The sequence below is a fragment of the Primulina tabacum genome, chromosome 11, assembly GCF_025594145.1.
Source record: "Primulina tabacum isolate GXHZ01 chromosome 11, ASM2559414v2, whole genome shotgun sequence".
Taxonomy (NCBI): Eukaryota; Viridiplantae; Streptophyta; class Magnoliopsida; order Lamiales; family Gesneriaceae; genus Primulina; species Primulina tabacum.
The window spans coordinates 2,097,752-2,358,315 of record NC_134560.1 but is presented as its reverse complement, the minus strand read 5'-3'; the positions used below and the strand labels follow the sequence as shown (position 1 = coordinate 2,358,315).

The 260,564-nt window shown below is 36.0% G+C and overlaps 41 protein-coding genes, 2 long non-coding RNA genes and 6 pseudogenes across 69 annotated transcripts; 28 read left to right on the top strand and 21 right to left on the bottom strand.

Moving 5' to 3' along the window:
• Positions 1-6,978: 6,978 nt before the first annotated feature.
• LOC142518628 (ethylene-responsive transcription factor 3-like) lies at positions 6,979-8,259 on the top strand. Its single transcript, XM_075621421.1, has one exon. The coding sequence runs from the start codon at positions 7,285-7,287 to the stop codon at positions 7,951-7,953; it is 669 nt and encodes a 222-aa protein (XP_075477536.1). The 5' UTR covers positions 6,979-7,284; the 3' UTR covers positions 7,954-8,259.
• Positions 8,260-13,043: 4,784 nt separating this feature from the next.
• On the top strand, positions 13,044-16,847 carry LOC142518833 (putative BPI/LBP family protein At1g04970). The gene is made up of 6 exons (XM_075621652.1): positions 13,044-13,610; positions 14,724-14,863; positions 15,197-15,548; positions 15,769-16,017; positions 16,151-16,276; positions 16,608-16,847. Exons 1-6 carry the CDS (start codon positions 13,206-13,208, stop codon positions 16,788-16,790), a joined length of 1,455 nt encoding a protein of 484 aa, XP_075477767.1. The 5' UTR covers positions 13,044-13,205; the 3' UTR covers positions 16,791-16,847.
• A 607-nt stretch (positions 16,848-17,454) lies between these two features.
• Positions 17,455-22,649, top strand: LOC142518832 (uncharacterized). Of its 5 annotated transcripts, none has more exons than XR_012813658.1 (7): positions 17,456-17,881; positions 18,415-18,766; positions 19,137-20,440; positions 20,768-20,881; positions 21,194-21,342; positions 21,953-22,069; positions 22,260-22,649. XR_012813658.1 is itself a non-coding variant. In XM_075621651.1 (6 exons), the coding sequence occupies exons 1-6, from the start codon at positions 17,456-17,458 to the stop codon at positions 21,999-22,001; spliced, it is 2,394 nt and encodes a 797-aa protein (XP_075477766.1). In that variant the 3' UTR covers positions 22,002-22,286. The 5 variants fall into 5 exon arrangements, 2 of the variants coding, with proteins under 2 accessions (XP_075477765.1, XP_075477766.1); XR_012813659.1 differs by having other exon boundaries at positions 21,953-22,076; XR_012813657.1 differs by having other exon boundaries at positions 21,194-22,069.
• Positions 22,650-27,125: 4,476 nt separating this feature from the next.
• Positions 27,126-29,787, top strand: LOC142518350 (indole-3-acetate O-methyltransferase 1-like). Its single transcript, XM_075621106.1, has 4 exons — positions 27,126-27,328; positions 27,418-27,831; positions 28,824-29,099; positions 29,298-29,787. The coding sequence occupies exons 1-4, from the start codon at positions 27,218-27,220 to the stop codon at positions 29,649-29,651; spliced, it is 1,155 nt and encodes a 384-aa protein (XP_075477221.1). The 5' UTR covers positions 27,126-27,217; the 3' UTR covers positions 29,652-29,787.
• A 1,237-nt stretch (positions 29,788-31,024) lies between these two features.
• On the top strand, positions 31,025-34,638 carry LOC142517848 (phosphatidate cytidylyltransferase 3-like). Of its 2 annotated transcripts, none has more exons than XM_075620335.1 (12): positions 31,025-31,151; positions 31,724-31,858; positions 32,166-32,419; positions 32,587-32,661; positions 32,847-32,988; positions 33,147-33,303; positions 33,446-33,493; positions 33,569-33,655; positions 33,835-33,963; positions 34,045-34,101; positions 34,223-34,306; positions 34,409-34,638. In XM_075620335.1, the coding sequence occupies exons 3-12, from the start codon at positions 32,194-32,196 to the stop codon at positions 34,496-34,498; spliced, it is 1,095 nt and encodes a 364-aa protein (XP_075476450.1). In that variant the 5' UTR covers positions 31,025-31,151; positions 31,724-31,858; positions 32,166-32,193; the 3' UTR covers positions 34,499-34,638. The 2 variants fall into 2 exon arrangements, with proteins under 2 accessions (XP_075476450.1, XP_075476449.1); XM_075620334.1 differs by having other exon boundaries at positions 32,510-32,661.
• Positions 34,639-34,731: 93 nt separating this feature from the next.
• On the bottom strand, positions 34,732-37,513 carry LOC142517850 (trigger factor-like protein TIG, Chloroplastic; annotated as a pseudogene).
• Positions 37,514-37,699: 186 nt separating this feature from the next.
• On the top strand, positions 37,700-38,812 carry LOC142517851 (uncharacterized). The gene is made up of 3 exons (XM_075620337.1): positions 37,700-38,131; positions 38,219-38,359; positions 38,532-38,812. The coding sequence occupies exons 1-3, from the start codon at positions 37,898-37,900 to the stop codon at positions 38,613-38,615; spliced, it is 459 nt and encodes a 152-aa protein (XP_075476452.1). The 5' UTR covers positions 37,700-37,897; the 3' UTR covers positions 38,616-38,812.
• An 89-nt stretch (positions 38,813-38,901) lies between these two features.
• LOC142517849 (grpE protein homolog 2, mitochondrial-like) lies at positions 38,902-41,956 on the bottom strand. Its single transcript, XM_075620336.1, has 5 exons — positions 41,635-41,956; positions 40,121-40,612; positions 39,847-40,014; positions 39,302-39,430; positions 38,902-39,143 (listed from the first exon to the last, which is right to left on the bottom strand). Exons 1-5 carry the CDS (start codon positions 41,770-41,772, stop codon positions 39,045-39,047), a joined length of 1,026 nt encoding a protein of 341 aa, XP_075476451.1. The 5' UTR covers positions 41,773-41,956; the 3' UTR covers positions 38,902-39,044.
• A 179-nt stretch (positions 41,957-42,135) lies between these two features.
• On the top strand, positions 42,136-43,485 carry LOC142518451 (GDSL esterase/lipase At4g26790-like; annotated as a pseudogene).
• A 146-nt stretch (positions 43,486-43,631) lies between these two features.
• LOC142519429 (upstream activation factor subunit UAF30) lies at positions 43,632-44,867 on the bottom strand. The gene is made up of 2 exons (XM_075622445.1): positions 44,638-44,867; positions 43,632-44,094 (listed from the first exon to the last, which is right to left on the bottom strand). The coding sequence occupies exons 1-2, from the start codon at positions 44,809-44,811 to the stop codon at positions 43,966-43,968; spliced, it is 303 nt and encodes a 100-aa protein (XP_075478560.1). The 5' UTR covers positions 44,812-44,867; the 3' UTR covers positions 43,632-43,965.
• A 1,407-nt stretch (positions 44,868-46,274) lies between these two features.
• LOC142518449 (uncharacterized) lies at positions 46,275-46,874 on the bottom strand. The gene has a single exon (XM_075621236.1). It carries the CDS (start codon positions 46,872-46,874, stop codon positions 46,275-46,277), a length of 600 nt encoding a protein of 199 aa, XP_075477351.1.
• An 825-nt stretch (positions 46,875-47,699) lies between these two features.
• LOC142519351 (uncharacterized) lies at positions 47,700-50,956 on the top strand. The gene is made up of 6 exons (XM_075622340.1): positions 47,700-48,226; positions 48,810-48,921; positions 48,995-49,166; positions 49,253-49,440; positions 50,030-50,181; positions 50,712-50,956. Exons 1-5 carry the CDS (start codon positions 47,790-47,792, stop codon positions 50,153-50,155), a joined length of 1,035 nt encoding a protein of 344 aa, XP_075478455.1. The 5' UTR covers positions 47,700-47,789; the 3' UTR covers positions 50,156-50,181; positions 50,712-50,956.
• A 335-nt stretch (positions 50,957-51,291) lies between these two features.
• Positions 51,292-55,136, top strand: LOC142518573 (glycerophosphodiester phosphodiesterase GDPDL3-like). Its single transcript, XM_075621364.1, is given in 10 exon segments — positions 51,292-52,203; positions 52,278-52,574; positions 52,653-52,765; positions 52,871-53,375; positions 53,485-53,523; positions 53,603-53,724; positions 53,726-53,888; positions 53,970-54,112; positions 54,192-54,675; positions 54,769-55,136. Coding segments are annotated over 10 exon segments (2,283 nt in total). The 5' UTR covers positions 51,292-52,085; the 3' UTR covers positions 55,068-55,136.
• Positions 55,137-55,377: 241 nt separating this feature from the next.
• Positions 55,378-55,948, top strand: LOC142518575 (uncharacterized). The gene has a single exon (XM_075621366.1). It carries the CDS (start codon positions 55,378-55,380, stop codon positions 55,828-55,830), a length of 453 nt encoding a protein of 150 aa, XP_075477481.1. The 3' UTR covers positions 55,831-55,948.
• A 2,050-nt stretch (positions 55,949-57,998) lies between these two features.
• LOC142518574 (pirin-like protein) lies at positions 57,999-59,901 on the top strand. Its single transcript, XM_075621365.1, has 6 exons — positions 57,999-58,162; positions 58,258-58,307; positions 58,391-58,429; positions 58,544-58,572; positions 58,882-59,048; positions 59,340-59,901. Exons 1-6 carry the CDS (start codon positions 58,062-58,064, stop codon positions 59,842-59,844), a joined length of 891 nt encoding a protein of 296 aa, XP_075477480.1. The 5' UTR covers positions 57,999-58,061; the 3' UTR covers positions 59,845-59,901.
• Positions 59,902-62,007: 2,106 nt separating this feature from the next.
• LOC142518521 (putative MO25-like protein At5g47540) lies at positions 62,008-64,821 on the top strand. Its single transcript, XM_075621308.1, has 11 exons — positions 62,008-62,428; positions 62,830-62,991; positions 63,145-63,263; positions 63,369-63,443; positions 63,512-63,605; positions 63,711-63,770; positions 63,851-63,919; positions 64,010-64,108; positions 64,189-64,233; positions 64,336-64,438; positions 64,601-64,821. Exons 1-11 carry the CDS (start codon positions 62,153-62,155, stop codon positions 64,711-64,713), a joined length of 1,215 nt encoding a protein of 404 aa, XP_075477423.1. The 5' UTR covers positions 62,008-62,152; the 3' UTR covers positions 64,714-64,821.
• Positions 64,822-66,309: 1,488 nt separating this feature from the next.
• Positions 66,310-72,135, bottom strand: LOC142519031 (kinesin-like protein KIN-12F). Its single transcript, XM_075621920.1, is given in 18 exon segments — positions 66,310-66,809; positions 66,884-67,642; positions 67,720-67,869; positions 67,953-68,051; positions 68,140-68,289; positions 68,291-69,088; positions 69,164-69,293; positions 69,487-69,636; positions 69,890-70,038; positions 70,319-70,351; positions 70,353-70,415; positions 70,522-70,614; positions 70,700-70,753; positions 70,830-70,889; positions 70,980-71,105; positions 71,190-71,273; positions 71,416-71,550; positions 71,705-72,135. Coding segments are annotated over 18 exon segments (3,588 nt in total). The 5' UTR covers positions 72,002-72,135; the 3' UTR covers positions 66,310-66,551.
• A 10,585-nt stretch (positions 72,136-82,720) lies between these two features.
• Positions 82,721-85,372, top strand: LOC142517894 (uncharacterized). Of its 3 annotated transcripts, none has more exons than XM_075620395.1 (2): positions 82,721-83,174; positions 83,853-85,372. In XM_075620395.1, the coding sequence occupies exon 2, from the start codon at positions 83,873-83,875 to the stop codon at positions 85,187-85,189; it is 1,317 nt and encodes a 438-aa protein (XP_075476510.1). In that variant the 5' UTR covers positions 82,721-83,174; positions 83,853-83,872; the 3' UTR covers positions 85,190-85,372. The 3 variants fall into 3 exon arrangements, with proteins under 3 accessions (XP_075476510.1, XP_075476509.1, XP_075476511.1); XM_075620394.1 differs by having other exon boundaries at positions 82,721-83,361; XM_075620396.1 differs by having other exon boundaries at positions 82,722-82,913.
• LOC142517895 (uncharacterized) lies at positions 83,595-83,879 on the bottom strand. The gene is made up of 2 exons (XR_012813420.1): positions 83,740-83,879; positions 83,595-83,691 (listed from the first exon to the last, which is right to left on the bottom strand). It is a non-coding gene; the product is annotated as an uncharacterized LOC142517895 (long non-coding RNA).
• Positions 85,373-86,596: 1,224 nt separating the features above from the next.
• On the bottom strand, positions 86,597-89,967 carry LOC142518100 (heterogeneous nuclear ribonucleoprotein 1-like). Of its 6 annotated transcripts, none has more exons than XR_012813471.1 (6): positions 89,773-89,967; positions 88,938-89,164; positions 87,522-88,711; positions 87,372-87,442; positions 87,124-87,166; positions 86,597-87,020 (listed from the first exon to the last, which is right to left on the bottom strand). XR_012813471.1 is itself a non-coding variant. In XM_075620779.1 (5 exons), the coding sequence occupies exons 1-4, from the start codon at positions 89,568-89,570 to the stop codon at positions 87,153-87,155; spliced, it is 1,515 nt and encodes a 504-aa protein (XP_075476894.1). In that variant the 5' UTR covers positions 89,571-89,766; the 3' UTR covers positions 86,597-87,022; positions 87,121-87,152. The 6 variants fall into 6 exon arrangements, 3 of the variants coding, with proteins under 3 accessions (XP_075476894.1, XP_075476893.1, XP_075476892.1); XR_012813469.1 differs by lacking the exon at positions 89,773-89,967 and adding an exon at positions 89,474-89,766; XR_012813470.1 differs by lacking the exon at positions 89,773-89,967 and adding an exon at positions 89,474-89,766 and having other exon boundaries at positions 87,372-87,456; positions 87,535-88,711.
• Positions 89,968-92,388: 2,421 nt separating this feature from the next.
• On the bottom strand, positions 92,389-93,704 carry LOC142518926 (uncharacterized). Its single transcript, XR_012813672.1, has 4 exons — positions 93,670-93,704; positions 93,375-93,440; positions 92,631-92,754; positions 92,389-92,553 (listed from the first exon to the last, which is right to left on the bottom strand). It is a non-coding gene; the product is annotated as an uncharacterized LOC142518926 (long non-coding RNA).
• A 5,875-nt stretch (positions 93,705-99,579) lies between these two features.
• LOC142518102 (heterogeneous nuclear ribonucleoprotein 1-like) lies at positions 99,580-102,718 on the bottom strand. Of its 3 annotated transcripts, XR_012813472.1 has the most exons (6): positions 102,490-102,717; positions 101,891-102,117; positions 100,488-101,664; positions 100,331-100,414; positions 100,086-100,128; positions 99,580-99,982 (listed from the first exon to the last, which is right to left on the bottom strand). XR_012813472.1 is itself a non-coding variant. In XM_075620781.1 (5 exons), exons 1-4 carry the CDS (start codon positions 102,521-102,523, stop codon positions 100,115-100,117), a joined length of 1,452 nt encoding a protein of 483 aa, XP_075476896.1. In that variant the 5' UTR covers positions 102,524-102,718; the 3' UTR covers positions 99,582-99,971; positions 100,102-100,114. The 3 variants fall into 3 exon arrangements, 2 of the variants coding, with proteins under 2 accessions (XP_075476896.1, XP_075476895.1); XM_075620781.1 differs by lacking the exon at positions 100,331-100,414 and having other exon boundaries at positions 99,582-99,971; positions 100,102-100,128; positions 102,490-102,718; XM_075620780.1 differs by lacking the exon at positions 100,331-100,414 and having other exon boundaries at positions 99,582-99,982.
• Positions 102,719-107,607: 4,889 nt separating this feature from the next.
• On the bottom strand, positions 107,608-113,113 carry LOC142518099 (putative DUF21 domain-containing protein At3g13070, chloroplastic). The gene is made up of 14 exons (XM_075620776.1): positions 112,336-113,113; positions 111,776-111,873; positions 111,592-111,685; positions 110,705-110,782; positions 110,422-110,525; positions 110,054-110,135; positions 109,836-109,975; positions 109,688-109,766; positions 109,525-109,588; positions 109,345-109,436; positions 109,146-109,211; positions 108,449-108,565; positions 108,192-108,371; positions 107,608-108,098 (listed from the first exon to the last, which is right to left on the bottom strand). Exons 1-14 carry the CDS (start codon positions 113,080-113,082, stop codon positions 107,844-107,846), a joined length of 2,196 nt encoding a protein of 731 aa, XP_075476891.1. The 5' UTR covers positions 113,083-113,113; the 3' UTR covers positions 107,608-107,843.
• An 887-nt stretch (positions 113,114-114,000) lies between these two features.
• Positions 114,001-115,738, bottom strand: LOC142518447 (salviol synthase-like; annotated as a pseudogene).
• LOC142518235 (uncharacterized) lies at positions 115,701-116,434 on the top strand. The gene has a single exon (XM_075620980.1). It carries the CDS (start codon positions 115,773-115,775, stop codon positions 116,391-116,393), a length of 621 nt encoding a protein of 206 aa, XP_075477095.1. The 5' UTR covers positions 115,701-115,772; the 3' UTR covers positions 116,394-116,434.
• A 5,979-nt stretch (positions 116,435-122,413) lies between these two features.
• LOC142519110 (meiotic recombination protein SPO11-1) lies at positions 122,414-127,188 on the bottom strand. Of its 2 annotated transcripts, XM_075622033.1 has the most exons (16): positions 127,031-127,188; positions 126,845-126,944; positions 126,559-126,632; positions 126,353-126,454; positions 126,199-126,272; positions 125,722-125,738; positions 125,150-125,219; positions 125,042-125,078; positions 124,718-124,765; positions 124,562-124,620; positions 124,467-124,498; positions 124,275-124,380; positions 124,003-124,123; positions 123,867-123,930; positions 123,606-123,773; positions 122,418-122,717 (listed from the first exon to the last, which is right to left on the bottom strand). In XM_075622033.1, the coding sequence occupies exons 1-15, from the start codon at positions 127,101-127,103 to the stop codon at positions 123,647-123,649; spliced, it is 1,104 nt and encodes a 367-aa protein (XP_075478148.1). In that variant the 5' UTR covers positions 127,104-127,188; the 3' UTR covers positions 122,418-122,717; positions 123,606-123,646. The 2 variants fall into 2 exon arrangements, 1 of the variants encoding a protein (XP_075478148.1); XR_012813707.1 differs by lacking the exon at positions 124,003-124,123 and having other exon boundaries at positions 122,414-122,717.
• Positions 127,189-127,821: 633 nt separating this feature from the next.
• On the top strand, positions 127,822-130,226 carry LOC142519060 (two-pore potassium channel 1-like). Its single transcript, XM_075621951.1, has 3 exons — positions 127,822-127,975; positions 128,630-129,556; positions 129,913-130,226. Exons 2-3 carry the CDS (start codon positions 128,655-128,657, stop codon positions 130,061-130,063), a joined length of 1,053 nt encoding a protein of 350 aa, XP_075478066.1. The 5' UTR covers positions 127,822-127,975; positions 128,630-128,654; the 3' UTR covers positions 130,064-130,226.
• Positions 130,227-131,560: 1,334 nt separating this feature from the next.
• On the top strand, positions 131,561-133,670 carry LOC142518445 (cysteine synthase 2-like; annotated as a pseudogene).
• Positions 133,671-133,673: 3 nt separating this feature from the next.
• Positions 133,674-135,916, bottom strand: LOC142517935 (uncharacterized). The gene is made up of 3 exons (XM_075620459.1): positions 135,640-135,916; positions 134,275-134,363; positions 133,674-134,157 (listed from the first exon to the last, which is right to left on the bottom strand). Exons 1-3 carry the CDS (start codon positions 135,686-135,688, stop codon positions 133,873-133,875), a joined length of 423 nt encoding a protein of 140 aa, XP_075476574.1. The 5' UTR covers positions 135,689-135,916; the 3' UTR covers positions 133,674-133,872.
• Positions 135,917-136,865: 949 nt separating this feature from the next.
• Positions 136,866-141,140, bottom strand: LOC142517934 (uncharacterized). 2 transcript variants are annotated; one of them, XM_075620457.1, is made up of 2 exons: positions 138,546-141,140; positions 136,866-137,166 (listed from the first exon to the last, which is right to left on the bottom strand). In XM_075620457.1, exon 1 carries the CDS (start codon positions 140,824-140,826, stop codon positions 138,751-138,753), a length of 2,076 nt encoding a protein of 691 aa, XP_075476572.1. In that variant the 5' UTR covers positions 140,827-141,140; the 3' UTR covers positions 136,866-137,166; positions 138,546-138,750. The 2 variants fall into 2 exon arrangements, with proteins under 2 accessions (XP_075476572.1, XP_075476573.1); XM_075620458.1 differs by having other exon boundaries at positions 136,866-137,138.
• Positions 141,141-145,045: 3,905 nt separating this feature from the next.
• On the top strand, positions 145,046-153,823 carry LOC142517991 (uncharacterized). Of its 2 annotated transcripts, none has more exons than XM_075620554.1 (9): positions 145,046-145,417; positions 146,090-147,960; positions 148,829-150,563; positions 151,176-151,450; positions 151,603-151,746; positions 151,997-152,154; positions 152,670-152,761; positions 152,838-152,970; positions 153,558-153,823. In XM_075620554.1, exons 1-8 carry the CDS (start codon positions 145,252-145,254, stop codon positions 152,879-152,881), a joined length of 4,485 nt encoding a protein of 1,494 aa, XP_075476669.1. In that variant the 5' UTR covers positions 145,046-145,251; the 3' UTR covers positions 152,882-152,970; positions 153,558-153,823. The 2 variants fall into 2 exon arrangements, with proteins under 2 accessions (XP_075476669.1, XP_075476668.1); XM_075620553.1 differs by having other exon boundaries at positions 151,176-151,519.
• A 4,174-nt stretch (positions 153,824-157,997) lies between these two features.
• On the top strand, positions 157,998-158,871 carry LOC142518443 (early nodulin-like protein 21; the record flags this gene model as incomplete). Its single annotated transcript, XM_075621231.1, has 2 exons — positions 157,998-158,226; positions 158,324-158,871. Coding segments are annotated over 2 exons (609 nt in total), but the record flags the coding sequence as incomplete, so codon positions are not given.
• A 427-nt stretch (positions 158,872-159,298) lies between these two features.
• LOC142518442 (E3 ubiquitin-protein ligase UPL1-like) lies at positions 159,299-163,444 on the top strand (annotated as a pseudogene).
• A 1,140-nt stretch (positions 163,445-164,584) lies between these two features.
• Positions 164,585-166,260, top strand: LOC142519477 (protein NOI4-like). The gene is made up of 3 exons (XM_075622508.1): positions 164,585-164,769; positions 165,467-165,649; positions 166,040-166,260. The coding sequence occupies exons 1-3, from the start codon at positions 164,680-164,682 to the stop codon at positions 166,061-166,063; spliced, it is 297 nt and encodes a 98-aa protein (XP_075478623.1). The 5' UTR covers positions 164,585-164,679; the 3' UTR covers positions 166,064-166,260.
• A 224-nt stretch (positions 166,261-166,484) lies between these two features.
• On the bottom strand, positions 166,485-168,699 carry LOC142518222 (transmembrane emp24 domain-containing protein p24beta2-like). 3 transcript variants are annotated; one of them, XM_075620959.1, is made up of 5 exons: positions 168,594-168,699; positions 168,209-168,409; positions 167,527-167,713; positions 167,333-167,440; positions 166,485-166,790 (listed from the first exon to the last, which is right to left on the bottom strand). In XM_075620959.1, exons 2-5 carry the CDS (start codon positions 168,407-168,409, stop codon positions 166,657-166,659), a joined length of 630 nt encoding a protein of 209 aa, XP_075477074.1. In that variant the 5' UTR covers positions 168,594-168,699; the 3' UTR covers positions 166,485-166,656. The 3 variants fall into 3 exon arrangements, with proteins under 3 accessions (XP_075477074.1, XP_075477073.1, XP_075477075.1); XM_075620958.1 differs by having other exon boundaries at positions 168,517-168,630; XM_075620960.1 differs by lacking the exon at positions 168,594-168,699 and adding an exon at positions 168,569-168,587.
• Positions 168,700-174,210: 5,511 nt separating this feature from the next.
• Positions 174,211-178,087, bottom strand: LOC142518345 (cellulose synthase-like protein E6). The gene is made up of 8 exons (XM_075621105.1): positions 177,706-178,087; positions 176,848-177,166; positions 176,617-176,757; positions 176,389-176,520; positions 176,045-176,257; positions 175,609-175,833; positions 175,188-175,535; positions 174,211-174,947 (listed from the first exon to the last, which is right to left on the bottom strand). Exons 1-8 carry the CDS (start codon positions 177,987-177,989, stop codon positions 174,408-174,410), a joined length of 2,202 nt encoding a protein of 733 aa, XP_075477220.1. The 5' UTR covers positions 177,990-178,087; the 3' UTR covers positions 174,211-174,407.
• Positions 178,088-179,161: 1,074 nt separating this feature from the next.
• Positions 179,162-184,123, top strand: LOC142517723 (WEB family protein At5g55860-like). 5 transcript variants are annotated; one of them, XM_075620115.1, is made up of 4 exons: positions 179,166-179,291; positions 179,462-179,586; positions 181,233-181,427; positions 182,096-184,123. In XM_075620115.1, the coding sequence occupies exons 3-4, from the start codon at positions 181,257-181,259 to the stop codon at positions 183,881-183,883; spliced, it is 1,959 nt and encodes a 652-aa protein (XP_075476230.1). In that variant the 5' UTR covers positions 179,166-179,291; positions 179,462-179,586; positions 181,233-181,256; the 3' UTR covers positions 183,884-184,123. The 5 variants fall into 5 exon arrangements, with proteins under 5 accessions (XP_075476232.1, XP_075476229.1, XP_075476231.1 ...); XM_075620117.1 differs by having other exon boundaries at positions 179,162-179,558; XM_075620114.1 differs by having other exon boundaries at positions 179,162-179,586.
• Positions 184,124-185,333: 1,210 nt separating this feature from the next.
• On the top strand, positions 185,334-187,914 carry LOC142518618 (uncharacterized). The gene is made up of 5 exons (XM_075621409.1): positions 185,334-185,823; positions 186,577-186,662; positions 186,750-187,055; positions 187,167-187,250; positions 187,322-187,914. The coding sequence occupies exons 1-5, from the start codon at positions 185,419-185,421 to the stop codon at positions 187,767-187,769; spliced, it is 1,329 nt and encodes a 442-aa protein (XP_075477524.1). The 5' UTR covers positions 185,334-185,418; the 3' UTR covers positions 187,770-187,914.
• Positions 187,915-188,217: 303 nt separating this feature from the next.
• LOC142518441 (phosphatidylinositol/phosphatidylcholine transfer protein SFH2-like) lies at positions 188,218-190,404 on the bottom strand. Its single transcript, XM_075621230.1, has 8 exons — positions 190,291-190,404; positions 189,700-189,785; positions 189,454-189,553; positions 189,237-189,296; positions 189,052-189,147; positions 188,845-188,946; positions 188,635-188,769; positions 188,218-188,483 (listed from the first exon to the last, which is right to left on the bottom strand). The coding sequence occupies exons 1-8, from the start codon at positions 190,402-190,404 to the stop codon at positions 188,232-188,234; spliced, it is 945 nt and encodes a 314-aa protein (XP_075477345.1). The 3' UTR covers positions 188,218-188,231.
• Positions 190,405-195,079: 4,675 nt separating this feature from the next.
• Positions 195,080-200,307, bottom strand: LOC142518436 (uncharacterized). The gene is made up of 8 exons (XM_075621225.1): positions 199,703-200,307; positions 198,751-199,627; positions 198,229-198,654; positions 197,914-198,108; positions 196,690-197,658; positions 195,883-196,560; positions 195,568-195,829; positions 195,080-195,453 (listed from the first exon to the last, which is right to left on the bottom strand). The coding sequence occupies exons 1-8, from the start codon at positions 200,305-200,307 to the stop codon at positions 195,080-195,082; spliced, it is 4,386 nt and encodes a 1,461-aa protein (XP_075477340.1).
• A 2,636-nt stretch (positions 200,308-202,943) lies between these two features.
• Positions 202,944-208,695, top strand: LOC142518226 (serine/threonine-protein phosphatase 7 long form homolog). 3 transcript variants are annotated; one of them, XM_075620966.1, is made up of 9 exons: positions 202,944-203,303; positions 203,422-203,478; positions 203,559-203,601; positions 204,599-205,374; positions 205,482-205,600; positions 205,690-205,777; positions 205,872-206,306; positions 206,769-207,210; positions 207,345-208,695. In XM_075620966.1, the coding sequence occupies exons 4-9, from the start codon at positions 204,613-204,615 to the stop codon at positions 208,556-208,558; spliced, it is 3,060 nt and encodes a 1,019-aa protein (XP_075477081.1). In that variant the 5' UTR covers positions 202,944-203,303; positions 203,422-203,478; positions 203,559-203,601; positions 204,599-204,612; the 3' UTR covers positions 208,559-208,695. The 3 variants fall into 3 exon arrangements, with proteins under 3 accessions (XP_075477081.1, XP_075477080.1, XP_075477082.1); XM_075620965.1 differs by lacking the exon at positions 203,559-203,601; XM_075620967.1 differs by lacking the exons at positions 203,422-203,478; positions 203,559-203,601.
• Positions 208,696-216,484: 7,789 nt separating this feature from the next.
• LOC142519893 (oligopeptide transporter 1-like) lies at positions 216,485-219,714 on the top strand. Its single transcript, XM_075622906.1, has 7 exons — positions 216,485-216,655; positions 216,900-217,342; positions 217,447-217,544; positions 217,649-218,221; positions 218,319-218,583; positions 218,682-218,864; positions 218,939-219,714. Exons 1-7 carry the CDS (start codon positions 216,577-216,579, stop codon positions 219,557-219,559), a joined length of 2,262 nt encoding a protein of 753 aa, XP_075479021.1. The 5' UTR covers positions 216,485-216,576; the 3' UTR covers positions 219,560-219,714.
• A 6,270-nt stretch (positions 219,715-225,984) lies between these two features.
• Positions 225,985-228,912, top strand: LOC142518720 (ABC transporter G family member 26-like; annotated as a pseudogene).
• Positions 228,913-229,227: 315 nt separating this feature from the next.
• LOC142519168 (uncharacterized) lies at positions 229,228-231,945 on the bottom strand. Of its 2 annotated transcripts, XM_075622102.1 has the most exons (8): positions 231,857-231,945; positions 231,596-231,784; positions 231,046-231,137; positions 230,898-230,939; positions 230,707-230,794; positions 230,323-230,419; positions 229,789-229,889; positions 229,228-229,686 (listed from the first exon to the last, which is right to left on the bottom strand). In XM_075622102.1, the coding sequence occupies exons 2-8, from the start codon at positions 231,724-231,726 to the stop codon at positions 229,563-229,565; spliced, it is 675 nt and encodes a 224-aa protein (XP_075478217.1). In that variant the 5' UTR covers positions 231,727-231,784; positions 231,857-231,945; the 3' UTR covers positions 229,228-229,562. The 2 variants fall into 2 exon arrangements, with proteins under 2 accessions (XP_075478217.1, XP_075478216.1); XM_075622101.1 differs by having other exon boundaries at positions 231,596-231,929.
• A 1,465-nt stretch (positions 231,946-233,410) lies between these two features.
• Positions 233,411-234,003, top strand: LOC142519018 (histone H4). The gene has a single exon (XM_075621893.1). It carries the CDS (start codon positions 233,474-233,476, stop codon positions 233,783-233,785), a length of 312 nt encoding a protein of 103 aa, XP_075478008.1. The 5' UTR covers positions 233,411-233,473; the 3' UTR covers positions 233,786-234,003.
• A 146-nt stretch (positions 234,004-234,149) lies between these two features.
• Positions 234,150-236,664, bottom strand: LOC142519017 (uncharacterized protein At1g08160-like). The gene has a single exon (XM_075621892.1). The coding sequence runs from the start codon at positions 236,060-236,062 to the stop codon at positions 235,307-235,309; it is 756 nt and encodes a 251-aa protein (XP_075478007.1). The 5' UTR covers positions 236,063-236,664; the 3' UTR covers positions 234,150-235,306.
• Positions 236,665-238,552: 1,888 nt separating this feature from the next.
• Positions 238,553-241,527, top strand: LOC142518985 (uncharacterized protein At4g26485-like). Its single transcript, XM_075621858.1, has 3 exons — positions 238,553-238,977; positions 239,858-240,056; positions 240,415-241,527. The coding sequence occupies exons 1-3, from the start codon at positions 238,806-238,808 to the stop codon at positions 241,106-241,108; spliced, it is 1,065 nt and encodes a 354-aa protein (XP_075477973.1). The 5' UTR covers positions 238,553-238,805; the 3' UTR covers positions 241,109-241,527.
• Positions 241,528-244,279: 2,752 nt separating this feature from the next.
• LOC142519234 (BTB/POZ domain-containing protein At1g55760-like) lies at positions 244,280-246,159 on the top strand. The gene is made up of 4 exons (XM_075622181.1): positions 244,280-244,760; positions 244,855-245,000; positions 245,083-245,204; positions 245,407-246,159. Exons 1-4 carry the CDS (start codon positions 244,642-244,644, stop codon positions 246,010-246,012), a joined length of 993 nt encoding a protein of 330 aa, XP_075478296.1. The 5' UTR covers positions 244,280-244,641; the 3' UTR covers positions 246,013-246,159.
• A 556-nt stretch (positions 246,160-246,715) lies between these two features.
• Positions 246,716-247,155, bottom strand: LOC142519235 (uncharacterized). The gene has a single exon (XM_075622182.1). The coding sequence runs from the start codon at positions 246,998-247,000 to the stop codon at positions 246,806-246,808; it is 195 nt and encodes a 64-aa protein (XP_075478297.1). The 5' UTR covers positions 247,001-247,155; the 3' UTR covers positions 246,716-246,805.
• Positions 247,156-260,564: the final 13,409 nt, after the last annotated feature.

Below are 260,564 nucleotides of genomic sequence, written 5' to 3'. Positions count from 1 at the left end.
TGGGAGAATATGACATTGAGTACAAGCCTCGGGTTGTCATCAAAGCACAAGCCTTATCAGATTTCTTATCAGAAATGGTTCAACCCGAGGAAGAAGAAGTATGGAAAGTATTTGTGGATGGGGCGTCTAACTTTGCTGGATGTGGAGTAGGAGTTGTGATAATATCTCTCCCGGGAGAGAAGATAAAATTGGCACTGAGGATTGACTCCCGGGTAACCAACAATGAAGCCGAGTACGAAGCCGTCCTGGTCGGTATCCAAGCTACCCGGGAAGTCGGAGCTTCCAGGATTATTCTATATTCTGATTCGCAACTCATTACTCAGCAGATAAAGGGCGTGTATGAAGCTAAGGATGACAGAATGCTAAAATACTTACAGCTCATCAAAGCCCGAGCAGAAGTCTTTGCGGATTGGGGTATTGAGCAAATACCCTGGGAGGAGAATGGCGAGGCAGATACCCTGGCAAAAATGGCTGCTTCCTTATCGGAAGTTAGCACGCGGGAAGTCTAGCACATTTCTCGGTTGATCCTTTCCACTGAGGAAGAAATATTACCATTACCCGGTGACTCCTGGATGACACCTCTTATCAAGTTCATGTTAAATAATGAATTGCCCGAGGACAGAACCCAAGCTCAGAAGACTAAGAGACAAGCTCCTAGGTTTGTTCTCTTAAATAATATGTTGTACAGGAGATCATTCCAGGGACCTCTTTTGAAATGCCTATCGGAGAAAGAGGTGGATTATGTCCTCCGAGAAATTCATGAAGGATGTTGTGCCGAGCACCTCGGAGGAATGTCTTTGGCTCGAAAAACAATGCTTGCTGGTTTCTGGTGGCCAACCTTAAGTCAAGATTATGCTCGGGTGGTCCAAGCTTGTGAGGGCTGTCAACATCACTCGAATTTTAAGCACAGCCCGGCCACCCTCATGAAGCCTATCTGGGCATCTTGCCCCTTTGATCAATGGAGCATGGATATTGTGGGTCCGTTCCCAATTTCCCGGGCTCAGAAAAAATTCTTGTTAGTAGCTGTTGATTACTTTTCAAGTGGGTGGAAGCGGAGCCCTTGGCAAAAATCACTGAGCAGGAGGTATTGAAATTTCTGTGGAAGAATATCGTGTGCCGGTTTGGAGTGCCTAGAAGAGTGATCTCGGACAATGGGAGACAGTTTCAGGGCAAAGGAATTACGTCGTGGTGCAGGGAAATGAAGATCACTCAATCTTTTACCTCCGTTGCATATCCTCAAGCTAATGGCCAGACAGAGGTTGTCAATAGAATTATTGTACAAGCACTAAAGACAAGGCTACAAGGCAAAGGAAAGGATTGGGTGGAAGAATTACCCAGTGTTCTCTGGGCTTACAGAACTACTCCCCGGGCACCTACCCAAGAAACTCCTTTCAACTTGGTATATGGTTCTGAAGCAGTCCTCTCAGTTGAGATCAGACAAACTTCTTCCCGGGTAGAATCTTACACGGAAGACAATGACCAAAGCAGGGCCATGGAATTGGACTTAGTGGAAGAAAGGAGAGACCGGGCATTCATTCGCATGGAGGCATACAGGAGCCGGGTTATGAAATCATATAACAAAAGGGTCCGAATCCGAGACTTCCAAGTAGGGGATTTAGTCATGAAGAAAGTCAACCATGCTGGGGATGTTGGGAAGCTGGAAGCTCGGTGGGAAGGACCTTATAAAATCACCCGAAAAGTCAGCTCGGGATCATTTTATTTAGAAGATGCTCAAGGACATCTCCTCAAAAGGCCTTGGAATGTATTTAATTTAAAGAAGTACTATGCATGACAGATGTAATTATTTGATGGAAGAAATAAATGAAAGATATATTTTCTCAAAGAATGTTATGAATGTTTCTGTTATCTTATGACGGGAGGTACTAGGCTCCGGTCGTTGAAGAAAAGCCCAGGGCACTACACCCTGACTCGGGGCACCACACCTCGACCATTCCCAAGTCTCGGGACATGCTTTCCGACCCAAGGCTCCGTACCTTGGTTCTTAAAAGCCCAGGGCACTGCACCCTGGCTCGGGGCACCACACCTCGACCATTCCCAAGTCCCGGGACATGCTCCCCGGCCCAAGGCTCGGTACCTTGTTTCTTAAAAGCCCAGGGCACTACACGCTGGCTCAGGGCACCACACCTCGACCATTCCCAAGTCCCGGGACTTGCTCCCCGGCCCAAGGCTCCGTACCTTGGTTCTTAAAAGCCCAGGGCATTACACCCTGGGTCGGGGCACCACACCTCGACCATTCCCAAGTCCCGGGACATGCTCCCCGGCCCAAGGCTCCGTACCTTGGTTCTTAAAAGCCCAGGGCACTACACCCTGGCTCGGGGCACCACACCTCGACCATTCTCAAGTCCCGGGACATGCTCCCCGACCCAGGATTTCATACCCTGGCCAACTCATACGATGCAAAGTCTTTATGCCTTGACTTAGAGGGTTTATAACTCGAACATCAATTAGAGTACAAGGATTATTATGCGGATTCAAAAGTTTAGCAGCCCGGCCGCTTATTGAAGTTCCCGGTTATTTCTCGACACTTAGAAATCTTTTAACTTATTGAAATATGAATATTGTGATTATGTTAGAAGATCGGGTATATGGAAGGTTGTTACTACAATAAAGATGAAAGGAAAGTAAGATTTCATTAATAAAGTGCCCGGAGGCAGAAAAGTACAAATTACTAGAAAAGAACAATAATCACAATCATATTCTAAGACTACTGCATTTGATGGTTTCCCGGCCTCCTCGGGAGTCTTCTCAGCCTTCTTATTAGTAGCAGCGTCCTTGGGAAGGGAGTCGATGGCTTTGTCAATATCCGGGAAGCCTTCATTGTCCACCGGGATTAAGCCCTCCTCCTCAAATTGTTCTTGGCATTTTTCAAAATCGACTTTGAAGTAGTTGTAAGACTTGTCTTCAACAGCCGCTTGAAATTCTGAAGATTGGAGGAAGACTGTTCGCCACTCTTCGTGAGTCAGCTGCAGCAGCCCAAGCTTGTCCTCGGCCATAACGGCCCGATATTGCTGGGTACTAGCTTCATCCTCCAGGTAGCGAACCCGGCCTTCAAGGAAGGAGATCTGTCTTTGAAGGGCTTCTTCCCGGGCCAGGCCTTCATCCCGGGCAATGTTCGCGGAGGCCAGTTGCTGATTAGCCGTGTCCAAAGAGGCCTGGAGCTCGGCAGTTTTTTCCTTGTGGGCCCGGGTAGCCTGGGCCAGCTCTCCTTGCATTTTACCGAAGAGATCTTGACTGGCCTTAACTTGTTTACCTTTCGTTGTGGCCACTGCTGCCACTTCTTCAAAGACCGAGACTATCATCTGGGCAGCCTGTACAAAGCAAGTTATAAAAAAAAAGGGGAGAGGGAAAGAGAGAGCATAAGAGCTTACAGACAGAAGCCGGTTTGATCCTTCCAGGAACTTAACACTGGCAGGAGCACTCTTCAAGAATACCGCCTTAGCAGGATTGAGTATCTGCTTAAGGCGCCTAACACCGGTGGCAGTAGCCCCCTCAAAAAAGATATTAGCCTGGGTAGGCTGATCAGTTTGAGGGAGCTCTCGGCTAGGGGCATCCGAGGAGTGTAGGCGCTGGGGAGATGATCGATTAGAACGGGAAGTGCCCTGGTCACCTTCCGGGAAATCTTCCAGAATGATCGACTTGGGGACTGCGACAGCTTTTCTCTTCCTCCGACTGAGAGGAATAAGATCTTCAGCATCCTCTGTTTGCTTGGCCGCAACCCTAGAGCCAATTTCCTCTTGAGCCCGAGAAGCATTAGCCCGGGCAGCTTCAGTTTGCATAGCTGCCTCCTCTTCAGCCCGCCTCTTCTCTTCCTCGGCAGCTGCCCGACGAGCCGCCATTTTCTTCTCTTGGGCCGTCTTTTCAGTTGCCCGCCTCTTGGCAAAAGCTGCCTGCATCTCAGAATTATCTGCATATGGAAGTGACAGGGTTATAAAAAATTAAGCAAGTAAACTGAGAGATAAAGGTACAGGGCAGAAAAGAAAATTACCGGGTTGAGAGCCCGAGCCAGCCACCTCGTCAATTACCCGATCCACGGGGTCCTCAGCCCGGGAACTCGACCCATAGGCCTCTAAGTTTTCTTCTGAGATAAGGATTGAAGAAGAGTACTTACGCCCCTCCACCAGGGTTTGACTCACGAGGAAAGGCTCCTTGAATTTGTAGGATTGGGGAAGGGAAGTTTGTTGAGGAAGGGAAGGAAGAAACCCTGTCAGACATGGCAGAGGACCCGGGAGTTGGATATAGAAAAATTTTCCTTTCCATCCCTTTTGAGAGGAAGGGATGTCATCAAGGAATCGAGCATTTAGCTGGGCAGTCAGGGAAAATGCATTATCCCCAAGCCGACAAGAGAAGTAATAGTGAAGGATAAGGGGGGTGATGAGAAGATCGTTCATCTTAAAAAGGACATAGGCCGATGCCATAATCCTAAAAGAGTTGGGATTAAATTGGTTAACCGGTACGCCAAAAAACTTGGCGACCGAAATATAGAAAGGGTGGACGGGAAATCGGAGACCGTTCCTAACCTGGTCCCGAAAGAAAGTTGTGTACCCGGGAGGAGGGTTATTGGCTCTATCAGAAGGCCCGGGTATCAAGATAGAAAAAGTAGAAGGAATATTGCCCAAAGCTCGGAAATCCTCATCTGCCCCCGAGCGCAGTATGCTGCTTAGGGAAGAGAACCAAGGAACTCCCGGGATTTCAGTAGGAGGAGGGCTCGAAGCCCGGGCTTTACCCATACCCTTGCTCTTGGCAAGAGCTCGGGAGTGGCTATAAGTAGAAGGTTTCGAAGAAGTTGGTTTGGTTTGGTTTGGTGAGCTGAAGGTTTTCTAGGGGGCTGGGTGATAGAACGACGAGGGGGAGACGGAGAGGAGTCAGAGCGCAGCGCGGTGGACTCTACACTAGGCGAGACTCGCACATTGGCTCCTGATGTAGAAGAAGTTGAATTAGACATTTTGATAAAGAGAAACTTACAAGCAAGGGGGAGAAAAGCGGTAGGAGATTGCCGGAGGAGGATGATTTTATGCGCCGGAGATCGAGAGGAAAAATCACAAGAGCTTCCGCAAGTTTTTAAATTTGAAAGTGATTTTTGAAAAATAGGTGAGTTAATATATATAGGCGGTGGTAAGAGATCTCGGCCATTGATCCAGATGCACGTGGACGATCAGGATGGATCTAGAAAATGGTGCGAGCAAATGAAAGGACATGTACGGATATCGAGGAGACATACTCATTATTGCCTCGGAATATGAAACGATTTTTCGGCGGTATAAATGCTAAAGCCTGTGTCATAATGACACCCCTTAGATTACTCGAGAATACTAAATGACACTACACTTAAAGCCCGGGAGATATGAGGCCCCGGCATCTTACTCGAAAGCCCGGGAGATATGAGACCCCAGCGTCTTATTCAAGACTCGGGTTGTAGCAGACCCCGATATCCCATTTCATCTATTGGATATTCAAAGCCCCGATGCTCTTACTCACTCTGAATTATATTTCAACAAAATAACAAGCATGACTGATCGGGACAGCGAGTCAAGCTCTAGCCCGACTATTTTAGGGATGGGTGGTGATACCCCATTAAGTATCCGGGTCAGCATCAACCCGGTTTGTTACTTGGATGGCCGAGATCATGACCCGTGTACCGGTTAATGTTTCCTAAAGATCCGGGCAAGGCTTCTCGGGCATTGTGGCTCTGCCCGGGCTCTCTACCAACAGCCCGGGCCCTCACGGAACAACCCGGGCAGTCTACTAACCCGACGCTTCTCACCTTCCCGGGCAGTCAAGAGCCCAGGCTATCTTATGAGTTCCCGGGTACATTACCACTTGGACAACCTCGATAATTGCACCACACTCGAGTATGATTGATACAATCCGTCTAATCTGTCAGAACTACTTGGACTTGGAGTGTCCTAGAAGCCATCAGAAGCTAGAGTATGGGCAACCGACTTACCATACTTAGTAGGTGGCACGAGAATCGAGGTATCTACCCCATTTTCTACTATAAATAGGAGGTATTAATATCATTTAATGATTCTGAAATCTTTGAACTCTAAAGCACTTACATATTTTATCTCAAATATTGCTTGTGTTCATCTTCAACCTGCTGACTTTAGCATCGGAGTGGCCACGCCGGACACCCATCCGGCGCCCATTCACGAGTTCTTTTCATTATTTGCAGGTGCTATCACAGCCATTATCCTCACTCAAAATTCCCAAACATTATAAATTGCTGATCTGATCCGTTGGAGCTTCTTACCCGGCTCACCCATTTCAGCGAGATCACATCAGTCATCATTTTTTAACACCCTCATTTGCCGTGGTGACAAAATTGGAGTGTTCAATACTGAGATGCAACTTATTTATTTGATGTGCGGTTTTGATATTATCAATCAAGTTCATGAAATGAATTTCACCGCAGCGGTATGTATCCATGTCAATACGATTGATGAATAGTATATAAAAAATATACACACATGCACCATGAGGTGGATGATAATTTATCTAAATTACACATATAAACGAGATTTAGTCTTAAGGTCTCATGGATCTTTGGCATCTCCTTTGTCACTAGGTCTAGCTATTAAAGAACATTCGTTAAAATTGGATTGATGGTTGGCAAAAAAATTATAATATCTATGTTCACGAAATATGTATTTCGTGTATTTTATACTATTGTACAGCTTCGTTTAAAACTCCGGCGTGAATGATGGGTGGCCATCGATAAAAAGCCGTTTAAAACGACATTACCAATCCAGCTCCGAGCCTGACCCCACTAGTTAATTAATATATATATATTTATATCAAAAACATTATTTTTTAATTTCTACAGTTGTATACGTTGTCACCATTATGATTGAATAAAAGAACAAAAAGAAAAAAACGAGGGATTATTAAAGGAGATCTGGAGTGATTAGAGAGGGGCGATTTTGTCTTTTGGTGTGGAGGGATCGTGGAATATTGGTGAAAGACGAGGTCGATTTGTGGGGCGCGTGAGAAGGTAGAGAGATCGATAAAGCAATTCCTCTTCCCCCCACCTAATATACGTTATAATTTTAAATTAGGCTAAAATAAAAGCAATTTTCATCCTTTCTTTTACCTGCAATAGAGAGAGGATTCTCGAAATGAATAGGATTGCCAAATTCTAATTTATTTCTTTCTGGGTGCTTGTATATATGTGTTGTTATTGTTGATTATTTCTTTTTCTTTCCTGTATCCTTTTTGTTTTGTAAATTTTGGCTTGATTTGTGTGTTCCATCTTTGAGTTGGATCATGCGGAAAGGCAGAGTAGCGGCGGCGGTTGACGGCGGAGAAGCTAACGGATCTGGGGGATCTAAGGAGATCAGATTTCGTGGGGTGAGGAAGAGGCCATGGGGAAGATTTGCTGCGGAGATCAGGGACCCTTGGAAGAAGACCCGTGTTTGGCTCGGCACTTTCGATTCGGCAGAGGACGCCGCTCGCGCCTACGACGCGGCGGCTCGTTCCCTTCGTGGTCCCAAGGCCAAGACCAACTTCCCGTCGCCAATGGATGGCACTGTTTTCCCTGTTTTTAACCCGCAAAAGCCTAATCAACCTCGAATAAACAGTAACCCACACGATCCGTTTGTAGATTCTCGGTTTTACCCCATGCTTGCCCATCAGAGGCCGACGTCCAGCGGCATGAGCAGCACCGTAGAATCTTTTAGTGGGCCACGGCAACCGCCGCCTCCGCATCTACTTGGGCATCAGAGGAGACATCCAAGGTCGCCTCCGGTTGTTTCCGATGATTGCCACAGTGACTGTGATTCATCCTCATCTGTGGTAGATGATACTGAGTGTGATAACGCCTCATCTTGTAAAAAACTCTTGCCTTTCGACCTCAACATGACACCACCTGTGGACTCTTCTGCTGATATGGATGCTGACCTGGAAGATCTCGCTTGTACCGCCCTCCGTCTCTGAGTTGTTTCAGATGATGAGGTCGGGAGGAACTCATTTGGTTAATTTACTCATTTTGAAAAAAATTATTTAAGGGAAAAAAAACCAACAAAATATGAAGAAAAAAAGTGAGAGGAGAGCTCATAGACAGGGTGGAGGCCTGTAGTATTATGTGTTATAGCAGCTAAGAAAACTCTTGAGGATCTGTTTTCCTACGAGTGTTTGTTGTCTGATGAGAAAATTTTATTTTATGTTTTATGGATAATAGAGGATATAATGATGGATACTTGGGCTTGTTGTTAACTTAATAACAGTCTACTTTCGAATTTATATGAATCCCTTGGTATTGGACCATTCCGGTGACTAAGAATTAGGTTTAGAATCATTCTGCGTCTGTTTTTCCGCTTATATGTGGGGTTTTGAACATACTGGTTTTGCAATCCCTGTTATTCCAATTTCTTGATGTGAACATAGAAATTTTTAATGTCTTGGTGTTACTGATCCTATCATGGATCGATAAAGCTACCAAAGTTGTAGATCCACTGATGTTTTCTATTTTTCTTGACTAGGTTAATCTGGATATCTTTTGCTGTTTCCTTGGGTTGATGATATTCTGGTTAGCTGGTATTTTTATCTTATGGTTTGACCCATGTTAGGGTTTACATTTGAGAATTGTTTGATGAGAAATGATGTGGGTTTCTTTGCATGAAATGATCGATTTCATGATAATTTAAATTATCTTTCCATTTTTGTTTACAATTTTTCCCTCTTCGATTAAGTATAATGTTTAAGAGCTGTTGCTTTGTTAAGAAGTGGTTATTGAAAACCCATAATGAGTGAGAGTTGGCTCAAGTTTAGGCGAGTTGCTGCTTTTATGTCTTGTTGCAAGCTAAGGTGCTTGATTTGGATGCACTATTACATAACGCGGATTCATTTTCTCTCATAGACTAACGAGCATTTATTTTATAGTTGTCCAGTGGTATATAATGCATTTTTGTTGAATTACGTGTTCAACTTTTCTTTAGAATGTGGTGTGATCACCTTGTCCTGATCATGGGTGCGATAATATTTATGAGCCCTAGTGTGCCTTGCTCTTATAACAACCATGATCGAGAATCACTGCCTTCGGGTTTTACTTATTGAATCTTCTTACACTCTTTATCTAAACCAGGTGTGTAAATTTATACTGGTATCATTTGTTTCAACGCACCTTGTCTCACTGAAGGCATAAATAATGGGAGTAGTTATTTTTTTTTTGATTCACTGACATGCTAGTACTGTTGGAGTTTTATTCATATCAACGTGAATGACTTCACTCAATGACTTGACATGTTTGTTATGGTTCCCGAATATTTTCATTGATTTTTTACTCCTTCAACCCAGTGGAAGTCATGATCAATGCATGTGAGTTTCAAATGTGTGGAATTTGTCATATCTCGTTTTCATTTTGTGTTGGTGACTTCTAGTTGGGATTTCTCGCTGGTGATACCCTCAATTGATGATTCCATATGTGAATTTCTCTAAAATATACTCTATTAGAAAGAACTAATTGTTCATTTGGGGATCCTAAAGTCTGATATGTACAATGGGTATTAGATTGAAGACATCTGTTGGGAGTATACCAATTATTGTTGTATTCTTCAAAACAAGACCAGAATATTGTGTTTTATTGTACTGCATTGTGTGATGGTGACTGTAATATTTACTGGGCTTTTGCATCTACTAACAGTGAACCGAGGAAGGCTCGTCTAATTTCTTCATTGCCGTGAGGTTTTCATGTGCCTAATCATATATCCTGGGAGGGTTCAAGTGTCAGAAATTTTTCTGAAGCTATTATTTATGGCTGTTTGATCTACAGAGGAACAGTCTTACTCCTTTGCTCTCATTTTCTCTCCAAGCTTTCATGTAATCCTCCTTTTCCCTCGTCATCTAATAGCAAGCTTCTCTATTGCTGTTTCAAGTGCTTCGAAGAAATCTTGAGCAAATCCATTGAAGAAATCCCAAGCAAATCCAAGGTCTTCTCCTTAGCTCACGTCGAACTAACAGACTGTTCTCGAAAGAGATCTAAAAAAGTTCAATTTTTTTGTGCGTTAGTTGTATAATGGAATCTGGAGCTGATCCTTCCAACACAATAATGGTACGCAATGACTTCTTCTACCAATTTCCATATTTTCTCATTCTCTCTGATAAATTCTACATCTGACTCACTGCTGTGCGAATTGAGAAATCCTTAACTAACACAATGATTTACTCCAACAGCCTATTTTCCCTCCCTCCTTTTCTCCTTTTATATAGTACAACTTCCATACATCCCCAATAAAATCTCACCCCTAGCAAAATCATCTTGAGATTGATCCTTGAGGCAAATTTATAAATACATCATAATTATAATGTGTTTTTGATTGAACCTCGTGTTCTAATTAATAAATTAGGCCAACAATTATTACTTCATTCGTATCTATTCTGTAAATGCCACATTCAAAATAGAGAACTTGATTTTTAATGATGATTGATTTTTATTTGAGAGCTGGATTTTTTTAAATTCTCAAAAACTTGTTCATTAAAGGGGGGGAAAAGCAATAGAAAACTTGACACAAAATATTTAAATCATGGTACATCATCTGGGATTTCAAGTCCTTTATGCCCAAAACCCAGTACAAATTATGAAATTTTTGGTAATTACAGAATAGAGCCACGAAGTCGTTCTTTCAATTTCATAATAAGTATATCAAGAAGTTCTTGTTCTAAGTAGAAATACCATGTTAATTATCCTAAATATATAAAATAAGGTTATACATATTTTTTTCATACCAATAAACAGTTGATAATGTGTGCCACATATAGGATAAATGATTGAATTATCTTTGTTTGTCATTTTCTGGATAATGTTCACATATATTATAATTTCTATGATATCACATGTTTATTTCTACGATTATTTGTCAGCATCAATTAAATCATTAATTATTTATCTTACCTCGATCAAATCATTGAATTTAAATTACAATGTCATCATTAATAAATAATATTATGAATATTTTATTAATGATTAAAAAGACGAAATAATAATTTATCATTTTATCTCAAATTTAATTAATCAAATCAAACAATTATTATTTATTAATCCAATCAAATAATGTATTAACTATATTTTTTTATTTGTTTTATATTTATTATATTATTAATTTACATATTATTATCATATCTTTAACTTAAAACCATGCGTTATACCTAACCATTATTGCCAATCTCTGATTCACTTGCTCCAATGCTCAGCTTAGTCTAATTGTTAACCAAATTAGATATTTGTGTGTTTCGATTTCACAAGATCGGGGGTAATCGGATTTTTTTTAATTGATTAGTGGCGACAAATTGTCTCATACGTTAATAGTCAAATTATATACTTTTAATTTGTATTCTCCAATTTTTTTTGTTGGACCTTGCCATCAAATATTCTTATATATTCGAATATCCAATTTATATGTTTTACCCAAATTAGATACCTTTTTCACTTCAATTTCACGAAAAAACACCCACAAATTTTTAAATAAATATTGACATCAAATAGTCCAATGTTTTTCAATGCCCAATTTTCATGTTCTAGGTTTCAATTTATTTATTTTATTGTTACACTAATTAGATAATTTTGTACTTTGTTGTAGAGGTGGGCGTTTATTTTCGGGTATCGGATACCCGATCCGACCAGATCGGGTCGGGTATTTTTTTTAAAAAACGGGTTTGTCGGGTACCCGATACCCGAAAATAATTTTCGAGTTCGGATTCGGGTATTTTACTGATATCCGATCGGGTACCAAATTTTTTTTTTATAAAAAAATTATGGGTCTATCCGTCTATGCATTAAAAAAATACATGTATATTTTTTTGTGGCTAGTCATAACTAGGGATATCAATGGGTCCGAGTTTTACCCAGACCCGCAATGGACCCGCGTATATGGGGTGGGTTTGGGCATACTAAATGGGTCATAGGGTGGGTCTCGGGTCCAATTTTTCAGACCCCGTCTGGATATGAGGCGGGTCATGGGTCCTATAATACCCGCCCCATACCCGTCCCATATATATGTAGATATAAATATTCTAGGGTTTATTAGTTTTATTAATATTCATTTTTTAGTAGCTCATCTCAACCATAACGATCTTAGCTATTCTTATGTCAACTGTTGCATTTGAATATACTTTTAGCAATAGTGGAAGAATAGTTGTCCTCATCTTAGTAGATTAAATATTGTCTATTCGCTGATTTTATATCGATCTGTTTAAATTATGTTATTACTTATTTTCGGAGATGTCAAGATTTTTTTGGAGAGCTATTAACTCTTTTTTTATGTAATTCTTTATGTAGTGAAAATACTTTGTTTGTTATTATTAAGTGTGGTGAAGGCATGAATTAATTTTCCACAATGTTGTATTTAGAGGCTTGTCTATTTCATAATTCAGTCATGTGAGAAGAAATATTATTTTTTTATTTTTAAAAAATTCGGGTCTCACGGGTCTACCCGGCCCCGTTTCGTATTCGATGTGGGGTGGGTCCGAAAAATATTTAACCGGGGTGGGGCGAGTAATGAGTCAAAGTTTTTTTCATGGGGAGGGTCTTGGGTTTAGCCAAACCCGTCCCATACCCGCCCCATTGACATCTCTAGCCATAACCCAATATAATGACAAACGACTAATCATAAAATGACATTATGTTTTGTGAAATGTGAAAAATACATGTGTTTATTTAATTTATTAGTCATAATATGATATAATGACTAGCCATAACTCGATATAATGACGTGATTTTTCGTGAAATAGGAAAAAAAATATATTTTTTCAAAAAAAAAAATTTAAAATTTTTTCCCGGTACTCGACTGTCGGGTACCCGAAAATACTATCAACTACCCGAAATGATTGGGTTTGTCGATTTATTCGGATACCCAAACCCAAAACCCGACCCGCGTCCACCCCTAATTTGTTGTGTAAAAAAATATATTGACGAAAGGGTGACGTCACACGCTTTAGAGTCCTGCAATGGCAACGTCTTTCTTTTTTAATTTTTAGTTAATTCAACAACCGACGGATATTTCATATTTAATAACTAGACAATCATTACGTATTAGTTACCTTCTGTCATTTTCTATCTTCCACCCAATCAAGCTGTAGGAAAGTAGAATTTTCAAGAACACTGCTCAAATTTTACTGTCGAACCCATTACCCATTGATGTTGATTCAACCATTCCATTTCTTATCTGGGTTAATTTATCCCCAGACATACATCAATGTCTCGCTCGATTTTGGCTTTTGTGCTACTCTTTTTGTTCACCCTTTCTTGCAATCGTGTTCAATCTGAAGAAGGGTATGTAGAGGCAGTGATATCGAGCAAAGGTCTGGATTTGCTCAAGAATTTGCTGATAGAAAAGGCAGAGTCTTCTTTGATTACACTGCAGCTGCCCAGGATTGAGAAGTATGTGAAAATCCCGATATTAGGTAACGTCGATGCGGTTCTTTCCAACATCACAATTGAAAGAATACACGTGAATAAATCTACTTTGCAAACCGGAGATACTGGAATTGTTATGGATGTTTCTGGCGTCTTTGCGAATTTGACCATGAATTGGAAGTATTCGTACAGAACTTGGCTGCTTCCCATTTCGGTCTTCGACAAGGGAACCGCTACTGTTCGGGTATGATGCTTACACGAACTGTTTGTTATGCTTATTCTAGAATCAAAGTGTGGATGATTTGAGTTTTGGAATCTATTGTTTAGTTTACTTTGGCAAGAACAAGAATGGCGTGTCAGCATAATGCATAGAAGGATCAGGTGAGGCGAGGGGCTGCAAATAAAAATATGTTCAATATCTATGATTCTTCTCAAGTACAGTGCACCAACTAGTCTTAAAATCGGAATTTTCTGGTCGTCCATGGCTGGATGTGTTATGTTTGTCCCTATTCTGTTTCGACATTGTACTTGTCAGCAGCCAGTCCTTGTATCTACCACACTGAAATGAAGAAAATTAAAAATGAATTTTTATCTAATTTGATATTAAAGGATCTTATAGTTCTTGATTACAGTGGTTGGTGAAGCCAGACCACCTTAGTTGGAGTGAGGGATGTCAATGTGCACTGGCTTATTAGGAATCATGGGCACATGGCATGCTCAAAAAAAAAAAAGATGCTAAATAAAGATTTAACATAGTGGCAGGCTTAGTTTTTTGCAATAATGTGCATAAACTCGTGAATTGGTTCACGCAGTTGGATAATAAAGATGGTGTAGTTGTTTTTCCATTTTGATTAAATAGCAAAATTATTAAATCCACTATCTTTGCTCCAAATTATCTCACAAATGGACAACTCTTAAGTCATGAGCATGTTGAGAGATTTAGAATATTTAAGCAACAATGTAAACAAGTTTGTGTTGCGTACTATACACTTTTCACACTCAAGTATGTGTTGTTATTTCCGAAGGCTGATGCCAGAATTCAACCATCAGTAATTTGTAAAAATTTGAAGGGAATCGATAATTGTTTTAATTTGATTTAATGTGTTGGTGCTTTGGATGCTGAGATAGTTGCAAATATGTGAAAATGATCCTTTCAAAGACAAAGCCTGTCAGGTTCTGCATTGTCCTCTTAGTCTTATAAAATAAAATTGCTACGAGCTTATTTGTTTCCACAAATTTCACCATTTTAAGCCATCTGGGTTTAGCAGAAAAATCTGCGAACCCTTGACATGAAATCGTACATTCGTCACTGAGTTGACTTTTGTACTGAGGCTTGATGAAGTTTGCTTCTTCAAAGGTTGAAGGACTGGAAGTTGGCCTCTCTCTCAGTTTGATGACTATACACGGGTCTCCTAAGCTTTCTCTTCTGGCTTGTGGATGTTACGTGGATGATGTTTCAATACATTTGGACGGAGGATCTTCATGGTTTTATCAAGGGTATGTTTTCTCATGTGGTTTTTTTTTGCCTTTTGAGGTTTATAGATGATTTCAGCTTTTTCCCCACAGATGTTGTTTACATATATAATTTGAATATCAAAATTGTGCAAATTTCATTTTCTCATCCTAAACATGTTTGAAGCGGTTTCTTTCTGTAATTTTTGGAATTTGATTTATGGGCTTCAGCATCAGCTTCCAACAATCTATTTCTGTCTGCTACTTCTTTTGTCTTCTTGTTTATGCTTGACTGGTTCTTCAGACTTCAACCCTTTGTTATTATTTCCCCTCGTAACTTTTAATGGTTTAAAAAATTATTCCCCTTTCTGTTTCCAGGTTGGTAGATGCTTTTGAGGATAAAATCAGTTCTGCTGTTGAAGACGCTGTTTCTAACAAAATAAAAGATGCGGTGGCCAAGCTTGAATCTTCATTACTCTCTCTTCCTAAAGAAATACCAGTTACTGATATAGCTATTCTGAATGTCACGTTTATCAATGACCCGGTATTGAGTGAATCATTCGTTGAACTGAAAATCAATGGGTTGGTCTCTTCCAAGGATGGAGTCGAGCTTTTGAACCACTACCATAAACTATCACACGATTCAGTTTCATGCAACCAAGAAGATAAGATGACCAAAATTTCTATTCACGAAGATGTTATCAAGTCAGCATCGTCAGTTTACTTCGAGGTAAGTTTTTTTAATTTCTCCAGTTAATCAATCGGATCAGTTGTTCAATAGAATCGTTTCTTTAATTTTTTTTTAATCTTGGCAGCCTACTGCAAGTGATTACTTAATTTGGCTGTTGCTTTCCTTTTCTTTTTGATCGGTATTGGTCGTCGCTTTCTTGAAATAACAGAACATTGTTATTGACTGATCAACAACTAAAAGTCATGGTTTTTTTAAATAGGCAGGTAAGATGCATTGGATGATTGATAAATTACCGGATCAATCCCTCTTAAACACAGCTGAGTGGAGATTTATCATTCCTCGGTTGTATAAGAAGTACCCAAATCACGACATGAATTTGAACATTTCCATTTCGTCGCTACCTATCGTAAAAGTTGGAGAGCAGAATATCAAGGCAACAATACCCTTAAATTTGGTGATTGATGTTTTGGATGAGGAGGAATTGATACAGGTTGCATGCATTTCCATGGTAAGCCAAGAGAACAAACAGGTCAAATGAATCTAATTACCTCTGGTTGAAATTTTTGTGAATTTTTATGGGATCTTATTCTTGTATAGATATAGTGTTGTTCTGAATATTATGGTTTTTTTTGCCCCTACAGATGATTGATGTTTCTGTGGTTGCTGAAATTTCAAGAAACGCTGTGACTGGAAATATTAAGTTGAATAAGTTCTCTCTGTCTCTTGAGTGGAGCAATATTGGAGAACTGCACATGCATCTAATCCAGGTATCTGATCTGGTTGGAAATATCAAATTCTTTATATTGGTTCGGTTACCATTTAGTGGCTACAACTTTAACCATGAGTAAATAAGAACCGAGACAATTATGAGTCTATGACAACCCGGTGGACACCTCACACCAGAAGGAAATGGGAGAAAAATAAATGCTATTGGAGGTGGTTAGACAAAGCCGTGTTGCATTCTCTTTTTTCTTCTTTTGTCACTGGTGGTTCTGTTTTTCTCCTTTTATGGCTGGTGGTTCTTGAAATATGTTTCACGAGATTATTATTTGTAAAATAATGTTCTGCTGCTGAGCCCTGAACCGTCTATGATCGCAGACGTTTGTGTCCACCTTGCTCAAAACTGCTGTCTTGCCTTACTTAAATCTGAAACTGCGTGAAGGATATGTGCTACCAGCGTTCCATGGTTACTCGCTTCAAGACACCCAAATCCTCTACACAGACTCGTGGATCGTGATATGCAGCGACGTGGGGACTGCAAAACAGTTCAATCTCATTTAGTTACTTCTCACTCTTGTCTCCATTCATGAACATTGGGGGGACTGGAGAGAGTAGCTCAGGACATTCTTCCCCCATGGCAACCTTGAGCGTTTCTTGTATATTCTATATTTGTATCTCAAATGATCCTACCCCCCTTTTCTTTAATTGAATGATGCTTTAAAGGTTTCAAAATTATAAGATGCACTACTACCAGGCAGCAAGAATGAATATTTTTTTGGGATAAAAGTGGCTTCTTGTAAAAATCTTCGGAGTAAAAAGGAGACGTGGGGGCAAAAACGTAAAACAAAAGTGATATAATATATAAATTTAAAAGGGCTGAGGAAAATGGAAAAGATTAATAATAATAAAATAATTTTCCCGGCATGCCTCTTCAGTTCCCATTTGTTTTGTTTGCACCCAACCCCAATCACACACAGCGCACGATTTAATCACAGTTTTACCTCTCAATTACCCGCCAAAAGGTATATTTTCAAGTTTTTCCGCGAAATCCAACCCCCCTCCATTCTTCCCGATGCCTAGGATTTGTATTCTCTCTGCCCTTTTTCCTCCTTTATGGTTTCGAATCTCTCTCTTCTCTGCAGGTCTGTACGCTGATTCCTGCGTTTTGTCGTACCGAGACGACGCCGTCTATGCCGGTGTTTCCTTTGGGTGTTTGTTAGGGTTGGATGGAACCTCTGGGGGAGATTCAATTGCCGGAGGAGGGATCGGAGGCTGTCGGTGGGAAGAGGCTGGCGGTGGATGATGGGGATGTGTTGACGGAGGAGGGCTCACCGCATAAGAGAGTTAAGGAAGGGGGCTTGGTTGTGGTTGGGGATGTGAAGAAGGTGGCGGATATGGTGTTGGTGTTGGCTGCAATGGGGAAAATGAGGGGAGGGAAGGGCCCGATTGAGGCTGAGAAGGACTTGATGGCTGAGGCACGTGACACTCTGGTGAAGATTTGTCAAGGTTTTGCCCCCAAGGATGTGTTCCCCAGGGATGCTTTTGGGGGTTTGATCGACGATTTGGGGCTTAATAAGTTGAAAGAGCAGAGGCTAGGGTTTCGCCCTCCCAAAATATCTATTTCTGAGAAGTTGTTGATCTCCAGAAGAAAGGTTCTTTTTAAAACCTTGCTTTATTTGATTGACAACAAGTTCGAGTTGAGTATGTTATGTGGATGTGAAGCTCTCTTTCGAACGGATTCTTTCATTTTTGTTCCGTTGGTATTGATTTTTTGCTCGTATCAATTCTGCGTTGATCTTTGTTTGATTGCACCTGCTAACTTTGTTAAATGTCTGTAATAGAATGTTATATAACTTACCTGAAGATGACAGTGTTATTAACTCATCAAGTGAACGAAACCAATTCAATAGCCCTGAATCCTTTCGCTTTTTTGATTGCCTTCTCAAACTTTTTGGGTCTTGTTTTATTATCTATTGGTTTCAAAATTTAGGATTGTATTCAAGTGGGTCTGAATGCATAAAGATATCTGTTGTATGGGATAGTTGTAAAAATTGAATCATATGAAGTTATTGATGTGCAGCTTTTCTCTTGGACAACTTTTTGCACATTCAGTGCTTTGATAATGGTAATTTATTTGTAATTTATGATATATGTTGGTAGCTAATTTTCTATATCTTTCCTTTAGATGGAAAAAGCAGAGGATTTTTCTCTACCATCTACTCCGCATTCATCACAGAATCTGCAGGGGAACTTTGGTCAGTCGGTTGAAAGTCGTTCTGCATTCCATCCTGCTCAAACATCTCATTTAGATAAATCAAGTCACATGACAATGTTATCTGGAATCCAGTCTACCTCACCTTTGACTTATGGTACTGCCACAACTTCTACATCTTTGCCGCATCAGCTTCCTACCAGTGAGATAAAACCAATGGGTTCCAGTGCATTGCCCTTTAGCCATTTGGGTTCAACAGCATTGCCAAGTGTTGACAGATCCCATCCTAGATCAAATGGTTCTTCACATGCTTCACAAGTTCAAGGTATCACAGATGCTTGCCTTTTATTATTAATGGTAGCAGATAATCTCTTCCTTAATCATTCCATGAGCATCTTGGGTAGCCATATTTAACTTTAGTTTCAGTTACGCATTAACTTGTGTTACTTTGCTGTGTGTATATGCTTTTGAGCTCGAGGTCCTTGCTCTAGCTACCATAAAATTTGCTCAAGGAATTTTCGATGTTTCAGGATAAAAATGGCATAATTTGCTAGACAGAAAATTGTTGAATTGGAATTCAAGTGATAATATCTTCTGAATGCTATATTGTTATATGCCACTTCCTTTTACAAGTTTCTTAAAGCACGCCTTCTTATATTTTTCAAGCCCTCTATCGATACTTTTTTATCGTGCAGCAAATCTGTCGTCTAATGCAACTCTGAGGACTCCAGCTTGGTCAGTACAACCTCAATCTGTTTCATCTGCCAAAATTGGAGGTAACAAGGGACCAGTTAACATGTCTCTGAAAGTTGAGGGAGCTGCCGATATTAAATCTGGAGCAGTTCCTCAAACAAGGGTTATGACAGTTGCTCAGACGACAGCTGGACCCCTTTCACGAGGCACTAATAATGTCCATGCTCCTCATTTGGGAAATACTCATGCTGAAATCATCAAGATTGTTAAAAAATTATTACAACTACAGGGTTCTGAACGGCCAACTTGGATTCCACCTTCCAGGGATTATATGAATAGAGCATTAACTTGTCTGGTGTGCCTGTCTACCATAACAGAAGTAGACAGTGTACTTATTTGTGATGGTTGTGAAAAAGGGTATCATTTAAAATGCCTTCAGGCAACCAATCAAAAGGGGGTTCCAAGAGGGGAGTGGCATTGTGATAAGTGCTTGTCATTGAGCAATGGGAAAGCTCTGCCTCCGAAATATGGCCGTGTCATGAGAAATGCCACTCCTCCCAAGGTTCTTTCCAACTTAGCAGCTGGTCCATTCACTTTGAGCCAAACAATTGGTGCTTCAGGGGCTGTGAAGGCCGGTCCTCCGAATGTAGCTTTTAATGGAAGCATTTCGATGCAAAATGTTTTTACTGAAGTTGAGGTGAATGGCTATGACTATCAGATTTCTGGAACAAAGAGAGAAGTTTCAATAGGAACTCAAAAGAACGATGTTAGCTCGACTGTGTGTAGGACTGACAATAAAATATCATCTGGGAATGATCCTAATAATGTTATGAAAACTTCCACTTCTGGCTCTATTTTATCTGCAAATTCAGTAGCTGAAAAAACTTGCGGGGAGAAATTTGTTGAAATAAATCCATATCCTCCTTCAAAGTGTGAAATAGTTCCACATTCCTCTGATAATTTCCAGGTGATGTTGAATCCTCAAGATGGTAACAAAGACCAGCCAAATGCTGAAGCAAAGCCTTTAAAGAAATCTCTACAAAATAACCTTACGGTGACGGGTTCAAATCAACCAAATGAGCTAGAAGTTTTAGGTAATAACTCGGCAAATATTTCTGGTGATACATGGGTTATAAACAAGGATAGGTCTCGTTTACATGCTGTCAGTTGGGTTGGCGACCCACTTCAAATTTTGGATGAGAAAATCTATTACTCATCATGCTGCATCAATGGACATGTTTATAAAGCTATGGATCATGTCCTAATTCGGTGTGGCAATGAAAAACTTGTACCTTCGAGGCTTCAGGTGAGCAGCTGTTATGCAAGGATTTGTGGGATTGTTTTTATTGTTGTTTATATTTTCTAATCAGTATTTGTCAGGAACTTGATCATATTGTTTCATCATTTCGATCAATCATATGTTCACAGTTCGCATTCTAATATGTTTTCCAGTTTTGCATTTGAATGGTTGTACTTTGTTGTGACCATACTGATATGATCACTTGAGCAGACCTGAATGTTTAATATTTGTTCTAGAAACTTATTTCAGTTACTTTGTTGCTCTGAGGTGAAAAAAGGACTTGGATAAGTATATTATGGTTCTTGCTTTACGAATATTGCTTCTTTTCCGCAGTCAATTTGGGAGGATAACAATACTACAACAAAGTGGGTAACTGTAAATCGGTGCTACTTTCCTGGTGATTTACCTGCGGCTGTTGGTCGTCCATGTGGCCTTGAAAGTTGTGAGGTGAATCACAATGTTGCATTTTGATGAATTTACCGAAGTGTGATGTTGAGTGCTCACAAGGTTCAAACATAGTCGAGCACCAAAAGCAGGAATGTGTTTTTGGATCCTGTATATATTTGTGCTCATCAAAACTCGCGTTAGAAGAGGAAACATTGCCTGTTGCTTATCTTAGTACTCATAAATGTTAGACGCTTATACATATTATTGAAGAAACTAAACCTTCATGAAATTAAAGTCTTTGTATAGTTTTGTTCAAAAGAGTGTTTTAAGGGGATCACATCAAGGTCGTCAATAATTTTTAAGAATTTGCAGGTTTACGAGTCTTCTTGTGGTAGAGTTTTGATGGCTGGATTGATAGATAGTCCATGTCAAGTCCTCCCTCCAAGAAAGTTTACCGAAGAGAGTGAAAGGAGAACTGTTTCAGGAACACAACATTGCTTGTCTCCACTCTATTTGTGCAAGTGTGTCCATTGCTTTCCCCGTACTTTGAAGCTATTTTTATTTAATTACACAAAACTTTATCTTGATGCTCTGCTTCTCCCAATCATGCTGTTATTCGGGAATATTCGTATATCCTTTTCTTGGAACTATTGGTAAATGGTGATCTTTGCTTGAAGATAGCTGCTATGAATGAATTGTGATTCGTTTGTTCTTTAACTGTGGACTTTTAGTGCAAACTATCATGATATAAGACGTATGCAATTTCACATCCTTCACAATTTTTAAATTTACCCCTCAGCTCTTGCTTATACAGAGCTGATAATTTGTAGACATTTGTGCCAGCATCCTGTTCATTCCGATTGGTCTTCATAGGGCACGATCTTATGATTTTATGATATCAGGAGATTGGCTGAAACTTCCATTTTTTCCAAGGGAATGATGGAGGGCCATGGCAAACCCAACTAGTCTTTATTGTCCCCTGCTACTTTGATTATTTGATCCCTTGAATAGTTCAAGTTGTGTCAAACAGCGGACTATGCAAACAATATTTTTTCCAGTTTCAAGTTTTCTTTTTTCATATACTTGGTTTACGATTCTATCTAGCTTTGCTATATCTCTCTAATTTGGCAGATGGATTTATGACGAAGTAAAAGGGCTATTCCGGGATATTTCTTGTTAAATATGGCAAGTCATATTATCAGTTGATAAATTATACATGCCACGGCCTGTTCATGCTCATTTAATAAGGTACTTGGTATTTTCATATCTATTGGCTCCACAGATATTTGCTATTCTAGTAGAGTATTTTCATGTAGAGACCTATTTATCCATTTTTCATTGGTGATCGCAAACATTTGATCAAACTGTAAGTTTCAATGTTCAGCACCTATAGATTTAAATTAACTTTTAAAGTGACTTGATCTATTGTATGAAACAGGTAGCTTGTTGATGCAGTCACCCCATCGCATTGAAGCTGAGGATAGCTTGAAATTCAGTTTTGTGTACAATATGGTAGCTCTAGTTGTAGTTCTGTATCATTTCAATTTTCAGCACACTCTTTTTGGTGCTCAACACCTAAATTGCATGATTTGCCGGATGTACATGGGACAAGTAAACCGTCTTTTAATCACATGATTTAAATTTCACATTGTAAAGTAAAAAAAGAGATGTCCACTTGCGTGGTAGTCTGTCTTCTTCGGGTTGTTGCGTCTTGTAGAGTGGCTTGTGTCACGTAAAGCAACTTTTGGACTTGGGCTTAAAGAAGAGATATTGATTATGCTTTTCAGGGGACCGTGATGCCTCAAAATGATTGTTTTCTTCGAGATAAGCTGGTATGTATTTGAAGTTCTATATATATAGTATCAACTAATTTACTCTATAAGAAAAACCAATTTGAATTTATCACCTTGTTTAAGACAATATAATTAGTTGTGTGACTAGCTGATGTTTTACTTTGAGCTTGATTTAAGTTTTGATAATTTTGAATATAAATCTAAAAGCTCGGCGAATCAACTTATTGATTTTTGATGATTACTGATATTCTGATTGTCGATACCGATGGTTAGTTCAATCTCCATTCCATACTTAAAGTTTTAGGTATTTTCCACATTTGAAATGTGTTACCTAAAATATTTGACTGTAGAATTTGAACTTATAATGAGCATGTAAAGTAATATCATCGAGATTTAAATTGTACTCACAAAGTTATAGTGTTTGGATAATTTCGATTAACTATTTAATCAAGAAAATGAACTGTTCATGTGTATTTCACGAAAGTTAAAAAACAAAATATCCCGCAAAATGCATACTTTATATGTTAATAATGTTCAGGACCAGATTACTTTTGACTCCCATGTTGAAGTGGTGGTGCAAGCTGTAACTTTTCGTACAAATAAACAGTAATGATGCATACATATGGCCTGCCCTCGCTACCCAGTTCACCAAGTCACACGCATCATCGTCTTATATATATATATATATATATATATATATATTATAATGAATGGCACGATTTCCATGCACCTCTCTGTTTTCGGCTCAACTTCTTGCAATAATAGGCCATTCATTTATTCATTCATATTATCCATAGTAGAGTGAGTGGCTGTTCCTATTATTACTATGCTTTTCTTGTTCAGTCGCTCCAATGAAAGTTTGCCCCACTTTTCGAAAACAACGAAACGGGTTCTCTAATTACTGTGTCGGGTAAAAAACATTGAAAGAACAGTACGATCGATTTTACTTGTATTGTACGTCGTAGCTTGCTAATATATAACGACTTCAAGACCATGTTATGACGACTTTAATTGCCTCGGGATCCCGTTAGCTCAATCAAAGACTAATTATACTGAGTCATAGTTTGGTACATGAGATAAGAGAGAGATTGATAAATAATCCTCCTTATCTCATGTTTGGTACATTTTTAAAAAGCCCACGATAATATTATGGGCTCTTGATAAATAATTTTTTAGAAGGATAAAATGTCCCTTCTATTAGGTGTGATAATTTTAATTTAATGATAAAATACACTACAAATGACTTAATTGCCCTCAATTTATAAATGATTTTTATAAATCTATGCTAATATGTAGAAATTAAAATGAAATAAATATTTTTATTTATTTTTATATATTATATAATATGATAATTATATAAATGTATTCGAGATAATTATATAAATAAATTTTATAAATATCAATAAAATTATTAGTATCACTCGATTAACCTTAAAAATTGATATTTGACTTGACTCACAAAATCAAGGGCTCAATTATCATATTATATAACATATAAAATTAGGTAAAAATAAATAAATCATGCAAGCAAAAAATATGAACTCAAGCAACAACTTTGAAATTATAAAAGTTATTATGATAAGGTTAATTTTGTCATTACAATCTAATATATAAATTTAATCACTCTTATTAAAATCATACCAAACATTAAATATAATATCCTACATCTTATTTATCCTTAACTTATCCTTATATTATATATCACATGTTTATCCTATCATGTGTACCAAACTATGCCTTTAATATATATTTTTTTGAAAAAAACAAAACAGAAGATCAAACTTTCGTGTACAAGTTTTGTTTTTGAAAATGGCATAACATGGGGTGATGATGTATATTTATAGTAATTAGTGAATTAGTTCAATAAGTCGTTGAGGTTGAATTTTATTGTGCCTCATTTAGTTGACATGTCTGTGTTTTTGCCTGTTGAACGCACAACCGAAGCTTAAAAAATATCAATAATAAGAGGAAATGTGTTCCTTACATAACCTACATGATATACTAACTCTCATTCACTTAATTATTCATCATCTTATGAACCATTAATGCTAGCTTAGGAATTATCATTAATAAAAGGTTTAAAGTATATAAAATTCAAATTTCAAAGTGTTTGCGACGTATAAAAAACTAAAAATTGTTAAAATTGAAAACTTTGTGCTTGAATACTATTTCTTGAATCGATGATTCTTGAAATTACCAAAAGATAATAGTAGTAATAATAATAATAATAATAATAATAATAATAATAATAATAATAATATTATTATTATTTTATAAAAGAGTAATTTTTTAAACTCTAATTGACCCCACTTCTCTCCTAAACCAAAAGAAAAAGAAACCAAGACAAACTTTGAGCACAATGATAGCTAACTTAGAAATAATTGTTGTGTTTGACCAAAGTTTACTTTTGAATTCCGTCCATATTCAACAACCAAAAATAAAAAAAAAAAGACAAAGAAAAAAATCAGTATTTTTTGTTTATATATTTTACGAAGATGTTTTCACTGGTCCTTATCCATCCATCTTTCACCCCGACATTGCACAAATCTTACAAGGACAATAATATTGATTTGGTCAATTTTTTTAGAGTTCTTTTCTCTGGATTGTCTGCTAAATTCCAAATGCTGTCCATTCGAAAAATTAAATTATCTAGTTCTGTTGGTTGAAGATTAAACCTTGATTTCTGGGATTGATTACTCTTTAATTTAGACGAACACATAATCATTTAATTAATGATCCTAATGATCTTTCTTTAATTGTGCCAAAGGCTACTCTTAGCTAGGTTCTCCTCAAAATTTCCTTCATCATATCCCACTAATTAAGCGATTGCGCAAATAGGATTAAAGCAGTTGATAGCATCTAAAACTAGGCAAAAACTTTTGTGAGTCGGTCTCACGGGTCGTATTTTGTGAGACAGATCTTTTATTTGAATCATTTATGAAAAAGTGTTACTTTTTATGCTAAGAGTATTACTTTTTATTGTGAATTTCGGTAGAATTGACTCGTCTCACAGATAAAGATTCGTGAGACCGTCTCACAAGAGACCTACTCCTAAAACTAATGCTCATACAGTTGATTTGATCGAAGAATTTATCAATGGAAATTAGAGATCTTCTGTTTTTAATTTGTTATTTCTTGTATTTTTCTGTTCCTAACATAGGAAGCAAGTGTGAACAGAAATTAGAGATTTTCTGTTATTAATTTGTAATTCTAATGTATGTTAGACAGTACGAAGATTCAAAATCTTGAGTACGTATCTTCTGAAACAGTCTCACGAATCTTTATCTGTGATACGTGTCAATACTACCGATATTCACAATAAAAAGTAATAGTCTTAGCATAAAAAGTAATTATTTTTCATGGATGACCCAAATAAGATACATATCTCACAAAATACGACCCGTGAGATCGTCTCACACAAATTTTTACTCGAAATCTTTGCATCCTCTGGCGGTTGACTCGTTCCAAGTTTTACCCTTTCTACCTTTATATATTATAATTAAGACCAAGATCCGGACTGTTGGGATTAAAGTTGTCTCTCATAAAATTAATCTGTTAATCATGACATAAACACGAAGAAAATTGGTTTACCGTTGGTAGTTAATTTGTTTGGTTAGGCCCGGATCCACATAAAGTTCGACCCACATATTTGCTTTATCTTTGTCCTTAAAAGCCCCCACAGTTAGTTATAAATCCGCTTATTTTTAATTATATTTCCATAGTTAAGAGTAATTTGACATTTATAAAATAGAATATTGCGGCATATATATATTTTTTAAATAGAGATTTAAATTATTTTTACTTACACCTCGTTTTTTATGGAAATTTATGAATGAAATCTTCGTACTAGCTACTATAAATTGGGATCAGCTTCAAGAGTTGAAACAATTCTGGTGGTTCTAATTATTTCCATTTCACTGGTCTTCACTCTTCAGGCCAAATTTTACGGGTCCTACGATCACCTCCTTTGAACAATCAAACATTTATAATACATAATTAAGACCCGATTTAACGAACTTCGAAGACGAGCGAGCGATGTCTAAAAATTTAAACAAATTCACATATGTATCATATCCTTAGATAATTGACTAAACATAGAATCGGTTAATTACTTCATCATATCTAATATATGAGTGATATCTCATTGATAACACATAAATAAACACGGTTGAACACAACACGTAAAAACGACGTAGAGATTCAAACAATTAGGAAATCCGGCGTCAATCTTGGGTTTCTTGAATTGCATGTGAAGCCCATATCCACTCCTTTTCACTTTATTATATATTTGCCATCAACTTTTATTTAATCAACCATGGATTATTATATTTATTTGGTAATATATTGTAAATTTAATATTATTTAGTCTTTATATTAAGTCTTTATAAAGATGTGTAATGATATTTTTACGTCTTTGCATGTATATATATATATAATATTATGAAAATATGACAGCATTATAAGGCAAGTGCGATGATGCCCTCCTTTCCTATATATAACACCTCTATGCAGAGCCATTTTTATTCCTCAATAGATTTCGCAGCTAAATCTTCAGTACGTACGTATATGTATATTATATTTGTACGTAATCACATGATCGAACATGGCTTCCAAGAGAGATAACGTCGTTGTTTCTAACATGAAGCTTGAGAAAATGTTGAGCATGAAAGGAGGAAAAGGTGAAGCTAGCTACGTGAATAATTCTCAGGCTCAGGTTTGGTTTAATTCTGTGATTTTTATTTTTATGTGATTTTGAGGTTTTGTAAATTAATGAATGTGGAATAATGTTGTGTTGAATTACAGGGGCAACATGCTCGATCCATGCTACACCTTTTGAGAGAGACCCTCGACGGCGTGCGGCCGAGCTCGGCGCCGGATTCCTCCTTTGTGGTGGCGGACCTCGGGTGTTCTTGTGGGAGCAACACGATATACATGGTAGACGCCATCATAAAACATATGAGTAAACGATACGAGGAGATGGGGGATGGGCTGCCGGAGTTCTCGGCGTTTTTCTCCGATCTCCCTTCCAATGACTTCAACACACTCTTCCAACTCCTCCCACCCTACGGTGGGGTGAGCATGGAGGAGTGCCTAGCCTCTGACAGCTGCCGCTCCTACTTCGCTGCCGGAGTGCCGGGCTCTTTTTACCGGCGGCTGTTCCCCGCGAAATTTGTTGATGTTTTCTATTCAGCATTTTCACTGCACTGGCTATCTCAGGTATATCATATTGTGAAAACATAGACGTAACGATTTTTTTGTTCGATATTTTTTGGAGTGAAATTTAATTGGTTCCACTTTGTGCTAAATTTCTAGATATATAATATATATATATATATATATATATATATATATATATATATATGATACATTAATATTTATTTTTAACTATGTAAAGATTTGTTCGTTAAACAAATAATTTTTTGGATATGTTTTGTATTTTCAACGGTAAAAATTTGTGTGAAACGGTCTCACGGGTCATATTTGTGAGACGGATATCTTATTTGGGTCACCCATGAAAAAATATTACTTTTTATGCTAAAAGTAATACTTTTTATTGTGAATATCGATAGGATTGACCCGTCTCACAGATAAAGATTTGTGAGACCGTTTTACAAAAGACCTACTATTTTCAATAATACTTAATATTATTTTTTATTTTTTTTAAAAAATACTTGATATATATTGTGGAACTTCTAATACAATATAAATCCTTACTCATTTCTGAATCCATTCAATGGGTCTAAAGATGCACCACGAAAGTTCTTAACTTTTTGATAAATGTCAAAAGTTGGTTGGACAATTGCCATAAGGTTTAATGTCAAAATAACTTTAAATTTGGATTTTTTTTATTTATATATATAATATTATAAATTTAAAATTAGTTTCTTTTTGCGGGGTTTGTTTTAATATTTAAAATATATTGATTAAAATGATATGAAACTAATTAATTATTCTAAATTAAATTGCATGCATGACGCATGGCTTTAATTAACTCGTATATGCTTATTACATTTTTTTTACGTCCTTTACAAGTTATACTGCAGGATTAAGCAAAAGTCGTCTCAATTACCCATATGGAAATTATAATAATTTAATATATATATCCGGAATTAATTAAAATAAGAATATATATCTAAAATAATTATGTGCTGAATATATATTACTTGTTTATTTAAATTTTGCTCTTCAATGCATGTATGTTTCTGCAGGTACCTGATGTGGTTTTGGACAAGAGATCGACGGCGTACAACAAAGGCAGGATATTCATCCACGGTGCAAATGAGAGCACTGCGTTTGCATACAAGAAACAATTCCAGACCGATTTAGCAGCCTTCTTGACCTCAAGATCCAGAGAGATGAAGAGGGGAGGGGCCATGTTCTTGGTTTGTTTGGGCCGGACTTGCCCCGATCCGACCGATCAGGGTGGCGCCGGCCTTCTCTTTGGCTCCCACTTTCAGGATGCTTGGGATGATCTTGTTCAAGAGGTGTCTATCTATCTGATCTTGATTTAATTGATTATCCATAACAAAATGATTCGGAACAATTCTCCGACATGCATCATCATTTTGCTTTATACCTTATCATTTAAAATCATGTCACACTCCAAAATTTGAATTTCACATATTACAAGCTAGACAGTGACATGCACCAAATTTCAAAATGAAATCTCGTTCTTTTTTTAGGGTCTCATTAGTAGCGAAAAACGTGACAACTTCAATATCCCCGTGTACGCGCCAAGTCTAGAGGATTTCAACGAGGTGGTGGAAGCCGATGGCTCTTTCAGCATTAACAAGCTCCAAGTTCTTAAAGGTGGGAGCCCACTGGTGGTGAACCACCCCAACGATGAGGCGGAGATTGGTCGTGCCCTCGCCAACAGCTGCCGTAGCGTCAGCGGTGTCCTTGTTGATGCCCACATCGGAGATATGCTAAGTGAGCAGCTCTTCTCTCGAGTTGCGAGCCGAGCGACGAGCCATGCAAATGAGCTGCTTGACCAGCTTCAGTTCTTTCATATAGTGGCATCCCTTTCTTTAGCTTAGCTAGCCGAGTAGTGATTAAAGATTGTGTATTATGTGGGGATTTTATTTGGTTTAGCTAGTATGTATTCCTTTATCGACCCTTTTTTGTTCTGTTTAAATTTTTACTTGTTAATTTTTTAAAAAAATTATAGTCTCAACTCGCAACCCGTTACGATCGATCGATTTTATTAAGAACTTGAAGAAACATCAAATATTTATTTTGGGGCATTTAAATTGCAGACCTTCCCACAGTGTTTATATAGTAAACAAATATCATTTTCAGAGAAGTCATCATTCACAGTATCTTAATTTTTTTCACAACTAAAACTCGTATTATTTCTTAATTATTTTTCATATTAATATTTTATTAGAGTATTTATTTATTTTACTACCAATATTTTGTTTGAAGTTTTAAAGTAAAAAAACGATAAAATAGTTAAATGTCATTTTTGTTGTGAGTGTATTGTGTTGCTCAATTATTAACTTAGTTTTGAATCTTGATTATTGTCTTATCTTTATACGATTTGAACTATATTTTATATTTGAAAGACATTATATTGTTATTGTTTTCGAATCAATTCGAATATATGTTATAATATTTTTCATTAAAAATACAACAAACCGACTGCAACCGCCTGGACCACTCAAAATCATAAAATTAATTATATATATAAAACCGATATTATTTTTTTAAAATACTAATCGATCGTATATGACAATTTGATTTATTTTTTATATAAAAAACCTGCAAAATCGCACCGTGATAACCACTACGTATATATATAGTAATAGATATTATTATTTTTAGTGGAGGAGTGAAATTGGTATAATTGAATCTCGAAATCAAGATTTCGTCACGGACTTAGGATTTTGATATCAAATGAGCTCCAAATCATCGACAAATATATATATGAATTTAAATGTCAAATATCGAATGTATTTTAAATCATTTATAAAAATATTATCGAATTGAAATGATTGGTTTTCTTTAAAATTTCTCTCAAATTCATTAAATACTTGGCTTAGATAATCAATTACACAGCAAACTCTCTTTTAGCATATATGAAAAGAGTAGATCTCTAGTGAAATGATCTCACAGATCTTCGTGAGACATGTCAATCCTATCAATATTCACAATAAAAAATAATACTCTTAACAGTCGAAAAATCCTCAATACCAATAGTCGTAACATTCACGGTTATATTAATAATTAACTTGAATTTTTATTAGTCACGTGACCATTATATGTTGATGTTACATTTCATGCTACATGATAAATTATTATTGGATTTTAAGAAACAAATAAAGAAAAAGAAATATAATCCACGTGTCGTATTCTTATCATCCTGAGCCGTTCCCGCTTTTTCCGCCAACAACTTGATCTGGAAACCAGACTCGTTTCTCCATTTTGAGTTCTGAAACACAAATTGCATCTGCATTACTCATTTTTAATCTCAGTTTTAGGAGGTTCTTTCTATCAGATTCACTGTGGAGCAAATTGCAAGCATTCTTCTGCGAGAGGTATATTTTTCCTCGTAAATTTCGTTTCCTCCACGTGATTTTTGTTGGTTGGTGGAACTTATGTCACAAATCGATGTGTGACGTGATCATAAATTAACAAAATCCTTCACATGTTTCTCGTTGATTGCTCATTTGTCGTTCCTGTCTCCTTAATTATCCTGTAATCGCTGCTTTTCTGGGGATTATTGGAATATATGTGTTTAAAACATTGCAGTCTCAATAAATGTATGTGGATCAGATCATGGAGGATACCAAAAGCTTCAATTCTTAATGAAATTAGTTTGACGTCACAAAATAACGTTTAACTCAATGGCAGGAGAATTTAGGTTGTCGAATAAAATTCCAGCCAAGGTTGAGGTTCTATTACATGACTCGTTATTTTATAAAACTAACAGTACTATGCACAATGTGACTGCAGCTAAAATTTATTTTTAATTTGCGCTTTATCATTATTATCTGACTGCAGCTAGAGTTTATTTTTACTGTAATAGTCTTAATCTTGGGTTCCAATTCTTGATGTTCTGTTTTCTACATTTTCATATTGTCACATTCTTTTAGATGTATTACTGCAGGGGCCTTTCATATGTTCTCGGGAACGTATTTAAAGGTGGAGTAAATTACAAAAGATGCAGAAGGAACATGGTCAGACCTTACCATCAACACCGACCAGTAGAGTTCGTCAACGTAGACGTTCACACTCACAAGAGGTGAGTAGCAAGTACACAACGTCCATTCTTGAATTGTGTTGAAATGATTCTGAATGAAGGGAAATACCACTATATTCTTAACTCATTGATTATTACATTTTCTTGCATATATCGTTTGTAGTCATCACATGCAAGTTTATTGGAATGATGTGATCTTAATGACAGATTTCTTTATTGGGATCACTACATATTTTTATGAGATAGTAACCATGCACGTGATGCAAGTAAATTTGCAGAGATGAACGAATGCCTTCCAACTTAAAGTGCATGGTTTTACACATAAGAAAATGTAATTCTCTTATGGCAGACTTTTTCCGAAGACATAAGCAAATTAAATGGAAGCCACTTGCTTGATGATCAAACCAAGTACAGAGCCATGTGGATTCGAACCTATTCATCTTTATGGATGCTTGGGGGAGTCATACTTATTCTGTATTTGGGCCATCTTTATATTTGTGCAATGGTTGTCGTCGTCCAAATATTCATGGTATCAGAACTTTTCCATTTACGTAGAAGAGTTCATGAAGATAAGAGGCTTCCAGGATTTTGGCTCGTTAATTGGTAAGAAAGGCCCAACACAACTCAGTACACAGCATTTTTCACAGATAAATTTTCTGTTTTTCTCAGATTTAAATGTTCTATACTGTGCAGGTATTTTTTCTTTACGGCAATGCTTTATGTTTATGGGCGAATTCTCAGTCAACAACTTGTTAATACTGTAACTCCAGATAAATTCTTCCACAGACTTGTGAATGGCCTAATCAAGTATCAGATGGTCATTTGTTATTTTCTTTACATTGCAGGTCCGTAAAATCTGGAGCTTTTCAATAAGATCAATACAAATTTTTTCAGTTCCATTCACAAGCTTCATGTTGCACTCTGGAGCATTCATTTTTAAGAATCAGAATCAATTGGTTTATGTTGTTATGTTTCCTTACGCAAATGCTATTATGTTGAGAGTTGGACATTAACCCAAAATGAGTTACAGGAATGATGTGGTTCATTCTTACTCTGAAAAAGAAGATGTACAAGTATCAGTTTGGTCAGTATGCATGGACGCACATGATTCTTATAGTGGTCTTTACGCAGTCCTCATTCACTGTCGCAAATATTTTCGAAGGAATATTCTGGTAAGTAGATATCAATTCGGGGTTTTTGTGCTATTACAAGGGTTTGCCGTTGAACTTCAAACATTTGATGTTCCCTGATCCTTTTGACATCAGAATTGCATGCCATATTTTCCTCTTATTTTTATATAATTTTTTGCTATTCTTATGAAACCACACAGGTTTATTCTTCCGGCCTCCCTCATAGCAATCAATGATGTAGCTGCATATTTTTTTGGCTTCTTCTTTGGTAGAACACCATTAATCAAACTATCCCCGAAGAAGACATGGGAGGGATTTATTGGAGCATCTATCGCTACCATAATTTCTGCATTTCTGGTAAATATTTTAATCCAATTTGACTTGTTCGGTCGAAATTTCTGGTTAAATCGTGTATAAATTTTAGATAGCATGCCTACTGTTGTTAAATATGTCTAAACGGTGTATATATTTTTAGAAATTTAACATATGTTTCTTACAGCTTGCAAATATTTTGGGAAGTTTTCCGTGGATGACATGTCCAAGAAAGGTAACTTTTGTTATGGGAAAGATTATGACAAACCAAATCATATCATGGAATTCTGTTTCTCAATTATAACTGCAGGATCTATCAACTGGTTGGCTTGATTGTGATCCTGGGCAGCTTTTCAAGTCAGAGTATTATTCGTTTCCTCTTTGGATACCTCAATGGGTGAGATAACAGAACTTCTGAAGCCACATTGTAACGTTCGACAGCTTTAACTTAGCAATACAGATATGATGTGAAATGCGGTGAAAACAAAATTTGGCATGCATGTGAACGTTCGTGTTTCAAAATCATGGTAAGCATTCTTAAAATGGATTTTGTGTTTTGTTTATGATGAATCTCAGTTCCCTTGGAAGGGAATATCGGTCATGCCAGTGCAGTGGCATGCTTTATGCTTAGGCTTGTTTGCATCAATTATAGCACCCTTTGGAGGATTTTTTGCTAGCGGTTTGAAGAGAGCGTTCAAGATCAAGGTGTGTATAATTTCAATATCTGAACTAGGATTGTATCAGTAACGATCATTCGTCCTGACAACAAAATCCCAATTTTTTCAGGATTTTGGAGACAGTATTCCAGGGCATGGTGGTTTTACTGATCGAATGGATTGCCAGGTACGCTGATCGAACTTCCCGAGTACTTGATATGGTATCCGTGTGCTTGCTTCTGCCAAAACATAATACCTATTTGTTTGTCCTGTGATAAATGCTAACAAGCATTCTGCATGTTACGCAGATGGTCATGGCTATATTTGCTTACATTTATTTTCAATCCTTCATCTTCACTCAGATCAATTCAGTAGATATGATATTGGATCAGGTCAGTAATTATCATTCGAACTAATTAATGGACAATAAATTTCTCTAAATTAATTCTACAACACAAAATCATATCACATTCTTGAAATCACTCTATTTGCAGATAACAAGAAACCTCAGCTTCGAGGAGCAGGGAAGACTGTATCATATGCTTGGTCAACTATTCGAAGAACAGCTATCTGGGAATTCTTGAAATTGTAGACGCTATGTTTCCTTTAACTTGATCTCCCGCATACGATTCTTTGTTTATTCAAAAATTCTAATTTCTTTTACAGACGAATATGATAAAATCTTACATACAGTTGAAACTCAACATTGTAAGCAGCATCTTCTAACTGTGTAGAAAAGTACAGTTTTGAATTGTGAAACCATAGTCCTTTATGCTAAATACAAATATTGTTATTAGTTTATCTTTTGTTGCGTGGCGTTGAACTCTTCGTGGATTCCAGCAGATAATCATGGTCATGTTCACAAATTAGGGAATCATTTCTCTGGAACAGATTCAGCAAACACAGATCCTGCATGGCAAAATGTTGTTACTTGGTTATGTACCGAATATCAGCTCGATCTCTTAGCCATTCTAGCACTTCGGCTCCCTTAAGTACCTCTTGTACCTAAGCAAGATAACGTAAGAGCACGCTAAAGAAAATGTTGATTCATGTCATAAAGATTCAACTTTTATCACCTGTGCTTTAACGCGCTCCTCAGTCATATTCTTGGTTTTGCTGTTTGAATTTGGCAGTCGAATTCTCAATTTCCTTCACCAGGTCGTTGGTTAATATCTGCATCAAATTCAAAAGCATATAGCTTGAACACTGACTACTAGTATTCAAAGAACTAATGTGTTGCTTCAGAAAAAACTTAAGCTGATTGACCATAAACAATGTAGGAAAAAAGCAATTGGGAGGAACAGAGAACCTTAGACTGCACGTGAGTAAATTGGGTTTTCAAAAGAATGTTATGATTTAAGAAGGCTATAAAAATCCACCTGCAGATTTTCCACGCTTGAATAGGTCGCCAACAGCTAGATTCTGCTTTATAATACTCGTTATATTTTCTCTAATGTTTTCGAGGAAGTTCTTCACTGCCTTTGGACTCCATAGAGATGCCAACTGCTGTTCATCAAGTTTTCTATTTGTCTAATCAAGAAACCCATCATGAGTATCGATTCTCTGAAGAGAGAAAAATCCCACTTCAGGAAGGGCAATCATTTACCTGAATTTGTAAGAGTTGAGCTCCATACAGTTGTCTTCCTTGTTCTTCAAACAAAGATGGAGGAATTTCTAATTCAACCATCTAAAAAAATTTAAGAGACAACGTATCGATATTTAGTCGAAATAAACAGAAGAAAAGGTTTCTTGAAAGCCAAAAAGAAGAGGGTTTGGATGCCAATCCAAGATACACAAGGAAATAAATACATCAAAACGACTCCGAAATAGAAATTTTTCAGACGTTAATGGCAATACATTGTGTAGTTGGTCCAGAATAACATTATCAGTTGCTTGTTCCAATTCAAGAAATTTTTGCAACACAATTCTCTTCACCTGCAGAAAAATCTCCAGTAAGATCGTTGAGATGGAGATTAACGAATCGAGTAAAAATTCACTTTTTATCATACTAATTTTAGGCATAACAACTTGCCTCCTCAATGGTTGTGCATCTATTCAGAATTTTATCAGCAAGAGCGTCGTTAAGTTCAGATAAATATCAGTAGAACAGTTCCTTGCATTCTACCTTAAACAGAATGAGGCATCAAGGTCATACTAATTTCTCGAGAACAGTTTATTTACCATAACTAATTAACTATAAAATCTATAGCAACTATAAACCATCCGTGTCATCACAAACAGGAATGTCTCAACTAGATATAGAATTACAGATGTCTAAAACTACAAATCGGCTATGTTGAGTAGAGGCAAGATTAATAGTACATGTTAACTTACCAATGCAGAAACAATTATTGAAAAAGTAACTCAAATCAAGAATTAAATGCCAAGATGCTCCCAAATTCAATACGAAGAAACAGAATCCTCGAAATTGGTATATTGAAGTGGAGTACTGGACTATGTGCGAAGATACTCAGGCTCATAACAGTTATTACCAAAATAAAAATAATTACAATAATTAGCTTTTCTTTTGTGAAAAGTAACAAAATTCATTACAAAATAGATAAAACATAAAATGGCTCAGAATGCTTTCATACACATGTCAGGGCCTTATACAAATCTTGCTTCAGAGCACAATAAACAATCTTAAAATGGTCTCTATTAGAATAAGAAGGAACAAACCGTGAATTGAGCACAAACTCCATGAAGATCTCCCTGCTTCCAGGAATCAGGAAATACATATGGAAATTACTTTGTTTCACCACGTTTCATCCCAGTAGATGAGTCAAAAAAATTTCGAAGAACTCTATCTCCATCTTCTGTATCAAACTGAAACTCTGAAAAAGAGAGGCATATATTCTCAAGTAAACAACTGACATACTACTAATAAACTCAAAAGTCACAAATATAAGACTTTGTTTCTACTTTTCCGTTTATGCATGATCCACAAGGTTAAAATTATATTTCATGACCATGAATCATAATTTTTAGAAGGCACTCAAGTTTGATGTTATTAACGTAAAGTTCCAAGCCTATAAACAAATCTGTTTTATTTCCTGTTCATATCCTTCCACTGATTCTGCTACAAGCAAACTGTAATACTCTTAAGGTATCACAAAAACTGTAACCAACAACTAATAATGGATGAACACGTGATTTTAGTAAGAACACGGAGATCAGGATGACAGATGTAACGACCAAACAAAGTCACACAAGTATTTGAAGCAAACCTTTACTCTCTGCAGATGGTATAGTTTTAGGAGTTGACTAATCTTGCTCAATTGTAGTGGCTGATATATCCAGATTGCAACTTGATTGAATATCAGCGGGAAGCTTATCAGCAACGGAATTATCGACAGCAGCCGGAGCTGCGGACGCTACAAAACGGGAAACTACTTTTTTCACAGGGTAAAAACTTGGGATGAACGAATCGGTGGGGCAACGTAGTGAATGAGGACTGGAAAACTCCCTTGAAGGGCTTAATATAACGAACAATGGGAAGTGAACGAGTAGAAGGAAAAAAGACGGCAGCAGCGGGTTTTGATGAAAAGAATGGAGTGTTGCAGTAGCAGAGCTGCCGAACTCCATTGTCGGAGTGGCCAATTTTCTTGGAGGCGCACAGATGGATTGTAAATGGTTTTGCAGACGGGGGAAGATTATATATTTTCTTTGAACTTAAACGACGTCGCTATAATCAGTGGCCTTTTGGTTCTCAAAAAGATGAGAAGACCAGATATTAGTTCAAGAAATTCATAATTTTAAATGGCTAATCGACGATTAGCAACTATACGTACGGAACGGTGGAACCTCAAAAGCGACAACCATAAAGTAAGGTGTCATGAAAGATGTCTCCTTTTCTGCCGCCAGACCATCTGCTTCTGCTTTAAACCTGTTCCCATTACTTCAACCAGTACACAACTCAAAGGACCCACCTCATTAATTGGAACTCCAAAATCGAAGGAGCAGGGGCAGAAACGAGAGAAGAAATGGAAGGTTTTGGTTCGAGACAGAGCCGGGCGTCTTCAAGGTACGGTTCCAGCTCTGCGACGCCGGTGTTCAGCGGTCCTGTGAGAAAGTGGAAGAAGCAGTGGGTCAGCTCTCGTCCCACGAACACCAGTGGGAAAAACTGTAACGACGGGCCTCCGCTCCTCCTTTGCCGCTGGACCCCACTGTCTACCGCAGCTGATGAAACCCGGAAACGCCGCTTCCGATACACTCCGGTATGTGGGTTTTTCCATGCGCACTTTCGTTTTTCATTTTGAGTTTGGTTAAGAATTGGGTAGATGTCTTCATCTTTCGGGCTGCAGATCGTTCCAATCCAAAAGGGGGACACAGAAAGCGTTGAAAAGTTGATGAATGAGGATAAATTAAACGAAAGGAATCAAACGAGAGGCTTCAGGAATGGTAGTGATGCTAGCAATGGAGATATCTCCACTGAGGAAACTCAGGTTAGTGGCTTTTATACTCTAGTTTGTCTTTGTTTTGTTTCCTGTGGGTGAGTTTTTCTGCATTGATGAAGTTCAGTAGTCGGCATTCTCCACTTCAATGCCCCAAAAATTCAGAGCATTTCTAAGCCAGGGATTCCTACATTTCATGTTCTGTAAATCAATTCATTTGCAGGAACTTAGCGAAGATCAGTCTGATTCAAATAAAAATGCGGGCGATGGCTTGTTCTCCAAAGAGAAAAAGAAGAATGATCATTAGTTAAGTGGGGGAGGATGAATATGCGTAGAACAAATCCTCCTCGTCGAAATTCTGTTATTTGCAGGGGTTATTCCTCTGGAATGCCTGTTTGGCTATTTGCTTAGAATTAGAAGCTGTATACCGCTGACTAAATATTCACCAAAGTTTACATAGCTTTTGCTGTGTTTCAATAAACGTTTCGAATATTAGATGCATAAGCAGCATCCGATCTCGACAGTTTGAAATGGTTCGGGCCCATCAGACCGCTTATCTCAGATATCTCCCCACTACAAGGCGATACGTCAAATAAAAAATCTCAACTCTGCCTCTGCGTGCTCAAAATTTCAACTAACATGAGTTGTAATTCACAAGTAATGGTAACTATTATCTTAAGGTAAAAAAATATGTTGATTGTCTTGATAGCAAGCACAAATTGTCCGCTGGTAATTCTCAGGGCTGGGATCCTACTTCAGCTTCCTCATTGTTAATTGCCACAGTTACACCAACTTCTGCTGGCCTTATAACTCTGTCATGCAGCATATAACCTGCCTGCAATGAGAACAAAGCAGGACTTTTAATGAACAATGCAGAGACACATCTAAAGCTCAGAAACCAAAGTTTGCAAGAAATCCAGGCTCCATCTGTGTTATGCGAAAACAAATATGTGAAATACAAAGCAATGCATCTGGTAATAAATAATTAAGTACCTTGAGAACAACTGCAACATGGTTCACTGGTTTTGAGGCACTGGGTACTTGAAACACTGCGTTGTGTCTGTTGGGATCGAACTCCTCATCTGTAGGAATGTATTTCTCTAGTCCAAACTTCTTAAACACCTAGAAACGAAGAAAAAAAACAATTGTAAAAGTTTAGCTACATATCGAGCTATCGATGTCGATTGAGGGAACACCATGGTCGAAGGACTAAGTCAAATGGCACCAGCCTTGCAACGATATGCTCAGGGACAAACTAAAGTCGTGACATAACAACAGTTGACGTGATACAATTTTACAAGTTTTTGCAAGACAGATTCCGTCATTGGTTCCAACTCCAACCAACATATATTACATCTTCAGGCATGATTGGAAGCTTTCTCGAAGTTAAATCAAAAACACGTTTTATTGTCTCGATTAAGCAAATTTTTATTCTATATACGTGAGTTAAAAGGAAATAAGACTCGATCAGAGTTTGAAGTCAAAATCACACACACACACGTAAAGAACGCAAACTTTATCCAGACAATCCGTAGTACCTCGGATAACTGTTTCTCGGTCATTTCAACACCTTCAAGGAGTATTTTGAGTTGTTGAACAGCACCAGATGTATCCGATGATGCATCAATTTTTGAAAAGCTCTCTTTTGCAGCAAAAGAAGCCCTTCCCATATTGTCTGCCACATCCAAAAGGCTTTTCGCAAAATTCTGCAGTATAATTGAAGCACCCAATCGATTATGATTGACATAAGAGGGGAGCAGCTTACGTTTCCTCCTGACAGTATGTCAAAAATTTGATCACAAATCTACAAACCTGAATGGCGAATTTCTTCGCATTTTCAGACTCACGCCTTGTACGGTCCTTCACATTCTCCATGTCTGCAAAAGTCATTAGAACCTTATCCTTCATTTTCTCCAGCTCTTCCTGCTTCGAAAACAAAAGGTGTTCCTTCTCTGTCAAAAGTTTCACCAGATCGTCTCTTGAAAGATCAGGCTCCAAATCAGAATCAGAATCAGAAAAAGCAATTCTTTTCGTATGCTTCCTCCTCCTCTTGGAAGTCTCGGAAATTTCAGAGACAGATTCTACCGGAACACCTGATTCAGCTTTTCCATCAGAGACTGGTGCTTCTGAATGATCAGAACCATCATTTGCAGAGGTGATGGCTTCAGTATCTGTCTTACTTTCTAGTCCAATCCCAGATTGAGCAGTCTCCTCGGTCACTTGGGGAGATGAAGAAGATGAGAAACGTAACCATAGATAGGACTTCATGGCTGAAATTTGTAGCGACTGGTGGCGCAATTCCTCCTAAAATAGAAGAAGAAAGTCACTCCTATATACGATCAATTCTGGAAATTTCAGTTATTAATCATAGTAAATAACAGCAAACAACACAAAACACGGCAGGAAAACAGAAACCGATACTACAAAGCCCATCAATGCATACTACCACAGAAAGTGCAATAAAACAAAAACAAAAAACAAAGAAAAAAATGCATGTTTGCTCCATAATAAATAATTTGACGCACCCTTTGTCAGTGAACCTGCTATGCGTTTATTCCACATATGTAAGCTTTATAAAAGCAGACAATATGTGTGCTGATTTAGAAGCAACAAGATAAAAAAAATGCTCGAAACTAAGCGTTGCAAATTAAAGCAATGCCAATTAACTCCACTCCTTTCAAGCAAAGATACTCTGAGCATAAAATGTCAAAAATAACGTGAACCAACTATAGAAATGAATTCACCCAATACATTTTCCTTTTTTAGAAGAAACGCCACACAATTATGCCTCACCTTAGGAAGCTAAAGCCCAGCTTCCCCACAATACCTCTAGCAATACGAATAAATACTCCAACCACCACAGGCAAATAACCCAAAGAAACTTGATGAATTAATCAAAACTAGCTCCATTACAATGAATTACCTCGCTTCAAAATGCATAGAAAATAAGCAACAGAGAAATCCAGGTAACAAGAAAGCGCATAACTAAAACCAATGGCTAAAAGATGGAACAACCACTCAATCCTAAATTACCAGGATCACACATTTTACAGCAAGCTTGAGAAATAAGCATATAATAATCGACTGATATATGCTTCAGGTAAAAAAATCCTCAAATGACCTCCCTCGGAATCAGATTACAACTTCTTGACGATAATATAAGGTTCGAGTTTGGGTGAGCAAGAATAAAAAATCAAAACATCGTAACACAACACGTGTAAAGATACCAGCTTTCCAACGCCACCAGCAAAAGGCCAAAACCCTAGCAAAACCCACAAGTCCCTTATCAAGAACAGATGAAAAAAAATGACAAATAAAAAGAGTACCTGACCATGGGAGCAGATTAACCGATCAGAGAAGGTGGAGACGTACTTCCGGTCACCTCTGCAGAAGAGGAGAGGCGAGTTGCGGTACCAAGCCAACGTAATCCTCGAAAATCGAGTGGTTATCCTGGTCGCCGACATAGCTGTGGTGGTGGTAACGTCAATATCGCAACAAAAGAAGAATCAAATCCAAGGGATAACAGGTGGAAATAATGGAGATTGCTGGCTGCCGGTGCAGAACTAACCGGACGCCATGCCTCAATTGTTCAACTTAAATGACATAATTATCCTTACAAATACAGCAAACACATTTGAGGACCTTCTTCAAAGTAAGTAGAGGCAGGGGCATATTGGTCTCTGAAAGTACTGAAGGTTAAGTTTCTACGGGCTACGAATTTGGAAACATCTAGAAATCGTTGACATAATGATACCAACATCTTAAGTTTGGAACGAAAATTTGTTTATGATTGCTGTTTATTATTATAAGATAAAAATTTGTGCGAGATGGTTTCATGGATTGTATTTTGTGAGACGGATCTCTTATTTAGGTAATTCATGAAAAATATTATTTTTTATGCTAAGAGTATTATTTTTTATTGTGAATATCGGTTAGCGTTGACCGTCTCACGGATAAAGATTCGTGAGACTATCTCACAAAAGAGATACTCTTATTATCAACGATCGAATAAGTTGTTTGATGAGTTATAACTATTTTTTTTAAAAAAAAAAATTGATCACCCTATCTGGGTAAAGTTTAGGTAGACGAGGTAATAAGTGAAGCTCTGTACATTATCAGTATAGGAACAAATGACTTCTTCTTAGAGAATTATTATTAGCTTCCTCATAGACCATCAAAGTACTCTGTTGAAGAGTACAAGAAATTTCTGGCAGGCATAGCTTCAGTTTTAATCACTCAGATTTACCAGCTTGGAGCACGGAAGATATCCATAACTGGGCTCTCCAATGGGTTGTTTGCTTCTGTAAAGAACAACAAATCTAGCATCCGGAGGAGGTTGTATATAAAAATACAATAATGTATCCCTTGATTTCAATAAGAAGTCGCAAGTATTGGTTGAAACACTGAACAAGGAGCTCTCTGATATGATTCGAAACCCTCATTCTTTTGGTAAGTTGAAGCTAAATATTTCAGGTCAATCAAATCGCGTTAGAGATGCATGTTTATGTCATGATAATTCATGGTATAATATGTAGATAAGGAAAGGCTGCAGAAAAGCTAAACTCAGTACACAATGGAGCAGTATTTCTTGGTTTAGCATGTGGTATCATGCCTTTTTTACGAGTGGTTCACTTAGAATTACCAAAAATATGTTCGATCTACCCAAAAAAATTGTTTCCCTATCAAATAGGCGTGAATGGAAGTTCTGACTTACTGAAGTTTTCGTGCAGATTTTGAAAATGCAGCAGTTGCATGTTGTGGAACTGGAATGGTTGAGATGAGTTATTTGTGTAATGAACACAATCCCTACACATGTTCAGATGCAAACAAATATGTGTTTTGGGATTCATTCCACCCCGCTGAGAAAACAAACGCCATAATAACAGAGTATGCTGTCCGAATATCTCCAAGAAACAAGTGTTTCATCAGCAAGCCTCCTCTTACAGTACAATACATTTACGGTCACAATAAGGCATTTAATTCATTTACAGATGTATGCAATAGGACTACATTCTTCGATGTATGCTCGCTCACATGTATAAATACCCCACTTTACCCTGCTTCAGATTTAGCATGGGCTAGTTAACCCAATCCCAAGGAATTAATTGTTATCATTGGGGGAGGGGATATTGCAAATAGATGGAGATGAGAAATTGGTGGGTCTTTCCTTGTTTTCTACGATTCATAAGTTTTGATCCCGCTTGATAATAAGTTTCGATTAGTTGCATACAAGGGCATGCTAATACCAATATTGGTAATGCTACAAAATCTCAATTACTTCTGGTTAATTTTTCAGAGGCTAGTTGAAACAACAAAAAAACAATACAGAGAATTATTCAATAATCAATTGCTACCCATCCATTTCTCAATAGGCTGACATCAATTTAAGCCTGTATAATCCTTGTACAATATCACTCTCTAGAAAATTAAAACAGCCACCAGGAGCAAACATAAAAAAGAAAATACAAGTTCCTCTCTTGATGGCAATGGCCAGAAGATGAATTACTCTGACGATTGCCTCAGCACTCCGTGCAGGAACTTGTCTGATAACTTGCATCATTGGAAAAAATGAACAGTTATCTCGACAAGGTGTCCATTCTTGAGTGCATTTGGAGGTAAACAATGCACACTAAACAATTTTAATGCACTTTCAAGGATCACTTGGGCTGCTTCGGGAAATGCAACCTGATCAACACAGGAAGTTCAGTAAGTTCGACCTTAGACTTTCCCAGCAGAATGTTCTTCAGCTTCTGATCGCAATTCACAATGTTCTTATCGCTTGGATCCTGGAAAAGGGAAAAGAAACACGACATTGATTAGATGCCGATGGGAGAGCCAAAACAACTCAAATAGAAGTCTAGCAGAGCACTGGACACAGCGACCAAAAGGTTGTTGCTGCCCCATTGCTTCCCTACCGAGGCCATACAGCCAAATTTGTCACCTCTAATCACTACCGACTAAGATAGAAACATGCTAATTTACTGCTGTTTAAAGGAAAAGCACAGGAAGCTAAAGTGTCATTGGCCCTCAGCAGTCAGCACACTAATAGTGACAAATAGCTGCTATGTAATATTTCTACACTTCGTATCAACATATGTATATTTCCTTAAAAACAGTTACTCCCCCACCCAACCAGAAAAAGGTCGCATAATGTCTAAGCTGCCACTCCATAAGTCCTTGGATCCGCCAGCGCAGGAAGACTTCTAGAGTCAAGAATAAGAGTTATAGCCAAATATAAGGATGAGGAAGGACCATTTTACGTAAAAAGGCCAAGAACTGAAGAAATCAAAGCTCATAAAACCAAAAGTAGCAACAAATAGAGCACTCGCCTGAAGATTGTTCAGCTTGATATACGACCACACATACCTAAAGCAGTTCAATTGGGAACTCTGAGACTGACCCATGAATTCTCTCAATGTCGAAGGCAGATTAACAAGGTCAATCAAATTCGCAACCTTCTTAGGGTGGTCTGTAATAGCCTTCTTCATCCCCTGCGGCAGCATTTTCAATCCGAAGAAGATGACGCCGAAGGCGATTTGGTGGGGAGCAAAGTGATTAGAAACGGAAGCCCGTTTTTTTGAGTCTGAAGACATTTGAACCAGGCCTCCTCGTTATTGGACTGGACTACAGGGCCCAATTGAAACCAAACCACCACCACTCAAAACTCTCTTCTTTAGTTACAAATGATTATCATAAATACAACGCTCGTGTATAAAAGATAAGTGATAATATAAAGTACAAAATATTGATCTTTAATCGATCCAATTAGAAACTGAATGTGTACGAAGACAGCTTATACACGAATTTTTTAGAGATGTTGTGCTATAGGTATTGGTCTCCAACATCAATAAAAATATATATGTTACTCACAGATATACTGAATAGCCGACGTTTGTACAGATATTGTCATGTGTCTTTGTTGTCTTGTCAAATATAGTACCGGCTAATTCAAATTCTTTGGACGCTAGCTGAAAAGAATAATCAACAAATCTTCTCTCTTTTGTTCTTGCTGACAATTTTATTTTAAACTCGGAAATATATTGTTTGTCTTCGGAGAATGTTGACATACATGTAACAATTTCTCTCTTTTTGATGATGTCAAAATTGAGCTGTCTATTATTAACAAGAGATAAGAACATATAGTAACGTGCATCAATAAAATATGCAAATTCTGTAAGAGTTCTATCTCCTGAATAAGTTTATTTCATTCAAATGATCGATAAAAAAAATGAAACATAAATTAAATGATTTTTTTAATTGTCAAATAATTTTTCGATTAATTTTCAAAATACTAAAAAATGTTGTTTATTATTATTATTATTATTATTATTATTATTAAAAATAATAACATCATATATATTGATGCTCTATTAATTATCATAAAATAATCGTTATGATGAAGCTAATATAATCATAGATCTTAATTTTATTTTTATAAGTAATATTTTATTTATTAAATAATTGTTCTTTAATAAAATATTATCATCATTATCTTTCAAATTCGTTTTTTTATATATTGTTCGCTATCAGAATCTGTCAACCCGGGCAAAAACAAATTTTGCGCAATTTGTTTTAAGAGTAATAGCGCAGCAAATTTGCCAACGCTTACCGCAATTTCCTTAACCTCTAATATTCCCTCCAATTTTCACCATTCAAACATTTACATTCTTCTGTTACTGTTCGAAACACGAATTTTAATCGGAACCATCAATTCTTCATCGACTTTTTTTATATAAAAAAAAATGCTTGGAAAAGAAAGATCAATAATAACCACACACTCATAATACAAATAAATTGGCAGTCTTTCTCAATACAAATGGACCTCGACTGAAGCTATATGCATTCCAACATCTAAAATGTACTACAAGAAGAAAAAAATTTGTGTAAGAGATTCGAAATTTCATGACATCTAATTTACAGACAAAAAAATCAAATATTTTTATCTAAAGTTATAAGGCTCAATAGACTACAATTTAGTTTTGTAATGGCACGTCTGGCTAGCAACAGTCTGAGTAAAGACATCGATCACCAGATCGCAAGTAGCGCAGGCTACGACATGAATATTGAATATTAATCGGGCTTTTCCAGGAAGCCTGATGTAAGTCTGGAAAGGCAACTTGCCGGAGATGGCATCGTTATAGAAATCAGGGTCGCTGGCAAGGCGATCGGCAAATAACGTGAGTGTGATATTTATATTGCTTGAATCTCGGGCGCCGATTTTCCCCGAGGGGACGAGCGCCTGTCCAACGTCATGACCTCTGAATCGGAGAAATGCGGTGCTGGAGGCGTGCTGGAAGCCAACCCGGTTCGGGTTTTTAACGGTGACTGTGATGTTAAGTGTGACGTTGACGTACACTCTGAGGTTGGTTATGTCCATGGAGAAATCCAGGCCCGCGAGTGCCACGGAATCGACGTTGATGATGGGGTCCTTGGGCTTGAATACAGTGAGGCCAAGAATTAGGAACAGCAGAACCAAGCCGATCACTGTCGCGGCGGTTGCTGATAAACATATACATCTTCTTCTTGATTTCATCGGGCGGTTTCTACCGGAGTCTGCTGCTTCCATTGCTTGAAGGGGGAGGCGAGCAGAATGAATTGATCAGATGGCTATGATGATGCATGCGAAGTTTGAAATGTCAATCGGGAGATGGATGGCGTGTAATGGTGCCGAAATGCGACCCGTAATTTGGCTTTGATGTGAGGAGATGGATTGCTTCGCCCGATTCCTCCTGTCTACGATGGTGACCGCTGGATGGCTTGCTTAATTCGATGCTTCGTCTTCTTCAAAACACCCAGTTTTATGGGTCATTTATCACATGATATTGAAACACTTCCAAAATGTCATCATTTAAAAACTACAAATTAAGTTCATTCTACCTCGTCCCAAACGAAGTACATCATGATCGAACCAATTTTTGAGAGTGAAAAATCTCGTCAATTAGTTCATTTTACATGTTCGTTGCGAATAATAATAATAATAATAATAATAAAAAGTCGATGAAAAAGTCTATAACAAAAAATTAAAAACAAGTTAGATGAAAAATAAAATAAAAAAAAACTATGAGAAATGGGAACAAAAATTAAAAACAAGTCGAATGAAAAATAAAATAAAATTTAAAAAATCATATATAACAAATATAAAAACACGTGTGAGACTGTCTCACAGATTATATTTTGTGATACAAATATCTTATTTAAACCATAAAAACCAATCATGTACAAAATGAGTTGGGGTCACAATCGTTTGAGATATACACAAGTGAATCGATCACGGATAATTTGACTTTGAATCTGGTAGAAGAGCATTTCTGTCACGCAGACCTGCATGACGTGTCAATCTTCCATCGGCTTTTGTAAAATGTGATCTTAGCGAAGGGTGATTTCGTCATTTCATAGAAGTCCTGGAGAGTCAGTTATTTTCTGTTATATTTTCGGGTATAGAAAGGGGAGCATTTGCGCCGGAGGGGTGAATTGGTAATTAATGAGTGAGACAGGAGCAGCAGTAACGCCGCCGGAAACGGCGGTGACGGAGCAGCAAATAGCGGAGGAGCTGACATCCCTCCTCCGTGAAGTCAACGCCTTCACATCTCTAAACGGTGTCGTTCAGCAGCTGGAGACAAAATTGAGGGTGGATTTGAGTCAGAAAATCGACTTCATTCGTAGCCAGATCCACCATTTCCTTCTAATGCAGTCGCAACCTCATAACCAGCAGCAGGACAGTTTTTCCCTCCACCAAACCCCTAAATTTAATCCCGTTTCGTCTCCACACTTTGCCCCAAATGCCATCGTTCACCAGTCCTCGGTGGATTACGGTTTTGGTTCGCCGCTCCCATATCCGCCAGTTTCCTCTCAGCTTCCACCACCTCCGTCGGTGAAGACACCTAGCGTTCCAACTGCCAACACCTCCGCCAAAGAAAGGTGATTTTTTTAACTTTTTAAATTTTTTAACAAAAGAACATATATTTTTTGTGAAGAAGTTTTCTTGGTAATGAATTTCATTTTGCCTTTGTTGGAATCGGCTCCCTCTACTTCGCACCAACCAAATGGGCTTTTTCATCATTTTTTCCCTTCCGTTTTAGGTTTACGTCGTCGTTTTTTTTTTGTATAGGGTTTCTGTTTTATCCAAGATGATTCCTTCGTGATGAATTCACAAAAAAAAAATTAAAAAAATAGGGTTTTTTCTGTACATTTAGCATAATACTACGTAGTATTGGAAACTGCATATCCGTGTCGCTTTTAAGTCGAGTCCATTAAGTGTCTGTTCTGTTCCGATCTTTCTGAAAAGAAGCGTTTTTGAGAATGTGAACCAAATTGAACTGTAGAGGTAGGTCGTGATATGGTTTAATTTTTACAAACACGCCAATACATGGACTTGTGCACTACTAAAGATCAGTGGATTCTAATAATAATTTAAAGCTTCTTTTGAAATTGCTGATTTTCCCTTTTTTTATATAGCTTTAGGTTTAGATTTATGTCCTTTATATGTATCACGTGTTTGCAGTGTTCCAGTTGTGCGAAAAAGAAGAGGTGGTCCAGGTGGCTTGAACAAACTGTGCGGTGTTTCTCCTGAGCTTCAAGTCATTGTTGGACAACCTACCTTGCCAAGGACTGAGGTTTTCTTTCTGCCCTATGTTATTTCCGTAACATAATCCATATTACCCATCCTATAACCGGAGTATTTTACAGATTGTGAAACAGTTATGGGCTTACATAAGGAAACACACCCTTCAAGATCCCAACAACAAAAGGAAGATAATTTGCAACGACGAGCTCCGTTTGGTATTTGATACGGATTGTACTGACATGTTCAAGATGAATAAATTGCTTGCAAAGCATATAATACCGCTTGAGCCAACAAGTATGGATCTGATTGTCAATTGGCTTTGTGTTTTCATTTTGGAGGCTTTAATATTGGGATAATATATGATTTTGTTTCTCTTACAGAACAGAAAGCACAATATAGTAAGATACCCAAGGCTGATGTGGAATCTGGGAGTAAAAGTGATGACCCCGTTCCTATTGTGCTGATATCTGAAGCTCTTGCCAGTTTCTTCGAAACCGATGAGCGGGAAATGTCACAAGCAGAAGTATTAAGGCAGATGTGGGAGTACATAAAGCTTAACCAACTCGAAGTATGTAGCAAGATAAAGTGATATTGTTTGTTTCTCATTTTGCTTTATCATGGGATTTGTCATTATGATTTTTTCTTGTTATGGTGATTGAAAGCAATTTAGAATGATGCTCACATTAAGTTATTAGTGATTATCAATGATGTCCCAAAAGCTCGATTCATAAAGAGGGGTAACTATTCGGGTAAATTTCTTCATTTATCAGAAACTTATGTACCCTGCTTTCCTAAGAAGATAAAACTATGATGCACTCATAATGTTTTAGTGTGGTAGAGTACAACATACATCCCTTCATTTTTGTTGGCTATGATTTTATGCTTTAGCAAGGATGATGAGTGGGGCTAACTGTTTGAGTGATCTTCTGTTTTTGGAGAGTGGCTAATGTTCCTGTGAGTCTTGATAGGTTATGCATCACTCTCTTTTTCACATCCTTCAAAGTTCAAACTACTAGAATCCTATGAGCTCGCACCTTTTTTTGGGCACATGATTTCTTTTGACAGTTGCTCACCATTCTTCTTGTTCAGGATTTTACCAATAGAGAAGTACTAATCACTTTCACTTTTATTCTTCAAAATGATTGTTTTACTCTTAGGATCCTTCGAATGCGATAGTGATCACATGTGATGCAAAATTACAAGGTCTTCTTGGATGTGAAAGCATTTCTGCCCTGGGGATACCCGAGACATTGTCTCGACTTCACTTATCTAAGAAATCATGATGGATACACTGACCGCTAATTGAAAGGTATTAATTGCATTTGTCACACTTAATTGCTGTAAAATTTTAGATTATGATCTGCAAAACTGCAAAGCAATAGCAAAACTGGAAAAATAGTTGCATGCCATAAACTCTCTATTTGCTCTATCCATTTCACGTTTTTTAACTAATTCCTCGTTTTACCTCTTTTCTTCTTTCAAGCATAATCATTCGCATTTGGTCGTGTTCTTTCCCTTCTGCTCTCTTCTCTATATCTTTTGTTGCAAATGCCAGGAATTTTGTTTTCCTAGATATCCAATTGATGCAATGTTTTGTGATTTTGTCTCAATTAGCGAGTAGACTTCTCATCCGCAACATGTTCCTTCACTGAATGCACAAAAGGTTTTTCCCATAGCGTCATTAGCAATGCCCTAAACAAAAATCATACACATCTACTCATCATTTTCGCATAGAAATGGAATATGCTATTTTCTTGGCTGATCGAAACTTTCATAATTTTCTTGGCGGACACATGAAATTTAAGGTTAAGTTACCATGGTTTATATTATGTTTTGCAGATACATGGTGTTGATTTTAACCAGCGATGTTTGACATAATCTTAGTCTCAAATATGTAATGCAAAGCTGCGTGGAAGGTTAAATAGCTTCTTCTGATAGCAGTTTAATTGTGTTTTAAGTTATGGAGTGAAACTAATATTAAATCTTCATTTTGTAAATATGCTGACAGTTGGAGATCAGATGTAAAAACAGATTATGAGCGAATTATTATTATTATTCTATTCTAGTTGTGTGAAATTATATTATTTCTTAAAATGCATTTAGTGATTAATGTAAATGAATTTTTTAGAAAACTTTTCTCAGAAATACATAATTAATCCATTTTATAATTAAATAAATTTACTTGGTTTTAATACATAATATTATTTTTTTAAAATCATCATATACTTATTTTCATGATAAAGTGAAATAAAAAAGTGAAAACTTAAAAATAAAATGTATTGCAAAAATTTAATTTATCATAAAGTATATTTCGTACAAAAATTCATCATGCATAAAATTATAATTTAAATTCTAACAATGTAACATATCTATGTGCATTGTATACATGGATGATCATTAATCACTACTCTAAAAGAAGGAATTATTTGTATTATGACTTTAAGAAAACCTTAGCTGTGGAACATATAGTCTTTCTATTTTTGAAATTTGCCATACTAAAAATAGGGATTTATGATTAATTTGTGTGTTTGCCAGTGATTCCAATTTGGATTTTTGTTAACTATCGGAAACACGTACAACATTGGGTCACTGCCATTCGCAATTATAACTTAGTCAAATATATATACAAGTCAATATCATATAGAAACAAACACGATTAGTAGTAAAATTCACATCTACCTCTAATGAAGTATATTATTTGGAATAAACACTCTCGGATGCTTGAAGTTACTGTAACTTTGAATCAATTGATAACTCTTTCGATTAACATTGATGTTTTTAAAAAAACTTCACACATAGTTCCATCGAAAAAGCAAAATTTCCTTGTCACATCTCAAAGGTATATGGTGGAACAAATGGTACACCTAAAGTAACACTCTTTTTCTATATTTTGCTGTGGTTTAAGCTGAAAACTCACGTCCAACACAAGCCACTTCAGCCAAATCAATAGCTGTAAACCATTCAAAATACAAGCCCTTTCCATTTTTACAACCTGCATTCATTTCCAAGTGTTAACATATAATTTATTAAGCCAAATGTATTTCACTAACTACACCACAATCCTCAGCTGAAACATCCTGTTCTCTTCTGAGCTACAGAACTTACGATTTAGTACTGCTGAATTGTTTTTTATAATCTGCTGGAGAAAAAAAAACCAAGAAAAACAGAGGGCTGTGCAGTTTGCAGTGGACACTGCAATTTACTGGGCAAGAAATGAGGAAGCTACGACCAAACTTCATCTTGTTTTCGCTTCTGTTTCTTTGCACGTCCATGGTGTTGGTTTCTGCTCGGGGATCCAGAGGAAAAGGCAAAGAATGGCTAACAATTAACGGTATAATGGCACAAGTTTAAAAGTACGTATACACGTATGGAAATTATTCGGCTGATCTTAACCTCGTTTTGTAGGAGATGCGCCTTTAGTGATAGCTAGAGGTGGATTTTCGGGGATATTTCCAGATTCCAGTTTTAATGCGTACGAGTTTGCAGTGCTGACTGGCTTATCTAATCTACATGTATGGTGCGACGTTCAGCTTACAAAAGATGGAGCTGGAATTTGCATATCAGACATCAGGCTCGATAATTCCTCTAACATTGCAGATGTTTACAAAAACAATCGGAGCACCTATGCTCTGAATGGAGCCCCTGTCAAAGGATGGTTCTCTCTGGATTTCACCCTTGACGAATTAGCGGGCTCTGTCAGTTGTGAGTTTGATTTCTTGGTCATTTGAGTTAAAGTTAAAATTTGTTAAGTATTAAACCCGTATTTGATGCTCGGGACAGTGAAACAAAGGATTTTTTCTCGGTCAGAAATGTTTGATGACTCTTCGCGAATCCTTACCGTGGATGAAGTTGTGAAACTGGTGAAACCACCAGGATTATGGTTAAATATTCAGGTGTATGAATAAAAATATTTTCATCTTTTGTCATATATTAAAACATTTCTGCTATTAAATGTCTCGTCCTAATGGGTGTTTTTTCCATTTAAAATGCTCATGCAGTACGATGAATTTTTTATCCAACATAATCTGAGTATGAAGAGTTTCTTTATTTCTGTATCCAAACGTCTGCTAGTTAACTATTTGTCCTCACCTGAAGTGGGTTTCCTTAGAAGCATCGTCGAACGATTCAGGACAGGCCATACAAAGCTCGTATTTCGATTTCTAGAAGCTCATGTCGTGGAACCTTCGACCAACCGAACATACGGTTCACTTCTGAAAAACCTTACATTTATCAGAACATTTGCTGTTGGAATTGTTGTTCCAAAATCTTACATATGGCCTGTAGACAAAGATCTCTATCTGAAAAATCACACCTCTCTTGTGCTCGATGCCCATAAAGTCGGCCTAGAAGTTTTTGCAACTGATTTTGCAAATGATGATGCCTCGTTCCCCTATGATTACAGCTATGATCCTGTGGCTGAATATCTCGCTTTTATTGACAACGACAAATTTTCTGTCGATGGAGTAATATCTGATTCCCCATTAACTCCATCTGCAACCATTGGTAAGCTTCGGCTTTATGACTCTCACTTTAATCTCTTCATGGAGATTGTGCATCAAGTTCTGTATATTTGTTCGCTTTCCTGCTTATATTGATATTTTCATTATTGCAGACTGCTTTTCACGCATGGGCAAGAATGAACAGAAGCAAGGTAGGTTATTATAGTTATAGAAACTTGATATCGTTCTGTTTCTTTTCACTCATGATTCTTTTCTTCTCCCATCATTCAGTAAATTTTTTGATTATTTCATCTGAGGGAGCAAGCGGGGACTATCCTGGCTGTACAGACAAGGCATATAGCAAAGCTGTGTCAGATGGCCTAGACGTTCTTGACTGTCCAGTCCAAATCACCGAATGATGGAGTTCCATTTTGCTTAGGTTCCATCAACCTTAGAGATAGAACAGATGTTGCTGGATCGAGATTCACGAGCTGGAAAGCAAGTAATCCTGAGCTTAATATTGAGAATGGAATATTTGCCTACGATCTCACATGGAGAGAAATTCAGGCACTGAAACGTAAATGAAATTCGAAACCTGAATGTTTTTAAAATAAATTTCCTTAAATTTTTGGTTACATGCGTGTTTATATCATTGCAGCTGCTATATCCAAGCCATACGCTGAATATTCACTGGTCAGAAATCCAAAAGCCAGAAATTATGGGAACTTGATGCAGTTATCTGATTTTTTGGCGTTTGCAAATAATGCTCCGTCGGTCTCTGGAATCTTGATAAGTATAGAGGCGCGTCTACTTGCCACAAGTTTAACTGAATCTTTTAAATGTATAATTTACTTCTTGATATAACAACTGAATTTTGCAGAATGCTGCCTACCTAGCTGAGAAACAAGGACTGGGAGTAGTCGATTCGGTTATGGATGCTTTGAGCAAAGCGGGTTACAACAAAGAAACCTCCAAGAAGATTATGATAAAATCTAGTGACAGTGCGGTGCTGTTGAAGTTTAAAACAAACACCAGTTATGAGCTCGTGTACCTAGTAGATAAGGACATCAGTGATATCTTCAACTCGACTATTTCAGAAATAAAAACATTTGCGAACTCTGTAGTTGTCTCCAAAAAATCAGTCTTTCCTTCAAATAAAGGCTTTCTCACAGGTAATACAACTGTGGTTGAAAAACTTCAGGCCTTTAATCTCCTGGTTTACGTGCAATTGTTCCAGAACGAGTATGTGTCCCAAGCATGGGACTACTTCTCGGATGCATATGTGGAGATTAACTCCCATGTCTCCTCTAAGGGAATTAATGGTGTCATCACAGACTTCCCTGCAACAGCTGCTAGATACCGAAGTAAGTACACTAGTAAATGCCCCTCGCATATTTAATATATGTTTTTACCATTTTAATAAAAATCAAATATTTTTGCTTTTATTATATACGCAGCCAACAGATGTTTGGGATATAAAAATGTGCCCAATTACATGACTCCTGTTCTGCCTGGTGGGCTTATCAAGTTGATGAGGTCTTTGCTTCCGCCTGAGTCTCGGAACCCGATTCTGAATGATAGTGATGTGGTTGAGCCTCCTCTACCCCCTGTCAGGTTGGGACCACATTTTGTGTCCAATGGAACGGGGTCAACGGCGGCGAGGCCAACTCATGCAAATGGGGGGGAGCCTACAATCGTTGCTAGCACGTACCGCGCCAGTGTTGCGATTCTTGCTGCTCTTGTCCTACATGTTTGATGGGACTGTCATGTTACTATATATTTAACTACAGCAATTGTCGCATGATACATATATCTGATATTTCTGGTGTTGTATAGTCTTTATTATTATTTCGTGTTTTAAATCTAGGTAGACGAACAAATCAAAGTGAATCTTCATTGTCATTATCAACGAGCACAAGGCAGAAGACAAATGGCCATTGTTTTTATCGCCATTTCTTCTTAATCTTCCCAATTCAATCCCTTTATATACATGCATCTTGAAATTTATTTTCAAGCAATAATTTTTTCAGTACCCGTCGTTTCATATTCGCATCATTTATTAAGCAATGGCTTCACTAGCGTCAACTCTACCAGCTCCACCCTTCGCCGCCACCAACCTCCGCCGTCCTGCCGCCTCACCCAAACCCACCATCACCGCTTTTCACAGCACTCCAAGAGCTATAGGGATGAGGCTCGTGCCTAAAATTAACAAAACCCCGTTAACTATTGATTCAACTGGTTGTCTCAAAAAATTTAGAATATCATGCGCCGTCGCGCAACCCGAAACTCTGCAGATCGTTCAGAGCACGATCGCGAAGCAACTGCAGGTGGAGGAGGGGACGGTGACGCCGGACACGAAATTCATCGATCTGGGTGCGGATTCATTGGACACGGTGGAGATCATGATGGCCCTTGAGGAGCAATTCTGTGTTTCGATCGGAGAAAGTGGAGCAGAGAACATCGCCACCGTTCAAGATGCGGCGGATTTGATCGAGAAAGTGAAGGCAGCTGCAGCTTAAGGATCAATCATGTTGAGTTTATCAATTAAGGCAGAATTACTTTCAACAATTTATTTAAATAATAAAGTATTTTCACTAATTGATTACGAGTTGGCAGTAGTTATAATATTTTGCACATGCACTTTCTCTATTAACACGGTTTATTTAGTACAAAATTTATATATGATATCATACAAAATATTCATTAATTTTTTTGACAAAAACTTGTATGAGAAGATCTCACCGGTCGTCTCGTATTTGGGTTATCCATAAAAAAATATTACTTTTTATGCTAAGAGTATTACTTTTTATTGTGAATATCGATAGGATTGACTCGTCTCACAGATAAATATTCGTGAGACCCTCTTACAAATATTAGTTATAATATTTGGAAAAACGACAAAATCTCGACAATCTAAATTAGTTGCCCTTGGACTGAATCAAATAAGTAATATAATACATAGATTTTAAAATATCTTAATTTATAATACAATTTTACGCTAATTACGATATTAAATGTTACATAATTTAAAATAACTATGCATAAAACCTAAGAGATTGATAATGTTAAGGGGTCCATATAGCATGATGAATGATGATATATGTATTACGAAAGATTGGTGTAATCTCCAATCAAAAAAAGTCTAACCCGCATTCGCATTCCCACTTAACTTTCCATATTCAACGTGTGTTGCTCCTCATTCTACATTTAAACAATGACAAAAATTTGTATGAGACGATTTCATTAGTCATATTTTATTAGACGAATCTCTTATTTAGGTCATCCATAAAAAAATATTACTTTTTATGCTAAGAATATTACTTTTTATTGTGAATATCGGTAGGGTTGACTCGTCTCACAGATAAAGATTCGTGAGAACGTCTCACAACAAACCTATACTTTAACCTAAAATTTGACTCAAGTACAAAATATTAGAGTTAATTATAAATCACGACATGTATATCGTCGCTAAATACAAAAAAAAATCCTTATTTTAAAAATATATTGATAATTAAATAGACAATATCTTAAATCGTAGATTGAACTTGGCTATTATATTTTCAATAAATTTCTTTTACATCTTTAATGGCGTTGGGACAAGTCAAACCTGAATTTCAAATCCCCATTAAACTTTACAAATTTAACGCGTGAAGCAAATTTGTTTGTTCGTCGTGATTACTTAATTTATACAGATTAGAACATTAAATAATTAAAAAATTAAAAGTTTAAAAAAATATTTTAATTTATTCAAAATATAGTTGTACGAAGATAATAATCGCGAATTATATATTTGAGACAATAGTAAAAAAAAATAAAAAATTCCTATATAATTTAGAGAGAGGGAGCATTATTTTCGGTGGCTGCGTCTTCAAATCAGTTGGGTGGTGCGCCTCTAATATCATGCAAGTGTAGTTGACATTGATGATCTTCAACTACTCGAAAACAATGAATAAATAAAATTTAATTTCCCTCATGCTTTTGTAATAATGACGTCATGCGAAGCTTCTTTTCTCCACGTTGTCTTGGAATCAATGCTTGTTGATGATGTCCCAGTCACATTAAGTGAATTTGATTTGGACAAAACTCTGTAACTGATCGTAATTGTTGGTTGGTATGCATTTCAATGAAACGGGAGATTTCTACATTCCCAAAACAAACACGTACACGTACTAATCCTAAAAACCCAAGAAATAATTCTTCGTAAATAAGTCTAGGACAAAAACTTGCGTGAGACGGTTTCACGGGTCGTATTTTGTGAGACATATCTCTTATTTGGGTCATCCACGAAAAAGTATTACTTTTTATTGTAAATTTCGGTAGAGTTGACATGTCTCATAGATAAAGATTTGTGAGACCGTTTCACAAGACACCTACTCTAAATTCAAATAAAGAATGTAAATTTTTTTTTACTACGTAAGATCGAGGTTGTCCCATGAAATCAATGCTGTGGTGGCCCTAAAAAAGGTGTTCTGTTTGGTTAAAAAAGTAAAAAAAAGAAAAGAAAAAGAAGGATGAAATGGATAACTGACATCAGAATGGCGTCAGGCTGATGCTGAAGTAGCCAAAAGGTGGTAGTCGAGTCCCTGGATCTAAAGGAACCTCGCACGTGGGACCAACCGAGAACCTTAGACTCTCAAAAGGACTTCGAGTTACCTCAGATCTCCGCTATATAAACTAGAAACAGAGCATATGCAAGAATCCATAAAGTCCCAAAATTCACTCTGCTATACAAACACAAGATTTTTCGGAAATGTCAAATGTTGTGAGACAGCCTCGGCCACTCCTCAGAAAACTCCACGCCAGACCTCAACAAGAAGGCGTCGGGGCTACTGTAAGAAGAAGCATCGGAAGGTCAAGAGTTGTTTGATTTTGAGGAAAAAGATACAAAGAATTTATGTGGGATTTTTCCCGAAATAAGATTTGTTTATATGTTTCTTAATTCTCAGGTCTGAGCTGAAATATTTTGACCCCTTTCTTGTTCTGGATGAATTCTCAGGTCGCCCCTCCATCTTGCATATAAGGTTAAATTCTTGAACATTAGTTCTTGGTCTGATATATGTGTTGGCTTTGATCTTACAGTTACTGCTCCAGCTGGATTCCCTGATCATCCACACAGAGGTTTCATGACATGTCATTTCATTACAATCTTAAACAAATGAGATCTTACAGATTTTGAGCTCGGAGTCAATTCATGTTAAGTAATGATCGGTTGTATTTTTACCATTATGACAGGATTCGAGACTGTCACCTACATGCTCCAGGTAATAGTTACATCACTCTTCTCCCTTCTATCGGTGATCAGAAGATCAAAAGTTCGAATATTTTTAAAAAAAATATAATTCTGTTACTGAAATTCTAAACATTTGGACAGCCTGAATTCTTGGTCGCCCATAGGAAATTTCTTACATTATTCTCGTGTTACTATTTTATATATTAATGTACATATGACATGTACTCAAGTAGATGTGAATCATGTGATTGTGCAGCTTCAAGAAAACAACATAAAATATTAATTATAGTTGGTTCCAATAAAGTTGAACAAAAAATGCATCTTTTTATGGGGTGGACAGGGAGCGGTGATACATGAAGATTTTGAAGGACATAAAGGGATAATAGAAGCTGGAGACTTGCAATGGATGACTGCAGGGAGAGGAATAGTCCATTCAGAAATGCCTGTGCCTGAGGGCACTCAAAAGGGTTTGCAGTTGTGGATTAATCTCCCTTCCGAGTATAAAATGTGAGCCACTCCACCATTATCGCACAACCACTCAAATACATATAAATATAAATTTAAGTTCTTGAAAATGACACCTCTTTGTTTTGTCTCGGATTGGCAAATCAAAAGATTCTGATTTATACCGATTTTTTTTTCATAGGCCATATTGTAAGTGATAATCTCTTTACTTTCACAAAGTATACTCAAAGGTTGACCTTTATGTACGAGTGGGATTTGAAAAATAATTCCAAAAAGTCATCCAATCGTTGTTTTCTTCATATTATTTTTGTGGGTTTTTTGCGTGATCATCAGGACTGAGCCACGTTACCAAGAACTGAGCAAAGAGGAAGTTTCTGAAGCCACAAAAGATGGTGTCATGGTCCGAGTTATAGCCGGAGAGGCATTAGGAGTCCAGTCGCCAATATACACTGTAACCCCTACAATGTATCTGGATTTCACCCTCAATCCCGGGGCTCGAATCAGACAACCCATACCTTATTCTTGGAATGCATTTGTGTACGTTTTGGAGGGTGATGGTGTATTCGGAAGTTCACGATCTCCTCCCGTGTCGGCCCATAACCTTGTTCTTCTAGGCTCAGGTGATGGCTTGGATGCATGGAACAAATCCACAAGATCCCTTAGGTTTATTTTGGTTGGAGGTGAGCCATTGGAAGAGCCAGTTGTGCAATATGGACCATTTGTGATGAATACTCAAGAACAAATTGACGAAGCTATTGAAGATTTTGAGAATTATACCAATGGATTTGAGAAAGCCAGATATTGGAGTTCTAAATCCTCCTCTGGTTTTGGCCATTGATTGTGTAGCCATTTTGTTTCATTTCTTTCGAATAAAAATAGCTAATATTTTTCATTATGTAAGTTACATGTATCCACAATTGACTCTTTAGTTGTGGAAGTCACTTGAAATTTTCGAAGAATATTCTAATTATTTGGCTAAAAAAATAGAGATTTTGATAAAATATAGTTAAAATTATGAAAAGACATCAAGAAAGCAGCCTACCATAAACGGCTACAAAAATTAGGAAATGAGATATCAGCTGATATAATCCAGACACATATCTACTGGTTATATCAGGAGATAAAATCAGAAGAACAAGCTATTTCTAGATTAATAATATAGGAAGAAGACAACTCAGGTAGAGGGACCACTCAACCGCTCACTCGACCTACTCAAGAGATAATGCTAACTACAGCTGGAAGGCATTAAAGAAAATTTATGCCAAGAATTGAAGTCCGGGATTCAAATCCGCAAGAGGTTTCTATAAATAAGAAGGCAGAAGAAAGATGTAGGGATCACTCAACATCTTCGTTCTTCTTCAAAATAATTTGTAATATTTTCTTTCAAGTTTATGTGTACTGTAAGTTCAGCTAATATTAGTAGCTAAACAAGTTTATCCTCTTCTACAGGAGGTTACTATGTAATAATAATTTGTATGTTTGAATAAAAGAACCAACGGTTTTGCCCCTCTCATGTAATATTTTCAAATTGAACTACTTTACTATACACCCTGAGGTAGGAAACGAAACAGGGTTGTGCTAAATGCTGTTGAAGGAATCTGTGTCAAGAACCATCTGTTGTGACTGCGTGGTTAGGCTGTGAGGAGCAGTATGTAAAATCTGGTTGAGATAACCCGACGGCACGTTGGTCAAAGAGGTAAACTGTTCAATTTATTATAGGGAAGCATGATGTGCCATTTATAAAAAAAATAAAAAATAAAAAAAATCGATCATTTTAGTATGATATATAGGCTAGAAACCTCGCGTAACTGCATGTCTTAGGGCTATATGTCTTTAAGAACATGCTCGATATGTGTAACAATGTCACGTTCTATACTTGAAGGAATTTTCAAAAAATGGGGTAGTTAAAACTAGGTTTTGAAGGGATGAGTAGTAAAAAGAAAGTTGAAAAAAAAGTTGTGTATTTTTCACTAAATTGCCCAAAAGACATCAAAATATTGAAAGTGTACGTAGCATTTTTAAAATTCAAGCTGATATAGTATTTCATATAATAATCTATAAAACAAGATCCAACAAGTGTAAAAATATTATTTACATTCTAAGAAGTAACTGCCAATTTTTATAGACAAATGTTCCTTGTTTTTAATGTTTACATATTGACTTATTTGTTTCCATTTCTCGACAAAAAAAATTATGCATTGAAAATTTTCATTTTTTAAAAAAATAATATGTTTTATGCTGTGAAGATCCAAAATATTTCAACTATATATATGGCAAAATCAATGCCAAAATACGGGTCTATTATCTATATCAAATGAAAATTATCAAATATATATTACTAGCTAGCTAGATCCTACACGTAGGAAAAAATAAAATCACATGGTTTCATTGTGTATTCTTGGAAGAAAATTGATCAAATACAATTATTCAAACTGTTGATCATGCATCTTCATACGAATGCATATATATTAAAATTTAAGTATAAAATATAATTTTATTTATAGTAAATTTTCTTGCACAATATTGTATGTTGTAGTAATTATTTCTTGTCAAATACTAAATTTGAGTTTTTCTTTTTTATAAAAAAAAATCGTTGAGTTTAGAATATCGTGGAGAAAGAACGTTTTATATCAATGATACTCTTATCTCAATCTCGTATCCAAAGATTTATATAGTAGCAACCTATGAAATTTATCATAACAACCTATGAAATTTCGGTAGCTTCGATGCTACATGTGGGGGCACTGCCCCCACATCGTTTGGATGGACAAGATTCACACACATATGTGATTTTAAAAAATTAATGGATCCCGTGTATGTGTGGCTAAATTTGGACCCTTGATTCTTTCATCGCAGTGCCCGATGAAATCAACCTGAAAGTTCCCACGATTCCTATGAATTCGGAGTTCCCATAATTAAGAAGTCTGAGTTGCACAAAACCCAACCGCAGAATCAGTATATGGCGTCGCTCATTAGTAATCATCCCATGCAATGTAATAATACCAGCCACAAACCCCATCATGTACCAAAACTGAATCCGTTAATCCCATTCCATTTGCTTTCATCTTTTTTAATCTCGACACAGAACAGCACATGAGACTCTATCATCATCCATTAACCTTGACGGGTCCTTTCTAAAAGCGACCATGCCGGCAGAATCTCATTCCCTTTCCCAGGGGAAAGAGATTTCTGTTGCTGCGAACAAGGAGAGGAAGAAAGATGGCAAGCCGATGAAGAGGTCGGGTTCTTCTTTGAATTTTAAGAAGCTTGTTCCCAAGATTCTGCGCAGCGCTTCCATGAAGAATCTGTTCAAATCCAAGAAACCTCGGACTCCTGTCGATGTCGTGCGTAACACCAGGTCTTTGCTGTTGTATCTTGATTCTGCCACCGATACAGCCGGCAAGCCTAAACGAGATGAAAAGGTTGTTCATTTATTTATCCCTTTTTCCATATTCATAACATATTGTTATTTTTTGGCACTGAGTGATGATTAATGCTTGATCCGCTGGTGCCTTTTTAACGCGTGCATGGGATTGCAATCTTGGTCTTTTTACTTTATTTCTCTTCTTATATTTTCACATTGGAGGGGTGGTTAGTAGTATGAGATTTGCCAAATCGTTTTTGTCGTAACAAAAGCTACAAAGATATGAGAATGCCAAAAAAGATCCATCCATTTCAGATGATGGAGTCGAACTGAGCGGTGGATTGGATTATCTTTTCCTACGATAATTTCTCTGGATCATTTGATTATATATCTTTGAATTTGATGGTAAGGAGTTTTGATATACTAGCCTTTTGATTCAGTAAGGACTTCTGATTTCAGTTGGAGCAATTAGATTCTCTTATCAGGGAGCTGAAGTCAATTCTTTACGGTATTGATGATTCTGAACCCGTCGCAGAAGCCTGTGCCCAATTGACTCAAGAGTTCTTCAACGAAGATACCCTTCGTCTCCTCATTCAGACTCTCCCAAAATTGAACTTTGAGGTACGCAAACTACACAGAACATAATTTATTCTGTGTTTTTCTTTTTTCTTTTTTGCATATTATTTATTCTGTTACTCGTTAAGCAATGCAGAATAACATGTTGCTATTATCATTTTGGTTCTTGAACTTATCCGGATTTCATTCTTTTCATAGACACGCAAAGATGCGACTCAAATCGTCGCAAATTTGCAGAGACAACCGGTTCAGTCACGGTTGATCGCTTCTGAATACTTGGAAGTCAATCTCGATCTCATGGATCAGCTGATAACTGGGTGAGCTACCCTTGATTTGGCAATGATTTTTCATTCATAATTACACGTTTTTTGTTCTTAATAGTCGCACATTAATGATTAATTCCCTTTCCATTTTCCATACAGTTATGACGATCCTGTAAATGCCTTGCATTTTGGAGGAATGTTGAGGGAGTCAATACGACATCAAGTCGTCGCCAGGTAACACCTCCAGCATGAATCTTTAATCTTTGCAAGAAACTCTTGATTTGTATCATCCCTGTGCGCAGATACGTTTTAAAATCTGAGCATTTGAAGAAGTTTTTCGACTACGTGCAACTACCAAATTTCAATGTTGCTTCAGATGCCGCAGCAACCTTTAAGGTAATTACGTTGTATGTGCATCGTTAAAGTCCTAGATTTATGAACCTTTAAGAAGAAGATGTCTAATAACCTAGCTACACGTATGGTTTCTGCAATATATTACAGGAGCTTCTTACAAGGCATAAGTCCACAGTTTCAGAATTTCTCACCATAAACTACCGCTGGGTATGATCTTTCCTCAGCCTGCAACATAAAAATACATTATTATTATTTTAGAAGAATTTTCATTCTGCGTGTTCCTGTAGTTTTTCGTTGAATTCAATTCTAAGTTGCTGGAATCCACAAATTACATGACAAGAAGATATGCTATCAAGGTACAAATTTTTGGATATCTAACGTTTATGCACGAATCGATGTTTTCGTCTGAATTCATGATGATGATTTTCCAGTACTTTTTTTTTCAGCTGTTAGGAGATATTCTGCTGGATCGTTCGAACTCTAACGTGATGATACGTTATGTCAGCTCTAAAGATAACCTGAGAGTCCAAATGAATCTTTTGAGGGTAAAAGCATTTCCGGGATCACTTACTAGCAGACTAAAATACAATATATTATGTGAATAAGCGAGAACTTGATGTTGCAGGAATCACAGAAGAACATACAGATTGATGCCTTCCATGTTTTCAAGGTATTCACATCAAAAACATGAAATCAGTTGCCAAAATTATATAAAACTTGGCATTCCGATCCTTTTAAAGTCCTAACTCATCAGTACTCCGGCATCTTGCAGCTTTTCGTGGCTAACCAGTGCAAACCCGCTGATATTATCAACATTCTATGCGCAAACAGAAGTAAACTTCTACGCTTCTTCGATGGATTCGCCATTGAAAAAGGTAATTAATCACTTCTGTTTTTTTTTTAATAATTATTATGGTGGCAAGTAATTATGTGGATCAGATGTAGGATTTGGTAAATGTTTCCTACATCCGCTAATATTACACTTTGTATACTGATCTCCTATGGTGTTTTAAAGAAGTTTTTAATTTGTTATGCAGAGGATGAAATGTTTGAATCAGACAAAGCTCAAGTCATTAAAGAAATTGAAGAACTTCAGCCAACAACACCAATTACGTGCTCGGGGGAATTGTTCAAACCCATTGCAGTATAATTAATTAGTGATACGGTTTTCTATTTCCACTTATTAATTACGTTTATCATCCAAATTCAGGTGATTGTTGGCTGGTTTTTTCGAATTATTTTGAATTGAATAAAAACATTCATGGAGTTTATAAGAATATAATTAAGATAGATATTTAATTCCAGGCACGTACGCACCAAGTGTAATTTAAATCATAGCCCGGTCCCAATATACTAAGATCTCAATTGTTGTAGCTGTTGACAGGACATTACTGCAAAACTTAAAACAGAACAACATAAACGCAGCTAAAATAACAGCCACCAAAAACAAGAAAACCAAACAAAATTCTCATCAAGAATCGTCGGTAAAAACACAAGTAAATCTTTGTTAGTAAAATCGCACACGCATAACAAATTGATAAAATAAAAGTGATATTCCATTGGAAAATTTTGCAGACTTGATACAGAGAGGTTAAGCACCACCTGCACCCTTTCCTTTCTTTTTCTGGATTTTCTTCATGTAAAACTCCAATTCCTTGCCTTCCAAAATATACCTACTAAAAACGATAGAACAAAGTGATGCACATTAAAACCAATACATTTACTTTAAAAAAAGAACTGTACTATAGCAATAGTCAGTGAGTTGATGTGCGTAAAACAGTGTAAACATGGAAATTAGTAGAATATATGAATCATGTATTTTGGCCAAAAGAGTAAATGGAAAATATGAGGCCAACAAACTCCTCAAGTTCTTTACAACAGTTAATCAAGATATGACAAGAAATGCTGTATAAAATATTTTTAAACTCTGAATCAAAGAAACCTGTCTATGCAGTTGACAAAGAAAAATAGGCCATGTTGTCAAAGAATAAAAAAAAAGCTCATACATCTCTCCATCCTTCTTCACAACAGTCTACTTTTTGTGACCCATGTCAACTCCATAATGCTTGAGATACCACTGCTTAAATGGTGCAGCATCCACTTGAACAATCGCACCCTTCACCAAAATCTCTGTCCTAACCAACTCATTGTTTGATGACCTTTGTTTTTTTGACATGACTATACCAAAAAGCTTGGGCTACTGTCCATACTTATGGCCCATTTGATATTGACCCAGATTTTCGACCCAATTATGATCTCAAGTGATTAAAAAATTCACATTATCATTTGGCACTTGTATTTGGCATATTACAACATACACCCCAGAATTACTAGCTTCTTCTTTTCTTAGTGCAGAGACATATAATATTAGCATTGATGATTAAACTCTTCCAATTCTTCGTTCATGAAGCTCAAAATTTTAGTTAAAGAGCAAAACTCATGTTCAAGAACGTTGTCATATATAATCTCACCATGTAATTTTATACAGCGGTGACGTGACATGTTGTTTTTAATAAAGAAATAATTATATCATATGCAGAAACAAATAAATTTGCAAACTATACAAAGTGAGGCTATTCAAATGTTAATTTGAATAAATTGCGCCAGATATCATCATTACAAAACTAATTGTTCCTACACATCATAAAAGAGGGGTTTTTTTTTCATATTTTCACAATAGATCTTCTCACACAATATACCAACATCATGAAGGACCGACAAATCTAACAATTGGAATGATAGGTAATATCAAGAGTAGTATCTTAAAAATGCAGTTGAAAGTTTGTTTTTTCACTTTGAATACACTCCTATAGATGCATGATGCATAGCGCAATGTAGAAACTTTTACATATTCTGTTCAAGTCACTCCAAAATAATGCCACCAATAAATAAACTTTGAAAGCAGACGATAAGATCATATACTTTCCTACTTAAAGTTCTTAGGTTGTGTAAATTGCATGATACCCAAGTAGGGGAACATGCTCCAAATCAGTTAAAACCAGAGTAGTGATCTTGGTAAATTGCACCAAATTCTGCCCTCCAAGCCTGATCATCATCATATACATGATCATTGTGTGTTACATCTGAGTCTTCACGATATAGGGGACGTTGTAATGCAGCTTCTGGCAACCTGCTCTGTGCAAGGTACTGTTTCATTGTAATAATCTCCATCTTGTGCTTTCTTTTCAGTTTCTCCATTTGTTTTTTTAATTTGTCATTCTCTTCCTCAATCATTGTGTTCTTCTCCTGCAAAACAAAGCAGAAAAGTTACGAAAATGTGGCTTGCCAGATACTAGAAAGAATTTGTGTGTGTGAATTACCTCAGCTACTGAAGCTGCTTCCTCTACTTCTCTCAACCTAACAAGAAGTTCACCTGCGGCGTGCACAGCTTCTGCTGTATCTTTGAGTTGAATTTTAAGATTTTGGTTCTCCTTCTTTAGTAACTCCCTTTCCCTCTCTCTTTCCGCCCTCGAAGAGGAAAGCTCTGCTGCAAAGGCCTTAGCAAAACGAGAGCCATGGCGACCCTTGGATCCTGCTTTAGCAGCTGCCCTTTTCACCTCTGCTATGCTCTCCATGATCGCTCGATGCTTTAATACTATGTCATTATATGTCTCCTGTAGCTCTGCATAGTGCTCGATCATTCTAGCTTGCCCAATGACAGATCTTTTGAGGGCATCATCCAACTCTTCCGTGCACTTCTTCTCTAGTCTCAACTCCAATTCAACTTGTTCTGCTCGATGACGATTAATTTCTATATCGATTCTTAATTCATCAGTCAGTGATATCCAGTCACTCTCCATTTCCATCCACTTCTGCCTTTCCTTCTCAAATTCTCCTCCACTAATGCCTTGAGAATTTGCACTACTTTTTCTAAACTGGATAGATTGAGACAGCAAAGAAGATCTGAGCTTGTCTGTTGATCTTCTAGTTGGTGTGTCGGTATACATCTGCAGTTGAGTTTTTAATGTTTCAATTTCTTTAAGATCTTCCTGGACTTCTTTAATTTCACACTGCTCCTTGACAACTTCTGAATCAAGATTTTCATCAAGATTTTCATCGCCATGAAATGCCGCAACAAGCTACAAGGAACAACAGAATCCATAAAGACACAAAAATAGTAGGAATATCAAATGTATTCAGCAAACAAAGTCCATACCTGATTTTCAGCATCTTTTGAGCAACACTTATCATGTTCATCCTCGCTGATAGGTGGCAGCTGCTTCTTCGTGTCACTGAAACTGGAAGAATTGTTGCACTCTCTAACATCAGCCTGATTAGCCTCGCACATGCACATGTGTTGCTCTAGCTGCAGTGAAAACAGGTCGTTATAGCATATTTCTCGGATAAACATACCCCACATTTACATCAGAAAAGAAAAAGTCCTATCACCAGTTTCCTTAGATACTCAATTTCAGCTGCTTGCTCATTGCATTTGCTGCCGAGCTCCTTCTCTCTTTCAGCAGCCAGTGCTAAATCTTTCTCTACATCCTGTGCACAAAAGACAGGGAGAAATGTAAAAGGAAAAAAGAAAATGTTATGGCATTGGAAATTTAGAATTAAGCAGCTTTAGACCCACCTTGGTCACTGGAATCCCCAATCCATTTGAATTTTCTGATGCATCCACCGTTATTATCTGTGTCTTCAAACTATCCTCACTCTCTCGACTTTGACATTTTGTGCAAACAAAGGAAGCAGATGAAGGATCTGAAGATTGGCCATTTACTTGCTGAGGTTTGAACAGAAGTACTGCCCTTGTCAACTGATGATGATAGGCACGGTTTGAGTGCCAAGTGTTCAAATGAGAAGGAGGCGGATGATCTAGTTTTTGTGGAGTTCTTTTGGTGATAGTCAATGATCTGTAATCCTCTGTGAAGGCTAGCTGCCAAGGACTCAGTAGGGACAGGAAAAATTGTACTGGATCTTAGAGACGAATTACAGAGATCAGATTGTTGGTGTGATTGGCGTAACACATCCAGACTTTTGGAAGTCTGTATAGCATCTTCCTGATTTGAGAGATGATTTGATAAGAAAATTAAGCTTTTCCTCTGGGAACTCTTGATTTTAGGAGATTCGGAAAATACAGGATCTTGTAGGTCTCCTGCCAAAGGATCCGTCACAATTGAGTTCTTAGAAATCAGGTGTGGCAATTTTGTATGAGTTTCACAGGAATTGATTTCTTCGTTCTCACTGTCTTCTGAGCAACTCATATAGTGTTCACAGGAGAAGCCTGTTTCACAGCCTTCAGCAGAGTACAAGAGAGCACTACTCTCCCCATTCTCAGAATCTTCTCTTACATTTTCGTCATGAGAAACTCGAATATTGTCAATCTGAAGCTTTAGTTCTTTTACATCATCCTTGTCGATACATAAATCTGTTTCAGAGTCCTTGTCTATTTGTGGTAAGATTAGTGAACGATTGAGGCTGCGTCTCAAATGGTTCAAGCTTTCACGCACATTTCCTCCTCTGAAGTGTCCACCACTGCTGAGTAAGTCGCATGTGCTGGATTTAGCTCTCATGAGTTCTTCCTGCATTCAGTCAATTATATTCAAGATATCAAGCACAAAAACTTTGTAAAACTCTTCACTTAGTAGTTATAAGACCTTTAGTTGCCGGATCTGATCACTCAGGTCGTTAACATCGTCTTCTGTTATCTCATTTATTACAGGTTCATTCTTTACAAACTTTGCCCGTAGTCCAAATCTGAGTGTACTCAGAGTGTCACTCTTACTTCTGCTCATATATCAAAGACAAAGCATAAGAAAATATAAGAATCAATGATACAGTGCGTAAAATAGATAATAATAAGAGAAAGACAATTCTACAAGCCAAAGAACCACTTCTTACTGAATGGCTTTTAGTACTTGTTGTCTGGAGCAAATTTATATCTAGAATATCAGTAAATAAAACTCAATGGTTTTAGTACTTGTTGTCTGGAGAAACGGCACATATAATGGAGAGCTTAGCATTGCCGCCAAATGAGTCTCTCAAAACATGAGTAAGACTTGAACTTCTATATGAAACATCTTCAGTTTTCCCTGATTGAGTTCCATCAGCGAGAATATTTACCAAGTTCCTGCACATTTACAGAGAGTCCAGCTCTTTATATGGTCAATTGAGGATATGGATGGAAATATTTTATTTGAAATCCAAGGTATTTTGTTTTGAATAAGATGTTTGAAGTTGGATTTCGTCGACACCTATATTGCTAGAATGTGCAAATATGACATGATAACAATAAATAGAAGATAGCCTGAAATACTTTGCATGGTTAAAAAAAGAAAACCCGAGACCCAAATAAAACTATTATATGTGTTCACCGTACATACCCTAGCTGTGATATTGTCTTCATTATATATTTTCTTTCTTTCAAGTGCTGTCGGCTAGCATCCTCAGGTGCGCTTCTCTCGAATCCAGCAAGGTCGACGAGACTTATTCTACTTGTCTTTGAACTACCAAAGCACTTCGATGAGGTCTCCTGAGAGAGAAATTATTTAATCGAGTTATGAAGTTTAGTCACTGAAATAACAATAGCAAAGAAAAAATTATTCATCTACGTCAAATAGTTTTCACTTTGAGGGTAGTACCTGCATGTAATGCTCTTTTGCACTATCATGTCTGAAAAACCATTTGCTTAATGTACGTGATTTGGTTTCAAAATTGAACAGATTTTCTTTAATTTCCTTATTTTTTTTGGGGTTGGAAGGAGGAGAAGTTTCTAGAGCTAATTGTATGATATCCTGCGATATACCGCGTACCTTGCTCCAGGACTCAATAATGCATGTGAACAATGATATGGGATCTCGAGCTCTTAGAATTCACGCTTGTCGCTCCAATTTTTCTGTTTGACAAACCCTGCAGCATGAAGTTGAATTACAGTACAGCAATAGTCAATTAGTAAATATATTTCTATAAATTCGTGAGGGAATATTTTATGTTTACACAACAGTCATTGCTATACCTTAATCAAAATTTGGGTGACATCCTCATAGTTGTTCACGTACTCCTCACTTAAATTCTCCACATAAAACCCATTTTTGGGATCATCTTTTAGCTAAAAAAGATAAAAACTTAATGATGGACTATTGACAGAATAACATTGTTATATTTCCATGTATCCTGAGAAGCAGTGAATTTACCACCAGATTTCGTTGAATAGGATGGAGTAGATCTCCAATTCTCTCACCATATACCTGCAGCAACAATATATAGGTGATTAGGGGCTTCATTAGAAACCAAGCCAAGAACCAATGGCCCTGAAATAATCACCTCAAGAAACGAGCACCGGCATTGATAGTTTGTCTGCCTGCCACCAGTGTTATCTTGCTCCTACGCGATAATTATGATTACATACAATCAGTTCAAAGAAAATCGCCAACTCACGTTTCAATTTTTTGACTACTAGGGAACATATCCTACCTTTCGAATCTCGGAGAAAACATTCTTGAAAATGCGGGGCACAATACCTTGAAGACCACTTGATGATGGACCTTCAATCATTGCACTTGGGGGTCCCCACATAGTATAAGTCTTCCCACTTCCAGTCTGGTATTAATAGTAAATCAAACAATACCTCGTGTTCATAAAATCGGGCGTCAAATTTAGACTATGATCGGCCAAAAAAGTTACCTTTCCATAAGCCACAATTGTTGTGTTATAACCTGATAGAGCATCCTTGACCAAAGGAGCACCAATCAATCGGTAGACGTCCTCCTATGAAAGCAAAACCACTTAATTGTTCAACTAAGATTCTTATATTTTACCTAGAGACACCACCAAAAAATGCCTTCGATGTATACTACGTGTCTCCTTTCCACTTGTGAAATATAAAGAATTCTTCAAAAACTCTTCAAACCTGAGTTGAATTTGAGTCCATCACCGAGTCAAATGTAAACTTCCTTTCAGCAATAGCCACCGATTCCTCTGAAACTTTTCTGACCAAAGTATCTCCAATTCCAAGACCATTCACCGGCCTAATCCTTACAACAACCTAATGACATAACAGAAACTACATAATTCAATACCAGCACATATGATAAAGTAAAAAAATTCCTAAAATAATCAATACATAGATTCTGAAGAAATAAATCTATATTAAATCGAATTAATAATTTCCCAAATGACTGATACTTCAATCCCAATACCTTGACCGGTGCATCTGGAGCTTCAGACACAGTTTCTTGCATCACAGATGCGGTGGATTTTTTGGGTTTTAATGCTGATTTTTTAAAGAATGGGATTGAAGGAGACAGTGGAGGATCGCAGATCTGAATGTTGGGATCAGTCGGGACAACGTTTTCACCATCAGATCTGAATTTATTCCGGCGTACTGGCATTGTCTTTACTTTCGATTTCTGAAGCAAATTTCTGAAAGGAGCGGACGCTGTTATGCTTTCAAAGAATCTGTTGCTCTCATGTACCTCGGAATTGGCATTCGCCATTAATAGATTGAACAAGAAAACTGTGTGTATACTCCGATTCGAAACTGAAAATCGCTTGTTTATGAGGGACAATCTGAATGAAACAGAAGAAATAGGGTTTACTCTGTGTAAGAAATAATAGTTTGATTCAAATGTTAAAAAGGAGAAAAAAGACGTTAGAATTGTCACAGTGTGACCGTTGAAATGCCTAGCGCCTGTGGTGGCGTTTGAAAGTTTAAAATTGATGACAAAAATAGCCGTTTCTATGGGTCTGGACCTTTGTGACACCCCCGATTCCATGTTTCCAGCCCATACAAATTGGGCCCAGATCGAGTCCACAATAGACATCAATTGATCCATTTAGGCCTCAACCATGATACAAATATGAATAAGCAATGAATGAGTGCGTAGCCATTTATGAGTAGGTCTCATGTGCGACGGTTTCACGAATATTTATCTGTGAAACGGGTCATCCATACCCATATTCACAATAAAAAGTACTATTTTTTATGAATTACCCAAATAAGATATATGTCTCACAAAATACGACCCGTGAAATCGTCTCATACAAGTTTTTGCCTTAAATATATACGTGGGCTCCCATTGGATTAATATAAAATTTAATTTAAGACATGAAAAATGGTATCGGAGTCTAATATTTTCAATCATGTATTGTTTTTTTAAATCAATTATAGTCTTATGACTATGTTCAAACGGTCAATTTTAATCATTCTAGTCAAAATCATATGATTAAATGACCAGTGTCATTTTTAAAATTTATGTTGTTCAACGAACATGCAATATCATGAGTTATTTATTATCCATGTAATTATAAAATTTTAACAATGATATCGTCCATTTAATACATGATTTTGGTTCACTAAAATTGATCGTCAAAACATAATTGTTAGTTGTTTTAACGAAATCTTAAAGAGTAAAAATATCATGTTCCAATACATCTTTTGAGAAACTCAAAAATTAAATTGCTTAAAATTATGCATGATAATGCTAAAAATTCTTCACTTGAATCTTTGAAAAGGAATACAATAATGGCCTCCTATAGTTGAAGAAACAATGTGCGTGTGAGAAATTTGGTGGAAATGAAAAACAAATGACGATGGGCCAATCTCACCACTCAATAAATGCCAACTCTATACCGTATTCAAAGAGTACCAAATAGTCAACTTTATTTATTTTTATACTGGATTATTTTTATTGAAGTTTTAAATTTTTTTAAAAAAAAATTAATTTATCCACAGCCCGAATTTTCAATTGGAAAGTATTTGGGTCATTCAAGAAAAAATATTATTTTTTATGCTAAGATTATTACTTTTTATTGTGAATATCGGTAGGATTGACCCGTCTCACAGATAAAGATTCATGAGACTGTCTCACAAGAGACTTACTCAACAAATATGAATAGTCAAATTCTTGCAGGTCATCAGTTTGGAAGATAGAATAACTAAAAAAAATAGTATAATAAATTGAAAGACATGGACAAATTATATAATTCGATAATTTTATTGCTCAAAATATCTTATTATTTGTGTAAAATGAACTAAGCTAAAGAAATATCTCGTTATTTATCATTAACCTTACCAAACCATTCCTTAACACCATAAATAATCCTTACAAATTTATAGATTTAAAGCCAAACCAAATCAAACTTTCATTGAACCAAAGTAGAGTTATTTCAATCACAAAAATATATATATATATATATAAAATAGAGACATGATTATTTTGGCCAATTATTGTAAGGCATGCACTTTCCCTAGGCTAAGACCATCAAATATCATGGCCAACTTTTGTTGGTAGCCAATTTCATTGTTAATGATGTACAAATTAAGAGGAAAAAAATCATATGATTGGTGTCACGTTAATGGAATCTAAACTAAATTGAAGCAAAATAAAATTTAGCATCAACCTTCATTCTTCAGTAATATATGTTTCTTTTTTGTTGTTTTCATATAGAAGAATCTATATCTATATCTATATCTATATAAATATATGAATGTGAATTGTGAATTTACATAAATGACCTTATCTTCATTTAATAATAATAATTAATAAATGTTTATTTTTTTGTAAATTTACACTCTATTTTTAGTTTTTTTTTTGTTTTCTATTTTTTCATCTATTAAGTAATGAAATTTAAAATAAATCTATATCTATATAAATATATGAATGTGAATTGTGAATTTACATAAATGACCTTATCTTCATTTAATAATAATAATTAATAAATATTTATTTTTTTGTAAATTTACAAACTCTATTTTTAGTTTTTTTTGTTTTCTATTTTTTCATCTATTAAGTAATGAAATTTAAAATAAATCTATATCTATATAAATATATGAATGTGAATTATGAATTTACATAAATGACTTTATCTTCATTTAATAATAATAATTAATAAATGTTTATATTTTTGTAAATTTACAAACTCTATTTTTAGTTTTTTTTGTTTTCTATTTTTTCTTCTATTAAGTAATGAAATTTAAAATAAATTGAAGAAAAATGAATTTTAGTCTTTTCCAATCTATTAATTAATGAAATAAAATAAACTGAAGAGGTTAATAATTAATACATGTTTATTTTTTTGTGAATTTACACACTCCATTTTTTATTTTTTTTCTATCTTTTTCATCTATTAATTAATGAAATTTAAAATAAATTGAAGAAAAATGAATTTTAGTCTTTTCCAATCTGTTAATTAATGAATTAAAATAAACTGAAGAGGAATGAAATTTAGCCTTTTCTGTTGTAATGAAATTTGCACTCTATTTTTTAAATTTTATGATAAAACTCATACGATATAGCTAATACGAAAGTCACAACTAACGAGTTGAATTCGATTAAAGAAAATGAACAAGTTTATGATGTTATGATGTGATGTTTTGACATGTTATGTTATTTTATGACATGTTTACGCTTATACTAAGATCATGAAATGTATGCTTTAGTACAATATTTTTCATTGTTGAATGTTATGTATATGTATTCGTTATTAAGTTACATGTGTTGAGTCTTTAAACTCATTAAGTGTGATTGATGCAGGTGAGCATATTGATCAGGAGATCGAATGTGCCGAAAACTTAGTAAGGGGGCTGGATGTGCTCACGCTAACCCGAGGACCTTATTTTTTCCGCACGTTTTCATCTTTTAATTAATGAAATCTAAACTAAATTGAAGAAAAATAAAATTAGCATTATTTTTTGTGATGAAATTTGCAATCCATTTTTTTAAAAAAAAATTATATCTATAATAAAATTCATTTTATTATCTATCTATTATTATTATTATTACTTATTACTTACTACTATAAATATATGATTTTGAATTGTGATTTTACATCTGTCCTTATCTTCATTAAATAATGTATTCATTAATACATATCGTTTTGTTTGTTTTCTTTTCATCTATTAATTAATGGAATCTAAACTAAATTGAAACAAAATAAAATTTAGCATCAACCTTCATTCTTCAATAATATATGTTTCTTTTTTGTTTTTTTCATATAGAAGAAAAATGAAATTTAACCTTCATTTTTTGTGATGAAATTTGCACTCTATTTTTATTTATTTTTTGTTTTCCATGTTTTTCATTTATTAACTAATGGAATTTAAAATAAATTGAAGAGAAATGAATTTTAGCATTCATTTTTTGTGATGAAATTTGTACTCCATCAAAAAAACATATCTTTAATGAAATTCGAAACGATATTATTAATAAATATTTTTTTGTTTATTTTCTATCAGCTATTAATGACTTCTAAAATAAATTGAAGAAAAATGAAATCTAGCCACTATTTTTTGGAATAAAATTTAAATTTATCTTTCATTTTATGAAATGAAATTTACACTCTATTTTTTTAAAAATATATATATATATATATATATATAAATATATCTTTAATGAAATTTAAATTAAATAAAAGAATAATGAAATTTGCATTTTTGTTTGATTTCTATTTTTTATTAATTAAGGAATTTTAAATATATTGAATAAAAATGAAATGTACACTATTGTTCAAAATTTTATAGTTCTCCAATTTTTAATAGGTTTTATGTAAAGCAGTTTCATTGTTATATAGTCTTTGAGAGGGGCTGACCCGGTTATTTCAGAAGTGAAAAATAATTTTTTCTTCACGATTCAAGTCGGATATGACATGTTTCACAAAAGTTACTCGTTAAAACAATCTATAGGAGTTTCTGTGTCAATTTTATTTTTAACTTATATAAATTAACATCTATGAATAACGTAAATAATAATAATTAATATACTTCTCTTCGCTGGTTTGTTTTTTTCATCTATTATTTAACATATTCTAAAATAAATTGAAAAAAAATAAAATTTAGCCACCAGTTTTTAGAATGAAATTTAAATTAAGCCTTCGTTTTTTGGAATGAAATTTATACATCATTTTCTTTTAAAAAATAATATATTTAATAAAATTTAAAATAATAATAATAAATACATATTTTATTGTTTATTTTTTCCCCCAACTATCAATTAATTCTAAATAAAATTGAACAAAATGAAATTTAGCCACCATTTTTTGAAATGAAATTTATACTTTATTTGTTTTAAAAAATATATCTTTAATATAATTTAAAATGAATAAAAGAATAATAAAATTTACAATATATTTTCACAGAATGAATTATATCTTTATTTTAAAAATAATTATTTTTGTTTGATTTCTCTTTTTTTATTTAATAATTTTATAATTCTCCAATTTTTGAATTGGTCTTATGTGAGTCGGTCTCATGGATATATCTTTCAGATGGGCCAAACGGTCAATTTTTAGAGTGAAAAACAATGATTTTTCATGATCATGGTAGGATATGAGACATGTTCCCATGAAACAGCCTCGTAGAAGTTTGTATGCAATTTTTATTTTAAACTTGAGTAATTAACATCCATTAATACGTAAATAATACACGACTAATAAATTTGAAAATTATAATAAAATTGTGTGAATTTACATATATGTCCTTATTTTCATTAAATAATATTAATAAATACATGTTTATTTTTGTTTGTTTTCAGGTATTAATGAATTTTATAATAATTGAAGAAAAATGAAATTTTATTTTTGGAATGAAATTTACAGTTTTTTTTTAAAAAATTATATCTTTAATGAAATTTAAAATAAGCGACATAATGTCAGCAGCTTAACTCACGAAAAATTCACAGGAGTTCACTCATTCCAATACTACCTTCACTCTTGCACGCTTAACTTAACAGAACTGAATGATAGTGAAAGATTTATCTTTTAGTTCGAATGTTGCTTAATCTTTATGTCAAAAGTTATACTTGTTAACCACGACGCAATATTTATTTCTTATAATTGTGATTTACCGTGCAAAGCCCTATACTAAGCAAATGGTGAACATAATGAGGATTGAATTGACGTGGCTGTCAATTTGCCAAATTGTAAAACCCTATGCATGACAAACACAAATAATTATTTGGTACAATAAGAAAACACTTCAAAATAATCAAAATGAGTTTAAATTAATTTTATGTGTAATAATCACTCTTATATACATCAAATAGATAGAAAAAGATAAATAAAAATGAATTCAAATTGTTTTTATGTAAAAAAAATTACCAATACACAAACCAAGTTTTAGATCACACTAAAAAAAAGGTGATCATTACTTTATTTCTTTATGTTACAGGTTAAAATAACAATCACAATTGAATATGAGAATGAGATGACAAGAATAACATTTTTTGGAAAAGTTGCAGCATCTTTTGTTGGATGTTCGATTAAAGATTTCATTCAAATTTATGACAAAGTATAAGATAAAACAAACAAATGATTTTATATCTACATAAATATTGCATATAACAATAAAAAATTTCAATGCAGAATTTACCAAATAATTCATGTAAAGATTCGCTAAATCAACCAAACTCCAAGCTCCACACATTCTTGTTCAAGTTGGATAATTTAGTGGAAAAACGTGATGAAGTGTTAAAAATTATGGCAGAAGCTATTGAGATACATGATAATTATCCAACAACAAATGTCAATATCAAGAAACGGAGATCTCGGAAAATTATCAAGCCAACTAAACAAAGCAGTGTACCACCAAAGGTAGAAAAATCAAATGAAATAAACATCAACAAAAACATGAAGATCCATGAAGACGAAGATGAAATAGAGATTCGAGATGAAGAACCAATTGCTGAGTACAAAAAAATAGATAAGAAGATAAAAACCGACATACACAAAAAGATTTCAAGAGATCTTCAAATCAAAAACAAGAAAATGTGATGATTTCATTTGTAACCAAATAATTAATTATTTATCTATTAAAAGTTATTCTTATTTCAAAAATAATTTAACCATATTTAAGTAAAACTAGGTAAAGACATGTGCGACGCACGTGAAAATACATTTTTATTATCAATAATTGTTGTTAAAGAAATGAGATCAGAATAGATTAATTTAGAAAAAATTATATATTAATGATTTCATGTTATATTAGTCGATAGAAAATGAGTAATGCTACATGTGCAACCAAATTTGTACAATAATTCTTACAATTCAAAAAAATCAATACAGAAATTTCATTGATCAAAATCTCTTGATAAATTAAATATAAAATCTCATTAGATAATAACAAAATCTCACGATATAATTGTTGTAAATATCGCAGTACGATATATTGGTTGTACCTTTAGCATCATCCGTAGGAAATTCAATGTAATATAATTTGTACTACATGTATTATAAAATGAGTGCAAAAATATTTGTTTAAAAATTTTATGTGTTATAAATCTAAGGATATTCTTGAATGGAAGGATTTCAAATCCATGTATTTCAATACATTGAAATGTATTTTTGTTATTTAGAGAAGTAACATCATAAACTTCAAATCTACTCATTTCATGTTTATATAATAGTATTTCATGTTAATTATGATATTTTTCAAGTCCACCCAATAATAATGTTATTTGAAATTTATTCTGCTTTATATAAATAATAATATGTAAATAAGTCATGTGTAGATTCAAGATTTTATATATTGTTTCATTGTTAACAATAAAATTATAATTCTAATCAATAAATTTGAAATCAATTTATCCAAGCGCAATCTAAATAAATTAATAATTGTTGAAAAACATTTTAGTAATAAATATTATAATTTTGTATAAATTAGACATTGGAGAAAATATAATATAAAATTGATATCACAATAGTTATTAAAATTAAATTTGAGAGAAGAAAAAAGTATAATACATAACGTTGACCACTTATTTTACCACGTGTTATTGATTTATGAAAAATAAAAATATAATATAGATAATATATTCTAAACCTTAAATTAAATTATTGCGTCAAATGTTTTCTTCTTTTATATTTTCAATTTATATTGCTTTCACGATTTTTTTGTCATCGGTTTTTTCTTCTCTGTGAAAAAACAATATTCTCGCCATCTTCATTAGCAAATCTTATGTGAAGAAATGTATATTCTTCTCTATTTGATGCCTCTACAAATCTCCACACAAATTAAGTGTTTTGTAGAAAAAAAATGTTTGTTTCATCAAGCAAATAAAACCAAAGAATTTTGTTATTTCAATATTCTACAAAATATTTATTTTTTGTAAAAAATATTTTAACTTAATCTACAATCAAATAAAATCAATGAATTTTGGTTATTCTATCTTCTAGACAACTGAAAAAATATGATTTAATTAATATTTTATTATATTTATCAAAAAGTGTTCAACTCTTAATGATATAACATATTTATGCAATATGTTATTTAAGTACAAAAATTCAAAATTACGATAACATATTTTTTTTATATTTCATACTATATTATTGGAAGTATTAAATTTGTATATATTAATTTTTTTCTGAGAAACTTCTTGCATATATAACTCATTCAAAAGATTATGGATTTACAAAATAAAACAAATCATATTCAATTTAATATTTTGTGAATGTTCACTTCATCTTCAAGCAAATAAAAACAAATAATTTGATCTTTCTTATTATCAATCATAACTCATAAGGAGAAATATTGAGCAATAATGAATAATTTTTGTAAAGATTTATTCATAATAATTTTAAAAATTTACCTTCAAAGATATGTCATTTCAGATTACATAATTCTATAATTGATTTACTTATATCCATCCTTTATAAAAATACATCTTCGTCAATTGCAAGATCATCAAATAAGTAATTGTTATAGTTTCTAATCTTTATAAAGATGAAAAATAGTTAAAATTAGTAAAAATGTATGTGTTCAATCATATATTGTTAAATTTTAATAATAAACTAAGGCTTTGAAAAATATTAGTTGGATTTTTTTATAAAGAAAGATAGATAGAATAAATACTCACGAAATATTTATAAGGTCATCTTTCTTCTATATCCAATAATGCTTTGTATCATTTTTGTAAAATGTAATTAACCGTCGAACCTTCTTCGTAATACCAACCCACATGATTTAATTATTTGGATTCATTATTTTAATTCGTCGTTTTAAATTAATTGTTCTCAATTAATGCAAAATAGAGGATATTTAATATCATGTCCTTACACAAATTATGTTTTTTGTGGAAAAAATTCACTATATTTATAACCAAATAAAACAAAAGAATTTTGGTATTTCAATGTTGTACAAACTAATTTTTTTGGGAAAAAATTATTTTCGCTTCATCTATAAACAAATAAAACACATGATTTTTTGTATTTCAATATTCTCAAATTAATATTTTGCGGAAAAAAATATGTTCAATTCATCTACAAGAAAATAAAAACCAAAGAATTTTGGAGTTTCAATCTTCTTGGCAACTTGATCATTGACCCTTGCCTAGCATACGTAGATTGATAATCTTGACATCATCATAATAATTGATTTTACAAAAACTTCCTTACCAAATTAAAGATAAACTTCTTGCATATATAAAAGCATTCAAAAGATTATAAATCTACAAAATAAAATAAATCACATTCAAACAAATATTTTTGTGAAAAACATTTGTTCACTTCATCTACAAGTAAATAAAAACCAAATAACTTTGAGTTTGTCTATGGAAAAGTAGTGAGTATTGCTAATGAATAATTTTTATAAAAATTTATTTATCGTAAGTTTAAAAATTTACATTCAAAGATATATCTTTTAATGTTACAAAAACTATAACTGATTTGTCAATATATATCTCTTATAAAAATAATCATTCGTTAATTGCAAGAATCTCTCATAAAATAATTTTTATAGTTTCTAGCCTTTAAAAAGAGGAAAATATAGTTAAAATTAATACAAATATATTATTCAATCTTATATCGTTAAATTTTCATAATAAACCAAGGCTTTGAACAATATTAGTTGACTTTCTTTTTGATAAAGAAATATAGATAAAATAAATATCAATGAAATATTTATTAGGATTATCTATATTTATATCTGATAATTTTTGTATCATTTTGTAAATGTAATTAAATATCGAACATTCTTTATGACACCAAGCTTGTTAAAACAAAAACAAAATTAGTTTAATTATTTGGCTTCATTAGTTTAATTCTTCATTTTAAAATAATTAATCTTAATGAACGTAAAATAAAAGATATTTAACATCATATGGTTATACAAATTAAGTTTTTGTGAAAAAAATATTTTCACTTTATTTACAAGAAAATAAAACAAAAGAATTTTGTTATTTTAATCTTCTACAAATTAACTTTTTCGTGAAAAAATCTACAAATTAAGTTTTTTGTGAAAAAATTCTTTTTCACCTCATCTATAAGCAAATAAAACCAATATATTTTGGTATTTTAATATTTTCAAATTAATATTTTTTGTGGAAAAAATTTGTTCAATTCATCTACAAGAAAATAAAAATCAAATAATTTTAAAGTTTCAGTTTTTTTGGCAACTTGATCATTGTCTAACATAAATATAGTTTGACAATTTTATCCTTATCATAATAACTGATTTGACAAAAACATCCTCACTAAATTTTTCCTGTATGTACAAACTAAGGACAAAGTTGACAATACACAATAGAATATAGTTTCACAATTTTATCCTTATCATAATAACTGATTTGACAAAAACATCCTCACTAAATTTTTCCTGTATGTACAAACTAAGGACAAAGTTGACAATACACAATAGAATATAGTTTGACAATTTTATCCTTATCATAATAACTGATTTGACAAAAACATCCTCACTAAATTTTTCCTGTATGTACAAACTAAGGACAAAGTTGACAATACACAATAGAAAAACTTTGACCTTGATTCACACTTTTATAATATGTATAGATTATTATATACAAATTATCGCTATTTCTCAACGTGCAACGCACGTGCATTTATCTAGTTAAACTAAATATATTTATTTATTTATAATCAATTCTATATTTTATCCAACTATTTTAATAATCACCCAATAAATTATCTGCCGATGAAAGACTACTCCAGAAGTTGGATAAAGTAATTATTGTTAAAATTTTGATTTCATTAATGAGTGAAATGGGATTTGCTTTAAATAGCAATAAACTATGATTTGGTGTGAAAGCAATCCGCAAATGTAGGAATAATTGCTGACAATGCCGACACAGAGCACTTTCGACTTTCGAGTTCTCCACAAGGACATCGAGCAGCACGTGATCACTACGCTCCCCATTTGTTATGTGCATCGCACTCAAACGTATTCTGATTGGCTTGCCTTTCTTTATCGTGTGACACTAATGAAATTCACAGTAAAGCTGACAGAAAAAGGCCGATTATAATAATTATTATTATCCCGGAAAAAGAATTACAAAAAAATCCCATTTTTATATGTCACCGTTCATAACAATCTTCCCCCAAGATAACGTTCTGTGTACTGCACTAAGTCTCAAGCACCTTGTTTCCTCGAATCGCCTGTAATCGTTTGGATTTTAGTATCAGGTGCCGCGTAAAATGGACTTGACTTTTGGACTTTGTAACTGTTGGAATTTTTTGTTTACTTCTTTGAAATTATTCCTTTTGCTTTGATTGATTTTGCCTTTTGCTTTTCTTGATTTGTTTTTCCTGGGTTATTTTCAAGATGATATTTTTGTATCCTTTTAGATTTGCGTGAGATGTGTGTGTCTTTGTTACTGTTATGTCGATATGAGGAAAAGTTGTCAACTTTATTGGGGTGTGGTGAAATCTTGATCAGAAATGCTGGTGAGTTGTGTCTATTTTTCTGATTCTGGTGTTTGTCTTTCCAGTGGAACATAGTACTGAAGTTATTGGGGAAAATACGTCTTTCGTTTTTTTCTTTACCTTTTGTTTTACTTCATGAATTTCGCTCAACCACTACTTAATTTGGATCCGGGTTTCAGATTTTAGGTTGGTTACATCTGGTGAATTGGTATTTTTTTCCCATCCCTTGCAAGATTTTTGTTACTGAATGTTCTTGTACTTTGGTGTTCTTGATTATAAATATATTAGAGAGTTCCAATACTTTGTGAATTCCCTACTTTCCCCACTGGTTTTCTTTCTCACTTGGCTTGGCTTTCCCTTTGTCAGATGTGTTTCATTTTGTTAGATGCAGTCTTCTTGCCTTTAGATCCGTATCTTACAGTCTGGGTTATGAAATTTGGGTTTTTTTTGTTTAACTTGTTTACTGCCTTAAAACTCTCCCGAAAACATAACCATCAGTGGTTTTGTTTAATTTTCTTGGTTTTCTTATCTAAAGAATCTGGGAGTGTATTTCAGGGGGAAAACAGGTGAATGGTGGGGATTGCACTTAAAATATATATATTCTGATTCATAGTTATACTGGATTAGTTTGTGCATACCAGATGGTTAATATGTTTGATTGTGTATTTCTGATAGTATCAAAATTCAATTGCTTTGCAGGTTAATTTTGGATCACACTAATGGATTCTCCTCGATCAGTGGTGTCACCGTTCAAGGGTTCTTATGTTTTTTCCGAGCCTGAGAAACAAAATGCTAATGTTGCTTTAGAAAACTCCAGATTCACGCCAAAGGAGATCAATTTTCAAGGAAAGGAAGCCTCAATGGATAATCTAGACGAAATTGTAGGTGTTTTGGAGGTCTGTATACATGAAGCTAGGGACATCCACAACATATGCATCTACCAAAAGCAAGATGTTTATGCTAAATTATGTCTGACTAATGATCCTGAAGATACGGTTTCCACCAAAATCATCAATGGTGGTGGGAGGAATCCAGTATTCAACGAGAATCTTTGTCTTAATGTTCGGAAAGTCGATTCCTCCCTCAAATGTGAGATATGGATGCTAAGCAGGGTGAGGAACTATCTTGAAGATCAGTTGCTTGGATTTGCTTTGATTCCAGTTTCTGACATTCTCTTGCAAAATGGCAAGCTCGAAAAGGAGTTTTCTCTCTCCTCGACTGATCTATTCCACTCGCCAGCAGGATTTGTGCAGTTATCTGTCTCGTTTGATGGAGCTCCACCTGAAGTTATTCCGATTTCTGCACCACCAAAGTCTGTGGTGAACGATTCTACTGTGCAGGACATCGAGACTGTCGAGTCTATTCCTTGTGACCTAGAGAAGATTGAGTTTCCTGATCCAAAGATCGCAAACGAAAATAATAAGATGGTTGAAGAGTATTTTGCAATGCCATGTACCACAGTGGACTCTCAAAATTCGGACAATCAGGCCAGTTCTGACAGCGAAAATCAAGTAAGATCGGAGGTTGAGATCAAGCATGAGCATGGGAATAGTTTGTTGGTGGCCACTGCAAATTCAAGACCACCTAATCCAAATATTCATTTCCCCTCAAGCAGCATATCAACAAGTGGAACTTCAACTGCGTCTCTTCCTGCGAGTTCTCAGTCTTCCGACCCTCCTAAGGATTCAAAATCTTTGAAGGAAAACCGTCTACCTCCTAAAGATGACGCAAAGGAAAAAAGTCCCAACAATTCAAAGTCCGACAGTAATGCATCAATTGAGTTGTCTGATGTTGCATTTGCAAAGCCTGTTGTCACTGTGAATATTGAACCAGAGCTTAAGGTGGATCAGCAGGAGATTGTGGATATGTACATGAAGAGCATGCAGCCATTCACCGAGTCATTAGCCAAAATGAAGCTTCCGGTAGACTTTCAAAGCAGGCCTACTAGCTCTGAAAACTCAAGTTCAGATCTGAAATCACCGGCATCTAAGAACTCTGGATCTCGTGTGTTCTATGGCAGTAGAGCTTTCTTCTAAGCATTTTACCGAAAGATTAAAGAGTACACAGTGACTTTAGGTGTTTAGGACCGGACCTGACCTGACCTGACCTTAAGTATTATTGTATGTGGAATGTTTTAAGTTATGGAAAAGTTCTTGACTTACTATACCGTTATGTACCTTGTACTGTAATAATATTCTGATATCTTTGCTAGTAGTCAATTAATCCTTCACCAATAGCTTCCAGCTAAACTTTATTTATTTGTCTGTCTTTGAAAATAAATCATGGCAAACATTTCTTATGAGTCTTGACCGGCAAAGTTATGTTTATATTTCAATTGCTTAAACAATTCGTATTTGTAAGAAAGAATGCTCCAGCTCCAACTAAGCTTACTCCTAATATTTCAGACAACAGTACTTGATGTATTTGTTTAATCTGAAACCCTCTGTTGTATATCTGTCTGAAACATTTTGCGTCAAACTTGTGTCTTTTAATTGATTTTTGATTTAGTTTAAAAGTAGAACTGATCTATGTGTCTCAATATATGTGCTTTTCTTGGCCATTCCTAAAGCTTTAAGAAGCTTTCGATAAGTTATAACATTGATGGAGTTTTCAGTTTCTTGTTAACAATATGAACCTGCTTGAGAAAGGAAGAAAATGTGAAGATCAAATCTTCCATGTCTCATTCCCTTCAGAAACCATTGAAGATCTTTCAAGTCCTACTTATTGTCATTTCTTGAATGAACTTTCACTGAATTCTTGGAGTTGAGAGAGTGTATTTGAGAAAATATTAAAGATCAATGAGTTCTTTAGATGGACATATGATCAAAATCTTTGTGAAATAGTACAAAAATTTGGTCTCTTGTTCTTGATATTGCCCATCGATCACAAGTGTCATCATACCATCTCATTTCGGTGGATCGAATGAATCGTGTCATTGTAAAAATCTAGCTATTACTTGGTCCGGATTAAATTAGGCGGCTCATTAGCTTTCAGCTCAGACCAACTAATTCGCCATGTCTCACCAAATATATATTTTTGACATCAATGCTAGTTTAGGGTATTTTTATCTCAACAACATAAAATGTAAAATTTATCAAACTCATTAAAATCTTATCAAATAAAACATGATTTATCATAATACATTATATATCCTTATCTTGAGTTTTGTCATCTATCCAATTAGTTATACTATCGTACACACCAAACATAGCCTAAAATGATAAACTTATCCCTTAAATTGTAATTCATAATTTCACATTTCTACATGTAATTGTGTTATACATCATTATTATTATCGGTGAAGAGTTTATCATTTTCTTCAATTTTTTTTTAAAAAATAAAAAAAAATTCTAACCAGAACAGAACCCGATGTGCCGGTTCCATGACTAGGACCGTAATTGACCACGAGCGGGCCTGTGAAGGAGTGTTTATGTTAAATGAACTCAAAAGAAGGAAAATTTCAACAAACATATCCACAGATACATAACCTGTACTAAATGAATGTATCATATTGAATCTTTTCTTTTTAGGTATCTCAAGAGGAACACAGTAATTAGGTGCTCCTCTTATATTTCATGCTAATCAAGCCAGCATAACCTCACAATAAAACCTGAGAAAAATCACGAGTCTCAAGACGAAAAGGAACTAAAAACTTCTCCAGAAAATGGTGAAAAAACCAAAGAGCTAAATTTTAGTTTCCAATGGCACTCTCTCCTTTTGAAGAATCGCAACGACAAAACAGAGCAGGAATCGTCTTCAAGAATACATCCCGCGATCTGGTTCACATCTTAATCAAAATGCCGGAAAAAAAAGCCTCGAACCTTTTCCCTTGTAATTGTATACATCCATTTCAGACCCCTGTTGCATCTGCAAGATAACGAAAGCACAATAAGTCAGACAGACACATTTGTCTACGAGGGACGCATACAAAGTCGCACAATTCATGTGTTTTTTGTAAAGGATTCCTCACCTACATTATCTTCAAAAAACCGAAACTTCCTAAGCAGCAATTCCTGCATATAGTCATGGGAAAAAAGTTTAGATTATCACGTATCTTTTGTTTTCAATTCCAAGATTTTTTTCTATGCAAGGTGCTAAAAAGATTTCAACTTAAGCTATAATTTATAAATGAACTAAGATGAGAGTTAGCTACATACATTATCACACTTTAATGAAAGAAAAAAGGAAATAAAGCAAAGAAAAGAAAAGATTCATTACAGGAGTGGAGTAGCTGTTTTAACATCTAGAAAAACATTTGCATCAAGAAGACATTCATCTCAATCATCCAACTCCAGCCTTTAACCTACAATATAGCTAACATGTTTCGGTCTTTTGAAATAACAATATTTTTGAATTTTGCACAAGTACGGGAAAGTATTACCTCTACTGGATCGGCTAGTTGGGATGCTATAGCCAACCATGTAATCAGAATCTTTAGCAAAGTCCTCTTCAGAATGTCCAAGCCCATAACCAAAAGAATCCGAGCCATTGAGCTCCGAAGACGCAGTTTGCCAAGTTGAATCACCATAGTTAGCTCCACCTTGGTAAAAGTCCCGAAAAGATCCCTCAAAACCTCCACCTGATGCAGCAAACGAAGATGTAGTCGCCGCTCCCATCCCACCATTTCTTCCAAGTCCTACTGCTCCAAGTGAATTACTATTTTCTCCACCTCTGTATACTGAGGAGCTTCCACCAAACAAGGTGGCAAAAGGAGAACCACCCCAGTTTTGTCTACTGTTTCCAAAGACTCCAAAATCGCCGGTCTCAGAACCAGAGTATGGAACAAAATTTACATTATTTGGAGACGTATTCAGGCCAGCATTTCCCCATGTGTTTGTTGATAATGAGTGCAAAAATGAGTCCCTGCGGCTGTTGTTTGCATTGTAACAAATAGGAGTGTTGTACCTGCCCTGGTTATTGTTGAAATAGGAATTCACAGCATGACCAGAACCTATGTCGTTTCTTGAACCGGAACTGGCCCCTGCAAAGCAAGCATTCATCCCTTGCCCGGCGCCTAAATTAGTTCCATACGTGGGAGAACCTAAATTTGAGAAAGCTGCACGAGCACTAGCTAATGGACTGAATCTACCATCCATCCTGATTCCATAGGCTCCAAGTGAGCCAAGATTATATCCGGGGGCATGGCTGGTTAGTAAGTTGTTGGTTCTGCTAAAACCGTAATTGTAACCAATAACTGGGCTCCTGCTTGGCCCATGAGACAATTCTTTTGGAACCGCTCGTTTTACCTCCACCATCTTCCCATTAAGTTCATGAAAGGTTTTGTGCAACACCCGATCCACAGCATCCTCCGAATCATACGTTATGAATCCGAAACCTCTCGGTCTTTGAGTTATGTGATCATACATCACTACAACATCTGTTATGTTACCAAAGTGATTGAAGTAATTTTTGAAGTCAGCCTCAGTAACAGAAGATGCCAATCCTCCTACAAAAATCTTTTTCGTTTGTCCAGGTCCAGGAGATCCCCGGATGCTGTTGCCATGGTTTCGAGTTATCAAGTATTGATCATCTCTTGGAACAGCTTTCTTGGCTTCCACCTACAACATAAAAGAAACACATGACAATGTTGCATTTATCAGGGTAAGAATCATTAAACTCAGACAACATCCATTAGCAGCTACGGAGCAGAGGATAGGATATAGTAAATTTGAAATCAAAGGATTTTACTCAGACAGCACCACCATCAAGAATAGCTATTATCGGCAATACAAAATGCAGCATTTTGAGCGCATTATGATCTTATGAGACATCTAATGAACTTACAGTCCGTCCATCAATCACATGCTTCTCCTTGACTACTCTTTCGGCAACCATTGGATCGGCGAACACTACAAAACCGAAGCCACGAGCACGTCCAGTAGAACGATCCCTCATAATGACTGCCTCCATCACTTCTCCATACGCTCCAAAATATTCTGTAAGGCGATCCTCGTTGGTGTCCCAAGAAATCCCACCAATAAAGAGCTTACCTTGATCCACCTCCATCTTTTCTGTAATTTCAAATCCCGTTATCTTAAGTTTTACTGATAATCCATCAAAACAGAAGCAAAATTTTTTGAAAGACAGCGAGATAAACATTGACAGAATCAGCGAGGACTCCAAGCATCTGTGAATTGAGCGAATCGACTAAGCAATGAGATGACTAATTCAACTACCAAAACATAAGCTGAATCACATAGATGACAGATTTTTGCTGCAAAACAAGAAAGAGATAAAATTTCCTGACTAGAAATAATCAAAAGGTCAATCCAACAGATCGAAATCTGATCAGTAAGCTAGCCTAAAGACAAGAACTATACCAATCCAAGAAAATAAGGCAGGAACCCAGTAGCAGTAAGCAATCAACATAAAGTGGGAATTACTGGATTTCTTTAAACAATCGGATCCTCCATTCATCGATTAAGAATCGATTCTTTTACTGGGAAAATTAAAATCTTTTTAAGATCAAACAGACCCACAATCTGAAAAACTACAATCCGTAATGTTAGCATGAACTCAGTTTCAAGGACTCCCGTGGAAGAACATATGAAACCAAGATCTAATAAAAGAAAACACACAGGTGCATAGATGAAAAATAGAGACTAAGTTCATCTCTCACTTTCTTTTCAGTGTCTCCAGAGGTCATTCCCTTATTTTCCTTTCTGTTGTCATTCCACTTGTTGTGAACAAAATCAATGAAATGGAATTCTTAGCTTAGTTGAGAAAGATGTAAAATTTGTATTTATAAAATGTTTAAGGGGGAGAAAGAGAGAGAAATGGAGAGAGTTTAGGCAAATCTCTGGTGTGGTGTTAGAATATTTGGAATTCTAGGTGGATGATGGCGAGGAAATAACCAAAATTTGTGTGAGACGGTCTCACAGATTGTATTTTATGAGACTGGATCTTTTATTTTGGTCATTCAAAAAAATATTATTTTTTATGCTAAGAGTATTATTTTTTATTGTGAATATCGGTAGAATTGACTCGTTTCACAGATAAAGATTCGTGAGATCGTCTCACAAGAGACCTACACCGAGGAAATTTACTTAAAACATAAATCATAATAATAATAATAATAATAATAATAATAATAATAATAATAATAATCTCCTAAAAAATAATTATAAGAATTATAATATAAAACATAATAAAGCCCATTCAAAATTAAAATAAATAAATGTTTTCAAAAAAATTAAAATAAATAAGGCTTATATTTCCTTTGGTTTTCGGTCTATCGTATAAAAATATTCAACACAAATTTATTTTCACTAATTATATTAAAATTTTAATAAATTATGAGTTTTAGCCTTTGAAAGTAATCAATTTTTTTAAATCATAAATGCAATTGGGAAAGAAACAGTTGGTTTAAAGTGTGAGTAATTAATCACTTTATATTGTATTTTGAGGTTAGATCAAACTGAGTGTTAATGTATTGAATAGTAGGGTTAGTTTTACGAAAAGTCCGGACATAAAGTAAAGACAAAAACTTGTGTGAGACGGTCTCACGGGTCGTATTTTGTGAGACATATATCTTATTTGGGTCATCCATTAAAAAGTATTACTTTTTATGCTAAAACTATTACTTTTTTATTGTGAATATCGGTAGGGTTGACCTATCTTACAGATAAAGATTCGTGAGATCGTCTCACAAGAGACCTACTCATAAGTAAATGAACCAATAACATCTGTAATTTTAAGCGACATTCTTCCACTAGTTATAATATCATCATTAACGTTTTAAGTTACAGTGGCTGAAATACTTACAATTCTTGACTTTACAAAAGATACTAAAAATACAAATTCAACAAAAAAATCATGGTCCAGCTAAACCAATAAAGTGATTATGTTTTTGAGGAGTTAGTGATGGAATTAAATTAGGCATATATATTTATACAAGTCAAACGAAAATTATCAATGCATTAATTCAATATGAGATAACATATATAAGTAGTAACATATCTTTATAAAAATATCAAATAAAGTGAAATGCAATAATAGTTCACAACTCTAAAGTGATTATCATAGGTTAAAGATACGGCTCCCATCAACATTAAGGGTAGCACTTCTCGTCACGTACTCAATTAGAATCCGTACAAACAATCATTTACGAGCTAATGTGAACTCAAATTTCCAAACTGAATTCACATTGTTCAAATGAACCATTATAACATGGTTTAAATCTGTTGTTCTTTGGTCCCACTTTCAGGCCGAAACCACGTTGTCGAGTGGAGTAGAAATCTAGTACATAAATTGTTGCCTGGGACTCCAGTCGTTCAATCATTCAGTCCAGAAAATCAAATATGAAATACAATATTATATAGTGTGAAATGCACGATGTGAAGCAATATATGAATAAAACATTAGTTTATGAAAATTTATTATAAATTCCAATTCAAATGTCAAACTCTATTAGTTCACGAAATCGGTAGAAAAACTCATTTTGTTGGCTTACTTTTAGTCTCGATTTCAAGTTAATTAATCTATATTTACTTAATTAGATTATGGGAAAATTATATTAGTTGCTCATTATTGAATTTTGATAATGTTAAATTAATGATCTTATTCTCTAATTTACATTTTTTTCCAAATTAATCATTTTTCATCCGGTATTGACATATCGACAATATTTTATGTCAAATTTTCATTTTTTGATACCATGTCAACATTCAGATAAAAAAAGACTAAAATTTGTTATATATATACACACACACAAATGATGTATTTAGCGGGCTTAATTTACATCCTGTAACATGATAACATTATCATGTTACAAATATGTGATGTGTAATAAGTTCAAGATTTAGGGCGAATTTACAAGATTTTGCGGAATGACAGAAAGGAAATGTGTAATAAGTTCAGGGCCGAATGAGAAATATATATTCGGTTCATTCATGCCTGATGGAAAGATTAATGGTGGATGCAACTAATGTTTTCTGGCTTCATCAAAACTGTTCTCCAGGCATGAATGACCTATTCCTTTAAATGGGACCTCATCAGTCTCTGTACTATCAAATTCATCATCGTTGCTGCTCCATTTCCTTCTCGTAATTTTGGGAACCAAACGCACAAATTCTTTCGTATTTAACGACGAATCATCATGGGTTTTCCGTTCAAATCGAACTGCACAAAATATCATCCATGGTTGGTCAAAAAAAGTTGCTATATTCCAGCTTCATGTTTTGATTCTTATATAACAAGAACAAGAGAAACACACCTCAAGCTTAAAAATATGACTCTCTTCTGGTTTTCATCTTGTCTATCAGATTCTGATGCGTCGTATTCACCATGTTCTTCTCGATTTGCTCTTTCCAGGATAACTTTTATGGTCTCACCAGTCCTCGGGATGTACCCAAACGCTAGCTTCACATACAAAGCCTGACACGGTTTCATACTGGTGACCCTGAACATCCAAAAACAAGAATGTCAGCAGCATCAATGGACTTGGCAACTGTGAACCCGAGGGAAAATGAAAAGTACCTCCGGCATTTTAATGTTAAGGTCTTCGGATAGCTGCCCAACGGTAGTATTAGCATCCATATCATATATACCATCGGCATGCATCATGCATGAAAATATAAACAGTCTTTTTCTGGATTTCTTCCTGCCATGTATAGTAAAATACAGAAGAAGCCGAGTCAGAAATTAAGTTATTTTTCAATGCTCCTCCGCCAATACCAGTAGAACTGGTATTGCTAGCATAATAAATGCAAAACATGATACAACACTGCCAGAAAAATTGTAAAATTCCATGCCGACATGTAAACGAAAAACACCTTTTGTTACGGAATGGGAATTGGTAGGCGTAAGATGCTGGGGTCGTCAATAAGCATTGAAATGCAATCAAATGGACGCAAAGAATTCTACATCAAAGAACGTACGAATTCCAAAAAAAATGTCATTGTTGCAGAACAAAATCCTCAAATCTCAACAGGGTATTAAGAATAAACTGATTATTTACGGCTAGGTTCCTCCAAAATTCAAATATTATCAGACTATTATGCAATAGCGAACTAAAAAAAATCTTTTTGAGTTAACAAGTATTCAGTTTATGTCAACTCAATGATCACCTGGCAAATCTTGTAGCTTTTCAGCACAATATCGACACCGCAAACATAAATCAAAAGGCAACCAGAGAATGAAAATTTTATGCATGGGATAGGACATGCATCTGAAATTAGTGATAGATTCAGTAAAACACTCGGTATCATCAAATGACCTTACTTTTGAATCATTTTCATCAAAAATCTCACCAACAATTTCTTCCACTACGTCTTCAAGGGTCACTATCTGTTGTAGAATAAGAGAGAGTAACATTACATAACAACCACAGATATCCATATCACGGTGGTGTAAAATATATATAAAAAGCCGAGGAATAGCTGTTAAGATTGGAATTTGGACCTAACGCAAACTCAAAAGCTAGTTCTAGAGAGATGATCGTCCAAGACCATATATACCACTCCCAGATATTTTATCCAACCGATGTGGGACAACTAACAATAGGCGAATAGATTACGCCAACAGTTCCGCCATATTCGTTTACGAATATAGACTTCCTATACTTATCTTCTTTCTTTTTCAAAAATTAAAAAAAATTGCAGCTACTGTCATTAAAATCTAACACAATTTTATCGTCAGAACTTACCCGAATGTATTTTAATTAAGTAAATAAATCCTATAATTTTTTCTTTTGAATTTTAATTTTTTAAGTTCATTGTTTTTGAAGTATTTTTCAATCGCCATTTCTTACGATCACACAAAAATAAATGGGAGGCTGGGTGTTACGTGTCAATCTTCATACATTACAACCCATGCCATAGACACGTAATGGTAGTGGCTTGCTGAAGAATAGGTCAACTGGAGTAGAGGGAATTGAGGATCAAATTATATTAGTTTTATAATTGGCTTAGTGGGTAGTTATTATCATTTATAATTTCTGATGTCTATAAATAATTGTACTTGTTTTTAAGGAAAGGGAATCGGTTGTTCAGAAAAATTCACTCATCTCTTCCTCAATTGTTTCTTTCTTTCTATATCAAATTCTAGCTTATCAATTGGTATCAGTGTCAGGTTACACGACGTCTCCATCATCGACACCCGTGGTAAAAGCAATGCAGAATTTCGCAACGACGTTAATGAAATTTTAGCCCGACATGAATCGAACTTTGACCAAGTTCACGTGACCTTGCAAAAGGTGTTAACCGAGCTTCAATCTCTTCGACTCTCGCACAGCCCAAACACGAATCATCTTGAAATCAATCCTTTTGGCAGAAACGAAACCTTACAACAACATACCTCTCGTTCTAACTTCTCCAATGAAAACCATCATCAACATCTTTCCTTGTCATTCCCCAAATTCAATGGGGAAGATTCAACAGGTTGGATTTATAAAGTTGAGCAGTATTTTGAGATAAAAAATATTGCACCAGATGAACAAGTCCAACTAGCTTCCGTTCATTTAGAAGGAATTGCTCTTCAATGGCATCGGCGGTTGACGAAATTCCGCGGGCCATTGACATGGAATGAATTCTCTAAAGCTGTTCTTCTTCGTTTTGGCCCAACTGATTACGAAGACCCATCGGAAGCTCTAAGTAGGCTGAAACAAACCACAACAGTAGCAGCTTACCAAGAAGTTTTCGAAAAACTTTCTCACCAAGTTGATGGTCTACCCGATAATTTCCTCATCGGCTGTTTTATTGCATGTCTTCGTGATGACATCCGCCTAGACGTGAAAATAAAACAACCAAAAGCTCTAACAGATGCCATTGGCGTTGCTCGATTAATAGAGGAGCGAAACCAGTTACAAAAGAAATCAAGCCAGCCATTCCGCCCCACTCCAACTACAGTGGCCCCAAAAGTTAATGCAAATCCTACAGCCGGTATACTAGGACCTCCACCCAACCAGCGTGTTAATTCTACTCCTCCAAATTTCCGTCGAATCACCAACCAAGAGGCACGAGAGAGAAGGGAGAAGGGGCTATGTTACTATTGTGACGAGAAGTTCATTCCAGGCCATCGATGTGAGCGACCACAATTGTTCATGATCGAAGATTCAATACATTCAAGCTCGGGAGATGACGATATCATTCCAGAAGCTCCACAAGGGCTATTGGAAATTCCTGAAATTTCTTTTCATGCCATCACAGGAACTAAGCATCCTCAAACATTGCGTGTCATGGGAAAACTGAAAAACTGGGATATCACGGTGTTAATTGATGGTGGCAGCACTCACAACTTCCTGGATCAAGCCATAGTCACTAAGTATGGATTACCCGTGGTCCGTGCCAAAATGTTTCAAGTCATGGCAGCTAATGGAGAGAAGATAGAATGTTCTGGGCAGTGTCAAGCACTAACCATCATGATCCAGGGTCACTCCATCACAACAGATTATTATATTCTTCATGTCGCTGCATGCCAATTGGTTTTGGGGGTACAATGGCTTGAAACTCTTGGACCTATCAAAACTGATTATAGGAAGCTCACAATGACCTTCCGTGTCGACGGAGTCTCCCACACCTTCCAAGGACTGAAGCAGGCTAACATTGAGGCTTTGACAGAGAAGGAATTCAACAACATACATGGTATTGGTTTCTTATTCCAAATTATTTCTATTTCTACAAATAGCAACCAAAATCCATACCCACCTAGCCTCGGCCACCTCTTAGAGGAATTTTCCCACGTCTTTAAAACACTCACTCACTTACCTCCAAAGCGTTTACACGATCACCACATTCCATTGCAACCAAACCAAGGCCCTGTGAGTGTACGACCATATCGATACCCTTACTACCAAAAAACCGAAATAGAAAGAATGGTGCAAGAGCTACTACAATCAGGGCCGATAAGACCCAACAACAGCCCATTCTCTTCCCCTGTGTTGTTGGTGAAGAAGGTTGATGGAAACTGGAGATTTTGTGTAGATTATCGAGCATTGAATAACATCACTATCAAAGATAAATATCCAATACATGTGATTGACGAGCTTCTGGATGAACTCCATGGAGCCAACATTTTTTCCAAGTTGGATTTACGTGCTGGCTATCACCAAATTAGAGTAAAAGAGGAAGACATTCCAAAGACGGCTTTTCGAACACATGAAGGGCATTATGAGTTCGTTTTGATGCCGTTTGGCCTCACCAATGCGCCTGCCACATTCCAAAGCTTAATGAATGATCTCTTTCATCCTTATCTTCGAAAGTTTATTTTGGTATTCTTTGATGATATTTTGGTGTACTCGAAATCATGCGACGATCATACTGCACATTTGAGAATCGTTTTAAAAATCTTATCAACTAACAGTTTGTTCGCAAAAGATTCCAAGTGTGAGTTTGGTGTTTCACATGTTGATTACTTGGGCCACAAAATATCGGAACAAGGAGTGGCGGTGGATCCAACCAAAATACAAGCTGTCATTGAGTGGCCAACCCCAACAACAATAAAAGGTGTCCGAGGATTCTTGGGTTTAGCAGGTTACTACCGAAAGTTTATCCGCAATTTTGGAGGTATAGCAGCTCCTCTGACTAAGCTCTTAACCAAGGATGGCTTCGAATGGAATGAGATAGCACAAATGGCCTTCAACAAATTGAAAGAGTTGTTGACCTCCCCGCCTGTTTTATGCCTCCCTGATTTCTCTCAAAGATTTGTAATTGAATGTGATGCTAGTGGGATTGGAATTGGGGCAGTCCTCACTCAAAACAGCCGCCCAATCGCATATTTCAGTGAAGCTTTAAAAGGTTCAGCCTTGGTGTTGTCTACATATGAGAAAGAGATGCAGGCTATTGTCAATGCCATCAAGAAATGGCGTCCATATCTCCTTGGGAAGTCGTTTACAGTACACACCGATCAAAAAAGTCTCAAATATCTATTGGAGCAACGCATCACGACACCGGCACAGACCCGATGGCTTCCAAAGCTCCTTGGTTACGATTATGAGATTGAATACAAGAAAGGAGTTGAAAATCAAGGTGCGGACTCTTTATCACGTGTAGTTGAATTTCAATTTTTGTCTATCTCACTACCCCATGCAGATTGGTGGCCAATACTCCAAAAAGAAATTGAACAAAACTCCTTCTACGATAAACTGAGAAAAGAAAATTCTCCTTTATGCTATCGTAATCTGTTCCTACGAGATGGTGTATGGTTCAAGGGAGATAAAATTTTATTGTGCCCGACATCCACATTGATTCCACAAATACTTGTTGATTGACATTCGTCTCCAATCGGAAGGCACTTTGGGTTCCACAAAACCCTTTCTCGTATCAAGCAAAGCTTCATTTGGTCAAATATGCGTCAAACAGTGAAAGAATTCTTGCAACAATGCGATGTTTGTCAGCGTAACAAGACCGATTGCATGAAACCTGCTGGCCTACTCCAACCATTACCAGTACCTGTTCGCGCTTGGACAGATATTTCAATGGATTTTATTGAAGGGTTACCCCCATCTAATGGGTTTACCGTCATCATGGTGGTTGTGGATCGATTGACGAAATATGGTCATTTTGTAGTCATGAAACACCCATTCACAGCACTCACTGTGGCCAAGTCCTTTGTTGCAAATGTGGTTCGTCTCCATGGAGTCCCAACGTCAATTGTTAGCGATCGAGACAAAGTTTTCATTAGTTCATTTTGGCAAGCACTATTCCAGCTGCAAGGAACCAAGCTTTGCATGAGTTCAAGTTATCATCCCCAATCCGATGGACAAACCGAGGTAGTGAATCGAATCTTGGAGCAATATTTGAGATGTTTTGTTAGTGATCAACCACGGAAATGGGCAGAATGGATCCCATGGGCTGAGTTCAGTAACAATACGTCAGTACATTCGTCCACCAAAATGACTCCATTTGAAGCTGTTTACGGTATTCCACCTCCAACTCCACTAGCTTATATTCCAGGTACAGCTCGTGTTCAAGCGGTTGATGAGTTCTTGCGCGACCGTGACTCCATTTTACGAGAATTGCGCCATAATCTTTTGATAGCCAGAGATCGAATGAAAATTATAGCTGATCGGAATCGACGAGAGGCTTCTTTCAATATCGGAGATTATGTACATTTAAAGCTCCAACCATACCGCCACACTTCTGTAGCCTTTCGACGTAATATGAAGCTTGCTCCACGCTTCTTTGGACCATATGAGATCATTCAAAAAGTTGGTGCAGTAGCGTATAAGTTGGCTCTTCCTCGAGGTTCTCAAATTCACAATGTGTTCCATGTAAGTTTGTTACGTAAACATCTGGGGCCAATCATTCGGACCTCTGCTCAACTTCCTCCTGTTGTCGATGATTCTACTATTTTTCCTCGACCAGAAGTCATCTTAAACCGGCGAGTAATTCAAAAGGGAAAGTTTCAACCACGATATGAAGTTTTAGTCAAATGGAAAGTGACACAAGTTGAAGATGCTACATGGGAAAATGCACGGCGCTTTGCTAAGATGTATCCTGAATTCATCCTTGAGGACAAGGATGCTTAAGCAAGGGGGAATTGTTACGTGTCAATCTTCATACATTACAACCCATGCCATAGACACGTAATGGTAGTGGCTTGCTGAAGAATAGGTCAACTGGAGTAGTGGGAATTGAGGATCAAATTATATTAGTTTTATAATTGACTTAGTGGTTTAGTGGGTAGTTATTATCATTTAGAATTCTTGATGTCTATAAATAATTGTACTTGTTTTTAAGGAAAGAGAATCGGTTGTTCAGAAAAATTCACTCTATCTCTTCCTAAATTGTTTTTTTTCTTTCTGTATCAAATTCTAGCTTATCACTGGCCCAACTTGCACCCTGGCGGGCATTTATGGTCCTAACGGGCCTACTCTTTCAAACCGAAATTCATAGGTCCAAAGTTACGTCTACTATTCTCCTCTTCTGGAATCGGAAAGTTCTCTAGTCCCCACCTTTTCCTCTACTTTTCCTAATTTGCGGTTTCTGTTTTTATCTGATTTTTTTAAAATAAAAAATTCTTGGTTTGCCCTTTTAAGAAAGTGTATGATAGGATCCGTTCAAATTAGGAACGTGGCATACACGAGCTTCAAGAAAGTTATATAATATCTCGGACTTCCCAAATACATTCACTTGTTTGATTTGGAAGAACAAAATTTACAAACAAAATTCCAGATTTTAATATGAATATATTATTTAAAAAAAATATTAAATTTAGTCTCACGTATCTTAATATATGAGACGGGTCAACCATACCGATATTCACAATAAAAAGTAATACTCTTAACATAAAAAGTAATATTTTTTTATGGATGATCCAAATAAGAGATCTGTCTCATAAAATACACTCGTGAGACCGTCTCGCTCAAGTTTTTGTAAAAAAAAAAAATTGAACTGTATGTATTTCGACCGAAAACGAAAGAAAACCTATATAATTGTTCGGAAGGAGTGTTTATGTTAAATGAACTCAAAAGAAGATAAATTTCAACAAACAACTCCACTGATACATAACCTGTACTAAATGAATGTATCATATTGAATATTTTCTTTTTGGGTATCTCAAACATGAACACAGTAATTAGGTGCACTTTTTTATATTTCATGCTAATCAAGCCAGCATAACCTCGCAATAAAACCTGAGAAAAATCACGAGTCTCAAGACATAAAGGAACTAAAAACTTGTCCAGAAAATGTTGAAAAAACCAAAGAGCTAAACTCTAGTTTCCAAAGGCACTCTCTCCTTTTGAAGAATCGCAACGACAAAAAAGAGCAGGAATCGTCTTCAAGAATACATCCCGCGATCTGGTTCACATCTTAATCAAAATGCCGGGAAAAAAAGCCTCAAACCTTTTCCTTTGTAAATGTATACTTCCATTTCAGACACTGTTGCATCTGCAAGATAACGAAAGCACGATAAGTCAGGCAGACACATTTGTCTACGAGGGACACATACAAAGCCGCATGATTCATGTGTTTTTTGTAAAGGATTCCTCACCTACATTATCTTCAGAAAACCGAAACTTCCTAAGCAGCAATTCCTGCATATAGTCATGGGAAAAAAATTAGATTATCATGTATCTTTTGTTTTCGATTCCAAGATATTTTCTATGCAAGGTACTAAAATGATTTCAACTTTAAATATACTTCATAAATGAACTAAGGTGAGAGTTAGTTCCATAAATTATCATACTTTTAATGAAAGAAAAAAGGAAATAAAGCAAAGAAGAAAAGATTCATTACAGGAGTTGAGTAGCTGTTTTAACATCTAGAAAAACATTTGCATCAAGAAGACATTCATCTCGATCATCCAACTCCAACTTTAACCTACAACATAGCTAACATGTTTCGGTCTCTTGAAATAACAATATTTGGAATTTTGTACAAGGGAAAGTATTACCTCTATTGGATCGGCTAGTTGGGATGCTATAGCCAACCATGTAATCAGAATCTTTAGCAAAGTCCTCTTCAGAATGTCCAAGCCCATAACCAAAAGAATCCGAACCATTCAGCTCCGAAGATGCAGTTTGCCAAGTTGAATCACCATAGTTAGCTCCACCTTGGTAAAAGTCCCGAAAAGATCCCTCAAAACCTCCACCTGATGCAGCAAACGAAGATGTAGTCGCCGCTCCCATTCCACCATTTCTTCCAAGTCCTTCTGCTCCAAGTGCATTACTATTTTCTCCACCTCTGTACACCGAGGAGCTTCCACCAAACAAGGTGGCAATAGGAGAACCACCCCAATTTTCTCTACTGTTTCCAAATACTCCAAAATCGCCGGTCTCAGAACCAGAGTATGGAACAAAATTTAGATTATTTGTAGACACATTTAGGCCAGCATTTCCCCATATGTTTGTTGATAATGAGTGCAAAAACGAGTCCCTGCGGATGTTGTTTGCATTGTAACCAATAGGAGTGTTGTACCTGCCCTGGTTATTGTTGAAATAGGGATTCACAGCACGACCAGAAGCTATGTCGTTTCTTGAACCGGAACTGGCCCCTGCAAAGCCAGCATTCATCCCTTGCCCGGCGCCTAAACTAGTTCCATACGTGGGAGAACCTACATTTGAGAAACCTGCACGAGCACTAGCTAATGGACTGAATCTACCATCCATCCTGATTCCATAGGGTCCAAGTGACCCAAGATTATATCCGGGGACATGGTTGGTTAGTAAGTTGTTGGTTCTGATAAAACCATAATTGTAACCAATAACTGGGCTCCTGCTTGGCCCAGGAGACAATTCTTTTGGAACCGCTCGTTTTACCTCCACCATCTTCCCATTAAGTTCATGAAAGGTTTTGTGCAACACCTTATCCACAGCATCCTCCGAATCATATGTTATGAATCCGAAACCTCTTGGTCTTTGAGTGATGTGATCATACATCACTACTACATCTGTTATGTTACCAAAGTGATTGAAGTAATTTTTGAAGTCAGCCTCAGTAACAGAAGATGCCAATCCTCCTACAAAAATCTTTTTCGTTCGTCCAGGTCCAGGAGATCCCTGGATGCTGTTGCCATGGTTTCGAGTTATCAAGTATTGATCATCTCTTGGAACAGCTTTCTTGGCTTCCACCTACAACATAAAAGAAACACATGACAATGTTGCATTTATCAGGGTAAGAATCATTAAACTCAGACAACATCCATTAGCAGCTACGGAGCAGAGGATAGGATATAGTAAATTTGAAATCAAAGGATTTTACTCAGACAGCACCACCATCAAGAATAGCTATTATCGGCAATACAAAATGCAGCATTTTGAGCGCATTATGATCCCATGAGACATCTAATGAACTTACAGTCCGTCCATCAATCACATGCTTCTCCTTGACTACTCTTTCGGCAACCATTGGATCGGCGAACACTACAAAACCGAAGCCACGAGCACGTCCAGTAGAACGATCCCTCATAATGACTGCCTCCACCACTTCTCCATAAGCTCCAAAATATTCTGTAAGGCGATCCTCGTTGGTGTCCCAAGAAATCCCACCAATAAAGAGCTTACCTTGATCCACCTCCATCTTTTCTGTAATTTCAAATCCCATTTTCCTAAGTTTTACTGATAATCCATCAAAACAGAAGCAAAAAATTTTGAAAGACAGCAAGATAAACATTGACAGAATCAGCGAGGACTCCAAGCATCTGTGAATTGAGCAAATAGACTAAGCAATGAGATGACTAATTCAACTAACAAAACATAAGCTGAATCACATAGATGACAGATTTTTGCTGCAAAACAAGAAAGCGATAAATTTTCCTGACTAGAAATAATCAGAAGGTCAATCCAACAGATCGAAATCTGATCAGTAAGCTAGCCTAAAGACAAGAACTATATCAATCCAAGAAAATAAGGCAGGAACCCGGTAGCAGTAAGCAATCAACATAAAGTGGGAATTACTGAATTTCTTTAAACAATCGGATCCTCCATTCATCGATTAAGAATCGATTCTTTTACTGGGAAAAATAAAATCTTTTTAAGATCAAACAGACCCACAATCTGAAAAACTACAATCCGTAATGTTAGCATGAACTCAGTTTCAAGGACTCCCGTGGAAGAACAGATGAAACCAAGATCTAATAAAAGAAAACACACAGGTGCATAGATGAAAAATAGAGACTAAGTTCATCTCTCACTTTCTTTTCAGTGTCTCCAGAGGTCATTCCCTTATTTTCCTTTCTGTTGTTGTCATTCCACTTGTTGTGAACAAAATCAATGAAATGGAATTCTTAGCTTAGTTGAGAAAGATGTAAAATTTGTATTTATAAAATGTTTAAGGGGGAGAAAGAGAGAGAAATGTGGTGTTAGAATATTTGGAATTCTAGGTGGATGATGTTGAGGAAATTTACTTAAAACATAAATAATAATAATAATCTCCTAATAAATAATTATAAGAATATATAATACTAAAACATAATAAAGCACATTCAAAATTAAAATAAATAAATGTTTTCAAAAAAATTAAAATAAATAAGGCTTGTATTTCCTTTGGTTTTCGGTTTATGGTATAAAAATATTCAACAGAAATTTATTTTCACTAATTATGTTAAAATTTTAATAAATTATTAGTTTTAGCCTTTGAAAGTAATCAATTTTTTTAAATCATCAATGCAATTGAGAAAGATTCAGTTGGTTTGAAGTGTGAGTAATTAATCAATTTATATTGTATTTTGATGTTAAATTAAACTGATTGTTAGTGTATTAAACAGTAGGGTTAGTTTTCGAAAAGCGCGGATATAAGTAAATGGAACCAACAACATTTGTAATTTTAATGGACATTATTCCCCTGATTATAATATCATCGTTAATGTTTTAAGTTACGGTGGCTGAAATATTTACGATTCTTGATTTTACAAAAGATAATAAAAATACGAATTTAATAGAAAAATCACCGTCTAACTAAACCAATATTTCTAATTTTTTTCCATTTTCGATCTCATTTAGAGTTCTGAAATCATGTGTCTAGATTTATAATAAATAGAAAAAATTAGAGATTAAATCTTTGAATAGTTAGTTAGGAAATAAAATTAAGCTTATATATTTATAACAAATCAAACGAAAATTATTTATGTGTCAAATATTTTGTTAGACTAAATAGTTTTATTATTATTAATCAATTAATTTTCGACTAAACAGTTCAAATTTTTGGGATATTACAGACTTGACCACAATTTTTTTATTCAGAGGGACAAAATTTTTTGCAAGGTATAAGTATTATGTAATACATTGTCTTAATTAACGGAAATGAAAATTTCTAAATCTATACAATAATATTATTTATTTTGTGGCTGCCATGCACACTTTAATTAAGTTATTAGAATTTTTTTTTTAAAAAAATACCAGTTCTCTTAAAATTCAAATATGACTTTAATTTGCAATTAAAAAGTTTACTTCGGAAAATCAATTTTTTTATTAACGTTAAAAAGAAATTGTAAACATAGTTGTAGAATCTGATTCATAATATAATTTTTTAGTTGATTTTTTTAGCCTTATAAAATATACAATATATGTAATTTAAATATGTAAATATACTAAGCTGGGATATGAATTTTAAAATGAAATTTATTAATCAAAATAAGGATTAAAAAAAAAACAGAACAAACATGAACTTTCAACAAAATCCTTGTATATGTTTAAATGAAATTCATAATATAACTTGTATAAAAAAAATATTATTGATTTTCTCTTTGTACCTATCTTAGTCCAATTGCATATGGACCACTAAAATTATTACTACCAAAGATAAAAATGTCACATATCCATTCCCTATATGAAAAGCCTGAAAATACTTTAGATATAATACATTTTTAAATATAATTGATAGTGCAATATTACAACTTGCTATCCCATTAACACATTTTTAGTCCAATTTTGAACAAACAACATGAAAATTCATAATATTATCAAAAAGTGAATGGAATCTTTATCTTTTTTTTTAAAAAAAAAAAAGGAGAGAAAGAAATTCCAAATGGAATTGAGGTGGTTGTTTGTTCTTATTTGACCTCTCTAGCTCACACTTTTATCACAATTTCCCTAGTATTCCTTTTCTTTTTTAAAATCTCAAAACTATTATATGGGAACATACATAAATATATGATATAAAAGATTGAAATTTAGAGAAAAAAAATAAAAAAAAAATATCGACATTTGAATATGATAAACCTAATTTTTAAGGAATATCCATTTTATTTATTTAACTCATATAATGGTCCACTCTCAATTTAGTCCAACCCATAAATATAAGCTACCAACCAATCCCCATTTTCATTTACTGAATCAATTTGTCCACATTTTGAACACACACCACACATATTGTTAGGTGTAATAATTGTTCATGATGCAAAAATGATTAAACAGTGATGTTTGAGCTGTCGCGCGTTTTTAAATATTTGAATTGCACAATTACCACCAACTATAGTTTTTGGTAAAGCAGCAAGGATTCGGTAATTCATATATATATATATATATATATATATATACAATACCATTATGTGACCATATTATATATTATATAAATATATAATAAATTTTAAGTATTTACAAATATTGTCTATGTTAGCTCCAGAGTTTTATTTCGTTTTTATTTTTGTATATAATATGATTATGTAATTTTTATATAATATGACCACATAATGATATATATATTGTATAAAAGTACATGAAAAGTGACTTTTGAGGTGTAGCATGAAACATGTCATGTCTATCTGTGTATGTATGTATGTATGTATGTCCTTTTAACAAAGTACGATGAAAATGCGTTTCATGTAGCTTTCTTGATTCTTCGTGTTCCTATGATTCTATCGAATAAAACATGGTAAAATTAAAGTAAACAAATTCTTAACCAATATCTAAATATTAAAATGATTAATAAACTAATTTTTATTTATTATGATGTTAACAGGAAGTACTTGATCGAGCCATTGCGAGGAGCTTCCATTTATATTTTTAATCATATACTATACAAAATTCTCATCATATAATTAATTACAAATGCATAATTTCATTGTTCTTGAAACGACTTTGGATGTTTAGAATTTTAATTTCATTATTTTCTAATCCAAAATCACGTATCATGTACCGGTCTATATATTAAAAAATTATTCAAATTCGTGCTCATGTTTTTTTAATCATATTTTGATAAAGTGTTTATGTACGTAGTACCAAAAATTTAATCATATTTTGATAAAATGTTTATGCATGTAGCATCAAAAAAGGCAAAAACTTGTGTGAGATGGTCTCACGGGTCGTATTTTGAGAGACATATATCTTATTTGGGTCATCCATGAAAAAGTATTACTTTTTATGCTAAAAGTATTACTTTTTATTGTGAATATCGGTAGGATTGACCAGTCTCACAGATAAAGATTCGTGAGACCGTCTCACAAGAGACATACTCATCAAAAAATGCTGACGTATCACAAAAAAAAAAAAAATCACTTATATCATGTCCAATTTCTAAAACTGCAATAAGGTCCTCATTAACTTGTTATAATTATGATATTATTTTTATTTCAATATATACAGAATAAGTATAAAAAATTAATTTTTGAAAAAATCTCCAATTTTATTTTATTTTATAAAAAAAAGTGTGGATTAAATTTTCCCAAAAGAAGGAGATATATTTTTATGAGGCCAACTTATTCTCTTTCCCAACAAAGATATGAGGTCCACAAATACGTAGCACACAGATAAATCTAATTTCCATATTTGAAATATATATATATATATATATATATCTAAATATTGCATAAAATTAAATTAAAATAAGCGATAAAAGTAAAAATGATATATGCATGCAATCACTAGCTATATATACACATTGACCATCACTAGCTATATATATCATCATCATCATAATTTTGGCCACCGTCGTCTGATCCTGGTCGTATCTACCCGTCGAGGGTTGAGTTCGACCAATCGCTCAGTTTCTTGTTCTGCCATAGCTACACAGTAATTTCTTGTACCCTAAGAACTCGAAGTGCATAAACTTATATGTTAATAGAATGACGACTACAAGTTGGCTGAGGGAAGTTACGTTTTTGGCCGTCGATCTTCCAAACCAGATTTATAAGTTATTCTTGAATATATTTTGAAAAAAAAATAACAAGAGATTCGACCAATATTAACTTGATGAAATCAACGTTTAAACAGAAAGAGCAAAAATAAAAAATAAAATCAAATATATAATTTTTCCGAAAGTAAACAAACGGAACCTGGAATTCGTTGGAGTTGCCAGTATGGGAAAGATTCATTATGAAAACAAAGAAAGGAGATATCATGCAGCCTTAAACATCCTCGTCTTGTCAAACTAACTAACTATATGATTTTATTATATTATCTTTTAATTTATATTTTATTTTATCTTATATCATTTTAATTTAAAAAATTAAAATGAACACACTATCACATGAACCACGATCAAGTTGTATTTATTAAATTCACACCCCAAAATCTCTTAGAGAAAGGCCCAAACATATATAGAGTTTACCGATGTCAACCAACTGTATGATATTGCAAAAATTTCTGTGAGACGGTCTTATAGATCAATTTTGTGGACAAATATTTTATTTGGATCATTGTAAATATGAGCATGATTGACCGTCTCATTATTAAATATTCGTATAATCATCTCACAAGAAACTTATCAACCTCTAAAAACAGATTTGTGCCAGTACTTTCTTGGCCTATTACACAAATCCATTTTTTTATAGGTTTAATTAATGTATATTTAATTAATTAGATTATGGGAGAATTATATCTTAATTTTACATTACTTGCTCATTATTTAATTTTGATAATGTTACCATTCCATTTATGATTTTATTCACTAATTTACAATTTTTTTCAAATTAATAATTTTTAATTAGAGTATTGACATATCAACAATATATTTCACGTCAAGTCTTCATTTTGTGACACCATATAATTAATACTCAAATGAAAAAAAGATTAAAACTTGAAAAAAAATTTAGACCAAGGCTATAAATTAAATGACAAGAAGACCAAACGTGCAAGTCATATGATAAAAAAAATTAAAATTTTCTTAATATTCAATGTGTGGGTTTCACTCATGAAATTATCCATCCAATTGCATTATCATGTTACAAAGATGTGATGTGTAATAATAACTTCAAGATTTAGGACGAATTTACAAGATTTTGCGGAATGACAGAAAGGGAATGTGTAATAAGTTAAGGGGGCGAATGAAAAATATTCAGTTCATTCATGCCTGATGAAAAGAATGGTGGATGCAACTACTGTTTTCTTGCTTCATCAAAACTGTCCTCCATTACATGATCATCATCAGACGATTCCATATAATCACCCATGCCTTTAAATGGGACCTCATCAGTCTCTGTCCTACATAATTCATCATCGCTGCTGCTCCATTTCCTTCTCGTAATTTTGGGAACCAAACGCATAAATTCTTTCGTATTTAACGACGAATCATCATGGGTTATCCGTTCAAATCGAACCGCACCAACCTTTCTGGCATTCCCTTCTAATATCTGCGTTGATATCATCCACGGTTGGTTACAAAAAGTCGCCATATTCCAGCTTCGAGTTTTGATTCTTATATAACAAGAACAAAAGAAACACACCTCAAGCTTAAAAATCTGACTCTTCTGGTTTTCATCTTGTTTATCAGATTCTGATGCGTCGTATTCACCATGTTCTTCCCGATTTGCTCTTTCCAGGATAACTTTTATGGTCTCACCAGTCCTCGGGATATACCCAAACGCTTCACATACAAAGCCTGACACGGTTTCATACTGGTGACCCTAAACATCCAAAAACAAGAATGTCAGCAGCATCAATGGACTTGGCAACTGTTAACCCGAGGGAAAATGAAAAGTACCTCCGGCATTTTAATGTTAAGGTCTTCGGATAGCTGCCCAATGGTAGTATTAGCATCCACATCATATATACCATCGGCCCGCATGACAATATAACCAGTCTTCTTCTGGATTTCTTCCTGCCATGTAGTAAAATACAGGAGAAGCCGAGAAATTATGTTTGCTCCTCGTATTGCTAGCATAATAAATGCAAAACATAATGCAACACTGCCACAAAAACAGTAAAATTTCGTGCCGGCATGTAAAGGAAAACCACTTTTTGTTACAGAATGGGAATTGGTAGACACGATACTGGGGTCGTCAATAAGCATTGAAATGCAATCAAATGAATGCAAACAATTCCTACATCAAAGCACGTCCGAATTTCAAAAAATGTCATTGTTGCATTAACAAAATCCTCAAATCTTAACAGGGGATTAAGAATAAACTGATGATTTACGGCTAGGTTCCTCCAAAATTCAAATATTATCAGGCTATTATGCAAGAGCAAACTAAAAAATCTTTTTGAGTTAACAAGTATTCAGTTATGTCAACTCAATGATCACCTGGCAAATCTTGTAGCTTTTCAATACATTATCGACACCGCAAACATAAATCAAAAGGCAAACAGAGAATGAAAATTTTATGCTTGGGATAGGACATGCATCTGAAATTAGTAATTGATACAGTAAAACACTCGGTATCATCAAATGACCTTACTTTTGAATCATTTTCATCAAAAATTTCACCAACAATTTCTTCCACTACGTCTTCAAGGGTCACTATCTGTTGTAGAATAAGAGAAAGCAACATTACATAACAACCCAAAACTTGTTTGGTCCAGTATTGGACCACAGATATCCATATCAAGGTGGTGTAAAATATATATAAAAAGCCGAGGAATAGCCGAATAGCTTACGCCAACAGTTCCGCCATATTCGTTTAGAACTACAGCCATGTGCACCTTCCTGATTCGGAACTCTCTTAGAAGATTCCATACGGACATTGAATCTACAACATACAGAGACACACATCACTATCTCTCACACACACTGACACGTCCAAATATTAATGTCATAATCTAAAACTCGAAAATTACCGGGAACAAAGTAGGCTGGTTTATGTGCGATGTCTCGCACAACAGAATTTTCAAGAAGTTCCCCCTTCAAGATGAAAAATAAAATAATCCGAGTGCTATGAGAATATTTCGTGCATGAGAACAAAAGATGAAAGATATAATGAAGCATTTGAAATGAGTCAACCTTCTGGACGTAATCCAGAAGATCCATTGCATATGCAATACCAACAATATTGTCAATGCGCTCCTCAAAGACAGGTACCCTACACGCATAAATGGAAGCTTCTTGAACTGAGTATAATACAAGCCACAAATAGAAAAGCAAACCATACCTGGAATATTGATGATTGACCCATGAATTATGGAAATCAACCAGTGTTGCCGAGGCATCTATGGCAACAACATCAACAAGAGGTGTCATTACCTCTCTAACATGCGTTTCTTTTATTTCTAACACATTCTCAATCATGTCCTGTCAAATATCAACCCAGTATCAGGCTCTCACATTTGCAGATGGTGAGTAGGATATGATACGAGGAACAAAGTTCACCTGTTCTTCCTCCTCGATTGCTCCACTCAATTCTGCTCCACGCAACATCAGTTTTAGTTCATCTTCAGTTACATAAGGTTCACTAACACATCAAGACGTTCAAGTTAAGAGCAATGTTATGCGGTAGTCAGAAAAATGTAAGGTGCGAAGATCTAGTGGCATGGTGGAACCAAATAAATATCAGCTCACCAAACAAGAGGATTGATAAATAGCATTTATAATGGATACACAATTAGCAAGGCTAGATGATATCTTTCTGTAATAAATAGGTGCACTTAAAGATACAGACATCCCACATAAGAGATTTATATGCATGGCCAAAATAATAAATGACATGAGAGAGAAATACTAGTTGAGGTATACCTCACCTTCTGCCTTTCAAACCCAGAAGTTTTAACATTCCCATGGACAAATATGTAACAACTCTGCCCACAGGATATAATACAAGAGAAAGCCACGCCACTGGCCTGACCTAAAGACATCACAATCACACTGCATTAAAAATATATGAGGCATACACAACACTATAAATGTCTTAATTTTCTTTAATTTAGAATTTTTAAGAAGAGTGCATCAGATAATTAAAAACCACCGTCTGTAATCTGTCAAAGTCATAAATCAAATCTAAGCAACAATAAGCTCGAAACTTACCACAAATCTAGCAACCTCAGTGGCATTGTGAACGGCAATACTTTTTGGAGTAATCTCAGTAAGGAGCAAAATTGCAACCTGGTGTTATTGACAGTTTCAGGCTATGTATGCTTAAATGGAACACACAGAAGTTTCCAACTAAATGTTAACGGGGAATATTCATGGTGGGAAAGGAAACGAATATAAAAGCTCCAGTGATTATTGCTAGTCGCAAAGCGGATAATATTACATCATATAAAGCCAATTAAGAGAGGGATTCAGATTAGATAACAAGGATTGGATATTTTTTTATCATCATAAAATACAGGGACATTAGCATACACCTAATTGCATTAACACGAGAAACATTAAACTGCATGAGACTGGAAGAGAATAATTTAAATTTCAAGGGCATGCAACTGATCTTAAAAGAAGATGGAATCCCAGGATTCAACGTGGATTCTCAATTTTTTAAAAATATCGCAGAACTCCTTCAACATGCACAAGGGTTCGTGATCGATCACGTTGACATATTAGAAATTTAGGACAAATTTTATTTTTAAAAAGGATAATAATGGCACGTCTAAAATGAGACTGGACCCAACCAAAAGCTATTTTTCTCAAGTTTTTGCACCTGTTTGGACATCAAAATGCAATTAAGGGATGAAAATAAATGGCATGGATGGTGCAAAATTTGCATTAAGAGTTACAAGAGCCACAAGTCCATGTGCAACTTTCAGCTTAACTACACGAGCATACCATCTCTGAGAGAATAAAATCCATTATTATATAAAGATTATCGTCGATGGGGTTCTAGAGACTTGACCTTATTCCTACTGAAGTGAAAACAAAGTGAGTAACATGGTCTTAGTTCCAATCAGGAAGACCAAAAACAACTATAGTCATACCGTCATAACTCCAGTAGCTGCGCTGACACCAGCTTCTCCAAACATTGCAGTTGCAGCTTCGGTAACTAAAGCTGTAGCACCAATATTTACCACTCTGGGAAAATTGAATGTTTAAACTAAGAAAACATGTTGAAATCCAAAAGAAGAAGAAAAATAGGCTAATTGATGATAAGACGAGTAATACGTGGTGCCTATAAGGATAGTTGTCAGGAAGCGAGTAACATCATTCCTCAGCATTTTAAAGACGCCATTTTCTGCCTCTTTCTCCGCCAATTCCCGCACCTAACATTCATCACATAACTTTGTCAGGTTAGTAGTTTTTTTTTTTTGGAGAAGAAAAGAGAAATCAACTGAAAAATAGATTTGATTTTCTCTAAACTGAGAAATTATCCTAAAACCACAAAAGCAATTACAAAATGCAACAGATATGATAATCATGCAAACATAGTTGAGCGCTAAATATCTCCTGGCAACTACTTCAAATGATTAAACACAATTTAGTGTGTTTACCAGACAAAAACAATTCGTTACTACGATATCAAGACTTTGGACACTGCTGAACAAGTTGATCCAGAGCTTAATATTTGATGCTCATCGTGGATCTAACAATTAATTAGATAGTTTCAAATTCAACAAAGGTTCGTGCAAGCTAGACCTCTTTTAGTTTCAAGAGTTTCATTACAACTCAGTCCAGGATGTCGAAAGAAAGTATATCGATGCAACCCAACAACATTCCATCACTACCTTCCAAGGCCAAAGAGTGGTAATGGAAGTCTCGGCCATGGAGAAAAAAGCGGAGAGCCCTAAAAGCGCCGCAAGAACCAAACCCTGCTCTTTGATAAGCGTCAGAACCTGCAAAATCGTTGGCCATGAGCTCCTCAACGCCGATAAACTCCGCTCCCAGATCCCATATCCTGCCCTCTTGACCCCCTCCAACGCCGGTGCCCTCCGGCAACCCAGTATCACGAGTACCCCAATCGCCACAGCAACAATCGACAGCCACTTTCTGGCCAAGACTTCCCCGATATTTTCGACAACCCCCACATCACCAATCTCACCTTTCCTACAGAAACTGGGTTTACTCGTACGTGAATACAGGGGAGCTTTTCTAAAAAAGCTGAAAACGAAAGCTCGAGAAGCACACGGCGGAGTACACAATGCGCCGCAATGGACCCTTTTAGGAAGGAACTTTGGGGGTAGTTTCCAAGGGTTGCGGAGAACTCTAAACGACGGACTACAGTAAGCGACGAAATTGGGTCGATTGAAGAGCAACGTTTCAGGCACGGCTGCGGCAGCCGCAGCCGCAGCTGCACCCATGAAATCACTCCGTAAACTTAGGAAATGAAAATGATGCAATTCATTTGGTTGATTGAGTGGGTAGTAATTTAACGAGATTTTGGAAGCTGAAATCTTGTGTACATCATGTTCGTTACTCGTTGAAGACCAGAGAGCTCTCTGGATTTTCCCTTCAATCGTTCCCAGTTCGCACATAATGAAATGGCATATATACCCCTCCCCTTTTTTCCTTCTAACAAAGTATTGGTTTAGATTTCACGATCAAAAGGTTGCTTCGATACTACGTGGGGTAATGTACCGTACTTTTGATGGACAAAATTCACACGTATATGTGATTTTGAATAAATGAGTGGATTTTATGTGTAGGTGGCTAAATTTGGGCATTTAATTCTATCATTGATAGTGCCCCTACATGTAGGATGGAATCAACCGGATCAAAATAAGAAAGAAAAAAAATTCTATATTTAAATATACGAAAACACTGTACAGACATAATTAAGGACAAATTGAGCCATAAAATTTATTGAAATTTCAAAATTATCTTAGCACTTTATTTTGAAAAACTATTTCAAAGGTGTAATTATGATAATTTAGTAATTTCAAATGTATTTTGTAACTCAAATCTATAACTTTTACAATACATGTAATATTTCCATGTAAAAAAAATATTGCACAATCAAATAGAAAAAAATGATTTTAATTACAAAATTTAATGTTCTTAACACCGATAAAAGTATAAAGATGGCTAGACACGTGAAAATGGGTTAGGCCTATCGATCGACGGCGTCCAATCATATAAAATAAATGAGTTGTGTAGACAATTTTTCAATCTACCAAAATAGAGGTAAGCTTATCAAGTCGGGTTAGATACAAAATTGGTTAGTCTATCTAAATTATGTGACTTATGTTTGTAATTTTTTGATACCTAAATAATAAACTGACTCATTTTGACATCTCTATTTATAGATATTTAGTTGTCAGTAAACTCTTTGTATCGATTTTTTTAGTAATATCGGATGACATTTTGATTACATGAAACTTGAATTTTTTTGAAAAGAAAAAATAAATTAAGATACCACAAATATGAAATATGGAGGAAGCACGAACAAACAATCAAAGCGTAAGTTGTGATTTGCTTGGCAAAGGCATTTTAACAACCTGAATTTGCTTTAGGTCCTCCTTTCTTCTAACCGTGATACCAAGTTCCTCAGTCATGTCCAGTTCTTCATCTCACATTCCGTCACCCAAATTCTAATGAAAATGATACGAACAACTGGCGAGTGGGATATCCAAGTTACTCCCTTTAAAATCAACTGAACTCTCGAGAAATCTCTCCGGATTGAATGTTTCTGCATCATCCCACGATTCTGGTCTCTTCCAATAGCCCACGCGTTCACCATGATTCTTGTTTTCGCTGGGATATCGTAACCGTTAATCATACATTCTTGACTGCATACTTTTAGAAGTAATAAGGGTAGTGGTGGATGCAACCTTAGTGTCTCTTTGATGACTGATTTTAAGTACTTCAGTTCACCTAGGGACGTAATTTCATCTACATTCCCTTTTTCCTTGAAGACTTTTCGGACCTCGTCGTGTGCTCTTTCCAAGATTATATTCTTGGGTTTTTCATCATTTCTGCCCTCGCCCCATCCACAGTTGTTGCTGATGTCTCACTTCCTGCGATGAAATCATCCTGTTGCATAAAACAAGAATTCGAGAATCCCGTTGAGGATACTGTAACTTTAATATAATTTCAAACTGACATGTAAAAATTAACAACTTACCAGGATTACAGATTTGATATTTTCAGTAGTTAACGGAATATATCAATCCCATCTTCTTGAAACTTCAGAAGAACATAAACCAAATCTTCGTTCTTTTCAACCGATTCACCTATCTTTGGGGCGTTCCCGTGATCATCAATTATGCTGTCGAGTATCCTGTCCACTTGCAGATGCAGCCTCATCAATCTAGATCTCATCCCACTAATTTTTTGAAGCAATGTAATGGAAGGATACATGTCTTCAATGTCGAATCCAGACGCCAATTTTAAAGATTCTTGGACGACAGACACAAAAGTTACGTGCTCCTCTTAGTTTTCATACCAAGTGCTGCTCTCGAAGTGATACCATATGTGGAAGAGTATATCTTTCCGGTGAAATAGATTGGAGAACCCGAGTTAGAAGCCACCAATTGCATGAGATTTGAGAACTCCTCCTCTCTTAATGATTTAAAGGGTAGAAGTAGAACCCTCTTGGGACTCGAAAGCTCACAGGCGCAGATTTTTCGCAGTTGTCTCCTGCATTCATCTATGGGCCTTTGATGCACCTTAAACTAGGCGAGGTTCCAACTATCATTGTTTCCTCACCCGAAACTGCTAAAGAAGTGATGAAAACACATGACATTACTTTTGTATCACGACCTGAGATTCTTGCAGCCAAGATCATGTCTTATGGTTGCCAAGTTATTGCCTTTGCTCCCTACGGTGAACACCGGAGACAAGGTTGTTACTTGTCTGACGAACAAATTATAGGTTATTTTTACCAGTAGATGATAACAAGTGTCCTATTTGGTTTAACGTCATAATTGTAACTAATGACTTAATATCTTCGTTTTAATGAATATTCTAAAAAAATAAAATAATATCTCGATATAAATTTTTTTTTAAAAAAAACCTTTTAATTAGATTTTTAGAAACATCTAAAATTTTCTTAAATATATTTTTCTTCTAAAAATGCTTTTGTTCAACTTTCTCAGTGGTAGAATGTTTTCTGCTGTCTGCGAGCTCTATATAATGAGGCCTTCCATTTCCATTACTTCCTTCTTCATCATACTTCCGAAACTTATACATTCTCCAATATATATGCAATTAATTGCCCAAGCAAATGAAAGAAATAATGGAGCACAGTAATACTCAGCAAAGAAGCTTGAACAAATTCCTGAAGAAGATATTACTCTCAGTCTCCATATTTTCTTTCCTATTTTCATACTACCACTCCTTTTATTCATCGTCTCTGCTGGAGTACCCTCGAAATCTCCACCACTTTTCTGCAAACCCTTTCAGATTCTCAAGCCATGCAATGAACAAAAGCTACGTATTTCTCATCTGTAATGGGATCTTGGTTTTTCTATCCAAGACATCTGGTTTGGTTCCCTGTTCTCCGGGTTTTGACGTCAACGACTTGCTGCAGAAGAGAGTTAATGACGACATCTGCTTGCAGATGTATGATGATTTCTTCGACACGAAAGAACCCGTTTTGCACAAGGAGCTGCTTTCTGCAGCTCCAAACGCAGAAGAACAGGGTGAGGAAGATTTGAATGAAGAGATGAAACAAGTTTCAATCTTTATTGCCGACGAAGAAGAAAAAGAAGAAGAAGAGAAGGAGAAGGAGGTGGAAGAGATGCTGAGTACTGAAGAATTGAATCAGAAGTTTGAAGAATTCATTAGGAGGATGAAGGAGGATATTATGATTAATGAAGCTCGAGAACTTGTTATTTTCAAGTAATTGATTATGATAATTACTGAATGAAATTATATCTCTAATTCATACCGTCACAATTATGTATATCCATATATTATACATAACCTTTTGTTCACATCAGCAAAATTAATACCCATTCAAATATGAATTTGGTAAAACGTGGGACAAGAAATAACACATGTACTGATGTTATGTTTGAGTTACAAAATACATTTGAAATGACAAAATTATTCTTGACACGTTTATTAACCACACTGTGACGTGGGATTCCCCTTAATAAGGTTAGGCAAAAACTTGTGTGAGACGATCTCACGGGTCGTATTTTGTGAGACGGATCGTTTATTTGGGTCATCCATGAAAAAGTATTACTTTTTTATGTTAAGAGTATTACTTTTTATTGTGAATATCGGTAGGCTTGACCCGTCTCACAAATAATGCACACCTGAAAGATAATCATCGTGTCATTTAATTAAGGTGGAAATCAAAAGCCATGTTGTCTGTTCCTTACATGTTGCAGGGAAAACATTCTTTTTGTTTATCAGCCGTGGATTCAGTGAAATAAAAGGAACACAATACACAAATGATTTCCTATTATATATTTCATATCATATTTATATATGATACTCTCACTTAATTCAATTTTATAAATAGAAATTTCGATACATATATTTATATCGTTGTGGAATTTGATTCTTCAATTTTAGGATCAATTATTAAAGCATTCTTTTCTTTTCTTTGTTCATGGACGGTGTGAGATTCTTGAAAAATCCTCCTGCGATCGATCCACCCATCTACAAAGGCATTTATTTGATTCTTTTGTTTTTATTTTACTCGGAAAAAAAATTGATTCTGTCCAACTTTGGAAATTTGAAACGATGTGATCGATTCCATGCTTCGCCTTTTCATTTGCACTTATGGATGAGGGTTAAGTATTATTCAAATATAAAAATCCTATCCAGCCGATATCCACTTCTGGTATATTTGAGTAGGTCTTTTGTGAAACGGTCTCACGAATCTTTATTTGTTAGACGGGTCAACCATTACGATATTCACAATAAAAAATAATACTCTTAGCATAAAAAGTAATACTTTTTCATGGATGACTCAAATAAAATATTCGTATCATAAAATACGATCCATGAGCATGTGTCAGACAAATTTTTTTCTTAACAAAAACATCTCCTAATAAAAGAGATAATAGTCGATTAAAAGCGAAAACCCCCGATCCATGTACATAATAAAAATAAAATAAAATCCTTCCCAACCCAACCAAGTCATTTTATCAGTTTTTGACTCATTTTTCATTATGAACTGGGGCACATTATCCGTCAGTAATTTATAAAAAAACATGGATCTTTTGAATAATGAAAAGAAAACCAAGAGATAGCTTGGAAACGACAAAGATGGAAACTTTCATTTAGCTCTAGTCCAATGACATATTTAGAGAAAATTCAATACACAAATTTAAAATCTAAAACACGTTGATCCAAAGGCACAAAGTGGGGATACATATTTCGACAATTCTTCAAGTTTCTTGCATTTATCAAAAGCCCAAGAATCTTCTCAATCTTTTAGAAATAAAAGGGACCACTCCTACATAAAGAGAGTTCCACATTGGAAAAGAAAAAATGGAATGCAACAATTTTATAATACACATATCAATTCCATTTTTCATAACTAAAGGAAAAAGGAAACATAATATGTCACAAAATGCTGCAAAAACTGATGGGTTCATCCTCATACGGGTCATATTTTCTGGGTGGATATGATGGTACGTACCTCGCGGGTGGTAAGGTCGACCCATGGTAGTAGGAATGATCGAATCTCAGTCTTGACAAACACGGGTAAGAATAATCCATCAGGTACCGTCTTGACCTATACGGGTCGTCGAGCACTCCGTATGGGTATCCGTTACCATAATATCCATGGTCATAATTATGGTCATGAGAGCAATAACGTCTATTAAGTTCCGGGTGTCGGAGATTGACCCGTTTTAAATCTGCATGGTACCCGGTTCTCATCAAGGCCCTCACGAGCATGTTTGGATTCACTATACCGTACACTTTGGCCAACCCTTCTTGAGAATCTATGGTAACATCATATACTCCTATAAAAAGTTGTCCAAAATTCATTAATCATGCGAAGGAGACTGATATCTCTTTTTCAGTCAAATGAAAAAATATTAAATGAAATCTTTTAAAAATAAGTTAGAATTTCAGAAATTCAAAACATAATAATGTATTATGGTTAGATTTGTTTGACTACATCAACGGTGATTGTTTCTATAAACTATTTTGGAACTTAGATTATCCTCAATTTCAACTTCAAAAGGGGGAAAAAGAGTATTATGTAAAGGGTGTAGCAGAAATCAGATCAATTTCACACTTATTTTCTTTTTATTGGGGGGAGATGCTTCATAAAAAAATTAAATTCATAATCCTTGTTAAGTGACGTCATCAATACCAAGTACACAGGAAGTTATATGTTCACATATGCCGTAGATCACAAGCTCACCATCTAGAAGGCCTTGGGTCTCTCTTTTGTTTTGCTGTTGTAACAATATAACAAACTCTATTCTTTATATCCATCTTTAACTTTTTATCTTTAGTGATTGTAAGTATAAATACACTTGTACTGATCTATTGTAGTGAGATTGAAATATAATTCTACTGGGCTTTTTTCTTTATTTGTTCACAAACAATCTTATTTAATTTTGTTAACTTGGTATCAGAGCTCTTATGGTGGAAGCCACATCACATGGAGAACCGGGCTCAACCACAATGTCCAATCTCAGCCCTAACCTCATGATCCTAAATCCCTCCAACCAAATCAACACTATCAAACTCACCGATGAGAATTTTCTCCTATAGCAGCTTCAAGTGTTGGAGGCTTGGGTCCTAACATCTATATTGATCCTCATTCAATCATCCCACCCAGTTCCATACCCGGAGAAAATGGTACTTATATTCCAAATCTTTTATACATTGCTTGGTCTAGGCAAGATCAACTTCTCATTTCCTTCCTTTTTAACCTTTTATGATAAACCACTCCAGTTGATATATTCTGATATATGGGGCCTTGCTGACACCACTTCAACTAATGGCTTTAACTATTATATCAGTTTTGTGGATGTCTACAGTCGATACACCTGGATATACTTCCTAAAAGCAAAATCTAAGGTGTTTCAAATTTTTCATCAATCTAAGACTCATGTCGAACTACAATATGATACCAAAATAAAAACTCTTCAAACTGAGTGGGGTGGAAAGTATCGACCATTAACTCTTTTCTTTCAAAAATATGGGATTCATCATCGTCTCTCTTGTCCACAAACTTCACAACAAAATGGTGTGGTAGAAAGGAAGCATCGACATATCGTTGACGTTGGCCTTTCTCTCCTTGCTCACGCACCCATGCCAATAAAATTTTGGGACGATGCCTCTTCCACTACAGTTTTTCTCATTAATCGTCTCCCTAACTCTGCCATTCAAGTTACTGCTCCTCTCAAAAAGTTATCCAATCTTGATCCCGATTATTCTCTTTTTCGTGTTTTTGGGTGCTTATGCTTTCCCTATCTTCGGGTTTACAATACACAAAAACTTGAGTTTAGATCTAAACCATGTGTTAAACACAAAGGGTATTTGCTTCTCAACTTACGACCATTCATGAACCAGCCACTGCTAATGATGCCCCAGCACATCCAGCTTGGTGTGATGCTATGAAGGCTGAATATAATGCCCTGATCCAAAATAAAATTTGGGTTTTAGTTCCAACACCAACTGATACACAAATTATTGGATTCAAGTGGGTTTTTAAAATCAAAACGCATCCAAATGGGACTGTGGCTCGGTACAAAGGTCGTCTTGTTGTGAAAGAGTATTCTCAAACTGCAGAGCTGGATTACACCGAGACATTCAGTCGAATTATAAAGCCTTCTACAATTAGAGTTGTTCTAATTATTGTTCTCTCTTATGGTTGGTCTATTCAACAACTTGACGTTAATAATGCTTTCCTAAATGATACTCTTAATGAGCTTATCTTTATGCGGCAGCCTCCTGGCTTCGAACAACATTGCCATAGCAAACAACTTGTGTGTCAACTACACAAGGCGATCTATGGGCTCAAACAAGCATCTCGTGCTTGGTTGGATAAGCTAAAATTTGCTCTTATACATCTCGGTTTCATTCAATCCAAGGCCGATGCTTCACTATTTGTTAAACATGATAATAATTTGATTATCTGTATCTTGGTTTATGTCGATGACATAATTATCACAATCAAGGCAATCTCCCACATGTTTATTTCTATCTCAAACCAAATACATACGTGATCTGCTGAAACGAACAAATATGGACAAAGCAAATCCATTACCCACTCCTATGGTTTCTGGGTTAAAGCTTTCTTCTAAAGATGCAGAGTCTTTTTTTGATGCAACCTTGTATCGTAGCACCATGGGTGCTCTCCAGTATCTCACCATAACAAGACCAAATATTGACTATAGTGTGAATAAAGCTTGTCAGTTCATGCAAAGCCATTGTCTCTCTCACTGGAAGGTTGTTAAGCGAATTCTTCGCCATCTCAATGGAACGTCAAACCATGGAATTCATCTTACTGCTGCTTCTCGGCTTTCTCCTCATGGTTTTTTTGATGCAGATTGGACCACTGATCCAGATGACAGGGCATTCCACCTCTGGATTCTGATAGTTTTTAGGTAACTTTCTTATCACCTGGTGTTCAAAGAAACAACCAGTTGTTTCTCGATCGAGTACTGAAGCAGAATATCGTAGTCTTGCTAATGCAACTTGAAAATTACTTTGGCTTCAGTCTCTGCTCACCGAACTTCATGTTAACAGACGTGTTTCACCCATACTGGCCATACTGGTGTGACAATATCAGTACAATCTCGTTGAGTGCCAATCCTATCTTACATTCTAAATTTAAGCATTTTGAGTTAGATCTCTTCTTTGTTCGAAAGAAAGTTTTGGCTAAGCAACTCGATGTCCAATTTGTTCCCTCCTCTGATCAAATTGCAAATGTCTTCACAAAATCGTTATCTTCTCCCGAACTTTCAGCGGTTTCGATCCAAGCTCAGCATTATGGAAAAATCGATACTGACCTTGCGGGAGGATGTCAAGTGACATCATCAAAACTAAGTGCACAAGAAGCTATATGTTCACGTATGCAATAGATCACAAGCTCACCATCTAGAAGGCCCTGGATCTTTCTTATGTTTTGCTATTATAACAATATAACAAACTCTATTCTGTATGTTCATCTTTTACCTTTTATCCTTAGTGATTGTAAATATAAATACCCTTGTATTGATCCATTGTAGTGAGATTGGAATATAATTCTACTGGACCTTTTTTCCTTTTTTGTTCACAAACCGTCTTATTTAATTTTCCTAACTATCCTAAATTTAAGTTTTCAAATAATTTAAAGCTCTTAAAGTAAAAGAAAATTTTTATGGGTAATTTAAAAATTCATTCTCAATGAAATCTGTCAATAAAAAATATTTTATTCTAATTTTTTTTTAATCGGAATTAACATTTTTGCTTCAACAAATTTGTGCATGTATATTCTTGTTTAAAAAATATAACAAAAGTCAAGGTCATAATTATTTAACAAACAATTAATTATTTGACGCTTTTTTGCGCACACAAAACAAAATGCATGCGTATGTATTTCACGTATTAGTTTTATTCTTAACTAGAGGGTCTTTTATTTCCATCATTTTTCCGGCCAACTAAGTAAAACCTACAAATTCAATGTCTGCCACTCGAAAATTCCCCAAACCCTTTATTCAGAAATACGTTGATTTATAAACTATGCATATATCATTTCATGTGTAAACATTTATCAATACATGTATAGGATCTACATTTTTTTCTCATAAATCCCAAAAACGAGAATAAATATTTACTTTAATTCAACACTAAGATAACGTAAAGGATAACATGAAATTTTTTATAAATTCTCGAATGGACTTGAGATAACACCAAAACCAATTTTTTAACTCATTTTTAGTTCCTGAGAGCCCACAAAACTGGCTCCAATGCTTGTTGAAAATGCTATATTAAAACGGGATCATATAATGAATATATATTTTGATGAAGGGAACATTTCAAAGAAAATCAATGTTTCAAAAGAATTCTATATTTTTTTAAAAAAAGTTTAATTTTCTCCGTGCACCCCATGTCTGCCCTAGCTAAATCATCTAGTGGTTCTCACATAAAACAAAAGAATAAAAAGCATGAACTACTACTGTTTACCGCAAATTGAACCCAAAACCTCCAGCATCTTCATTTTGCAGGCCTGACAATGGGCATTCACCTTCAGAACGCAACTCTACAACACATCATTCAAAAAGCATTACATTTGCTGGGATATTAAGGGAAAAACAAGAAACACGACAATTTATGATTAAATACCGCTTCAGCGTAAGGCTCCATTACAACGATATCAAAAGGCTGTATGTGTGCTCAATTACTATGGATATGATATATGGGTTTGTTTTTGTACGGTAGATATAAGTATTTAATCACATTTTAAGGTTTTTGAATATGGTAAATTAATCGTTCGAATGATTTTGTACATATCGTTTCCATTTTTAATTAGGATAAGATTCTGAAGTACATACCAATTTTACGTAGTTGTCTGTTTTACATTGGATCATATTGCGTGTGGTTTCCCAAATAACAAGAAAATATTAGGATCTTATCTAATTGTTTAAATCCCGGGAAAATGTGATGACAGTATCAATTCCCTATAAGAATCACTATTCCTAAAATTAAATTAAACGGGATTTATTTCCTTCACTATCATAATATTCATGAAAAAATGAAACCATAATTAGTCTCAATATGAGAAACAATAACTAAACTCAATGATGATCACTGCCATCTAAAGCAAAACTCAGCGGGGATAGATAGGTATGTTATCATCTACATTTTTCTATTTCAGTATAAATTTTTTATGATATCACTTTAGTTATACCACTTCAACAAAATTCACCTATGGTGCCCACACGTTCAAGAGACAAACTTTTTGTAGGTTCGAAGTTTAGACTCGAGATAGTTTTCAGCATTCTATAAGAAGGGTGCCAACAGGCCATGAGACACATATTCAAATAACTTTTTCCGTATGTTTAATTATTAAATGTCAACAGGCCTAATTTTCAGCATTCAATTACAAGATAAATTTTTTCATATGTTCAATGGCAACATATTCAGATACCTCGATCGTTGAGTGACCGGATAAGAATCGAAGGCAGCAGCTTAGATGTATGCTCCCTTTCGGATTTTGGATGGGAGATAACTCTCTGTCAAGAATGAAAGTGAGTTTGCAGACAATGCTTCAATCTCGAATTTCACTCCACTGTCCAACAGTTGCTTGAGTTCGAACCTGAGGTTGTAAAATATTACATATGGATTGAAATGTGCTTCTTATAATGGCTGGCATTACGCTAAAAAATAATTACCAATCAAGAAACTTTACCTCCAGTAGGGTACTTCACGTTCCATATAACACCTATGCAACATGCCTCTGAGCTTATGCTTATCTGACAAAACATTTAAAATTAGTTGGAATAGATGAGATTATAAACACATGGTTCCGTGTCATGTATCTTAACCTTCATCAGTTAAAGGTAGGAGACACTGTTGTGGGAGTTGATATGTTTTACAATCAGATGGAAATGCTCCAAGCCAACGAATAGCCGGGAGACGTAGTGATTTGGCATCATAAGCCATTTGCTTGAAATGTAGAGGAAGAATAGAGAATGTGAATCCTAATCTTTAAAACAAGTTATAATATCAACCCAAATTAATTATGGAACTCCTCAGAGCAAAAGACATAAATTTACGCGTATGAATGCATAGATATGCCACAGCGAATATACATTACCATGGAACCAAATCGGAAGGTCGTCAAGATATCGATCCCATGTGGATCACAATCCACCAAGCAATATATGGGCAGATGCAATGTTTTAGTAAGTAGATGCAAAAATCTGGAAGAAAAAGAGGCGAAGGCAAATGAATCAGCCAAAATAACATGTGGAGATTTGAGGACAGAACTAATAAACAAAGTCTTTACCTTCTTGTGGGAACATCAGGATATCCTCTTCCCTGTGTAGAAATATTTACTGAGTGTTTCAAGAAAATCTAAAACAAAAGAAATACTTCTCATACAGTGATAACAATGCATCGGTTATGTTTGCAAAACTGGTCGTTTGCCAGCCTCTGAAATACTGCAGAATAGTCAAACCAAAATGATCTTAATCAGACAAGATCAGACATTGAGAAGCTATAACTTATGAATCATACGAGATAAATGAATGGGCTTACCTGATTCTTTCTCCACAATCAATATGTACTCGGCCACACTGATTATATCTAGCAGTAAGTGTTATGGGAATTTATACATCTATAATCAGATTACTTTAAGCTCAAGAGATGACGCAAACAGTATACTGACTGAATCACCATATCAACTGCAGGATAAACTGAATATTCTGATACAAGATAATCCTTGTTCTGGTTCCTTTTTGTGCTGTAAATTCAACTCTATTACTGTAAAGGTCAAACTCATCTTAATTGTATATGTCACCTTACCAGGAAAGATTCGATCAAATACTACATTTATGTCATGCATCTATGCCAAGTGGATACCTTCTACATCTTCTACATGCACAGGAATATGGTGCGCCTGTGGATAAAGCTAGCAAGATTTACATTTCTGAATGACATAGCATAATCTCAAGTTTTTGTTCTTCTTACCATGTTAGGACAATTAATGCAATCGAATTTCCTCCCAGCTTCTGTAAATCTCAGCCAGCCCATTACCAATCTTAAGCACGGAAGAGATAATGAGTGTTAGCCACCAGAATAAAGCGGTATAAAGTGAGAGCTATCACAGTTGTTAGTTATATGAATGATCTTTTAAGAAGTGTAAGCAAGGGGAAGACACAGCTATGTGTGTAGGCGCTAGATGTTAATATAAGACTTAAGGCGAGTTCCATGTAAAATGATGAATGTGTTTTAGTGGTAATCCAACATATGCAACATTAATGAGACGTGCTGTTGGAAAATAAAGATATATGTGAATCACGTGCTACCACAATAATCGAGTAACTAGTTTTTTGGCAACTGCAACCATTAATTACGACCATATTCAGTTCATATAATCATGTCAGAATAATATGAGCAAGATCAAACATGTAGGTAAAGATTTCTACCATGCAAAACATTGAATCATAAAAGAATGAAGAGCATTGAAATGTCAGAAAAACCTCAGCACCTAGGCCATCTCAATCTCCATTAATTCAGAGTTAAACCACATATATACCTACCCATTTCCAACAGATACCTGCAAAGAGACGATATAGAAAAAAACATCACAATTTGTAGTTAATTGTTATGCATTGCTCTCAAGGAGATGTGAAGCTTATGATACAAGGGACACGTGATTGGCGCAAAGACTCGATTTGACTCCATAAACCATATTATGTGTGTTTAACTGGGAAGGTGCCACAGATACTGCCAAAGAGAAGTTTCCCAATGCAAACAGTGAATCAACTCTTCACATACAGGGGAACTAAATTACAGCTTTCAGGAGTATAAAATGTTTCACCGCAGTAGTTCTCTCGCTGGGTAACTTGTTTCCAATTCAACCATCTTAAATTGTACAAAATAAAAAAATATTCTGAGCAGAGACATACAGGAGCTTATGTGACATACATAAACACAAATGCACTCAAGGTTCTACTTTTTCAAAGCTGAAATAAAATTACAAAAAGAGAATAAATCATGAGCTGTTGAGAACGAACCACGTTCAGGTTGTGCCGACTGCAGTGCAGAAGGATGCAAATATCATTTATAGCCCGATCAACCACAGATTGCTCTGTTTTATCAAATTAAGGTAGACTTAAATATGAGAAAGTGATCATAACATACTCCATTTCAGGCCGATTGAAAAATCACCTCTAAAAACAGAAGGGTGCATGTAATATATATCTCTTTTCGAACCATGAATGTTTTCTTGCAGGAGTTGCTGAACTATCAAGAGAACTCTTAGCAGAACATCTGAAAACCAGTAAGAATATGGTGAAAATCCTTGAACTAGTAAATTGGTCTCACCATCCTCTAACTTTAATTCACGAAAGATTGCCGACGGAAGCTTTACACACCCAATCTACGTGCATGGCTTTCTCCTTGCATTGTAAGAATCTCCTTTCCGTTGGGTAAATCAGATCTGCAGCAGCTGTGCATACACCCAAAAATTGATCCAGACACTGATCAAGTATCATATATCACTTCTCTTAAAACGAAATTCCTGGTAAACTTGTGCATTATCGACATTCAGGAAATTATAAGTATGGTAACTTTGATCTTTAATGCCTCCAACAAAATCTAAAATCCTGATTAAGCACAATCTATGATACAAACATAACTAAGATGATACGAAAATCTCACCAGTATCCAGAAGCTTCGATACAGTAGGTACTGAATTGATCGATGTATAAGGTTGGTGATCTACCGCTAACAAGACATTCGAGCAAGGATCGAGTGATGTCTACAGAAATTTATGCTTACTTTTAAACAAAAAATTCAAAATCAAAGAAGAATATTATGAACTGAATATAGCAAATGCATAAACACCTCCGATTTTCTTCAGCAAGTACAAGCGATCAAACTCAGAATCTTGTTCGCCGTTTCCCCTTTCGTCTTCCATTTCCGCATAAGAAGCCGAATTTTCTGAACTTACAGGGTTCTTGAAATTTGAAACGCGGCTCTTGTTGCCGCTAAATTTCAATTTAAAACTTTATATATATATTATTTAGAAAATTCACATAATTAATTTATTAAGGAAAATAAATAAATAATTATATATATGGTTATATTAAGCAGACTATATTTGAGATGATCATTTAATATATTTTTTATTTAATAACTTGTACTCAAAAATCAAGTTTCAAAGAAAAAATTTACGTATGCATTTTAAAATTAACGAATAAAATATTTCTACTTAAATAATTTTTTTGTTAATTAACAAAAAATCATACGAGATTGTTTTAAAATTAAATTTTAATATAATTTCTAAATTTTGTATTTAAAAATTATGTAACATGTGTAAGGTGTAATGTCTGTACGAAAAACAACATTCATCTTTGACTTATTTGTTCAAATATCATATCAAAAAAATATTTTTTTTAGTTCTTACATATGTTATTTTCTATCATTTATTTAATATCTATTTATAAATTTAATAATATAATTAAATATGTCGAAAATGAAAAAATAATAATAAATATAATAACAGAAATACGAATTATCACAAGTCTATTAAATAGTTCGCTATTTGATAACCATATTTTACTACTCGTATTGATAACCATATAGTTGGCTGACGTTAACATTTAGGGCCAAATCAAATCACAATTTAAGAAGTCAAACAATTAACTTACCATTTAATCATCATTAAGACAAATTAATGACGGCATACAAGTGCGAAACATCGAACACCTTACAGGCATTTGTAAAGCGAAACCTTCGACTCCAGTTCTGGAGACGACACCACACGACTGATTCGCGCTTCCACTTCTCGTAAGTCCAAGTTTCTCCTCAGCTACATCTTCTGTTCGATTTTATCGCTAAATTCAATATTATGTTTATTTGAATTGCGTATGGGTTCTACATAGATGGAAGGTCGGAGCTCTATCTTCATTTTTCCCTTGCCCTCTTGAATGGGAGGGGGGTGTCGGATTGCCATCTGAATTCTGACCGATAACATTTCCTTGTAAACTGTTCATCATTTTAACTTTTTACTTGTCTGGATTTGAAGGAGGTGAAATGCTGTTGATTGGTTTTCTTTTTTCTGTATATAAAATAATTCAGATTTAGAATCTTGCTATATGTAATAAATTAACAAACCAATGAGTTTTCACCCTGCAGTCTCGGGCTTGCCAACCTCAAATAGTTTATCTCATTTGACCCTTTTCTATGTTCTATTGTTAGTAATATGACTCCATAAATATTGGAGAAGTGATCAAAGAATATTTGTAGTGGGAAAGGGTTGAAATACATATTGATCAGAAGTATACTGGTATAATGCTCTCTTTCTTGTGAACGTTTGGATTTGTCCGAACTCCAAATGGATCTTCGGTCTGGGTTTAATGTTTTACATTTGTCACCCAGCAACTCCAAAAATTTGGACAGTTTTTATGTAATGGTGACCCAAATTTGCTTTGGGGATCTCAGGTTTTTCGTGAAAATACTGAAGTAAATGGCTAGTGACGGTGAAACCTCCTTATCTACAGCGTTATTAAGTCATACGCATTCAATCAATCCAAAAGCTGGTGCTAAGAGAAGGAGATATCGTCGAAGCAAAACTGCTCCGTTGACTGAATTTGTTCCCGGGGAAATCGATTGCACACATGAGCCACTTCCACGTCCTGATTCCTATGTATATAACATTAACCCCAGCTTCAGAAGAGTGATCATTTACCTGATATTGTACTTGGTTATTGGTACCATATGCTTTAGCATTTTTATGAACAAGATCAGCGGCATTAAAACAAATGGCGTTCTTGATTCTATTTATTTTTGCATAGTGACCATGACCACTGTTGGATATGGAGACCTTGTGCCTAACAGTGCCGTTACAAAACTTCTTGCTTGCGCTTTTGTCTTCACGGGGATGACTTTATTAGGTTTAACAATAAGCAAAGGAGCGGACTACGTAGTAGAAAAGCAAGAGATATTGCTTATTAAGGCAATGCATCTCAGGAGAAAACTAGGTCCGAGTGACATTCTTAAGGAGATGGAGAACAACAGGGTTCGATACAAGTGCTTTATGATGTTGTCCATCCTCATAGTCCTTATCACTGTTGGCACAATCTTTCTGGTCACTGTCGAGAAATTGAGCATCATCGATGCGTTTTATTGTGTTTGCTCTACAATTACAACATTGGGTTATGGAGATAAAAGCTTCTCAACAAAGGCTGGGCGTGTTTTCGCTATATTTTGGATTTTGACAGGTACTATTTGTTTGGCTCGGTTCTTGTGTTACGTTGCAGAGCTTAACATCGAGGGAAGACAGAAAGCGCTGGTTAAATGGGTTCTCACCAAGAGGATGACAAATGCGGATTTGGAAGCGGCTGATATTGACGTCGATGGGACTGTGGAGTAAGTCACTTGTGAACTTATGTATACATTTCCTTTCTTGTGAGTTGCGTTTTTGCTTTTTAGTTTGATGTCCGTCTGCATTCACAGTCAGTCACCCAAGTTGATAGTCAGATTTATAAAAAAGCTTAACATCGAACGATGAATTCATTTGGTCCGCCTCGCATATATGTGCCTGAAAACAAGTGATTGTGGCCTTCACGTAGGCTCAGAAATGAGTATATATCCGACTTTAACCGATGAAGATATAAAACGATGCACAGCTGGTAATGAAAGTTTTAGATGCTGGGAGAAAGCTAAGACTAGTTTTATGTATTAATAATAAGTTCTCGCCACTGATTGCGATCTGTTAATTACAGGGCTGCTGAATTCATCATCTATAAGCTAAAAGAGATGGGGAAGATCAATCAAGAGGATATTAACCTTCTGCTAGAAGAGTTTGACAACCTTGACGTTGATCAGTCTGGAACCTTATCTACGTCTGATTTAACTCTCGCCCAGTTGGCTTAAACACGAGAGGAAGAAATCTGTAAGATTTGTAAACACATCTGAGAGTAATATTTAGTTTCTACACCTTAATGAGTTACTTTGTTTGAATGTGTTTGTTTCTTCAAGCCTTGTGGTTGTGGATTGCTTTTTTTAAATCTGTTAAAGGCTGAGCTTTCGCTATAAATTTTATTCAGAGAATAACGATTGAGTTTGTAAATGATTACACTACTTGAACTTGATACGAAGTAAAATTGAATTCCACTTGGTATTTTATTATTAATATGGAAAAATATACAATTCATTGCCTGATCGGCTAGAAAGCGTCCAACAAGCGTAAAGAACATCAGTCGCTCAAAAACTGGCGTGCTCCGATTGGCCATCGGCGAAGTATAACAACCCCTCGACGGCCTTTTCGCCAGGAGAATCCGCCTCCGGCGTAGAAATCCGGCCAAACACGACGACTGCGATGAGAAATAGAGTCGTGGAAAGGAGGAGTGGCCAAAAGTAGTTTAAAACATCGAGAAAACGAGGCGCCAGATAGCAGAGGGAGAAGATCAAAACAGCGAAGGCAGAGATCACCAGAATGTGGAACTTGAACTTGAGAAGCTTTCCTGGGATCTCCATGGCTGAGATGTGATGTGCAGAGATTCTCCTCGGGTAAAAGGTTGTGCGAATGTGAGAAATCTTGTAAATCACCATGTACTTTTCTTTTTTAAATCCCCAAAATGCCCATTGATTTTTACCACGAGGTAAATAAAAAGTGTTAATTACACGAATTTTTTAGATCGTAGGGCATTTATAATTAGACACCCCAACTTTAAAATTATTATTATGACAAAAACTTATGTGATATAGTTTTACGGGTAGTATTTTGTGAGACGGATCTCTAATTTGGGTTATCCATGAAAAAATATTACTTTTTATGCTAAGAATATTATTTTTATTGTGAATATCGGTATAATTGAAATGTCTCACAAAGAAAGATTTGTGAGACCGTCTCACAAGACACCTACTCATTATTAAGTTTACCATCACCAGAGTTTGAACCCGAAATGTTTTTAATAATCGACCAGTTTGTCAAAGAAGAGTTTCTCTAAATCTTTCTCTTTGGCTTCAATTAAGTGCGACATTGACTTGTAAATTTTATTACGATTATCCCACAATGGGAAAGAATTATGTCACACCAACCACGAAGTTGGTGTCGGTTTTTCACTTCAGTTAAAATTGACAATCGTTGTATTTAGTCAAATTTCAAATAAAGCAAATAATAGCTTTAAACATTCTTTCTTCTACCTTATCCTTTTCTTTTTCCGTGTTTCATTCTGGCTTCTGAGTTCACTCTCTAGATTTATTATAATTTAATAATTTATGCTGATGAGTGATGAAGGATGTCCGATGACGTGATTATGGGCCATTTGATCTGTTGGACCTATGTTCCCTATCTGGCCCATTTTACCATCACGATGCCTTTTCTAGAAAGCCCATCACATGAACTGTCACATGTTTTGGGCCCAATTCATGTCCGGCCCGGCTCCGCCTGAGGACTGTTCTCATGCTGATTTTTTACTAACCGCCGGCGCCGCCGCTACTGCACTCTCAGTAATTGCCGTGCTTTCGTATATTCTTATCCACAGCAGAAGGGCCCAATTGTGTAGGAACTACAGAAAGCATAGAAGTGGGATTCTTGCTGCCATTGGCAACACTGCTCTGATTAGGATCAACAGTCTCTCTCACGCCACCGGATGTGAGGTAATTTCTTTGTTTTTGTCAAAAAATTTCTTAAAATTTCTATTTTTAAGGGGTGATTTTATCGTTATTTTGGTTGGCAGATTCTCGGGAAAGCAGAGTTCTTGAATCCCGGTGGCAGCGTGAAAGATATAGTGGCAGTCAAAATCTTTGAAGAGATATGAAACCAGTTTTTGAACACATTATGTATCTCACCTAACCGTCAGAGAAAAAAAAATTTGCTTATTAAATGTAAAAATGTATCTTTTGCGTGTTTTAAAATCTTAATTCTACTATGGGAGAAGCTGTTCCGTAAATGGCATCTTCCTTGATGCTTAAATCAGTTACAAGATTTCTCTGTGGACATGCTACTTGTTTTTGTTTTCTCTATATCATGAGAATAGTGTAGTGTGTCATTGTGTTCTGTCTTGTAGTTCTGTTTTGTACTTTATGTATTTTTTGCTTCGGATGGTTTCCGCAGGCCCTAGAATCTGGAGAACTCTCTCCTTGAGGAGTAGTTACAGAAGGCAGTGCTGGAAGCACGGCCATTAGTCTTGCAACAGCGGCTCCAGCTTATGGATGCAAGTGCCATGTAGTTGTTCCAGATGATGCTGCTATTGAGAAGGTATATCTAGCGTTTAACTCTTATTTTCAGGAATTCTTGGTATTCAAAGACTAGTTATTTCAAAAAATAAGATTTTTTTTTGGCATAATAGTAGATTTGTTTCGATCAATTTTGAGTTGGATTCTTTGAATAAAAAATTCCACGTGCTATGCTTTGCTTAATCATTTGCAGTCTCAAATTCTAGAAGCACTTGGTGCCACTGTTGAAAGAGTTAGGCATGTTTCAATCACACAGAGAACACTATGTCAATATTGCACGGGGAAGGGCACTTGAGGCTAAAGGACTAGCATCGGAGCACCAAAGTTCTAGGTAAACTAGCCAACAAATAAATCAAGTTGAGAATGGTGTATTGGTCCAGGGAAAGCATAGTTTGACGAGCTTAGTTGACAGCAAGGGTGGTGGTTTCTTTGCAGATCAATTCGAGAACCTAGCAAATTTTAGAGCCCACTATGAGGGCACTGGACCTGAGATTTGGGAACAGGTTGGTGGGCATTTGGATGCATTTGTTGCAGCTGCGGGCACAGGGGGCACTTTTGCTGGAGTTTCTCGGTTTCTAAAGGTTGTTGGACGGCCGGGTACCATAGAGATGTAGTGACATGACGTTTCATGAATTCAACAGGAGAAGAAATCATCTATTAAATGCTTTTTGATCGACCCTCCTGGTTCTGGTCTGTTCAATAAGGTGACCAGACGAGTGATGTACACAAGAGAGGAGGCTGATGGACGGAGGTTAAAAAACCCATTTGATACAATCACCGAGGGAATCGGGATCAACAGATTTGACATAAAATTTTAAAATGGCTGCACTTGATTGGGGCTTACCGGGGCTCTGATATGTACGCTGTTGAAATGTCTAGGTTAGTTTAGATATTTCTCATGAACTTTCGAGATATTGTTTGTAGTTAGTATTCTTTTCTGAACTTTTGAGATCAACATATAACCCAGATTCTTCGTGCGCCAGGTACATATTGAAGAATGATGGCCTCTTTCTTGGGAGATCTTTCAGCCATGAATTGTGTCGGAGCTGTAAAAGCGGCCACACGATTGTTACAATTTTGTGTGACAGCGGGATGAGACACTTGAGTAAGTTTTACAACACCCGTTATTTGTCCCAATATAACCTGACACCTTCAGCAAAGTTTCTTTTGATTTTTTTTTTCAGTTTTGGAACTTGAAAATTGCATTGAGGGAGGGGCAGGGGTGAATAATCAGTTGTCTTTCTCATCAACATGACTGTTTTTGAGGGTAGAGCAACTCATACAAGATTGTTGGCAAAAAACAGAAGCAGAATTTGACCATTGAGATTGTATTGGCACATTCAAAAGTTGAGAAAGAAAGAGTCTGACCATAACATTGCAATGTAATCACCAGGAGACAAGAACTTAATGTGCACAAAAAAATCTACTTATTGAAAGAAAAATTAGACTGTGACCCGAAATGCAAGAAATCAACAGCGACTTAAAATTGGATAGCAAGAAATCTAATGACGGTTATGCCTCTCAAACTGGGACTCGTGACAATGGCGGTCAAGCCAATCCCTGGGACTCTTGGATGCAATCACGGGCATTTTTCCGGTACCGCCCACAAGCTCCCTTAAGTTATCAACTTTATTCTCACGCCCAGTGCCACTGTATCTTTTATCCGCTTCCCTGAGTTTCTGCTTAAACTTCTGCTTGTTGCCAGAGAAATTTCGCTCTTGCTGTTTTGCCAGAGATGGAGGGGCTCCGTGGGGTCCAAGGTAAATATTCTCTTCTTTCCTAGGTTGCTAAAACGTGACAGATAAATTTGAAATTCATTTCAGCTAAATGAACTGAGAGCTAGCTAGCTAGCTTCCAAGTCTCTGAAGATTTGAAAAAAGAAAAAAACAAAACAAAGTGTTTACTTGAACTGGCTGCTTAGAATCTTCTACTGCTGGAGAAACGGTTACTCTATCAAATATTCCCAAGCTTGGAATCACGAATCCATCAGTGTCTTTGCAAATCGAACAAAAACAAAGGGTCGGCACAAAAAGATACAACAAAATACACAATAGAACAAGCAACTTTCTACATGAAAAATGGATAAGTCAAATAGTGTTTCATTTATTTCTGATATTTATTTTAAAAGTCACAACTCACAAGCTTTTGCAAAGAGTCTGTCAAAGGTTTTCAATCTTCTCGCTTTTGGAGGGTGACAAATAGGAAATATAGTAAGAGCCGGCTTCTCAGAAACACAGATAATAGACATTTATTTTTATTAAAACTGAGGAAGAGGCTATCTATTCTCAGCAGGTTTTGAATATCTGGCCTCTCCCACAACTGGAAAGACGAATGACACTGCATCACATGTATTGTGGCTCTAAACATTTGATACATTGTGTGCTAGAAATATTTTCTAATCCAAACCACAGAGGACAACCAAGATTCCAGGAAGATAACCCACTAAGTGATTGGACAACCACTCCAGCGCCTTTCCACAAGTGAACTGTGCAAGAGGAACATAATCAACAACCAAGAAACTCGATGTGGGACATCGGTTACATAAATCATACTGCTGCGAGACTAACACAGTAGATCTCTTCGTTTTCCTATGTGATTATAGGACTATTTTTTAACCTTTTGCACATGAATCAAAATCTCCAGACATATTCATTGATTCGCCAGTTTACGCCAGTACCACATAGGTAAAGATTTTAAGAGGAGAAAATCTTTAATATATTATTTCTTATGTCTTCACAATTCAGGATTGTAGAGCAAAAGTTTCATAATCCTGATTTACTTTATCAACCAGTCTTTTTCCAAATCAAGAGAGATACATAATACAAATAGAAGCACAAATCAGAACCTTCCATCTAATCTAATGCTCGTATTATATACCTATCGAGCCAACAGAAGTAGAGAAAATCGATATACCAGACTAAAGAAAGCTCTGCTTTCGTTAGGTGATATAACTTGAAGCACGATAATTGAAATTCCTGATTAGTGAACTCAAATGTTAAACTATCCAACTCAATCTCCAATATACTATCACCAAAGGCACATACACAGACTAGTACCCACCGTACATATGCATAAAAATACAAATATACACCAAACATATAATTATACATACAAATACATATCCATACAAAAAAATTTACCAAGATCCTAGACTATCTGAAAAAACACTGATAAGCAAGCAGTTCAAATTATCCTAAAATATTCAAAAAAAAGGTATTCGTCAGTTCAAAGATGACCAAATGGAAAATATAAGAAAAAGGCGACAGTACCCCACTCATCTTCTTCAATAGGAGTGGTCTGCACTGGAGAAGAGTCCATGAAATGCTGCTGATCATCTATTTCGTTGACCACCAATAATATGTTCTCGCAATTCAACACCCCGAATCGTAAAAAGTTTTAAAATTCGATTCGCAAACAAAAATTGCGGAATCGAATCTCTTATTGAGAATATATCGATTAAGATTCTGAACAAAACCGTAGACCTAGAAAAATCTATGCTGCGTTAGCTCGGCAATAAACGCGACGACTCTGAAGCGGTTTCACGAAATTACAGAAGCACCCTCTCGTCAAGTTTCGTTTGGGCCACAAATTGTTGGGCTTCTAATATCTAGATAAGGCTGACCCAATTTCTGCGGCCCATTGTATTGTTTCCCTTGTCGATACTCTTCGAGATGAAATATTTCTTTTCCTCGTGAAATTCCTATCAAATTGCTTAATGACAAAAACCAGATTCTATAAAAAGTTGCTTGTTTTTTCTTGCTATGACAACTTATTTCTGGATTTTCGATAAAACAGAGAGCGGATTGGCAAACCAACATCGAAAGGCTCATCCCGTGTAACATTTAACTTTTATGGGTGAATCTTCAGTTGTCTGGAACTGTGTTTTTGAAGTTAAAACACAACAATTTAATGTTTTTATTTTAGAAAAATGAACTTTGTGTTTCTATTTCGAAAAATGAAACTAGTAACCCACCGATCTTTTCTTTCCTATTCAAATGAGAAAGAACATACATAAACACGAATTGGCCAACATAAGTCTAACATCAAGCATAGAAATAAAAGTTCAAAGAAAAGCATCCTAAACTATTCATAAGAACCATACTAACCCAAAAAGACAAACAGATTATGTTATCAGGTTAACCCAAAGATCTTGATGATTTCTTGATCACCAAATACAATCACTCAATCAGGTTATCATCTGAATGCAAGCCACAGAGTAGCATCAAAGTAAAACAAAGAACTGACATCCAAGACTCGTCAATTTACAAACAATGGCGATATATATACAACTTTGAACAAAAAATCACATTCTTTGTAATATACACAAATGTGATTTGACTGTACAAAATTCTGGATTTACAGAAGCTTGGTTAGTATTCTACATGATCTTGGTAAAATAAATAGCAGCGAATTAACACGAATACATGATACACCCAACCAAAAAAAACATGGGGGGTAAAGAATTACAGAAAAATCAAACACAAAAAGGGGGGTCGTAAACGGCAAGATCCTGTGACTTTAATCTAATACAGCAAATCCATACAGTAACATTCTCAAACTCCAGTACGTCTCACACACTTCAGAATTTTAGTCCATTCAATAGCCATATTTAACATAAAAACATATAAAGAGTCTAGTAACTGAAATAAAGGTCCCACATGCAAATCGACTCCAGCTAAGAAGTGTCACCATGCCATCTCATCCTCCCTTGACTAGAAGTTTTCATGCACCATCCACTAAGACAAGAATCCAGACTCCAGAAGAAAAGCTTCAGATGAAAAAAGACACCCTTCAAGCTAACATCAAAAGGAATATGTGAGACGAAAAAATGCAATATCACGTGCATCATGTGATCATAAACTCATGTATGTAACAAAGTTATATAGATAATAAATTCCTCGGATTGTCAATCAACTCCATCCCAATATCACCAGAGAGAAAACTCCATATTGATTAAATTAATTTAACCAAGTGAATCGCGGTTTATCATCAGAATATGATCGCTGACAAATATAATGGACCATCACAATATAAAATAAGTTAAGATTTCAGATAAGCTCAGTCTATCCAGAGGAATCACATATTTATGAGTGAAGAACTAAAACCTCATTCTACAGATTGAAAAATATATACATGTATATGTATGTATACATGTGTGTGTGTGTGTGCGCGAGCTCTTGAAATGTACTAACTAATTGTGGAACACTTTACAACGTCAAGCTTCTACGGATTGAAAAATATATACATGTATATGTATGTATACGTGTGTGTGTGTGTGTGTGCGAGCTCTTGGAAAGTACTAACAACTAATTGTGGAATACTTTACAACGTCAAGCAGAATAATTTCTCTCTTTTCAACCATACATATGGCTTATAGAAAGGCAGCGGAAGAGTCAATTGTACTGCATAAAGATCCCTTGGGTGCAATAATTTCCTATTTTTACCATTGTTACAAGGGGGTGAATAATACAATAGAAGGGCAAGAATCAAAAAGAAAATGTGTAACATAAAGAGCCAACAAAGTTAAAGACAACAGAAATATCCATCGTCAATGTTGGTGATTACTTTCTAATCACAGGTGAGGTTGGTCTTGGTCCTTACTTTCAAGTCACTAAGTAAAACTATCCTCAACAATACCCTCCACGGTCCACATACTATATTATCCAAATGCTATTTTCCTCATACAGGGAGTGTAACATAGGTGCCAACACCACTTCCATGTTCGTGCAACTGAATTAATCTCAAAAATATAATAAAATCGCCATCAAGTATCTCATAAACCACCGCTACAATCCCAATATCAGAACCCACGGCTGCCTCTACTGGGATCTCTAGGCAACAAAACATCAACTTAAAAAATTGTTCACTCCTGATTTCATTTGTCAATCACACATTCCTAAACACCCCTAAAACTTCAATTATGGATTGAAAAAGGCAAGTAAACCAAGCGGTCATGGCAAAAAGGGATGATGATAGCAGATTCATCTTCTTGATACCAGAGCTCTTCATTGAAGTACTATCAACTATGAATGTGCAAAACGTAAATATAGAGGGGCTATATTTATATGCGGCAAACAAACAACCTTTCTACCACGACAAGACCAATGGAACAGATGAAATATTTACAAATTGTTCAAACTCGTAAATTTAAAGAGAATGCTGACGAGTAACTTACTTGACTCAAGGACAAGCATGGCCCTTGAAAGGAATCTCAGAACATTGACGAAGTCACCAAAAACCACCGTTGTCCGTTGAAGTCTCGGGCATTCCATAGAAAAAGCTAGCAAATACTTGGAGAGATCGCAGTTAACAACATTTATTTAGGGTCCAATCATATTTTTAAAACTACATCTCAAGAAATCCTGCAGCAAGTTATTGAGTCACTCAGAGGTGAGGCGACGCCTTTTCCCATATTCAGCATCCCTTGATCTTGATCTATGCTCGTCCTCATGTGCTAACTTTGACTTGCTATGAGCCTTTGATGATCTTCCCCTGTCCCATTCATCATCTTGTTCAGCCTCTCGATTTCTGTACCTATGATGATCTGAATATCGCTCCCTATCTTCTCTGGTACGTTCTCGCTCCCGATCACGGTCACGGTCTTGGGATCGGTCACGGTCACGCTCCCTTTCCCGGTCTCTACCAACATCCCTGTCATCACGATGCCTCCTCTCTGACCAATCAGGATCGCGCCCCATATCTTTCTCCCTAGGCACATCTCTGTCATACCCACCTGCTCTATCATCCCGGTACCTTCTCTCAGAAGAGCCAGACCAGTCCCTTTCTGATCCCCTGTCTTTTTCTTTCGTTGCATTTGGCCATGGCCCTCTCTCTTGACTTCCTTCTCCATACTGATGGTCAGATGCAGCTTCTTCCCCATAGCTAGACTCTTGAACTCTCCCTCCAGGATCCTCACCAGCCCATCCTCCAACATTAGGATCTGACCACATCATCATATTTGGCCCCTCAACACCAGGATTAGGCATCATACCCATGCCATTCATGGGCATTCCTCTCCCAAAAAATGCAGGGTTAACATGGGGAGCAACACCAGGCAAACCAACATTCCCAACAGGTCCAAATGAAGACATCATTCCTGAAAAGGGTGCCGCAGGAGCACCGGGAAAGCCTCCATAACCACCCATTCGGCTCATTGGCCCTCCAAAAGCAGGATCAAAACCTTGGCCCATCATTGCTTGAGGATGCAACATTGGAGGTGTAGCACCGATCCCCTGTACAAATCCATTACCATTACCCACTAGGCCACGAAAACCCATTCCACCAGTCCGACCCCTCATGTGGCCCATTGGGCCCCTATTTCCCATTCCCCCTTGAGAATTGCCTCTACCCCAATTTCCTCTACCGAAACCTCGGCCATTATTATCACCACCAACGCTACCACTGCCACTACCACCTTGATTATTTCCACCAGTGGCAATATTGCCACCAACGCCAATAGGTCTGTTGGGTAAATCCACAGGCCCTCTCCGTGGTTGATTAACAGTCGTCTGTCCCATCTGTTGGTTCCTGCTGACCTGCGCTTCGCCCATTCTTTTGACAGTATATGGCGAGGCATATGCAACAACACAAGGTCGGCCATTGAAGAGATGCCCATTCATCCCTTCCTTGCAAGCAGTGGCCGTTGAAGGATCATAAAACTCAACTTGGCAATATCCTTTCGACTTCCCACTGGCTCTCTCATCAAAGAACTTCACCTCCCTCACTGGTCCATACTTGCACAGTTCCAACTCCAGCTCAGCATCTGTCGTCCACCAATGCAGGTCTCCAACATAAAGAGTAGTCCCAGCCCCCCCACCTCCACTTCCAACACCACCACCAATATCACCTCCAAACATATTTCCACCAGTTCCATTGGCATTCCCTGTAATTCCAACATTCACAATATTTTCTGTGTTAGCAACACGGGGCTGATGGTGCTGAACTATTTGTTGATTATTCATGACACTGTTATTCACCATCTGCTCCACATCAACCGCTTTATTTGATGACTGCCCTAGCTCAAGCCTTAGTCCACCACCACCTGGAGGTGCTCCAGTACCTCTACCAACTCCAACATTACTCGCATTGATACTTCCTCCAAATCCCACATTCTGATACCCTTCTACTCCACCAGGAACCCTAGAAGTATCCCTCTCATCTAGTAAACCCACACGGGCATTCTCCACTACCGGCCGCTGCGGAAGAGAGGGTGGGGGGGTCGACTTTTCTTTGTTCTCCGGAACTTGCTCGATCTTTTGCACTATGTTATCCTCGGTCTTCCGAAGAGACTGCATGAAGTTCTCGCCAACGTTAACATCGTTGTACAGATCTTCGTAGTCATCGTCCTCCTCACCCATAAAACCCTCGTCCGCCACTGCGGAGATCGCTTCGTTCCGGTGAAACTGCTCGTTCGGATCTCCCCCATAGCCACTGCCTCTATCTTCATTTTCATCCATGACTTGACTAAAACTAGGGTTAAATTCAGGGCTATGTTTCTAATGATTATAAATTAAAGCCCTGAAACAAAATAAGGGACCAGAGTAGGAAAAAACAAAGATTGCGATCGAAGGATCTTACCTTAAGCTGACTTGTTTTCCCCTCCAATTTCGAACTAGAGAAACCCTAATCTTGAAGGTCGCGTTTGATAGGGGATAAAACTGAAGGCAAGTCTATCCCGTAATGCACTTCATAGATGCTAACGTGTCCTTGTGGTGCGTATGATAATATCCTACTACCTACCACATGCGGATCCGGACATCCCACTCAATTTATTATTAGCAGCGGACCGAGACAGAAGCCTTGCATTTTCTTTTAGTTTGATTCTTTTTTAATATGCAGTGAGTCTCAATATTTTTCTACTCTGCAGAACAAATCTCATTTTTTCAGTCAAATAATTTTCATATTTTGTGAATTAAGTTTGCGGGAGAAAGAAAGTGGAAAAGGGAGGAAAATGAACCTTTCTTGGGTTTTTATCTGCCTGATGAAATGAATGTATAATTACAAATTTTCAAAAATTGCTTTGGAATCTGTTTTTTGTATATATATATATATACTATAAAGTTACGTGAGGAAATTATTTATAAAATTTACAAATTTGACTTCATCATTCGTATCAATGTTGTTTCTCCGTGTCATTTTCACTTAACCAATTATTAATGGGTCGTGCACACGTGTTATGTGTGTAATGAAATAGTTAAACACAAGTTATGTCAGAATATATTTGTTGTCGAAGCCCATGATCTGTCAAATCCATCATATGCTAAAGCACTGTAGAAAGTCTAAGCTCATTAGAGATTGAGTTGGTTTGAGAAGCTGGACCTCACGCACGATGAAGAAATTGAGGTGGAAGTTGACATACGATTGAGGACGTTGATGAAGGAAGTTGAGGCATGTTCCACGTTGAATGAACATGGAAAATGGGCTAAACTGGTTTGACGAATGAACAAAAAAATACAGAAGATAGTCATAAAAGAACACACAATTCATCAATCAACAACTCGAGCAAAAATGTTCAATATATTTTCTTCAATTTTAGTTCATTTTATCTCAAGATTTCTAGTTTTTATTTAGTGTTCTTTCAGTTTTAGCTTATATTTCTTTAGTTTTTTTTCAATTCTAGTTGAAAAAATATTGAATCTATTCATGATGAACAATATTAAATTTGTTATTGTTCATTATTATTCATTCAATTCTCTAATTCAATTTCCTATCTTTTAGTGGTTTCTTGAGATAATTATATCAACGATTGAATCGGAATCCACATTTCTTGATCGTAGAAGTCGGATTTAACATATTTGGTACGCTTTCATGCCTGACACACTCACAGATTTATATGGTAAACAAAATTGGCACGCCCGATGAGGCCATCTCGCCAAGGAAGGGATGAAACACTGATAATGACAACATGATTATATAAAATTAAGTAGGTTTACGAATCATTTGAAAGGAAGCACTCAGTGGATACTTAAAATGAAAGATATATGATTTCAGCTTTTTTAGATTTATAGAGTGACCATCCACAAAATAAAATATGAATTTCTCAGGCAACTTATGCCGTGAAAAGATTGAAGAAATTAGATGATAAATGTTAGTGGGGGAATTCATTTTATCAGCTGAATGCCCAGATAAAATTTTGGAAACATGGAGAATATGCTAACCATAATTCTTTATGTTTATATGGTTGTGTCTTCAGAGCATAGTCGGAAAAGAGGTAGATTTGTTGGGTTGGTTTACTCATGTGGAAATCGCTCAAACCCAATAAATCTAGCCAATATGGGAAAAAAAAAGTGTTTTACTCTATTTGAAAACAACAAGTCGTAAAAAAATTATACACAAAATACAGAGAGAAATATATAATTTTCGGATTTGTACATCCCTGCAAATCAGTTAAATTGCAAAAGCGTTTTTGACTTACTGAACAATTAGATCAAGCTGAAATTTGGTCAGCACGTTCATAAGAAATATACTAAATTGTGGATGATTTAGATTTGGTTTTATGATCGTTTATACCAGTTTCTGGAAGATGAATATTGATTGTTGGTTTCTCGAATAAAATATGCGCAGTTTGTTTGCGAAGATCGTTTGCAAAAATCTAACCGTTTGATTAAGCTCGATTTTGGATATAATGTCTATAACGCCGTGAGGTACTTTCTAGATGGTGGAAGTCAGATTTGGAGCCTGTATCGACGGGAATAGGTTCTGGACAACATGTTTTTTGGGTGAGAACTTTCTAATTCTCTTGTTGTGTATTGGTTGAACTTGGTTGTGTATTGATTGTAAAATCGTTATTCATTACCCCGTAGATTATTTTGACGGACTTCGATCTCGCAGTTTTTACTCATCACCCTAGGGAAGTTTTCAACATTAAAATCACTCTTGTTGTTTATTATGATTTGATTGTGCAAGCTAATTTTAATTACTCTATTTTATAGATTTTCCTTCTAGTTTTACAAAAGAGATGAATAATTTATTCATTTGCGTTATTGGTAAATATGAAAAGCCCGTCATTTACAGAATCAACGGTTATATTACCGTCTGGAGGCGGTATCAAGCGACCCCACATTCCATGATTCAACGGTCATATTCCTTCCGAGAGACGGAGACAACGCTTCGTTACAAATGTTTCCATGTATATATATATATCACTGCAATTAGATCACTTGCCATATCTTCAGACAACAAAAATAATAAATTTATTCGCATTAATTGCTTTCTAATATTCCCATTTATCATATACTCTGCTGCCGGCACCGACTTCGGTAAGATGGTGAAAATGGGACGCGTGCTACTTTTCATTGCTTTTCTGGTGTCGTATCTGCAATATTCCGGCGATGCACAAATAGCCGGCGTGCCTTCTCCATCGCCAGCGATTTCCATAGTCCCTCCACCGGACCACTCACAGCAGAGCCCTCACACATCCCCAGCAAAGTCTCCAGTTCCTCCTCCTCCGCTTTCAAAAGTTTCCTCTCCAGTCGTTGCTCCGAAAACCAGCCCCTCTTCTTCTCCCGCTCATCCTCCGTACCAATACATTTCTCCTTCGGCTCCCGCCCCATCCAACCCAGTAAGCATAATCACACCTGTATCGTCCCCGTTGCCCGCAACTCCGGCGAGTTCTCCGCCAGCGGATGTCCCTGCTACTGCCGCTACACCGGCCGAAGGAGTTCCTTCCAGTTTGACAACACCATCGGAGGCCCCAGAAATGTTCCCGTCCAGCCGCACGCCGCCAACGGTTTCTGCGCCGGAAAGTGCAAAAGGGCCTGCGGCTGATGAAACATCGGCTTCGATTTCAAATGCCTACAAGAGTTCATTCGTTCTCACGGGACTGGCTCTCTGCGCTGCTTTGGCCATTTAATTTGTACTTTTTTTTTTCACCACTGCCATTTTTTAGATAGGACTTTTGTATTTATTCATTTTGCAATCGCTCATTATTATATTATCAGGATGTTGTTAGTTCCATTTTATTAATTCGAGGGTCCTGTGGAAAATAACATTGGACAAAATTTGTTTTTAAAAAATAATTAGGATGTTGTAAATTCTCAAATCGAACCATGACATTTTCTGGACCACCAGTTTCCCAAAACATATTAAGTATTTAATTTTTATCTACAAAAGTTATAAATTACTCCCATTATTATAGTAAAACCATGAATATATATCACTCTGAATAGAATAAATTTTTTACTTAAAAATAAACAGAACTTCGTATACTAGCAATCGAAGCACATGTTATAAAATTTAAAATACGGCAGTGGGTCACAATTTTGTCGGTTTTGTCCAATGATCATAGGAAGCAAAGTGTAATTTTCAAAGATAAATATGTAGAATGATATTGATGTAATGAAGTCGGATTATAAAAATTTGTATTTGGTGCTCAACTTTCATAAGATAGCAGAAATAACTATTTATTTATTGAAAATACTTCTGTAAATTTGTTGGAAATAAACCTAGTGGCATAATACTCGCTGTTATGAGTGTACTTTGACAAAGCCCAAAAGGCCCACTATGATAAACCCACGTCAAATATGGGCCCAAATTATGTTTTATGATGCCCAATTTCAATATGATTTCACGGGCCGGATGATCCGCCTCGTTTACCCGGTTAATTGAATTTTAATTTTTATCATATTTCTGTAAGTTACCGATCAAATCGGGTTTTGTCCAGTTCCTAAAAAACTTTTAAAATCCAGTTTGAAATTCTCATCTGCGCTCGAGGATACGTGAGATCCATCGTTCGTTCAACGGTCACACACAGTCGCACACACTCACACTTTCAAAATCTTCTCCGAAGCAATTTGGAGTAATAATCGTTCTAACCAGATCTATTTGTTCGGTGAACGGAGTTTTTCTGATCGTTCGGCGTGCCGTTGGAAGGTGGCACGACAATGGAGAAGCTGTTCGTGCAGATCTTTGAGCGGAAGAATCGAATAATAGAACAAGTGAAGCAGCAGACGGAGTTTTATAACCAGAATCTGGCCTCTAAACTCCTAATTGAAGGAATCACTCCTCCGTCTTGGCTTTGGAACCCTACCGGCTCATCCGACTCTAAAGGTATTCCCGAAAGATCGATCCTAGGGTTCCGATCGATTTGGGGTTGTAAATTTGCTTCATAAGTTGGACTCCATTTTTGTAAAAAATTGGCTGGTTGGTTCCCTTTTCCGAAATTTAATTCTTTAACTAATATGATTACTTTAATCGTCCGGGACTTGAAAAGGCACGAGATTTTGTTATATAACGTAAAAACGGATAATAAAATTCACTCCACGACAAAAATAGCTTATTTTTTTGCAGCACAAATATATCTGATGTTGATGGGTTTTTCCCTTCTTCAGTAATGGCATTGCGAAAGGAGAGGAGTAATAGTAACTCACTACTTCAGGGCAAAATATAGCATACTATATGTTGTACTTATCGTTCGAGTGATTGTACTTCTCGTTCTATTCGTAAAGTTCATGCTAGAATAAATCTAACCACAATAGAACTCTGTGAGTTTGCAATTGTTTGCTCCATTTTCAACTTGTTCTAACTTCTACCGTACCTTTGCAGCCTTTACGTTTTCCATAAATCAATTTGAACTTGGAAATTTGGTAAGGAAGATATCACAAGTCAATTGGTTACAGATTATGAAATTTCTTGACTTCTTAACGTGAGGAAGATACATGAAATTTGAATTAGTTGACCTGTTAGCAACATGTCATTGTTAAAATTATTGCTTCCTTGCAGAACTGAACAAGGAAGAGCCAATCTCTAAACTTCTTGGCCCATATACACTAGCCTCAGTCAGGTGCTCCACTGAACAGTACCCCTTGTACAACAAGCCATTCATCTCAGGAGCTAATCAAGGTAGTCCAACATTTTCAGCCACCAGAGACGACGCAGATGCTGGTTGTTCCCATAATTGTGCTCCTCAGTTAGATTTTAGTATTACATCGCCTAAGGCTCTGACAACTGGAGGGTTCTCGAATATTTCTAATGTACCGGATCAGTCTCGGGCTAGAATTCAGAGATCTAAGCCTAGACAAAAGGCTCTCGAGCTTCGTAACAGTGCAAATGCTGTAGCTGAGAGTGCATTAGATCATGAAAACATCAGTGGTATTCTTTCAAGCAGGATTAGATTGTCTCTTTCTTCTTCCAAGCAGACGGGTAATGAAAATAAACTCGCAGAATTGGAACAACTTTGTGGATTTGGCAGTTCGTGTTATGATGATTTGGATTTGGACGAAGCAGCTTGCCAAAAAAAAGACAATGGCATGGATTTGTACTCTGGAAGAATTACGAGGTCTAGAAGTCATGTCAAAATTCTAGGTTCTGGCAGAACTTCGTCAGAATTTGGCCGCTCTCAAAATGATAGAAAAGATGAGTCATTTTATGGTGCTAGCACTAGTAAAAGGAGCTCTGTGTGTAGGTATAGTCGAGAGGTGGCCGATTATCGTAATAGGCTACTGCAGTCAGCTGGATCTTCAGCTGCTTTTGGTGAAAATGATGGGGACATCAGATTGGATAGAGCAGGTTCTCCGAGCAAAGAAAAGGGAGAGGTTTATTCAGGAAAAAGTTCTTCGTTGAAAAGCTTTGATAGGTCTCAAAGTTGTGCTAGTGTTTCATGGAAAGCAGATAGATTTTCAAATGATGCTCAGAGAATGGTTGGTACCATAATGGATTTTGGGGATGATTTAGATAAGGACCATATTGATGGATCCCCAGTTAAGAACAATACTTTTGATGTTGGTAATGTAGATAGGGACAGCCGAGCATCAATTTTAGAAGGCGGCAAGAGTTACGAAGAGAGTAGCAGTATATCTGAGCCTGTACATTGCTCTGAAATTCCGTCTTGTTTGGGTACACTGTCAAGATCCTCTCCTAGAAAGAAGTCTGCTGCAAATGATAAAGTTCAGAATTTTTCATGTTGTCAAACTAGACCAACTCGATGTGGAACAAAAGATATGCTTGATGAGCCAGGAAATGTTGATTTTATGGTGAACAACGAGCTTGTTTCACGCAATCTTATTAATCACTCTGTTAGTTCAAGTGCGAATGGTGATGGACATATAAGGGTTAGTTTAAGTTCAAATGCTGCTAAACATAGAAGGCAGTTGGAATCTTTAGTGGCAAAGGATTCCATAGATAGTTTTGTGTCTGAGGAGATAAAGCAATTAGAGTTTAGTGTGATTAAAGAACAAAACTCGAAAACCTTATCTTCTAGTTTTGGGAAGAAAAGGCCTGATAACTCACCAAAAAACATGTCGGATCGTGATTTATTACTTAACAAGGAAATTCCTATCCACGGTTATAACCCTTCTTTGGTTGGGCAGTCACCAGAGGATTCAGAGGTCCGAAAAAATAACGCTTCCGGATGTCATATTCAGGAGCACCTTGACATCTGCGCTGAAAAATACGTCTCTCTTATAAGTGAAAATACCACACCACAGAGGCCTCGAGATAATATAGATGGTGTGAATTACCAATATTCTGAAGTTGAAGATGAGGCAGATATTTTGATGTCAAAAATGGTGGACACTCCTACTTTACCATTTCGTCCAGCGACACTATGTTGGGAACAAGGGAATGACACCTCTGCAAAGCAGGTCATTGAAGAGGTATGTCATTCATGTGAGCTCGTTTGTCCAGTACAAGTTGTACCTATAAAATTTTAATGCATGTGGCCTATGTATTCAGTTTGAGTGGGTTACAATCCTATTATAAGTGGAAGATTACTTGGCTGATATCTTTTTAGTCAGATCATAACTTATTGACTGTTTCCCTTTCTTTTATCATTTATTTGTTTTTATTATAGTTCTCTAGCAGGTGTTCGGTGAGTTTCTGGTATGATTTTCCTTTTTAATAAGAGGCTCACGTATTCTTCATCAAATAAATTTGAGCCTCAGTTTTAAATTTAAACTCTAATTCTATGTCTCCTTGTTTTGGACTGCAAGAAAGCTGATAGGAAATTTTTTGGCGAAAGCAACTTATTGGTCATCCACATTGGATGTATACTCAGCTGATTGTGGGCAAACTTATCATAGTACACTAGAATAACTGTTATGAATTATGATTGCTCTATGTCTTCTCCCTTATTAAATGTGTACTGTTGGCGCTTTAAAGGTCAATTGCAAAGTAAGAATGCACATCCCTTTAGGAGGAGAGACCATAATGTAGCACCCATCATTGCAGTAAAGCCTTGGTTACTGAATTACCATCCGTTTGCATCTGCCAAGATTCTTTAGATGTAAAACTTGATTGTTAACATGCACAAAAATAAATAAGAGGAACAAATACTGAACTAATGTTATTTTTCGCTTGGATTTACAGAAAAACTATTTATTTTTAATGAAATATATTTCTTCAAATTATTATCTAATCATACAGGTGCATAATCGCTTGATACCTGTTTGTACATTTTCAAAGATTTCGGCTAATTCTTCCATGCTAGGGACTCATTCCGCCATGATTCATTTCATTTGATAGGGTAGTTGGAGTGGTGAACGCGGTGCTAAGAGCCCAGAAGTTTCACATGCTACTGGAAGCAAAGACAGCAGACAATCTGGTTTTCCCAAACTAGCCGATAACTCAGGTGAAGAGTCCCATGGTTTCTCAAGTGGACAAACGGAAATGGCAAATCCAATGTGTGTCTCTGTTGACAAAATAGAGCATTTTCCCGCGCAGGAATCTCAACTTTTATCACGCCTTACTTGGGAGGGTCAACATGCTGATACTCCTGTTGAAGATAATAGGTCAGCAACTAATTATAGAAGTGCCAAACATGGTGAGGACTTGTTACTTGAGGGTAGATTTGAACTTGTCAGCATTGGATCAAGGCCACAGTTGAAGAGAAGAAAGGTTGAAGAGCTACAAATGAATAGATTAACCTCTTATCCAAGCTCGGTGGAATATGTTGGCAGCATTCAACGAGATTCTCCAAGTAGATATTTGAGGGACATAGAAATGGACGTAAACACTGATTTGACAGATTCATTAGATAGGAAGATGAGTATTGATATAGAAATGGACCAGAATAAGGATATAGATTATATAAATACGGAATTTTTTTTCCACACAAAGAGAAAGCTTCAAGCAGAAAAATCTCCTCAGTCGGTGGATGGGCAGCAGTCACAATGTTTGGTTCTATCTCCAAAAAATGAAGACCTGAAATTTGTTGCTGAATCGATGCCTGTGTTTGAGAGGTTCGATTTAGAGACACAAGCAGATTGTGGTGACCTGGATTTTGCTGCTGATGGTGTTGATTTGGCTGAATTGAACCTTTCAAGGATTGCAATAGAACGCGCTAGCATTATAGAAGAAATGTGCAGATCGGCTAGCCTGGATACACCTATTTCTCATTTATCATCTGCTTTAGTAAATCCATTTCAGTCTTTACCAAATGGTCTTCTTGAGCACTTGGACTTGAAGACTAGTTTACCTTTAAATGTTAATTTCAACAAACAACTAGATTCTGGCAAGAGTCTTGTGAATGATACGGGAGGTGCTCTTGAAAGTATTGAAAGGGTGCCATATTCTGTTGGCCTTCCTTATTCTGGAGCACGGTATGGTTGGAATTCAAAAATCCAACATGCATCTCCTGTTGGAAGGGAAAGGCTGTCATCATACACTGGAAGTTCGGAGAAGTGTTCGATTTCAAATCCAGAACTCACATGTTTCCCAATTGAGGAAGACCCTTGTATCAGCGAAGACAATAAAAGGGTAGATGAGATTGGAGATGAAGTCGAAGAAGACACTGATTCATTATTGGCACACAATTGTAATGTGCCGCATCCGCTTAAGGATTTGACAAATATCGATCTAAATCAATATGTATCAACTTTTGCACAGCTAGACATCTTGAGGGCAGATACTGTGGATGTGAGTGCAAAATCTAACATTGGTGGGACTCATGATGATGTCCGATGGAGTCCAAAAAATCAGTCTAGGTATTACAATGGGATGAGGGAAAATCAAAGATCCTCTTTGGGGAAATCCAAGAGAAAGAGCCACCAGACTTTATCAATTGGTTGTGATGGAACCAAGAAGGCCAAAGTATCAATTGATGGAAGGGTCAGCAAACCAACTTTATCAAGTAAAACCAGTTTGAAGAAACAGGAGCAAAATCTTTCATTGAAGGATTCTAAGAGGAATAACATTGTTTCAAATATTTGTTCATTTATACCACTGGTACAACAGACACAAGCTGCTGCTATATGTGCAGGTTGTTATTTTTGCTTCCTTTGTGCTTGATAATTCTGATGATAGAATTAGCATTTTTAAATAATTTAACAATAATGATTACCACTGTACCCCCAGACCCTCAGATCGATTGCAATTCATTTTTTAGTATTGAGGAATTATAAGCCACATGCTTGTTTTTAGTTCTGTTTGGCAAAATTTTCTTGTTCATCTCATATGCTTTTCTCGCCAAAGTTTGGTAAGAGTTCGATTATCCTATAAGTGCATTTGGTCCTATGGTCCTTATTCTTTGATTACTGTTTTCTTTGCTGGTCGACATGTTTTTTATTAAATCTTTATCGTTAGCTTGAATAAGCTTTGAACTTTTAAGATTGCTAGGATTCAGCTGGATTTTTTTACATATTTGTGTATGGATTTGTGTAGTGGTAAAATTTTAGTATTGAGAGTTGATAATCGAGGATCTAGGAACTATATGAAATAAAGGCTCCTTCTGAAATATTATATTTTTGAGTGGTGATTAGAACTATGGACAACATGCTTCGATGTTTGAGGATGAAACTGAGGTGCATTTCTGTTCTTTTTTTTTTTTTCTGTTTCATTTTTTATGAACAATTTAGAACTTCTCATATTGTAGGAAAAAGAGACATCAAGGTGAAAGCCCTGGAGGTTGCTGAGGCTGCAAAACGTCTAGAAGAAAAAAAAAGGAATGAGCGTAATAATAGGAAGGAAGCTTTGAAGCTTGAACGTGCAAAATTGGAGGTAGAAAATTTGAGAAAAATGGAACTTGAGAAGAAACAGAAAGAATTGGAACGCAAGAAAAAAGATGCTGATGCCATTGCAAAGAAAAGGTCGAGAGAGGAAGAAGAAAGAAAGGAAAAGGAGAAGAAAAGAATACGGTTAGAAGCAAAGGTACGTCAGAGGGAACAAGAAGAAAGAGGACGGGTTGAGAAAGCTGACAAAGAAAAACGGCATACCAAAGTTGTGATTCTTCTGAATAACTTGATGTTCTGCTTTGTTTTACTTTCTGCTACTTCAGCCTCACTTATTTATTGATAATCTAGGATGAGCAAATCAACAGCAGGAAGCCTTGCAATGAGTTTAAGAAGGAGCAAAACCGTGGAGTCGTGAGAGGGGACAGCATGGCTTCAAAAAAAGTAGTCATTGAAGAATGTGTTACTTCTGGTGATTCTTTTGAAGCTGAAAGGGTAGGATATTTTCACAACAAGATATAACATATATGTTTAGATGCTGAATGTTTTCTATGCTGTTGTGTATTCTAAAAGACACGAAACTATCACAGCCTTATTTATATGTTAAAGATCCTTTCCATTCAGTCCATCACATGTAGTTGTCAAAATATTGGATTTTGTAATCTGAAATGATTTTTCTGAAAGGTTTGTGATAATTCAATGAGACACTTGAGGAGTTATTTTACATGCTATACTTATTTTCCAGGCACTGCCCACAGTCGACAGATCACCCAAAAACGAGGACTTGATAGTTCAGAAAAGGCAAGAAAAATCATATGAGATCTCTCCATATCAATGTTCAGACGACGAAGATGAAGAAGAAGAAGAGTTACCCACCAAAAAGTACATTCCATCATGGGCCAGGTGATTAACTCAGTTGTTTTCTAAAACTTGGGTAATATTTGGACAGGACATCAAAAACACTATAGCCTGCTGGCTTTGGAGGGAAATTAACGAGAAGAGTATTTAAGATGGGGAAAAATAAGAGAACACGGTAAAATGATCAGGGAATGACGATGAAAGATAAAATTTTGGTGTTTTAGTAGCTTGTTCGTCTCTTTTTTATGCTCTCCTTTTTGCACGAGAAGATAAATTAATCATTTATGTGTGGGATATGGATTATAGATATGCTAGACTTGTTTTCTTTCTTTCAATTATATAAATAATAAATAAGAAACAAATTCTCGCATGCATTTAACGTCTTATTTTAATCTTGCATGCATTTGGATTATAGATATGCTCTCTTTTTTGCACGAGAAGATACATTAATCATTTTATGAATCGTTTATTGGTGAGGACTGCAAAAGCTTCAAGTTTTATTCAGCTGCCGCTTTTATTCTAAGATTAATGGGATCTGAGGTTTTTTGTTCTTTCTGCAGTAAAAGCTCCGTGGCTCTGCTTTTACCCTTGCAGCGAAAAATGGAACCTGATTTGATATTTCATTCTGAAAGCTTTTGCAGCATGGATGAAGGTAAATGTGAATTCTAGTTAGGTTATTTTGGAGGCGAACAAGTTTTTTATTGAAGATTGTAAATGTCATTGTTTAGTTCTCCTTCCTCGCAAGCTACAACAGAGACAGATGGATGCATAAATCAAATTTTCTGGCTGTTGCAATAATTATCTCTGGACTTCATGGACATCCAATAATATATGCTTTTTCAAGCCTTTTCTCACTAAATGGTATTTCTTTACTTTCTTACCACTTCCATTGTTTGGTTTTGATTAGAGGAAACCGTGCAATCGAAGGACAAATGATGACTAAAGAATTATTAGGTTAACTTACGCAGCATCAATTTGGAAAATGCATTAGGTCCTGTCACTAAACTGTTACATTTCCATTAAGTTTGTTATATTTTTTGTGTTTCCACTCTCAAACTACCACCAAACAAATAATACGCCTTCACAAAAGTTCAAACAACTAGTTTAAACTTTAAGTTATAGTTGGATCGATGAATTTCAAATCTCACTCTATATCAAGTTATGCAATTTCAATATAAATGCGTGTTATTTGAAATTCATACTACAAATTTAAAATCTCTCGTTCCAACTCAAATCCATCAATCCACGTGCAAACTAAATGACACACTTCTCTAAGATTTGCAATGGAATACTTAATTATATCAATATTCCCGCTTTCTCTCAAACATATCCACATAGTGAATGAATTGAAACCATCCATATTAGAATAGCAAATATTTTTCCATGTTATTGGTGTACTAATCTTGGTTTTTTTATTGCCCTTGATCTCTCCATCAAATGAATTGCAGGTGCTTTTTGTTTGGTTTGGACAGAAAATTCTGGCTAAAGGGGGTAATTCCGCTGGACTGATTTTGAGTTCAAAGGCATGTATATACTTGTATGAGTACGAAAGAATTGTACTTCGGTAACAAATTTTTTATTCTTAATTTTTATAATCATCATCTGTCCACGTAAAGATGATAATAACTTGTTGAGTTGTACCTGAAAGAAATGTGTCATTGAATCCAAATTCTTATCTTGAGTAATTGCAAGCAACTGCGATATGTGAGATTCATGTCTTTGAAAACTGAAGCGAACTGTGGATTTGGTCCAGACCTAACTCCAATGTTATGTTGGCTGGGGTCTAAAAACGTGAACGATATCAAAACTATATGCATGTATAGTTTGATTTGTTCTCCAATTATCGCGGAGATGATCGTCACTTCCAGGTAACCATTTAACAAATTCAACGGAAATTGTCGTTGAATTCAAATTACTTGCAAATGGGGCTTGTACTTATGAAGGGACTTGTGATAATCCAATGGAGCGGAAACTGCAGCTAACGTACTGAAGTCCAGTGCTTCATTTCTTCACTTCCTGGTGTCTGTATGTGAGTATTTGCTGTTTTGGAATTGGAAATAGTTCTTCACTTTGCATTTCATCACCCTATCTGGTTGCACGAATGATTAAAACTGATAGTATATTATATATATATATAGTTAATTGATATACTATATAAAAGAATTACTTTAAATTTATTTTTAAAATGGTGGCACAGATGGGCAGATCCAATATTTTGGTGGTTGAGGAGGGGTAAACTGTCAAGTGTCAACCATAATTATTATTATTATTATTATTATTATTTATTCTTGAAATTTTATGATGAATCAGTCAAATCAATGCATTGACTTCAAATTCTAAAAATATCAATAATGACTGACGAAAGAAAATCTCCAGATATATCATAAAAAAATTCACACACACACACACATATATATATGTTAGAATTTTTATCGAATTTATATTGCCTTCGAAGGCGTAAATCCAACGGAAAGTTCTAAGTCATGTGTATGTATGGAGCATCAAGCGTATAAGCAATCTATATAGGTGTTGCACACAGGTGAGCAAATTTTTTTTTTTAAATGGAGCAAATATAATCACTTAATTATTCACTGCTACAATGGAATAATTTCACTGCATGCAAATTCTTAATCTGTAAATTACCCTCTTCCTACTCCTTGCATAGAGACATGAAAAGTTTTGAATCATTATATATAATATTTCCTACTTACAGAAACATTAATCTGCATATAATTAATTAATTCACATAAATATATATGATTTTACTTGATGGTGCAAGTATTGACAGGAGAAGAAAGAGCACATTCCCACAAAACAGCAAAAACCCTTTAATTTTGCCGATGGGGGACTGTGCTCTCTCTCTTCTGTCAACACATTTCATCACCATCAATATCACTTGTTTTTCAAGGAATATATCGACAAAACTTGCCTTTAAACCAGCACTTTTGAAATCTCAGGCATGAAATATTGCTGTTCACTCCATATCAGAGCACCAGTAGTTCAAGAAACTCGAGAAATTAAGGGAGATGAAATAAATGATAGGAAAAAAATTTTAAGGACTGAGATATTGAAGTTGGTGTGTAATGGAATAGTGAAATAGAGAGAGAGAGAGAGAGAGAGAGAGGCCACATATTTATACAAGGAGGTAATAAACTCGCTAGAATTAATATCCATGCATACTCGATATTTAAGGGAGACAAAAGTTTTACATTGTATTTTTAAGGGTTCAAAAATTAAAATTATATATGTATATGTGCGTGTACTGTCTAAAAAGATAAAATTAATTAACTATAAATATATGTAGTGATTAAACTGTCACGATCACGTAAACAACTACTCTGTATTCGTACTCGTTTTATAAAAATTATTAATCAAAGTTGTTATATGAGTATATTATAAGTCATTATAAATCATTTTAAAGTATGACAAAAACTTGTGTGAGACAGTCTCACGGGTCGTATTTTATGAGACAGTATCTCTTATTTGGGTCATCCACGAAAAAGTATTACTTTTTATGCTAAGAGTATTATTTTTTATTGTGAATATCGGTAGGGTTGACACGTCTTACAGGTAAAGATTCGTGAGACCGTCTCATAAAAGACATACTCTTAACGTATTCTCATTTTTTTATCCACGTGGGAATCTGTATAAAATCTCTCAAGAGCTTTGATATTTGGCAGTTTCGTGGGATTTAGAAAAACTGCCGGATCAAGGCAAAACCCTATTATTGTTCAAAGAATTAAATGCCACAACTAGTTTGTGTTAGCATTAGCAACTATGAATATTATGATTCAAAACTACCAATTTCTCTAAGAACTCTGGGTCATGATGATGAAGGCAATAGTAACTAATAAATGTTGTGTTTACACAAATTTAGCTCGATATTGACTTGATGCCCAATCAAATTTTCAAGTGACTCGTGCTTTGTTTTTGCCTCAACCGTTCTTGCATGTGAGCAGGTTTTCCTCTTCGGGGAAATACACAGGGAGTTTCTCACATAGACCTAATCTCAGGGGTTGATGCAACTATATATATATATATATATATATACACACGTAAAAATTTACGAAAACGATCTGCGACGGATTCGATTATTTTTATGATAAATGTTGGCGTAAGTACTATTAAAAAATTTATGACTTCAAGAAAACATAAATTTATGTTTTTATGATCAGCTGTGAGAATAATAGGTTCATTGCAAGGGGGTGGAATTCTTGGGAATCTTTTGAACGAAAGCTGCTTCTTTAAACAATTGGATTGTTTTGGAAAGTAACCATTTTCTTTCGGTTTCTTTTTCCAGTGAAACTGAGTTATCATTCTATATTTTTGGGCCTCTTTTGATAGTTAATGAAATCTGACCAATACAGAATATTCTGAAATCTCAAATTATTGTGCTTTTAATTAATCTTGTTGATTCTCTAATTAATATTTTATAATATAATTTTCGTTATATTGAATAGATATTTGCCAAAATAATAAATGATTAAAGAATTCCGGAGCTGGTAAAGGAACCGACTTCATGAAAAGTTTATTGTGATTTGTGATCAAGCTTTGGTTGGCCTTGATAATATCAAAAATCAAGATATTCCTTCGACAATGACCAATAAATACCAAAATAGAAGACATTAAAGAATTATTATTTCTTATTTTCTTCATCGGACGATGTTTACATTTTTAATTAAAAAGAACCCATAATTTATAACATTTCGAATTCCATATCTTACTATTTATATTTAATTAAAGTTTAGACGTCTATATTATTAACTGACTTCTATTTGATTTTGTGAAACCCTATTTAAAATTACAATTATATTCTTACTATTTAATTGATGTTTAGGCTCCTATATTAACTAAGTTATAAATGATCTGAAGAATAGTAGGCATTTTGTAATACAGTCTCACATATCTATTTCTGTGATACGGGTTAACCTGATCCATATAAAATGAAAATTAATATTTTTATATAAAAAATATCACATTTTCATGAATTGGGTCGGGTGGTGTTCCGTTTAACAAAATTAACTTGTGAAACCGCCTCACGTTGATTTTTGTGTTTGGTGAAACTTTATTTACAATTAGAATTACACCATTAGTATATAACTTGATCGATGGAACATTTTTTTATTTTACTGAATAATTTTTTTTAAATATTCAATCTTATTTTATTTATATTTTAAAAATTTTAGATAGCCTATCACTCATAATAAAAAAATGGAAAAAACATTAATTGAAAATAACAAAAATTATATGTTTAGATAAATATTTCAACTGTATAAGCACACAACACGTGCAACAGGAGAATAATGTTTCTATAAAAACACGAAGCATATTTAAAACAAGTTACAAAATGTTTGACAAAACGAGATGATCTTAAAGTCATTAATTCTATAATTTTGTATTGAACGCTCTATTTTTTTGTGACGGAGAATCTGCAATTCATAGTTATTGGTTGTAAAGCTCACCAGATAAATCATATGCGACAAACTCAACTAAAAAATGTTGGTAGTTGAATCGAACTTGTGATTGATTTTTCGAACAACCCACAAGACACTCTATTGTTTGTTAAATGCACTCCATAATTAATTTGTGTACCATAAATTGACCATGACGACCCTATAATTAATTATTCTTATTTTTGCAAGTTAGTTAATTAATTATCTCAACTCCTAAAATAATTACATCAATCTCTCAAATAATTATATTAAAATTTTCAATATTATTAATGCATAAATAAATATTAAACATATTATTAATTAAATTAGTTGTTATTTTTGTTTTAATCTTAATTTATTTTTTATTTACAAGTTTCAGCACATGCATGTGACTTTACATATCGTGAATTCATGCCAGTAGCGTGCAATTTCGTTGTTTGATCAAGTTCTTGATTAAATCAAACTCTTATAATTACTTCTATCCACTCCAATGGCTTCTACAGCTTCAAGATCAGCTTTTCTTCTGTTTTCCATCATCCTTTTTACAGCCTCCGTCCCGCATTTGGTTTCGAGTTTCCAGTTCGAAGTTGGAGAAGAGGGAGTCTGAAAATACCGACTGGGGAAGAACCTGAGACGTATAATGAATGGGCTGCCCAAAACAGATTCCAGATTGGTGATACACTTCGTAAGTACTGTAGACATTATAAAAAATTCACGATGTGTACATGATGTAGATTTTAAGAGCTAATTAATGCTTCTGTTTTTAATCTGTTGATCATCAGATTTCAAGTACCAGAATGACTCGGTGCTGGTGGTGAGCTCTGCTGATTACTTGAACTGGAACACGGCAAACCCCATCTCCGAATTCAAAGACGGAAGCTCGGTTTTCCAGTTTGATCGTTCGGGTTTTTACTATTTCATGAGTGGGAAGCCGGGTCACTTCAACTCAGGCCAAAGGCTTATCGTTCGAGTGATGCATCCTTCTGAGATTGGAGTTCCATCCTCTGCTCCGGCCCCGGCCCCGGCTGATGGTGCAGATGGAGGGGGTTCGGATTATTTGGATTGGGGGCCTCCTGCTGGAGTAAATTCTGGGATCATCAAACTTGATTTTGTTTCCTTCTCCACCATTGGATTATGTGGTTTACTTTACTTATTTATATAGGTGCATTTGTTTAGGTTTAATTAGTTTCTTGATAAGTTCGTTGTTTTATGAAGCTTTCTAGTGATGATTCTCTAGTAGTATGCATGCATGAATCTCGGCAGTGTTGCTGTCTGTTATTGTTTTGTAGTTGGATTTTATTGATTTAATGCTTCTTTCCCTTAAAAATTATGTATATATCTCAAATTCATATCATTTAAAACAATCCACAAATTATCTGTTTCCAAGTAGTCCATAAAACAGAATACAAGCTTTTTGTTACATATTGCAGGGATACACACAAAAGTGGATATTAAGAATTAGATTATTTTCATCTCGTTCCCAATTTTTATGTTTTATAATTTAAAAATTATATAAAAATATTATTATAGAAAAATAAATTTAAATTCAATGAAAGTGGTATATAAATAAAAAATGCTCGCGTTTTTTATGCGTTACTATAACCAGTAAAATACATAAAAAGTAAGATACCACCCAGAGGCATATCTCAATAAAAGACTTGAAAATGTTATCTCTTTAGCTTCTACCTATGCTTATAGTAATTTACGTATGAATTTTTTTATATGTGATTTTATGTATTTATTAGAGTCAACATCATATGTTGCACAAGGTTTGTTCACAATGATTTAAATTTGGTTTAATTTCAAAATTTTGCATCATTGCATTTATGATACTTACGAAAATTCGTGTGTGGTGGTGCTAATTTAGTTTGTCTGGCCAATGGATGGATAACTATCACACATTGCACATATTTTGGCAAAACAAAGTTTAGAATTTAGGCAAGGTTTTGAGCTAAGTTCTGGGATTTGATTCCTCTGTGCTTGTACCTACAACATACTGATACTTTTGATATTTTTCATAGTTGATCAACACCTCTCAGGTCCACTGCAAATTAGTGTTATGCGGCGCGCGCGCATACATTTTGGAGGATTCATTTAACCAGCTGCGCAGGAGACCAACTCAAGATCTTAAAGGACGTATGAATGGTGAACAGGGTATTTAAAAATTGATGCTGGTGGTTTAACTAGAGAATAGTATCTCAAGGGTTGTGTTTGACTTTGGAGCAGTGTTGGAAACAATGTGAGTTTTGGGCCGAAGCCAAATTATGTGTATCAAAGTGAACATCTCTCATATTTCAGATTTGTAGGCCAAGTGGTAATTGTTCCAAGGACCATATGTCCATATTTTGAACTCGAATTTGAAATGGATGCTTGAGGTGAGTGACATTCCAGATTTGACGATTAGAATAGATGAGGATCCTTTATGAGAAAACAGAGGTACATATGTATAGGGTGATGGAATTTTTCTCAAAATCATATTTCTACGTATATATAAACATGATATATAATATGCGGAAGCTTAATCGAGAATTAACTCCGGCCATTGAAAACTTTGAAATTCTCTGCTTTTCTTCTCGGTTGAAGTCTTCTAAGCACTTCACGCTCTCTGTAGATGGTGTATATTTCTTATGAGGTGTGTATGCTTAGGGACCTCAATCGTCTCTATTTATAGGCATCTCATACCATCAACGAGAAAAATCGAGTGTCTGAATGTTGAAAGAAAAAACGTGTACGCATCTCAATTTTCTAAAGTTGAGGTTGCGTACACAAGTTTCGTCAAAATATGTAGGCAATGGCCGTCGCCAATTCCTACACGATACTTCATGTGTCATATTTCTTACATAGGGATCATATGAGTCGGACACCTCTTTGGGAATTTATCCCCTATCGTCTTTTTAAGTTCTACTTAAATGTTTTAAGACTTCTGGAAAGTTTCTCTTATTTTCAGATATATGCTAGTATGAAAGGTTACTGATAATGAGCTGAAGCTGGGAGGAAGAAACATAAGAGTAATGGAAGAAACAAAGCATGAATATGTGGACCTTGTCGCTGACCACATTTTGACGAATGCTATCCGGCCTCAAATCAATTCCTTTCTTGAAGGTTTCAGTGAAATTAGTACCACAAGAACTTGTATCAACTTTTAATGATAAAGAGCTCGAATGATTTGATTAGCGGTCTTCCTGAAATTGATTGTAAGTCAATATCAGAAGTCTTAACTATTACTCAGCTTCAGTTTGAAAAGACACGTGTGACGATTTGAATCATGATGTTTCTAGTTTATGGAAGCAAATGGTTCTTGGACTGATTTGATCTGTTACTCTTTTGGAACACCAGTTAAGCCTGAGTGTGCGTGTTTGAAAGAAAGTGAGTGAGAGAGAGCATTAGAATATAGCTGCACCAAAATCAGGGAGGAACTTTTGAGTTTGGCATCAATGTCTTGGTTCAAAACAAGTGAATTTCCCAGGGACGGCAGTGGATGTATTCTAACACGTGCTAATCTACTGCATGAGCTTGATTTTTTAGGTTCTTTTAGAAGGTTTTAAGGCATTGCGAGGCTTCAAGATTCACACAGCATATGGAGCTCCTGAGAGACTTCCTTCAGCTTATCCTATAAAGTTATTGTTGGATCTCGGTTTTCTCGTGCCCAAAACGCAGCGGAAATTTAAAATTTTTATTTTATTTTGACAATCAAAATATATTTGTTTGAGTACTCGTATGGTTTTATGATTAAACATTCATATAGAGTTTAATAATATACCTTTAGTGAATTGATTCACATGGCTCCAACTAATCCGATATAGGCGGATCTTGCTCTTGTTGAATCCCTACGAACAATCTTCAGAAACTTCTTTGTTTAATCTTCTAAACAGGTCCACGACTGGAAGATTTATTCATCTTCTAATTTGCACTAGAAAAATTAGAAGAAGTTTTGCGTTGGAGATCAAAGTTTGAGAGACGGCTCAAACTTTTCTTCAAAAGGAAGTGGCCGAATTTTAGAGTCCTTGGGAGAGTGGATTTCGAAAATCAATATGGTGGTTAGGGTTATCACTTGTTCACTCTTATTTATAATTAAGTCAAAACCAAATACACATAATTAATATTAATGAGCTTGATTAATTAAATGGTTTAGTCCAACTAGTTTAATTAATTAATCAAAGTTCATTAAGAACTTTAATTATTTAGTATGTTGGACTTGTACTCCTACAAGCTTATTAAACATACTTTTCACTATATTTAATTTAATATTTAATAAACTCAACACCTGAGATTAATAAATTAAATACATTATAAATTCAACATTTGAATTTAATATTTAAATTATAAATTCAACTCATTGAATTTTATCACCTCTAAAATTTAATATTAATAAACCTAACTTTTGAGTTTAAGTAATTAAATTATCAAATTTTATAAATTCAACTCCTTGAATTTATTCTCTCCAAATTTTATAAATTCATAAATTCAACTTCTTAAATTTATTATCTCATAAATTCAACTCCTTGAATTTATTTTCTCAAAATTTAATTATCATAAATTCAACTCCTTGAATTTACTATATCATAATATAAATTCAACTCCTTGAATTTATTCTCTCAACGGGAACAAATGATCTAGTGCTTGTGTGACCCTCAATGGTTCAGGGATACAGCTAGCTGTGGGTTCACAACTCCTTGTGATTCAGGACATAATCCTTTATTCGGGCTTACCCTAATTTGCCTCATTCTATGCATCAACAATTGATCATGAGAATGTCAGAAATCATACTTCTGATTAAACCCATCGAATCATGGTAAGAGCGTTTAGTAGCATCGCCCCATGATTCTCTAGGTATCACTGATAGTGCCTGCAAGAACCAGTCGGTTATGATTAACGTACAATACGGTCCCTTCATCTCATACATCCCGATCGAATCTGCAATCATTGGTTCATCGAGGGTTGCATAATAATTCGATAACTATGTGATACATATAAATAGTGGCATCGCATGTACTATTGGAGAACTCCTTCTCTAACGTACATCTCATACTCTGGCCAGAGATTCCACGCACTATTATTTAATCAGATCACATAGGATATCCACACACGTAGGTGAGCGGTGAATCCCCGACTACAATGCACTGGCTCCTATATGTGTCGCAACTGTACCCAACCTCGCAACCTGATGACTCTCCTGAAGCCGATAAACGAGTCAAAGCACAACCCTAGCATATAGAGCCTCAGTGTTGTCCTGGGTCGTAAGAACTAGTGGTGTACAATCATAACCACAGACTTATCCTCTCGATTAATGATAACCACTTAGAAAGTCCGAGGGAGGGTAGTTCGGTATAATCATCATATGACTACCCATCTTCATGTTTGAACATCTCTATGTCCTTACCAAGAAATGCAGTACACAACGTCACAGATGCTAGTCTCGAGTAGGGGTGGGCAACGGTCGGTTTGGTCCGGCTTTGACTCTTGAGCTCAAACGGCCTTTATCCTTATTTTAGGCGGCTGAATCGACTAGGAACGAATTTAGAATATGAAGTGTTTACAAATGAGTTTCAACATCGAATTACGATTCATTTGTATTAAAGCATAATCAATGACTTTATCTATGCTGATTGAATGTGTATACAGATAGAGTAAAACGAAACCATTAAAAATTAAATTATATTAAAATAAAAATTGTTTATTACACTTGAGTGAATAAATTCCTCAGCCAACAGTTGACTTGCAGGACATGTATTCTAACAGTTATTGCGTACAACTTTTTTACAGCTTCAACCAGCTGGACATTCTTCGAAGGAACAGCTTCAAGATCCACGAAGGTTGCCAAGGATTTGGATTTGGTTAAACTGACTGCGACATGGTTTTCTGTAAAAATAGCATCTGGATTCATCATTGCCATGTATATTTAGTTACTTTTCACCGTTATTGAATCACATTACTCATATCTTCATTTGACTTGGATGTCGTTCATGTTCTTGCTTTGGCTATGTCTGCTGCGAGCATCGTTTTTTGAAATACATGAATGCACCTTGTTTTGCTCATTCAATTGGAATCTTTAACTTGATGAGATGTACAAGAAAAATGTTGGGATCATGGGAGTTTTCAAATTTCTCATGTTATACTTTTTAAATTGTTTCTTTGGTGTTCAGGATGTGTATCCAAACCTTTCGGTCAACAAAAGGTAACGGGATCGTGCAAAAGTTTTCTTGAGCCGGACGAAGATTGTCCTCAAGTGTAAAGGGAGAAGAAGAGAACTTGACTGCAAGACATAGTTTTTGGTTCTTATTTGGCAAATTTTACCTTGTTTTGAACTTTCTGTACATCAACGAGATTAGATGTGTTCATGTGGGTAGGCGCATGATATTTGTATCTTGTTCATTATATATCACATGTTTATCTTATCATGTGTACCAAACTAGGTCTACATGTTTTATTAATCGATTACAAAAAAATTTGTATGTGTATGATATCTATAGTCTACGTACACCTCAATCTGTAAACCAACATTTTTTTAAATAAAAAATGGAATTGAATTCAACTGTTTTTTTAATAATATTTTTTTGGCAAAAACTTGTGTGAGACGGTCTCACGTGTCGTATTTTGTGAGACGGATATCTTATTTGAGTCATCCATGAAAAATTATTACTTTTTATGCTAAGAGTATTACTTTTTATTGTGAATATCAGTAAAGTTGACTCATTTCACAAATAAAGATTCATGAAACCGTCTCACAAGATATCTTATATTTTTTTTTGGGTACGATAACGGATTCATGCTAATTAAATGCTTCTAGAAGGCCAATTTATTTTATATTATTATAAAGTAGTAATTTTAAATATTTGATAAACTAAATAAAATAAATCACGCAAAAAGTATTCTATAGACACACACATATATGTGTGTACGCTTTGGTCTGTACAGAATCCATCTCTCTCTCTCTCGCTTTGGTTCGGGTCGGGTCATTTTGTGTCTGGGAAAATTGTTGCTCTTAAGGATTCATGTCGGTATGTATTCGTTTTTTTTGTTGATTCTTTGATTCTAAGTTCCGATTTTGATAATCGGTTTACGTGATTTCTAGTTTTCTTCTTTTTTTTTTAAAGGCGCGTCATTTTCATATTTTTGGAATTTCGTGTTTCCATGGGGCATGATCGATCCCTTGATTTTGGGGGTTATGCTTTTTGAAGATATCTTGATTTTGACCTATGATGAAAGCAGTCCCGTTTTTGGTGATTGGGTACGTGCTGTTTTTTGGGAGTGGTTTGAATTGATATTATTATAAATCTTTTACTCTTTGACATGGTGATGATGCTCAAGAAAACATAAGGAAACTGTTTGTATTATTAAATAGATAAGTATACTTTTGCTGATGTAAACTTTCCCTGTCACAAATGTAAAAAAACGAAATCAAATTCACTAAAGGAGATAATTTTTTTGGGTGTTATTAGATCTCGAAATATCGCTGTTTGTGGGGTTTTTTTTTTTGGAATTGAAGTTATTAAGTACTTCTGATTTTATTTGATTATGGTGGTATCAGTATGCTGTGTGATGTAATCAACATTGAAATTTCCTAATTTTTAGATTATAGTTGTGTTGCAGGACAAATATTTTTCAGTTGTCAGTTTCTTGAGTTGAAATCTTGCTTCTAGAATCCCCATTCATGGGAATAAAGTGCAATAACTTACCTGATTCCAATGGAAATCTTTTGAAAGTATTTATGATGTTGTATAGGTGTTTGTGTGACGAAATTATTTCCAGTTTGGTTTTATTCCAAGTTGATGATGTTTATAAATTGTTTTCACTAAGTTGATTTTATTTGGATTCACCAAGTTAGAATCTTTAAAAGTTAATATTGTTAATAACTTCTGTAGCCTTTGGTATTTTCATGTATCCTATAATTGATGTTTATCGACTGTCGTGTTTACTATTTTTAGGAGAAGGGTCGGCCATTGCCAAAGTTCGGTGAATGGGATGTTAATGACCCAGCTTCAGCAGAGGGTTTTACTGTAATATTTAACAAAGCCAGGGATGAGAAGAAGACTGGTGGGAAGCCAGAGTCTCCTACAAAGATGGATATAAATGCAAGGCATGGTGTGGAACCTTTAAAACCTCAGGGTGTAAGTTTTACTATATTTTACTTCGGTATTGACTAGTTAGAGAGTCAGAGTGAGGGGGACAATTTCTCATCCTGAGCGATAAATTTTGAATGTTTCCTACTGAGTGAATGTCATCCTCGCTCGAAAAAGAACTTGTATTTTCACTTTGTTTGCAATCCGTGTTTGGTGAGCCAATGTACTGACCAAAAAAATGTATTTAAGTTTGACTGCCCTGAGTTCATTTTCTCAGTTAATACGGAGGAAAAGAACATTATCTTTATTTCTTGATTTCAAATTTTGCATTTAGAGGTTGAAGTCTTGTCTTCATTGCTTTCACTTACAAAAAGCTTGTAAATCTGAATTTTATCTGGTGTTAACTTCCTAGAACTTACTGGAATCCTCTGTCTGCAGAAAAAATGGTTTTGCTGCATGTAGAGCCCAAGCCCTATCTCCATCAGGTTTACATATATAAAACATAAATATAGGAGTGCATATTCATTCGTGAATAGTCCTGTAAACACTTCCAAATTGTTGCTGCTGCGTGTATCAGCCACCATGGCACTACATTTTGCACTGTAAAAATTGGTGTGGGTAATGAAATATGAATGACTTAAAACCGTATCTGTACACAATGTTTGGTGTTGATTTTGCTATCCTTATTCTTGTAAAGCATTTGTGTTTTTTTTTTTTTTTTGCACTGATTGGATGTTTTTCATTTATATTACACCTGGTGGATATCCAGTTAGTAGTTGGAACACATGAGGTACATCTAATCGACATAATAGTGTGATTCGAAACCACCGTATTTGCATGGAAATTATGCGCCGTGGAAGACCATAAAGGGTCTAAAAAAATGCATAAATGACAGATTGTAGAACCAGGAAAGCAGCCAGCGAGTTCCAATGCTACAAATATTAACATTGTATTAAAAAAAATCCCCGTAGAGGATAAATCTGATATGGTATCAGGCTTTGAAATTTTAACATTGAGAGATGTAGTTCAAAATCCTGAATCCTTGTTGCACAACACTAAACTCTAGACGTCCCGAGCCTTTTCTCGAACAGACGACGCATAATGTAGATTTGCAAAAAGCTAGCTCCAATCAAAACTGCCGATTCAAATAAAGCTTTGTGAACTGCTCCTCTCCCCATTTTCTCGTTCACTGCATTTATTAGATCAGAAAGAAGGTTATAGTTGAGTTATATTAGGCATGTATGATATTGCTGGTGGATCTGCCAAGATTCTAAAGGTTTATTTTCACATATATAATCAAAATTTAGCGCACAGTCAATCAGAACACAATAATACAAGAAGCTTTCTTGTTCACAAAGTATGAATCAAGAAGCCTGATTCAAGTGAAATTTTCAGGAAACCAAGATAATTTTAAAATGGAGACTCACAGTCAATCATAAGATTGTCAGCTCACATAAACTCGTGAAACATAAGTTAGTCAGATTTTCATGTTTCAGAGGATAATTCATATTACGTCTCGTAAGCATGGATGAACGAAACAGATGCGTGACCTTTGTAATTGCACATAAAAGAAACATGAGATTAATCGCCTGTATTTTTTAAAATTGCACAGTGAATCAAGGGTTTATATCTCTTACCTTTTTCCCTCAATGTAACATTAAATACATGTGAGATACCATCACCCACAAACCAGAAATTTAACAAAATACAGACAGCAAGTTGGAGTCTTACCAATTGCCTGACGATGATTCTGTGCCTGCAACCAATGCTGCTCAAACTGAACATTGTACAAGGCTCCCTCCAACTTCCCAATATGCTCAAATAGAGGCTTGAAATGTTCTGCAATTATAAAACCAATTTATTTAAATCCCAACTTTAACATCGCAAACTAACTAGACCAAGGGCAAAAACAAAGAGACAATAACCATCTTTAGCATGCTCATCATGATACAAGAAATGGCCGGCGTGCACGTCGAAGTCTATGGTTTCATGATAAGGAGATTTGCTCGTGAAACAAAAGCGATAAACTCCTTGATTATACGCCACAAACTCGTGCTTGTCACTCGTCTTGTCTCGAATATCATGGACTTGTTCACCATTTGGTCCCTTCACCTGATTTTAGTCATAAATTCAGCACATCAAATTAATCTGAATTCAGAAAACATTCTCACATCACGTAAGTTTGTCTCTTGATCCAGTGCTAAATCACCTGTAATCGATGTTCTTGTATTTACCTTTAAACTTGAATGTAAAATAGATTTTATAAAATAAATCATTTAGAAGCATAGTAATTTCATACAACTACAACTCCATTGAACACAGGCTGTATTTCTTTCACCTTGTAAACAATTACAATTAAGATAAGAGAAAACCTTCAAATATAGAATGATCAAACTATAATCTTAATAAATCTTCGATACAAAACTCCAAAACATATATCATACACACGCCGTTTGAATTGTGGGGGTGACGAGATGACGAAAGATATACGAGAAATGAAAGATAAATCAATATACATAAATAATATGATGATTTATAACGATGAAACAGATATGTGCAATGAACTCTTATCTCGTTCAATCGGTAAATAAATAAAAACAGCATTACCACAAGATCAACGCCATCCTCGCTGTAACGCCAAGAGCTGTCTGATTTAATCACCACAAAAGAGAAGTGCACCGTGTCCCCATACTCCACCTTGTGAGATAAGCATTCCTCTCTGTCTATCACAAATCTAACCCCCATTGCACCGCTGAAATTCACCAGAATAACCGCCAGCGCCGCCGCAGCCGCCGTCGGGTGCTTCATCTGTCTCCCAAATTCAAGAAATCATCAAATAATTTTCTTTTGAAAAGAAAAATCAAGGAACAACAATAACAAAAAACAGAAGAGGAATAAAAACAGATTCTTGTTACCTTTATTATTATCAATCAAATCAAAAGGCAAAAATGTTCGATAAATACTGACTGTGAGTAAAAAAGTCAGGACTTACTGAGGAATTTTCCCACTGAGTTTTACTTCGAGGGTGCGGTGCTGGCTGCTGTAAATTTCATTCGACGTTTCGTGCGTGCAATAGCCAATGGTAGTAGTTTCACACGTCATAATTATATAAAATAGTATCAAAATATTTTTTAAGGAAATAAATTAATTAATACATAAAATAATATCAAAACAGAATAAAAAATTGGGTAAATTTGAAAAAAATACATCTGTCCATGTTTACTTTAAGATTCAGTACCTAAATGATTTTTTTTACAAATCAATACCTGACACACACTATAAATTAGTTTTAACTACCTAAAAAGATAAATTTACTTTTTTGCCCTTTTATTATTTAAATAAAGATATAATTTTACCCACCAAATTAATTGTGTGTTTTCCATCCACCAAAGTATTAATACCTATTATGAGGTTTCAGATACTTGATTGTGTTATTTGAATACTCCAAATGAGTAAAAAAAAATATTATATTTTTGAAAAATCACCTTAAATTCAATCATTATTGGTTTTTCATTTAAAATTCATTATGATGAATTATTCATGTCATTTTATTTTTAAAAAAATATAGTTCTTCACTCATCATGAAATAAGATTAAGTACTTATTTGACATATAAAGTATCTATTTTGAAGTTTCAGATACTTGATTTGGCTCTATAAATACTCCAAATGTGTAAGAAAATATTGGATCTTCGAACGATCACCATAAATTCAGTCATTATTTGTCTTTTCATGAAAGGTGTATTTGGATGACATATTCATCTCATTTAATATTTTTTTGTAAAAAAAATCAAATTCCAAACTAAGCATGTTAATTTTAAAATACTTAGTTTTACTTGAGAAATACCTATTTTGAGTTTGCAAATACTTGATTTCATAAATGAGATACTGACAATATGTATTAAAATATTGGATATTCGAATAGACAAAGTAAATTCACCAAGTATTGGTATTTCAATGGAAAATGCATTTGGATGACATATTTATCTCAATTAATATTTTTTAGTAAAAAAAATTCTCAAATAAACATGAAAATTTTAAAGTATTTAGTTTTACTTGAGAAGTACCTAATTTGAGTTGTCAAATACTTGATGTCGTAAATGAGATAGTCACAATATGTATGAAAATATTGGATATTCGAATAGGCAACGTAAGTTCTCAAAGAGTCCAAGTGTTGGTGTTTCCATGAAATATGCATTTGGATGATAAGTACCTAATTTGAGTTTGTAAATACTTGATTTGATATAGAAGATACTCATAATATGTAATAGAATACTGAATATTCAAATATGCAACGTAAGTTTACCAAGTGTTGGCTTTTCATGAAAGATGCATTTGGATGACATATTCATCTCATTTAATATATATTTTGTAAATAAAAAAATTTCTCAAATAAGCATGAAAATTTTAAAATACTTAATTTTACTTGAAAAATACCTAATTTGAGTTGGAAAATACTTGATTTCGTAAATGAGATCTTTATAATATGTATTCAATATTGGATATTCGAATATGCAACATATATTCTCTAGGTGTTGGTATTTCCATGGAATATGTATTTGGATGAGAAGTACTTAATTTGAGTTTACAAATACTCGATTTGGTACATGTGATACTCATAATATGTAATATAATATTGGATATTCGAATATGCAACGTAAGTTCATCAAGTGTTGGTTTTCTATGGAAGATTCGTTTGGATGATATATTTATCTCATTTAATATATTTTTGTAAAAAAAAAAACCAAACAAACAAATTCTCAAATAAGCATGAAAATTTTAAAGTACTTAGTTTTACTTGAGAAGTACATAATTTCATATTGCAAATACTTGATTTGGTACATGAGATACTCATAATATGTAATTCAAATATGCAACGTAAGTTCACAAAGTGTTGGTCTTTCTATGGAAGATGCATTTGGATGACATATTCATCTCATTTAATATTTTTTTATAAAAGGAAAAAACAAATTCTCTGATAGACTTAATTTAATTGTGGTGATGATAGTCAAAACCAATTGATCTCGTTAGTAAACCAGAAGAACATATAAAAACAGAAGTTCTCGTATCGTTTTAACAAAGCAGTACTCTTCGTGTACTTATCAGATTAGAAAAATAGAAGCAAAACTTGACTTTTGCTAAATCAAAACCTATCGGTCATATATTAAATGTTACCGTTACTTTACCAAGTACGAGTATTAAATGCATCAGTAATGCTGAACAAAGTCATTTAATACGTTTTACCAAATGTGGTATGAAACAAGACTTATTGTTCTGAAGCTTTTTGCATAAAATTTTTTAGGTAATAAAGCTGATCCTATCAGATGTCAAAGAAGCCGTTTTATTTATAGACGTTGGATTCAAGACTTCTATAAATACGCAAGATCAACGACGTTTATAGGTTACCGAAACAACGTTTGCATTCTCCTATATACGAACGTCGATTTGAGCACTTAGACTTACTTATCATCTTCAAAGCTCAATATTGACACCATCAAATAATAATCGAATTTGAGTATTTAAATGGTAAAATCAAGTATTTGTGGACTTGTATTAGATATTATTTGTATTAATTTAGGTATCACATTATATACTTCTCAAGTAAAAATAAGTATTTTAAAATTTCAATACTTAGTTGAGAATTTGTTTGTTTTTTTTTTTTACAAAAAAAATATTAAATGAGATGAATATGTCATTCAAAACTTTCAAGGATAGATAAACACTTGGCGAGCTTACGATACATATTCGAATATCCAGTATTCTATTACATATTATGAGTATCTCATGTAACAAATTAAATATTTACAATATCAAATTAGGTACTTCACAAATAAAAACAAATACTTTAAAAATTTTATGCTTAGTTGGAAATTTGTTTTTTCTTTTACAGAAAAATATTAAATGATATGAATATGTCATCCAAATGCTTATTCCATGGAAATATCAATACTTGGTGAACCTACGTTGCCTATTCGAATATCTAGTATTTTAATACATATTGTGGGTATCTCATTTACGAAATCAAGTATTTGCAAACTCAAATTAGGTACTTCTCAAGTAAAACTAAGTACTTTAAAATTTTCATGCTTAGTTGAGAATTTGTTTTTTTTTTTAAATTATTAAATGAGATGAATATGTCATCTAAATGTATCTTCCATAAAAATACCAACACTTGATGAACTTACGTTGCTTATTCGAATATCTAGTATTTTAATACATATTGTGAGTATCTCATTTACGAAATCAAGTATCTGAAAACTCAAATTAAAATATTTCTCATTTAGGGAGTAAAATAAAGTATATATAGACTCGAATTAGATATTTTTTGTACTAATTTAGGTATCACATTTTAACTTCACAAATGACACATCAAAAGTCACTCAATATTACTTGAAACTATATTTTTTATATCCCAAAATAATCAAAATTTAGTCTTAAAAGGGTAAAATCAAGTATATGTGAAATCAAATTAGGTACCATTTGTACCAATTTAGGTAGCACGTTTTTTATTCACAAATCCCATCATCAAAAAATATTCAATATTATCTTCAAATTATATATTTTGACATACTCAATCGAATTTGAGTATTTAAAAGGTAAAATCAAGTGTTTGTGAACTCGAATTATGTATTATTTGTATTAATTTATGTATCACATTTTTGCTTCACGAATATCATCATCGGTGTCACTTAATATTAACTTCAAATTATATTTTGGCATCCTCAAATAATTGGATATGAGTATTTACGGGATAAAATCATGTATTTATATACTCTAATTAGATACTCTTTGTACCAATTTAAGTATCACATTTTAACTTCACAAATGACACAATCAAAAGTCACTTAATATTACTTGAAACTTAAGTATTTTCTTACACATTTGAAGTATTCAAATAGCCAAATCAAATATTTGGAACCCGAAAATAGGTATTTTATCGATCAAAATAAGTAATTTTTCTAATTCAACAATGAGTGAGAAACTGTGTTTTTTCAAAAATTAGATGACATGAATAAGTCATCTTAATGTATTTTCAATGAAAATACCAACAATTATTGAATTTATTGTGATGACTCGAAGATCCAGTATTTTTTTACACATTTGGAGTATTCAAAGAGTAAAATCAAGCATTTGGAACTCCAAAATATGCATTTTGTTAGTGAAAATAAATATTTAATCTTATTTCATGATGAGTGATGACCTATGTTTTTTTTTTAAAAATAAAATGACATGAATAAGTCATCTTAATGCATTTTTCATGAAAAGATCAACAATGACTGAATTTATGGTGAATGCTCGAAAATATAGTATTTTCTTATATATTTAGAGTATTCAAAGAGCGAAATCAAGTATCTGAAACCCCATAATAGGTACTTGGTATGTCAAAATAAGTATTTACTTTTATTCCATGATAATCGAGAAACAATATTTTGTTAAAATTATATTTTAAATGGAGAAAAATAATATAATTTTTGTGTATAAAATAATATATTTATTTAAATAATAAAGGGTAAAAATGTAAAGTTTGTTTTTTGGGTAGTTAAAACTAAATATATAGATATGTCAGGTACTAATTTCTAAAAAATAATGGCTAGGTACTGAATTTTAATTGAAACACTGACAAATATATTTTTTGGAAATTTACCGTAAAAAATTCAACAATAAAAATATCAAAATCTATCTATTTGATTCTATAAATTTGAATCTAATTTGTTTTATATGATATATTGTGGATATTTTTATATAGACAAAAATTTGTGTGAAACGGTCTTACAGGTCATATTTTGTGAGACATATATCTAATTTGGGTCATTCATGAAAAAATGTTACTTTTTATGCTAAGAAAATTATTTTTTATTGTGAATATTGATAGGGTTGGCTCGTCTCACAGATAAATATCTGTGAGACCGTCTTTTTTTCTGTAAAATTATTTTAAGAAAATTTGTTATATATAGCAAGTGATAATCATATTTTTTAAAGAGTAGGTCTCTTGTGAGACGGTCTCACGAATCTTTATCTGTGAGACGGATCAACTCTACCGATATTCACAACAAAAAGTAATACTTTTAGCATAAAAAATAGTATTTTCCCATGGATGACCCAAATAAGAGATTTGTCTCACAAAATACGACCTGTGAGACCGTCTCACACAAGTTTTTGACATTTTTAAATCTTCTATCTTATATTATCTACTTCTAATTTTTTTTAAAAAATTACTAAAGAGTAGATCTCTCGTGAGACGATCTAACGAATCTTTATCTGTGATACGGGTCAACCCTACTGATATTGACAATAAAAAGTAATACTCTTGGCATAAAAAGTAATTATTTTTCATGGATGACCCAGATAAGAGATCCGTCTCACAAAATACGACCCGTGAGACCGTCTCACGTAATTTTTTGTCATTACTAAATATATATACGTGCAAATGATACTGGCATTCATGAAATAAGAGTCCATGTAGTAAAAAATTTCCATAGTAATCTTTACTCTACAAAATAGTCTTGTGCCCATCAATAGCTATACATATAATTATCTACAATAAACATTATAAATGATTTGTCGAATATCTGGTTGATGGAGTAAGTGAACACTCATCATTCATTACTCATTAATTACTCATAGTTCAATTTCGTTCATTACTCATAGTTCAAATTTTCTTACAGACACCTTCTCTGACACACATGGTTTATATAGATAGTTTTGTGCATTTCATTACAACTGAAACGTTACAGAAAATATTAAATTCTATTATACAACATGATATTCCACACATTTGATCCTTCTAAGAAAGCCAACCTATTCAGGTTAATACACCGGAATCAGGCATGCTGCAGATGCCACAACAATGGATTTAAACAAAACTGAAGATGGGATTTTCCCTTTATCACTTCTCAAGAACAGTGCTGTATACACTGGTAGATTCACCAAAGCCAACAATCCACATATAGTAATCTGTGGCACAAACTTTTCCAACATCCCCGAGCCTAAAACGACACTCTTGATACCCCATCCAAAGCTGAAAAGGTTTAACAATGCGAGTGTTGAAATGATGACGAACATGATGGATGGGCTTCCGAACTCCATGGTTTCTTGCTCATACCTCTTCTGCACATCATCGTCAACTACCTTAGAAGTGACAACGAATGACGTCTCAGAGAGGCCTAAATGCCTGGAAATCGTGTCAAAAAAGGCGAAGAAATATGAAGTTGTGCGCCTTATGAGCCACATTCTTTGATAGTTCCACCAGCCCTTCAGGGTGTCACCACACGTTAGGTCTTCAAATAAGTTGTAGATCGTGTAAGCGATAGAAACATAAGCAAAAGGGGCAAACCAAAAGCTCGAAACCTGAGACATGCAAGAAAGTTATTGGTTAGGGGCAACAACCAGATGTTTTTTCAAGTTGCTAAGAAACAAGCACTTCAGAATTTGTGCCTCTCAACTATTTTTACAAATCCGAAAAAGAGAAACGGACGCATCATGCATGCAAAAGTCTAGAGATATCAAGAATCTTGAGGAACACATCATCGATCAATAGGTAACTTAATGAATCTGTGTAGAATAGCGGAAGAGTGTTTCTACTCATACCTCAGGGAACAAGGGCACTTCATGAAGCAAGCAAAGAGCAGGAATGATCACATAACCCAAAGTAGGCAATGAAACTGGCGCCCAGAGAAGGTAAATACAGTATCCCATTTGGGCACCCAACGATATTCTGCCACGGCCATAAACAAAGGGACAATACTTGGACAAGAAAATCTGAAACATGCCTTCAGCCCATCTCTTGAACTGAACAAGAGCTATATCCAAGGTAATTGGAGCAACGCCCAAAAAGGCACTCTTGCTTGGATTGTAATACACAGGTTTCCATCCCCTGCATTGGATTGTTAGGCCCGTCACTATGTCCTCAACTGGACATCCATACACCAATCCCAACTGTAAAAGTTAAATCCATATATCAAAATTAGTCGGGATAAAAGATTTTGTGTATGCAATAAGAGAGACAAACCTCTTTCCCCCACAGAGTGCCTTTTTCAGAGCTGCAGTTTGCTAAAACGTTTGATGCTTCCTCCAATTCTTCAATTGTTCTGCCGTTAATGTTGTCCTTGGCAGTGTTCTGTTCAATCCTATGATCCTCGGAATACTTCTTTCCAGATAGGCTTTCCCTTCTATGGAAGCATCCTGTACCAATATACAGAGCCCCACCAAAACCATCTAAACCCGAAAGCTCGAACTTCAAAAGAAATTAGGAAAGATTATAGTCCACCATTTTGATTTCCAAAACAAAATAGGAAAATATTTTGCTATTCTTCCTGGAATCGTCGGATTTATGAAATTGATTCAAACTTAAGGGTGTTCGATACCCTTTGGTTCAACATTTACAACTTTTATTACCCAAAATACGATTAAAACTTGAAAAAGGAAATAAAAAAGGTACAGCATACTTGATTAGTCGCATAGGCAATATTTGCATATATATCATTTTTGGTGATGTTGCTGTAGCGTTGAGGATACTGGACATATGATATCGATTTTCCTTGTTTTTCATCTAAAAAAAAGCATGATGCATCTTGTATAGCATCCGGATCATTCGCATACATATCACAGTCAAGATTGAGAATGATTGGTGCATTGCTGATTTCTGATGACACTCTAATCTGCAAAGAGAAAATGAAAATGGTGATTGCTTACAACGACAGAACCTTACTGCTATGATTTTCGTGTATCATTCAACAATAATTTCAAATTTGCCGGTTAAACCTAGATTTGGGAAGCGGACTTAATTTACCAATGCATTCATCGATCCAGCCTTGAAGTTGTGTGCCCATCCAGGTTTCTTTTCCCGCGACAAGTACACCAGTGTGGGTAATCTGTTTCCTTCTATATCAACCGAGTTGGGGTTCCATCCATCTATCAGAATCTGATACTCAGATATAAAAATTTCGACTTGATTCTTCATCAGTAACAGAAAGAAAAATAAACAAAATTGTATAGAACCGAATACTGAGGAGATCACCTGCACAATGGATTGATGATCCTGTTTTGTGACCTTATTATCCCATTCTGAGAACCCTTTGTGTTGATCCTTAATTTCTTTAGGAATGAAACTCTTTTCCGCTGCTGAATCGATTCGGCATTTCATATCTACGTACATTCCCTAAAGCAAAGGAAAAACAAGAGTTTTCACACTCTCATCCCTGCCAATCATGTTTAGTTCTGGTTTCATCAAGGACAGAGCTGAATTCACCTTAATGCTAATCCATTGTCGCGAGAAATTTGACTCGTTTGTGTCGATATTCTGAGAAAAATAGACTTCAGGGGCCCTTGGCTCCACATTGTATTTCTTGCAGAAAGGTATCCAGTACTTCGAAAACTTAGAAACCTCAAGTAGAGCATAGAATGTTAATTCCGAACCACCATCATCCGACAGGTAAAGGCTTAGTTTTTCAGATGGATAATTGTACGAAATGAGTGAAAGAACCGTGTTGATCACCAACGATGGTGGTTCCAAAATGGGATCAGCTGTGCATACAAATATATCGACCCCCGGCATCTTGTTGGCACAGCTAAAATTACCATGATTGCAGTTGAAAGACAGATTAACAATGGATTAACCAAAACAGGTAACAAGATAAGAACATTTAAACAAACAATATAATTCTTGGTTTTCCAAGAAAGGGGCGACACTATATATGATTCAAGTTGACCGGATGGCAGGTTGAAACTTATTGAGATGAGCAAATAGGGTCCCCAAACTATTTCGGTACACAAAGAGATTGGGTGTTTGACTTGGCACCACGACTTCGAGTTTTAGGGGAAAAAATTTAGAAAAAATTAGTCAACTTCCCTCTCCACTCGCCACCCCCAGATTACAGACTTTAGCATCAAATAACTTATCCTCATCAATACCAGATAGGTAGCCAGGCTACAATACTAGCTTGTTTCCGAACTAGAATGAACTTCCATTTTCAGAAAAATACAAAAGATTCATAAAAATCAACCTTAAATAGAATTAAAACATGTCAACCATAAAGTTATATCCTTAGCAAGTTCTACTGCGTGAAATCTTCATATATGAGAAGATTAGTGAACTGAAAGTTATCACCTTGCTGACAGCTTTTCCTTAAAGGGTCTCCGATAAACAACATGCCATCGTCCAGCTTGGGTGATAATCCAGTATAAACCGAACAAAACCTCCGAAAAGAACATCCCAATCCAAGCATATCTTCCAGATTCTCCTGTTCTTGGGATGTGAACCAATCTATATATCCATATCAAGATTATCCCAGTAAGTATCGTCGAAGAAAAGAGCTTGTAGAGAGCTCTGCCTTTGGCTAGTTTGGTCTCGAACAAAGTAGCTCCATTTTCTTCTCCGTCATTGGCAGCCATTTCCTCACGAACCTGCGATGGTGAAAAACAAAAAGACTCTACTCTAGATCTACCCCCCAGTTTTTTAATGATTATTTTCTTCCTTTTGGAAAGTCTAGCCTGATGTGAATCTTCGCTTATATATATTTTATTAGATTTTCACTAGTGTGATGTAGTTCTTTGATGGTTACCCAAACCAGCTTGTTTGGTTCTTTTTGTTTCCAACAAATTGCTATTATGTTGTGTGAGTTCCAAATGGTGAAACACTTGGCATCTCATGCTCAACTAAATTTTTTCTTCAACCATAATTTTTTGTTGAGTATGGATAGTGAAGAGGCATCATAAATTTATATTTGCGAGATTTGTCGACTTAGTATATATATAATATGAAAATTATTATTTTTTGCATAAAAATAATAATTTTTCATTGGTTGTCGGATTGAAGATTTGTTTTACAAAATTGACAGAAAGACTATCTCGTATAAGTTTTTGTATAATTTTTTTATATTTATGATAATTTTATATAATTAAATTATTGATATCGAAAGAAATAAAAATAATAATTGAATAGAAATTATTTTAATGATAAATTCATTATTATAATAATAACAATAAATAAATACTTATTATAAATAATAAAATCAAATAGTAATAATAATTAATGGATAATGTTAGATAATACTTATTGATTATATAATAATGGAATAAATTATAAGTTTATATTAGTTAAAGTAAAGCATGGAAAATAATTATTTTTTGTAAAATTATAAGAATGAGAAATTAATTCATGACCATCCTTATTCAAAATGGATTGAATGATTTAAGATTAATTTTAAAACTAATGTATTTCATGGTGTAGCTTAGCATTTAGTTTCTATATAGCACATAAAGCTAAAAAAAAAATGTATAGACATACAATTAAATTTTATATGTTAGGTAAATATTTATAAATTTATGCTCAATCGAATTTGGATATGTCAGCACTTGTTTGCGAGTTTCATAACTTTCTGCGCTCTTAAAAAATGAGGTTTTTTTTTTTATTACGATGAGAATCACAATTATTAAATAAATTATATTAAAAAATTAATATGATTAAATTCATCCAAAAAAATGTTTATAATATATTCTATCTCGATATAAATCTATTTCATGTTATGTACATGATACATACCATATATATGATCAAGTGATCACCCATATGTAGCACGCGGTTCAAAATAAGGAAGGCCGGTTTTTCCCTGGTCAGCTTTGGGCGGTGCAACTCGCTGACCTGGCAATCATCCTCTCTCTTCTCTGATTTGATCGTCATTTTTTATGAAAAAGGCAAGAAATTCGAAGTCATCTCCCCAGTTGTTTTCTCGCACACAACCGTGGAATTCTTACTTGGGCGAATTCTTCTCCATTTTCTTGATTTTTCCAACCGAAGATCGAGTTTGGGATAAAAGTTTTATTTCTCAATCGCTTGAGTGTTTGGTTGTTGTTATTGTCTACAGACCCTGAGAGGTGATTTTCTTGGGGGAACCAGAGTTGCAGAGTCTTGGAGTTTAGTTGGTTGTAGTTTTTTGTGCAGTTCGCGGATTCTGTGAAAAGGTTCGGCCTTTGGGTGTCAGAAAGATTGGTGAGGTTTATCAAGATACTTCACCATCCGACGATTATATATATATTTTGTTGTTGTTGGAGAAAACCTTTTTTAGATTCAAAAGCTTTGATGATTTCTAGGGTTTACGTTGACGTTTTTGTCTGCTCTAACATGATAAAGGTTTTTGAGTGAATTATTGGGTTTGTACTTTTCATCCCTTTTATCTATTTTATCAAGTTTGTACCCTTTTCCATTTAGTGGTTCAATAATTACTCTATTAACGTGGATTCAGGCTGAAGCAAAAGTTTTTCGCCAGAAAATTAATATTTGACATTTTTGCTGGAGCGTTTCGGGTAAACCTTGATCAGCTGGTCCATTGATTTCTAATGGTTCTCATTTTATTTATTATTTGTCATATTATAGTGTATTTACGACTCTCATAATTAAATATATAGTTAATCTACACCAATAATTGATAGATATAATTTTCTCCTCTCCTCTCTTGTTGGAAAGAAATAATTGGTAGAGAGGAAACTTTACTTGACTGGAGCAATAAGTGTAGGAGGAAATTTGAATATCAGTGGGAGATTTCTAGAAATGACGTGTTCAAATTTATTTTTTGGCAAAATTTTACATGGCTTTCAGCATATGGTCCTGATCCTCTCGCTTACTGAACGAGTGGGGTACTAGCATGTATTTAATTACGATTTTGAAGTTGTCTTAGTGACATAAATGTTAGTGCTTTTGATGTCTGTGTGCTTTTTTTGTTGTTTAGGAATTTAATGGCTGATCTTTCTGATTAAATTGCTTTTTTCTTGAAACTCCTAGTAACTGTTTTGGTTTTTCTGCACGCAATATAATTCAAGTTGAATAAATCAGCAACCAACCTTAGAAATTTGCGATAGGATTTTTCCTTAGTTCTATGGTGGCTTATACCTGCTTAATAAGGCGGTCATTGCCAAGTATATTGAGCAACTCATATATATTTCAGATAAAATTTCTGATAGAGGCTACAAGTACCTATCAAAGCATTGAAGTAATAATATCGACACTTTTAAAGCTGATATAACTTTTCCTTTCACATGCTGAAGCAAGCATTAACCTTTTCTTCAAAATCTATCTTGATGGTGAGGATTCATGGTATGACCAATGAAATATCAGTATGAGAGCCATACTTCCCGTTAAATTGTTAGTTTATGGTCATAATAGAGCAAGTGATTTTTTTGTTCTGTCATTCTTTCAAGTTTGATTAGAGACTTACTTCTGTCAGGTGAAATTTGTTTCTCATTTCTTCAGAAAATGTCAGCAATCAATTTCTTCCCCCGAAATCAGTTAATTCCTCTTAACTTAAGAAGGGGATTGACCATGATACTTTGAAAATTGATATTTTCTCATGAGCTGAATCTCTTGCGCTGTTTGTGTAAAAAATTGTTAGTGGCATGTCCTTCACTGGTTGATAGTAGCTGCTTGAGAACCCAAACCTTGAACTTGGATGTAATATTAGTTTAATAAACATTCTCCAATGTGGTAGTAAATATGTTCCATATACCCGTATTAATTGTAACTCGTTACCTGCAGAGTTTCTTCAGTTGGATAGATTGTGCTTTGTTTTTCTTTGTAATAATATCATTGATCACCCCTTTCGTCAAAATTGTGTTTCATTGGCTGTTCTTGACATGTGATAGTTGCAACAAATCGAGCGAAGAATTATGGTGGCGAAAGATTATCATAAAACCAAAGGTTCGGCTAAAGCTGAGGTGGGAGAAATCGACACCAGTGCACCGTTTCAATCTGTCAAAGATGCTGTCAATTTATTTGGCGAAGGTGCTTTTTCTGGGGAAAAGCCAGTCATAAAGAAGGCAAAACCACAATCTGCAGAAGTATGTTGATTTCTTCTTCTTATTTTTTTGCCCCTACTTAGTATATATAATTATCATACTCCATCCCCACTATTTTCTCTTGTCAACTTCAGATTCAAGATTGTTAAATATGTGTATTGTTTTACCTCCAGTGTAGAAGTTTGTGATAATTATCTTTTTTGTACATATTTTGCGTACAGAAGTTGAAGTTTGAGGTAAGGGGCTTGAGTTTCATCGAAAGTTAACCTCATGTTACTATTTAATTGCTATTAGATTGGCTCTGCATTAGAGTCTAGAGAAATTATTGTTACCTCCATTACTCTCTTTAACAGTAATTTCTGTAGTTATACGATTTGTATGCATCCCAACAAATAAATATTAGAAAGCATTTAGTGGTTTGTTTCGCTTTACCAAACAAAGAAAAATTGCTATGACATAGTAAACTCCCCTGGCATGATTTTGTTGTTGAAGATATTGGCTGTGGATGGTAAATTTGACATTTTTTTCTGCTTGCTTACAATGGATGTGGAATGTATGATTGATTGATTTATTTATTTGTCAGCACAATGGTTGGATGCTCTTGTGCTGGGTTAGTTATATGTAAAAACCATAAATTTATGATGAACCACCAATTGCTGCTGCACATATACTAATTTGGTCCTCTGCCCACATGTTTTTCGTTCTTTTAGAGAGTGCTGGCAAAAGAGACTCAGCTTCACTTGGTTGAGAAAGAGCTTAATAGGTTGAAAGATCAATTACAAAATGCGGAAATGACCAAAGCTCAGGCTCTTGCAGATCTTGAAAAAGCTAAATGGACTGTTTCAGATCTTACCCAGAAATTGAAAAGTATGAATGAATATAAGGATTCAGCAATTAAGGATTCAGAAATCGCTAAGCATCGAGCAAAGCTACTTGCAGAATCCAACAACAGCAATTCTAAAGTAACCGATGAATCTTCAAATATAGATCTTGAAACTTCTAGAGTTCAGTATATGGCTATGGTCACCGAAGTTGATGCGGCAAAGCAGGAGTTGATAAAAACACGGCAAAATTATGATGCATCTATGAAAGATAGAGACATTGCCAGCAAGCAAGCTGCTGAGGCAAATGATTCTTCCCAAGAAAATGTAGGAAAATGTGGCGAGTTATCCAAGGAAATATCTACTGTTCAAGGCTCGATTCAGCGAGTGAAGCTTGCGATAGCTCAAGCGAAGGAAGACGAAACAAAGATTTGTGATGACAAGGAAAAACAAAAGCAGTTACACAAAGTAAACCACGGCGAGACATTTAAAAAATTGCTTGCTTTGAAAAAAGAGATAGATCCTGAACTTGTTAAGAATCTGGAGACTCAATTGAGCGAAACCTTGTCGGAGACAGAAGGTTTAAAAAAGGAAATGGATGGTAGAAGAGATACGGACCTTGATTCTGTGAAGGCTGTTACTTCAGAGTTGGATGGTGCTAAAGAATCGCTGCATAAAGTGGTGGAAGAGGAGAATACTTTGAGAAATCTAGTGGAGACCCTTAAATCGGAACTAGGTGACATTAAAAAGGAGCACTCTGAGTTGAAAGAGAATGAAGCAGAAACAGAATCCATTGCAGGTAATCTGCATGTGAAGCTCCGAAAAGCAAACTTTGAGCTTGAAGAAGCACTTTTGGAAGAAGCAAAAGTGGCGGGTGCTTCTGACGAAATGATCGCTACAATCCGGCAGCTTGCTGTGGAGAGAGAAAATGCGAAACTTGAAGTTGAAGACATGAAGCAGCAAGCAAAGGAGCTTAAGAGAGTAGCAGAAGCAGCCAGAATTGAACTTGAAGAAGCAGAAACGAAACTGAGAGTTGCTTTGCATGAAGCAGAAGAATCGAAGGAAGCTGAAGCTAGAGCCCTTGATCAGATCAAGATTTTGTCTGAGAAAACTGATGCAGCCCGTGTCTCAACTTCAGAGCCCGGTGCCCAGATTACAATATCAAGAGACGAGTTCGAATCACTGAGCCATAAGGTTGAGGAATCTGAAAAACTAGCGGTTATGAAAGTTGCAGCAGCGATGGCTCAGGTGGAAGCAGTCAAAGCCAGTGAAAACGAGGCTCTACAGAGATTCGAGGCTACACAGAAGGAAATCGAGGACATTAAAGCTGCTACTCAGGAGGCGTTGAAGAAAGCAGAGATGTCCGAGGCAGCCAAGAAGGCAGTTGAGGGAGAACTCAGAAGATGGCGTGAACGGGAACAGAAGAAAGTAGCAGAAGCAGGGTCTCGAATTCTCGCTGAAACGGAGAAGCCCCTCGTATCACCCCCTCCCGTGTACCAATCCCAGAAGCAGAGGCCTCAAGAGACAGTCTTGCAATCTCGAAAGTTAGAGAAAGCAAAAACATCAGTAGCCAAGAAAGTGCTAATGCCTAGCCTCACTGGGGTGTTTCAAAAGAAGAAAACCCATGTCGAGGGTGGTTCTCCTTCTTATTTGCCTGGTGAGAAACCGGCTTGGTGAGTGTTATAAACAAATTTTTGTGCAGTATGTTCGTCTTAAGACAAACTAGCTCTGGCCATCTCTTGTGTATATTTTGGGACCCGTGGATTAATTATTTTGAAATTTCAGCTCTAGATGGTTGTGTTTTTAGTTCATTGATGGTGTAAAGGTGCCTACTAGTAATGTCAGTCTGCTTGGTGAGCGTTTTAGGTTGCTTGTGGAATTCCAATACATGCTTATTGAAAAGTTCGTTCATTTGACGACAGTTGGTTTTTTTTTTTTTTGGGACGTTTTATATCAATTTTTAAGCAAAGAACAGTAAATGAAAATACCAGTTTTTCCACCCCCCTTCTCCGGCTATCTTCATACCAAAAACATATCTTCCCAACCTTATGAGATGTTATAATTTATTCACATATATACCCTAAATTCTCAAACGTTGTATTTGTATTAGTCAAAGCAGTTGCAAAGATAGGGTCTGGTCAACTGGTCACTTTTTTGGAGGGGAATGTGTTGATATTTTGCAGAGGTCTAACAAAGTTCAAAGCGTGGGGAAAAACTTTGTTTCTAACGAAAGCATAAAATGAGTTGTAAGATCTTCGGTTGACAATACTAAATTAAACGTGTAAAAAACGCAAAAAAAAAAAACGTAACTTTTTAAATAAATTTTCAAGTTAGAATTTATTTTTTTAGGAGAAGTTATTTTTTGTTTTAAATAATAAGTTAGTGATATAAAATTACATTGAAAACATTGAAATAAATGTGTTCCGAACCCTCTCATTCTTTGAGACTAAGAGATGATATTTAACTCTACAATAATTGACAAATTTTTCACTCCACCCAGTTTATAATTTTGAAACTTATGTTTTTATAACTTGAAAATTTATGCATTTATTCTTGTACTTTGAATGTTTAAGTATTATTTAATCTCGACTTGATATAATTTAAATTGTAATAAAAACTATATTTAATCTGGTATTAAATCCACTTTTAGAAGCTTATCATCATGTTGTGTGTGTTTTAGAAACTTGATATTTGTTTAAATCAATACAAAATTGTAATTGACATGGTTAGTTCTTTGTTATATTTAATTGCTATCAAATAATTTAGTAGTGTTACAGAAAAGTAAAGATTTATCGATCATATTAAATTTTTTTGATGACGTGAGACTCACAATCGCTACTTTTTCAATATTAGTGGATAAACTTTCGAACTAAGGTAATACATGCAATCCATGCTAGTAGATAAATCGCACTGACAAGCTTCATGTGACAAGCTCCTCAAGAATATGTTGACATGAGAAATCGAACTTCTAAACATAGAATTTTTAAATTTGTGAAAGTAGGCTTTATTTTTCGACTAATTGCAATTCATCGTGAAAATTTTCTCTCCGAAAAAACATATTAGAGAAAAAAAGGTTTTTGAAAATTTTAGATAATTTCTGTAAAAAAATCATTAGGAATGGTATGGGCGTTGAATGTGAGTTGACACCAAAAAAACAAAACCTCCAACGACCAAAAACACACTCGCAAACTCCTCTACTGTACAGGCATCCAATGTCAAACACGCTAATGGCCAGCAATCGCGACGATCCACTTCTACTGCTGAGTGCGCACCAACATCCTGCCTCGTCTTCCTCGCCCGCTGCTGTCTCCGACCCCGACAGTTACCTTCTCGACGCCTCCCAACTTGGTAGCGCCTCCGGCAGCTTCCAGAACGATGGCTTCCTCGGCGGGGGATACGATGCTGGATTTGTTAACGAATCCGAATATGGCTTCTCCCGCCCCGATTTCAGGCAGGGTCCGCTTGTGGGAACTGTGGAGCTATACGAGCGCCACGTCTTCTTGTGCTACAAGAACCCTCAGGTGTGGCCGCCTCGTATTGAGGCCGCTGAATTCGATCGGCTTCCCAGACTTCTTGCTGCCGCTCTAGCTGCGAGGAAGACAGAAATGAAACGACAGGTAGAAGGTTTTTGTTCTTTCACGTGGATTTTGTGCGGCGGTGCAACGTCTGTTTCTGTCGTTCTTTATTTTTCTTCGTTAGAATGTTGATGAATTATGGCAAGGTTGTTGATGTTTGATGAGTTTGGAGAAAAATTGAACCGAGTTTTGATGTAGATTTAGTTTTTACATTTTATGTATGTTTGTGTTGGGAAGTTGTTCGATGGGCGTGCGGGTTATGCATCAATCTTATCGGCATGATGAGATTATTTTTATTACCGTGTAAATTTGATAGTTAGAATTAGTGAAATTGCTCTGTGAAGCTACTTGAAGTCTCGAATTATTAGGCTGGGTTCTTTTGAGTTTTGACCATTGTCTCAACTTATGTGGAATATTCAGACAAATCTAGCTCTCAAATGTCATTTACGTTGAAAGCTTCCAATCAAAGTGTACATGCGGCAACAGATCATTTTGGGCATGAGCTCAAACTTTCAACTTGCAACTCGCTGTTTCTTTGACTGGGAAATATGGTTCGTTATAAAACAAAATATTTTCTGTACTTTTGTGTGCTTCAATGGAATAAGAAACGAATGGAGGTTGGTTTTCTGTCGAGAAGATCACCTCCTCTGCTTCTAGAAGGGTCTTGGATTTATCCCTGTGAATACCATGGCGATGTGTTTCCATGATAAGCTGTGAAAAATCAGGCTTGGTTCCTCTTTACTATGTTTTGAATTATCCTTTTTATGACAAACAGTTTGTTACAAATCTTTTCAGACCCGTTTGACTATATGTGAGGGACGCGATGGTACTGAGACATCGAACGGTGATGTGCTAATCTTTCCAGACATGATTAGATACAGGTTCAAGTTCATCTTCTACTACTTTGAAAACCCATTGCATTCCTTTGTATTTTCCACGAAAGATTGTAAGTTTGAATAAAATTACAGGAGATTAACGCATTTTGATGTTGATACATTTGTTGAGGAGGTGCTCGTGAAGGAGTGTGACTGGTTGCCTGGAAGCCCAGAAGCTTTGAGGGGTTGTTATATTTTTGTATGCTGTCATGGCTCAAGGGATCGACGATGTGGTATTTGTGGACCTTCTGTTATCAATAAATTTAAGGATGAGATAGAATCACGTGGTTTACAAGGTAAAGTGTCGGTTGGCCCCTGTTCACACATTGGAGGGCACAAGTATGCGGGTAACGTGATCATTTTTGGACCTAACATAAAAAAAGAAGTCTCTGGCCACTGGTACGTGGATAACTAGTTCTCCTTTACCTAATGTTATTGAGCAGTTTCTCCCTTTCTCGAAAATTGCCTGTACACTAATTAAACGATGATAATATTGCAACTACGCTGCAGGTACGGGTATGTTATGCCTGAAGATGTACCTGTTTTGCTTGAACAGCATATTGGGAAAGGAGAAATTGTTGATTGCCTATGGAGGTAATGTATAGCAGACAAGTATTAGATTTTCTTTACGAGCTTGGCCCATAAATATTTGATTATTTTTGCAGGGGACAAATGGGATTATCAGAAGACGACCAGAAAAGGTCACAGGAACTAAGGTTTCAGATTAATGGTGAAACATTTATGAATAGGATCCCAAATGAGACTGTAGGAGTCACCAATGCAAAAGCGAGTATGTGCGCATCTCAAGCAGATGGCACAGCATGTTGTCAAGAGAAAGATGGCTTCTCTTGCTGTCAGAACCCTGTCTCAAAAGGAAAGGTGGATCCTGAGTCTACCAAGGTTGCTGAAAATGTTACTAACGAAAAGAAAAGGCGCTATAAGAGACAAATTTCTCAAAATAATAGTGGAAATGGAACTGGTCCTCATAAAGTGTGCTCAATGCCTACGTGGTTGGAAACCTGGGAGCGTGAAGATGCATATGCTGCACTAGCCGTTGTTGGTGCTGCTGTATCAGTTGCATTTGCCTATAGCTGCTACAAACAGTTGAGCTGAAATTTCATGCTATTGCTGTGTTGTCATTTCTGTGTGTGGTTAATTTCTGTTCAAGTGTGGTTCCGTCATGGCTGAAATTATAGACGATTGTCTTTAAGTCGAAAGAATTTGATCCATCTGAATATATCTGTCTTGTAATTTAGAACCATGGGAGACCGTCGTATTTGGTGTAGGTATTTCATGTAGGTTCAACGTATAGTATTGCTATTTTGTACAGTATAAGATAACTTTATTGTTTCCATTATTGGGCTTGAAAGATAAAAGGCATCTTGCTTTGATAATATCATATGATTTGTACCAAGTGGTAACAGATGCATAATACAAGCGAGTTTGAAAGTAGTTAATTAACTGAAAAATAAAAGGCATCAGATGCACGGAAGCTTCATCTGGCTCCACTCCCAAGTAATCTTAAGCTCTTGTAATGGGTGTGCAATCCCATTTTGCATCCCAACTCTTTGAATTTCACTTTTTATAGTTTTGAGGGATCTTAATGTCTACTGGATCAGGCTCAGGAAAGTCCACATTGAATGAACCATGTCTGACTGGTGCGACTATCTCCACCGGTTTGGCTTGCTCCTTCACATAGTTATATAGCTGCTGATGATACAGATGGTCCAACGAAAAACAGTCACTAACCATTCCATTCCTGGCAATCTTGGATGACCCTGAGCCTCCCCTTCGGCAAAAATGTGGGAGAGACTCGTGATCCATAATCTGCACGTGTCGCAATGGTAAAAGAATGACAGGAGTTTTCTGGATGATTCCTATGTCAACTAATTTTTTAGTGGAGGTGAAGCACCATTTTAATATTAATACTGGGGACAAATAAGCATGTAAAGGGAAAATGAAATGGCAGTCTGGTTACCAACAACCCTACTGACTCCCTCTCCTTCCGCCACTGATTGCACTTGCCTGTACTCATTGACCAGAAGAGTGGCCTAGAGCCTGAAAGAACCTGCACCTTCTTCCTAGTTCTCTCATGCAGAAGAGGTTTAACAACCTGTAGCAGCAGAAAATTATCATATGAATGTCGCATATTATTGGAGATAAACAGAAGGAATGCTTCAGCGCAAACCTTCCAACAAGCTGTAAATATGTATGGGGCATTGACTATGTAATAAGTGTCCGTCTTCTCGGGATAGTTCAGGTCGTCAATAGTCGATATCGCAGACAATAACTGCAACCAGAAAAGTATATTAGTTCAAGACATGAGAGGTTCAAAGAGAGTGGAATTCAATGAGTGAGCGTGGCATTAAAAATAAAAAGAAAAGGTTACGGACACCTTAATTTGATTCAACGCAGAAAGCTTTAAACGGGTCATGTCCAAAATCTTCATGCATGTGCCAATATACCGTCCAATTTTCTTTGTTGCAGAAGGCTATATAACATGAGCTTGATTAAGTCAACTAGATTAAGAAATCGCAACATCATTTTTTAACATTAAAGTACGTAGATTCTGAAGCTCACCAGTATGACACGATCTCTGTATTCATTCATTTGGATATGTGATAAAACATAACAATGAATCTGAAACAGAGAAAACCAAGAATTAGTAAGCATAAGATCTTGACAATAGTTTCCACAATAAAGAACATAATTTTACACATTTCCAAGAGCTGCAAAGTTTCCTACTTTCCGAGACACTCACAGCTTTTGACTAAAGCATCAAAAAATGAAATCTTACGGATGCTTTGTCATATGTGCTAAGACCTACGCCAATGGCAATTCCAATAAGATTTGAAATTGTTTGATCATATCTTCCGTTATAAACATCATTGTGCTTTCTTTCATCATGTACATTTTGGCCGATAGATTCAGGCCAGACTTCAAACTTTTACCGTGGTTTCCTCGTGATGGGTGGGCCTTTCTCACAATAACCTGCGGTTCTGGTGAAAATACAGGCTTCTATTCTGTTCCTATATATACAAACCTCCTACTGAAGAAAAAGACACTACCTTTCTTGGATCTTTTGTCGATGAGTTTAATACTCTTGATGGGAATAAAGAATATATTTGGCTGATTATTTCCATGTATAGATATTTAAACTTAATACCCACTGATGTGATCTCGTTAAAATAGGTGAGCCGGGTACGGGGCTCCAACGGACCAAATCAATAATTTATAATGTTTGGGAATTTGAATGAAGATAATGGCTTGGATCAACACCTGTAAACAAGAAAGTAACTCGTGAATGGGCGCCGGAGGGATGTCCGACGTGGCCACTCCGATGCTTAAGTCAGCAGGCTTTTTGATGAACACAAGCAATATTTGAGAGGAAATATGTAAGTGCTTTTAGTTCAAAGATTTCATAATCATTAAATGACTTTAATACCTGCTATTTATAGTGGAAGAATGGGTAGTTACCTTGATTACCACACCACCTACTAAGTCGGTTTATCATACTAGCTTCTGATGACTTCTCGAACACTCCAAACCCAATTGGTTCTGACGGATTAGACTGTATGTATCGATCACACTCGAATGTGGTGCAATTCTCGAGGTGGCCTGGGTAGTTGGTTACCTGGGTACCTGTATGAGAAACCGGGTGGAGAAGAAGTGCCCGGGCAGCTGGCTTCTGATCCGGGCTATTCAACCGATAACCCGGGTCATCATTAACCCGGAAATGGGTCACCATTAACCCGGACCTTTACAGGGGTATCATAACACATCCTAAAAATAGTCGGGCTAGAGCTTGACTCGCTGTCCCGATCAGTCATGCATGTTTACTCCAAAACATATCCCAGAGTGAATAAGAGCCTTGGGTCTCTAAATATCCTGCAGAAGTGATGAGGTGTCAGGCTTCCATATCTCTCAGGTTTTGAACATTCATCGTTTAGTACTCTCGGGAAATCCAATGAATGTCATTATGCTGCATGCGTTAACAGTGACACCGTCGAAAATTGTTCTTATTCCGAGGTAATAATGAGCATGTTTCCTCGATACCCGTACACATCTTTTCATCTGCCTGCTCAATTTCCTAGATTCCCTCTGATCGTCCGATTGGATTCGGATCGACGATGGAGACTGATTCCTTCATATATATATATACAGTAACCTGCTTACCTATTCTCCAACATTCCATCAATTCAGTCTTCAAGAAGTGCAATGGCGGGTTCCAGTGGTTCGAAAGCTCCCGACATGGCAGCAGAGTTTATGCAAACAGCTTTTGAGAAACGAAAATCTGAATTGGAAGATGAAGTCTTCCAAAAGATCCTCCATTACTGGGAGGAGCTGCAAGGACTTCAGCTTCTTCACGAGTGGGAGGAGGCTATCACTCCTGAACTGGTGGCCAAGCTTGCAAAGTATCGGGAACGCTTGCAGATTTCTGATATGGAGGACCTCTTTGAGGACGACTTTATCCTCCAACTATTGCTTCATAAAGAGAGGAGGACGCTGCAGAAGATTGCCGACTCCGCTAGCTTTATGAAGGCGTTCACTGGTAGCTCTGTAAAGAGTTTTGTGATTAAGTGGATAGCCTCTGTAGAAGAGGAATTTTTTAATGTAACGGGTAAAGAATTCCCGGAATAATAATAATAATAATATAATAATAAAAATGCTTATCTAGTTACTCTTATTGTCCGTATTTCATTGACACCGCATGATATATGTACCATAAAATGAATCAGAATAAATATCTAGAACTGATAAGTGATCAACTGAAAAAACCGGGCCCTAAAATTCCCAGGGCTCAAAATGAAGTACCGGGGCCTTACTTTTCCCGGGATTAAGATAAGATGCCGGGGCCTCAGACCTCCCGGGCTTAAGATGAGATCTTGGGTAACCCACGGGGTGCCATGATAATGCGTGCCCTTTCTATCAACGATCAGGAACGTTTCGTATTTCGAGGAGCCGATAAGTCTGACATTTTTAATTATTGCGTGTGTCCCGTCGTAAGCCTGGTACAATTTTCTAGGCAAATCGTGGTCGTCCATGCGTGCTTTTTAAATAAACAGCTGAGATCTTCCCCCACCGCCTATATATACTAACTAACAGGTTTTCCAAAAATTACTCTCAAATTCGAAATTGCAGCGAAGCTCTTGCGAATTCTCTTCTCGAGACTCTATTTGTGCGAGATCATTTCCGGCAACCTTCCACCGCATATATCGTCGTAAGTTTTCTTCTTTTAAAATGTCTCACTCCACTTCTTCCACCTCAGGAGCGAATGCGCGAGGCTCTCCTAGCGCTGAGTCTTCCGCACTTCGTTCCGATTCTCCTCCCTCTCCCCCACGTCGCTCCATCACCCAACCTTCTAAAAAACCAGTGGCACTTCCAACCAAACCTCTTTTTTCTAAACCTTTATCTTCTGGCCACTCCCGGGCCCGAGCTCTTGCGAAGAACAAGGGTAAGGGTAAAGCCAAGGTCTCGAGTCCTCGGGCGGTCGAGATCCCGGGAACTCCCTGGTTCTCCTCTATGCGAAGCGCCTTACGCTTGGGGGCAGATGAGGAACTCCGAGCGCTGGGCAATATTCCTTCTTCCATTTCTATCTTGATACCTGGGCCCTCTGATAGGGCTGATAACCCTCCTCCTAGGTACACAACTTTCTTTCGGGACCAGGTTAGGAATGGTCTTCGGTTTCCCGTTCATCCCTTTTATATTGATGTTGCCAAATTTTTTGGTGTACCTGTCAATCAATTTCATCCCAATTCTTTCAGGATTATGGCCTCGGCCTATGTCCTTTTTAAAATGAATAATCTTCTCATCATCCTCCTCATCCTTCACTATTATTTTTCTTGCCATTTCGGGGATAATGCATTTTTCCCTTAAATCCCGGTTAAACGCCCGATTCCTCGATGACATCCCTTCCTCTCAAAAGGGATGGAAAGGAAGATTTTTTTACATCCAACTCCCGGGTCCTTTACCCTGTCTAACCCGGTTTCTCCCTTCCCTTCCCCAACAACCTTCCCTTCCTCCATCCTATAAATTTGAGGAGCCTTTCCTCCTGAGTCAAACCCTCGTGGAGGGACACAAGTACTCCTCTTCCATTCTTATCTCAGAAGAGAACTTAGTGGCCTACGGGTTGAGTGCTCGGGCTGAGGACCCCATAGACCGGGTAATTGATGAGGTGGCTGGCTCGGGCTCTCAACTCGGTACATACTTTATCTTCTGTGCTTCCTTATTCCTTTATCCTGTTTATTTAATGTATCATAACCCTGTCACTCCTCTATGCAGATAACTTTGAGATGCAAGCAGCTTTTGCTAAAAGGCGTGCAGCTGAGAAGGCAGCCCGAGAGAAGGAAATGGCGGCTCGCCGGGCAGCTGCGGAAGAAAAGAAACAATGGGATGCAGAAGCGGCAGCCTTGAGAGCTGAGGTGTCCCGGGAATAACCTCCCCAGGATGGCGCTTCCCGGGCGATGACTGAGAACTCGGAGGAATCTGAAGATCTCATTCCCCTCACTCAGAGAAAACGAAAAGCTACTGCAGAACCCGAGCTGGTTATTCTCGAAGACCCTTCCGAGGGTGACCAAGGCGCCTTCCGATCTGCTCCACCTCCTCCTCTCCCCCCCCAGTCTAATGAAGAACCTCGCCAAGAGCTCCCTCCAACCGACCAGCTTTCTCTGGCTAACATCTTCTTCGAGGGATCTTCCTCTGTTGGTGTTAAGCGTTTCAAGAAGGTGCTCAGCCCTGCTGAGATAGCTATCCTGAAAAGCACTCCTTCTAGTGTGAGGTTTTTGGAGGGGTCCAACCGTCTTCTGTCTGTAAGCTTTATTCTTTTATTTCTTTTCCCTCTCTCTCCCTCCCCCCTTTTTCTTTTTTAAGATTCCTTCTTGTCCAGGCTGCCCAGATGCTAGTTTCGGCCTTTGAAGAGGTGGCAGCGGTGGCAACCAAGAAGGGTAAGCAAGCCCGGGCGGCTCAGGATATTCATGACCATCTCCAAGGAGAGATAGCCCGGGCTCAGAAGCTTCACGAGGAGACAACTGCCAGTCTCCAAGCTTCCTTGGAAGCAGCTAATCAAGAGCTGGCCGCGGCTCAACTTTCTCGTGATGAGAGCATAGCCCGGGAGGAGGCTTCTCAGAGGCAAACTGCGTTCCTGGCATCTCGGATTAGCTATCTCGAGGATGAAGCCAGTGCCCAGCAACATCGAGCTGAAGTTGCTGAAGATAAGCTCAGACTTCTTCAGCTGACCCATGAAGAATGGAGGACTATTTTCCTTCAATCGGCGGAATTCCAAGCAGCTGTTGAAGATAGGGCCTACAAATACTTTTCGATTGGCTTTGAGAAATGTCAGGAGCAAGTTGAGGAGATAGGTCTGATTCCGACAGATAAGGAGGGCTTTCCTGATATTGATAAGGCCATTGCTTCCCTTCCCAAAGATGATGCTATCGAGAAAGAGGCTGAGAAGACTCCCGGGGAATCCGGAGAACCATCAGGGCAGCAGAATTTAGAATAGGCCTGTAATTTACTCTGTATTTTTTCCTTTGTATTTCTTGCCTTTGAACTTTGTAAGGAAATGTTGATTTCTTTCCGTCGCTGTGCTTTTTTCAATATGATTTTTGACAATTTTTCCGCAACCCGGGTAATGCAATAACTTATGAGTATTTCTTAGTAGGAGAAAACGGTAATTTCAATCGAATACCCGGGGTCCCGGTCCATACGTTAAATAAGTAGCTTAACTAATACTCCAGATGTAGAGATTTAAACCTGAACTCAAAAGGAGTATTTCTTGGATTCCACAAACCAGGGTGTAGTGCCCTGAGCTTTTAAGAACCAAGGTACGGAGCCTTGGGCCGGGGATCATGTCCCGGGACTTGGGAATGGTCGAGGTGTGGTGCCCCGAGCCAGGGTGTAGTGCCCTGGGCTTTTTAAGAACCAAGGTACGGAGACTTGGGCCGGGGATCATGTCCCGGGACTTGGGAATGGTCGAGGTGTGGTGCCCCGAGCCAGGGTGTAGTGCCATGGGCTTTTTAAGAACCAAGGTACGGAGCCTTGGGCCGGGGATCATGTCCCGGGACTTGGGAATGGTCGAGGTGTGGTGCCCCGAGCCAGGGTGTAGTGCCCTGGGCTTTTTAAGAACCAAGGTACGGAGCCTTGGGCTGGGGATCATGTCCCGGGACTTGGGAATGGTCGAGGTGTGGTGCCCCGAGCCAGGGTGTAGTACCCTGGGCTTTTTAAGAACCAAGGTACGGAGCCTTGGGCCGGGGATCATGTCCCGGGACTTGGGAATTGTCGAGGTGTGGTGCCCCGAGCCAGGGTGTAGTGCCCTGGGCTTTTTAAGAACCAGGTCATAGCAGCTACCAAGATATAATAACAAACGCAATACTCTGAGAAAATATATATTTTTATTGATTTCTTCCATCAAACAATTACATTTATTATGCATAGTACTTCTTTAAGTTAAACACATTCCAAGGCCTTTTGAGGGGACGTCCCTGCGCATCTTCTAAATAAAAGGATCCCGAGTTGACTCTCCGAGTGATTTTGTAAGGTCCTTCCCATCGGGCTTCCAGCTTCCCAACTTCCCCAGCAGGGTTGACTTTTTTCATGACTAAATCCCCAACTTGGAAGTCTCGAATGTGGACCTTCTTGTTATATGATTTCATCACCCGATTTCTGTATGCCTCCATTCGAATAAATGCCCTGTTCCTTTTTTCTTCTATTAAGTCCAATTCCATGGCCCTGCTATGATCATTGTCCTCCGGGTAAGATTCTACCCGGGAAGAAGTTTGCCCGATCTCTACTGGAAGAACTGCTTCAGAACCATATACCAAACTGAAGGGAGTTTCTTGAGTAGGTGCCCGGGGAGTAGTTCTGTAAGCCCATATGACACTAGGTAACTCCTCCACCCAATTCTTTCCTTTACCCTGAAGTCTTGCCTTTAATGCTTGCACAATGACTCTATTGACAACTTCTGTTTGACCATTGGCTTGGGGATATGCAACAGAGGTAAAAGATTGAGTGATTTTCATTTCCTGGCACCATGATGTAATTCCTTTGCCTTGAAATTGTCTTCCATTGTCCGAGATTATTCTCCTGGGCACTCCGAACCGGCACACAATGTTCTTCCACAAAAATTTCAATACTTCATGCTCGGTGATCTTTGCTAAAGGCTCAGCTTCAACCCACTTGGAAAAGTAGTCAACAGCTACTAGTAAGAATTTTTCTAAGCCCGGGCAACCGGAAAAGGACCCACGATGTCCATGCCCCATTGATCAAAAGGGCAGGATGCCCAAATAGGCTTCATGAGAGTGGCCGGGCTGTAGCTGAAATTCGAATGATGCTGACAGCCCTCACAAATCTGGACCAAACGAGCATAATCTTGTTTTAAGGTGGGCCACCAGAATCCAGCAAGCATTGTTTTTCGAGTTAAAGACATTCCTCCGAGGTGCTCGGCACAACACCCCTCATGAATCTCTCGGAGAACATAATCCACCTCTTTTTCATTTAAACACTTCAAAAGCGGTCCTTGGAATGATCTTCTGTACAAAATTTTATTTAAGAGAACAAACCTGGGAGCTTGTCTTTTGATCTTCTGAGCTCGGGCTTTATCCTCAGGGAGCTCATGGTTCGTAATGTACGCGATCAGCGGTGTCATCCATGAATCTTCAGGCATGGGTGATGCTTCTTCCTCCGTAGAGAGAACCAGCCGAGTAATATGCAGCACCTCCCGGGTATTAACTTCTGATAAGGAAGCAGCCATTTTAGCCAAAGCGTCTGCCTCACTGTTTTCTTCCCGGGGTACTTGTTCAATACTCCAATCCATGAAGCTTTCTGCTTGGGCTCGAATGAGCCGTAAATATTTAAGCATCCTGTCATCCTTAGCCTCATAAATGCCCTTTATTTGTTGAGTGATGAGCTGTGAATCAGAATATAGAATAATACGAGAAGCTCCAACTTCCCGTGCAGCTCGAATACCTGCAAGAACAGCCTCATACTCAGCTTCATTGTTGGTTATCCGGGAATCAATTCATAATGCTAATTTGACCTTTTCTCCCAGGGGAGACACTAACACCACCCCTACTCCGCACCCCACCAGGCTAGATGCCCCATCCACTGATACTTTCCATACCTCTTCCTCGCTGGGCTGGATCATTTCAGATAAGAAATCTGACAAAGCCTGCGCTTTAATGGCCACTCGGGGCTTGTACTCGATGTCATATTCACCCAACTCTACTGTCCATTTTATCATTCGCCCGGATACTTCAGAGTGAGTCATGATCCTACCCAGAGGACTATTGGTAAGAACAATAACCTGATGTGACAGAAAGTAAGGTCTTAGCTTCCGGGCGGTCATGACCAGGGCCAAAGCAATTTTCTCCATTTCGCTATACCGGAGCTCGGGCTCCCTCAGAGCATGGCTGACATAATAGACAGGTTTTTGATCAGTTCCTTCCTCTTTTATTAGAACAGAGCTGACAGCATACTCTGTAGCGGACAGGTAGACATATAATTTTTCTCCAGGTTCTGGTTTCACCAACACCGGGAGCCCGGCAAGATGAATTTTCAAGTCCTGGAAGGCCTGTTCACATTTCTCATCCCATCCGAATTGCTGGGCCTTCCTTAAGACTTGAAAAAAAGGATAACTCCGGTGTGCTGATCGGGAAATAAATCTGGAAAGGGAAGCAATTCTCCCAGTTAGCTTTTGTACCTCCTTGACAGATCGGGGAGATGGCATGCTTAGCACAGATTTGACTTTCTCTTGATTCACCTCGATCCCTCGTTCTGTCACAATGAATCCCAAGAATTTGCCACACTTCACGCCAAAAATACACTTGGCAGGGTTAAGCTTGATTCCATAATGCATGAGAGTCGCAAAAGTTTCTTCTAGATCACTAATAAAGCTGGCACCCTCTCGGGATTTGGATAGAATATCATCCACATAGACTTCCACATTCCGTCCTAGCTGCTTCTCAAAGACTTTATCCATCAGACGCTGGTAAGTAGCCCCTGCATTCTTCAACCCGAAAGGCATTACAATTTAACAAAATGTACCTCCCGAGGTGATGAAGCTGGCTTTGTCTTGATCCTTTTTAGCCAGAGGGATTTGATGGTACCCCTGGTATGCGTCCATGAAACTTAGCAATTCATAGCCCGAGGTGGAATCCACCAGCTGATCAATCCTGGGCAGAGGATAATGATCTTTGGGGCATGCCTTGTTGAGATCGCGGAAGTCTACACACATGCGCCACCTCCCGGTGGTTTTGGGTACCAAGACCACATTCGAAAGCCATGTGGGGAATTGAATTTCCCGAATGTGGCCAGCTTTCAGAAGCTCCTTAATTTGCGCATCAATTACTTTGTCCTTTTCAGGGCCAAAGTGCCTCTTTTTTTGTTTTACTGGGTGAGATCCCGGGAGGATGTTCAATTGATGTTCTGCTATCAAGGGAGAAATCCCTGTCAACTCCTGTTGGGACCAAGCAAACACACGAATATTAGTTTTTAAACAATGAATCAGACTGACCCGAGTGGGTATACTGAGATCTCGGGCCACCCGGATTTGCTGGCCTGGTCCGATTTCTATTACTTCTTGTTCTTCTTCTGCCACAAAATGCACCTCTCCTCTCCCCATCGTTCTTTCCCCGTCCACCCTTGCCTTCTTCCCTTCCTTCCTTGTTCTACTCTGTTCCGCCCGGACTGCCTCCACATAGCATTTCCGAGAGGATGGTTGATCTCCTCGGACTTCTCCCACCCGAGCTCCTACTGGAAATTTTATCTTTTGGTGGTATGTGGATGCTACGGCTCTCAATTCGTTCATAGCCGGTCTCCCCAAAATGATATTACATGATGACGGGGAATCCACTATGGTGAATGAAGTCATCACCGTCCTCTTAAGATCCTGAGAACCCAAGGTTAATGGCAACATGATCTCCCCTTCCGGGTAAACCATATGGCCAGCAAAACCAAAGAGAGCAGTCTCCATAGCCTCTAGGTGGTAGCCCTGCAAATCCATCTGTACAAAGACATCTTTAAAAATTACATTTACAGAGCTGCCTGAGTCCACAAAGACCCGTAGAATATCATAATTCGCCACTCGGGCTTGGATCACCAGGGCGTCGTTGTGGGGCAGATTCACCCCTCTCAAATCTTCCGGGCCAAAACTAATGATCGCCTCATTCCTTCTTGCTCCTTCTACCTCCAAACATTCCCTCCTGCTTCTCCCCTTCCTCGCCCGGTTAGAATCTCCATCAGTAGAGCCTCCTAATATCATTTTGATCATTCCTGTGGCAGGGGGCGAATTCTTTTTTCTCTCGGGCTCAGGTTCCCTTCTTCTACTGGGCTCAATCCTCGGGATATTCCTCACACTTCCTCCTCGGGCGCTGGATCCTGGTGGCCGAGATGTCCAAGGTGGCACTCTCGGCCTCTGGCTATTGTTACTAGGTCCCGGGATGAAGGGTGAGGCATAATTCCCCTTTAGTGCCTTGCAGTTTTCAGTGTTATGGTGGCATACTTTGTGAAAAGAGCAAAATCCACTCTTTTCTGGCCGGGATAACTGATGATCCGGGGCCAAATCTCTGCTGCACTCCTGCACTTCCCTCTCCTGAGCAATTTTCAGAGGCACGTGGTGAGAAAAGTGCCTTGTATTGCCTCTTTTCTGTCCCCTCTCCTCGGGCTTAGACATCCGGTCTCCTTTTTCCTTTCTCACAGCGTCCCTCTTTTGTTTCTGGGCCTCCTCCATATTGATATATTTTTCTGCTCGCGACAATAGATCCTCGAAATCTCCCGGCACCTTCTTAGTCAGTGACTTGAAGAACTCACCCTCTCTCAAACCCTGGGTGAATGCAGTAGTCTTTGTTTCGGTGGCACAAGTAGGGACGTCTAGGGCCACTCTGTTGAATCTTCTGATATAGGCCCTTAAACTCTCTTCTGGGTTCTGCTTAACTTCAAAAAGACTAAAAGCAGTCTTTTTGTACTTTTTACTGCTGCTAAAATGGTGTAAAAACACCTTCTGGAAGTCTACAAAGGAACTGATACTTTGGGAAGTCAAGCCTTCGAATCACCTCTGAGCTGAATCCACCAGTGTTGTTAGGAACACCTTGCACTTGATTCTATCAGTGTAACAGTGCAACATGGCCATATTTTCAAACCTGGCCAGGTGTTCCTCCGGGTCTGCATTGCCATCATAGTTTTTCACCTTCGCAGATTTGAAATTTCCAGGAAGAGGCTCCCGGACGATGATATCAGAAAACGGGCATCCTCTCAGGACTGCCCGGGCAACGCTCCGTCTTTCCAACTGTCCTTCCAAGACCTTCATCTTCTGCCTTAATTCCATCAATTCCTCTGCCACGGTAGGAGATTTGGACCCAGCGCTGGATCCCTCGTCTTCTCCTACCATCTCGTTATCCCTCCTTCCCTGCCCCTGCTCCTGCTCCTGCTCAAATCCCTGATCACGTCCCTGCTTATCACCGGGTGGTGTGACAGGGTGAGAGACCTCCTTCCTGGCCATAGCTAGCACAACGGCATCGGCCATCATTTTCTTTAACTCTTCCGGGGTCAGAGTAATGAGGTTTGTTCCAATGTTATTAACATCAGCTTGTCCTGAAGTTTGCCCCCCATCACCCTGGGCGTGAGAATTACCCTGGTTGGTTCTTCTCGTACGAGCCATATCAACGTCTCGAACTCAGTGTTTTCCCACAGACGGCGCCAATGATGTGATCTCGTTAAAATGGGTGAGCCGGGTACGGGGCTCCAACGGACCAAATCAATAATTTATAATGTTTGGAAATTTGAATGAAGATAATGGCTTGGATCAACACCTGTAAACAAGAAAGTAACTCGTGAATGGGCGTCGGAGGGATGTCCGGCGTGGTCACTCCGATGCTTAAGTCAGCAGGCTTTTTGATGAACACAAGCAATATTTGAGAGGAAATATGTAAGTGCTTTTAGTTCAAAGATTTCATAATCATTAAATGACTTTAATACCTGCTATTTATAGTGGAAGAATGGGTAGTTACCTTGATTACCACACCACCTACTAAGTCGGTTTATCATACTAGCTTCTGATGACTTCTCGGACACTCCAAACCCAAGTGGTTCTGACGGATTAGACTGTCTGTATCGATCACACTCGAGTGTGGTGCAATTCTCGAGGTGGCCTGGGTAGTTGGTTACCTGGGTACCTGTATGAGAAACCGGGTGGAGAAGAAGTGCCCGGGCAGCTGGCTTCTGATCCGAGCTATTCAACCGATAACTCGGGTCATCATTAACCCGGAAATGGGTCACCATTAACCCGGACCTTTACAGGGGTATCACCCACCGACCCCGGAAAGATTCCACTTTAATTATATACATACTCGCCATTTTTTGGGATCTGCTCGACTATGTGTGACGTTGAAGAACTGGCAGGACTCGTGTCCTACACAATCCAGTGGTTTGTTTGTTTCTTTGTTTTTTTCTTTCTTTATATCATCACTGAAAATTAATCGCCTTATCTTTCACGGGTTCGTTCTCCAATTTCTTTTCCGTATATCCTGAAAAGAACAGTAAGGTGGTTGTGATTTCAAGGTTTAGCAGTTGACCGTGAGCTCTTACTATATTACATTTAAGAATGAGACACACACTTATTACAAAAATAATTATTATTTTTAAGTAATTATAATTTATTTAAATTATATTTTAATTCTCATTAAAAATCGTCTATCAATCATTAAATGGTCAATAATTTTTTTAACTAATTAATTAATTTTTAAAACGTGTATCGTGTGTGAACACTACTAATAAAAATTAATAGTGATCTTTTATATGCGTTTTGTAGTTGTACAAAATTTTTATAATTAATTTGACTTATATGTAATTAAAACTATATACTATTTGCGAAAATGAGCATTATAATTTCCAAATAATGTATTAAAAAAAAGTAAAAACGAAACAAATAACGACACAAAAGCAGATCATGGTGCCAAGTTTATTGACTCTATTACGTATAAACTTAATAATATAGTAAGAGCTGAAATTATTATAAGTTGAGTTTTGTATAAGTATTTTCCCATCTAAAAATTCATATCAACAAATAACAATTATCGTCCCTTTGTATATTTGGTTAACGAAAAATAAAAAAATAGATGACTTTATTTGGAGATTTTGAAGAAAGATTATAATATATGATCTCATAAAAATTGAAATGATTCTTGAAGATATAATCTTAAAAATATGAAAATGTTTGAGGATGTCTCTATTATCACTCTAAGTAATTCGTATGGAACTTTATTCGATTAATGTCAAGGGTCAAAAAGTTGTCGATTGATTATAAATACACGAGGAAATGTCAGATGGAAATTTATTGGACAGACTCGCACAACTAACCAATTTATGGTAATTTAAGTAAGGTAAAACCTTGTGTGAAACGGTCTCATGGGTCTATTTTGTGAGACAGATCTCTTATTTGAGTTATGCATGAAAAATTATTACTTTTTATTGTGAATATCGGTAGGGTTGACACATCTCACAGATAAAGATTCGTGATCATCGTAAAATAAATCTACTCATTTAAGTAATGATTAAATAAATCGAATCTTAAAGCGTAATTCAGAGTAATTTTACCAAAATTTGTAGCTCTCATTGAACCAGTGCAGCATACATTGGGCATCCCAGTTTGTTCCATCTCCAAGTTTTTGTATTCTCTTCGAATTTGTGAACCTTTTTGTCAATTTACAAATGTCACAAAAATTAAATAAGTAACACTTTTCTTGAGAAAATGGAGCAATTTTGCTTTGATTTTATAGACTTGTGAAACCTTAGAAACGAGTCAAGATCAAGTGCAAAAGGAAGGTGGAAATATGTGGTGATTTTGTGGGGTGTAAAACAAGCAAAATATTAACTATTATTTTTAGGAATTGATTTTGAAATAATTTAATTTCCAATTGATAATTCTCTCTTAGTTACTATATATTATATTTTTTTAGACAAAAATTTGTGTGAGACGGTCTCACGGGTCGTATTTTGTGAGACATATATCTTATTTGGGTAATCCATGAAAAAATATTACTTTTTATGCTAAGAGTATTACTTTTTATTGTGAATATCGGTATGGTTGAACCGTCTCACAGATAAAGATTCGTGAGACCGTCTCACAAGAGACCTACTCATTTTTTTATTGATAATTTTAAATTATAAGAATGTACATATTTTACAAAAATGGGACTTCGTGCACTAACATGCATGCATAAGTATTTTTTGTAATTTTTCACATTGTATTGACAAAAAAATCTAATAAAAAGATTATTAATATTTGGAGGAAGATGAGAAGCAAATCGCGGATGTGTGAACAAATTGGGACGTTTATACAAAAACCCTAGCACTTTTATCTTTTCCAAAGCGTGCAGAGAGGCGAAGTCGCGTTTCAGAGATCTCGCGCAGAACACCGATTTGAATAGCCGTTGGAATGGCACTCCCTCCCTCCTCTCTTTCCCTCTCTCTTTTGTTCTTTGCTGTCCAAAACACATTAATTTTATTCTAAAATTTTGATTTTTCTTTGATTAAAAAAAATTCAATTTTTCTTGGGTTTGGAGTAGTTCCATACGCACGTTGTTTTTTGTCCGAGTGATTCAAGTGCTCTGTTATTGTGCTGTGGAGATACTGGAGCTTGTGGGTCTTCATCACGAGGTAAAAGTTCTGTTTTTTCTTTTTTGCTTTCTGTATTTGGGGCATTTTTCAAATGTCATGATGTTTGGTGTATCGTTCACCGGGAATCTGATGCCGTTTAAATAATTATTCTCTTCAGGTGGTTGTGTTTTTTGTTAGTTACTCGTGTAAATATCAAAGCACTCGATAACTGGAGGTAATTCATAAGCTTGATTGTGATGAACTTTTTTTATTTTTTATTTTTCTTTTTACATTAACTCGTTTTGTATTTGAAAGATGTGATGGGCATGCCTTCTGGTTTATCACTTGATAACTGGAGGTAATTCATAAGCTTGATTGTGATGAACTTTTTTTATTTTTTATTTTTCCTTTTACATTAACTCGTTTTGTATTTGAAAGATGTGATGGGCATGCCTTCTGGTTTATTTTGTACCTTTAAGTTTCTTTCTTTCTTATGTATCATGTTTAAGTAGTGGACAAAAAATTAAGTACTCGAGAAGTTTTCTTAGACTAAATATTCATTTACAATCTTTCAGGACTCATAGTTAGATCCATGGGGATAGGTTGAACATATTTCTTGAACGTTGAATTGTAATGCCGAAGATAACGAGGAAGTTTTGCAGCCTTAAAATGACTGAATTTTTGCTGCAACTTTTTCTATCTCCCAATTTTTTAGGCAGATAATGAGTTGATGATGGTGCTTAAAAATTTTACCTTTGTCTGATGTCGAGTGTCCCCAAGAAACGAATCAAAATGAGTAAACTACTAAGAGGAATGAAAGTGTAATTGTATCTTTGAAGTTGAAGAATGATGCGTATCACATGAAAGATACTCTCATGATACAGTCACCCTTTTTTTATTTTAATTCCTATAGAAATCTCCTTGCTATTTATTCTGCTAAAATCCCATTTCATCTGAACCCTGTTATCCGTAGAAGCATCCGCACAGGCTAAATATCATTTGCAACCTTTAAAAGTTTACGACAGCCTATCCTTCTCATCCACAACCCTTTTCTTTCTCAATACAAGGATCAGGATTTGATATTCTTGTCTTGCCTTGAGGGTGGGTGTAATATTTAGGTAAAAATGACAGAGTTGATGAGAAACTGACAATTTCAGAAATAAGAACTTCATTTTATTTCATGAATCTAAAGCATGTAAGCATTCAAGTGGTCCAGAGGATACATTTTCCGAGAAATATAATTTTTTGTTTACTTATGTGCATATAAATATTTTGAACGGTGTTGCTTCAGCGACATGGAAGCGTGCCTGTCAGTGGTTAACTCTGTAATTGCCATCTATAACTCTCCATTTTAGGCTCTCGAGGAAATATGGATGCTGAACTTGTTCACACATTGCATCCTGGACCCATTGATGACTCTGTGCTTACCTTACAAGATCATCACCGATCTACATATATATGGAATGGTCAAGACTTTGAGCCTCTGACATGTAGGAGATGTGATGGACACTTTTGGCGCTTGGGTGCCTTGGACCCTCGTGTGCAACAAATGATGCTGAGAGCAGGTTTTTATGGAGTTTACATGGCTGGTCGTATAAGGCTGGATCATGCTTTGATCACTGCATTGGTTGAGAGATGGCGACCAGAGACACATACTTTCCATTTACCAGTTGGTGAGACTACTGTAACACTGCAGGACATTTCTGTGTTATGGGGTCTCCCAGTGGATGGTGAACCTATTACTGGTGTTGATACCAATCGGTCAATGGATGAGTGGCAGGACATTTGTAATGAGCTATTGGGATTTAGACCACCTCCGGAGGACTTTGATCGTGGTCGTCTTAAGATTCGATGCTTGCAAGAGAGATTTAAAATACTGCCTGATGGTGCATTGGAGGATACTGTGAAGTTTTATGCTAGAGCATACATTTTGCAGTTGCTTGGAGGACAGTTGTTGTCAGACATGTCCAATAATAAGGTCAAGTTGATGTACTTGCCACTCCTTAGGGATTTTGAATCGGCTGGTAGGCTAAGCTGGGGTAGCGCTGTCCTTGCTTGCCTCTACCGTGCTTTGTGCCGGGCTACCAAACCTGAGACGTCAGATATATGTGGTCCACTTGTACTTCTGCAGGTACGACTAGCCTTATGCAGATAGTTTCCTTGTTTACATTGGTATTTAATATCTGAACAACAAAACTGAACATGGAGAGATATTTGGTCTTTATGACCATTAATCAGATATGGGCGTGGGAGAGAGTTCCTTTTGTCCGTCCTGGGAGAATAGCACCGCGGGAGCATATATCACCTGATAGGGTTTTAGGAGAGTACCCTTTGCCTGCAGCCCCCTACGGTTCTAGGTATTGACGAAAACATTCCAACAACTTTCTTGTAATGTTCAACCGATTCTCATTATCTTGGTTTTATGGTAAATATTTGTTGCTTGCAGGTGGAATGTTGGTTTCAAGCTTGAGAGCGTTGGCACACATGTACTAGTCTTATATAGAGACCAGCTAGACAATATGAAGGATGACCAGGTTATTATTTGCCTATGATTGCATTTACCAGAAATATAACACAAGTTTATACTAAATTTTATAGCTAGTATTTGAGAGCCATTTCATGTTTTAGTTTGTATGGGAGCCATATCCCGTCTATATATTGGCCAGTCTCCCCGATTATTGCCTATCTGGACGAAGAATTTGGCAGACTGTGTCTCCTCTCATTTGTTTCGACGTGGTTGAATTCCACCATCCCGACCGTGTCTTGCGTCAATTTGGGCAGCGACAAGCCATACCTGCAGTTTGTGACACAATCCCAGACATCCATTTGACTGATCGTCGTGGGAGACAGAATTATGATTGGGCCCAACATCACAGGCAATTTGTTGATATGTGGACAGACCGCTGTGCTCGCATTGTATCTGCGCCTCTCATTGAGTCTCCAATAGATCAGAGTGAGCCATACATGATATGGTACAGGAAAATTACTCGGTTGTTGATTGGTAATCCTGCTTCTCGACCAAATACAGGATACCAGGGGGTTGGAGGAGCAATGGAGGCAATGGTAAATTGCTTTAATCTGATTGACCATGTTCCTATCACATTGTTTTTATGGTTGCATACTGTTGAGAGAATATTTCGAATGAACTCCAAGGCACGTTTACAATGTTTTCTTTTAAGAAATGTTTTCTCCCTCGCTTTAGTCACAAAGATATAAGAATAATTTCTCTTAGAATCTGAATGTTTTTCTTGAACTAATGATGCCATATATATAAAAATGAAACATTGATTCAGAACGGACGCGACTCTTCATGAAACAATGAACCCTTTCACGAAAATGCATCATGAAACAATGTGTTGTTTCCAAAGAATTGATTTACCCCTTTCGAAAGGTTGCGTGGATTCCGCTTTCAGGTCGATCCCCGTAATTTTCGTAGTAGTAACTTTGTTTGTTATCAACAACAAAATAAATTATGAAAAATTGATCAAAGACATACTTGAGTTGATAGTTTGTCAATGTGTCCAGGCACAGAGCTTGCAAAATATATACCATCGTGTCAGTGATGCCATGCGCCAAGGCCATGAGGCCTTGGGAGAACATGTCCTTAAGGAAATCCAGGATATATGTGAATATTCTCTGAGAATAGCTCATGAGGATCATCGTCTCGCTGTTCGCCCAGATTTTTGTGCACCATCTCCGGCTGCAACCCTATTTATTCAGCCTAAAGGACAGAGGGGCAGGCCAAAAAAAAGGGGTGGCCATGCTGGTGGATTATTGGCTGAGAGCCGTAAAAGATGTTTAAACATGCCAGGAATGTTTTCTACCTCTCTGGCAATGTCTCATTCTCCTCTATCCTTAAATCTTGATCTCCCAGATACACCTCAGACGTGGGATTCCTCACTGAGTGCACCTGAATACGCCGATATAACAGATCAAAGCACAATGAAATTGGATCCTGAAGCTACAGGTGAGGTTGCTTGTCCACCGTTCTCTAAATTTACATTTTCGCATTGAATTTTCGTACAGCTGCATAAGAATAAATTGTTAGCGCCGTATTGTTCGAAGCAAAGTATGAATCTAATCATCCTCGATAAATTGCAGAAACCACAAATCCGATATTTGAGGCCCTTGTCAAGATTCAAGGTATTTGTTCTGTTGCTTTGAGAATGCGTAATGGAAACCAGGCCACGCTATCAACGCAGGATATGGTTCTGATTGGCCCTAAAACGAAACGTTGCAAGCCGAGGAGGAGAGGTGGAATGAGTGGATCTTTCGGTGGTGTAAGTGCAGGTGTCAATTCGTATTATCTGTACGCCTCTGTACCGTCATCCCCAACACCGTCTGTTTCATTGGGACCTGATGGTTCCCCTTCACTCCATAATATTTCTGGACATGATGTTGAACCATTGGTTACACCGTTCTCAAGCTACTCCCCATTGCCTGAACTACAAGACAGCTTACAGTCTGAGATGATAGAGTTGGATACCATAACTGGAAGTAGAGAAGCTTCACCATCCTCTGTTCACTCATCTGGGCTAGATCATCTTCCATGTGTTCCATCTGTCAATGAAAATCCAATTTTTCCGACGGGTACAGAAGCAAATTTTTTGGGTGATACTGGGCCGTTGCTAACAAAATCTGCAGATACTGGAGCACAGAACACAGGAGTAGAAGAGAACAGAGGGATGGAAGTTTTGCCATCCAATGCTAACCATACCGTATCAGAAGATGTACAGATTCCAGTACAGCTGGATCATGGTGATCCTGCCAATTCTAACAAAATTTCTCCCGCTCCTCCTCCGATTGATTACAATGCCTGTCAGCATCCATTGCAGGAGCCTAATTTGTCACCTGTCCATCCAGACCGTGATGGGGTGGAGAGTGAGGTCAATGAACCTGATGACCATTCCATGTCTGAGCCTCGTGTGTTGGTGCCCCCTGATCCTGAGACTCCAGTACCATCAGACTCTACTACCCCAGCAAAGGAAGACTCGAAGCCCTCCATTCTGCAGGGTGGTACAAATATTCCTGAATTGTCTGCGCCGAAGCATCAAAATCCAAATTTACATATGGTTTCTGATGAAGTGGTAACTGGTGCTGGAGGTAAAAGGAAAGGGCATGCCACTGATGATTCGAGTCAAACACTTGAAACAGCTGTGAGTTCACCTGATCAAAATGCTGTAGGCGAATCATCTTTTAAACCTTCACTTGAGGGCGAGTTCCAAATTTGCCATACCGAGCCAGTCTCAGTCAAAGAGGATGGCCGGAAGACATATAAGAGACAAAGGCGTTCTGCGCCCAAGCAGCGGCAGTAGACATTCCTTTTGTAGCGTCTCTCTTTTCAATCCTATGTTAAATGTGGAGATAGGTTGCTATGAATTTATAATCTCATCATATACACTGATGCTACTTGATATTTTCTGCTGCGTTAATAAATCGGACAATTCATGTTATAACCTTAATGGGAATACGGATATAAAGCCTCGGTACTTCTTACTTTTCTTTTTGTTTCTCACCTGAGATTTGGGCTTTGCTGAAACCATCTGATATAAATAGTATGCTTTTTTAATGGTTTAGCTTTATACCGAGTTTTTCTATACCAAGGTGCACAATTTTTATGGAATTTTATATTTTGTGTGAGAAAAAATAATACAAAGTTGAGTCTTGGACGAGCATATGTAATACCATCCAATTTGATTTCCGTTTACCATTCATTACAAGTTTACAACTGATGCATGAAATTAGACGTGGTGCATGAGCTAACTCCATGTAGACAATCAAATTGATTGTTATGTCTCTTGTGATCTAAATTAAGTGTACAATTATAGTGATAAGCGATAATATTAAGAAAAACAAAGGTAATCCCTTTGAGGTTCTTTTACTGGTGATAACAGAACGAATGAAAAAGTACGACTGTATGGTAAGATAAGCATTCATTAATTCAAAAAGTGTTGTTTGAAAACCTTGTATCATTTGGTCTTATATAAAATTTTCCTTTGCGAGTTTGATAAGTTTAAGTTTAAACTTGTATTTTTAAATTTTTGGTCATTTCAATCCTTTTCGGCTAAGTGCTTATTAGGGGTTAGGGATGATCACGGTACTTTTGTGCGGTTTTTTAAGAAAAATCTAAACTTAATCGCCAAATACGGTCGATTAATCTTATTAAGAAATAAATTTTTTTGCGGCTGGTTTGCGTTTTTTTTAGTGATTGATTTGCCAATTTCTGACCGGCAGTTGGATGGTAACGGTCTTCATTAAATACCTCTCCCGTCATAACTCAAATAATCTGTAGCTTGAAAAGAATAAAGAGCTTGAGCGATTGAACTTTGCATCAGCGACCAGACTACACATCAGCGGTTGAAAACCTGAAATACAAGCAAATAGCGGTTGGTTTTCTGAAACAACTCGATGTTGTTATGTTAACTTAAGGTAAAAAAAAATATTTTAACATCATGTTTGAGTGTTTATTATAGTTTATTTTTCAAAAAATATAAGAGTTTAAGGAGAAAATCATTTTGACAAAAAATAAAAATCATGTATTTAAGAGATTAAAAATCATTACTATAAAATAGCTTATTCGATACATATTAACCAACACCATTCAGCGACTACCTCGCAGGAGACATGGCAACCACCGCTAGAAGAAATAGTAAGAATTGACGTGGATGCGAGCTTCAATACAGCAGCCAACGTCTGTGGGCTGGGTGGAGTGATCCGAGGCAATGATGGTACTATGGTGATCGCGTTTGGACTTGCTATTCCTAAACCGGACACAGTCGTCATGGGAGAATTGTTTGCGATACGAGAAGGCTTACGTCTTGCTAAAAAGAAAGGATTCCACGATATTTGTCTCTACTCTGATTCACTTCTGGCCGTGCAAGCAGTCACGTCACCGACAACTGATTTGAGTTACGTCGGGTCTTGTGCTCAAGAGATCCGATGTTCGTGTCTTGATTTCACTAATGCTACATTAATGCATGTTAGGAGATCGGCCAATGAGGTAGCTCATTTTTATCTTTTTATCTAAATTTGCAATTTCTTCCCCTGCACCATTCGAATGGGTGCCTGGGAATTCTCCCCTATGGGTGGACCAATTATCAATAAAGATTACAAGTTTTTTTGTAAAAAAAAAAAGCGTATTCGACAATAATAAAATAAATCTCATTAAGTGCGATAATTAGACTGCATTAAGATAAGATTACCTCAAAATTAAAACAGAAAAGATATAAAGATAAGATCAAGATAATAAGCATAACATTCAATAAAAATATCTCCTGATGATCTCCAATTATTTTTTTACACCTTACATCCTGAAATTATATAATTCTTACCAAGAACAATACACAGCCAAAGAAAATCATGGTAATAAATGTTGTTATATTTTATTGTGTTATTGAGTATTTTTTTAAAAAAATTTAATTATTAAATATATAAAATATATCAATGTATGTAATATTTATCCTCCAAGATTTATAATCTTTTGATTTATTATTATACCAGCTTTAAGCGTACGACACATTGTGTGTACAAATTAAACACTCCCCGGTGATGCAATAACAAAAGGGCTATTTTAAGAAAAAAGTTTCATCAATAAAAAAGTAGGTCTCTTGTGAGACGGTCTCACGAATTTTTATATGTGAGACGTGTCAATCATACCGATATTCACAATAAAAAGTAGTAGTCTTAGCATAAAAAGTAATATTTTTTCATGGATGACCCAAATAAGATATCCGTCTAATAAAATATGACATGTGTGATCGTCTCACACAAGTTTTTGTCTCAATAAAATTTATACGACAATAATATAATTATAATTTTAAATAGAATTTCACCAAATCAATTTGAAGTTAGTTAATATAGACAATTTTGCCTGAGTTGTGTAATATAGTATATTAAGATACTTTTTTTTGATTTTATAAAATTCAAAAAATCTTATCACATTATAACCCAATAAAGACAGAACAAATAGTACACAAATATCCAATGTGAGATCGTATAAATGTATGATATTAATTGACAAATACTATTTTAAAAAATATTTTGAAATTAAAATTTATATAAATCTTTTATCAAACTATTCAAACACAAATTTATAAAATTATAATTAATAGTTTCCTGTAAATTTATAAAATTCAAGTAATCGAAAAAATTTCTTTAAAAACATTATTGATTTGTGGATTAATGTTAACGTCATTTTATCCAGATTTTTATTTTAATTTAAATCAAAGAAATATCTTTAAATATGTTTCAGAAAACAGGAAAATAGCATGTTCGACCGTTTTTAGAGAAATAGAATTTGAAGTGAATATCAAGCTAGTTACTGTGAATATAATATCAGCCGGACATTGCCCCAAGACTACTGCCAGTCGAAGGTGGTGTCGCCTGTATATATATGATTATCCTTTCATATAATCAATCTCCTTCGATACCGCTTACAATTCCCTCCATTTTCTTCCACCACTCTCTATAAATACCTGCAAATTCGCTCCATTTTCTTCCACTTCACTTCACAACACTTAAAATTTTTCTTACTTACATGATTAACACAACTTCACAATATTTAAAATTTTTATCTCTTACACGATTTTACCACTTCAAAACAATTAAAATTTTTATCTCTTACACGATTTTATCACTTCACGACACTTAAATTTTTTTATCTCTTACACGATTGTACCAATTCACAACACAGATTTTTTAAATTATTAATTTTTTTTTATTTTACCTAAAATATTAGCGACGGAATTCATGTATAAACAGTCGCTAAGTAGCGACGGTTTTGTACATGAATGTCATCGCTACATGTAGCGACGGTTGTCATGTAGCGACGGTTATTAATAAACCGTCTCTAAGTTTAGCGACGATGTAACAAACAGTCGCTAATTAGCGACGATTTATATATGCATTCCGTCGCAAATATAATTTGCGACGGTTGTTCAAAACCGTCGCAAATTGTAGCTACGACAACGGTGAAAAACTGTTGTCTTTGAGCGAACCATTTAACAACAGTGGCTTTAACAACAGTTTTAAAAGGGCTACAACAACGGTTGCATTTTTCTTGTAGTGGTAGGAACTATCAAATTCTAATTTAATAGCAAATATGTTATTGTTTTTAAAATATATTTCAATTTTCAACTTGTCTTATCTCCTTTGCTTGGTGATACATTTCATTTTCATGTATGCTTTTAATAATATAGTTTTTGCAATATTGAATTTGATATTGATAGATGATATATGATTTACATCTTTCTTTATCTTGTACGTGGGTAAATCGGTTGGTTTAAGGGGAGTTTTATTTTGGTGTGAACATTTGTCTTGTGATGAATGATTTAAAGGTGTACAGTAAAATATCTACATGAATTTTTGTGTCGAGCTCTTGCAATTTGGATGTTTTTGTCAAGCTTAAAGTTTTCACATCGCTAAAATAGAACAATGTAATTTTACGACTATGTAACTGATCATATTATCAAAAATAATATTTCTAAATTTTGAGATTTTATCTTGCCAATTTATTATAAGTTTCCAAGTTTTTTTGGCTAATAAAAAAGTTTATAATATTATCATTTTGATTTAAAAATATCTTTTAATCTATACATGATTATGAAATCAAAAGTAAAACAACCATTGATAGTAGATGTTTTAGATTGAATATAAGTTGTCTTTTTAATTTTACAAAATTCTTTATATTTTTAAATGTACTTAGTTTTATTAATATATTTATTAGTAGCTCGATCTCGTAATCAAGCCGAGCTCGAGTATTTTATGAGTCTGCTCGAGCTAGTATTTCATATTAATATTCACTTATGTTACAATACTATAAATTAAGAGACGGTGTTCCCTTGATTTTGGGTAATTGTCGATTGTAGTTTTTTTCTTTGCTATCTTGACATTGATTGAATGAAATATTTCATAGGATTCTCTCTCAATGTTAAATTAATAAATAATTTGTGAGGTTTTATCGGCATGCTCTTCATTCTCATTTAGTGATGATTTTTTTTTTTTAGTGCCCGCAGGGGTCGATCCAACGGCTCGGATTTTTTCGAGCCAAATTTTTTTTTTTTTTACATGGAGGTGGGCCCGGATCACTCATGTGGAGTGATCCGGGCCGTTCATTGCCCGTGCAGGCAGTGCCTGCACGGGTAGGTTGAAACAAACCCCAAAAAACGCTTGAGATTTGACTTTAATATTAGGTTCCTAGGTACTATTATTGACAAATTAATTACGTAGGATCTCACGCTTGACGATTATTGTACTCAATAATTGTACTATTTATAATCAATGAGAATTGAACTCGTGACATTGGTTCTGATATTAATTACAAGACCGAGTATCCTGTTTTACTAAAAGATATAACTTGTAGTAATGGTACAATTCAAATATTTTAAATCATACACTAGCTCAAGATCACGGTACGATAACTCTCTCAACAGAGACAATTATTGCACTCAACATGATATGTTGATATTGTAATAAATAGGATATCAAGGTAAACTGATTGGTTAATTGATTTTTTAAATTATTAATCTCTTAGTATATTTTCAAAACTTGTCTATTATAGAAATTATCTTTAGTGGGTTTGGTATGAGTCCTTTCCTGTTAAAAAAAGACTCTTATTTTTAATTAATTTTATGAATATATATATGGATCAATTAAATTTTTGTGAATTAACAAAAGCTACTTAATTAAAGAGAAATTAATATAGTATAGACGAACTAAATTCATAAAAGAAAACTGAACATTCTTGAGTAATTGAGTGTTTCCCAGCAAACTGATCTTCGAGCCCAACTGATCGGCAAGCCTAACTGAGTATTGGAAGACATACTGATAATAGGCCACTGATTGGAGGATCACCAACTACTCTATCTAATTGAATCAGTCAGGATTTTCAAAGGTTCAGAGCTCAGCTGACAAATCGGATAAAATTTTCCATACTAACAGCTTCTTTTACATGTTTAATGTCAGAGTCAATATACATTATCTCAAATGTACTATTTCTCATAATGACGATGACATGCATGGTATAACGATATCTCTATTTAAGAATGACTATTAGATTGAAAAAGGTCGACAATTGAGATCGAAACATATCAATGTATCAGTTGAATGAACTTTCAATCTCTCTAACAATTTGCATTCTTACGTATTAATGTTTAAAAGCTTTAAGATTCCAACCATTCAAAAAACTTGTTCAACACACATTTATATGCATTTATCTGATCAGTGAAGATCACTTTATGTGTAGCATTTTTGTTTAGGAATATTTGTAATTGACATTAAGAGTCTTAATGCTTATCTTGTTTAAGTTGTGAGAAATCTAATAGTTTCAGTAGGTAAGATATAAGACCTGCTAGTAGGTAAGAGATAAGACCTGCTGAAGTGATATGCCTAAACAATGAGAAATCTAATAGTTTCAGTAGTTAAGAGATAAGTTGTGAGTATAAATGTTCATATAACAGTTAAAATCTTACTGTATAAGGGTCATAAACTTATCGTATGTTAGGATTTCTACCCATATCTAGTTGAATTCTCCCAGTGCCAAAACATGAGGTATCATATCACAATAATAATAATAATAATAATAATAATAATGCTCGACGTAAACTTTCAAAACAAACTAAGTCATAAACAAAATTTATAGTTTTTTTTTAAAAAAGTCAACTTGCCTTAGTTTCACTCGAAGAATTCGAAAACCACATGAGAATCACGCAAACGACACTTCAAAAATATAGCCGCACTTCGGCCAGAAAATCAGTCGTCTTGCGGAATTATTTGTGAATTATTGAATCGTTGGATCGAGCTTAAACTTGCACAGTACGTCCACAAGTAAGTCAAATAAATTGTTAATGGTGGATATCAGGTAAGAAATTAGTTTTGACTTGTTTATGGATCGACAAAAAACAGTAAGTATGTTATATATTATCGTCAATAATATAAGTAGTTTTCTTGCGGAGACTTTATACAAACAATAACCGTTGGATTTGACTGAAATTTAGATTTGTTTTTCAAAAAATATAGAGTAGGTTTCTTGTGAGATGGTCTCACGAATCTTTATCTGTGAGACGAGTCAACCCTACCGATATTCACAATAAAAAGTAAGACTCTTAGCATAAAAAGTAATACTTTTTCATGGATGACCCAAATAAAATATACGTCTCACAAAATACGACCCGTGAGACCGTCTCACACAAGTTTTTACCAAACATATAATAGAGTATTCAGAATGGTGGAGATTGGATTCTCAGCAATGTAGTGATGAAAATAATTTTCCAAATATGGATAGAACTTCGATGATTGCAACAACACTTCGCTAAAAACTTCGGATTTTTGCACAAAAAGACTCTCAAAATTTTTAGTGTTCTTGCATGAGAATGATGTGATTTTTGAGTGGAGTATGCTATAATATTTATAAGCGGTGATGTGAAAATCCTAACATAACTCGGTTGATATTTTTTCCATAATTTGAGATAATTCTTCCATATATATTGTCTTGCCATAATTTTGAAAACTTTGTCACCAAGTTGTATGAATTTCGAAAATATATATTGGCTTTGGTGGTTGAACACAGATTGTTTTCTTGTGCAGATTCACGATGCTCCTAGACTTAATTGAATTTACTAGTTTCCTTAGTGAGCAAAAGTTGTTTTGCATTTATTATTTTTTTCAAATTTGATTGATATCATAAACTTAAATTTTGAAAATCTTGAATATATTGTACTGGATTTTCGAATTTATTATTTTTACAATAATATCATAATTCAAAAATATATGTCTATAATAATATAAACAAAATACATTTCCTAATATATATATATATATGTTGCACAAAATAAGAAGAGGTCAGCCTACAAATAAGGAAACATACCGTGTGTGTGTATATATATATGTAAATAAGAAGAGGTCAGCCCACAAATAAGGAAACATACTAAAAATCCCATACTCGTCGATAAACAAATCAAAGATTCAGAGTAAAGAGAAATTTAAATTTTGAAATAAGGAGAGGTCAGCCTACAATAAGGAAACATACTAAAAATCCCATACTCGCCAATAAACAAATCAAAGATTCAGAATAAAAAGAATCTTAAAATTTTGAAATGCATCCAACAGAATAATTCCGTTCTTTGGTCATTGGTCAACCATTGAATATTGGTAGTTCTTTACCATATTTAGAAAAGAATTTGACAGCCAATAATGATTAGGAAAATGAAGGAGGTGGAGAATCAACACAATAAGAACCTCTCTTTACACTATATAACAAGGTTGTGGGATCATTGACATACTTGAGGGATTCACATTGGCTGTTTGCTTCTCTAAATAGTTGAAAATCAAGCAAGAAATGGCTAACGTCGACGGTGGCACACTCCCTCAAGGCGACGAATCACCCAAGAAGCATCACACAAATCTTGAAGTTACTGGTACTACGGATGCCATTTCATTGTCCATTATATGTTGTTCTACTTGCATATTAGCATTATTTTATGATGAAAACCGATGAAATCTATATATATATATATATACTGGAAGACCTAAGTTTTGTTAGTTGCAGGGTGATGCCTGCTCGCCCCATAAACACACGAAGACGTGACATGAAATATAAGGGTTCATGCTAGTGTTCACTCTTTGATGAGCTAATCTAGAAATGTTGTACAAATCATGCAGATGAAGATGAAGATTACTGCCCAATTGAACAAGTGAAGCTGACTGTACCAGCAACAGATGATCCCACAATGCCTGTCCTGACGTTCAGGACATGGTTTCTTGGCCTAATCTCATGCGTAATGCTGGCCTTTGTCAACCAGTTCTTTGGTTATAGACAGAACAACCTCTACATTTCTGCCGTAACTGCACAGATTGTCACTCTCCCGCTCGGAAAGTTCATGGCAAGAGTGCTGCCTACAAGGACTTTTCATGTGCCGCTGACAAACTGGTCATTTTCTTTGAATCCAGGGCCTTTCAATCTTAAAGAGCATGTCTTGATCACTATATTTGCGAGTTGCGGTTCATCTGGTGTTTATGCTGTTGGCATCATTACCATTGTCAAGGCCTTTTACCACCGTCAGCTCAATCCGTTTGCTGCCTGGATGTTGGTCCAAACTACGCAGGTAACTATTGTTGCGTTTCTCTATACCTGTAGCATAAAGAGGTCGTTCTATGTTACTTTGAACTGATGCTTGTTTTTGGTTTCCTTGTTTCGGATTTGTATCAGATGCTTGGATATGGCTGGGCTGGATTGTTTAGGAAACTTTTGGTGGACTCCCCTTTCATGTGGTGGCCCGAAAACCTGATTGCTGTGTCTTTATTCAGGTGGTATACATATGCACACATACACATTTATCTCATTATTTTTATTCAACAGAGAAAAAACTCTAACGGAGAAGGATCTGATCTGTTCTTTTCCACTTTTTTAGAGCACTGCATGAAAAAGAAAAAAGACCGAAGGGACAACTTTCAAAGCAACAATACTTTATTGCGGTCTTTGTGGCAAGCTTTGCGTACTACTTAATCCCAGCCTATTTCTTCCCTTCAATATCTGCCGTCTCTGTTGTGTGTTTGATTTGGAAGGATTCCATACTCCCTCAACAACTTGGCTCTGGTTTGCATGGTATGGGAATCGGTTCATTCTCCTTGGACTGGTCTGCAATTGTGAGCTTCTTAGGCAATCCCATCTCAGCTCCTGGATTCGCTATTATCAACACCCTTGTCGGATTTTTCCTGGTTATGTATGTCATGACCCCATTGACCTATTGGCTTAATGCTTATGACGCCCAAAAATTCCCAATATTTTCTTCCCACACATTTGATCACACCGGTCAGCCTTATAACATCTCTCGTGTGCTCAATCCTAAGACTTTTGATCTTGATATACCTGGCTATGAAGGTTACAGCAAACTGTATCTTAGTGTTTTCTTTGCCTTCACTTATGGTCTTGGCTTTGCAAGTTTGGCTGCTACCGTATCACATGTTGGACTCTTCCATGGAAAGTGAGAAAATATTTAATTTCTGTTTTGAAATCATGAATTCTGAATATGTCACTTGCGTTTACATTAAGACAAATTTTCTGTTATGATACGCATTCAGAACAATTTGGTCGCTGTGGTCAAAGGCGAAGGACAACCTGCACGGGAAAATGGATGTGCACACGAGGTTAATGAGGAAGAACTACGGCCAAGTACCGAACTGGTGGTTCTATGCCATTTTGGCTGCAGTATTTGGTCTTAGTCTGTATGCTTGTGAAGGTTTTGACAAGCAGCTCCAACTCCCATGGTGGGGGCTGATAATGGCCTGTGTAATGGCTTTCTTCTTCACTTTGCCAGTCGGAATTATACAAGCCACGACAAATCAGGTATATCAACATGGTGCGCGATTCTTGAATATGCGTTCTCTTACCACTTCCCCACAAACTCTTTGTAGCAATTATCTCATGATTCCATTGTTGTGCAGCAAATAGGACTAAACATTATAACTGAGATGGTTATCGGTTATGTCTACCCTGGAAGACCTCTGGCAAATGTAGCATTCAAGACTTACGGCTACATTAGCATGACACAAGCGCTTGGGTTCTTAAGCGATTTCAAGTTAGGCCATTACATGAAAATTCCTCCAAAATCCATGTTCGTCGTTCAGGTAACACAACAAAAAACTAATCAAGTGATTCGACTGTCACAAAAACAGCTCTGACCTCTTTTTCCAAATGGCAGTTGGCAGGAACCGTAGTTGCATCATGCGTGTGCTTTTCCACATCTTGGTGGCTCCTCACGTCGATCGAGCATATTTGCGAGCCTTCTTTACTTCCAGATGGTAGCCCATGGACTTGCCCTGGTGACGACGTATTCTACAACGCTTCGATCATATGGGGAGTCATTGGACCACTCCGAATGTTCACTAGCCACGGAGTTTATGGAGCGATGAACTGGTGGTTCGTCGCCGGTGCACTAGCACCTGTGCCAGTTTACATGTTGACACGGAAATACCCCGAAAAGAAGTGGATCAGATTAATCAACGCACCCCTCATCTTGGGAGCTACAATGAGTATGCCACCTGCGAGATCGGTGAACTACATTATGTGGGGTATTGCTGGAATCTTCTTCAACATATATATCTTCAGGGTGCACAAGAAATGGTGGGCGAGGCATGCCTACATTTTGGCTGCAGCACTGAATGCTGGGATCGCATTCATGGGGGTGCTGCTTTTCTTTTCGCTGCAATCGTATGGAGTTAATGGTCCAGAATGGTGGGGTTTGGACGCCGATGATCATTGTCCGTTGGCTACCTGCCCCACTGCTCCTGGAGTCGTCGCTGAAGGCTGTCCTGTTCATTAACCCACTTCCATGCATCCGAGGATACTGATCGATATTCGCTTTGTACAGTTGCCTTTTTTTTTTCATTTTAAAATTTAGTATTTGTATCGTGGGAGCAAGATTAGAACTTTAATTATTTATTTGGTAAAAGTAAATTTCAATTCCAAAATAGGTGTGTAATAAAAATAAAGTGAAGGTTTCATTTGCGTACATCATTAAAAAAAAAAAGAATTTGCGAAAATCTTCACATGTAAATATAATAATAAAATAATTTAATAAATTAAAACAATTATTAAATATTATATTTTTGCACAATATAAAATCCAATTGTAAAGAGATTAAAAACTTTACCTATAAATATATTTAGAAAATCTTCGTATGAGTTTGAAAAGCTTATTATGTGTGTCTGGTCGTGTTAGATATATATATTTTAAAAATGATTTTAGTGTTTTATAATTAAAAAAAAATTAAAATACGTGTTTGGACAAGATTATGTAATTTTCCCAAATTAGACTATGAGTGCGATATTTCTTATTAAAGCTTTCTTGTTCGAGTGTTATGTGGGGCTACAAGTTCTCAGCGAAAAGGAAAAACCAACCACACATAAATTACTTATGCATCGATCTATATATCATCAATAATACAGATATAGATTGTAAGTTTGATAACTATTTTGTTTGACAGTAACATTCAGTATAATCGTATGTGAACTAGTAAAATCATATATAATCAACAATTTGTGTTTATCAGAATTAAGTGTTGTGTAAAATGTTACGACATTTCAGAGAACATGCAACAGAATATATAACTTTGTAACACAAATTAACTTTAAGTAAATAGATTGACCAGACTAAATCTTGCACAAGTATTTATAAATATTTGTGCGGTGGCTCAGGGCAAAATTAATCACTAGAAAACCAACGAGTTTACACGAAAACCAACACTAGTGATTTTAATCAAAAATCAATTTTTTCAACACGTTGAGAAAATAAAATGCTTTCTAAAACAACCAACAACACTAAAACACAATTAAGAAAGCAAAAACGTGATGCCAAAAATTGTAGCAACAAAAATAAATATTCAGTCAACTCCTTCACATATGTTGTCTGCAGATGTCTCCAACAATCACGGCAACTCAAGAAACATTACTCTTCAAAACAGCAACGTCCTTATAGAATGTTTTTCTCTGAAATCCACGACGTGCAGATTGCACACGATATGCAGCCACGAAAACTTTCAAATGAAGAGTGAAAAACAAAACGGTTTTGAGAGCTATATAATTTAAGCACCAAAAGGAACGACCTCTCTCTTTCCTTAACTTGCTTCTTTTATTTAAATTATCTCATCTTCTGGAATTCATCTTCAAAGAAATTCACAATATATGAAAATCAAGAATTTTATTAGAAACAATCTCTTTTTAAATTAATAATAACATATCTTAAAAATTATTATCATAAATATCATATCTAGAAAAGAAAAACCATTAATTCATTGAAATCTTATCTATAAGAAAGTTAAATTTAAAAATTATTAAAATATAAATTATAACTTGTAATCCAAGATAATTTTGTCCTTTCATTGTTTTCCGAAATACCTTACTAACGCCATTGCATCAAGATACCGCTTACGCATATCCCTTGGGCCCCCAATAAAAGAAGAAGGAAGTACCACACGATGACCAACCTCCTGACCACGTGTTTCTCCATTTACCACACTATCAGCAATGCCTTGATATAGTTCTGATCTAATTTCTGCTTGATTCCGCCTATAGTAATCAAGTCCAGTAGTTTCCAGCTTAATATACATGTCGACAACAAACTGTTGCAATAACCGGCCACCATACAACAATAGTGAAGATGAATTTTCTCGAATTTGAAGCCTATAACAATAATATTCCCGACATGATACCATCCTATTATTTTTCCCACGAACGACTGCAAAAAATGAAAAATAATAACAAACATACATTAAAATGATGTACATGACACACTCATTTTGGGAAAAACATAATTACATAAAACTAAACCTTACCATGACTTTCGCGTGCAACAATTTGATCAAATGAAGATGAAAATTTTAGAATATGTTGTTGCCAGCCACAATCACCATAAGGGAAAAAAAGAGGATACTGTAGTGGATCGTAACAACCAAAATAGGGTCTGATTTGATGGGTCTCACCATCATTCGACCGCACAACTATATCTCTATCGTAAGGGATATTAGTGTTATCATTGCCCTCAACCCAAATCGCCGCAACCTGATCAGCTGAAGGACAATTATAACACCTTTGATCAACAGGAACGTTCTTGCTTATGTGCAGTCGGATATCTCGGATAGAAGCACATTCATTTATTCTTCGAAGGAGCTCTGCATGAGGATTATGTTTCATAATATGCATCAATAATATCATAGTGGCCTCATCAACAGCATCCTCATTTACTGCAGACATTCTATTATGTAACTCATTGTCATTATCCCAGAAATAAAGCTGAAAATACTTAGGTCTTCCCTCTTGAGGCACAAGTGGAGGCAATGCATGAAACACTTGTCCAGCACCACGGAAGGTGTACACCCCATGATTAAGAGATGCTAGACTTTTGTCAATCCGTATATCGAATGATGTAAATGAAAATATACTATTATACACGCGTATTTTACGATGGAATGATACAGCCATCGGAGAAGAAGGATCGACGAAAAGATTAACCAAATCCACAGGTGCAATAGGTGACACAAGACAAATTTTGCCACGGTCACAGCAGAATGTAGAGGGTTCATGTGGAAATCTGAATGCCCCACAAAATTGACATGTTGGAATTGCAGATAGTGTATTAACATAATTTAATTGCAACTCTGTGACTGAAATAAAACAAGAGAAATGAAACGAATAGATAGACATTAGAAATGGATACCAGAAAAGATAAATTATCTTTAAAGAAAAGCCTGCACAACAAATTACTCACAAACAGGTAAGCAAGCCACCCGCAACAAGGCATCGGAAGCAACACCTGACACCATAAATATTCAATTAAAAGCTAGCTACACCATTATTTCTTCTTACATGATAACATGGAACTATTAATGTTGTGGACAAAACTGTTGGTCCATGTAATTTATAACTAAATTGTTTGTATTTCTAATATTTAAGTTTAGTATATTTTCACCCCATATTTTTTCTTTAAACGACACATGATGAGAAATAATCATCACGTCACTGCTAAGTTTAAACCTTGATCTAAGTCGGCACGAGCTTTGAAGTATGCAGATAATCATAATATTATGCTTATATTGAATTAAAACATAACTACGATGATGATGATATAAATAAGTTAAAAAAAATATGCACGTAATTTATTATTTTATTTTACTTAAAAAATAATATATTATATTATTATAAGCATTTATATGACAACATCCGTTAACTTTAAAATTAAACATATTATTTTTCAAAGGTTTCATATACGTGCAATTGCCAACTTATCTCATTCATAAGTTAAATAATATGAGCATTCAAAATTTTCTCTTATGATATGGAACATAAATATGATCTAAAAAAATTTAACCAATACAATTTTTTTTTTATTTTGAATGTGGCGTATAGCTTATAACCACAATTTATGTGATCGAAGACATTCACATTTTCTCTCGCTCCCGTGATACATTGTGAAACTAAAATATTAATAATGTAACTAAAATGTATTGATAAAAAGATTTTTTAATTTGTGGGTTGTTTTATTTTAATATTTATTTAAATTTTTTCCTTTACATATATAAAATTAGACTAAGTAGAACCGATTCTTCAAATTTAATATACTATGGAGGAAATTGTAAGATAGACATATGTTTCGAATAAGAAATATATAATTTTAAATTTAGTTGTTATGAATGTAAGTCTTATGCAAGTATCTGAGTATGTATATATAATTTTCAAAAGTAATAGTTTGTTCCCTAATAACTTTAAAAATTTTAAAAGAAAATTTATATTTCACCATTTCTGAATCGGTACAATTAGAGGTAGTTAGCAAGTTAATGTTAATATCAACAATTTGATTGTAGACATTTTTGTCCCGCAAAAGTTTAGTGTTCAAAGTACTACGTCTAATATTTAATTGATTAAAAATTAAGACACAATTTATATTATTAGTATATAGCTAATCATATATATTACATTAATTATACTTTTCTTTAAAAGCACCAAATTTTTTTGAAAGCTCAACCGATCCACAATGTAAATTTTTGCAAAAAAATAGAATTCGTATTTTCAATTTTTTATAACAAACTGACTGTTTAATCCAAAAAAAGCACCAATTTTTTTTTGAAATCTCAACCGATCCACAATGTAATTTTTTGCGAAAAAAAAAGAATTATTATTTTCAATTTTTTATAACAAACTTACTGTTTAATCCAAAAAAAAAATTCTTTTTCGATCCAACTAATAATTAGAATACTTCTCACAAAAGCATAACCGGAATAAATGAACTCTAAAAAAGATGGTAAGGGTAAAAATAAACAAGTTAACTCACCAACAGAGATAGAGACGGCTGGATCGCCATGTGCATCACCAGACCCAACAACAGCACAGCTGTTGCAATCATAAACTCACTGATAAGACCAGACACCCATAGATGAAAAAAAATTATTAAACACATACCTTGCAACATATGCGGAAATTGCAGAGGTACGCCGACCGCGCATTACAAAGCGTGATCAATGACCCTGGCTCACAAATAAACTATATACCGAGATAAAAAAATGTAATCCTACGGGAAAACAAGTCATTCTTGAAAGGCACCTATTGAGCAATGTCCACCAACATAACATTAGAAAATATGTAATTCATATCAATGATCTATCAATTTGTTATCTCTATATTATAGATCCTTATCATCCCATTCCATGAATCAAGAGGTGCCTTAAGAGAACATCCAAAGAAGATATTAAAAGATATTGAACTCGTATTTATCTTTCATTAGAGACTTCTTCGAATGGTTCAACTACTGAGCAACGTGGTTCTACTATTCTACCAAGTGCAGGCATGAAAACTCGTAAAAGAAGACAAGAGCCACAAAGATTTACCAAGGGAACAAAATCCTGGTTGAGCAATATATTAATTGGCCTCACATCCCGATGAATGAGAAGAGAACCTCGACACTCTTCATGCAGAAAACGCAGCCTTTTTGCAGCTTCAATGCCGATAGATTTTCTGTGTTTCTGTCACAAGAAAACCTCGTATTTATCTTTCATTAGAGACTTCTTCGAATGGTTCAACTATTGAGCAACGTGGTTCCACTATTCTACCAAGTGCAAGCATGAAAACTCGTAAAAGAAGGCAAGAGCCACAAAGATTTACCAAGGGAAAAAAATCCTGGTTGAGCAATATATTACTTGGCCTCACATCCCGATGAATGAGAAGAGAACCTCGACACTCTTCATGCAGAAAACGCAGCCCTTTTGCAGCTTCAATGGCGATAGATTTTCTGTGTTTCTGTCACAAGAAAACAAAACATTTAAACATGTTATTGTGAGTAACGGGAAAAATAAAAAACCGACACAAACATTTAATGACCAAATGTACGTTGCACATTTACTGCAGATATCATGGCCTACCTCCTCCTGGACTTCTAACTGATATGAAAGGTATTCATAAGGCCTACATTTTCCAATCGACATGATAAATGGTATTAAATGACATAAAGTCATAATGAATAAGGGCGTCAAAGTAAATTCACAAGTGAAGTGGTATATAATATATATATAATATAATAGAATAATAGATGTTAGAATGTTAGATTAACATGGTTTCTTGTTCTTATTTCGCAGGTTATTTCTGCATGGTTTGGAGAAATATCGGACGGACGATTGGAAGAGCGTTGCACGGTACATAGTGGTAACAAACCCCTACCCTGGTAGCAAGTCATGCATAGAAACACTTTGAACGTCAAGAAAAGGACGATCAACGCAAGAAAAGAAAAAGCATTTTTGACAACTCCATTAATGAAAGCAGCGCCATGGATTTCATCAGCAGTTGATTTGCTCTTCGTTCGTTTAAAGAAATGGGTTTTCATTATGGATGAGTTATTTGTTATTTGTCGCTAATTTTAAATCTATGAAATAAAGGTTTAATATTTTTTCTATGTGGATATTATCTCTAGGTTTAAGTTCTGCAAAACATTTTTTGTAACAACAGTATTGTTCATTCCAACTTTTTACTAGTAATTCTTTCCATGTAATGAAGTCAAATTATTGCCAAATATGTGTTTATGGTAACTAAAAAACAAGTCATCTAACTCTGAGGTTGGCCATAGAAAGCTTGCTGCTCAACAGTTTTCATTATTTGTCACGATATAGGAAAGATTTTGGTCTGTTATAGTTTGATTTTCTGTATAAAAACATTTATGTTGCAAGCTCAATTTTAGCTATTTTATGAATGAATACTGCTAGAAGAAATGGAAACTCAGATACAAAACGAAATTGAAGATTGGTCACTTGCCCCTCCAACCATGAATTCCACGGAGAACTTAGCTTTCACGACTCAAACTTGTCTTAGAAACAAAAGTTCAGAAATCGATATGGGTGAAGAAATATCGAGCACGAGACTAGACAGGACCCTCCCGATTTTTCTCAAGGCAATTCTTAATCTCAAGTTCTCTTTTTTTCTTCTTTCTGAAAACTGATTGGATATTATAAATCATTTAATAGCTTTTTCTTTATGCAGTTCTCAGGTGTTCAGTTTAAGGTAAAAATTCAAAATCCTTCTTCTGTTAATCCAGTCAAGGCTGTCGTGTCCAAGTTAAGCTTCCGTTTGAAAATTGAACAAGATAGATACAAGAATATATTGAAAGGAATAACTGGAAGCGTTGGCCCTGGGGAAATCCTAGCCCTGATGGGGCCTTCCGGAAGTGGAAAAACTACTTTGTTAAAGATATTAGGCGGCAAACTGCGTGAAAATATTAAAGGAACTGTTACTTACAATGATATCTTGTATGATCCAGGTCTAAAGAGGAGGTAAATCGAAAAATCAGCTGTGTTTTGAACTGATTTCTATCTGAAAGAATTAGCAAGAATATAATAAAAGATTCTTATTCTGTTCAGCCATGAATTTCTCGTTTTTGCAGGATTGGTTTTGTGACACAAGATGATGTACTTTTCCCACAATTGACAGTGAAAGAAACATTGACTGTTGCAGCTTTCTTGAGGCTTCCTAGCACAATGAGTCAACGTCAGAAGTACCAAAGGGTAGCAATGATTATAAAGCAATTAGGCCTTGAAAGGTTTGTTTCAATTTCTTATTACATCATGATCTTTCTTGAGACGCACTGAAAATTATTACTATTAATTGCAACGGTTTATAGATGTCTAGGTACAAAAATTGGTGGTGGTTTTGTTAAAGGGATATCTGGTGGAGAAAGGAAACGAACTAGTATCGGGCATGAAATACTGGTAGATCCTTCATTATTGTTGCTTGACGAACCAACTTCAGGTCTTGATTCAACTTCAGCTACTAAATTACTCCAAAATACTTCAAGGTCTAGTAAAGGTACACAATGTGCTCTACAGAACGTCCATCTTCAACTGTTTTTGTAATAATCCCTATGATGAAATAATGAACCCACAAAATCACTAACATAAAGTTTTACTTCATCTTTCGAGCCAATAGGCAGGAAGAACAGTTATTATAACTATCCATCAACCTTGAAGCCGGATGTTTCACATGTTCGACAAGGTTTTGCTGATATCAGAAGGGTATCCGATCTACTATGGAAAGGGCAGAGATTCGATGCAGTATTTTTCATCATTAATATTTACTCCAGAGATAGCAATGAACCCTGCAGAATTCTTGCTGGATTTAGCAACAGGACAAGTGAATGACATCAAGGTTCCAAATGAACTGTTTGCGTCTCAAGGGAGTCAAGAATACGAAAAACTTGTTATAAGAGTGAGCAATGAACTCGCCTCTGTTTCTGGACATTTTTCAGAGCTTTTCCCTTTATGTTCAACTTTTTTCTAGTAACTGTTGTCTTATGACAGTATCTGCAACTCAAGTACAAAGTTTTATTGGAGCCAAAAGATATGGAAGAGATACATCGGATACCAAAGGCACCAGAGCGTCTTCAGTTAGCTATTCAAGTGAAGAAAGACTGGACCTTGACTTGGTGTGAACAATTCAAGATAATATTCAAGAGAACATTTAAAGAGAGATGGAGAGATTATTTTGATCATCTTCGGCTACTTCAGGCATTTGGAGTGGCTTTTCTTTTAGGCCTTCTTTGGTGGAAATCCAATACTGCAACAGAGGCTCAACTCAGAGATCAGGTAACGCCTGAATTCTTCATCCTCTGTATTCAATTAAATTCACCCTTTATCTTTAAAAAAGTCCATATTTTTACATCTAACTGCAGATTGGTTTGCTATTCTATATCTGTATTTTCTGGACATCTTCATCAATATTCGGGGCAGTTTATGTCTTCCCATTTGAGAAGATATATTTGGTGAAAGAAAGAAAGGCAGACATGTACAGATTGAGTGTTTACTATGCCTGCAGCACGTTATGTGACATGTTAGCGCACATTTTGTATCCAACTTGCTTTATGTCCATTTTGTATTTCATGGCTGGATTCAAGAGAACAGTAGAATGCTTCTTCTTCACCTTATCTGCAATACTACTGATAGCTGTAACCAGTCAAGTAAGTCAAAAAACAAACAATTCTTCATCCAGCAATTATTTGTTAAAAATTCAACCTTTCCTATGCTAAATTTTGATGTATAATGCGAATAGGGGGCAGGAGAACTATTTGGAGCTGCAGTAATGAGCATCAAAAGGGCAGGGATGGTTGCTTCCCTTGTATTAATGTTGTTTCTTCTCACAGGTGGCTATTATGTTCAGGTAGTAAAATTTGAAAGAGCAAATGTTCAAAACTCGTGCATATCTCGGGTGGCTTGAAATTCAAAAATCTGCCACGAAAATTATGTCATATGCATATTTGTTGATGAATGGCCGAGATTGGGTTGCAACAGATAACAATGCCCCGCACAGCACAACCGATTGATTACCCACATATGACCTAGGTCTCGCATTTAATTCTTTCATGTTATGCAGCACATACCGAAATTCATGCGATGGCTCAAGTAACTGTCTTTCATGTACTACGGCTTCAGGCTGCTGCTAAAGGTGCAGTATTCGGGTGATCAGTTGTATGACTGTGAAAGCAGGGGCGGTTGCCGAAGATTGCAGAGTTCACCGTCATTTGACACGGTCAATTTGGATGGCGGATTACAAGAAATTTGGATTTTGTTGGGGATGGCACTAGCTTACAGGTTCTTTGCTTACATTTGCTTGCGAACTAAAGTTGATGCGTGCCACATATGAAGGGTGAAAAAAAGAGAACCGACTGAAAATTTCGAAAATGTTAATTCTTGTTGGAATAATTTTCATTTTTTTAAAAAACTAAAAGAACCAATTGCTCCTTGTTTTTTGGGTTTCATTTTCTTCTGCCTATCCGGTTATTCATTTTGTGGACATGGACGGACGAGTTGAGTTGTCCCCCGAATTATTATTATTTTTTTTCACATTTCATGCGTAATTCTTTAAAATACTTATTCTGCCCCCGTACTAAATTGCATCGATTATTAATTTTGTCTCGATTATTGATAGCCCTTCAGCGATAGCTTGATTGTGTAAATCATGTGTAGGAAAATAAAACGAGATTTTATGCAGAATCATTCTTGTTCATAACACTCGAAGGTTAACAAAGTTTGGGATCTGCAATCACTTGCAAATTTTCAGCACCAATGTGTATTGTCATTCATAGCGCTAGGCAAAACAACCAGCTAGCAATACACACATATGTAGATTACAATCTGAAAACTTTTTTCAAGAAACTATCAATCAGCAACATTTGGAAATCAAAAGAGTCAACCAACGGCAACAACACTTCGGTGTTTACCTCAGTCAGAAGAGCATGTTCTGTTTTCTACATGAGGCTCATATCACTGGGTACTTGAACCAAAAATCTACCATGCAATGTTATTTCATGTACCTCTGAAGAAACTTTCGGTGGAAGTCATTCCGGATGGTGTCATTGATGAAGCGCTTAGCTGGTTTTGACTCACCACGAGCTTGGTTTTTGAAAACCACATCATCATCCCACCTGAAAAAATAGAGAGTTGGGAGGACTTATTGTGATATTATCAAACACAACATCATTGTAACAGGAAAGAATAAACAAATTCCAATAGGCAGTTCATGATACCTTCTCTTCACACTAAAGGAAGTCGCATTATTTAGCAATGGATTTCCACGCAACAACTGCTCTTCTTTAGCTTTCAGTTCCTCCTCTAGCTGTAATCGTTCCTGCCAAAAATTGAACACCTCATTAATCATACATGTACTATGAGGAGTTAAGACAGTAAGCAGTACCACCAGATTCAAATATAAGAGTCAAACAGATATATCAAGGCAAGTAAGCACTTAACCTTGTATCTAAATACAAACACACCGATCATGCAAAAAGAGGGGAATCTATCACCAAAAAATTCATCATGCAAACAGAGTAATTTGCACTAAAAGATGTGGAGCTCAAAGTTTGTGGTGCTCCGTGAAGCGATGAGTAAATGGTAGAATGTCTAGAGTATTGAGCATTTAAGCACCCACTGCATGGGAGAAAAATGTTTTAGCTTAAACATTAATATATATTCCATAACTGTGACACACCATCAACAATTATTTGAAACAGCACCGACTACAAAGTAAAAATATGATACAATATGACTGGCATAAAACTCACTTCTCGTTCTTTCTGCTCTGCTTTTTCTTTCCTCAACCGTTCAAGCTCAGCCAAAAGTGCTTCTTCATCATCCCCGTCGTCATCGTCGTCATCCTCACTAGCAACAGAAAATAGTTATCATCAGTGATCATAAAAATAATAAATTCAGAGTAATTTGAGACATTTAACAACAAAATTATAAGCGAAAAAAGATAGTTAGAAGGTCGCAAAAAAGAATTTAAAAAAGGACCCAAAAGGAGAATATAAATAAACAAATAGATTGGAAAAGGAAAACCATAAATAGTTCTCAATAAAACCAAATGTTTGGCAGTTTATTTATCCAAAACATTACCGATGCATGTAAGAAGAATCATCGAATTAGTAAGAATGGTCAGAGTCACGAACCTTTCATCATCAGACTGAAATTCCACATCAGCATCATCAGCATCTACACTTCGTGGAACGATGCGATCTTCAATGTCTCTCTTGGACCCTGCAAATAGTGGTACCTCATCATGTCATTAAACGATGAATAAAAATAAATTATTTCAGTACATTGTTTGAAACTCCAAATCAAGCTACAGGGTATCATTTACCTTCAAGAAGTAGCTGGCCTCCCTTTCGACGTTCTCTGTCTTCTGCAACATTATACATGAAGTGTGATAACATAAATGAATAGACGGAGATGGTAGGACAAGAATTTTCAAATATAGTTGCACACACATAAAGCTTAATTAAACTAACCCTTGGATGAGAAATGTCTGCTCTCCCGCTCCTCCAATTCATCTCGGAGATCCCTTCTTTGCAGCTCATCTTGAGTGTCTTGTCCTTCCTTTCTGTTTCCAGGCAGTGAGATAAAAACATTAAGGTTCCAAACAGCTCAGGCACAGAAAATGACATAAAAGGACGGAGAATTCAACTCTCCCTCTAATGTTAGTGGAGGCTTAAACTTACCACCGGATTAATTAAGCTGCATTTATATGCGATACTGAAGAAATGAAAAGGATAAAATTAACATGTATCCGATTATCCTTTTAAATGATTTCAGAGTCATTCATCGTCCCTTCATCCAGATAATGAAGACAAACAACCAAAAGCCAAGTTTGCATAAGATAATAAAGGACCAAGGCTTAAGATACCGTCCACTTAGTCGCACAATTGATATAAAGCAGAAACAAAACCAAATTAACCATGTTCTTCATCAGCACAACATAAAATCATTAAAGAAAATTGAACGATAAGTAAAACTGCACTATTGAGAGACCCAGGGAGGGAGGGGGAGCGAAGAACAAACCTAGGCTTTAAGGTAGTGTGAGCAGCGATATCCCTCGAAGAGTACTTTTGAGATGGGCCAAAAATTCTAGTGCCCCCTTGTTCGTTTCCTCCTTTAGCGGGTGCCCACGTAGGTCTAGCGGCGGTCGTCATATCGAAACCCTAGATCGCTGGGTATCCAAATTCAAAGCAATTCTGCAAATCAATCAATCTGTACCAACATACAAGAGAAACGCTCAGCTGAAATTTCCACTCAGATGACAGAATTTAGGATTCTTAGCACCTTCGATTCGATTTTGACCACAAAAAGGAACATGAAGAGCGTAATTATTGGTCAGCGGTTATCAACCTTTCGCATAATGCATAAATTAATAAGAACAATAAACAACAATAATAATACTTAAATAATAATTATTAGAAAAATAATAATAATAAATAGATAACACAATTTATAAATTTCAAATTCATTAAATATAAAGAATTATTTTAAGTATTTCTCAACTTCTCTATGTATCATTTTCAAATATATGTATTTTTATTTTGGATTTTGAAATTTTTATTGGCTAAAAGTTTTTATTTTGATAATGAATTGATTTCAAGTCTGGATGAATTTTCTTGTTTCTTAAGTTTAATTAGAAAGTCATCTTACAATTTTTAAATTAATTTTAATTTTTAAACATTTTCCTGAATCCTCAATATTATATATTTAATTTATATACATATAATATATATATATTGTATAAACATTTTCTTATTTATTGTCCGGTTTTGCAAGGTGAAATCCATTTCTCCTCAGCAATCATTTATATGTGGTCTTCTTGGTTTGAAATTTATACCGCTCATTTGGTACAAGTTAGTAACCATTCTGAAAATTTTGATATGTTATTTATGTGTTTTGAGTTTGGAATTTTTTTTTCTTTTTGTGGAGTTCAACAACAGCTGACAATGTATAGTTCTTGAATCTTGACATTTAAAATAAGTTCATAATGTGCTGTGTCAATCAAATAATCTCACATTGATGACATCTTATGTTGGGGAAGTTTCAATGAAATAAAAACAATATATTTTTTTTATCAACTTTCAAGTTACTGTTTTTTTTAATAAGTATGATCATCATTGATTGGATTCCTGGATCGGTGTGGCTATGATTTAATGAACTCTTGCTTATTACATTGTCAAGAATCGATTGTAGACATGGTGTCAATGACAACTTAGTATTTTGTGCATTACATGGTATTTCGATCCATGTTGATTTAGGCTTATCCAATTTTTTTTATAGCTTTTTATTGATGCTTTTGGTTATTCTGGATCTTTATTGTATGATGTGTCGATAACTCGAGATGCATTCACCTGTGCTAGTTTGAATAGAAATACACTCTATTGCACATTTACTTGAAAATTCATATTCAGACTAGGTGTAACGAATTTGACTACTCTGGATCTTTATGGTATGATGTGTCGATAACTCTCGGTAACATTTTTGTATAAATTATCATCTGTCGGACATAAATTATGCTTCAACTAGTGCGAAAAGTATAAAATGAAATTAGTTTTATTTTTTAATCATTAGAAAATAAAATCCTGCCTCGTTTAGTAATCTTGTTTTAAATCATTAATTGTTTAGCCCGCCAAGGGAAATTTGGGCGCCGAACTCTGTGGTACGGTAGGAATTTAAAATGGCGCTGTTCTTAAATTCATTTTAAAAATAAAAGTAGCCCAACTCAGATCCTTCACCAAACCATCAGACATGTTATGACCGTCGATCAGTCGGTCTATCAACGGCTCGAAAACAACATGACTCGGATCGCTGATTTCTATATAACAACCACTATCTGTCCTCGCAGTAACATAATACCTGGGTCTTGATCTTTCTCTGACAAAGAAACCCTAATTCCAAGATATGTCCGGGAGAGGAAAAGGTGGCAAGGGTTTGGGAAAAGGTGGAGCAAAGCGCCACCGCAAGGTTCTGAGAGACAATATCCAGGGCATAACCAAGCCAGCGATTCGGCGCCTGGCTCGTCGTGGTGGAGTTAAGCGCATCAGCGGCCTGATTTACGAGGAGACTCGTGGTGTGCTCAAGATCTTCCTCGAGAATGTCATCCGCGATGCTGTTACGTATACCGAGCACGCTCGCCGCAAGACAGTGACGGCCATGGATGTCGTCTACGCGCTCAAGAGGCAAGGTCGCACTCTTTACGGCTTTGGAGGTTAATCCAGTGCAAGCTTGGTGCTGGGGATTCTCAAATTTCTGTAGATTATGTATTCGGGCATTGCATTAGGATTTCGTCGATGGGGTTGTATGTTACTGTCTGAACGTCATTCTCTGCGTAGTTTTGCTTCTTTTGACGACAGTGCTCCGTAAACATTTTACCATTTCCTTGGTCCTTCTATTGTTAGTTTAATTAGAGTAGACAAGTTGGTTGGGATTCATCTTGCCTTTAAAATCTTTTTTAATCTGATATATTCATATAATTTTTCGCTTCTTTTTTCTGGAATGAATGATCTTTTGGCATTTGATTTTTATTTAGTTGAACTAAAAATAACCCTTTTTCAGCACTTGAAAATTTATTCTAAACCCGGTAGAATCTCAGGCAAAACAAAGAGAAATGTGATCTTTGAGGTGGTTTCTGTTTCAGCCTCTGGTAACAATTTGGCTGTTCTGCTAGTTCAGGGATTGTAACACTGTTGTGTAGATGAGATTATGAGTGCTGCCTGATTGTGTGGTCCTCGTGGGGTTGGAGCAAGACTATGACTGAGTTGTGGGTTTCTTGATCTGGTGAGCTTCATGCTGAAGAATAATCTGGCCATTTGTTTAAGCTGAAGTTGTTGAAAATTCTAAATTGCAATTGAAGGTTGGTGAAAATGATGGATCTAACTTGTGAATGTCAAATAATTTCAAAGTTTGATGCTAGTTTATATGCATCATGTAAATCATTATTGGTGGTGGCTACATGAGCGATTTAATACACATTTTATTTTCTGACATTCGCTTTTAGTAATCTCGGGTTTGCTTTTTTTGGGATACCTAGCGATTGAGTTTCGTATTCTTTTATGGAGACCTGGCTACACGACAACATAATATTTATACACAAGAAAGTGAGGCGAACATTAAAGGCCATGAAATATTTATATATAAAATGATTAGTTAATGAATCTATACCCTATAACATATGTGCAATAGAAAATTTGGCTTCAACGCCCTGAACTTTGCAGGTATCAAGATTCCATAGATAAGATTACATCCTGAATCACACCGGCGATACTGCTGAATTCTATGTGACGTCTTTTCAGTATATCTTAACACCTTGGTAATGCCACCCTTCTTCTAATACAGTGATTTAATTTTTAAGTAATGTAATCAATCCAGCTGTGTAACACGTATAGAATGGCTTCTTCGTTCAATTGTCCTCTTTGATGATATATCAGCTAAGGTTGAATGATTATACTATCTGTTTTACTGCTATAGCCAATAAATGCATAATCTCTTGGTGGAATAAAGTCTATACTCCGATTTTTTATGATCTGGTACGTGTGTTTTGTCCATGGGATCTGTAAGCGAGGAACACTTTTTTGAAACCTCCAGTTAGTTGAAACTTTTTTCGCGTTTTCCACAATTAGAATTCACTTGTCGAACACTTGAGCTGCTTTGCGGACATCCATACTACTGATTAGATCAAAGCCTCATAAATGCACAAGAAAGCAGAAGGTGTGTGGAGGACATTCTTCCTTTCTCTCATCTCTTGGTTCTGCAGCTGTGGGTTAAGAGTACACCATTTGGTGGGCTCGTCATCTCTAATTGGCAGTTCCCATGCAACCAATAAGAATAATGAATCATACCCAGTTTAGCTCTAACTCTGAAAGTTCCTTTTATGTGGTAGACGACCCTGTTCCTCAGCTCCTGCTTTTGAAGTTCCATGGACAGGTTAAGCGGCAGATGCACCAAGCTTGATAGCAAATGGACCGATAAGAAGCGTGCTTCTCCAGGATTCTGACTGAAGGGTTGAAGAACTTGGCTTGCTATCGGATTCTCTGAAAAACAGAGCTCAATATACAGATACTCAAATCTAACATTTAATTTCCGATTTGGGTTCGAAAAATTAGCAAGAAACACTATGTCACCATTTAGAATCTCTGGGGAATCGAAGTAGATAGTGTTAAGACTTGCCGCTGGAGTGTCAAAAACTGGATTTCTTGGTCTGATCGCGACAAAAATGATTAAAGTAGCAATACCAAAGAAGATGAGAAGTACACAAAATAGCAGACATAGGACTGCACCACACCATACTATCGGATTAGTCCTTCGAGGTTGCCGGAGAATCGGCTGCTTTCTTGTTCTGAGCTTTCTACCACATGATAAACCCTCTGGTGACAAATTCTGATGATTCTTGGCTTGGTTAGATGACACAATTTGATAAAGAGGAGATGGCTTTGTTTGCTTGAGGGTAGCAGGTGTGTTGGGTGGTGGTGGTGGTGGTGGGAGGGGATGCATTTTTTATGAGAATAAAATCAAGAAAATCTTATACATGAAGAAATGAGAAGGGAAAACAAAGATGATTGTTTATTATTGAATGAAACTGGAAGTGGGTGAGAGATTTTAGTAAAGCGGGGAAAAAGAAGCTTTCAATTGTTAGTGGGGGCCAAATACTTCTTTAAATTGGGCATCAAAAGGAGATGAATATGGGATCTAAAGTTTATCCGCCATAGATTTATGGATTTGAATTGTTTTCTTTTACATTAGCCCTATGGTAAAAAGAAGTGTTTGGGCACTAACTACACAATTAAAAATATTTCAGTTCCATCGTTATTTATTATTAGTTGTAAACTAGTTTATGGTGCGGTGGATCAACAGAACATAAAAGGGAATCCCCTGACACACAATTTGTGCAACTTTGCACTTTCTTGGAGAAATCTTGACTATCAAATGGTCATCCAAATCAACGGTGTGTTGTAGATAATGCATTACTCTTAGTGCTATTACCTTTTTGTGATAGGTTGTTATGCTTAGCCGTTAAGAAATACCCCAAAACTCAGGCTGTGAGCAAGATTGGGTAAAAGGTTCTCTGTGTGTGTATTGAGTGTTTAATTTATTTATTGAAAGGATGCAGTTATGTTGTCACACGTGTTTTATAATTATATATTTATCATCAGATCAGAATTAATCCTCATTTTGAGCTTAAATTGTTTATTCATAAATTAGCTAATAATTCATTTAAATCTCTGATTTCGAAATTAAAGTTGATTTTGGGACAAAGGTTAATTCAAGTATGGGCGAAATGAGCACTCACGAAATTGATTGATAAATCAAAAAGAAGAATAAACAAATCTACAATTTCTTACCAATTTTCTCATAACATTCATGTGCCTTGCTCTTTTGTCTTTATAAACAAAATCAAAAGGTGAGCTTTTTGGAGGGTGCAATTCTAAGAATTGAATAAGAGACGTACTTCACACGGATATAGCAAGTATTGCTTGGGCTGTTTTAATGATAATCTTTATATTTTCTTTTTTACTTGCAGTGGACTCTCAAGATATTATTAAAAGCAAAATACGGTTTCACGTGTCGTATTTTGTGAGACAGATATTTTATTTGGGTCATCCATGAAAAAATATTACTTTTTATGCTAAAAGTATTACTTATTATTATGAATATCGGTAGTGTTGACCCGTCTCACAAATAAAAATTCGTGAAACTATCTCAGAAGAGACATACTCATTATTAAATTGAGTTGTGGAAACAAATCATCACTTATTTTATAGATAGTTCTGCAACTAGGATATCCATTTTGAAACTTTGCTGAGTCTATCTTTAATTATTAGGGAAAGGGTGGAAAGTGGAGAAAGATTACACTTTCAAAGATTACATATCAAATATATTTTTGGATGAAATATAAATTTTTTTCACCTAACATATGTTAAAGTAAGGAAATACCATCCCATGAATTCTGTAGTGTAACGATTTTAATCTCATATAAATGAAGAGAAATGTAAACCCCCTCCTGTAATATATCCATCTTCTCCCTCAATCTATACTGCAAATCTGTTTACGGATTATTAAAAATCATTCCCTCTCATCGCCAAATGGGTGAGAATCTAAGTTTCCTCGCGATTTTCTTTCTGCTTTTATTATATTCCGGCGTGTGTCTCTTCTATCTGCATACGAAGACAAAAGCATATTCATCCTGGCCGGACAAAGCAACATGTCGGGCCGAGCAAGAGATTATAGCAACATGTACACCAAACCCCCCGAATTCCACCACAATCCACAGATCCTCATGTTCGATGCAAATCAGAGATGTGTCACGGCAAGAGACCCTCTTCACGTGGGCATAGACGTAGACAGACCAGTGGGGTTTGGACCTGGCCGGGATGCCGTTTGCCAATGCAATGCTGGAGTTGGATTCTTGCATTGGGACTATATATCGGTTTGGTCCCGTGTGCCATGGAGAGACGTTTACGAGTGAGTGGAGCAAAGCAAATTATATTTACTAACAAATATTAGAAGTATATCATATTATTCTTGGCTCATCTATATCTTCCTACTTTCAATGTGTGTTTATGTGATTTCATTTAGGTTGCGGTGGAAAGAATGAGAGATTTTGATTTAGATAGAAGTATTTGATTTAAATTCATATTTGAAACAATATATATTTTAGATATATTTCAAAAAGCAGGTCTTTTGTGAGACGGTCTCATGAATCTTTATCAGTGAGACGAGTCAACCCTATCATTATTTATAATAAAAAGCAATACTCTTAGCATAAAAAGTAATATTTTTTCATGGATGACCCAAATAAGAGATCTGTCTCACAAAATACGATCTGTGAGACCGTCTCACACAAATTTTTGCATATTTCAAAACCATCTAAATACAACCTTAATTAATTAATTTACGAGTTTGCTTTAAGCAACTCTATATTTTGACACCAAAGATGACAGACTACAAATATGAATCATTTTTATGGCGATAAATTTGAAAATATTGATAAATATTTTGTTATTAATTTTTCTCATTGGAGTTAACTTTAATTTATTTATTTACGTTAAAAATAAAATTACGGTCTGTCCCGTCATTCACATCAGCAGCCTCATCGATTGCCAAAACTATACATCACAGGGGAATGAAAGCAATTCTCTCACCAGTCACTGTTTTCAAATTTTTTTGCCTTTGGTAAAGGCAAACAGGCAACAGTTTGTGTAAAGTTTAAACCTTTTCGCCTCAAAGAATCACGTTAATGGCAGCCATCGAAAGTGTGATGTTGGGAAGAGAAGAAAGATGGATACAGCACTATTGTTCAGGTCATTCCATCCTATTGGTGGGAGAAGGAGACTTCTCTTTTTCACTGTGTTTGGCTATGGCTTTTGGCTCTGCGACTAATATTGTCGCCACTTCGCTCGATTCTTATGGTATTTTCTTTTTTGTGTCTGTGGTGTTGCTATTCTTATGGGATCATTTTCCCCTTGGTCAATAGTGATTTTTGTCCTTGTTTTAACCCTGAATCTTGGCACATTCATGCATACAGACGGGGCCGGGGGATGTTGCCTTCACTTTATCTTATCCAGTTTTTTTTACTCACTTGTTGAACTATGCTTTCTTCTTTTTGGTTGTTGAGTTATCGTCGTGTTTTACGTGATTCTTTTATTTTTGTCTTTAAGACCATGATCGATGTCTCGGGATTTGGAGAACAGAAGTTTAATCCTTTTTTACAAGGAAATCCAAATGCTGTATTTGAAGTAATCATTGTGTTCGGATTTACTCCCGTCTTTGTATATATTTCAGTAATGTATATTTTGTTAGGTTAAGAATGTTTGATTGCAGTGCATACACCTTATTTTATTTGGGTCATTCTTTGCTCTGTTACAGCTACATTTTGAGAGATATCTACTTTTGAGACCGGTTGCAATTTCGTATGATACATTTGTTAATAGCAAGTTTTGTTCTGCATGATCTAGTTTAACATGGACTAATGTTTTCTACTCGGTTAAAGTTGTGCCGTGTATGTTTGATCAGTTACTAAAGGAGTATTTCTGTTATTTACTCTATTTTATGACTTTTTTTAGTTGGTTCCATATTTAAATACAAGGTTAAGAACTGAACATCTATGTGTCCATCTCTTCCCTTAGTTTGGACATTGGATACCGGCTGTTCCGCCAGACAAATTGCAAATGATTGATTATGCCAACATTTAGACGTTGTCATGCACGATTGTTTGGGTATCATGTTTGTCATGTCCTTTGTGTTATGTTTTAATTGGTTAAGTTTCTTCTTGTTGAAACATCGAACTAGATCAACTGATTCAGAAATACAAGAATGCAAAAACTAATCTGAGACGGTTGGAAATTTTGGGCGCATCCCTGTTACATGGAGTGGATGCCACCAGAATGAAGATGCTTACTGATCTTCAATGCCGGAAATTTCACAGAATTATTTATAATTTCCCTCATGCTGGTTTTCATAGGAAGGAAGATGATCCTGCTCTTATCAAGTACGTCTCTCTTCCTGTAAAAAGTATTCAAAAACATTATTTCTTGGTTGATTACTCTATTTGTTTATATAACATCTTTGTGTTCATGAATATTCATGAGTGATCTCATAAGATTGAAAGCGCAACTACGATATCATGATAATGTATTGCATATGGAAGGCTTGTAGAGGACATCAAAAAGAATATTTTCAGTAGTTACGAAATAAATACTAGAAATTAAGATTGTAGCCTTCTTGGTTTGTTTTCAACTTTTCATGTTGCATTAGGCTATTATTCACTTCTAACACACGAAATTACAGCCACATTCTTCTTTTTGCGTCAGTTCTTTTGCCTTAACTAGACTTTTCTATATTTACAGTATGCATAGGAGCCTTGTCCATGGATTCTTTAGGAATGCAAGAAGAATGCTGATGGTTGATGGTGAAATTCATCTAAATCACAAAGTTACTTCTCCATATAACAAGTGGGGGATTGAAGATCTTGCATCTGAGTGTGCTTTATTTCTTGTGGAAAGCCCTGTGTTCAGTATCAAGGACTATCCTGGATATGAAAACAAAAGAGGGGCGGGGTCCAGATGTGATATGCCGTTTCGACTTGGTGAGTGTAGAACCTTCAAATTCAAACTCTACCTCGCAGCTGAGAAAATTCTGAGACAAGGAAGAACGTTGGATTTGATTCACAAAATGCCTGCCGAGTTTCAAGAAGTTCCCATCTTGGAGCAGCATCAACCACCGCAGCTCGAGAGATTACATCCTTTGAGATATGATCATGCCCCTCTGCGTATCATACAAACTTCAAATATAAGAATCTCTAATGAGTGTCATGAGGTATTTGGTCGCTATCTTAAATATGTTGAGGAAACATTTGGTGGAACCAGCCGTGCTGCTCTATATCAATCTGTTTGTGAAGCTCTGATGACTGGTTTTAGAACGTATATTTGCTCAGTTCCAGGCGGCACTTGGAGTGGTTATATTGGCATTTTGGAAGAACTTCATAATCTGAGCATTGTTAGATCCGAATTGTTGAGACAGATGCTAGCAAGTACATGCTGATCAGCGTATTCGAGCAAGGAGTTGTGGAACTCGTTTTGTTTTTGTCCAGTAAAATATATGTAGATTATGCCATTATGATCTACGACAATCGTTTTGATTCTCGGTTCTGGAGAACTGTGGACGAACAGAAACGAATATGCTTTTCTGGTTGATCGGCGCTCTATACTTGCTTAATTCTTTTTCGTTTTTGGCAATTACTTACAATACAGAACGTCAATTGCCATAATATGGAAGAGAAGAAATATGCAGGCATGCAGACCAATCTCCCAAGGGAGAGTTAAAGAGTTAAGTTCAAGTGTTTGACATATCTTGAATGGTTTTGTTGCAAGGGTGGATGAATTTGACATTGTCCTAAACTACATCCATTGAGAATTTTATTGTCACCCGAATCTCAGCTTTCTAATCAATGGATTCTGATATTTAATATATGTTATTATTACTATACCATGAAGAAGCTATTTCTTGTCTGCTATGCTCCTTCAAATCGTGTTAGATTTTGTCCAAACAAATTACGTTTGTCAAAATTATTAAAAATTAAATCGCAAGAAACATTATGTATTAAAAAATCTAATTAATCATTGATAAAACATTCAATTAATCTGTTTTTTTTAAAAAAATATCGATAGTAAGTTGTATTTTAACCACGATAAATGATTAAAATAATATATTGATTTTTTAATTATAAAATAGATTAATCAAATGTTTTGTGGTTGAGTTATTCTATTTTTTTTATGTGTGGTGTTTAGTAAATTTACTTTTTAATAATTTTTACAAACGAAACTTGTTTGAATAAAGTGCAGCACAGTTTGGAACATCAAATATAGAAGAAGATTTCGTCTCGCGAGTTAGTCTGTCCATCTACACTATGGATTCAACATTTATCCTCATAAATCAACCCTTGGTTAAACAAGTATCATTAATTGATTATATAAATATGTAAGATACACAAATATACGAGCAACTTATTATTATTCTTATAATCTATCAACATGTATGTTTATATCTCATCACAACAAATAGCTTCATCATATCTAAATCTTTTATCTTCCAATATCTCTTATCATATCTTAGATAAATCACCAAAAATATATTAATTCGTCAAATCTTCAAAATTCTCCAAGAATCATTTCAAAACTTACAACCGAATATATCTAATCAAATAAATCACACTCAAAAAAAAAAAAAAATAGTAAAGCACATGCATTCGTTTATTTAATTTATTAAAAAAAAAAATGGAATATGAAGTGGCTCAATATTCATACACTACCATGAATTAAATAACTACTATTGAATTGCAAAAGATGTGGCCGACTTATCCACAAATTGATTAAGCCAAACAAACGTTTAAACTTCAAGATCTCACTGCCCACCTTCCATAGAAGATTGTGCTTCATGTGCCCATAACCGAAAACAACCGGAAAACTTACGAGGATTGTGGGGGCGAAGAATTTTTGATCGGAAATAACCGGAATGGAGGAGCACCGCACGTCGGAGAAGGCGAATGAAAAACTTGGGAGAAATTTCGAATTTGTAAAAGTGACAAATGAAGGGGGTGTTGTTTTATATAAGCAAAATGAATTGATCCTAGCCGTTGATCTAAAAGGTAAATCGGAGGATCAAGAGGCGTCTTGGAAATTGTGCAGGTAAATGAAAGGGCGTGCACGAAAATCGAAGTATGTCAGACTGATCGCATGCTTGGAATACGAAACGTTTCGGACCGTTCAAATTCAAGGTATACGTCATCATGACATCATCCATAATACTCGAGAATACTAAACGACAAAATTATTTTTAAACCCGAGAGACATGAGGCTCCGGCTATTCGGAAAGTCCATGGACCCATATCCTGACTCGGGGTTCCGCAACCCGATCATTCATTAAGTCCGGGAGACATGAGGCATCGTCATCTTATCTCAAGCTCGGGAGACATGAGGCCTCGGCACCTCATCCCATCTCTGGGAGACATAAAGCCCCCGATACTTTTATAGCCAGGATTGATCATCTTTCTGTTGGAGTCCAAGAATGACTGATCGGGACAACGAGTGGCCCGACTATTTAAGGGATGAGCGGTGATACCTCATTAGAGCCCGGTCATGGATGACCCGGGATATTATAAGGACAGCCTAAATCAGGGTAAATCTGTAGGAAGAGTTCGTCAAAGGCCGGGCAGGTGAGTGCTCGAGATATCTTTTTCCCGCGTTGTCAGAAATCCGGGCTCTCATATAAGTTCCCGAATGATTTCTACCCAGACTACCTCGAAAAAAACACTTCACTCGAGTGCAGTAGTATGGGCTACCTTATGCTTGACAATCATTATTGTCAGAACTACATGGGTTTGGCGTATCAGACAAGTTGTCAGAAGTAGGGTATGAGCAACCATCTTACCCTAAGTAACAAGTGGATCTTGAAAACAAGATAATCATGAGATTCTCTCATATAAATATCAGCTTTAAAAGCGTGAATGCAGCAGCATTTGTGGTGGATGAATCCGGTCTATCGAAAGACGACTTTGAGAGACAAACACATTTTAGCCACCCAACGTGTGAATACCAAAATCAATATTCCAAATGCATCGCCATGCCCATGCGCCCGCATTTTTGTGACCCGAATCCGAATACTTGCACCATATTTTTCGTTGGAAAACACTTGAAATCCACTTTATCGTGTGTGTTCTCTTTTTTTTTTCCTCTGGGTATCGACTCTTTAATGGAGTATGATATGATGCATGATTATGTATATTAGTACATTACGCATCACAAATTACAAAAATCTAAAGAGTTTATTTGATTTAATTAAAATAAAAATTCTTAAATCACAACTAATATAATAACCTGCAATTTGTATGTATGTATTGTGGGTGATCCTATGATATATCGGAAGAAAAATTATGAGTGTATTTTTTGTACAAGATGTTCATGCAAGCATCTCAACTTGTGAGCATCGATATTTTTTTTTTGTTTTCAAATAAAATGTTTCGTACGGACACATCTTATATAAATACATAACGTTGATACCTGATATTTATATATCAATATTTATAATGATTCTAATAATAAATACGAATATCATATAAAATTTTTAAAAACATCACATTATATTAGAATAGAACTATCAACCAATAATATATGTTGGACAAATTGCAAGTAGTTTTTGTTCCCTTTGAGATCGAAATCTTGCATATATGCCACAAGTGCCGTGTAAGGCAACGAAAAGTAAACTGAGCACAAAAGCCTTGGTAGAAAAACAGATGTGGAAGAACTTCTTGTTCATCAATGGCGTAAAGCATGATCAATCACTCGAGTGGGTTATCTCCAGAAAGCAATAATCTTACTCCCAAAAACTTTTTAAAGAGCAAAAATCACGTTTGATCATATAAGAGGAAGGGCGGGGGGAGTAGGCGTTAGCAGCGGATCAAACCGGTCAATATACGAAGAAGAGACTTAAAAGAACAGCTGGGGAAGAACGGAGATCAGTTTCTGGAAGGGATTTTTGATTGTATCCATGAAATTAAGGCGGCGCTTGCTTTCTCTAGGATGAGCGAGTCTGCATACCGGGTCGATACGACGTCCCGTCTTGCCCAGTGGCGGATCGAGAACTTGGCTTCTTGCACTTACAGAAAATCAGATCCTTTCAAGATCGGGAAATGGAATTGGTAAATTCTTCTTAATATATTGCTACCGGTGCTTTGTCTTTCGTGTATTTCAAGAAACAGAGGCAGATGATCTCGAGATTTATTTTTGTTGTAGGTACTTGTCTGTGGAGAAGAATCGATCGCTGTCCATTAAATTATTTCCTGAGATATCGAATTTTGCGAGGGAAAATCCTCCGATCGCTTCTTTCAGAATCAGAGTAATCTCCTCCGTGGGTGAACGCCAGTGTTTGGTTCATCCAGGTAAAGTAAAAATCATATCGAATCCGCGAAGAGGATGATTTCATGCACCATTTTGATGATTTTGCTTCTGTTTCGTATGCAGATGTTAGTGAAAAAGTGGTGAAGAGCAACGAGGATTTTGTATGGACGATTGAGATTCCATTAACCGGAAAGTTCATAATTGACGTTCAGTTTCTTGACTTGAAAATTTCATCTTCTTCAGAAGTAAGATATCATCATGATTTAAAGATATAGTTTTTTATGAGATTGCTTGACATAAACACCCCTTGAGTTTGGTTAATTATATGTACGGTTTCTATACATTGGAACATTTGCACATTCATTGCATTATGGGTGGCTTAACTGTCTGCGTATATATCTTACAATCCACATTTACACATAAACCACCCGCTCTTAACGTAAGCAGGGCACATCACCTTGCTCAATATGGACCGAAACATTTACACATAAACCACCAAATGAAACAGCTCTCGCTTCCCTCGGCCGAATGCTGTCCGAGAATATCCACACCGATATCACGATCCACGCTTCTGATGGCAAAACTATAGAAGCTCACCGTGCAGTTCTTGCCTCCAGGTCTCCCGTTTTCCGCAGTATGTTCTCCCACAATTTCAGAGAGAAAGAACTCTCATCCGTAAACATCTCCGACATGTCCATCGAAGCCTGCCAAGCTTTCTTGAATTACATATACGGGATCATAAAAAAGGAAGAATTTCTTACCCACAGGTTAGCCCTTCTTCGAGCAGCTGATAAGTACGTTGTTTCGGATTTGAAAGAAACGTGCCATGACAGTTTGGTTGAAGATATTGATTGTAAGAATGTTCTGGAAAGACTGCAGAATGCTTCTCTTTATCAGCTGCCGAAACTGAAGAATGGGTGTATACGTTATCTGGTGAAGTTTGGTAAGATATTTGATATCGGGGATGATTTGAATGTGTTTATGCAGTGTGCTGATAGAGAATTGATTGATGAATTGTTCACTGAAGTTCTTGCTGCCTGGAAAGGATTCTGATTGTTTTAGTTCAAATGGGATTTGTTTGTTTACTTGTATAGCTATTTATTGATTCGATGTGATTGGCGTTTGGCAGTGCATACATACATTCTTGCATACATAATGTAAATTGTAAATATAATATAAACTGATTGACAACTTGCTCTATTTCGGTTTCGGATAAGGAACAAATTTAAAGGTTTCTAAAGCTGGAGAGACGATTATGTTGTCACATTGTAATCAATGTAAACATGGCCTTTATACCTACTTACCATATGAATGGATTGGAGGCAAACTCCGGGGAATATAATGTTTTGGATCCAGACCACCTTCGTTTTTGCAGAAACAATTGCCTAACCATCTGCGAGTTTGTGTCGGAATACATACCAGACGAGACAGCAGCATTCTGGAAAATTCGCGGCAGCAACCTTGAACCATGTGAGCCCTTGTGAAAATACGGGAATTCAAGATATCCTAGCCTCTACTTTTATGCTCTTCACTTAATATGAAAATAAAGTTTTGAATTTTTATTTTATTATTGAAGATTAAACACAAAGTTGTATGTTCGATTAGATTACTTAATTGTTTGCGACATAACCAAGAACTATTCAAATTATAAAAAGCATTTTATCCAAAGAACTTAAGACTGTCAGGCTTCTGAATCCACCAAAAGAATTCGTTTGATTTAAAACGAGCAATCGATCCCACCTACTAGAGACATAAATAACACAAATCCAAACTGACAAGTAACAATTACAGAAATGGAAAAAAAATAGTTGAAAGAAAAGGAACCAACTGAGATTAATCAAAAGCACTAAAATGGCGGCGGAGCGCCAAAACCCAGTAAAGGGCGTCCTCGGAAGGCGACGCTCTCATTCACGTCATGCACAGAATCCTTCAACTTGCGGAATCCATGTTTAAACACCCCAAACCCGAACAGAAATCCGACGGCGATCACCATTAGAATCACACACATGCAGAAACAGCATACTCTTGATCCGCAGCACATCTTTTGGAAACAATCTCCCCCTTCCCCCTCTGCTAATTACCACAACGAAAGATAGAGTTGGACCAGTTTTCTTGTTTGTGAGACGGGCTTTTGTTTTATAATCAAAAGGAGTCGTGGAGTGAGATTGTTGGGGTGGTTGAGTACTGTGGAATTGGAGGAGTGCTTCTACTGAAACGTGAGTGTTTGTTGTTTTTCATTCACGTTCTTGAAACGGTTACTCCACGCATCCTTTCCGTTCGGAGAACTTTTGAAAATTTTAAGCCGTGTTCGATCTCAGCAAAGTGGAACACTGATCCCATGTAACAAAATAAAAAAATCCCAAATGTTGTACGTAATATATAATTCGTTTTCAGTAATAACTATATTAATTCATGCAAATAGTTAAAGAATAACATTCGATGTAATTTTGTTTCTACGTGGATGTTTGTTATTTTAAAAGAAATATTCATTTATTACCAGCATTATTGACTACTACAACACTTGTCCATCGTCGAATGGTTAGTAGATAACATTATCCAGCGACCATTATCCTACCCATGGTTATGCAGACGCTGAATATGGAGTTGTGAACCCAATAAAGCTTGTTGCTGTGATATAAAAATAGCCTGAATTTTATTTCGGGTTCAAAAGAGAAGGGATAAACGGCTTAATTCCATTTATTCACCTTGAATTCTGGGTAATTACTATGCCTCCTAGCCAAATTGACAGCAAAGCTTCTCAATAGGAACGTAAACGATCCAAACCAAACAGTATTAGGCTTGAGCTTGACTCGTTTAAGATTGTTTGAGAAACTCGATTCGAGCTTTTATTATCAGGCTCGAGCTTGATTTGTTGAAATTACCAAGCTCGGAAAAAGCTCGAGCTCGGCTAATTAAAAGCTCGTTTAGCATGTTAATCAAGCCAGGCTCGATCTTGATTCATTAATAGCTCGTTTAGCATGTTTAACAAGCCAAGCCTGGCTTGAGCTCGGCTCGTTTTCGAGCTCGTAAAGCATAGAATTGAGCTCGAGTTTGAGCTTGATTCGAGCTTGTTAAAAATTAAATATATCTATAAACTAAATTTAAATCAGACATAAAAATGTAAATTCATTCATAAATAACCAAAACGACACAAATAAGAGCTAAAAAAACATAAATCAATATATTATTGAACATTCCAAAATAATACATCTAGAATATTCATAATACACTGATATCACCATATAAATAACAATGAAATAATTTCACCCATTTAATACTTCAACTAATTCTGGTGAGAAAGTAGGGAGGACGTCAAATAATCCATTAAAAACAGGAATTACAAAATCATCTCCAATAACAACTAGTTAAGTATCCTGCAAAGTTCATAATAATATTAGTACTAATATTTTTATTTGTCTTGTGTTCAATTCCTTCCATTGACATTAGTACTAATATTTTTATTTGTCAACTCAACAAATGAGTCAAGCTCAAGCTTATGAGCCACCTAAACGAGCCGAGCTCGAGTTCGAGTTCGAGCTCGCGAGCCTATTATCAAACATGTTTGCGAGCTCACGAGCCGAATATCTTTAGGCTTGAGTTTGGTTTGATTAAATTTTCGATCTCAAAATCGAGCTTGAGCTTGGCTTGATATGATTAACAAACGAACTCAAACGAGCTTTTTATCGAACCGAGCTTCGAATAGCTCGCAAACGATTTGGTTCATTTACATCCCTACTTCTCACACAAACTTTTCCATGCCTAGCAAATCTATGAGGCCGGAATAATGTTTATGTTTTTTGATCGCACAATGTTTGGCCTGACATTTCGTCCATAATAACAGCTTCATCTGCTAAAAACGGACCAAGACTTGTGAAGAACCGAGACAATCATTGTAAGGCCCGAGAATTTGATTACAATAATTGGAAATGATTTGGGTAGATTTACCGTAATCTGATATTAATTTGGGATGATTTCTTGATTAATTGGAGTGATTATAGACGGAATGGAGCGGACCGAGAAAGACGAGAACAGACGCGAAACACATGTGCGAGGGTGTGCCTTCGCGCACATGCGCGGCGTGTAAGCGCGAACATGCGCGGAATGTCATGAACTTTGGGCGCATATGCGCCGAGATGGGCGCGCATATGCGTGAGTATCGAAACGCCGAGACAGTAGGTCTCGCGCATATGCGCGACTTGGGTGCGTGCATATGCGCGAGCAGTCCAGAAGCCAACGTTTTGGAATAGAAGCTTTGGCGCATATGCGCCGGATTGAGGCGCGCATATGCGCCAGTAGTTGCGAAGCCTATACGAGTAACTCCAGAGAGTCTCGCGCATATGCGCGAGGCGATGTGCAGGATATATGCGGAGACAGTAGGTCTCGCGCATATGCGCGAGGTCAGTGCGCACATATGCGCGAGTAGTCCAGGAGCCGGACAGTGCTTCCGACGCATATGCGCGGATTTTGGGCGCGCATATGCGCGAGTCATGCAGAACAAGAACATGCCACGTTTCTATCATGCACGAGTTATGTATATATATATATATATATATATATACATACAAACGTAAATTTGACAAGAAGAAACGAGAAAAGGGTCGAAGAAGTTTGCCAAAAATCCTTACGTCTTTTGTGAAAGATCCGCCCGTCTGAATTGTAATCCGACTTCAGTATTGTGTTCCTATCAACGCAGGCTACAACTGGACGTAAGTTTTGTTACGTTTAGATACGATTTGAAATTATGTTATTGCCAGAATTGAATGGAATTCATATATGATGTTCTTGACATGTTAGACATCATAGAATCGAAGTCAGATTAAGAAACGGACTGGTTATGTAATTATTATGATTTTTGGAATTGATTAACTGAGATTCGATATCAGATTGGTGTTGTTAATTGCACCGATATTGATTATGAGTTCTGGTATTATATCTGTGGTGTTGGAATTGACGGGGTTATCGAGACTGTATTGTTATGCCGTCGAAACATCAGTTGATTGATATTGATCAGATTCGGTATTGATTGAGATGGTATTGTGATATCATATGTCGATGGGCATTGATCAGATTATGTTTTGATTTGAGTATTAATCAGAACAGGTTTTGAACTTAGTTATATACTGATATTGTATCTATTCGATTGTCATTATCAGATTTGGGTATGGACAGAGTTGACTTCAATACTTCATCTTCGTCGGACCGAGAAGATAAATGTATAAATTAATGTTGAGTTGGGATTGCACAACTCGAGTGATGTTTGGCTCGAGTTTCCCTAAATCACATACTTTACCTTATTGTATGGATTTGATTGATGTACTTGTTCTCTTGATTTATAGACAGCATGTATTAGACGAGTAATCTTGTGACAGAAGTGCCTGATAGTGGTGGGATCGCCACGGGCACATTGCACAATGTCACAAGATAGTGTATTGGCGATAGTGCCAAAGTCTGTCACCGGATGTTTGGCTATCGATGTGAATAGAATTGTAGCTTCTTCTATTACTGGTGATCGGTACCGTATCGATGTGGATAGAATTATAACTTCTTCTATTACTGATGATCGATATTATATCGATGTGGATAGAATCGGAGTTTCTTCTATTACTGGTGATCGATACTATACCGATGTGGATAGAATCCGAGCTTCTTCTATTACTGGTCATCGATACCCTATCGACGTGAATAGAACTGGAGTCTTTTCTATTACTGTTGGTCGATATGGGAATACCCACATCTGAAAACCGGGATCCCTAGACTAGGATTGAGTCTAGTCTTAAATGTGAAGTCATGAGTCTAATTGACAGTTATATTGATTCATGTTGATTATGTTCCTGAATATGGTACATATTAACTTATGTTCCTGATGATGGTACATGTTTAGAATAGGATTTATTCTTGATATGGATTTATATTCTGATCTGAATACATGTTAGACATATATGTTATATGCTTTTATATTGTTTTTATGATTGCATGTATACATGATTTATACTGAGAATGTAATTCTCACCGGAGTTATCCGGCTGTTGTCTTGTTTGTATGTGTGCATGGCAACAGGTGGGATAGGATCAGGGTCAAGAAGAGAAAGAGGCTGGACTAGATAGCGTGGAGATCCGGGCTTCGAAGCAACTTAGGATTCAGCACTGAGATATAGTTGAACATAGTTGAATTCTTGTAGATAATACAAGATTTGTATAATTATGTTTAATATGTAATTTGAATTGAATTACATTACGTTTCCGCTTTGTATTTTTAAAAAAAAAATTTAGACCATGTTTATTATAATTGGTTGAATTATTTATAAAGACGATTAAGGAATGAATTAGCGTCCGGGTCCCCACAACATGTGGTATCAGAGCATTAGGTTCCAGAACAGTAGGTTCTAGAACTGTAGGTTCTTGAGATTGAGATAGAGAAGAGTGAGCGGGGTAGAATGAGTTTTCTTTCCTTGCATGTAATTGCTAGCGTGTGATTGATTATAATGTTGAATTACATGGTGTGTGCTAGCATGATGTTATGTGTTATTGCTTGAAGTTACATAGCATATGATTGAATATAATGTTGAAATTACATTGTTTATGCTAAGATTTCAGTATGTTTTTACTGTATATTAAGCTACATGTTACCTGAATATCTGAGTTGATTTGGTAATATGTATTATTTGAAACTGGATCAGAACCAATTCTTGATCAGAGGTAAGCTGATCAGGATTGGGATTGAGACGGAATTGTCTCCTGTTACTACTAACATATGTGATTATAAGATATTCCTCCTAGAAGAGTTCCAGAACGAGGTAGTACTTCGACTGATCTGAAAGATGTGTCAGAAACTCAGATGGAAATAAAGTTGAAGGAGTTTCAGTTATTTCAGCCGCCGATTCTGAGTGGTATCGAAACGTCTGAAGACTGTGAGAACTGGTTTGATGACATAGAAATACTGTTTGAGTTACTTGATTGTACAGATGAACAGAGAATTAAAATGGTGCCTAACCAGTTACGAGAAGCCGTCAGGAGTTGGTGGATTACAAGTAAAAGAATGTTAGAACAGAGAGGTACAGTGATTTCGTGGGAAATATTCAGAACTGAATTTTATCGAAGATTTTTCCCAGTTTCGTATCGAGAGGATAAGAAAGCAGAATTTGAGAATTTGAGGCAAGGTCAACTGAATATTGAAGAGTATGTTGCTAAATTCTCTACTCTACTGCGTTTTGCTCCTCATGTAGCTGGGAATAATGAAGCTGTAGCGGATCAGTTCATCAGAGGATTGAACTCGGAGATAGTTGCATTGATGAATATGCAGCGACCTTACCATTTTGCTGATGCCTTGAGTAGAGCGAAGAGAGCGGAGGCGAGTCTGATTAGACAATTAGGAAGGGTGTGTGCGATGCAACCTCAGACACAGCAATCCCCTCTCCGATTTGATCGCGGCAGCACGAGTGGAAAGCAAGATTTGCTGAAAGCTCGAAAGAAACAGTTTAAGAAGTTAGGAAGCGGACCGAGTGGTTCATCTAGCTCCAGTGGTTCTAGCCGAGTTATACTGGAGTTTATTGCAGGACTTGCGGAGGGAGACATTCCGCGGAGCAATGCCAGGGAGTGACTGGTAGGTGTAATATATGTAAACAGCAAGGACACTTTGCTAGAGTCTGTCCACAGAAAGGTTCCCGAAGATTTCAGGGAGCAGAATCATCTGGTGGTAGTGATCGAGGAACAGACCCAGGACACACGTGATGATATAGTGGCAGGTAATAATCTTTTATGATTATATTGCATATGTATTGATATATACTAATGCATTCCCTACGATTATCTGTGACGGAGTTGTATTGATATATATTGTGCCTGCTGGGTCTGTATTACTGTAGTATTGATCCTTGTACCTTTTGGGGAAAGGAATTGATATCAGTGAATTCTGTGATATATTGTGTACTGCAGTAAAAAGAGAATGAGATTGAATTAGATTGTATTGTACTTGTGTTTTCTGATTTTGACTACATCATTGATATTAATATGCTAACAAGTACAGAACTATTATAGATTCTTGCCAGGAAATGGTAAGATTCGGACCTAAAATGGCCGATGAATGAATGATATACGGTAAGGATTCTCGATTTTGAATTCCTTGATATCCGTGTTATGTATGATTCGATGATTATCGAAAAGAATGGAGTAATTCATTTATGTATTCAGTTGATTACTGAAGTTGAGCCTATCTGGAAATGATTTGTCAGTGGCAGGAGAGTTGCTATAGTCGTTCCAGATGAAATTCAGGGTTTGTCTTATATCAGGGAGAGCGACTTCAGCCTTGATTTGATATCAGGTATGGATTTCATTTTAGACTTATGTACAGAATGATCTTGATGGAATTGAAAGAATTGAAATATCAGTTAGAAGATTTACTGCCTGAGAGTTAGAGTTACATGTGATTATGTATTTCTCTGGGAAATACTTCAGTTCTGTGTATGGGTTGATAAATCCTGTGTTCCGAAGTGTTCTGATGACCTTATGCTCGTTTTATCTATGATATTTTGATATATTCGCAGCGTATGATTGATTGAATCGAACAGTTGAAATCTGTATTGAATATTCTGGGAACCGAGATTGTTGTATATAGAATTGTTCGGCTATGAATCCAGATTGCAACAGATTGTATTCAGAGTCTGTGATATCGGAAGATAGTATACTGATTGATTGTAGCACAATTGAGACAGTGATCCGATTGTTCAGAACTTGATTTCGATAGTCAGAACAGTGTGTCAATCAGAATATCAGGTAGGTAATGCTTTATTTTATATAATTAGCTAATTTGTTTGTGCCAAATATTTCGAATTTGAAATGACAAGTATTGTCAGAGGCACAAAGTAGTAGATTCCGTATTATTCTAGTAACAAGAAATGTGTGATAATACGAACGGACAGTTTTGATGTAAACAAACGAAATCAGTTATGTCAGAATTTGTATTGAAATGTCTAATTCGATGACAGATGAAGACAAGAAGATAGAAACCAGGAGATTAGTTATACAGATTATTGATTCCTGAACAGAAATAGGAGTATAATTCTATGGATCTGGTGATAGACTTACCGAAATCGTGCCAAGAACGTACCAGGATATGGTTATGATTGAACGATTGTTCAAATCGGCATATATATATTGTACAGGATGACGTACAGATATGACAAGACGACTGAGAGGTATGTCAGAAAAGGGGTCAGATGGTATTGAATGCCAGAGTTAATTATATCATACCGTGATTTTTGGTTGATTTTGTACTTTTGGCAGAATGTATAGCATGATTTTTATTCTATGGATTATAGATTGACAGATAGTCGGAGCGAACTATCTAGATACTGGAGGATATCCAGGAACCGTAGTGCTGGATTTTAGCACTAGTTACCTGATGTCTTGTCACTTTATGAATTATTGCACAATAATAACTATTAGATGAGTATCAAGATAGCTCTAGTCGAGGTATTGTACAGTGAGTACTGCGGATTTCCTCTGAATGGGAATGATATTACGGTGATATCTGAGATTGAAGTTAATAAAAGCAGAAATCTTATAAAGAAAATGAAGCTGATTCAGAAAAGAATGAACACCAGCTTCGAATGAACCAACTTAATATGCCGACGTCGGATGGTGACGATTGGTATTTGAAGCCGAAGATTGAGTAAATCCTTGACTGGGATAAACAGATTTGATAACAGCTGATAATATGGATTTGGTATGAGCTGTTGATTGGTATATACTGATGTTGTATAGCCAGTATTTGCAAGTAATTTTATCAGAATGGTTTGATAGAATGAATTTTCTGAAGTAACCTCTAGTATACATTTCTTCTTTATCTGATTTGATTGCCTGTGATTTCGAGGACGAAATCATATCTTAGAGGGTGAGAAATGTAAGGCCCGAGAATTTGATTACAGTAATCGGAAATGATTTGGGTAGATTTACCGTAATTTGATATTAATCTGGGATGATTTCTTGATTAATTGGAGTGATTATAGACGGAATGGAGCGGACCGAGAAAGACGAGAACAGACGCGAAACACATGTGCGAGGGTGTGCCTTCGCGCACATGCGCGGCGTGTAAGTGCGAACATGCGCGGAATGTCCAGAACCTTGGGCGCATCTGCGCCGAGATGGGCGCGCATATGCGCGAGTATCGAAACGCCGAGACAGTAGGTCTCGCGCATATGCGCGACTTGGGTGCGTGCATATGCGCGAGCAGTCCAGAAGCCAACGTTTTGGAATAGAAGCTTTGGCGCATATGCGTCGGATTGAGGCGCGCATAGGCGCCAGTAGTTGCGAAGCCTATACGAGTAACTCCAGAGAGTCTCGCGCATATGCGCGGAGATGAGTCGCGCATATGCGCGAGGCGATGTGCAGGATATATGCGGAGACAGTAGGTCTCGCGCATATGCGCGAGGTCAGTGCGCGCATATGCGCGAGTAGTCCAGGAGCCGGACAGTGCTTCCGACGCATATGCGCGGATTTCGGGCGCGCATATGCGCGAGTCATGCAGAACAAGAACATGCCACATTTCTATCATGCACGAGTTATGTATATATATATATATATACATACAAACGTAAATTTGACAAGAAGAAACGAGAAAAGGGTCGAAGAAGTTTGCCAAAAATCCTTACGTCTTTTGTGAAAGATCCGCCCGTCTGAATTGTAATCCGACTTCAGTACTGTGTTCCTATCAACATAGGCTACAACTGGATGTAAGTTTTGTTACGTTTAGATACGATTTGAAAATATGTTATTGCCAGAATTGAATGGAATTCATATATGATGTTCTTGACATGTTAGACATCATAGAATCGAAGTCAGATTAAGAAACGGACTGGTTATGTAATTATTATGATTTTTAGAATTGATTAACTGAGATTCGATATCAGATTGGTGTTGTTAATTGCACCGATATTGATTATGAGTTCTGGTATTATATCTGTGGTGTTGGAATTGACGGGGTTATCGAGACTGTATTGTTATGCCGTCGAAACATCAGTTGATTGATATTGATCAGATTCGGTATTGATTGAGATGGTATTGTGATATCATATGTCGATGGGCATTGATCAGATTATGTTTTGATTTGAGTATTAATCAGAACAGGTTTTGAACTTAGTTATATACTGATATTGTATCTATTCGATTGTCATTATCAGATTTGGGTATGGACAGAGTTGACTTCAATACTTCATCTTCGTCGGACCGAGAAGATAAATGTATAAATTAATGTTGAGTTGGGATTGCACAACTCGAGTGATGTTTGGCTCGAGTTTCCCTAAATCACATACTTTACCTTATTGTATGGATTTGATTGATGTACTTGTTCTCTTGATTTATAGACAGCATGTATTAGACGAGTAATCTTGTGACAGAAGTGCCTGATAGTGGTGGGATCGCCACGGGCACATTGCACAATGTCACAAGATAGTGTATTGGCGATAGTGCCAAAGTCTGTCACCGGATGTTTGGCTATCGATGTGAATAGAATTGTAGCTTCTTCTATTACTGGTGATCGGTACCGTATCGATGTGGATAGAATTATAACTTCTTCTATTACTGATGATCGATATTATATCGATGTGGATAGAATCGGAGTTTCTTCTATTACTGGTGATCGATACTATACCGATGTGGATAGAATCCGAGCTTCTTCTATTACTGGTCATCGATACCCTATCGACGTGAATAGAACTGGAGTCTTTTCTATTACTGTTGGTCGATATGGGAATACCCACATCTGAAAACCGGGATCCCTAGACTAGGATTGAGTCTAGTCTTAAATGTGAAGTCATGAGTCTAATTGACAGTTTTATTGATTCATGTTGATTATGTTCCTGAATATGGTACATATTAACTTATGTTCCTGATGATGGTACATGTTTAGAATATGATTTATTCTTGATATGGATTTATATTCTGATCTGAATACATGTTAGACATATCTGTTATATGCTTTTATATTGTTTTTATGATTGCATGTATACATTATTTATACTGAGAATGTAATTCTCACCGGAGTTATCCGACTGTTGTCTTGTTTGTATGTGTGCATGGCAACAGGTGGGATAGGATCAGGGTCAAGAAGAGAAAGAGGCTGGACTAGATAGCGTGGAGATCCGGGCTTCGAAGCAACTTAGGATTCAGCACTGAGATATAGTTGAACCTAGTTGAATTCTTGTAGATAATACAAGATTTGTATAATTATGTTTAATATGTAATTTGATTTGAATTACATTACGTTTCCGCTTTGTATTTTAAAAAAAAAAAATTAGACCCTGTTTATTATAATTGGTTGAATTATTTCTAAAGACGATTAAGTAATGAATTAGCGTCCGGATCCCCACAACCATCATCTGAATGATGATAATATTGACCTCCCCACCAAAGAAATAAGCAGCCTAAAGGGAAATATAATTTCCATATTAAATTGATTTTCCTAATATTATCTTTTCCTTGTTGATTTGATTGAGTATAATATTTAATTATATTTTTGACTTTCTAGAAAATTATGTTAAGATTTTATTGTGATATAATATCTTCCTTAAATTTAATTTCATATTGATAGATTATGTGGAATATTGGGTTTGCCTTTTCTAGATATTATATTTATGATAATGATTTAATGAGATATGTTATCAATGTTTAAAAGGACTTTATTTCTAATTAAACTCTCACTTTTTTTGTGAAATAGGTTTCCTTGAAGAATAAAAGTCTACATCTATAAATAAGAGATCAAGGACATTGTTGAAGCTCTCTCTCTCACTCTCTCTTCTCTCTCTCTTGTGCACAAGCCTTCTCGATTATTGATACACGCACTTTGGAGAGAGCTCTTGGATTGAGGATTCACGCAAACTTTTAAGAGAGAGATTTTTCGATTTATATGGTTTTCACTCTTAGCTTGGAGGTCTTCACGAATGCATAACTGATGCACTTTTGCACGTCGAGATTTCAGAGACAAATAATTCTACAAAGACGTTGCTGTTTTGAAGTGTGCTGGACGTGTTGCCTTGATTGTTGGAAACATCTGCAGACAACATCCGTGACGAAGTTGGCTGAAGAGTGTTTCTGTGACTCCAGTTTTTGACACACGTTTTTTTTGCTTTCTTGTTTTAGTTTTTATTCTGATTATTTGTTTTAGAAAGTATTTGTTTTCTCAACTTGTTGAGGAAATCGATTTTTGTCATAATCACTAGTGATATGTTTTTGTAAACGGTTAAGTTTTCTAGTGATTAATTTTTGCCCTGAGCCACCGCACAAGTATTTATACTTGTGCAAATTTAATCTCGTCCATTTATTTAATTGAAGTCAATTTGTGTTACAAAATATAATATTCCGCTGCATGTTGTCCGAGATGTTGTAACATCCGGCACAACACCTAATTCTGACAAAATACAAATTTACTATTTTACATCATATTCTGATATTTTTATTATTTGTGGTATATGTCGAACAAAATAAGTTCTTACGCAGCCAAAACGTAATTCCAACAACTTAAGCTCACCATTCTTGATGTGTTCACCACTATGCATTCCAGTGCAACAATTTTTTCGCCAAATCGTAGTATAAGCTGGTGTCACATGAACAATAAAAAATATGCTTTTCCTATTTAATGGGCTCTTGAGTTCACCATATAAACCTCTGTGTCCCAGCTTCATGGTTCCAAGAAAATGGTCGAAAAAGGAACATAAACATTGTAAAGCAATTGATGGCAAGATACACGGTACCAAGGATACACCACACTTATTCACGAGATGCTCGGTCAGTGGTCATGACTTGAGAGATAAATATGGTCCCTTATTCATTATAATAGTCTTCTAGCACAGCCCCGACTACGCTTAAAGCCTAAACTTTTATGAATATGTGTTGGTCTAATCAGTTTACTTTGTTGTTGCATACCCATAAATGGTTTATATAAGAGCATTCTCTTTACACGGACTAGTTTCACCCTGGTAGCCCCAAGCTCCCGATTTTTTACTACGTCCGAGTCTGAGGATGACCCGCGCTCTTTCTAGGGCATCACCAGGTGCCTAGACAGTTGAATAACAATTTTTTTATAGATAATTATATATAATCATGCAATGTAGTTACAAATAATCATTATTTTTATGTAATATATGTAATTAAATAATATTTATACATAAAAAGCTTCATACAATATAATACAATCTAAGAAAAAATTAAAATAAATATATAAATGAAAATTACAAAATAATTAAGATGATGGCTAATGGCGGTGACGGCTGGTGATGGACACTTGAAATTAAAAATAAATACAGAAGAGAGTGATATATGTTTTTATTATATTTAAGATTTTTAAAATTGATTTATTTTTAAAATAATTTGACTTTGAGAGTTGACTAAAATTTTAAAATCATTGACCGTCTTGACTGTCGGAGAGTCTTGGACCGTCTATAGAGACCTCCTTGAACAAATGCGGGGTGGTCAAGGGCCGTCTACTGTCTAGACACTGCCTAGACAATCATCTCGACCATCATTTATAACACTAATAAAAGGATGACATCTGCGAAGATTGCTATGAGTTTTTGAATAATGTATTTCACTATGTTAAACGTTGATTAGATACGTGGAGAAGGATGAGATCCTCGCATAGACTGCAATGGATTTTAAAACATGTATACAGAAAAATATCCACCGCAACGAAGATGAAATACTTGACTATATATATGTCTTCAATGATTTATCACATCTGAAATTTATTATAATTGATGTATTTTTAAGAATGAAAAGCTAAACATCATAAGAAAAATTGAATGATATTTCAAGGAAGATTCAAATATATGTATTTGAAATGTTTTTTTAAGAAGATGAAACACACAATAATTACTTTTTGGTGTGTATCGGATAACATTCGACTAACATAATATAGTCCGTAAATCGCGTTGCTAAGGCACCACATTGCACACAAAAAAATCCGACTCTTGAATATTAATCAAATGTTCACCTTCTTTAACATCTCGAATCTTACTCGATGATATACGTGTTTTATGCTATTTTTCACCGCAAAAGATTTTGAACATAATAGTACTATAAGGCTATGTTTGATAGCCACGATAATGGAATGATTATTAAATAATCATCACTTATCTCATGTTTGGTTTATTTTTAATTTAGCATGGAGGCTCTTGATTATGATTGAAAGCCCTCACTATTTATGTTATTTGTGTGATTAAATATTCCTCCTCAAATGTGATAATGTATAATTTTTGAATAATGATAAATTAATATAATATTTAAATTTTTATTATATTTTTTTATAAATTAATTTCATATTTTATTATTATTTTCAATTATTTTAAAAAAAATAAATGTAATGCAAATCTATCTTAAATTAAATTTTTATAAATTTCTAATCCTGTTAATTAATTCTTTTATGAAAATAAATATTTATTAGATTTTAATTTATTTTGTTCAATGATTAACGTATTATTTTCAAATATATTTCTAATAAATATATTTAAATTAATTTTAATAAATGTAAATTATAATTATAAATATTATTTAATATTTATAATTATTTTAAAAAACAATAATATTGTAATTATTACTTAACTTTATTTAATATTAACA

Excerpts from the sequence above, each read along its gene's own strand:
- LOC142517851 (XM_075620337.1), top strand. The coding sequence starts at position 37,898 with ATGGAAGGTTTTGGTTCGAGACAGAGCCGGGCGTCTTCAAGGTACGGT. Across the intron at positions 38,132-38,218 it reads GCCGCTTCCGATACACTCCG|ATCGTTCCAATCCAAAAGGG; the intron begins GTATGTGGGTTT and ends TTCGGGCTGCAG. Across the intron at positions 38,360-38,531 it reads TCTCCACTGAGGAAACTCAG|GAACTTAGCGAAGATCAGTC; the intron begins GTTAGTGGCTTT and ends ATTCATTTGCAG.
- LOC142518449 (XM_075621236.1), bottom strand. The coding sequence starts at position 46,874 with ATGGAAGCAGCAGACTCCGGTAGAAACCGCCCGATGAAATCAAGAAGA.
- LOC142518832 (XM_075621650.1), top strand. The coding sequence starts at position 17,456 with ATGGAACCTCTGGGGGAGATTCAATTGCCGGAGGAGGGATCGGAGGCT. Across the intron at positions 17,882-18,414 it reads TGTTGATCTCCAGAAGAAAG|ATGGAAAAAGCAGAGGATTT; the intron begins GTTCTTTTTAAA and ends TCTTTCCTTTAG. Across the intron at positions 20,882-21,193 it reads GTGGCCTTGAAAGTTGTGAG|GTTTACGAGTCTTCTTGTGG; the intron begins GTGAATCACAAT and ends AAGAATTTGCAG.
- LOC142518441 (XM_075621230.1), bottom strand. The coding sequence starts at position 190,404 with ATGGTGACCCATTTCCGGGTTAATGATGACCCGGGTTATCGGTTGAAT. Across the intron at positions 189,297-189,453 it reads GCACATATGACAAAGCATCC|ATTCATTGTTATGTTTTATC; the intron begins GTAAGATTTCAT and ends TCTCTGTTTCAG. Across the intron at positions 188,770-188,844 it reads TATTTACAGCTTGTTGGAAG|GTTGTTAAACCTCTTCTGCA; the intron begins GTTTGCGCTGAA and ends CTGCTGCTACAG.
- LOC142519351 (XM_075622340.1), top strand. The coding sequence starts at position 47,790 with ATGAGTGAGACAGGAGCAGCAGTAACGCCGCCGGAAACGGCGGTGACG. Across the intron at positions 48,922-48,994 it reads CTACCTTGCCAAGGACTGAG|ATTGTGAAACAGTTATGGGC; the intron begins GTTTTCTTTCTG and ends AGTATTTTACAG. Across the intron at positions 49,167-49,252 it reads AATACCGCTTGAGCCAACAA|AACAGAAAGCACAATATAGT; the intron begins GTATGGATCTGA and ends TTTCTCTTACAG.
- LOC142519429 (XM_075622445.1), bottom strand. The coding sequence starts at position 44,811 with ATGCTGCCGCAGGGGATGAAGAAGGCTATTACAGACCACCCTAAGAAG. Across the intron at positions 44,095-44,637 it reads TCAAGCTGAACAATCTTCAG|GATCCAAGCGATAAGAACAT; the intron begins GCGAGTGCTCTA and ends TCCCTTTTCCAG.
- LOC142518985 (XM_075621858.1), top strand. The coding sequence starts at position 238,806 with ATGGCAGCCATCGAAAGTGTGATGTTGGGAAGAGAAGAAAGATGGATA. Across the intron at positions 238,978-239,857 it reads CACTTCGCTCGATTCTTATG|ATCAACTGATTCAGAAATAC; the intron begins GTATTTTCTTTT and ends ACATCGAACTAG. Across the intron at positions 240,057-240,414 it reads GATGATCCTGCTCTTATCAA|TATGCATAGGAGCCTTGTCC; the intron begins GTACGTCTCTCT and ends CTATATTTACAG.
- LOC142519110 (XM_075622033.1), bottom strand. The coding sequence starts at position 127,103 with ATGGAAGACGAAAGGGGAAACGGCGAACAAGATTCTGAGTTTGATCGC. Across the intron at positions 124,621-124,717 it reads GATTGTGGAGAAAGAATCAG|TATTTCAGAGGCTGGCAAAC; the intron begins GTAAGCCCATTC and ends ACTATTCTGCAG. Across the intron at positions 123,774-123,866 it reads CGTGAAGTACCCTACTGGAG|GTTCGAACTCAAGCAACTGT; the intron begins GTAAAGTTTCTT and ends TTACAACCTCAG.
- LOC142518222 (XM_075620959.1), bottom strand. The coding sequence starts at position 168,409 with ATGAAGCACCCGACGGCGGCTGCGGCGGCGCTGGCGGTTATTCTGGTG. Across the intron at positions 167,714-168,208 it reads AGGATGGCGTTGATCTTGTG|GTGAAGGGACCAAATGGTGA; the intron begins GTAATGCTGTTT and ends GACTAAAATCAG. Across the intron at positions 167,441-167,526 it reads TGATGAGCATGCTAAAGATG|AACATTTCAAGCCTCTATTT; the intron begins GTTATTGTCTCT and ends TTATAATTGCAG.
- LOC142518521 (XM_075621308.1), top strand. The coding sequence starts at position 62,153 with ATGCCGGCAGAATCTCATTCCCTTTCCCAGGGGAAAGAGATTTCTGTT. Across the intron at positions 63,444-63,511 it reads CGACATCAAGTCGTCGCCAG|ATACGTTTTAAAATCTGAGC; the intron begins GTAACACCTCCA and ends CCCTGTGCGCAG. Across the intron at positions 63,606-63,710 it reads ATGCCGCAGCAACCTTTAAG|GAGCTTCTTACAAGGCATAA; the intron begins GTAATTACGTTG and ends AATATATTACAG.
- LOC142518226 (XM_075620967.1), top strand. The coding sequence starts at position 204,613 with ATGGATGCTGAACTTGTTCACACATTGCATCCTGGACCCATTGATGAC. Across the intron at positions 205,375-205,481 it reads GTCCACTTGTACTTCTGCAG|ATATGGGCGTGGGAGAGAGT; the intron begins GTACGACTAGCC and ends ACCATTAATCAG. Across the intron at positions 207,211-207,344 it reads ATTGGATCCTGAAGCTACAG|AAACCACAAATCCGATATTT; the intron begins GTGAGGTTGCTT and ends GATAAATTGCAG.
- LOC142517991 (XM_075620553.1), top strand. The coding sequence starts at position 145,252 with ATGGAGAAGCTGTTCGTGCAGATCTTTGAGCGGAAGAATCGAATAATA. Across the intron at positions 147,961-148,828 it reads CAAAGCAGGTCATTGAAGAG|GGTAGTTGGAGTGGTGAACG; the intron begins GTATGTCATTCA and ends TTCATTTGATAG. Across the intron at positions 150,564-151,175 it reads AGCTGCTGCTATATGTGCAG|GAAAAAGAGACATCAAGGTG; the intron begins GTTGTTATTTTT and ends CTCATATTGTAG.
- LOC142518099 (XM_075620776.1), bottom strand. The coding sequence starts at position 113,082 with ATGTGCGAACTGGGAACGATTGAAGGGAAAATCCAGAGAGCTCTCTGG. Across the intron at positions 109,589-109,687 it reads TTCTGGATTACGTCCAGAAG|GGGGAACTTCTTGAAAATTC; the intron begins GTTGACTCATTT and ends TTCATCTTGAAG. Across the intron at positions 108,566-109,145 it reads TTGATGAAAATGATTCAAAA|GAAGAAATCCAGAAGAAGAC; the intron begins GTAAGGTCATTT and ends ACTACATGGCAG.
- LOC142518102 (XM_075620781.1), bottom strand. The coding sequence starts at position 102,523 with ATGAATGGAGGATCCGATTGTTTAAAGAAATTCA. Across the intron at positions 102,118-102,489 it reads CGATTGTTTAAAGAAATTCA|AAAAGATGGAGGTGGATCAA; the intron begins GTAATTCCCACT and ends TTGAAATTACAG. Across the intron at positions 101,665-101,890 it reads ATGTGATTGATGGACGGACT|GTGGAAGCCAAGAAAGCTGT; the intron begins GTAAGTTCATTA and ends TTTATGTTGTAG.
- LOC142519234 (XM_075622181.1), top strand. The coding sequence starts at position 244,642 with ATGAGCGAGTCTGCATACCGGGTCGATACGACGTCCCGTCTTGCCCAG. Across the intron at positions 244,761-244,854 it reads AAGATCGGGAAATGGAATTG|GTACTTGTCTGTGGAGAAGA; the intron begins GTAAATTCTTCT and ends TTTTTGTTGTAG. Across the intron at positions 245,001-245,082 it reads CCAGTGTTTGGTTCATCCAG|ATGTTAGTGAAAAAGTGGTG; the intron begins GTAAAGTAAAAA and ends TTTCGTATGCAG.
- LOC142519017 (XM_075621892.1), bottom strand. The coding sequence starts at position 236,062 with ATGCATCCCCTCCCACCACCACCACCACCACCCAACACACCTGCTACC.
- LOC142519018 (XM_075621893.1), top strand. The coding sequence starts at position 233,474 with ATGTCCGGGAGAGGAAAAGGTGGCAAGGGTTTGGGAAAAGGTGGAGCA.
- LOC142518436 (XM_075621225.1), bottom strand. The coding sequence starts at position 200,307 with ATGGCTCGTACGAGAAGAACCAACCAGGGTAATTCTCACGCCCAGGGT. Across the intron at positions 198,655-198,750 it reads TGCCCCACAACGACGCCCTG|ATGGATTTGCAGGGCTACCA; the intron begins GTGATCCAAGCC and ends GTCTTTGTACAG. Across the intron at positions 195,830-195,882 it reads ACATCGTGGGTCCTTTTCCG|TGGGTTGAAGCTGAGCCTTT; the intron begins GTTGCCCGGGCT and ends TACTTTTCCAAG.
- LOC142518235 (XM_075620980.1), top strand. The coding sequence starts at position 115,773 with ATGAAAGAAATAATGGAGCACAGTAATACTCAGCAAAGAAGCTTGAAC.
- LOC142518345 (XM_075621105.1), bottom strand. The coding sequence starts at position 177,989 with ATGGCTGCCAATGACGGAGAAGAAAATGGAGCTACTTTGTTCGAGACC. Across the intron at positions 176,521-176,616 it reads ATCATCAATCCATTGTGCAG|ATTCTGATAGATGGATGGAA; the intron begins GTGATCTCCTCA and ends TCTGAGTATCAG. Across the intron at positions 175,536-175,608 it reads GCACTCTGTGGGGGAAAGAG|TTGGGATTGGTGTATGGATG; the intron begins GTTTGTCTCTCT and ends TAACTTTTACAG.
- LOC142519060 (XM_075621951.1), top strand. The coding sequence starts at position 128,655 with ATGGCTAGTGACGGTGAAACCTCCTTATCTACAGCGTTATTAAGTCAT. Across the intron at positions 129,557-129,912 it reads GACGTCGATGGGACTGTGGA|GGCTGCTGAATTCATCATCT; the intron begins GTAAGTCACTTG and ends TGTTAATTACAG.
- LOC142519893 (XM_075622906.1), top strand. The coding sequence starts at position 216,577 with ATGGCTAACGTCGACGGTGGCACACTCCCTCAAGGCGACGAATCACCC. Across the intron at positions 216,656-216,899 it reads CACAAATCTTGAAGTTACTG|ATGAAGATGAAGATTACTGC; the intron begins GTACTACGGATG and ends CAAATCATGCAG. Across the intron at positions 218,584-218,681 it reads TACAAGCCACGACAAATCAG|CAAATAGGACTAAACATTAT; the intron begins GTATATCAACAT and ends ATTGTTGTGCAG.
- LOC142517934 (XM_075620457.1), bottom strand. The coding sequence starts at position 140,826 with ATGGATGAAAATGAAGATAGAGGCAGTGGCTATGGGGGAGATCCGAAC.
- LOC142517848 (XM_075620334.1), top strand. The coding sequence starts at position 31,778 with ATGCAGAAGGAACATGGTCAGACCTTACCATCAACACCGACCAGTAGA. Across the intron at positions 31,859-32,165 it reads GACGTTCACACTCACAAGAG|ACTTTTTCCGAAGACATAAG; the intron begins GTGAGTAGCAAG and ends CTCTTATGGCAG. Across the intron at positions 34,307-34,408 it reads TAGATATGATATTGGATCAG|ATAACAAGAAACCTCAGCTT; the intron begins GTCAGTAATTAT and ends CTCTATTTGCAG.
- LOC142518574 (XM_075621365.1), top strand. The coding sequence starts at position 58,062 with ATGTCAAATGTTGTGAGACAGCCTCGGCCACTCCTCAGAAAACTCCAC. Across the intron at positions 58,163-58,257 it reads GTAAGAAGAAGCATCGGAAG|GTCTGAGCTGAAATATTTTG; the intron begins GTCAAGAGTTGT and ends CTTAATTCTCAG. Across the intron at positions 58,308-58,390 it reads TGTTCTGGATGAATTCTCAG|TTACTGCTCCAGCTGGATTC; the intron begins GTCGCCCCTCCA and ends TTGATCTTACAG.
- LOC142519477 (XM_075622508.1), top strand. The coding sequence starts at position 164,680 with ATGATCGATCCCTTGATTTTGGGGGTTATGCTTTTTGAAGATATCTTG. Across the intron at positions 164,770-165,466 it reads GTCCCGTTTTTGGTGATTGG|GAGAAGGGTCGGCCATTGCC; the intron begins GTACGTGCTGTT and ends TACTATTTTTAG. Across the intron at positions 165,650-166,039 it reads AACCTTTAAAACCTCAGGGT|AAAAAATGGTTTTGCTGCAT; the intron begins GTAAGTTTTACT and ends CTCTGTCTGCAG.
- LOC142519235 (XM_075622182.1), bottom strand. The coding sequence starts at position 247,000 with ATGTGCTGCGGATCAAGAGTATGCTGTTTCTGCATGTGTGTGATTCTA.
- LOC142518575 (XM_075621366.1), top strand. The coding sequence starts at position 55,378 with ATGGCTTCACTAGCGTCAACTCTACCAGCTCCACCCTTCGCCGCCACC.
- LOC142518350 (XM_075621106.1), top strand. The coding sequence starts at position 27,218 with ATGGCTTCCAAGAGAGATAACGTCGTTGTTTCTAACATGAAGCTTGAG. Across the intron at positions 27,832-28,823 it reads CACTGCACTGGCTATCTCAG|GTACCTGATGTGGTTTTGGA; the intron begins GTATATCATATT and ends ATGTTTCTGCAG. Across the intron at positions 29,100-29,297 it reads GGGATGATCTTGTTCAAGAG|GGTCTCATTAGTAGCGAAAA; the intron begins GTGTCTATCTAT and ends TTCTTTTTTTAG.
- LOC142517849 (XM_075620336.1), bottom strand. The coding sequence starts at position 41,772 with ATGTCGGCGACCAGGATAACCACTCGATTTTCGAGGATTACGTTGGCT. Across the intron at positions 40,015-40,120 it reads CGAAGAAATTCGCCATTCAG|AATTTTGCGAAAAGCCTTTT; the intron begins GTTTGTAGATTT and ends ATTATACTGCAG. Across the intron at positions 39,144-39,301 it reads ATGTTGCAGTTGTTCTCAAG|GCAGGTTATATGCTGCATGA; the intron begins GTACTTAATTAT and ends TTCTCATTGCAG.
- LOC142518100 (XM_075620777.1), bottom strand. The coding sequence starts at position 89,570 with ATGAATGGAGGATCCGATTGTTTAAAGAAATCCAGTAATTCCCACTTT. Across the intron at positions 89,165-89,473 it reads TGCCTTATTTTCTTGGATTG|AAAAGATGGAGGTGGATCAA; the intron begins GTATAGTTCTTG and ends TTGAAATTACAG. Across the intron at positions 88,712-88,937 it reads ATGTGATTGATGGACGGACT|GTGGAAGCCAAGAAAGCTGT; the intron begins GTAAGTTCATTA and ends TTTATGTTGTAG.
- LOC142517894 (XM_075620395.1), top strand. The coding sequence starts at position 83,873 with ATGGATTCTCCTCGATCAGTGGTGTCACCGTTCAAGGGTTCTTATGTT.
- LOC142517935 (XM_075620459.1), bottom strand. The coding sequence starts at position 135,688 with ATGGACTCTTCTCCAGTGCAGACCACTCCTATTGAAGAAGATGAGTGG. Across the intron at positions 134,364-135,639 it reads TATTGAAGAAGATGAGTGGG|ACACTGATGGATTCGTGATT; the intron begins GTACTGTCGCCT and ends CGATTTGCAAAG. Across the intron at positions 134,158-134,274 it reads ATTCTAAGCAGCCAGTTCAA|CAACCTAGGAAAGAAGAGAA; the intron begins GTAAACACTTTG and ends GTCACGTTTTAG.
- LOC142517723 (XM_075620117.1), top strand. The coding sequence starts at position 181,257 with ATGGTGGCGAAAGATTATCATAAAACCAAAGGTTCGGCTAAAGCTGAG. Across the intron at positions 181,428-182,095 it reads CAAAACCACAATCTGCAGAA|AGAGTGCTGGCAAAAGAGAC; the intron begins GTATGTTGATTT and ends TCGTTCTTTTAG.
- LOC142518833 (XM_075621652.1), top strand. The coding sequence starts at position 13,206 with ATGTCTCGCTCGATTTTGGCTTTTGTGCTACTCTTTTTGTTCACCCTT. Across the intron at positions 14,864-15,196 it reads TCTTCATGGTTTTATCAAGG|GTTGGTAGATGCTTTTGAGG; the intron begins GTATGTTTTCTC and ends TTCTGTTTCCAG. Across the intron at positions 16,018-16,150 it reads AGGTTGCATGCATTTCCATG|ATGATTGATGTTTCTGTGGT; the intron begins GTAAGCCAAGAG and ends TTGCCCCTACAG.
- LOC142518628 (XM_075621421.1), top strand. The coding sequence starts at position 7,285 with ATGCGGAAAGGCAGAGTAGCGGCGGCGGTTGACGGCGGAGAAGCTAAC.
- LOC142518618 (XM_075621409.1), top strand. The coding sequence starts at position 185,419 with ATGTCAAACACGCTAATGGCCAGCAATCGCGACGATCCACTTCTACTG. Across the intron at positions 185,824-186,576 it reads AGACAGAAATGAAACGACAG|ACCCGTTTGACTATATGTGA; the intron begins GTAGAAGGTTTT and ends AAATCTTTTCAG. Across the intron at positions 186,663-186,749 it reads CCAGACATGATTAGATACAG|GAGATTAACGCATTTTGATG; the intron begins GTTCAAGTTCAT and ends ATAAAATTACAG.
- LOC142519168 (XM_075622102.1), bottom strand. The coding sequence starts at position 231,726 with ATGACGACCGCCGCTAGACCTACGTGGGCACCCGCTAAAGGAGGAAAC. Across the intron at positions 231,138-231,595 it reads CACACTACCTTAAAGCCTAG|AAAGGAAGGACAAGACACTC; the intron begins GTTTGTTCTTCG and ends GCCTGGAAACAG. Across the intron at positions 229,687-229,788 it reads TCCTTTAGTGTGAAGAGAAG|GTGGGATGATGATGTGGTTT; the intron begins GTATCATGAACT and ends CTATTTTTTCAG.